A 284,712-nucleotide genomic window follows, 5' to 3' on the forward strand; every position below is an offset into this window, starting at 1 on the left:
AAGGAGTTCAAAGAAAGCATTCACACAAACCAGACTGAACAAAAAGTCCATCATTTACTGGGGACGTGTCTGCCATGAGATATTGCATGGAAAGCATAAGGATGAATGTAGCAAACTGAAGCTTTAATAATGGGTATTAATGAATATCATCATTAATGGTAATTCTTTTTTATCTACTAGAGACAGGGCTATGTTTACACACAGACCAAGCAACTAGTTGTGGTTCCTCATTGAATAAAGCTCCATCATGGATGGTTGCTCTGTGATGCAAATGTTCCTTTTGTTTTTGCCTTTCTTCTCCATCATCTTTGAGCTCAGCAGCCAACTGGGCCTGCTACTTCAGGGATCCAGTTATCTTTCATTTGCCATCCGCCTTGGGGATGGAGCATGCGATACAGGCTTGAGAAAATTGGGCTCTGGATGGACTGTGGGTGCAGGGACCCCAGAAGAAAGAACTTGGTAATTTGTTTTCCTCCTTTGTACAGGTACCTCCTGTATGTTATATATACATATACTTGCTGCTGCTATTATTTTTCCACCTCTAGTTAACTTTTGCCGCCAATAACAGTCTTTAAGTGACTGCTGCCCTTCTCCTTGGCTAATTAAAGAACCTGCAAATTAGTTTCCCCTAAATTTTCAAATTGGCAAGTAACAATTAGCAAAGGATGTTTCTAGATCTTCTGTATTTTCTTTGGAACGGACACAGCACAAACCCTTCCTGACATTTCCTATGTTTTGAATAACTCCAGCTGAGGAGCACCGGGGTTATTCACAACCATCTCTTCCACCTGCATTACGCTGCACAGAGCTCAAAAGCAGATTCTGGAAAGCTTGTAAGATTCACATGCCATGCTCGTTGAGAGTGGGGGGAATAAGCCCTTTTGTTGCACCAGTGTGCTCCCCATTCCACTGATTTGCCAGGAACTCAGCCAGGCTGCAGAAGGCAGGTATTTCTTTTCCCCTCTACACTTGTTCCCTTTTTCTCTCTCCCACTGAGTTCTTGCCTGGGGAAGGACTCAGCAGAACATGGTTCTATGGGAGGGGTCTCCCTTCTTCTCTGCCAGGAGAAGCAAAGGCAAACTTTCTGTCTTGTGCTACTTCCAAAGTGAAAAAACAAAACAAAACAAAACAACAACAACAACAACAACAAAAAACTTTATTTTATTTTATTTTATGTTTCTCTCTCTGCCTCACAAAAGCCACAACAGCCAGAGATTTTCTTCTTTTAAATTACCTTTGAACTACTCTGGCATTCTTTTAGCCTCCTTCAGCACATAAGTGCTTTCTGCAGGTGAGATTTGTCTTCTGGTAGCAAACAGCAACACCAGCACCCTGCACAATTCTCACAGCTGCAGGAAGAAGTCTCCTCTCTAAGCTCCAGCCTGGAGCTGACATGGCAGGTCTTCAGGAAAATACCTACACAGTTTGTGTCTGCTCCTTAGAAGGTGGGGAATGTGTATTGGATGCTCAGATTACTCAGGAGTTAGCTACAGACCAGTTCTGATAGAAGCATATGATTTCTAAATAGGAGATTTCTATCCGGAGGGGGGATTTCATGGGGCTCTCAGAGTATTTCAGAGAAATATATGGACAAGGAACACCAGCCCATATACTCGCCAGATTCAACTAATCGTACTACTAACTTTTGATGCCACCTAAAAAGGATCTTCATTACTGGCAGGCTGAATTGTGTTCCTGTTTTTAAGAACAAAATCCAGAGACATGTCTTCACAGAGTTATCCTGAGACTCAGCTCAAAATGACTACCTTAGAAAACTCACGGAGTTACACCCAAAGAACATTGTAGCTAAGGTGTGAGAAGTTGTGGAGATGCATTGCCAGGATTTATCCAACATCTTGCCTACCCAGAGACAGCACCATGTTAACGTGTTTATATTTCTTCTCTTCTAGGGAGAATTTAACTGTACATCTTTACAGCCTACCATTTTCACTCCACCTTGTGTACAGATGCTCTGTGCCCAAGGCTACCTGCAGCAGCACTGCACCGAAAGAAAAGAAGACACAGTTTGATTTCAAGAGGTCATGAAAATTGCCTTGGCTCCACAGCAAAATGGTGCTTTAAGTGTTATGAAGCAAAGAAGACTTTCTGATTTAAGGCCTGCTGCAATTAAATCCTTTTGTAAAATATACAGTTTCTTACAGCAAATGGTGAATCCATGGGGTTCTGAATTTAAATTAACATCATGAGAAATAATAAATTAAATCTATCTCGCTCATTTTTTTCTTCATGCTACCATATTAATTACAAGGAGCTTTATCATAACCATCACGTACAGAGTATGGAGTCCTTAGAAAGCTCACAAAAATCATTGCAGTGCTTTTGATTTCAAATAAGAGTGAGTTCAATTTTATACTTCATTAAATAGGAATACATTCATAACTTTAGCCCAAATACAAGATTTCTTGATTTTTTAATTCAAAATAGCACATTTGCCTGATTTTTCCACCTTATTAAAAAGCTGGTATTTATTGCTAAATGTTCCAAATAAGAAACGAAGTACACCAGATAGTGCAATACATCTTGCCTTTTTATTTGTTATAGACAAAAGAGGAGTACATATAGTCAGTGCCGAAACTTGCAATGTCACTCTGATCCCTTGGGGAGCCAGAGAACATCCACTCATCACTCATTCCACCTTTCTATCATAATAAGCTGCGTATATCAAAAGTTAGCGGTGAGCAAACTTCTTTTCTAAATGAAAACACAACCAAAGAAAAGTGTTTGCTAATAGGATTTTGCAAGATTCTTTAAGTGACCAGCAGTATAAGCATGCTCAGTAGCAACACAAAACCATAGACATGCTGCTGTTCCCAAAAGGTGAGCTGTGCTGGAATTCTGCCTCCTACAAAAAGTCAACTCATGATCTGTGCATTGCTTAGGTTCAAATCTAAGTGGGAGTAAAGCAACCTAAGTGCTAAAGCTACCAGTGCTGCCGTGGAGTGTAATGCTACGAGAAGCAATGTGTTGCTGTGTCATGATGTTTCCTTTTTACACAGTCTAGGTCCTGATGACCTATAAAGGGTTTTTCCAGAACACTACAAAGGACAAAGCAAATTTCCTACTTGAAGTGCAGGTGCAAAGAAGCTTTTCCCTGCTGAAAAACACAAGCCTTTCAAACAACTTTGGCAGAGTGTACAGTAATACACTCCCTTGTGTTACTGAGGGTGACTGCACACAAAATAATAAGTTGGCAGTGGCTCGCAGTTCCCTGTGCCTGCAGTGGTGGGATAAAATGGAAGAGAAGAGGTTTGGAAACATCCAGAGGTTACTAGCTACTGTCATAACTTGCTGAGCTGCCTGACAGCAAAATATCAGTCACTTATGGGAAGATGGACATTTTATTAAAGGTTGGTAAAATAACTTTGAAAACCACTGTTGTTGATACTGCTTCCATACTCTTGCTTGTATAAAATTTCTCGTCTGTACGTAGATGCTCTAGCTGATCTATTGATCTCTACTAATTACATTTTGGGGAGGATATTTGAAGTCCTATGAAAAAATCTTTTATTGCCTACAAGAATTTTCTACTGGAGGCATCTTCTGTTCTCCCCAGCCTATCCCCCCAAAAAAGGGAAAAATGAAAAACAAGGAGAAAGGGATTTCTTTTTCAAAGCGTAACAAGGCATAATCTTGTCTACTACTACTACTACATCACCTAATTTTTTCTGTCCTATCTTGTCTCCCACTGATGGCAGCAGGCATATTAATAGTATCAGCTAGTAACCCATCACTACGGAGTGAAATTCATCCCTGTGTAAAGTCCATGCAAGAGCTAGGGACCGTTTTGCTGGAGCCTAAATATTTTTAAAATACCGTTTGCAGGAGGCTCCTGGGTGTGCAGGCATTTGGCAGGCTGTCTGCCAAACCTCTCTGCAGAGGCCAGCGAGAGTGGTTCAGCCCAGTATGTGATTTACTTAATGAAAGACACTTCTCCAGAAGATTTTGGCAGACACAATCGGTTCAACTGCCAGGCGGTATTCATGTGATTATAAATGTTAGCGATCGCATTAGATACTTAATAAATCCCTCCAAAAAGATCACAGCTACTGGGTGGCTTTGAAGAAATTAACGTTGGGATGCAGATGACTGTGCTTGCTGTGCACTGGACTATTGATAAAATTGGGAACAAATCCCTTCCCTGGGCTGCCAAGCTGTCAGTGACAGCTATTAATTTCTACATAAACCATGACTGCTTGTTTGCAAATTTTTAGCTAAGCATCGTTGTGAAGTAGCTTCCTTTTCATGCTGGGGACACATTCTAACATAAATATATGAAAGAATGTGACTCCACTGAGTTTCACAGATCTGTGGTGATTTACATGTACTGAGAGGTTGGCCTGAGAGTCTAAGGGCAATTTTTGGCTTGAAATAGCAAAAAAGTGAGAGGGTGTCCTTGCATGAAACCCATGAGTGAGACGCTGGCACTGTTTTCTTCTTTTGGCATTTCAGCAGATGCAATAGCACAGACAGTACTGATAAAACACATCAAAGCAAAAATGATCTGAGCTGTACCTGTTTGGATAAAAATTGTTTTTCGTGTGGTGTGGCACAACTTGCACTCTATATCTTCCTGTAATTTATTGAACAGCATTTTAAAAATTAATAAATGTCCATTGGCCAAATCCCAGTGCCCATTTCAGAGTATTGCAGGGAAGCAATCACACAGGCCTCTCTTCTCTGCTCTCAGGAGGAGGGATTCTGTCTGAAAAAAAAAATAAATAAAAAATAAATTAAAATGAATATATCACTTTAAAAGAATATATCATTTATTAGACCTAATCCCTCTGCACAGCTGTAGTCAAGGTGCTGTGCTGAGTGAAAAATCATAGTTATTAATGCTGGTTTCCGTCCAGAAAAAAGTGATACAAAATAACTATATTCAGAACTAAGAGGCATGGAGAGTGTTTTTGTAATCTGAATATTTTCATTTTCATAGTTAACTTCCAGGGACTAGGCTGTCAAAATTATTTAAGTGTTCTTTATAAATGCCGAGCAAAAATTCCACTTTCAGCTGCACTGCTCTTAATTCCTTCTCAGTGATTGATGGCTTCCTGTTGACGATTCCTTCAGTACTGTATAATTTAATTGCGCCAGATAGCGTGTGCTAAGGAGCCAGTTGTGCTCTCAGTTACACTGATGCTTCTCCAGAGTAACTCTGGGTTCAATCCAGCTGTCAGTCTAACCTTGTTGTCTGCAACGTGCAATCTTTCAGAGCAGACCTAGACTTTAATTTGTGGCTCTTATTTTATCCTGAGTTAGTTTACTGACAGTTGTAAGTATAAGTACAGTGTAAGTATAGTGTAACTACAGTGTAAGTATTAAAGACTTATTGCCAACTCCATTTGGAGCCATGCCTCCAGAACCCCATCAAAAGCTTAAAAACCATTCTCAATATACATCATTTAAAATTACGTGCTCTTGGTTCTGGAGTGTCTTAGTGGAAAAGCATTTCCAAGCTATTTTTTTTTATCTGTATCCAGGAAAAAAATAATTTCAGATCCTCAAAGATGTTTAAATATAATTTATTATTATAACTTAGATCCTTTGTGGGTCCTGGTCTCACTTTTAGGGAAACAATGGTCACATTTCCCAAGTGACACCATCATTTCAGGTGCTGAGCCTCTTGCAAGACTCAAAATCAAATTGATGGTGCAAGCAACTCACTTTAGCAAGTGCAATTGTGACTGAAGAGAAACTTCCTCCTGAGTACAATTTGTGGTTTTCAACCTGTGGTCTGCGGTCCCTTAAGTATTTTGTAGACTGACTTTGAAGAGTTTCTAGAGAAATAAAATAAAATAAAATAAAATAAAATAAAATAAAATAAAATAAAATAAAATAAAATCCAGGCTTAAATTCACCATGAATGGGTTTCCCATCTGCACTGGAAAAGAAAAAAAAAAAAAAGGAAGAAAAAAAATACAAAAGCCTGAAACCTGCTTGTTAACAAAAGAACAAAAGATGAAAGAGCTCTGTGAAACATGAGGTCTTCAGTCTGCCAGCATTCCCCTTGCACGACAACTCCTGACAAATTAAAAATGGCAAAGGCCCAGCTAACGAAGACACCCGGCTCCCATAGGAGTCACTGGGCACTTCTAAAGAGGCAGGCAGAGGCTGTTTGAGAGCTGCTTTTCCCTCCCCTCCACAGCCCTCTATCCTTTCCAACCCCAACTTTTTGACATCCACCTTTGCATTAAAGAGGAACTTGTTCACTTTCCTTGTCTGCTTTCACTTATCGGCTTAGGGCAATGGCAGGCGTTATTAAACACTGCTCCCCAGGCACAGAGAGCAATCCTGGATGAGTGAATGCTCTCATTGTTGGAGCCCGGTAGAAACAGAATCACCTTAACGTCACGCAGGCTTACTGGCTTTCACCGTAATGCCAGCAAGCTGTCACTGTTGCCACAGACCCTGCCTAGGCATCACTCATGACTATTTACAGGCAGGAAGAGCAGTTCTGGGACCACTCAGCTGTGAACTGAAGGACTATGAGAGAAGCATCATTTACCAAAATTAATTGTGGCCCTGTTGGCATTGGCTTAGGGAGTCTCAGATAGAACCTCCGTGAGGTTTGCCTTTGGAACAAGAAATTTAAAGACTCGGGAGTTGTTAAATGAAGTTATTTTTGTATAAAACTTGAGAAGATAAAGTTGGGCAGCATCAGCCAAGCAGCAGCAGTTCAATAAGGATATGGAGGCTGTGCCCTTCAGAGAATGGAAAGCCACAATGTGCCACTTACAGAGCCTTGGCCACTTCATTTCCCTTTAGAATCTCTGCATCATTTAGTAATTTATATTTAAATATCTCTTATAGAAAGGTCTTTGGAGTCTCAGTCCAAAGGCAGAAAAAGATGGAAAATAATATACCTTTTCTTTACTAGTAATATTAAACTTACAGTTGTCAAAGGGAGGATGATGCTCCGGATAACTGGTTATGTTTGTTTTGGGTTGTACTGACAGCTGTCTGAACCAGAGCCTTGTCATCTCGGGCCTGTCCAGGTCTTTGCAGAATGAGCAGTTTATGAGTTTATGAGCAGCTCTGGGACCATCTTCTCCCTTTCTGCTTGGCCTCTTACAGCACAGCATTGCTCTCTGATGGGTTCTCCTCTCACTCCACCCCCCAAATAGAATAGCCAACACAGATCTCAGCACAGGTCTGAGTATCTGTCAGTGGGATTAAGGGGTTGTGCTGTCCCTGCTGCACTCAGGAAATCTGCCCAATACAGCCCCGGCAGTAATTTAGTACCTCCTGGTCATGCATAGGTACAAAACATGACAGCTGAACCTAATCCAAGTGCGTGAAGTCCCACCATGGACCACAGCAGCCCAGCCCAGCTGCAGGGCTAAAGCCCCTGTGTTTGCAGCCTGACACCTAACAGTTACTGAGTATTAGGCTAGTGCATGGGAAACTTTTGCGATGTAACCCACGCTGCACGCAGATCTGTGGCCTAATCAGTTTGCTATTGATAGCTCAAGGAAGCTCCAGTCACTCTGACCTTATCATGCGGGGCCCTACATGATTGGCCAAGGTCATGAGAAACCAAATGCAAAGCAACGTAATTGCCCTTCAGTGGTATAGTTTGAGACATAATTGATTTACATCTCTTTGGCTGACTCTGCTGTGAATGACAATTGGAGCGGAGCGTGACTTTGAAGGAACAAGGAGCACTTCTCTGCCACCAACAGACGGCACTGCCCGAAGGCACTGAGCAGTCACCCAGAGGAACGGGCAGATGTGGCTCCAGTCTGACTTCTCTTACCAGAAGTTGCTCTACTGTCATGCTGCCAATGTTCGTGGAGCTGTTAGGGATGGAGAGGTAGCTCAAGACATATGAAGGGGCTTTATTAGAGGTGAGAGACCTCCTACCCCTTGCTAACGTCAGACAGCATGGAAACCACTTGTGAGTTTTCATTAAGCCCTATTCCAGTGTTTGTGTATAGTTAAGAACCAACATAATAGGTATTGCTAAAATCATGGCACTTAACACACCCTCGTGTTTTGTTCATTGGGACCTCTGCAGCACCAGACTGGCTGGCAGGTGGAGCTGCGAAATGCCCTGTGTGCTGTGATAGCTACCCAAGCAAATGAACCTCACTCTTTTTCATGGAGAGCATCAATACATGAGCAAGGAGTATATGTGCTTGCCTTTTCTCTCTGCTAGCCATGCTTGCAGCCTTCTTGCTCTCCCATTCATCTGCTGCTCCTGCCCAGTGGACGAACATCCACAGCTCAGAAGCAACGCTGTGAGATAAAGAATAAATCATCTTTCTCATTCTCCTCCCCTTCATGCATCTTCTTTCCTTCTCTATTTGATGCAGGAACTGTCTGGGGTAATTCTTTAGCCTGTTATGCAAGCAGTTAGACTAGATGATCTTTACTGAAGCTCTCCAGCGTGTGGAAAATAATCTGTACTTGGAACAATCCTATTTGCTGAAATGGAAGTGAGTCAGCAGAGATGTCGTGCCTGCTGTATGCAGACAAGCAGACCTGGCCACTCGAAGATAAAGGCTCAGTCAAAGCATTTCTATAGAAACACGTACCCGTGTGTCTAGATTATACGCCGTCTTCTTTAAATCCTGCAACGCCCTCTGCATGAACTCAAACGCATGGCAGTCGACACAGGGACGGCCTGGAAGAAGGGACAGAAAAAAAGACGTCACTGTCACAGCATGAAATCTGGTGTGTGGCAGTACAAGGAGGGAAGGCTCAGAGACCTTGTAATTCCAGGAGAAAACCCATGTTATCAGGACCCACGCCTGCATCTGAGCAAAGTTAGGGCTGCCTGTGGACAGGGCTCTGTCTGTTGGTGTGCAAGTGCTCACTTGGTGAGTGAGGACCAGCAAAAGCACAAGAGCATTTTGCTATGTGGGCTTTTCTGAACGTAGCCCAAGCTTGGTTCTGTGGGGTGCTGTGTGCCTTCAGCCCCCAGCCTCCCTCCTTGAAATGAAATCCCCTCCTCCTCCTTGTACACGGGTTAATCCTCCACTGACAGGCTGAAAATAGCACTTTGCAGTGGTTCAAAAATCAGACAAGCAGCTCTGTTTTTACAGGAGCTCTTACAGAACAGCTTGGCTAGGGTCGCTGCCAGCTCTGTATTTGCTTCCTTTCACCTGCTGCTGTATTTTTTCTCTGCCAGGAATGCAAAGCGTCCCACTGGCTCTGCAGCTGATGCCAGTGTGTGTGCACAGAGGGGCAGGGCAGGGAGAAGGCAAAGCAGAGGAGGAGGAAGGGATGTGACAACAACCAGCCTGGCTCGCTGCTGGACCTGGGCATTTCTATGCCGCCAGAATTCACCCTGCACCGATCTCACTCCCTTCCGTTCAGCCACAGAGCTAATGAAGCATGGGGTTTCACAGAAAGAAATTGCAGACACTGGAGGAGATGCAGGGGGAATGGAAAGAGAGGAATTTTTTTTACACTTATCCCAGTGTCCCCATAGTCAAGGCAGTGCTACAGTCCTTGTCTCCAGGCAGCCACTTGTGCTGCTCTGACAAAGCAAAGCGAGTGCAAAGCCGATGCTGCAATAGGTACGGAGCTCTCTGTGGCCAGAGCCTTATATCGGTGTTTTGGTAGTCGAATTGTTTTCACTTCAGAGCACGGAGCAGAGCCCTTAGGAAGAACCTACATCCTCACTGTGCCATCGGCAAATCTGCCACCCACTCGGTGCTGCGGCCTGCGCCCTCCCATTGCAGCGGGCTGCTCAGAAAGCACCACCTCAGGGAAGTGCTGCATACCCTGACACAAAATGTTCTCTAAAGCAGAACTTGTTGGAGAAAAAGTAAAACTACAGGTCATGAATGAATTTCTCCTGCCCCTGACAACATGAAGAAAGCATCTTTGAGGAGCGCCACAAATTCCATGGTCAAAACTACCTGCAACCACAAAGGCCATGGCTGTGCGGGATCATTCACTGGTATTCCTGTGTGGGCAGGGAGGTACTAGTGGAGCTGCACAACCATGCCAAGTGGTTATTAACACTTCTGCCACCCCTGTGAAAGCAGCTGCCCTGGCATCAGAGCAGCTTCTGCGGGAAAATGGTGGTGCTAAGGAGGACATATGCCCTTGCAGCTTTGTGTGCCCTGGATCAGCACACACAGAGCTCCTGATACAGCACAGCTCTTCAGAACCACGTTGCAGATGTGTATGGTTTCCTGGGCTGTTCTCCTTGGTGGAGGGTCCTTCTCCATGTGCAGCTGTGTCTGGGCCAGGGTAGCACCCCTGCTAGCAGCTTTGGCAGCGGCACAGCTCGTGTCATTCCTCTAAGCAGCTGTATCCTGTGTGGGGCCAGGAGCTGGATCTGATATCTCAGGATATTCTATGAATTCTGTGATATCCCGGGACGGCAAAATCCAGCTGTTCAATCTGACCTTTCATTTAGACTTATTTGATAGGACAGCTGTACCTGGGAGGAGGAGAAGGGCAGCTGTGGAGGTGTGAACTCTCCCCCCACGCAGCCCTGCAGAGCACACATCTGCAGAGCTCTGGAGACCAATCTAGGGCAGGGCTGAACTCACAATCAAGCATCTTGCACGAGCACAGAGCAACCTGAATGCAGTTCCCCTAATAAAATAGGGGCAGCAAATCCCCACTACTTGGGAAGTAGTGATTTTTACCAGCTGAGCTTTTAAACGATCATACCGGCCAAGCTTTTCCAGTAGACAATAGCAGGTACTTTGATAATATATAAGAATAAAACTTTGATAATATATAAGAATAAACCTCCAGCAATGTTATTCTAGGCTACCAAGAGATTTGGAGGCATCCTGAGTCTGGCTGCTGCTTTTACACCTGATAAGCCCTCCATGGATTTTTCTCACATTAATTTGCTACAGTGCTTCCTGCATCCATGGAAACTTTTGGCATCTACAGCACCTTGTGACAATGAGTTCCACAGCTCATTTCATTGTGTGACAAGTATCAGTCTTGTGTGCTCTGAAGTTAACTGGTGTCATTCCCTGCCTCCGATTTTTTTCACTGAAAAAGACAGTTATTACATATTCACCATCTTTGTCTCACTTTTAACTTTGCTGATCTCCATCGCTCCCTGCCTCAGTGTCACTTTTCCAGACTGAAGAGCTGGCCTGGCATGCTGCCCTAGACTCTGCCTCTTTTTGCTCACGATATCTTCAATAGTATAATGTGAACATTTCCCCATAGTAACAGTACTTAAGGGTCTGCTTTCACAAGGGGGTTAAACAAAGCTAAATATGCACTGCTGCCACTTGGAGCAATCCCACCGTCCCTTCTGTCCTTGGCTGCACGTTCCCACACCTTCCCCTGCTCACAGCAAGCAGTGACCATGCAGTTGCTTGATCAGCTGGATTGCTGATTTTGTTTTCTCCCCATCACCTCTTGAATGCACAAGTTCTGGGGCCAGAACAAGGACAAGGGGCCAGGTTATGGGGGGGGAGAAGGGTTACATCAGCCTTAAGAAGTCGTGAAACCAAACCTTCACGTCAGAGCAAAGTACAGCAGAGTGCTATTAATTCCTTGCTGACAGCTGGGAACAGGCTATCATTCATAGGGAGACTTAACAGGTTTGTGGATTAACATAATGAGAATTATCAAGAGTCAGCTATAATTCTTTAAATGGATCCTGTCAGCACGAAGACTGTATGTTTCTTTTTGTGTTTGGGGAGAAGTGGGGGAGGAGAGCTTAAAATATGCTTCTTGGCTTCTTCTTGGTGAAAAACTGGAACTGAAAGCACTATGGAAGTCTAATTTACTTTCCCTCTCATGCACATGGCTTTATTCTTTGTATTTCATGCACCTTGGCTAATGAAACTAGACTGACCAGCTTCTGTTCTTCAAATTCCACGTTTCAGCTTTTGCAGCGGGTGATCTGGGCTTTAAATGCAATGCGAGGTTGGGGAAATTGCTTAATTATTTTTTAGTGGATTGCTCTGAACTTTAGAGAAAATACTCTGAAAGCATTAGTAACACCATTTCATACTTGAACAGGCTTTGCAAATGCAAAGTGGTGCCTATAAAATATAAGGACATGATTAATCACTCCTAATTAGCATTATTCATAAAAAGTTGGGGCTGGTTCTCTGAATAGCAGACAGTAAGCAAAGTGAAGAGTAGGAGAAGGCACCCCAGGCCACAGATCAGTGCCATGCAACAGCACGGGGCCTCTCTGAAGCACCGAGAGCTCTGACTCACTCCTGCACATCTCCTGTGGCTCCTGCACCTCCCACACCTGCAGAGAGCATTGCTGGCCTCTCACGGTGCCACAGTGGGAACACACTTCTCCCACCAAGTGGGAGAGAGAGGCTCAGCCACCAATTCACCTGTGCTGACAGTATGGACTTAAGCACAGCAGTAGCACTGCCACCAGAATGGGTCAGGGCCCAGGAGGATCAGCTCCTTGATGAGAAATAGCCAGTGGAGCTGACATCAAGCAGAAAAAGATTCAGGAATGTCTGCACCAGATCAAATCAAAAGTCTGTCTAGCTCAGTGTCCTGTTTTCCATGAGCTGCATCTCTTGTAGTACATTAGATGTGTCTAGGAGCATTCCTGGACTTTGAGAGCAGCTGGCACTGATGGGCAAAGGAAGGTGGCTGGAGCACTGAGCAGCTGTGCAGCATTTTCTCCACAACTGGATGATGAGGACCACTGCAAGGACCTTGTTTCTTTAAAACTCTGTCCTTGCAGCAGCACAAAACAATTTACAATTCATGATGAGTCAGGAGCCTTTCTCCTGGCCTGAGCTCAAACACGAATACCGTTCGTGCATTCAGAGCAATGCTACCAGCCTCCAAGATCCAGGACAGAGCAGCACGTCTCTGCAGAAACACTCAGAGCTGCCCTTCGTTCCTCACTCTCACATACAAGAGCAAGACAAGACAAGGAATCATTCTCAAGAGCTTATCAAGGGACTCAGCAGCCTGGCCACAGGATATCAAAAAGATCAGACTGAGGTTGGAGACAGTGGCCAAGAGATTTGTTCTACAGATAAAACAGGAGTTTCCACCACACAAGAGGAACAAGGAACCACAACAAACTTTTTCTCCAAAAGGTGTTGACTTACCTATGCTAACAGACACACAAAGGGCACATATCATTTATTTTTTAAGCAGAGAAGACAAAATAGACTACTTGCCACAAAACTTATTAAAGTTAATGAAGGTATGCCTGGAAAACATACACACAAAACAGAGATGAGGTCTGTGTTAGAACAGACCAACACTTATCACTAATCTAAAAAGAAGAGAATGGAAAACAAGAAGAATTCAGCATTCAGGGCCTATAGATGCAGCCACGGGTGTATATGAAAATGAGTAACACAATTACAGGAGAATAAGATGCAGTGACTAAATCAGATCATGTTATAAATATTTGAGCAGCTAGGTAAAAGGGTATCTGTGATACAAAGTGTGCCTAAGAACTAGAGATTGGCTTGTATACAATTACATTCCTTCCTTTTTCTTCCAGAGGATATTTTAAGTTTCCAATGAGCAGCTACTTCAAACTCACTGTCACCAAACACCCTGAAAAGATTGACTTGATCCCCTAACATCTTAGAACTGTTGCCTCATTTTAGAGCTGAGAAAGTTTAACTTGGAGATTTGCACAAAATGACTGAAGAAGTTAATACTGAGCTGTGATCCAAATTCAAGAGCTCCCAGCTGCAAGGTGTGCTCAAGCTAGTCTGTCATATTTTGGGGTGGATTTTTTTTTTTTTTTTTTGGTCTGCAGAATAGCAGCAGGATTTCAGAAATCTATATATGTTTTACAAGTATGCTGTTTGGGACAACATCACCTGTGTCCAAATGCAGTGATTACAAGAAAGTTGAACTTTTAAATATAAGAACAAGCAAAATGCAATGCCCTAGCAGAAATAAGCACAATTTTCTTTCTAATAATATCCATATCTGGAAGGGTGTTGTGTGTATAGGGGCAAATCTAGAAAAAAAGCTCTCAAAAAAAGCAAAACTAAAAGACCTAACAATTGAAGAGCTTTAAAAAAGCTCGGATGAAAATTACAGTATGCAGTTGTTTTTTTTTTCCTAAATAACTGTATTTTTTGGTTGCTTGCTTACTGTTTTGATAAGCACTGTATTCACGTGCTTTGCTAGCAGGTCACAAACTCATCGTTACTCCCTCCTTTATCAGGCTGTGCAGGGTACCCCTGGAGCTCACTATGTCTGTGTGGCCACGGGGGGCTACGAGGAGGAAACAAGGCAGGACACGGGGCAGCAGGAGGGCATGAGTGCGGCCCGGCGGTACCTACTTTCGGCAGGGATGACACTCCCAGAGTCCTGGCTGGCCCCCACAAGCCTCCCGCTTAGTAGGCCGAGCACCGAGATGAGCGGGATCGCCACCCACATCACGCCGCGGACAGACGGCAACGCCATTGCTCTCGTCAATAATTCAAGCTTTCTTCCCAGCCTGGAACGAGGAGAAAGAGTGAGAATCAGCAGTTTGCTCCCAGCGCGCTCCGCACAGAGAAGTGGGTGAGATGGGATAAGCACGGACCCCCGTGAACAAGCAAACCCACATGCATACATATGGAAACGACATGCCATGGGCTTGTGATGAACCCCAAGGAGCAGTTTGCCCAGTACCTGAGCTTTCCCTTCGCCCGTGTGCCAGACCCTTGGAGCAGCTGAAGCGAGCAGGCGAGACTCCAGCACCCGCTCTGAGCATGCGCCCCCCTGCATCCCCCCCTTCCCTGATTAGGGTCATTGCCATGGAGATTTGCCATGGCAACACTGAAAAATTGGAGCTGCCAAGTGGAGGAGAAGATTTAAAGGGACCACAAATCAGGGGATGGTCACTGCTGTGCTCCTCTGCCTCCACCCCTCAAAGGCCACCTCCTTCCCTTGGTCACCGCCAGCTGCTGCCACCCCCACAAGAGGGTCTTGGGCAATGTCTGTTTTGGTTGCTTTTATTCCCAAGGGGACTGCGCTGAAAGATGCAGCTCCCGTCCCTTGCTTTGGCTGTAGCTCACTGCAAGTGAGATTTTGTTCTCGGAGGTTTCAAATGAGATCAAAACTCAGAAGTTTGCTTGGAAGAAAAAAAGACCCAGAGCCTGCTGCTGGTGTCCTGTGCCCTGCGGCAGGCTCCATTATGGGTGCTGTTTAATTACAGTGAAAATGAAGCCTTGAGGACAACAGCAAGGTTGGCAGAGGAATCAGACAGTACTATGTGTCCTGCACACCATCGCACCAGGTAGCTGTGGTTACAGCTTGGCCAAAACCTACACATTACAAAATTTTAAGGATACTCGCTTCACCCTCAGCTCTTGATGTAGGGTTTTACTGATAGGCTGTCCTGACAAAGCTCAAGCATGAACCCGCCTGGACATGGGACCTCAGTAAATACCTGGATTAAACCAAGCCCTGAGGATGTGGTGATACCCTTTGGTAAAGAGAGAGGTTCTCAGTAATTATTTGCCAGCGCTTTGCAGGGGGCCAGCCCAGAGCAATGGAATGAACTCCTACAAGAATGACACATTAAGCTAATTTTTAGCCCCAAATTGAAACTGAAATCCAACTTTCCTTGTGTGGAGGGCCCAAATGAAGGTCTCAGTCAGCGGGGTCTTCATAAGGTGAGTCAGGGCACACATGTCTACCAAAATGGCTCCACTGACTATGAGAAGACAAGACTCCTCATCCAGGCCTTGAGGTTGGATGCCTGAAATGAGGCTATGTGAGATGGCCGAATTTAACACTGCCTGTCTCTTCACAGGCCTCAGATGCCCACAAAAAGAGCAGCTCTGGAAGAGCCAGGATATAACAGAGCAACATTGTACAGTTTGACTATATACTCATCTAGGGCTGGTCACACAGTCTAGCCCTGATCTGCAGTTTTAAATAACACCAAATGGAAATGCTGGCACAAAATATAAGCCTTACACTTCCATTTACCCTGGCATATGTGTTTCTTGAGCATAGCCTCATTATGGTCCCATGGGCCATATAACACTTTTCATACATGAGCTTAAAGAAGAGCAATTGCCTCCATGTGCAAAGACCTTTGTTAAGGTGGAAAGGTTTGATCTAATATTTTTTCAAGGTACCAATATAGTATTTTCTAAAGTTGTAAAGATTTTGTAAAATCATTTTTCATGGTTGCTTAATCTTTTCAATACATAGGTAGGACAAGGAACACAACCCGCAATGAGGTAAGGAAAGGAATGTGACATCTTGGGGGAGGAAAGGCAACTGCAGAATTAAGCAGAGGTGTTACCCATCTGAACTGCAAAGAGTCTAAAAGGGGATCAGAGCAGAGAACTTGGGAAAATTTGGAATAAAGAGAAGCTGAATGTCCTGAAATATGCCATTCCCAGGATGCCAAGACTCCAAGGATACCTACACATAGTTAGGTATCTACATAGTTTGATACACCTACACACAGCCAATATCCTGTTATTAAGGTCTAGATATCACAGCTTAGTTTTTCATGGTTGTATATGAATCCTATAAAGCCTATTTGTTAGAGGATGGACTGACTTGTCTTGTTTTCTGACTGCTCAACCACCCACTACCCAGACCTAACACTGTGATAGCACCACAGAAGGAGTACTTGCTGAATTGGACTACTGCCATCCAAACAGTACAACACCACTGAACCTGCTCCCTCTTCTAGTAGTGGGGGAATCTGCAGTAGGGCCCTTTCAATCCGCCTTCTAATGGGATGGAAGATGTTATTTCTGTGTTAAAACACACTACTAAGCTTAAAAGAATGTCCTTCAATTGCCTGGTGCCAACATAAAACAATCAGACATTGTACTTGCAGAGTCTGTCCAGTTTTTGCCTCAAACGTGATGGTCTTTAAAAATCATGAAAAATGTTCCCAACACCTTTTGCTAACACAAGTGTGTGGTCCAAGAGGCAGTTCTCAATTCACAGGGAAAAGAGCCAGTGTGCATGGATAACTTCCAGCAATCTGTGTTATTCTATCACCTCCAGCAAAGCTGAAGAAGAGAGAAGCGTGAAAGTACTTCCATGACTCTCTTTGCTATTGCATTCACTACTGCATACCACTGTGACTAATGGGTATCAGTACTAAATTTACTTTGATGGAGGAAAAGACTCCAAGACAAACACAGGAGTCCATTTGCTGTCTGAAGAAGGTCATGGTGAATCCTAGAGGACTATTGGAAGTATTTATACTTCATTTTCTCTTTCTACTGAATCCATACTTTATTATAATTTGCTAAGATGAGTTTCCTGCAAAATAATAAGAAACATCCAGACATTTATTGGAAAGATGATTAGTGAGGATAAACATCTGGAAGCTACCTAAAAAATCACTTATTGATGCCAAAATGTTACAGGTATTGAAAGTTACGTCTTTACAGTTGAAGAAGAAAATGTATACACCTAGTTAAAATCACTAACATTAAAGGCCTGAGTTAAATATATGTGCTTCAAACAAAGATTCAGGTAAGTGCTCTAATTTTATAACTTATTATTATGGTCATGGGAACACATGGCAAAGATAGGAGATGTTAATTCCAGTCTAGTATGAAGTGCCAAATAATTGCCTGCTAACATGGCCACAAGCACTTTGTTGAACTCAGAAGAAAGCACAGAGACAGAAGGATCTGGGTCTGGTTACTATTACTTGAATAATAGAGTGGCAAGACAAGAGGCACAACCCCAGAACAGACAAGAAATGAAACCAAATGCAAATAGTGAGAAGCATGAAGCAAAAAAGCATTCTCTAAGCACATGGGCAGTAAGGAAGACAAAAGCCAAGTGAGTTTGTTCTCTGTTCATTGGGGGGGGAAAGTTAATGAAGCTGATGCTAGAAAGTGATACAGCACTTAGCATCTCTTATATCTACCAAAACAAAAACAAACAAACAAACAAACAAACACCAGAGCAGTTATAGTTGTAGTGAGTAGGTGGTTAAGACAACTAATACTAATGAAAATGTTCCATGCTTAGCAGAAAAATTCCTTAGTTATATACATTTGTAGGTTTTTGCCAGGTCATTTTTCTGGGTTTCAATCTGCCTAGTGCTCTTTTTTTGCTCGGTTCTGTCTGTACACATATCTCAGGCTATTTAAAGAAGCAGCTAAAGCAATTGCTATCATCAATTATTGCTGAGAGCTCAGGGAAGATGTGAGTTCTACCAGCCATAGAAAAGGGTAAATGTGATGAGTATCTTTAAAAGGGGAAAGAGAAACTGGAAAATGACACATGAGCCAATTTACTTTCAGTCCCTGGAAATATTTTATAAGCAATAATCCTACCAATATTTTGTAAGCATTTGTAAAACAAGTAGAATTGCCATTAACAGGGTATTAATCAAGAGCCAAGTCAAAACATTTTAGAGTCCTTCTGTTATATGGCAACAGGCATTATGGGTAGGGAAAAGCCAAATTTAACCAACTTCTGGCAGGTTTCTGATGCTATGTCACACAGCATTGTCAGAAGCAAAGCAAGGAAACTTCACTGGGTCTGGGTAACTGCTGAGAGTTAGCAATGGATCACTGTCAGCATGGAAAGATGTATCACATGGGGTCTGGAGATGCTTAGGTCAAGGGTTATTCAGCATTTCATTAGTCACCTGGGTAATGAATAAGCAAAGTGATTATTTAGGATATAACACCAGGCCAGGAGGTTATAAGTAATGCTGGGGGAAAGGACTGGAAACCTAAATCATACAAACTATTTTAAAAAAAAAAAAAAAAAAAAAAAGGTCTAAAAACAGATTAAAAATTGATAAGGATGAGGACAAGGTGATACACTTCATCAGCAATAATCAACGCATTTAGAATGGGAAACAGCAGGTTAAGTGGCACTTCTATGGAGGAGCTAGGAAATCATGAGCTGAAATCAGTCTGCAATATTCTGTTACTGCCAAGAAAGGCAATTATACTGGGATGTACAAAAAAGTGTGCAGAAGCTTAGACTCTTCAGCACAAGGTCCCAGCTGTAGTACTGCATCTGTTTTGGTCACTGCAGTACAAGAATGCCAGGAACTAGCAGGGACACCAACAGCAGCAGAAATGAGCAGAGGTTTAGGAATTGTGCTCTCCCAAAAACAGTTGTAAGAACTGAGATTGTGTGGTCTAAAGAAGAGAAGCAGACATGAAATTTTTTTCAAGTACATATAAGGTTGATATAGAGAAAGCATCATTCTGGGCATCTCTGGTGGATCAAACAAGAAGTAACAGGTTAAACAGTACCGAGGTGGCACCACCAACATCCCTGGAAAACTTCTTTATGATAGGAATGGCACTGGGATGGATTGCCTGTGAAGACAGGGGGATATTTAAACCTGTCGATGTAAGTCAGACACCACTTAGGAATGGCATATTGGGATAGTTGGCACTCCATTAAGACAAGGTGATTTCTTCTGGATACCCTTTCTTCCCTGTTTGTCATGATTCTTTGATGACAAAAATCATTTTGCTTCCCAAGTAGTTACTTCACAGCTCTCTGTGTAGTAACTCCAGTATAAACACGGACACCCCTGGGAGAAATGTACCACCTTCATGCAGCAGCTGAAATTCAGGCTATTTCTCCTTCGCCAGTTAGCAGAGCAAAGGCAATGCTTTTCTGGTCTAAACAAGTTAGGTGGCGAGAGTGCATTCCCGTTTGGAAATGAGTCACTGACAAAGGAATTCAGGGATACTTGACTGAAGGGGAGCTGCCAGGGCCTACAGCTTCTTAACACTCCTTTAAATGATTTTACAGTCTTGCAGATGAGTTGATGGGTGACAGGCTGGTGCACTGTAGATGTTTCAGAACATAAAGAGAATAAACTGTATTATTACTTTTCTGACAGGCATCTCAGGCCCTGAGAAGGACTGAAAATCAAAGCATCCTCTACTTATCTTGTCCCTTGTGCCATGAGATAATGATTCGCCTTTGCTTGATGACTCAGTATCTTCTTTAAGCACTAAGTCGGAGTTTTGGTGGAGAAAAAATGCCTTCCTCCTGAAATAATGATTTTGCTCTTGGCAACATCGCTTGACAAGTTCCCCTTCTTAAAGCTTCCTGGAAAACCCTTCAAGAAGCCAGCTGAACCCTGGTCAGACTGCAAGACTTTGAGCCACTGCAGCTGTCCAGGCAAAGTCCACATGACATTGCAAAACAGGGATGTGGCTGCAGACCAGGAGCATGATTGAAACTCGGCACAAAGATATCCTTTAGCACAGGAAATAATCAACTCCAAGAGGTCTCATGCACCACAGTGAAAGATGTGGGGAAAGATGCAGGCTTGATCAATTTGCCCAAAATAAATTGAAGCCAAGTGTGACAAGCATCTTTAGATGATCCCTAACGCCTAGAATGCTCTCAGCAATACAGGAGGGGCAGCTGTCAAGCTATTGTGAAACGAAGGTCAGCTCATGCTTTCAGTTCCAAGAAAAAGTAAGAACCGCTGGCAAAATACCAGAGTTTTCAGAGTTTATATTTGAAGGTTTGCACTGGACTGCTGCAAATCCAGCACTGGTTCACTGTGCTGGACAGGGTGTAAGTTTACAGCATAGGCCAAGATTGTGTATTGTTTGTGTGCATACAACCTGAATGCCATGAACAGTAAAGCTGACCTATTTGCAGTGCTACTGCCAGTCTTATCCATGTCTAAAATATAAGCATGTCATTTTTTACTTGTTTGAGAACTGTATGTGGAAAATTCTCTTGAATTAATTTGTATTGAAAGTAGTTATGTTCAGGAAGTACCTGGTGGATTTTTTCTAAATGCAGGTTTTGGTACATCATTCTGTTGCTATCAAAAGAAATAACAATAATAATAATAATAATAATAATAATAATAAAGTGGCAGAAGGCACAGACAGTTCTCTGAGCAGCCTGTATGTGCATACAGAAAGAGAAGGTGAGGCCTCATTTTGTTTTAGAAAAGCTTCTAGGATTTCTAGGGCATGCTTCAACCCTCCACAGGTAAAATAAAATTTGATTTTACATTGTATATAAAACAAACCATTCTTCAAATGTGCAATATACCAGCTGTCAAAAGGCATTTAAATATTGTTCAGTTCCTCCTTGAATGCAAGAATAAATTGTGCATTAGTTATATTCAGTGTTATTGGCTGAAAACAAATACATTTCACAAGCTGGATGCTTTATTACAGTGTAGATATAGTCCAGGAAGAATTCAAGAACTGCTTAGGCAAGGAACCTTGTGTATCAAATTTAGTGCATGGATCATTTGAAGGTCTGTCCTTTAATTGGGAAGAGAAACAACCCAAACTGCTCAAAGCTTTGAAATTCAATTGACTGCACTAAAGATGGTTTCCAATGAAATCCTTGACTATAAGCATTTACAAATGCTGGTAACGTTGATTTTAGTCAAAGTTCGTGCCCTATATTAACCTGAAGAGTTCCAGAGTAAAACTGTTACTTACATCTTTCTCAGTTGGTCATCTTTTTAGGTTGGGGTTGAGAGCTCAATAGATACAACCTCATCAAACCTGGTATCACTGGGAACTTTAAAGTCAGTTGGGATTTATGCAAAGGAAGATGCCAGGTTTCACCAGGTTCTGTGCAGAAGCCACAAAAATAACAAATTTTGCCAATGTTGTTAGCATAAATGAAGGTTGTTTTGCTCAAAACTTAGTCCAGATTTGACACAGAAATGTACTTTATATTAGATCTTTCCATTAATTTGGACTCGGCACAACTCTGTTATACAAACAAGCTCCTACACTTTCTGCTCATTTCTTAGAAGAGCCACTTAGATTATCTAATAATCACATCAAATTGGCATGCATTAGCATTGCTTTGCACTTAAAGCTAAATAGAAGCTGTGTTTTGTCTCTGCTTTCTCAAACAACACAAGACCCAAACTGCTTTAATGCAACAACTAACACTTCACAGAGCGAATATATTCTGCAGTATTTTTGCTGTCCCTGTAATGTGATTTCTTCATTTCTCTGTCTGTGCTACCTACTGGATTTTCCAAAGTTAAATATTTTACAGAGTGTAGAAATAAAACAAATGATTAAGATAAAAATAAAGTTATGTTCTTATATATATAAAAATACATATATGTTATATATATATGATAAGAGCAACAATGCTTAGAAAATACCTAACAATTACATGCAGCTCAGGGCTGAGGCTGCCCTTATGTTTACCTGAACATGAAGATTAAGTGTAAAGTGCAGCTATTTATGCTATTAAAATATGCAGAGCCCACCCCACCCCAAAACAATAACCTGCATTCTAGCCTCCCTTGAAACATGTGTCCTGCTTACCCCATGGAGCAGTCAACATTCTTTCCAGTTGTCTCAACTCTCAAAGAAGTCACAAAGCAGTCACAAAGCAAGAGACAAATGACATAATACAGTACAGGGAATGAAACGGGTCAAAGTGTACAGTGAGAAGGATGTATGCATGTTCTGATGGCCCTATCAAATACATATAAAACAGCTTGGATTTAATGAAGATCTTTGGATTTTGAGTTAATAATAATAACAACTTCTTGTTGGATGAAGAGCGGCAATAGTGAGTTTTAAGAATGATGGGAAGAGGTCAGCCTGTTTGTACTAATTGGCTCCAGCCCCAAACTTCCATTTTTCATTGTAAGGTCATAGGGCAGGGAAGGAATGCTAGACAAGAATGGGTTTGTACAGTACAAAAAGAGACCTTAATATCTGAGTAATTATATAGCTCCTTCCTGGCAGCAGGCAAATGGTTTGCAGTACCATTTCTTTTGTTTCCTAAAGGAGTCCTTACTCCTGCCTTTGTAGCAGTCTCTGCAATGTACTGGGCTACAGAAGCAGGGCCACTGGCCTACTTAATGGTGCCTGTCCTTGGACAATGGGGAAACCCAGAATTTGAGGCTTTCTGAAGGTGTTTGTGTCAAAGGGATAAAAAGGAGTGGTTCTCTGGAGCACTGGGAGAGGGTTTGTTTTATGAGTTGAGGTAGCAGTTCACTTCTACACATAAGAACAACCTCACCAGACCACACCAAAGATCCTTCTAAGGCCAGTATTTTATCACTGCCACAGACCACTATTAAATGTCAGGAAAAGTATAAAGCCAGGCCAACTACAGTGTCTTCCTGAATTGCTGTTAACCTGTAAGAATGTGTGGTTCAGGGACATCCTGAATCAAAGTTGTCATTTTTACATTTAACAGTTTTTCATAGGTTTTTCAGGCGTGAGTCTGAACAGCTGCTTTTTAAACCCATAGAAATTTTTAGGATCAGCAACATTCTGCAATGAGGACTTCTACAACTTAAACACACAGTAGGTCAAGAGCATCATCCTTCTATTTGCTCTGATCATGTTACCAGCTGGTTTCAATTCACTGTGCCCCATTTCTTGTTTGGGAAGTGACAGCAAACAGTCATTCTCTGGTCACTCATGATTTTGTAAATTTATACCATCTCCTTCTTCAGTCATCTCTTGTCTAGATTGAAGACTCAAGTGTGTTCTTTGCACGTGAGTATGGATTATTCTCATCGCCGTCATCAGCAGTTTGCCATCAGCAGTTTGTCTTTTCTTTTGCTTTATAAAAATGGCCTTCACTCTTGTCACTGTGTCACATTAAACCTGAGCATACATATCTACTCCATTAAAAGTTTCTGTTCACTTGCCCAGAACCAGTTCTGGTTGCTGGGTGCAATTCCCAGGCCTCCCTGCCAACCCTTTTTAAGAACTGTGTGCCATATTAGCTGTGTGGGTTCCTGCCCACACCTAAACCAAGCTGGTGAGCTTACAGCACCGTGGTGGGCCACCAACGAACTCAGCTTTGGGAGCTGGGTTTTCACCATGTGCACTCTTCTGGGACTCCCTTCAGGTTCCACTATGGGAATGCTAGCTTCTCAGGTAAAAGCAGGCCCTTACTCCCAGCACCTTCACCAGACAGGGAATGAAATATTGGTGTTGCTCAGCACTATGTGCCCTCACTCCACAGTAGGTGGGAACACCACATATTATTCCTGCAGTGCTGTCAGTTGGATCTGAAGGGACTGCAGACCTATCAGAGTATCAGGCCCACCACCGATGGGGGGCCAGGGAGGGGTTCACCAGGAGATTCCTGGGCCTAGAACGAGGCCAATGCCAGACTGGAAGGGGGAACGAAGGTTGCACTGAGAGGAGCGCCACAGCAGGTCCAGAGTAAAGCAGAGGAACAAAGCCAAGCTAGAACAAGACGGGGAAGACCCAACTGCTGGAAAAGCCAAGAAACTTTGAGAAAGCATTCTTTTATAACCAGGATCAGCTGAAGCTCTCTAAAGGCAGCCCAGCACCTGGCAGAGCAGTATTTGTGTCACCTCTCTCATCCACTCCCATTAAAGTCCCACTGGTTTAGTTAAAGAGTCAAGGCCACAGGCAGGAACCTTCTTCCAAATTCAGCTGGAGAGGTTTTGGCCTTCTGGAAAGGCTGCCAGCAAGGCTGCAAAGTCATGGTCTTATTCTCCTTTTTTTGCTCTTCCCATTTGACCTGCTAAGATGGAGTTATTTAGAGATACAGTGGGTTAAGAATGGAGTGTCCAGGGAAGAAGGGTAAGAAATTAAAGGTTTTAATTAGAGAAGACAACACTCTTACATGGGATGTCAGAAATTCAGCACAAAGGTATAAGCTGTTCTGGTCCAAGTACAGCAAACATATATCTCCTCGTAATACATGCCTCTTTACAGCTGATATAATTACAGTATGCCTGAACGTGGCCACAGCACAGACAACAAAAAGAAAGGACCTCCATCATCTTTAATAAACAGGCAAAACCTACAGCGACCACAATTACCTGTCTCAGTATAATTGGGGAAGTTGCCACAGAGGTATGCTCATATTAGAGACCAAAACCAGCTGGTGGTGTCTCTAAAGCACCGATGGCCATATTTATCCTGTGGGTTACACTTGGCCGATTCTGATTTAAAAATCAAAGCATGTAATTTTTCCCCCCGCTCTAATACCAAGTAGCAGATTTACTGAACTGAGCCCTTACTGACAACCCAGTGGATATGAAAAATGGACTATATATAAAAAAAAAAAAAAAAAAAAAAAAAAAAAACCACAGACAAATACATAAGACACAACCCCCCAGTATCCTCAGTACAGTGGGGTGTACATGCTTGCAACATGAACTCCATAAAGCTGTATTTTATACAGCTGCATTTTAAAAACCGCTGAACAGGTGATACAGTTGGCCTCCTGGATTCAGTTCAGCAGATTTGCAGTTACACAGTCACACAGATTTCTCTTTTCCACCTGAAGAAGCAGAGTTTCTGTCTGTAAGAGGGGGGGAAAACAGCAACATCAAAAACAAAGCGTCAGCACTGTGAAACTAATTAGCTCCCGAAGAAAAGTCTGTTCTACTTTTGTTCTAAGATTCAGGATTGGTTTTATGAGACGATGCTTACGGTAAAAAATCAGAGCTATTGCTTTCTGGTCTGCAAAGCAATTTAACTTTTGTGTGATTAATTATCTTACTAAGAAGGCAATACTTCCTGTGACATGGAGAAATTCAGCATGGTGCATATTTATGGTTTTCTCAGTAGTATATTCAATTTGAGTCTGGCTGCTGTTTTTTTGTTTGCTTTGTTTTGTTTTTCCCACTTGTCTTTCTTACAATCTTACTTCAACTGCACAAGCTGGAACAGAATCTCACAAGGTCACAGGAGGCTTAAAACAAACAAAGACAACCTACCAGGAATTCTCTTTTTATTTAAAGACAGGCTGAACAAAAATAAAATTAGGGTATTACAGCCTGGTCTAACTGTTGAAAGTTACACAGAGAAAGTGAGGCATAATTTAGCTCTGTTTTAAGTTCTCTTGCTTAACTACTGTGAAGCAAGTAGTTACTATGCTGTGGTTAATATGCTGTTAGGGCCTAAAATAGACAAATGGTGCTGAGCAGCCATATGGAAATCATAGTTCAAACATGGGACGGCATCACTGGCTTTAAAGAAAGTGGTCCCAAGCCTGTAAGAACAGAAGCCTACCCAGCTGAAATGGGGTTCATCAACACCAGGACTGGTGCCTGACAGCAACAGGGGTGAATTGGGAACTTTCCCACTGGGAACCTTCCCGAGCCAGAGCTGGGTATGATCTGAAAGGCCTGCAACCTCTCAGCCTACCTGTGCAAGAGAGGGCTGAGAACAGGGCAGGGACAGCACGACTGCATAAGGGAAACATGGGAATCCTTCCTCTCTAGCACACACATGCTTTGCTTTGCCTGTCTGGAGCACTTGTGGTTTCAGTAGATGCATGATGGAGCACAGAGCTGCCTGACACTAACATCATATCTTCACCCATTATATGCAGTCATCTTTTGTCTGTCATGAGCTGGAGCTGTATCTGGGAATCAGTCTGATCAGAGGGAGAACCTCCTTATTGCTCTGGGACACACCAGCTGGGGGAAGTCTACTCATCAAATTAATCTCCACTGATGTAACCAGTTACATTAAAAAGGATATTACCAAAACTACCAGCTCTAAATAACAATGAAATACACCTTTAATCTGCCTGCCATGTGATTTTGGTATGAGATGGGAAGGCCACGTGATTAAAGGCTATGTTTTAAAAGCTATGGTATCTATTAACCCACATCAACTACAGGTCCTTAGAGCACAGCTGGGCATAAACATCCTGCTTAAAACCTGCCTTCTCAGTACAGGAAGAGGCATTTATTGGTCATTTTCCTTTCCCAGCTGATAGCTCACTAAACACAACCTTGTCATACTATATTAACGCAGATATCACTTTTGATTATTTCAGCTTTCTAGCTAGACTGGAAAGATCTGATCAGACTTTGCTAATCACCTAAAAGACACTCACTCACCACCTTCTAACCATCTCTGACATAATTTGCAGTGGTTTGAATAAGGGAGGTTGACAGCATGCCAACAGCTTTGGAGCTAAGCCCCAAGGCTGCTTACCACCTTATATATCTTTAATAACATTTCCAAGCCTTTGTTTTTACTTTCAAGGGCACATCTAACTTAACGGGCTTTGAATGTTCCAAATAACCACTGACAGTTTAGGAAGAAATAAAGAACAGAATGAATGGCAGTAAATACAGCTTTACTGACTGTTTTGTGAGCATGATCACAAAACCATTTACACAGAGATTTGTTATTATCCCCCGGTGGGTCAAAGCACATCAAACGAAAAAAAAAAAATCAGGGCAGGGCTCAGACTCTCAACCTACAAAAAAGATCATAAGTTCCAGCTAAAAATGCAGTTTCTCAGCTTTTTTTTAAGTTGTAGCGCAATGCCCACTGGTTAAACGCTGAAAAATGGAATGGAATTTTGAAAGTGTTTATAGTGCAGACATACAGTGAATCGTGCAGCCCATGGACTGGCTTTGTTTTATGGGAGTTGTTTTATTGCCTGCTCCCTGCTGGCCTCTGTCTTGAGCAGCTTGCTAATGCAGTAGGGAGCTGGCTGGGGGCTGGTGGAATGGTTTTGAGGGTAACAGCTCCCTCCCAGCAGTAAAAGAGCCCTCTCCTTCCTTGTTCATGATCAGAGCTGCACCTTCCAGGTACTGCTCTTTGGTTGTGTGAGTGGAAAATCACAGGTATTCCCATAAAAGATTGCCCAGAGTTGGTTACTGCTGTTAAAACAACTAATCCATCCAGCAGCCTGCTCCCAGAGTATGCAGGGGTGGCAAATAGATCTGGCAGCCAGCCTCTCAGAGGTGATCTGGGACCCTTCTCTTACCACATGAGTAAAATGCAGCCAGCCTGTCAATCAGTAAAGGATCAGCACACCCATGTAGGTTACAAGCATTTCTAGTCCTGTAAAAGGAAGAGGATATAGCCTATGGCCTACATAAAATGCTGTGTGACCCATGGTAGAGTCAGTTTGCTTTGTCAGACACCATGCAGATCAATGCAGGGCCAAATTAACTGTGAAAACTCTGAGTTGTGCAATAAAATGATATAGTTTCCACTGTGCAGAATTGCATAGTGAGACTAGCAGGAAGAATTAAGTGGGAATTTTCTCTCTAAGCTTTTGGGAATCCCTGCCCTTCCAACACAGTTAGGAGCTGCTTAGTCATCATCTAAAATTCCTGCCTGCAAACAAAAGGGAGTTTTTCAAGGAAATGAGTGTCTCTAGTGGGAATATTAACAAAGGGCATTGTATTTTGGGGACAGAAACATTTGCCCCACTCAGCAGCAAACCAGACCAAAATAGTCAAACGTAAAATATATATGTGGCTGAAAGTAATTGTCTTTAAACCCCCCAGTTTGCATTAAATTGAGCCACAGAAGAATAATAAAACTAAGAACTGAAACAGTGTAGAAGGCAGTTCTGTGAGCCAAGAAGTCCTTAACTATTAAATATTTCCATGTCTTTTGAAGATGTAAGCAGAATTCCTAGCTTAGTGACTAGAATAGGCCTGTCCTATCCAGAGGCCCTGAAGGATCTCAATATGGCTTCAATTACTTAGATTTTAAAGTGGCAAGGAAGTGATAGATTTGTAGTGAGAATGTATCATGGAGCCACATTTTCAGGCTTGTCAAATCTACAGCAGCAAAACCCAACTATAGGACATTCCTCCCAGCTGAGCATTTTTCTTTGTATCCTTGTTTCCTCTCCTTGGCTGTCTTTTATTTTATTTTTACTTTTAGATATTAAAATACAGTTAATGTTTTGGGGGCTATGGTGTTCAATCTTCATTGTCACCACACAGCCTTGGATACCTTTATTCTGCAAAGCTCTACTCTTGGTATGAAAGCTGTAGGTGTCACAAAGGTCACTGCCATAGCCAGACAAACAGAGAAGATTTTAGTAGTTGAGATATTGTTGAATCAACATTTAGATATTATAGCAAAAAGTTCAAAAACCTGTAATAGAAGGAAAAGGTGTGCTAGAACCACTTTTCAGCACAATCTGAACATCTTGTTTTGGCTGTACACAGTACTCAGCAGATGTATGCATTAACAGGATTTCTTCGTGGAGGAGCCCAAAATACATTTGACCTGTAATTACTGAACAGATTTTGTTTAACTGTAAATCTGCTACATACTAATTTGGTTCTGCTTGAATGTTTTTTTCTTGTAGTACATCACAATTCGAAGCATCTTTATTCCTACAACTGCATTTTCATCCAAATGTCATGTACCCTGCTTGGAGTTACTTCAAACCATTCTTCAAAAATGCCAGTTTGCAAGCTTTGAACTGCAAATGACCTTGACCATAGATAAGAACAGCAAAAAAGTTTGAGTGCCTTCTGCTGAAAAAAATCTGTGGAAGAGTGCGGATTTAGCACTTTAGCTAAAGGGTACATGGGAGGTAGGGGAAAAGATAGCCTCCCAAGACACTACTATCTGACAGCAGCTGGGATACAGCTAGTCACAGATTGCAGGCTGCAGTAGCAAGAGGCAGATTCAACTTCACTCACAGAAGGAAGATACCAACCTTGGCAAATTCTCCATCTGACTGCAAGCCAAACAAGTTTCATTCTCAGCGCTGCTCTACTTTGTGGTATTTTTCATCATTATGGAATCAGAGCAATGTAAAAAATATCTATGAGATGATGTTTCCTCCCTTAGCCTCTCCCCGGGAGCAAAAGCATGTATTTCATTTTAGTATGTTTTTGTTGTTTTTGTTGTTGTTTGTTTGGTTGGTTTGTTTGTTTGAGCTGACTCTCATTTTGGGTAATAAATGTACATGATGCTGTGATCTTACTCCCTCTGATATATACACAGTGGTGTGCACTCAGCATTTGGAATGAGAACAGCAGCGCTAATGGCTCTAACTTGGTCAAGAGAAGGATAAAGAGCTAAGGAAGGATAAAGAGCTAAGGACTGTCAGTTCACTCTTTATAAACTTCCTAGTTTCCCTGATAACATGATAACCCAGGTGAGAAGAATTCCAGATTACTGCCCAGAGAGGTGAAATGTAATTACCCAGCATCACCTTAGGATATAGGACAGTACAGTTCAATGACAGTGTCCTGTGCAAAAATCATCCAATTTATCTACTCCTACCCACAGCACTTTCTTTCATATTAAGAAAGAAAAAAAAAAAAAAAAGAAAAAAAAAAAGTTGAATGTTTCCTTACCCGTGTGTCTAAATTATATGCTGTCTTCTTTAAATCCTGTAGAGCCCTCTGCATGAACTCAAACGCATGGCAATCAACACAAGGGCGGCCTAGGAGAGCATTTAGCAGAGAATATAGCATGAGCTATTAAGAAGAAGGAGTAAACAGTGATCGTGTGCAGGATGAAGAACTACAGAAAAAGGTCCACAGTGAATACTGATGCACGTACACTTAAACAACCCAGGTTTTTGCAATTGGTTCATCATGATGGTCCATTCAATGTCTCAATGGCAAAAGAATGACTTCAACAAATTTGCATTTAAAATATCATGTTTTCTTCCCTTTTTTTCCTCCTTCACTGATGTTCCCTTCATCCTCCTATATCTCTTCCCCTCCCACTTTCCACTATCTTTATTCTCTTGTCACAGTTCACAGAAGCGTGGAAACACTAAACCCATAACCTGAGTCCTCCATTTTGTTCCACTAACCCTGACCACATGTTCAACCTCATCTTCTCCAGAGATGATCTCTACAACCACGGTCCTGTTCCCAGGAAAAATCTGTCTCCTAATCTCACAAATTTGAGCTCTAAGTAGAAAGCTAATGGAATACAATTGAGATCATTATCTCCAAGACAGATCACTAGGACTCCAACTTTGAATATGATACAGCTTTGTCAAAAGCTAGTGAAGCAAGCAGCAGATAAACGCAATGCCCTGTGATTAGAGGGTACTGCTGATAAGCAAAACTGCTGCATTTTGGAATAATTGCAGTGTTTAAGATGTCTAGATAATCCACACTTAAGGTCACAAGGCTTGCTTTGCCTTGATCATCATGTATCACAAAGCTGTTCTATAACAAATAGCAGTACAGAGACTGAACAAATACAGACATGATAAAATGTCTCAGAATCATCAGCCTCTACATATGCTCTTCTTTGCTTCTCAGTGCCTGTGCCTCTCTGACAACTTCATAGGCAATAAGTGCACAAATGAGGAATTCTGAGCACAGGCTTAGCTTGCTCTTTGAAGTCTGGTAAGGAAGAAGGGATAAAACCTAGAGTGAGGGTGAAATATCCTGCAGCACCTGTCAGCCTGTTCTGCAAACACTTGATACTTGACTGATTACTACATGTCTCTGATAAGCTGGCCTCCAGCTCATGACCTGTGTGCTAACCAGCAGAGGGGGATCCTGGCTGCTGGAGGGAAGGAGTCTGCCAAATTCTTTAACTGGCTAGGGAAAAAAAAAAAAAAAAGAGACAGAAATAATAAACACCAAGCAGCACTAAAGACTTCCTATCTCATTGTTATACTACCACCCCACCTTAGTGTTATCATATATGCACCAGACAAAAGGAGAGGACAGCACTTCCACACCAACAACTCGATGCATGGACCTGTCATTATGTTTATGACATAAATTAAACTCAACACAGATTAGCAAAGCAGAATGAGGTGTTTGAAGACAGCAAGGCTAAGAGTTGACAAGTTGTGCTTTCTTGGCATCTTCACTGTGAAATTTTAAAATAAAAATTACTGACCTCATTAGAGCAGAATGAAAGATGCAATGAAGGGTCAATATCAGTTTAAAAAAGTAAGTCTCAAGCATGTCTCTGAAAGGCAAAGAGGGTGATTCATGGTATGGAAAAGGCCGACACAATGAAAGAGCTGCACGAAATCAAATGTGCAGAACATTGTCAGATTTCAGGTTCAGCAAGACAGCAACAGGCAGGATACAAGAATAAGAGACTAGAGAGCCTTGGATGCAGGAGGAAAACACTATGAAAGTTCAGGTTGTGGCTTTAAAACAACATAAGTAAGACATTTCCAAAACAGTTTGAATTATTTGGACAAGCTTCTGTGATGTAGTGTCCTGCAACATTAAAGCTACAGTACAAGTTGTGTGAGAGGACTGTAGGGCAGTACATACTTTCAGCTGGTATGGCTGTTCCTGCTTCTTGATCAGATCTAACAGGCTCCATGAGAAGTAGTGCAGCCACAAAAACTAAAGGAACTGTAAGGACCACTCTTCTCAGAAGGCAGGGTGCCAGCATCTTGGGAACGCGTGCTTCTCTCTTTATCAAGAGACACAAACAGATCAGGGAGGAACATTATAGAGAGCAGGGTTTTGTTACAAAGAACTTTATATTCATGATAGGTAAAGCATTGTCAGTCCTCCTTTCATAAAAAAAAAAAAAAAGCAATCAGAAGATCTATAGCACAGTTATTGCACAGTCAGACGTTCCCTGTACTTTTCCAATACTGCATGTAAAACACAAGTGGGAGAGAATGTCCCTAGAAATGAAGGAGATAATGAGAAGTCCCTAGACAGTTTTCATTTTCATGTGAAAGCCAGGATGCCAGCAACTTTGCCCACTCTGTGACTCCAATCTTTTTTTCTAACTACATGAACACAGACCAGGACATGAGTCTGGACACCTGGTTCACTGTTAGACCTTGAGATCAAGCCTCTAAGGATTATAGAGCTACCTGAAATGGATCTGTCCCTCAGAATGAGTATTTTACCCACTGGCTTGCTTTATTGGTGTACCATCTTTTCACAAGTATAATAACTAAAGCTAACCACTGTCATTAACTACACACAACACTGGTCATAAAAACTTACTTTACATTATGAAAATAGCTGAAGGAAAAGACTTTTGTTAAACTTCCGTAAATTCATAGGCAGAGTGGTAAATAATCAAATTCCTAATCTGAGTTTCAGATGTTTTGCAGTGATCCTTTTGTTCCTGAATATCACAGCCAGCTCACATCATGTCCGGACAACGGGTAAAATCTGGCCCCACAACACCCACCCTTTCACACAAAAGTAACATGTTTGATAAGTACACAGGTTTCAAATGAAGTGTTCTCTTGATCCAACAAGTAAACTGTTCAGATCAAGAGGAAACACAGAAAACTTGGATTGGTTTAAACTGCAAATGCCAATTAGAGATTTCAATCACAAGCCTTAAGCATCCTGGAGAACTACTAGGGTGGTCCTTAGTTCAGCCAAGTTTACCTTCCGGTCCTGTTTGTTCAAAGGAAAGAAAAAGAGAATCAAATAGGGTTGTAAAAACACAATAAAATCCACTAAAAGATTTTATTTAGCTAAGTCCAGGAAAGCAGTACCACAGGCTGTTTCTTCCTGTTTTTTTTAAGTACATATTAACTGAAAGAGTTGCACAAGAATGTCAAATCCACATGTGCTGAATGCAGGAATGCAGCATTCTCCAGAACAGCCTGTATTTCACATTTGGAGGTGTAATAGAGGGAGGCAGGAATGGAAAGGTTTTCCCTTATTTTGCTATAAACAGAACGAAACGAGTCTGCTCTTCAATACGTGCAAAGCCACTGTTTCAGACACAGCTAATCTGAAGCTGCAAATTCTGCACTAACACTTGCAGCATGTGCAAACCAGCAATTTATCCAGGAAAGGTGAGCATTACACACATCCCCTTTCTGTGCGCTTCAACCTAAATGTAAGAACAGACGATATTTCAGAAGCAAGAAACACACATGCACAGTCACAAATATATTTGGGCCCATAGCAAGTAATACATCTGGTAATGTAAGTCCTGTAACCCCAGAACTGGGTTTCCCATTCCTCCCACTATTTAGAAGTGATCTGATGTGATGCTCTTTCTTATTTCTTCAATCCTTAAAATAAAGGAATTTAAACCATAACAAGTGACTTGTTGTTTTCTGTTTTAGTAAATGGTGACCTGTGATCAAAGCAAGTACAATCAAAGGCACAAGGCTTTGCAGCAGGATGCAGCAGAGTGTTTCCAAGTAACTGCACGTTAGGATAATACCAGCCTCCTTTGAAAGTTCCTCATGCAGAAGCCTGCTGCTCAGTAGGATGGGAGGCTATTCTCATTGTGGACTACCAGTGCTATAGAGGTTCAGAAAACAAGGCAGATGCACTGTTAAACTTTTTCAAGGTACCTTACACGTTGCCCACCCCAGCCTCAGCTCAGCTTCACACGTGAGCTCTGCTGCAAAATAATTACTCCCTGAGCGCAGCCGTCACCTCAGGCCACATCTAACTCCTGCCTCTTAGTAATACTGTGGGAATTAACTATCTGCAAGGGATAATCACGACAGGCTTCCAGGGTGGTCTCTCGCAGCAATGCATCTGGGAACAGAGACAGATGTGCAAGGTCTTCTATGAAAGAGAAAAGTCACCCCCTCCAACAAAGGAAAAAAAATCAGTACCTGATCTCTCTCTCGCCTTTGTGATGGTCTCTTTGAAATGGCCGCTGCAAACTGCTAACAGAACAAGTGCAGCTTTTCTGAGCATGTGCACTGTCTCTTTTTAACCTTCCCTGAAAGAGGTTATTACTATGGGGAGATTTCTGCCATGGCAACAATGCAGAGCACTGCAGCACACAGCACAGATTTAAAGAGGAACAGGCTATGTCTCCCACGTCTGGGGAAGGAGGTTTCTGCTTTGACATGGGAGCTTCAGCACTGACTGACCTGCTGTGGGTACGGTTTTTAAAGCTGGGCCATTTGATTCATCCATCTTGAGTCCACAGAGTGGTTTTCCCCCAGTCTGCTCAGCTGGATGTGGTGCCCGATTCGAGCGACTTTCTCTCTCATGCCTGAAAATAACCGTGATGAATTACACCTGCTTTATGGGAAACAAGGAAAAGCTATAGGATTGCACTCGGGAACTGCAGGGCATGTCACAGCTGAGATTTTGGTGAAGGCCAGGAATTGTTCAGCCCGGCTGCCATGTGAGTGGTTCTGGGTTACAGGGGTTGTACCACTTGTGCCTGGATGTTTCCGCGATCCCAGTCTCAGAGCTGTCAGAAACAGCTGCAAATGTGCAGGCACTTAAACTCTGAGGGGGACCCTGAGTCTGAATTGAGAGCACAGCTTATCCCCATTTTCCATCCTGTACCTCTGTTGCCCTCTCAAGCCCCACAAGCTCCATCCTACAACACACTGACAGTGTTCCTGCTAAATGCATACAGGAGCGGAGCATAGATCACAGAGTACTTTTGTCAAAGCAAAGCTAACTTCAGGGGTCTCATCTCCCCAGAACACATTTCCCACCAAAAATGAGGCACTACCAGTTGTTGTTCAAGAGAGAATGAGCACAGCTGAGAGCAGGCGCAGTGCTGGGAAGCATGAACAGCCCTTCAAAGGGGCTGTGCCCTCTGTTTGCTTTTAGCCAGTTCAATAGGGACTCAGTCTTAAATGCTCTCAGGGCAAAAGCTGGGGGCACTCAGCCTCAGGAAGGTCAGGCACACGGTCTTCTTTGCCATGAGCAGAGTCCCTCTCAGAATTATGACTAAATTGCTGGCTAACATTTTTTCTTTTCAATGTGCTCTAAATCCTGTCTCTCCTGTACAGTCCTAGGGGAAATTTCGCTCCCATTAATTCAACTTTTCAAGTCAGATGCTCAGATTTCCAGTTGCTCAGCAAGTAACTCTGATGCGATGCGAAGTTACCACATCTATGAGCACTGTCAAGGGAGGATTAATTATAGTACTTCCTTTCTTGCACATCACAAAAACAGAAGGACAGGGAAAATATTTTTTAGAGACTGTTCTTTTGGGCAAACAGGATTTAGCATTGTTCTTGCAGAGATAACCAGATAGGATTTGGTCTGATTACGTATCTACCTGTACACAAATTACAAATGCAAAACTTGATTCATGATCACTGGCAGCCATCTAATCTCACTTCGTGGCCTGTCTTCCTGATAAACAGCAAACGTACACACATATATACAAACATACGTGCCTTTTCTTAACCTGTGCTCTTGATCATTCCCAGCAAATCTTACCTTATTCTCCCAAGTCCCATCCTTTTTCTGTCATAACAGTAACATCTAGCAGCAAGCCACTGGTAGCTTGGGTGTTATCCCTGATTCATTTTTCCAGAGCTTCTGACTACTTATTAAATTTTAAAAAAGATAAATCTGCTTTTGTCATTCCTAGCTGCCTCGTCCAAAATCTACTTGTCCTGCAGCCACTAGGACCAACTTCCTTTTTGATGCTTTCACCATATTTCCTCTTTATTCACCTTTCCCCATTCTGTACCAGGTTGACCACCAGCTTTCCTCTTCAGAGAAGCTCATGATTTCTCAAGTGAAAAAAATATCAGTTCACCAAAGTGGAAGCTTTCCACAGAGGAGGAAGACACCCCACTTGAGGATATTTTCACTTGCAAAAATGTTTTGAAAAAAAATCATATGACATTTCAAATTGATTATTTCTGGCTTTCTGCTTCAAAATTATTTCCTTCTTAAACCTACGCCAAACAGAATAAAAATGCATTTCATGCTCGGTTAATGAAACTGAAGAGTGGGAACAGCTCTTTACCTTAAGGATATTGGAGCCCATTCCCATCAGGACGGTACAACCATGATAAAATCTTTCCTAGTCTTACTTCCCTCTTGCAGGAGACGTGGGTGGTGCAGATGCTAGCCCTAGGGTACCCAAAAGTGCAAGTACTCACCAGGACTGGGGCGGCACAGCAGTGCTCAGTGGGGATCTCACAGTGATGGTCACGTAACAGCTCAGGCTGAGTGTGAAAAGTGACATTTGGGTGAAAGCTGAAAGGTCCCGACTCCCCTGCTGCCCTGTGGGGACCATTCATAAGGTGAGCAGTGAGAATTTATAGTTTCTTTTTATGATGAAGTTGAACGTAATGGATTTCTTTTCAAGATCCCCAGCAGCTAAAAAACATCAAAGCAATGCTTCTGAGATTTCAATTTTTCATCTTGATAGCACATGTTTTGATACTATAAATATTTCTGTGGGATGGGGAGAAAAGCTTGAGTCTTTTCGTCTAAGCCTCTTCACTGCTTGGTCTCTCCTTGGCTCTTAAATCTAATACTTTGTCACGGCAGAAAACTTTCTTCCCTCACTAAAGATAACAGATTCTGTCACTTCTCCTGCAGACACTTTCATGCTTTCTTACAGCCTGCCCTCTCAATCACGGCAAAAATCTCCCCACGAAGGTACCATCTTGTCCTCCATCAGCCCCCCTTTTCAGCTCTACCTCTGCCATGAATCCTACAGAGCACGGCCACCTGGCAGAGCCTGGGGAGAAAGCTGGCTGCGACTGCTGACGGCATGCAAATGTGCTCGTTATACCAATATCACACTGTCTCACACCTCTCCCCAGCTCCCCCCCTTGTCATCCCACCTAAATGCCAGCCTGTGAACGCTGCAGGGCAGGCGCTGTGTTTGCACTTGTTGGTGCAGCACGGCGCGGCTGGAGTGTTGATTGAGGCTCTCGGGCAGATGTGAGGGATAATGATGCCAAACTCCCTCGTGCTGGTCGCTCTGTCCCACTCTGATATCCGAGCTATTTGCAGAGCAAGCCTTATTCTTCTCCTTCCAATTTAAAGATCTTGGGAAGTGTCGGAGTGGCCAGAATGAGAAACAAAGCCCTCCTTTGTTCCCTGAACAGGTCTTGCATGTGTTGGTAGCAGCAAATAATTGAAATGGTCCCTCCTTCCACTTTCCCCACCAGTAATTTTAGGAATGATCTCCTTGTCAGTGACTGTGATTCCTGCAGTCCCTATCTGTCCAATTATGGCTCATCTGAAATCCCCAAAAGTCTTGAGTTTCAGCGCAGCCCAAGTCTGGGCTCGTGTCCAGTTCTGACTTTTCCATACAGCTCTCGGGGAGTCCTGCCCTGTCAGAACTACTTACTGCTTTTTGGATGAGATGCTACACTGAGGTCAAATCTTTCAGCTTCTCTCTGGGAGTTGGGAAGCATTTAAAGATCTCAAGGTAATTTTCGAGAAGGGTTAGCGTTTAGCTGAGCTATCCTTTCCTTGCACTGTCCCTATCCATTCATCTTTGGGGAAATAAACTGTGTTCCAAGCTGTACTTGAGCTATTTCTAGGTACATAATAATTGCAACTTTAAGTAGTTTGGTAAGTCCACAGAGAAGTCTCAAATACTTTGCAGCAACTGTACAAATACCGATGCATATGAATGGGCTATGCGTTGAACTGGAGGGCAATAAACTGCTATTTTTCCAAGATTCCCATTCTAGAATCAGACTTCACAGTCCAGAGGCCTTTGCTAACACAGGTTAGACAGCCTTCTTTTAGCTGAGAAGCAGTGCAGCAGTAGCCAGTTTATTTGCAGTGGCTGCTTTGAAAAATAGCAACTGAGGAAACTAAAGGAAATGAGACTGGTAAAACTGGAAGGATATTAATGACCCTATTTGCCCCCAAAATTATTTGTTATCCAAAGTTATCCAAGGACACTCAAGCTTCAGAATCCAGAAGACCCATAGTCAGGGGGTCAAATTCATTCCCTGCTCTAGAAACCAACTCATTTGCAGCCAGTCACCTGAGACTGATCCAGAGTGACTTGTGACAGCAATACCTGGATCTCATTAATGGTTGATAATTTTGACATTAAGATCTCTATGACTTAAAGATGGATGTATATTTATGTTTGAAAGCAGCACAGAATCAGAGTCATTGAATGGTTTGCGTTGGAAGGATCCTTAAAGATCATCCAATTCCAGACCCCTGCCATGGGCAGGGACACCTCCCACCAGACCAGGCTACCCAAAGCCCCATCCTTGAACACTTCTAGAGATGGGACAGCATCTTTAACCTGAGTTCATATTTACAAGATACTTGCAAGCTGACATGTGGCTTTTCCTTTCTACAATTTTCTCCTCTTTTCTACAATTACAATGCTACAAATTGCAAGCTGGCTAGTGCAGTATTATCCTGATGTTGTACTAACCAGGGCTGCAGTTACCAGCTAAAGCCTTACCCATGTATTCAAAATGTCCTGTGAATGAATTCCTCATTCGTGGACGAGGGATGTTTTTAGACACTGACCAGTAACAAAAGAGCAATTAATATTCCTTAAGTGTCATTATAATCGTCACCATCTTGGCTGAGATGCTGGAGAACAGCCAGAACCACCACTGTTCATTCACTGTCCACTCCCAATGCCAGTCAGAACACAGTGGTAGCTCATGCCCCAGCAACATCAAACTCATTTAAGAAACACCATGGCAGTCCTGCAGCTCTGAAACTATGCAGAATACAGTCTAAGAGAGCTGAGAACAAATCAATCTTGTCGAAGGCAGCTTCAGGAGAAATATGTTGAATCCGAAGTCGGATCAGAAGTAGGAAATGCTGCAAAATCTTGCTCTTCATAAATCAGCAACCTCCCAGGAGGCTGAAATGCTGAAATGCTCCAACTATAATGCTCCCTTTTCTCCTGAACTCTCTAATCTTCACATCTACCCACTTTAAAAGCAACAAAAATCCCTGCCACAGGCAAAAGCATGTATTGTAAGGGGATGAGGATGTTGAAGGGAAACAAAGATGCCACAATGACAGGGGCATTAAAAAAACTCTAAACCAGATGGATATATTAATAGATAGCAGAAAATCTTAGAAAACGGACAAGCCAGGAAAAGCGTGAACAAAAAATTATAAGCTGCCCATCCATACAAAGAAAAGGCTTCTTGTACTTCCAACCTTCCCTACAGAAGGACAGAGATCCATCTATAACTTAGCCACCAACACAAGAAAGAATTAATGATAAATTGAATCTTGCCAAGAAGTTTGAAGGGCATATGGGGAGCAGACGTACAGGTCAGATTGGAGGTAGATCTTTTGTGGAGAAAAGAGCAGGTATGGTCATGGGAGTTGCAGACAAAAGTATGCAGGTGAAATTAATATAGCTGCAATGCAACAGTGGCAGAAGATGAGAAAGTAGGTTGGGTAGGGGAGAGAAAAAAATGCTATTTTGGCTGGAAAAGTGGAGTAAAGATCCATTTTCTTAAAACTTCAAAGTCCTCGGACAAGATTGCTATAGTTGTGTTTGACAAGAATGCTTTATATGTGGTGTTGAAAAATAAGTTGTTTTTTTTTTTCTAGACTTTCTCAAAAATGTCAACAATGATATACAGCACTCTGAGGAAGAAACAGACAGCCTGACTTCAAAAGTCCATGGACTACAAAATGCTGCTGTTGTGGGTTAACACCGCTATCCAGCTAAGCATTACACAGGCACTTGATCACTTCTTCATGCCCAGGGGGACAGGAGAAAGGAAGACTAAAAGCAAGAAGAACTTATGGGTTGAGATTAAAATTATTTAATAAGTGAAGAAGAGAGATAGAAAACAAAACAAGTGATGCAAAGGTGATTGCTCACCACCTCCCACAGGTAGACCAAAGTTCAGCCAGTTCCTGTGAGGGGAAAAAAAAAAAAAAAAAAAAGTGCTAACTCCTAAACCTCACCTCCACCCTCCTCTCCCTTTTAATAGCTGAGCATGATGCCATTTGGCATGGGACATCTCTGGTTCGTTCAGGTGATCTGCCTTGTAGTATCCCCTCCCAACCTCTTGTGCACCCCCAATCTATTCACTGGGGAGACAGAGAGAAACAGATGGCCTCCATGCTGTGCAGACAGTGCTCAGCCACAGCTTAAATATTAGTGTGATACCAGCACTGGTTTTGGTCACAAACCTAAAACACAGCACCACAGGAGCTGCTGTGAAGAAAACTAAATCCATCCCAGCCAGACCCAGTACAGTTGCTCAAGGGACATCAGGGTAACACATCATAAGGAATGGGATGTCATCATACAACTTTGTTGCATAGGGTACTCTGCAGACATGTCCCCATACTGTGACTTCTATGGATTACTGTTTTTAGAAATGTAAACCTCAGTGAATCAGGAGAAACAGGATTTTCACTGTTACGCTGGAACCCAGAACTGTCAGAAAGCCTTAAGCATGTCTGTCTGATAGGTGAATCTGCCTGCCAAAACAGCTGAACGCTTCTTCCAAAACTCAGCACTGACTGAGTGGGAAGAGGACAGATGCTTATACAATTTTAATAGCTTGAAACAGTGCTTATGTTTAAAAGTAGGAGCAGGTTATTTACGGTCCTGCCAAATTTTCAAGGTGAAGAGGAAGAGAAATCATTGAAGATATTTTAATGAGTGCTTAGAGGTGTGCTCAGGATAATATGGCGGTTGAGAGAAATGCAAAGCATTATCTGTCAGCCAAGCTCTTCGTTTTCGTACTTTGCCCCTGCTCCTTTCATCTTTTCCTCGTCCCTTACACGGCGTCTGCTGTTAATTACTCTTTGTCTTAGCTCTTTGTCCACCATTAGACACTTTTGGTGTCTTAAGCCCTTGATACTCTCCTGTGAGGCCTAGCTGCAGTGTGCAAACACTGACCCTTGGCGTGGGCCTTCAGCCAAGCGCAGTGCTGAGGCACTCCAAAGAAAGAGCTGTTTGTGCCCCTCTCCACCACTTTACCGCTCTGCCAAAATGTTATTGCTCTCTAGAAAGATGGGTTGTAGCTGATAGTTTGGCATACTATGCCAGAATGGATTGGAGTGCTTTGAAAAGGCCGGCATGGAGTGTCATGGAATGACTACAAGCTCATCCCATCTGCCAGAAATAGCATCAGCTCAGCTGGCTTTCTGCTCCTAATGTGGCTTGCTCCAAGAAGTACAGACCATAAACAAAGATGTAAATGGGTGCAAAAGACAGAGAGGGACTCCTCTTTTAAAAGTCCTGCCTCAAGAACTTCAGACATGCATGGAAGACACTCACAACACTTGCAGAGATGGCCTATGGGATGGGTTCGCTGAGATCAGTCAATAAATCAAAATGGGCGTGAATCAGTGTACATTAGATATGTGGGGACAGTAAGACACAAACACACACTTTTTGAAATAGTAAGGTATAGGCAGGGGAGGGCTGGGAAAAAAATCTGCCCAATTTATCTCCCCCAAAATAACAGCTGGCTCTGAGCCCTTGGAGGCCCTAAATTAGCTGAAAAGGCCTTAATTAGAGGTTCTTCACCTTTTCCATACTCAGGCCTTTCTAGGATTTCTACCTATTTTTAGGGATTTGGGAAAGACAGGGTAATAACCACTTGGTTATCCCTTTTCATTGGTTCTGGATGAGGAGCCTGCAACAGGGAGGACCACCTTCTGCCTGGGAATGTGGGCACCGCTCAGTACCACCCTGCGTTATTTCAAGAGCTGTGTTTGGATCTGTGATAATGCACAAACTAATTCCCAACTCTGGACCTCAAAACAGGAAATAAAAGAACAAGGCAGAGCTTTCAGTTGCATAAATATTTTTTTTCTTGCCATGAAATCTTCTCTGGGCAGGCACTCTGTATTTTTATCCCGAGAGCAGCATTCTCTCCTCAGAAAGCAGGTATCTGAACTTACTTTCCCACTATGTTGTGGAAAAGGCCTTAGGAGGAGAAAAAATATGTGAGCGTTTAGAGATCCTATTATTCAAAATGCTTGCAATGCCTATGCTAGTGTTGCATTTGTGATATGCTGATTTTGCTAACATGAGTTCAAGTCTAATCTAATACGACCCTGAATCACTCTGGGGCAGTGTGCTCACACATAGAGCAATGTGGTTGTCATAGGGGGAGATAGTTCAACAGGCAACTTGAAGCAAATATTTTTCAAGATTTTTTAAAAAATAAAATAATAATAATAATAAAACTCTGTCAACTTTACAATACAGTTGAAAACCAAAATAGGTTTTGCAGTAACAGTAGATGAATTATCCTTTTAACAAAGAAGTACCAGGGATCCCTACAGCGTTTGAAAAAGCATGCACGATACATGGCAGATAAACATGGCTGGAGCATTCTTGGTTGTTAAAGCTGAATTACAACTTTTACTGTGATCCTCACTTAACCTCCCCCATTGCTAGTTTTTTCATACACTGTCCTGGCACAGAAGTAAATTTAGGGAAAATACTTTAAACATAATTGATGCAGTAATGTGAGAATAAAACAACCCTACCATTCCTCATTGGTTCCAGTGGGTTTTCTGAGCCTGAAACACTCACACTTGGCTCATCTGTTTTTGTTTTTAAACATGAATGATTTTGAGTCAAAAACAAAGAACATCTGTTCAGCAATTTTAAAACTAGAAGTATTTAACATTTTTCCCTTGATGTGCATGATTTGATTCAGTGCCCTATTGCATTGATGTTACTGGAAGGGCTTCACGCGTGATTTAGAAGAAAGATCAGCAATGCAGGACACCCAAGATGGCAAGCAGGCAGACAGCATGCTGTTGGGCTGGTGCAGGGCCAGGAGCCATAGCAGCTTCAGAGAAGGATTTGTGAGAGGCAGTAGCTGTTAGCTCCTGGTTCAAACTGAGTTCTGAGCCCAGCAAAAGGAGCTGCTGCCTTCCAGAAAGGCAAGGAACCTCTCAGTAGCCACTCAGATGTGGGACCTTTTTCCCTTGAGAGGCAGAATTTCCTGGTTCCAGCCAGGTTTCTGCAGGAATAAATACCTTCTTTCCGGGGAGACAAAAATGAAGCCATTAATTTTAGGGCTTCAGACTAGCAGTGTAGCCGTCTTTACCCTGGACCTCAGGAGTGCCTCTGCTCATTATAATCACTTAGACCTGCAGACCTGCTTTTCTGCTGCAGGCTTGCTGAAACAAAACTAAACTAAAAAGCATGCACATATTCTGAAATATAAAAAGACTTAAATAGAGGGAAAAAAAATGTGCTGATTTATCATCAACTATTTTATATTTTGGATTGTTTTTACTTATTTACTGGGGAGTGTCAGATATACCTTTTTTTAAAAGAAAGTCTGTAATTAAACACAGTCAGGAGTCATTAGCTTATTCAAAAAGCCTGCTGTTTCCCATTAACTAATAGCAACTACCAAAACTTTTATTTATTTATTTATTTATTTATTTTTAATGGGCTAGGCCTAGCTTTAATTGTGAAACTATCTTTGAGGGCAAATGCACACCCTATACTTTGAGATCCCTTCTTTGTGCTATAGGATGTTGTATTGGATAATTAGTTTCCTCCAAGCTGGAGCTAAAAATTGCTTCTTTTGAAACACCTAACTTAACAGAGGATTAAACTATCACCTTTTGCATAAAAATGAGCTTTGAAGATTGACTGTGTCATGAATCACCTTTTAGCTTGAGATCAGCCATTTAAATTTAACACAGGTTGCACTTTTTTGCTATTATTTTTATCTAGGTGGAAAAGAGACTGGGTATTGCGGTGTGGGATGTTTCTGAATTAGTGAGTTCTGGCTTTTCTATCTAACCAGTGTTAAACTGCAAATATCACTGTACAAAAAGAAGAGGGTACAATAGCAGCTCAAATGGTAACTCTCCAGAATAACGAAATTATAGTCTTAAGACCCCATCTTCACCTAAGGCAGCCAAGTGCTAAAAAATACGTTTGTTGCACCAGCAAAACCAGCCATAAGAAAATGTTTGGGCACTGTTCGTGTCACACCATATTATGTTGGCATTTCCATTTGACACACAGACTTGTCAGTTTTGAGTGTAGCTGTGAACTACAGATGCTTTTAAAATAAGGGATAGAGGAAAATATATTTCCATTCAAAACAGAACATGTGTTGAATGTCTGTCTCAGGTCTAAAAAGGTCTGAGGTTTACCGGTCGTACAGGCAGTTTTCCAGCTGCACTAACGCTGAGGGAGAGAGGAGAACATACTGAGGTATCCTCTGTCCATTATCTTTCAAGCTGGTTTTGAAATCTCTGAACAGAAATATTTCCTCTGTTTCTACAGACCAGCTGTTCAACAAGAGGTGGGAAATACAGGGAGCAACAGGCAAGCAGCTTTGAAATCTGCTCATGTTGGCATGGCAGAATTGTATTAACTCATCCTTTGGATGACAGCATGTAAAAGACAATCCACGGAGGAATTTCCCACCTGTGCGTGTGTGAGTACACAGAAGAAAATTAGTTATAGTCTCTTTTTGACCGTCTCCAACGGTCAGCATTTAACAAAGTGTGTTTGGAGAGGGGAATATTTCAGTCCAAGTAACAGACTTGCAGGGGCTGCGGCTCACCATGTGTATGACCTTTATTTGGTTGTCAGCTCCCTTGGGAGCCAATGCTGGCACTGGGGAAAGGTGGCTGAACCAAGGACAGATCAAACAGATAGGCAAGCTGCAGGCAGTGACATCCCAGGAGCAGCCATGTGCACAACAGAGAGCAACAGAGGTACTGCATATCAAACCATGCACTGTTGCTGTGCTAGCATGGACCATCTTGATACAGACACCACATCAAAAAGCTCCAGCCTCCTTCAGAGACATCTCTGCTTATGATAAACCCAGGCTAAAGCTTGGAAATCCTCCTCCATATGTGCTTTTACATGGCCTAGTTGCCATGTGTATTTTAGTACTTTGCATTCATGGGCTAACATGAACTATAATTTTCCTTATAGGAAAATGATTGTTCCTCTACTAGTTTTATGAGGGAGAATGTGATATTTGGAGAGTTTTTTGCTAAGTGGATGCTGCTTCTGTGTGAGCAGGCCAAAAACTCGCTTATCTATTTCAAGGGATGAATAATAATTCAAGATGATCCTTAATATCTAGAAGATTTTTGTCTTCAGTCTCTGAGCTACTCCCAAGAAATGCTTCTCCATGGGCATGTAAGATTGAGACAAAGGATTGCACATTCTCAGCCACCATGGTGACCTTCCCTGCATCTGAATCTTGCTTCACAACTCCAGCTTCCACGTCTTTCTCCTTAATTCTCCACCCAGCCCTGTCTATGAACTGACTTTCTCCATTAAGTCAAGCCCCTAGTTATGGACATCAAAGACAGGCTGTACAGTGCCATGTGGGATTGCTGCTCACCACTACTCATACTTGCAGGCTGCAGCAGACAGATGAGCCATGTATATCATGTAACTTCAGGAAAGCTTCTGCATTCAGACTGGACGGCTGCTGAGGCTTGTACTTTGAGGCATTTCTGTATAGGTATCTGGTGAGCTGGGGGTTGAGCGTGACCCTGAAGTCTGCCATAATGATTAGACTTATTCTTAACTTCCTGTGCATCTGTTCTCCAACTGACAAATGGGGGTAACTGAAGTTCTCACCTCTCTCAAGCACAGATAGGCTTTATTTATCCTGGTGTTAAAAAGCTTCATGGTGCATCTCAGAACAGCCAGCCAACAACCCAGAGCAGTGTCTTTTACAGTCCCCAGGCCAGGCCACAGAGCAGCTGGGATATCATGACTGAGACTCTGAGTTTGAGTATGAGAAGGCAGTGTAGAGAGCAAGAATCAGTCTGATATGCTTGCAGGTGTCTTGAGTCATTAAGGACACACACTGCAGTGTTCTGTAGCCGTTGTGTTTCCTGAGGACTTGTGGCAACACGCCAAGTGTAGAGTATCCCTGCAGATCTACGAGCAGGTGATGGTTCAGACTGCCTTCCTCCTCCTCCACATCTCTGTACCAGCCAAAATGGAAAATGAGTTTCTCTGGGTATCTTTCCAGAAGCCTATGAACTGATGCACTCATGCAGCAAAACTCAGCTGGTACGTTCATACCCTTTTCACCTTGGTATTCACACTGTAAAAGTATTCACCCTCCCTTTGCTGCTCCTTTGGATGCCCACCAGCATTTCGTTTAGTTAAGAAAAAAGGAAGTTGCTAAGTAGGAACAGAACTGAGTTGAAGTCTGAGAGATCAGTAGTATGTCAGATACCATTGGTACAGGCTTCTCAACTACCATGATCATTGATAAAAGTGTTAGGCGCTATAGGTAGGTGTTCCTCCTGAAGTTATACCACTGAGATGAAATTTAACTCTTCTTCACATATCCGAAAGTCAATCAGACTGTCATTGAAACAACTGAATAAAATCACCAGCCCTTCTTCTATTCCTCTTTCTCTGTAAAGGTGATAAACAGTTGGATTCACATTAGATGTCATCAGTGTTCCTTAGTCAGCGTGATTGTTCTGGACTTCCTGGCATTCCTTCAAACCAAGCAAGTAAGGTTATTTAGGGGCTTTGAGCTAGGATGGATGGAAAGAGAAAGCAGACAATATGCTGCCACCTTTTGGTTACAGAAATTAGAACAGGTACTATCTGGAAAGATCGATCTAGTAAAAATTTAAAAAATCTATGCCTTATTTCTGTAATGAAACAATCTGAAAGTCCACATAGTGCAAGAAGCACTCCATCACGTTCTAAACTGTTGCTATAAGCTTAGCGCATGTTTTTCACATTTGTTCAGCCCTCTTTCGGCTAATTAATAATTATCAATAAATAATTAATAAATTATCATATAAAATATTTGAGGTTCAGTTCAGTCATCTAAAACTAATGCTTTGCACCACTAAAATGATTTGAGGAATGTAGCTACCAAAACAGAAGGTACAAGATCTCAGGAATTAGTAGCTTGCAAAAGTTACTGCATGCCACAACTCCTGTTTGACTACTTATATAGAAATATGTATTTAAGGTAGCCAGATATTTTTATTATTAAGCTTATTATCAGAGGCTTGCAACTTTTAACCTCAACTGTCTGAGTGAGATTTTCTGTTCTGGCTGACTGCCAAGGACCTGAAATGTATTTTGCTTGCTTGTTTACTAAAATGTGGTCTGACTGTGAGAATGAGAAGATGGAAGAATGTCCATCTTAATAAAAGAAGTGCAAGACTGTTCTGTCAAAAACTTTGTGTGACTTTGACGCAGGGCCTTGAAATTTAGTGGAAGAGCTATTGGTGTAAGGGATGCACTGCTCACTGCTCCTGAGAGTCACTGCACAAATGTGGTCCAAGCAACAAGCCTTTGAAAATCTCAAATCAAATATGTTCTGTAAAGACTTAGGGGAACTCACGTCCATGAATGTTCTATTACTCACAGCTCCTATGCACCAGAGGCTCTTTACATTTACCATGGACACAAACTCATTGAGTGTGTCTCATTGTGGGGCTCAGAAATCCATCAAACACTCAATCTTCTTTTTTTCTCAGTGCTGGCAATGAGTTTTCAATCTCTTCTCCTGGCATATGGGCAATGTAAAGGAGGAGGATCCTGTCTGCCTGTACTGCAGAGGGGACAGGAGTTCTCCCAGCACCACCAAAGAAATTTTGGTAGGTCTGTATTGTCCTGCATTAGTGACACATGGGTCCTTGAGCCCTGAAACTCTTTACAGTCTGCAAGATCTGTAGAGCTCAGGGAGCATTTCCAGTGTTCTCTGAGGGTCCCTCAGGTGGAACACCAGCACACTATGCCCTAAGGGTATCTGCCCATGAGATCACCGTACAGGACGCTGCTCATGCAACCCATGCAGACTGCATTTTGGTGCATCTCCCCCCAGAGCAGTGCCAGTCAATCAACCACATGCAAAGCTGTGCAGCAGACCAGAACGATGCTTATGCTGCATCATGCTGTCATTATACTTCACACATGGGTGCTTATGCAAAACGTCCCTGTCTTGAGAAAGATTGGCAGGCCTCTAATACATTAATGGTGCCACCCTACACTGTGTGCTGCACCACAGTCCAAAATCTGGGAGCTGGAAAGCATCGTAGTGCCTTGAGGAGTTCTGTGCTTTCTTGCCATTTGGAAGAATACCCAGAGAACCACAGACATAAGAAAACCACTAAGAATGATCTTATTTATCATTGATCACTCACTGACAGTTCCAGCAGAGCCATTCATAGCTTCACAACCATTGTCATATAAAGATCAAGAAACTGAAGGAGCCCTACAACAAGGCTGTCAGTAGGAATTGTGAGGCAAAACAGCCCCCACCTACGCTTTATGACTTCTTCAGGGGGTTTAGCTCCATCATCCGTCAGGAAAAGAGGAACTGATTTTATCTTCCTTCTTTAAAGATGAAAGTGGTGCACTGATTTATGATGGCTCTACCTCTTAGTATTGAGAGTATTCTGTTATCTTAAATTTTCACAGGCCAAGACCACACCATTAGCTGTCTGAGTCAGTTATGGGAAGTGCCAAGACACATCCTTCTAGGGGTAAATATCAAGGTTCCTTTTCCTAACGGTAAGTTCCCCTAACTCTCTTAGAACCAGAATTCTCCATCTTAGCATGCATCTTCCACACACCTTATCAACTCTTTTTTTTAACCATATGCCACTGGTAGGCTTTTTAACTATTCTCCACAAAGGTCTGGCAGGGCATGTTCCCGCTGGCCTAGGTAGGCTACTCTATCTTTCAAGTGGAAAAGGAAAAAAAAAAAAAAAAAAAAAAAAAAAAAAAAAAAAAGACTATTTAATGTCTAAAATGGGTACTTATTGCTACTGAAGACTTCCAGCCACGTTGGGAAATCTCTCTGAAGGAAATATACCGAGGCCAAACACTATGCCACAGATCAACACTGACCAAGGGTGGCCTTGTTGAGGCAACTCTGTTGGCTGTGTGAGGAGGTGGAAGACTGGCAACACACAAGGAATGGCGTATATGGTGGAGGGATACAAATTCATGTTTGGCTGTTAGCTACCCACAACCCCTGTTGACATGGGCACTGTGTCATAGCTGAGGTACTCAGCTATGAGTACACTGTTCCAAGCCATCCAAAGCAACTTGCCATTTGGCTTCCTGACTCCTGTGCACCTGCAACTGGATGATCCAGGTGAAAGCTGTAGGAAATGGAGGCCCTCTGGGAATGCCCTGGGCACTGCACCCTCAGCATTAACACAGACAGAGTTGCACAAAGACATCATTGAAGCCACATCAGATTAGAGGGGTAGGGAAATAGCTGGACCAACAGGCCTGCTAAAAAGACTCGCAGGGATGGCCTTTTTGAATTTTTCTGTCATTTTTTAGGGCAGCATATCTGGCTTGTTGGTACAGAACTATATATAGCAACAGAGTGTGATAACAGTGCACGGAATGGACTGTGGTATGGAGATGAGTCAGGACTGTGCAATGAATCAGATGTTGTCAGGAGGATCCTGGCTCTTCTGTTGCAGAAAATGAAAAACACAATCACTGCAGGAAGAAAAAGAGTGCTTGCTAGCTATGGCATTTGTACGCTGCTTGGAAGGGCTGGATTCTATTTTTGTCTTTAACACAGACTACTAAATTAGCCACTTAAAACATTTTTCTTGGGTGGCCATGAACTGGGTGCTAGGGTTTGCTGGAAGCCTGAATTCTAACCTTGTGCTTTTATGGCTAAAAATGTAGCGGCAGTGTAATGTAATTAGCTGTAATGCTATCTTCTCCTTACTTTATGAGGGTGTTATAAAAATACATTGAATTACGTTTGTGAAACTCTATGAAGCTCCTACACTGCTGTATACCACTGAGAAGTCTGTAACAAAATTAGTAACTCTGTCTTCAGAATAGCGTTTGAATGGTAAGTATTAAGGCATGGAGTCAGTCCCAAATTAAACAACAAAGTGCAAACAAAATATTGAATAGCTGCTGCTCATTAAGCAAGGATCATCCTTTCTGTGCGCTGAATGGGCTCACGTTGTTAATGCCTACCTATTAATCAAACACAAGGGGGGGCAAATCAAAGTTCTGCAAACAACATGAATTCTGCTATTTTCTAACTTCAGAATGCTTGACTTTGCAGCCTTAAAAGCTTTAGTATGGTGGGATTTTTGTGTGTGTGTAATTTAAAGATACATGATATAGAAAAGTATTAAGAACGATAAAAGGAATCCCTGTAGACTAAAAGTGCATTAATTAACATTTCTAAGATGTCCAGAAGCATCATCAACATACGCAGAGGCTGTAGTGGTGTAACAATTTAACCTCTAAATCTGTTATAACATGTATTGTTTTAATCCTGAATACTATGGGTTAGTTTATACCTATATATTTATCAAGGCAAGCCTTATCATAATATTAGGATTGTGAAAGAATCATAGAATCATAGAATATTCTGAGTTGGAAGGGACCCATAAGGATCACCAAGTCCAACTCCTTGCACCGCACAGGTCTACCCAACATCCCAACAAAGGGTCTAGTTTAACTAAGCTACTGCCAAATGGTAACGAAGCAGTGCAAATCTGTGTATAAATAGACTTAAGAAAATAAACCTGAAAATAACGTGAGAGACATTTAAAGAAATAGAGAAAATGTAAATGAATATAGAGTATTTTGCTATTTAAGCCAATTATCCCCTCTAGAGCATCACACTGATGTAATTATGCCTTTAACTAACATACTTGGGTATCTATGACCCAACGTACTGTATCTTCAGTACATATAAAGTTGACATACTCAGCCCTGGGTCTGTGGCACTGCATTGGGTTGGTGTTAATAGCTTCTTCTCTGTATTGATCCACAGAAGATATGGATTGTTTGGGCTCTCAGCAACAGATCGTGCCCCTTTAAGTTCAAGCTGTAGGATGTAAAACACAACCCCAGCACTTCAGCCAAGAGGATATGATCACACTTGTAAATCAGCATATTAGAACACCAAGTATTTTCATGTTTATGGATTTACACAGGAGATCTCTCTCTATGCCTACTTTCATCTGTCCTCATACCTCACAAAGCTGCCAAGAGTATATTTTCCAAAGACCTTTAACTGAATTTACTCAAAGATCTGCATGTGTAACTGAACTGTCCTCCTCTGAACTTCCTTCCTGCATTCCTGCAATCTCTTCTGAAAAGTTGGTTCTGGAACCAATTTTGTAAAGGTTTGTATGTGAAACATCAGGAACTAGCACTTAATCTGTGAACATTTTAACAGTGAAAAAACAAAAGTGAACGGCAGTAAAACAAAAAATCCCTTACATCTACCATTGTTTTCATGTGCATCACCAACCCACGCTTGCCTGGAATCAGCTTTCTCCTTGCTTGCTAATTTCCTTTCCTGCATTTTCCTGCCATGTCAAATGTGCAAAGGAATGGCTTATCCCTTCCTCTTCACAATCAGCATTTTAACACCTTATTCCCTCAATTACTGTGGAGATGTTTTGTGTAGGCTATAGATTAGGACTGTGATATTTCCACTTCAGTTTCAAGGCTTACATTTTATGTGTTAGGATAAACAGATATCTTTAGAAGGTATCTGGCAGTTTTGCATTTGGCAATTTGCAAAGAAGCTGTTACCTAGTTCTATGGTAGAGTTATTTTCCTTGTTTTATATCACCTGATATGTAATTAAGATACAATTGCACTACTGGGCTTTCCTAATGTTAGTGTACAAACAATCTATTACATCTAGTCACAGTATATTACACACTCATCATTACTCACTGAGACAATGTAGTACCTGAGAATCAATTATAGTTGATGGTCAGATTGCTCTGTGTTTAGTGTCTTCCTGTTATGCTGACCTTCTATCCATTAAACTTGATGGTGCCCTACTGATTGAAAAAAAAAATAAAAAATAAACTAGGATTTAAGAAATACGGTGCAAATTGCTATCATTAACTTTTTGCAAAACATTTACTGAAATCAAAATATTTTGTAATCAAATATTTTAAAATTTCTTCCTTGTTTTCCTCTTCCATCTTTTGCTCTTCTCACCCCCCTCCTCCATCAGTTTGAAAACCTAAATTAATAATGGCTCCTTTAACAAAGGCTTTTAGAGCGGTAGATCAAAAACTCTTCTGTATGTGTCAATATAATCCATTTCAAAACATTTTCCTTCAAGCCAATTTATATCACCCACCAGTAAAAAAGGGATTAACAGATTAAACTGGATTTAAATATTCCCCTCATTAACGCAATTGCAAATTGGGAAGAATGCAACATTATTTTTAACTCTGGCTTTCTCCTCATTGGTTTAACTCAGTTAAATTTCAGAAATGGAAAAATTATCAATCAGGTGCTGGAAAACTGAGTTAAATCAGTTTTAGACTTCCTCAGCTAGACTTCTTCCTACCGAGCCCAAAGCACATCATTTCATTTATTCTACTTCTTAGCTCCCTCTTTGTTAAACAAGGTAATATGTGTACAAACTAAAAAAAAAAAAAAAAAAAAGTGAGAATCTAATTTATCGGGGATTATGAGTAAGTAAAATCCAATCACAACTAGAACTGTACCTACAGATACAAATAGTGCATGTAAACCAAATTTTTTTTTGTTTACATTAAAAACTTCAATATGGTCAATAAATATTAACAACAAAAAAAGACAAAAAAAATAAATAATAACATGTTCCTTTGGAACCCTTTGTTTGCAAATAAAGCTTGAGATAACTTATAACTGAAACAGTAATAGGTTCATAATCATTTTCAGTGCTCTCCATATAGTCGTAAAACTAGCAATTTTTTCCCTGTTTATTTGGATTTTTCTCATAGCAATGAAAAGAAGAAAAATTGAAAAATTGAAAAAGTGATTGTAAAAACATAAAGATGGTTAAAGAAAATATACTGTCATGAAAAAGAACTTGAGAATCTCTTAGTCCATTTTCTCTTTAAGTGCCTACAGTTCAAATTCACCGCATCCCTTGTTCTAAGAGAGATGCTTTGATTTCAGCAAGAGTCCTCAGTTATGCATATGCTGTCATGCTCTTTGGAGGTCTCTGTCTTTTTTTCCACTATAATCTGTTTTTCAAAAAGACTCCAGTTCTCAAAACAGTATCTGAACTGACACTAGGTATCTTCATCACTAGACGCTAATTGACATTGACTATCTGTTTACTCAGACAAGCTGGAAAGCTTGCATGCACTTGAAATTTATTGTGGGTGAATTTGTATAGTTAATGATTCACATCAGTTAATTCCCTTTTTAGTAAATTCTCTGGCTTTGTATGCACTATTATTAGATTTTCTTTGGAAAAAGTATTACTCAAACAATGTCCATTAATCCAAGCATGTCTTAATGAATCACTGTCCCGAAGCTACTTTTTTGCAATTGCTAAGAGATAAAATAAAAAATAAATTTAAAAAAAAAAAAAAAAAAAAAAAAGGAAAAGAAAAACAGAAAAAATACTTTTCTGGCTACCTGGACCATCCTGGGTATCACACTTACTGATGGCTTCTACAGCCTGACCTATTGGTGTTCCAGCTCCTGACATCTTCCCACTGCAGCAGGCCTGTGTTTGTACAGCCAAGCCTCAAGCGTTGGTGTGGTCAGGTTCTCAGGTCCTGATCTCATTGTCCCCAGAAGAGAAGTACATGCTGTCCCACTGGAATTCTGCCCAACAAGCTGTACAAATACAGAAGCCAGTATCAACAAATGAATTAAACAATCTGAACAAAAGCAAATTCAGCAATAAAGGATCTCTCTTTTAATTATAAGCATAAGAAATATACCAAAAGCAAACGTGGCTGGATAACCACACTCAACCGGTAAAGACCAAAGGCTGACTAGCTAGCAAAGAACACAGCATTCCGCGTCTTGATCAGGGGCCCAGATGATGACACAGCATGCACCGAGCGGATTTATGGACACCAGATTAGGGAGCGGGTGACGTGAGGACTGGCAGAGCTTAATCCAGAGAGATCTCAATAAATCTGAGAATTAGGCAAACAGATACCGCATAAAACTGCACAGAGCAGAATAACCTCGGGCATCAGGACAGGGAGGAAGCTGACTGGTGAGCAAAGGACAGGGATCATGCTGAATATCAGGCTGGGCATGAGCCCATGTCAGCCAACTGGCACTCTCACCACAAATCATGCACACCGCTGACAAACTGGACCCCACTGAGAGAGGTGTGGCAGGCAAGGTATTTTCCCACAGTCATTAAAACAGAGAAATTAGGAACAACATTTTTTCACAGCAGCTGACATTTTTCTACTTTAAATGTTTATCTAGTATGCACAGAAAGGAAAGGAGCACCTTTTCATACAAATGGGCATCATCTACCTGGGAAATTAAGAGGTAGAAATCCTTGCCAGAGCAGTGAGTTCTGGAATAGCTTTCTGACTGCAGTGGCAGAGAAAAACAATCAAGCTAGCTGCAAAATGGAGTTCAACTGTTTATAAAAAGACTGGTGCAATATTTTTTCCCATGACAGCAAGTGGTGATGCAGGTCTCTTCTGGTCCTACGTTCCTGAATTTTGCATGCACAAAAAGAGTGATAAAACATGAAAGAAGAGAAAGAGTAATTTCTGAAACATGAAGAAGGAGAGAAAAGGCAAGAGAAAACTACGGGTTTTGGCAAACAAAGTCCCTGAAGGTAATGAAGAGGGAAGCAATGGCCTGATGCTACCTGCCTTTAATACTCTTCATTTTGGAGCACAATTTAATTCTCACAGCTGGCAAGAAGAATTACCGCTTCTAACAAAGCGGCAATACAACATTTTATACAGCATATGGCATGGGATGTCAAGGAACAGATGACCCTGATTCATTCTCTTGAATCCCTGATCTACAAAGTAAGGCCTTTCTACCATTTGGTCAGATCATCAGCAGAGATCTTTTGAGGCACCACGTATGTACAAGTAAACAGCTTTGAAAGAACAATTTTACTGCATGCGGCACTTTGTGTTGTATGTCCTAGTGGTTTTTAAAAAAAACCCTAATGGTTATTAATTTTGCACATTGTTATGTTTGATTTATTATATTTGTGCTGCTTACTGTGATTGCACTCTTGTTTATTAAAAAGTAATTGAGGATGTAATTGGGCTCTGCATTAGTTTTATATTTTAAATGATTATTTTGATACTTCCTTTTGTTACAGGAACACACTAAACAACTTACTAAAATCAAGAGTGAAAGAAAGGCAGCATAGGAGGTAGCAAAGTCAGGAGAGCATCCCAGCCAACACCAGTGGAAGCAGCAGCAGTGGCTATAGGCACAGATGCCCACAAAATCTAAAGGAATACTTTTCAGCCAGGCCCACCAACAACCAGCCTTTTGAGGACCTCTGAGGTCAAACGTGGGAAGCAAAAAAAAAGACTCCGGTGAAATTCAGAAGTGACTGACACGCAAACACCACACTGATAAGCTGCGGGTGGCGATGGGGGGAAATGGGGATGGGGGAAAAGCAGAAAGCAGTTTCCAGAGATGGCTATATTTCCTCGAGAATGGGACCCAGGTATGCAGCTTTGCAGAGACTTCAAGGAAATTGCTTCATCACTGCTGATAACCTTCAATTTTCAGGCCCCACTAGCCATGACTAGACAGCAGAGCCCAAGAGTGGCAGTGTATCAAATGAAACTGCCCTAGAACAGGTTATAAAGGAAATTACTGCTTTGAGTTCCACCTTTCATTCTTCGTAAGCATTTATTATCTTAGGTCTGAAGCCACTACACCACTTTTAAGTTTATTTGGAAACAAAAGAAAATCAAAAACACAAAGAATTGTGTGACTGAAGTGGTAAGTGAGAGGGTGCAATGACAATTTAAGCATTATCCTAGACACAGGGAGCCAGATGGAGCACCTCTGCAATAGTTGCTGCCCACAGGATATTTCCAGGATGATTTTCAGAGCTACTGCAGTACTTTTATCTGTATTTCTGCTGGAATAAAGTTATATCTGGTTTAAAAGACTTTGCCTGACAAGGAAGGCAGCTGGCTGTGTCACAGCTGACACAAGAGGTTACCACAAGTACGCTTACCATTTGACTTGAGGAAGTCAGAGAATCCTTTTGTGTTTGAATAAACTCTCAGTGTTGCCTTTCAGATCTACAGCAAAATTTTAAGATGGGTCAAACAAACTCCCCCACAAAATGAAACATCTGCACAGAATGAAAATGTATGACCTCGGTAATAAGCAGCATTTTATGACGTGAAGTACGACAGGTATTAAACTGACAGCAAATTCCATTTTATAAAATCAGCTACAGCTTAATGATAGTTTAATTGAATATGTAAAGCAGTGAAATGGTATTTCCTTAAAATGATGGGCACCTCAGACTCACTGGCAGACCTCTGCTGCCAGCTAACACAAGGACAGTAACCCATTACTACCAGTCACTGCACTGGTGCCCTTGACAGGTTAACCCTCTAAAGGTTTAACCATGCAAACAATTTATATGTCAAACGGATACCACACAATAAAATTTGTTCCTTTATTATGCTTCTAAAACCCAGGAAAATTGCACTTTAAAAACATAAAAAAGAATTGAATGCATTAAAATATTGCAGTGTTTAGAACTTCAGTTACACACGTGGATGTAAAAATAGAACTGCAAATAAACCTAATTTTAGGTTTGAAAAGCTCGGTTATTCAAATGTAATGGAAATTGTTTTAATGGGGAATGGACAATGTACTACATAGCAATACTGAACTGCTTTGTCTAGGCTCTCAGGCTGGCTCCTACCACCCTGGTGTGAATCACAGTCTGAACCCTTTCTGGCTCTGAAGCTGCCATGCTTGCCATTGCAGGATGGGATGCCAGTGGGAACTTAGTGCTGCTGCTAATGCTCATGTCATGTTTATTGCACATGCCTCAGTGCCTTCTAAAACACAGCAAAAGCAGCTTCCTGTTCACTGAGAGCTCGATGCCAAGCTGAAACCTCTGCCTGCCAGTGCACCAGTCTTTGTGCCCAGCTGAGATGTGCTGCTTCTTCTCCCTCAATGAGGAAAACACCAGGCACTATCCCTGTAACTTCTTTCTGAGTATACACAATTACTTTGAGTCCGACAGGTAGCACAGCACTACTGTCCTAATCCACCCAGTATCTGTGATTTTCAACAGCTACCGAGACAAACAGCAGGGTGGGAAACTCCTGGAGCACTCATTTTGTTATGAGATAAAGACCTATGTCTTTGTTAAAACAATCATAAAGCAGATTCAAACAGATGAATCTTTGTCTACATCTGGTTTTATTTGAATATTGTCACAACTGGGCAAATGAATCTAGTGTGTCTGCCCCCAATCTTTCTTGCAGCATGCCTCAATTTTTCTCAACAATTTGATGTTCAACATCACCAACTTTGAGTACAGGAGCTGCAACTTAGAGGAGAGAACATCTGCAGAAGATTATCTGTGTGATGCAACATTATGTGGGATGTTAAGGAGTTACAGAGAAATCAAGTATATCCTCTCTAGCATCAGGAATCCCTAAGGAATGAGTACTTTCATATTGGCCATACTACTCTGAAAACCACTATTCACACTACAAATTTAAATTAAAAAATATTTAAAGCTTTCTTATATTCAAGCAGAAAGTTAAGGTAGCTAAACAGGACAAAAGCCTGCTCTTACAGCTAGCCGGCACTTTGTCTTAATCTCCACAGCATCTGTATGCCCATTCAGTTAACAGCTGATAGGGACAAATTTGCAGGTCATAGGACTGCAGCCAAATTGACTATGCAAAACCTCATATTCCAGATACATCTCACATAACAGGCTCCCTTTTCAAATCACACTTCAGATAAGAAATTAAAGTGATTACACTAGCTTATAAAAAAACAGCCATGCAGCCCAGTTCTTTAAGCCTTGACAGTGGCCAAAAATAGATGCCTCAAGGAAAGCATGGGAACAAAATATGGAATAATAGCCCCTCAGCTTCCACCAGTGTGCATTGCTCGAGAAAGTTGGTACCTAATCCCACATAAAATTTACCAGAACAAAATTACCCTTTCAAAAACATTTAGTCCATGTGAACTGGTAGAGCACCTCTGTACATTTCCACACTTTGCACTATGGAGTTGGATTTGTCAGGTCCGGTGCTTAAAAAAACATTAATGCCAGTAGAACCAGTTCAACTCTGTGTTAACTACTGCTTGAAGACAACTGTAAAATGGCTGTACAGTCTCTCATGGATTATATATTTTCAAAAGTTTTGTTGTTGTTGTTTTTTAAAAAAAGCGGAATTAAGGATGAGCTATTAAAATGATGCCTTACTGGCAGATTTGGGGAATTCTGCCACCATTGTGCCTCTTTGCAGTTTTTATTTTCAGAATGCTTTCTCACAGCAGAATGTATAACCTTAAGTATAGTCAGACCTGATTCTGTGAGACACTACATTAAAGTACAGGAACTCACGCTCATCACCCCAGGTGACCTGCACCCCAAAACTCATTCCCTGCTATACAACGGTGACAATGAACTCAGTGGGATTTTGCACTATGGTTAAGCAGATGCCTAAGTTTTAAGAATATTGGTGTCTCCTTTAAACAACTGGATGTAATTAATGGATAGTAAACGTTACTAGTGATAGTTACATGCTATTTATTATGCCTAAACTAGTACTATTCCATTAGTGTTTTTTTTTTTTTAAATAATAATAATAACAATAATAAAGTGTTATGTGCACACATCTTCAATGATTGGCCCTGAAAGAAAAAAATAAATAAATCCTATTGTACTCATGTGTAATTCATTCACATAGAAATTTTTTATTCTAAAATCACGGTACCACAGACCCTGAGCACCCAAGACCAAGAGCTGCAATGAGAACAAAGTAACCTACTCTGTAACAGGATTGTGGAAACATGAAAGGGCCCCAGCAACAACTGCTCTGCTCTCCTAGAGAAGTCAGATTGTAAACTGCCTCCTTTATAAGAAAGTTGCAAAGAAAACATTTTCATTCACAAGCTTAAAACAAAGAAGTGAATTTGCTGTGCACTCCTACAGCTCCTTTGCTTTATCTTCAGCTAGAAAGACGCTAAAATGAACCGTTTATGCCACACTCAAATAACTCTAAATCTTCTGGGACTTAGGCAATTGATTAATTTTTCATATTTAAATAACGAGATGAATCACAAGGGAATATGAACGTACGCCTAATAACCCCCAATGTGAGTAGCTACCGCTAGTCTATCAGACAGAGGTAACCTCCTACATCCCAGCACAAAAATCTCCAGGGAAAACGATGAAAAAGGCACTCAACTCCACTTTTGTCAAATGACAGCCTTACAGGGAAATTTCATCATCCAGCAACCACGCTGGCACGCTGTGCTAGCCGGCTGAGGTAAAAAGAAAGCCAAAGGGCTGACAGAAGGAGGGGAGCGATGAGGAAGCCAGAAATGAGGGAGGTGGGTGCGCTTTAAGATGTTATTAGCCCTTAATTAGACGTTAATAGGCGACACACGGTGCCGGGTGGGGGACGTGCGGTGTATCTTCAATACGGGCAAACCAGAAACACGGCTGATACGGGCCTCGTGTGAGAGAGGACATGAGGGCTGTGAGGGAAGGAGACGCGCTGCCACCTCCGGCTCCCCTCGCTGTGCCGGGAGGGACGACCCAGCCCAGCCTCAAGGAGCGAAGGGCGGGCTCGTAGCAGGGCCCTCAGCCCTTCTCCCGCCCTCAGCGGCGGCAGCTCGGCACACTGAGCTGCTGAGGGGCCGGCCTCTGCCTCGGAGCCGCGGTGATCGGGCACCCCGCTGGCGGCGCCTCACAGCCCCGGGGACGCTGAGGAAGACCGTGAAGCGTAACGAGCCGGTGCCGCCCGGCGCCATCTTGCGTTACGGAAGACATGCCTGTGGCGGGCGCCATTTTGCACCTGAGCGAGAGACTCGAGCAGCCTCGTTACGTTGCGCCGCCTGGGCGCCGCCATTTTAGGTTACGGCAGACTCCCCGCCTTCCCTAGAGCCAACCTCTCTGCGCGCCGCCATTTTGGGTTACGAACAAGGCTGCGACCCGCAGGGGTCCTCACCCCTCCTCCCTCCCTCCCTTTAGGTGTCTTCATAAAATGCCCGTGGAGAACCCCCTCTTTTTTCGCCCCGCTCCCAAGATGGCGTCGATGCGGGAGAGCGACACCGGCCTGTGGCTGCACAACAAGCTGGGCTCCACGGACGAGCTGTGGGCGCCGCCAAGCATCGCCTCGCTCCTCACGGCGTCCGTCATCGACAACATCCGCCTCTGTTTCCACGGCCTCTCCTCGGCCGTCAAGCTTAAGCTGCTGCTGGGGATGCTGCACCTGCCCCGCCGGGCGGTGGATGAGGTGAGAGCCCCGGGGGGAGCTCAGCCGGAGCGTGAGGGGAGAAAGGGGGGCGGCAGCGCCAGCACCGCCTCCCCCCACGCGTCTTTTTCTTCCTTAATTTGTTTTAAATGCTCCTCAAGGGCAGGTGGTCGGGGAGGGGGGCACGGGGAGCTTCTCGCCGCCGCTTTTCTGTGGAGAAATAGGGAGAAAAAAGGGGGGAAAGGAGGCCTCGGTGAGCCGAGGCCTGGCCTGCAGGACAGGGGGCCGTGGTGTGAGGAGAAGCGCTCGGGTTTCCCTTGAACAGGGCGAGAGCTCACCTCCGGCGGTACTGCTGCCCCCCTGCCCTCCAGCGAGCCTGCCGCTGGGCTTCTGGAAGCGATTTTCGACCTGAAACCTCTCTCACACCTCCACACAGGCTGTGTAGAGCAGTGTTTTGGGGCAGGTGGCATGCTTCTGGCGCTGCTTTGGAGGAGAGGGCTTTTCTGAGCCCCTTCCAGGGTTAGGCGAGGGGCAGGAGTGGCTAGGAGCAGCAGTGTGCATTAACTGTGAGAGTGGTAACTCTCCTTCTCTAGTACGGGCAGCTGTGTAGGTGTCCTGAGTTGAACATCTTGGATTTAGGAAGGACAGCAGCAAGTGCTGAAACTTTGGGGACGGAAGATATAGGGTCTGTCATGAGCAGTGTTTTTTTCCCCTGCTTTCTTGCACTCACATAGTAGTTGAGGGGAAAACTGCCACTCTTACCTCTTTACCTTTATGAGAACAGCTAGTGCTTTTCCTTTACTGTCCTACCCCCGGCTAAAAAACTGGCTGGTGGAAGCCTGAGCTGACTCTGCAAGCACTGTAGGTCCAGAAGATCTTATTCCCTTGGCCCTGGACCATGCTTCATCTGCAGCTAGCTTATTCATACCAGCAGGCAGCTACTGGTGTTTGGGGCAATAGCTGAGGAGTGACTGAAAAAGCTTAACGTGAATCAGTCAGGTTTAAGGAATTCCTGTCCTACTTGTGCCACGTGTGGTATGGTTTCCCGTAACAATTATGGATGGTGCACAGTTAATCTGCACCTCAGCTGTGCTTGCACCAGTCTCTTGTGTAGGACACAGCTGCTTGGACTTCATATACATGTGTACTAGACAGGGTGTAGGGAGACTGCGTAATTCTGATGATTGCATTTTGTGTTTCAAAGCTGCAAATGCACAGACTTGAAGTGTAAGCAATAGTTTGTGGCGAGACAGACCCCTACATGTGCTATATGTTTGTGTGGATGTTAGTAATTATATGTAAATGCTGTCACTTCACAAAAAAAAAAAACACTTTGCTCAGTATGTTTCATCTGTTTGTTTTTTAAAACATGATATTTATGCTTAGTGCCTGTCCAGAGCACAAGCTGTCTTACTTGTATGTGACAGAAGCAGTTGTGTTTTGGCCAAAAAAAAAGAGGGGTGGGGCAGAAAGAGAGGGGTAGGGAACTCCATAGGCTCACATGAACTGTTGGGTATGCAAGATTCTTATGAAGTAGTGTGAAAATCCAAGGAGCTTGGAAGAAATAAGTACTGCAGCATGCAGAAAAAAAGCCAACAAATTAGTGGTGGTTTTTGGGCCTAAGGGAAAGGTCCCTATGTTCTGTAAAATTCCTTCTTAAATAACAGTCAAATGCCAGCTCTCTGAGGGAGCAATATTCAAGCAAACTAAAATAATTTGTTGAAGTGCTGTGTGTGTTCACTGGGTACATAAAAACTGTATTTAAATTCCTTAAAGTTAAGGAACAAGTAGCCAGCAACTGCACGTGAATTGTGCTTTTGTTAACCATGGAGATGAAGTGTATCTAAATAAGAGCAAGTTGGCTGCTGTTCCTTTTTATAGATAATTACAGTGATTAGTTGTGTTCTAAATATAAAGCTCTTGCTACTGCTGAAACAAAAGATACTGTGATACTTCTTACTTCTTTGTTTGTGAAGTCAATCATAAATTTAATCTTCTCTTGGTAAACAGAGCACACTTGATCAAGAGGTAATCAAGTAAATCAAGGGATTTACTGTATCTTCAGCCCTTTAAAAAGTACCTGTAACATCTTAATTATTTGGAGGGAACGTGGCTCTCTACTGAGAGGAAGAGCTTAAAAAACCCTCCTTTTAAAAATGAAAAACCAAGGAGGCAGAAACTTTTAACGTTGTTAGTAGCTCTGATATTATCATTGTAGTCTTCCTTCTATAAATGATTAAAAAAAAAAACAAAACTGGTAGAACCAAGCTGCTGACTGAAGGAGATGTCTTATCAGACATTCATGGGATGAGTTTGATAACAAGTCTTCATAAATAAAACCTTCTTATGTAGCTTACTGTCAGTGTTTGGGCTATTTTAACTGGCATACCTGTAGCTGTCTGGGAGTGAAATTCTTCATTTGGAAATCATTCCCATACCTAAAAGTGATTTAACTTGACTATGAAATTATTTTATTAGTCTCTTTGGGAAGCAATATGTATGTTTTCCATACCATGTGCCAGTCCATTGTATTGCGTGCGAGGAGCACTGAGCTGGCATTTGGAAACTTAAAATAGTATTAGAAAATGTTACATCAGCTTTGTAGAGCTTTGAGGATCTTGATAGAGGATGCAGGATATACTTCTGGTCATGTTAAATGATACTTCCCTCTCTAGATAACAGATTGAACTTAGTTCTCTTCAAAACCTTTTTTGTTCTCTTTATAATAGCATTTTATCTGGCATAGAATAGCATGGAAACCATTTGGAGGCAGACATCTGAGTAAAAATTGATATGGTAATCAAGAGAAGTGTGGTATTACTTGGTTTAGAAGGGATTTAATTGGCTGCTTGTCCTTTCTAAATCTCTGTGAAGGCTGCAGTCTAGACAAGCAAATCTTCAATGAGCTCTCTTGAAAGCTCAGTCCTTTGCTGAAGTGTTATGTTTCTTCTCAAATGTAATATCCTGCAATTTTGTACTATGTTTTCATTCCCTGCTCCAAATATTGTGTATGTATTAGTGACTTAATCCTCGTAATGCTCCTGTGGGATAAGTAATAAACCTAAATTTTTATCATGCTGTGAACCTCATTACAGCTTGTTTGTTCCTGCTGACTAATAAGGATAATTGGCTCCCATTTTCATTTTAATAGTTAAATGTGTTTTGTAGGCAGTTATCAAAAATATCCTTTCCTGCTGTAATTCTATGGGCAGAGTTTGTGAACTCTGAAATCTCCCTGCCTCACAGCTTTTTTCTGCTGAACTCTTTCTAGATAATAGTGCTTATTTGAAATAATGCCTAATGCTCAGCGTAGTGGTGACCAGGGTTTCAGTGGTGATGTTGGCAGAGCAGTTACTTCTGTTTATTTTGCATATTATATTCCTCTCCGCCCAGTTCACATCATGACAGCAAGTTTTTTTGTGTGTGCCAGTGTTTCATTTATTTGTTCAGGGTTAGACTGATGTTATAGTCAGGTCTGGAATGAGGACTGTGTGCTTCTGTGCTCCATAAAAGTAGCTTGAAAGTAAGGTACACAGCCCTTCTGTGACTGTAGCTGTGCAGAAGAGAGTGAAAGTCTATTTTTTTTTTTTTGCTTTCTTGTATGAACCAGGAGTCATCTATCCATGCAAGTGAGAATTGATGAGCACTAGTGCAGAGGCATAAGCAGGTGCCTGGCACTCTCTTTTCCCTCCATGTTCAGAACAGCCAGGCTGCTATGCAGCTTTCTGGCCCGCATTGTGTTCGTTTTTCTGAGATGTAATATGTATTTTAATCTAATATTACTTCTGGCCACTTTACGCTTTGTCATTATTAAAATAATACACACAATAGTGCGACTTGATCCATCCTAGTTTTGTAGCACATAAATATTAATACTGTGCTTCCCATCCAATGCTTTTAGCTTAATGAAAGTGTTCTGTAATTGCACAGGTGCTTATTAAATATAACGTGGCCCCTAAAAGATTAGAACTTGATAGGGTTTGTCAGCCAGCTGTTGATGCAGTTGTTTAAAGGCATTGTCCCATGTTAATTTAGGCCTAATAGCAAACAAATTAGTGGGAATGCTTTGCAAGAAGTCTTGCTGGAGCTATGACTTGGCGTATTTGTAGTAATGTTTCCTCTCTTCACCCATTCCCACAGTACTGTTTCTATGCTCTTCCTGCACAGCCGTTATTAATCTCCCTTTGTCTCTGTTCCTGGGCTTTTTCCATCCTGCCCGATCCTTTCTTATGTTTCTTGTAATGTCCTATGGCAGCAGGCTGAGAAAAATACTTAAGATCCTTGAGTTTTAGATGAGAGAAGTGCCAGAACATGTTGCATCTGATCTTGACATTCATGCCCAACAAGACACTGGCGAAGCCTATCAGGCTCTTCCTGACCCTGCGTTACAATCTTACTCAGTTAAGACTTTGGGATTATGGCTGTGCTGAAAAGTAACAATGGAAAAAAACATACCTAGGATTCTCTATTGCTAAGCTGCATTTCATGCATTCTCAGACAACAAAAGTTGTTTTTTTTTTTTTTTTCTGGCTACCATTTGAACAGCAAACTGGGAATGTGTATTTAAATCGCAGCTTGGAGGCAAACCTGCAGCAAAACTCAAATCCAGGCTTGTCAAATGCAGACCTGTGTTCAGGTGAGGTCTCTGGGTCACTCACAGTGCACGGTGAAGAGTCCTTCACTTGCTTGTATATGGCAGGACTGTTCCGTTACCATCTGCTGCAAGGCTGTGATAATGTCACTTGTCCAGTGCTAGGTGAACAAATTCTTCCTGGGCTCCTTCCTTGAAGGAACCAAAATCGTGCCAAGCGTAGTTGTTGTGGTGCAGTAAGTGGCCTGAGCTCAGACTGTCCCGAGGGCAGTGTGGATGTAACTTGCCTGGACAGCATAGGAACGTACATAAGATATGATGGAGCTCTGAATTTTTGGTGTGAAAGTGAGTTCAGTGGAGTAGATATAAAGGCTAAATTAGGAGGATGCAGGAGACATCTTTCTTCCAACTATTCTGAGTTTTTAATGGAAAAACTGCATTCTGTGCATTTATCTGCATATCTGTGGTGCCCGGATAAAAGCTGGTAAAAAAAAAAAGTTAGAAATAAGTCACAGCTCCAGCAGCTGTCCTTGTGTGTTTTGAATTGTCAGGTGTTTTGTGTAAAGCAGTCCTGTAATCCCTAGGGGACAGATATAAGAATACAGGACTTTAGGTAGTATTCACACTCGTGTTCATCTGCTGTAGGAGAAACGACTTGTGACAGGCAGTGTAGGCTTAGAACAGAGACTGACAAATCTGTGTGGAGTTGGGATGGATTTGTGTTTCTTAAGAAAAGAGCCATGGAGGGCACCCAAGACTAGAGCCTTAGAAGTTGATTCCCTCCCTTGGGTAAGCATTGGCTAAACTTGACAGCATGCCGACCAGTGTGAGGCCATGGTTATGCAGTTACTTTAATCCAAAGCAAATCAATTGTGCTGCTGAAAATGGCAAATGACTGTTGTGGTGTCAACTTTCTGCTCTGTTTTCCCGGTTCTAATGTCTGACTAGTGAGCCACACCGAGGGCTGATCAAGCTGGAAGCTATTGGGAGGTGGTAGGTTTGCAGCTGGACAAACTGATCTGCTTCGTTTGAGAGCACATGAAGCATTGCTCATGTTAAAGGACAAACTGCCCTCCAGGAGCACTTTTTTTTTTTTACACCTGACTGAAGTGAGAGGGCACTAACATTGTGTGGGTGAAGGGAACTGGGAAATGTCAATGTTTGTCTGCTGCTGACTGCTGAGGTTTAAAAGTGCTTGGGGGGGGGAATGGAGAGCAAAAAGTCAGCTTTCATTTCTTAGGATTGCATGAGTACAGTAAGCTTATTAAATCTTCTCATATGAGAGAAGGCCAACTTGAGATAAAGGGAAATAAATTCAGCATTAAGGTGAAGGCAAATCTTTTGCTCGTCTCCCTCTGTTCAGAAACAGGTAGACATTGTAATGGGCCACAATCAGCTGTGGATAGTCAAAATTCAAGTATTTCCTTATGCATGATTGTAAGTTCTTTAATGCTGGTACCATACACATAGACTCTATCTAAACACTTTCAATGACTTTATTCTGATGTTTGTTGCTTGATAGGTAATGGACTACATCTTGATCGTCTTAGTTCTGTGAAGCCAATACTTTTAATGCTTACATAAGCAGTTTTCTTAAGAAAAACAAGTGTTTGATCTTTATTTCAGAGGTTTAAGCTGAATTTAACAAATTAAGCAAATTTAATGAATTAAACAGCTAAATTAAGAAATAGCAATTCACTCTGTAAAATCCCAGCTGCAGTCACTAGATTCTTATTTCATAATGCTAACATGCATGTTGATCAGTAATTCAAAAAATTACCATGACTATATTTTTTCATTAATTTTTACATGCTTCCCCTTTTTTGAGATAGATGCTTAAAGGAAAAAAATCTCACTACAGAAGCTTAGTGTAGCAGGAAAATCTTAACTGCTTGTGGCATTAGAGGGCTGGGTGTACTTCTGTAATAGTTTTTGTCGAGTATTACAAGTTTTACTAGCATGAAACAACTTTTGACCTAAGCTTAACTAAAATTCTGAGGTCTTGGCTTACATTTGTGTGATGTAGATAGTCTTTCTGTTTTATTTTTGTAGCACAAATCTTAATCTAGATGCCTGCTCTTAATTTGTATTCTAGTTGAGTATTGTTACTACTGTAATCTGTGGGTACACTGGGTGTGTAAGTGGGCTATAGAACATACAGAGACAGTGCTCTAAAACCTGGCCTGTTTCTAGTGAGAATGTTCTGTGCTGAACAAAGCTTTGAGCACACTTGTTAGATTGACCAAATACAGTATTTACTAAGAAAAATCTTGGTTAATTCTTTGCTTCATTCTGTAATCAATGCATAACTGTGTTGAAGCAGTCTCCCTCTTCCCTTCCCCAGTAGTATAACATTGTGCATGTTTATACTAGTGTCTTTAAATATATATAATTAACCCAATTACAACCTGTTTAAAACTGTTTCCAATTGGCTGATTTTCTTTTTCTTTTTTTGTTAGATGAAAGGGGCACTGACTGAAATTATCCAGCTCGCTACCTTGGATTCAGACCCCTGGGTCTTAATGGTAGCTGATATTTTAAAATCCTTTCCAGATACTGGCTCCCTTAACCTTGATCTTGAAGAACAGAACCCCAATGTTCAAGATATTTTAGGAGAGCTTAGAGAAAAAGGTAAGTGTCTGTTTTAGAAAGCTACAGAAATACGATACCTTTTTTCAGGAACAACTTTTCTCTTCACAGGGAGTGAAGATACCTTACTGTCTTAACAGTATTAGTATCGGGACAAGCAGTATGTCTTCTCTCATAACTGCCACAGTTCATGACCTGGAATGATACTGGAACTGTGACATTTGAGGAATGGTAACCTCTTAAATTATCTCTTCACAAATCATCAGAACTCGCACTGGGTCCCTCGGTGTTTGTGAAGGGCAACATACAAGTTAATGTGGCTTCACTAGTGCTGTAGACAGGCTGTATATGCAGTCAGATAATATGGAGTTACTACAGCTTCATACGTGAAGCTGTAACACATTGTTCTCTTGTATGTTGTGCTAAGGACAATAAGAAAGGTTTCTGCAGCACCTTTGTGGGGCAGGTGGGGTGTCTCTGTCCCAAGTCTTCATCTAGCCAACAAATGATAGGTGCTGAAGAAAGGACTGGTCAGAAGGAGCATTAATGTGCTGTCTGACTAGCTGTGGATGGTCCAGTAGCTGGTAATACTGGCTCAGGCACTTGCACGATTTCTGCTACAAACAATGTAGTAAATGCCAGTGCAAAGCCACTCCTATTTCAGTGGTTTGATTTAGCAAATCGCCCAGAAAAAGCCCTTAGGCATCAATGATCAGAAATGGTCTTGGAGTTAGGTTTGCGATATTCTGATAATGGAATGCCTTGGAGGTGGAAGCATCTTGTTTTTTTCACTATAAACAAATGACCATTTGTCCACATTCTTGCTTTTGACTTCTGTTCGGTACTTTTCAAAAACTACACAAAAAGGAAGAATCTGAGAATTCCATCCTCTTTTAGTCTAACCATGGTAGCTCATTTAAGATTGCTATAATTTGTCTAGGCAATTAACATGGGAGCTCTTATGAACTTAATGTAAAAAAACAAACACCCTATTAACTGGCTATGTACTGTTTTAATTAGAACTAAATTACTCTTGGTGTTTAAATGAGTAATCTAAAACTTAAAACACCTGTAGAGTCAAGTTGTAGAATGTTTTGTAATCATCTATCAGAGATGCTTATACCCATGTGTACTGTGTTAACTCTTTATGCAGTAAGTGAATGTGAAACATCAGCTATGTTGCCGTTGGAATGCCAATACTTAAACAAAAATGCCTTGACAACACTGGCTGGGCCACTTACTCCCCCAGTGAAACACTTCCAGCTGAAAAGGAAACCTAAAAGTGCCACTCTCCGAGCTGAACTCTTGCAGAAGTGTAAGTAGTGTTACAGCTAGTTTATAACACTGAGTAACAAATTAAATTGGGAAAGGAAAATTCATTGTTAGCTTTATTCTCCAGTAAATGTATATATGCCAATACTTTCTGTTAGAGCTTTTTTCCCCCGTGCACACCCTTGATAAGCAGGCATGTATGGAAGAGCAGGTGCAAGTTATTCTAGCCATGATTATATTAAAATGTTAGTCTTGATTGAAATGCTCTTCAGACTTAAAAGGGATACAAAAAGCTGTATCTCTTCAGAGCACAGATATATTCTCTTGTGGGTATATTTAAGTAAGTTGTGAAGACTTGTGAGGGACAGCTTTGGTTAAAGCTCCTGAAATGAAACTGGTATGACAGTTTTATTTTACCATATGTTTCTGTAACAGGGAGCAAGAGCTGCTCTGCTAATTAATGCTTTCTTTTGCTCAGTATGTTTTTATGGATGGGTGAAAGCCAACAGGATTTTTGCTAACAAACGACAACATATGTGTGCATGTAGATATTGGTAACTGACCTGAGTGATTGTAAGAGTTTTTCACCTGCTGCTGTATTGCTACAGTTTGATTCTTGCTTGTGCCTGAAGTAGTTGGTGTCAAAAAAGCTACAAATCTTATGTTGTATGAAACTTTCTTTAATTACTTAGAATAGACTACTCAATAATGATCTGATTTCTTTTTAGCTTAGACCATCTTGTCAGTTGCACAGTCATACTGACTTTGCATTGTGCCAAATACTGTGTACCTGGCATAAATTCCCTGTTTACTTGAAACATTTCTTCTTGATATTCCCACCTTCTAATATATTAATGTTTTATGAGAAGTGAAGTATTGTATTTGTTCTGCATAGATTTGTAGTAACTGAAGTTTTGGGTTTTGTTTTTGTAGCAACAGAAACTGCACAACAGCTCAAGAAGACTGCAGGAGTGCCTTTTCATGCCAAAGGCAGGGGACTGGTCAAAAAGATTGATACAACAAGTATGGCTCATTTGTATTGCTTCCCTGAAAGGAAAATCTGATAAAGTAACACTTAAAAAAGACTAAAAATACAAAGTCTGTTTTCTACAAAAAACTTATATTGAAGTAAAACATTTATCTCCTTCTTCCATTCTTTACAGCTGTTTAAATTTAACAAGGTTTCTCAAAAAGAATAAGTATTTTTTTAGATAGCAAGAATATCTGCCATGCTTATTTAAAATGTGTGCAAATAGATCTTGCCTATAGACTTTAGTAAGAACTTGATTTGCATCATTCCAAGAATAACTCCTGACTAAGCCATCTTCTTCCAAAAGGGAGCAGAGTGAGTGGATCACAGTAATCTGCCGTGGTCTTTGAAATACTGTGAAGTAGACTGAAACTCGTTTGTATCCATATAATTCCACATGGAGAAAGGGAGGGGAAAATAACTGTAGTGCATGGAATGTGTGATTACTCCCAAGGAGGCTAACTTAAACGTAACAGATACGAGAAGTGCAGGTAAATCTCAGTCAAACAGATCCAAGCAAGGGCAAAGAATGTTCAGTTAAGAGCCAATCAATCATTGTGATACTCTTAGTTGTTCTCTGAGCGTTAAGTAACACGGTATTCTAGTGGCACACTGCTTACTGCAGCTAAGCACGTGCAGTGACTTATATTTAATGGACATCAAAAAGATGTATAATTAATGCAATGCAAAACTGAAGGAAGAATTTCAACTGTTCACTGAAATTCCTGAACTGCCTGATTTTTTTTCTCTATGTTGGCGAACAAGAAGAGGGTTTGAAATTAACACTCTAAATTACTGCATAGCTAGATTTTCTGACCACCAGCATGTTGCTGAGGCATAAAACTTGAGTAATTTCTTGGTGTGGCATCTAGAAATGACAAAGCACTTTACTGATGCATTTTAATATATTAGATTTGAGCATCAAAGTGTTTAGCCACATGTTTGTGCTTCCTGCACAAATGAAAGAAGTGCAGTTGAAATTTGAACTAAAAATTGTCCCAGTGTAGAAACTAACCATTAGTTCTATGACGCTTTCTATTCTAACTTCTATTTCAGGCATTGAATATTAAAGCAGTCTTTTGGCCTTTAAAGCCAGGTGGTCTCCAGAAATACCAGTTATGGGACCAGCTGGGGTTTCCACTGCTGAAACCTATTCATATAGGTCAGAGAATTGTCCTGTGCTGAAAAAGTTTTCAGTAAAATATATAGAAGGATTCAGGGTATACAGCATCAAACCAAAATTCTGTTTGACCTAAAATGTTTATCAAATTGTAATGTATGAGGAGATTGTCAGATGGGTCAAAGACCTGACAAATACGTATTTGACTAGCTGATTATTTTTTTAGCAGTTGATGAAAGATTGCTGGTTTTAGTGCTTCTATTAAGTGTGAAATAGAGAGGTAACTCTGTAAAGTTGGGAGGGAACAGCTTCTTAAGTGTAGAAACTTTTGCTTACTATTGCAATTCTTCTGTTTGTCGTGTAGAGCCAGGTTGGATCCTCCTGGTACAAACAGCAGCTCCAGAATTTTAAACCCTAGTGTGAAGCAGTAATTTACCCTTCTGTTGGGTTACAAAAGCCTTTAGGTCTGCAGAAGCATTATAACAGTATTAGCCAAATAGCATCTTCATCTGAGGCAGCATCCAACTTTGTGGTACTTTGAAACTATATATTAGCTTCTCTAAAATCTAAGGTGTTAGTTTTTTTTTTTTCCATTGCCTTAAAAGGCATGGATGGTGGAAACTGGGAGCCTTTGAGATAAATAAATAAATAGAATCATAGAATATCCTTGTGGATTCCTTCCAAGTCAGAATTGAGTGCAACTCCTGACTCCAACAGGATCACCCAAAAATAAATTAATGTGTTTGAGAGCGTTGTCCAAATAGTATTGGAACTCCAGCAGGCTTGGTGTGGTGACTGCTTCCTCGGGGAGCCTGTTCCAGTGCCAGATTCATGCATTTATATTCAGAGGTGCAAAGTGTAGTTACTTCTGTGGGAGAACCAAGCATTCCCGTATGAATGGGACTAATGCCACTTCTAATAAGAGTGGTGATTTGGACACTCTGGAGGAAGCCAGGGTGGCTACCCTGCAGCTTATTAACTCTCCAGGTGTGGCTCTCATGACTCTGGTGTCTTGCACAGTAACTGTGCAGTGTTGACGGTCAGCCTCCGTGTTCTGCCTTGGAGTGGTGGCACCCTTGATGGGGAAGTATCGGTGTTGTCTTCAGCTACAGTGTGCTGCCAGAGTTCTCCTGCCTTCTTAAGTGTAAGGGTAGGCAGTTATGTTCTGTGGTTTATAAAGGTAGGAAAGCTGGTCATCCTGCAAAATTTGCTTTGGACCAAAACAACTAGTATTCATCCAAGGCATTGTGAATCTTGGTTCTTTCATGATGTCCTGTTCATCTTGACATCCACAAATGGATCTGATTCTCACAGAATCATCTAGGTTGGAAGAAACCTCCAAGATCACAGAGTCCAACCTCTGACCTAACACTAACAAGTTTTCCACTAAGGGGAAGATGGGGATGGGGACTCAACCACTTCCCTGGGAAGCCTATTCCAGTGACTAACAACCCTTTCAGTGAAGAAGTTCTTCCTATATATCCAACCTAAACCTCCCCGATGCAACTTTAGCTCACTACCCCTCGTCCTGTCACCAGGCACATGGGAGAATAGACCAACACCCAGCTCACTACAACCTCCTGTAAGGTACCTGTAGAGAGGGATAAGGTTGCCCCTGAGCCTCCTTTTCTCCAGGCTGAACAATCCCAGCTCCCTCAGCTGTTCCTTGTAGAACTTGTTCTCCAGACCCTTCACCAGATTCATTGCCCTTCTCTGGACACCCCAAAGTCCCATGTTCTGACCCCTCTAATGCCAGTACAGCCTATAGGAGGACTTATTAGTCAGTTACAGGAATTCTAACAAACTCTGGCCAAAATCTTGAGTTACAGTTTTATCAAGTAATAGATCTGAATGTTCAAAGACTAACTTTGGCAATAGTCAGATTTAGAATATAGATGACTAGTACTTCTTTGTGTTTGATTTTTTTTCTTTGTAAATAAGGAAAGCATCAATGTATGTTGGAAAAGTGTCTTTTGATACTGAGCCTATTTGATTTACTTCATCTAGAATGTTCAGAAAAACATCCAAGGCATGTAACTGTAATAAAAACTGCTTATTAAGCTTTGGGATTGCAAGCATTGGCCTAGGGAGTGATTCTTACTCCTTGTTTGAAGGGTAAAGCCCAATCTGACCTTTGAAAAACATTTTGTAGACAGTTCCACATTAGAAACTTTTGAAGTTAAGGGGGTGGAGGGCTTATTAAGAAGGAAAAAAAAAAAAAGCTGAAGAACTCTTTATTATTGTTCTTTGTAACTAATGAAGCAAGTATTTCAATTGCTGCCTTTTTTGATCTTCCTTAAGCACCACTCAAAGGAATACCAAAACAAGCTCCATTCAGGAGTACTTCAGCACCTAGTGTATTTAGCCCTTCTGGAAACAGGACTCCTATTCCTCCTTCACGAACACCTCTGCGCAAAGAAAGAGGAGTAAAGGTAGGTGAACTCTTTCTTAGTTTCCTGTATTCCACTCAGATCTCCTCCCAGTTTGGAAGTGAGGCTGTAATGCTATTTCGAATCAATTATCAGTACATTAAAGAAAAAATAAGGATAATATTTAGATACAAATTGACAAAAGTTTAACTTATTGTGATTCTGCACTCTTTCAGCTTTTAGATATCTCTGAGCTGGATATGGTAGGTGCTGGCCGTGAAGCAAAGAGAAGAAGAAAGACATTAGGTTGGTATAGAACACTGATAATGTACTTGGAAATCAGATCTAGGTTTATAGTACTATTTTATTCTCGATTTGTTAAAACTCACTTTCAGGTAAGCTTACAAGAGAAAAGGGCAACAAGCAGCCTGAAGGGAGGAATTCCTCTTTTTTTTTCCCCTAGTGCCACTAATCATAATGCAACGTGCCTTGGTAAAAACCTGTACTTTGCACAACAAAGATAGGTGTGAGGCTAGCCTCAGGTCTGAAATTGCTCTCAGATTTTGATATGCTTATTTCTACTGGTTGCACAGCCATGTAAAAAAATTCAAAGTAATCTTGGAAAAAATCTCTATCCCCAAAATTGTGGGCAAGATCTTAAAGTGAATATCTCATGTACTACTCTTACTCAAGTGATAGTGCACTAAGTATCAGGAAGATATGGTAGCCAGCTTTTCTTCCCCCAGAACAACCTTTTAGGTGTTTTTGGAAACAAATACAATCTCAGAATAAAAATCATGATTGCAATTAAAAGATTGTTTTAACTATCAGAAAGTTATCTAGTTCTGTCTAATTGCTTAGCTGCTGTATCTTGATGTATGTTTACCTTGTAGTTCTTTCCACCGTTGCTTTTTTAAAATTGTCTATGAAGTTTACGTTGATTGCTGTAACCTTTCAGCATATACCTCTTAAGAATGGTTTAGCAGAATCTGAAAAAACGTGGGTTTATATTATTTTTTAAAAAGTAAATCTAATTCATTGTTTAAGAAAACTTCTGTGAACTGACTTCTGTTTCTATGCAATAGATACAGAAGTTGTGGAAAAGCAAGCCAAAGAAGAAACAGTAGTAGAAAATGCTACTCCAGATTATGCTGCTGGACTTGTGTCTACACAGGTAAAGAAAAAATGTCAAAAACCCTACCCCCAAACCAAATAACAGCATAAAGACAAGGAAACCAAGATGCACCTTATTCTAAAACACTAATGGTATTGTTCTAAGCTGTTGAAGCATACCTCAATATTTTTTAAAAAAATCTTTATGTAACTATTTCAAAATTCGACTCCACTGTCTTCAAAAACGATTTAAAGCAGGATCAAGGTGAATTTTTTGATTTTTTTTTTTGTTGTTGCTCTTTTTAAGTTTGTGGTGAAGTATGGTACTTATGTAACTGACAATTGCTGCCTCTTGTCAGAGGTTCCAGGTTCAAAGAACTTTCCAATACCTAGTGAAGTAGAGTCATTTTGGGACCACCTGTAAGTTTTTCTGTGTATCCTTTGTGACCCTAGTGGAACAGTATGCACAGATACAGTGAGTACTTGTCATTGGGCCCTGCCTAGGAGGGATAACTGAGTATATGTAGCTAAGTAAGAAAGAAGCCTTCAAAAACTTAGGCCTCCTGGATTGAGGAAAAGAACCTGTATGCTAGCACTATTTAGTGGTTCTCTTCTCCATTTCCTTTGTGATCTTGTAAAAATGATGCTTAATTCAGAAGGCAGCTTCTTCTGAGGTCTCCAGATCAATCTGGAACTAGATTCAATTGGTTCCATTACTACTGAAAAGGGAGGAGAAATACATCAGTTTCTGTCTGAAGTACCTGTGGCTTATCTCTTCCTAAATCCCATACAGTTCAGGGATGTCCACTCCTCCTTCTCATAACAGTACTTTTTGCTGTTCTCGCCCCCCCCCCCCCCCAAAAAAAAAAGTTGATCTAATGAAAAGGCAATGTTAAATGTGGTACAGTCAGTGGTGTGGGTCTTCTAACCCTTTCTGGTAGGACACATTGGAGAGACTGGTGCAGCTTTACCTTCCTGTAACTGTATCTCAGGACACAGCTTTTTCAAGAATGAAAATGTTTAGATAGTATCCGTGCAGTTTTTGCAGATGTCCATAACTAAGAAATGGGACAGAAGAACTGAAGGCAGCTGGAGGTCACTCGTTGCTGTGCAGCCTTAACTGTGGTGGCTGCGAGCACTCCCTGGTTTGCAAGTACAGACTTCGTTGACAGCACCGTTTGGGAGCTGCTGTCTGTAGAGAGTAGGGTCAGTCAGTGCTAAATATTGCTAAGAATCATGGTCGGTGTACAGTACTGAGGACCTGCGAGTCTTTTAAGTCGTAATTTTACTTAGGAAAAATATAGCATACAAGATAGGTTGTTAATTTTAGCATCTCTGATTCCAGCAGATCAACTCTGAAAAAGTACATATTCTATCACAATAGTACCTTTTTCTGGCTCAGCTGTGTCTTTGAAAGCAACTTTGATCTGAATTATGAGAAATAAAAGCTGCTTTTTTTCCTTCTAAGGTAATCCTAATGTACAAAGTTTGTACAGGGAGTTAGGGCAAGTTTCTCATTTGAACCTTAAGAGAGGAGTCCATAATTAAGTTTCCATAATGAATATTCTAGCAGTACTAATTCTGAAGCTGTATTTAAAATGGAAAAGCTGCACATAAGTACATGCATTATGGCCGTAACATTTTTCTGTTTTACAGAAACTTGGCTCATTGAACAATGAGCCAGCACTACCTTCTACAAGTTATTTACCTGCTACTCCCAGTGTGGTGCCATCTTCCTCATATATCCCAAGCTCTGAAACACAGCCAGGTAAAAGATACTTTTTTTTTTTGCTATTGGAACTTAATACTTCTAACTCTAAACAGTTTTACTGTCTAACTTTTCACAAACATACTGTCCCTCAACTCTGACCTTAGCAGTCTAAAAATCCACTGCAGGAGCCCAGCCTTTAGGTTAAATGACAAGTCTGTACTTAACTAAATAAAGAAAAGTTTTTTTTATGTATTAAAATGACTGACTGCTCTGCTTGCTTGACTTAATTTACTGGTTGTTTTTTCTTTTCCTATTATGGGAAATACAATTTCTTCTTTCCCAAAGAAATACCAGTAATGTATGTTAAGATAGAGTACATAGTCAATATAGACACAACCATATGCATGCTATTTACAAGATGGGTAACTGCTTTCAAGAGTCACGTGTTCCTAGAAGCAGGTACATGTTAGCTTTCACATAGGCTTTTCCTTTTTCCTTTTACATTTTAAGTCTGATAGCTAATACCTGAGCTCCCTCATACTTTGAGAAGGGCTACATTTCTTCCAATGTTGGAAACTGTCAACAGTTAAAAAAAAAAAAAACTCTTGTACAATACTTTGTTTCTACATCTTGTATTTTTACACACTTTTCCTTCCCTGCTGGATGTAAAGTCTTAAAGGAACATATCAGTCTGCAGTAAAAGATATGCATGACTACAAACTCATTACCTGAGTTTGTAGTTAACTGAGAACCGATGCTGCAGTCTAATGCATTATTTTAAAAAGTGCTTTTTGATATCTGGTACTGTAACATTTGCCTTTATGTGAGCTGTGGCGTGTTGGTCACAAGAGAAAAAATCATATGCAAAAACTGATTGTTTAACTTGGCTCTGAAATGGTTCAGAATCTCTCTGAAGGTCCGTGCAAATCTCCCTGGCAGAAAATTGGCATCTCTGGAAGGAGTGCAGCCAAAAGCACATCAGTGTTGTCAGCATTTAATATTATTTTCCAGAGTGTTGGCAATGTATTCAACAGCAGAAGAAGCTTAGTTTAAATTTCTGTCTTTGTTCCTTGTTTTTTTTAACTTTATTTTCTTCTGGAGCGTGGGGTATCTAGCTTTCCATATGGGCATAGAATATGAAACTTAATGCGAGACACAAGATCCTTGGAGTTGGTTTCATATGATCTGAGGTTGCATAATTGACATATGTTACTTTATGCAAGTCAATTATTCTGACATGAGAGGAAGCCTATAATAAAACTTAAGAGATTTGTACAAAACTAGTAGGCAGCTAATTGTTACAAATGTTTGTTCAAGTACCCAGTGTCCTGTTCCACATTTTACTGGGTAAGAGCTTTATTGCTAAGACAGATGCTATATCTGTGCTGAGATGAATAACTGGTAGACCCCTCAAATTTGATCTGAATTATCAGCTAAGCTGTGATCTGTATTTGCACTTTAGTCTGTTGTGAATGTGGTGAAAATTGATTAGCTTAAACCTCATAAGAGTCATGAAAAGTACTGAAGTAGTTGTGTCTATGTCAAAAAGCTGCAAAAAAAAAAAAAAAACTGGCCAGAGCATGCACAATTGATACATGGGTATCAATTGCCTGCTGGACAGTGCAGAAACTTGTGAAATCACAAAGACTTGATCATATAACTTACCTTCAGCTGCAGTCAGATTTGGAATAGTAACTCCCCTGCATGGTTAAGTACAGTTGAATAAATGAACTTTGAGGGGAAAAAATCAAAATTAGGACTCCTCAATATTGAGGGGCTTGGGCCCTCTTATCAGTTAGTGTTTGAATAAATTATTTTGGAGACTGCATTTAATTCTCTGTTTTGAAGTATTTATGTATTTTCAGTATTTGTTACTGGCTGAGACTTAATTACCACTTGCTTTGGAAGCTGCTGCTGCATTAGGTAAAAAATGAAATATTTTTGTCTTTGGCTTCTACATAACAGTACAGCAATTAATCTTGGTAGGGTTGGCATACAGTTGTTATAGCAATATACATTAAAAAGTAGATCAATTTAAGAATTGATGTCCATTAAACAAAGCTTGCTACGATACGGAGTAATCCATATTGGAAAGCTGCTCACTGTCTAATTGCTGAAGGCAAATGAGCTGAGGGAACACTTGCTCTTCAGTTTTTCAGATAGGTATTAAACAGCATATTGAGTCATGGTGCTTAAATGAAAGAATTAGAATTTTTAGATCTCTTTATGAAGTCCACTGGTGTTGCTGATACTTGTTTGGATTATAACTTTTTTTGTTATCCTAATTGTTTTTAATAGCTGGCTCTGCACGAGAGGCCTTGCAGACTAACAGACAGACTGAAGAGCCTGCAGCTCCAAATGCTACCACAACTCTTCCTGCGCAATTCAAACAAAGAACACCCATGTACAATAGTAACTCTAATCCACCTGCAACTACGCCTACCTCACCCCTAACACCTACCACACCTCCTGCCATTTCCCCTGCAGCACAAGCACCACAAGTGGCCCCTCAAACTCAGCAACAGCCACCACCGAAAAAAAGTCTCTCTCTTACGGTAAGTAAAAAACAAAAGCCATTCTTAACTGCTGCTTTTGATGTAGATTAGAATATGCAAATTCTTATTGTTGGTCTTATTTGATACGTTGACAATTCATGGCATTAGGTTCATGGAGTGATTGAAGCTGCTTATCTGTAACCAAAGATAATGAAAATATTTTTGTGGCTTCATTAGCATCGCTGTCTTTAAATGTTAATCACAGCTTTAGTTGTGCAGTGTCAATGTTGCAGATGCCTCTATTTACAGCTGCTTATTACATAACAATATTTTGTTCCTTTTTACAAAGATTTTTGGGAGAAAGGCGTATTTCCAGCAGAGATGTTAAGTTGCTAAAAGGGATCATGTTGTTGCAGTGATAGGAGAGAAGGTACCAATAGAATAAAGGCAAAAGCCTTGATTTCTTTTCCCATCCCCCCTATTACACATCTTCTAAAGCCTGAGAGTGAGAAGGAAACTAAACAGCAATTACTTATGTGGTACAGCTTCTTATTGCTGGTATGTTTGTATATTATGTGTGTGCTTCAAGTTAAGCAGGTAACCAATTTGAGATGCAACCACTTTGAAGATTTCACTAAGCGTGCCTGTAAGCCTAGCTTGCAGGATCTGTACTTTAAGAAGATGTGTGACTTTTTTAACAGTAAAGCAGAGCTACTGAAAAAAACTCTGAAATTACAGCAAGGCTGTTTGGACAGTAGAGGACGCATTTAAAAAAAACTAAGGTCATAATACAGAATGGATAGTGTAAACATCAAGTCTCTTAACACGTTTCTGTAACTATTTAAAGAATCTTTTCTGAGTTTGTTTCAGAATTCAGTTGTAGCTGCAAGTGTTAGCAGTAAGCATTAAAGAGGGAAAGGTTTGGGGTTAAGGATTTTGTTTTTACCTTATTCTTTTTCTTGTCTCTTGGTATTAGTATGGTACCTTCTGGCAGTGTTTTCCCTGCTGGAATTCATATTTAATCTATCTGTTACAGAGGGAGCAAATGTATGCTGCACAGGAAATGTTCAAGACTGCAAACAAAGTTACAAGGCCAGAGAAGGCTCTTATACTTGGATTCATGGCAGGATCCAGAGGCATGTATTGAGACTAAATTACTTTGCTTTTCAATACTCCAATCTGAAATAGAGCGTAGCATTTCTGAATATATGTGTGTGAGTTGCAGACTCTAGCTTTAGCTTTCTCTATATATGCTAGTATTTTTATGGATTGAAGTTCTGACTACCTGGAACAGGTCTTTGGGCCTTTGGTCAATAAGAATCAAACTGTCCCAGCAGCCACTAAACACAGAACATACATAGAACAGAACACGTGGTATCACTGCTCAAGAGTTGAGGAGAAATAAGCCAGCCAGTCAGAACTGTGAACAGACTGATTGTGTCCTAGTCTTCTGTCTAGAAGACTGGTGGATGAACCTCCTTTCATGGCAATGTGAGGTAACAGTTGCATTTTAAGAACCTCTTTGTGAGCTTCAGAGTGTTGGAAATGTAGCAGCTGTTGTCTCAGACACTTTGAGTAGCTACAGGTGCTATGAATCACAGATCAGCTGTCTTGTACTATACTGGCCTTGATACATGAAGGCTGTTTTACCCAGCAGACTACTAACTGTAAGATGAGAATGGGTGTAAGAATCCTTAAGTGAACTCTCTCATCTGCACTTGCTCTGGTTTCTAATTTGGTATTTGATGCCTCTTATCACTAGAGTGCTGGAGCCTAAATGTGGCTCGTGCATTTGGATTTATGTATTACATTATTCAAGATGGTCAGGATAGAGTTACTGTGATGATCACTGGGCTTAAAGAAAGTTCTGTATATCCTGCATTCAGAAGGGTGCTCTTAGGACTAGATGCTACTTCAGAATGCAGTGGCAGGATGTAATTTAATGCATACGTCGATGTTTTTGTGATGCAAGGTAGAATATTAGTTTTGAAAGTGTGCACCTGTTACCTGTTTATGTGAAATACATAAGTATATAATATGAATTCCTACATTAGTAATGTCAACACCTTCTGAAATTTGAATAAATAACTGTCAAGTGTAATATTCTTGAGTTCCTGAGTGCCAGTTCCAATAGCTTGACATTTACCATTCAATACTCGTGCTGAAATGGAAAATCTTATGGGCGAGTGATTTCAGTGAAGTTATTTGGGCCTCCACAATTGCTGAAAACTGAGGTTTTTAGCTGTGAAATGTATCCTAAATAAAACAATTTTGGTAGTTCAGGTTTACCAAATCTCATCTAAATATAAGCTTCTCTTACAGTTCTTAAGGCAGATAGAAATGATACTGGCATGCTTCTGCCTCTCCTGCCCTGGTCCCCTTTTGTTATTTGTCTAGTTACTTTAGCCTTGGGTGTGTTCATCTTTTGGGGTTTGGTTTTGTTGTACTTAAAATATAGACTGTGATGTATGCACTGTAAAAAGTTCAAGGCTACCTGCTGTAGTGTCATTACTTGCTACTAGTTCTAGGTTTGTGGTTTTTTTTTTTGGCCTAAGATTTTAAATCTCTATCAGGTGCTCTTTTACATGTTGTTGAAATATATAACTGTTTCTATTCTTGTTTTCACAGAGAATCCTTGCCAAGAGCAAGGTGACATCATTCAAATCAAACTCAGTGAGCATACAGAAGACTTACCAAAGGCAGATGGCACTGGCAGCACCACTATGTTGGTTGATACAGTCTTTGAAATGAACTATGCTACTGGTGAATGGACCAGATTCAAGAAGTACAAACCTATAACTAATGTTTCCTAAGAGATGCAGCAGCAGCAGACTGGACCAAATCAAGCTTAGAGTCAACCAGCTCATAAAGTATGCTAACTGTACAAAATGGCATTCATGTGTACATTTCTTATTACCCTCCAGCATAGAAGTTGTGGCTCTTTGACCTAACTGGGCTCAGTGAATGCAGAAGAAGATGATGTCAAACTTTTTTTTAATACAGTAAAAGGAAAGGTGATCTTAGGGGGAAGTGGTTGGTGGCTTTTTTTTGTTTTCCTACCGTTTGAGATGCTGGAAAAGGAGATCACAACTGAAAGATTACAGGTGGGAGCAGTTTACTTCTGAGTACCACAAGAGAAAACTACTGCACAGTCATTCAGAGTTTACCATTTAAACAAGGGCACAGATCTTTAATGTAAAAAAATATGTTCTTTGGCTACGTGGGTTCCATTGTAAGAATGGACACTTAAAGCACCACAGGTCAATGCTTGGTTATTTTGTAATTCGGCTGCAGTATAACTGAGTATTGCAGGTGGCAGATGTCTAGTGGCTAATGGTACCTGCTGTCTGTCTGTTTAGCCTCTTTATGCTTGGGTCATAGGATGGGATTGAGCAGCTTTAACTTGCTGTATTGTCAGTGTCCATGCCCAGCATGACTTAGTCTATATTTGGCATTATTAGAGATCCTGAGAATCTGAGTATCACAACTTTCTGAAAAAAAAAATAAATAGCAAAACTAGGCAAAAAAAAAAAGTAGGCGTGGGTTGTTGCTGTGTGGGAGTGATAGTTCTTTGCCATGTAAGTCTAAGGGTACAAGTTGGTCTGTGGCTCTTGCATGGCAAGTCCTCTGAACAGCCTGGGAGGAAACAAAACTAGTACATCTCAAGACTGATTGCAGCTGCTTTTTTAAATGCCCCTCCAAGTTACTGACACATCTCTGAATAAGATGGTTAGCAAATCAAAACTTGTCTTGAGGCAGTGTTAATACATGTTTGGTTGAGCAGTCTTACCAAGCCCTGATCCAAAAAGCTTTGAATATAGCTGTGGTTCTTACCAGTGCAGTTATCACTATAATCACTAATGTGGCTACAATTATACTGGCGTATAAATGTGCCTTATACTTGTCCCCTTCTAGTAGAAGCACATCTTTATCTTTATAACTGTTTTCACACCACTGGTTTAACCTGACTTTAATTGTGTAAGTATAGCTTGCATTTATTGAGAGGGTTTGTGTACATAGTTCAAGGTTCATTGTTTGGAGACTTGTTTTCATTCTTTGACGGAGACTTGGATGAAATGCCTGGTTTCTGCCAGTACTGGTATGTGGAGCTGTGCTTAGTTGGGAATGGTGCTTAGAAGGAGAACATACAACGAGTAGCTTAATGGCTTTCTAATGCTGAGAGGGTACCTCGGGCTGGCTTAAAGGTTCCTGTTAAAGTGGAACTCTTAGGACAAAATGAGGCTTTTCTCTTTTCTAAAAAGACCAAATCCCATAAGTACTTGTATACTAACAGATGTTTAGGTGATTGTTTAGAATATTTTATATTGGGGAATTTTTATTGCATTCTTATTTTTAGTTTTTCAACCTATTATCCAACTGAATGTGGAAAGCATAAGTTACAAGAGAACACTGTAAAACAGTATTTTAAGATGTGACCAAATTATAGATTTCTTAACTATATTTGAGCAAATACACAGAATGTTCTAGCTCCTGTAGTTGGCAAGTTATTTGATGGTACCTGCTACCATTATGGAGTGTTGTGCATGTTTTAGGGTGAAAGTTAGGTTCCACATAACTGTCACATGGGGGGTTCTCCTCCACTTTATTAGCCCATTTCAGAAGCAGTGTAGATTGTGATTCTGATTGTTTTTTCTTTAAGCATCTAGAAACCAGCCTGACAAGTGCGGATGAGTAGTGGGTTTTAGCTTTTAGGATGAGTTCAGTATAAATGCATTTTCATGGCTATAATTTATTTCATTATGTTACACAGTAAGGGCTAAGAATAGAATATAAAAGGATTCATCTTTTAAAAAGAAAGGTTTAAAGGAAGGTGACATTCCTTTTCTTGTCTGCATTCAGATTTTTAAAGGACTTTTTTTGTGATGACCAGTTTCCTGTAAAGTAAATATGTATGATACTTCTGTCTTAACTGTTCCTGCTTGATAGATAAGCTGCAAGTACCAAATACAATTAAAAAACTTTTATAAAATTGGCTGGCTTGAGGGGCATGTACTGTTATTATAAATTGCTGTTTCAAGACTCTTTGCAGTTTGGTAGTGACAAAGTGCTGCTGTGTGATGACTCTTTTGGCTTACTTGAGATTAATGGAGGTACCTCACTAAACTTTTAGTTCACACAAGTCTGCATCCCAGACCTGTGGCACTGGGATGGAGAAAGCTGTCCCTCCCCTCTTCAAGAAGTCCTTCTAGGATGCACTTGAGTCATCTGAGTGTGGTAGTGCTAGTTGGAAGCCTACCATGCTGCTGCCTGTTCTTTGCTGCATAACAAAGTTGGTCTCCAGGCCTGTTTGTTTGAAGTCAGTCATGCAATAAATGGGAATTTTAAGTAGAAACATAGTATTTTTAATTCTGTTAGGTCATTAGGATGAAGATGACACTGCAAAATAACTTATTTTTTAAAATGACTTTATGACCTTCAACACCATAGCATTATTTCAACTTGATCTGTGAATCTAGAAAGGTTGTTTTAAATGCATAAAGAAAGGGAAGCTTTTGCAATGTTCTTAGAATGATACGGTAAGAAGTAACTACATGGAGCTCTTCGGTTTGGAAAATGAAATCATTGAACCAGTGGCCTGAAAGTAGTGTGCCAGACAATTCAGAAAGGGCAACATCATTTAAATTCCAGTATAATGGAGTTGTTGCATACAGTACAAAATCTGGCCCTGGAACTTGATATCTTTTGTCTTAACTATTCAGTCACTTAGTTGTTAGCTGGGTTCTGTACAATGAAGCTCAATGTGTGCTGCAAGACTAAATAAAAACATCTGTTGGCTCTAGAATGATTTGCTGATGTACCAACTAATTAACCAGAGAAGTAGTTCAGAGTCTTAGAGCTGTTTGTGTCTTTCCCCTCATCCCAAGCATGAAGCTTTAGGAAATAGCAAGCCCAGCCTTTAAGTGTTACTGGACCTCAGCAAGGCAGGATATCCCAGCTTCTCTTGTCCGTGCTTGTAAAGAAGCACCTACTGGTCCGATGTGCAAGTCAGGGTACAATATGAATGAAAATGTGGCTTATAGCAATGAAAGTGGCTTGTGTTTATTTCCTGCCCAAATTTTTAATTCTTTGGGGGGTGGGAGGGGAAGAACACATCTGCATATACAGGCTTCTTTGAGAACTTGCCCTACAGCAAAGTCTGGGTTTCTTTAGGCTCCATTTTTTCTTTCATGAGTGCCATGAGGACCAGAAAAAGTGAAATCCTTTTAATGAAGGTGAGCCCAAGGAGGATGCTGAGCAAGAGTCCTGATTACCGATTACTGATTACAGATGCCTTCTTCCTTCTAGAAAGAACACTCTTCCTGCTCTAGTTCTCTGTAGTTATCTCCATACAAAGCTGTCCAGACTTAGTATGGTTAACACTCTAGTGTTGGGCCAGTATTCTGTGGGTTAACTTGGTTCCTCTGTGGGTTAACTTGTTTTCTCACTGGTAGCTTTGCCACTTAACCTTTCAGCTAAATACCATAGGGTACTGGAAGCAATGGACAGGAGCCTCTGGTAGTTGCTTGACACCTTTGTGTGAAATGTTAATTTGACTAAGTCATGTCAAAGTGCAGATTGCTTGTCTAGTTGCAAGGAGCGTGAGACTTTGACATTATACAATTGGAGAGTGAATCATATTTTCATAGTATGATCTGACTGGAAAAAAAAAAGACTAAAAAATGTTAAGCCAGAGCCCTCTGGGAATCTGGTGCCTTTAACGAGACGTCATTTTGTGAATTGTTACATCTATCGCATAGCCCATATGTTTTCTATTGTTTTTTTGTACAGTTGTAAATTCAAAATATTCTGTCTTTGGGTACGTATTTTCAGTGTAATACAGTATGTATAATAAAAATTTAGATTTTCTAAGGAAATGGACTGAGACTCTTTAATTAAAAACTTCTGCTTATTATGCTGACAGTTGAGCTAATGAGTACCACTAGCCTGAGACCAAACACATGACATGATGATGTGCATCCATTTTAGATTTGTCACATGAAAATGTCAACTTTGAAATGCATCTACAGCAGCAAATTTGACATCTGCTAGTTTAGCTGGTTGGGATATTTGTGAGTAGGAGGTGTGATCAAAATACCTGCTCTTGCTTTTTGAGTGGATTCAGTGAAAGCTGATTAACCTTAGGCGATATGCTCCCACAGCATGTAGGCGTGCATCTACTTAAGCACCCAACCACAGCCTAGACTTTGTGGTCCAAGGAAGAAGGTATGCTAAGCGTGGATGGCCCTCATGGTAAGAAAGTGTGGAATAAACCCAATTTGCCTTCTTTGGCTGAGTTATGGCAGTGACTGCTTCTCTCAATTTTAGAGTGCTGGGGAAGATTTTTGTGGGTTCTGTTACTTTTTTTTCTACCAGAAACTCTTCATGCTCACAGACTCCATTCCTATGGTCTAGTTTCCTCTGTGATATAACATGAGGACTTACCTTTCAGTATTGAGTTATAAGGACATGTGTGGCTGGCCTCATTCCAGCTTTATGTATGGCTTTGTGACATGGCTCTGTTACACTTGCCTGCACTTGTACAGTGCCAGGCATAGTCTGAGGTTTTTCTCTCCTGTGTCAGACCGACCTTATCAAATAGCTGGGAAGGAAATTCTGTTCCAGGTCAACTGCTCTGTTAAAACACTTGTGACAAAGCTTTGAGAGTAGGCTGAGATGCACACTTTGCCTATTTCATAGGGCATTTGCTCTGTGAAGGATTTGGCACCCAGAAGAGTGACTCACTAATCCATTTTGCATGAGTAAAGATGTGCCAGGTTGCCTTGTCTTCCTGAGAATGGCCTATTCAGAATGAGACCCATCTATTTTAAGTCATCTGTGTCACTAGACATTTTGGAAAGCATAGCTGCTTAGGCAAGTAGTTGGCTGCTTTTTTAAGTGTCTAGGATTCCATTCTAACACCAAATCTCATGATTTTAAGCCCTTTTTAAGACCTGGACTAATGACTCAGATACTGTCCTAAAGCTGTCCAGTATTCCTGAGCTTCTGTTTGAGCTCTGTGTTTTAGGTTCTCTTCTCACAGGTTAGGCTCACATTTTAGGTTCTCTTCTCACAGTTCCTGTGCACTCAGGTGTGCATGTACATGTTCTGACAGCAGGAAAGGGAAAAGGAGGCAAGAAGCAAAACTTGTGATTGTTCCAAAGTAGAAGAGGTAACTTTGTTTTCAGAACCTGCTGTGTTTTAAGATACCTGCATTGTACTGGACCTGGGAAGACTCCTCCAACTGGCTTTAAGAGCTTGGTTTCTGAGTAGTATTCACTATGAAAATGTTTGCTGCTTCCTGGTATTTATTCATACCCTCTTTCATGGAGGAGACAGGTGGTAGGCATGCACTAGGAGTTATTGCAGGAGAATCTGACATCTTCATGTTGAATGTTCAGTGGTTTGAATCCTCATGGGACATACAAAAACATGGGCAATGTGCCGGAGAGTCTTTGGTTGCTGATGAGTGATGGATCTGACTTGGTAATGCCCTTGGTGTCTCAGCTATATCTGATCCTTGAGAGCTGCTTGGAAATTGCTTCAGATAACCACACTTTTTCCCTTAATACTGGGAGACTTCTATTTATCTATTTCATTAAATTATTTTTTTTTCCTGTGTATTCTGCTGTAAAGCAGCTGACCAATGTATTTAATTCTTTTTTGCCCTAGAGCACTAGGTACATTTAACCTACATCCTTAACACTGATTATGCTTAGGAGACTGACACTGATCCGTTCTGGAGTCCTACATTTGAAGACCACCCTTTTTAACTGATGGGGACTAATTGAAGAAATAAATACTTAGTGCTGTTTGGGAGCAGCACTGCTGAATTCAGTTTACATACTGTCATGCCTTTGCTTGGATAAACTCAGATCTGCAGTAGCATACCTTTCCTGTGGCTGTTTTCACTGTTTCTAATTCCCTTGAAATCCAGAAGATAAATATTTTTAAAGGAAGAGTTTTGAGGTATTTGATTCTAATAACCCATTACTTGGCTTCCTTCAGCCTCTATTCTGTGGGTTTTCTTCCATCTGCACAACACATTATGAAGGTTTCTGCTGGTGCAGCTTAAAAAGATCACACTGCCGTTTTGTGGTTAAGATGCTTTTTAGTCTCAAATGAAACGTGGTGATGTCTTCACTCTTCAAAGCTGTGGTGCCATCATGTGGCCATTTGGTCAGGCACAGGTTTTAATCCGTTCAGAGCACAAAAAGTACTTCTGTAGGTGCCTTGGGAAATGGTGGTGGTTTTGCCTTGCTTTTCTTTCCTACTTGTGTAGAAGTGTCCTGGCCCTCCTCTAGGCACAAGGTAGGTGTCAAGGTCCATGAGCAGCAAGAGATGGCTTCCCTCCCCCTAAAATGAAGGAAATTCCTGGTGGCTGCCTTTCTGCTCGTCAAGGTCACTATCTACCTAGAACTGCCAAGGAGTTTGGTCATGCTCCTTTAGCAAAGGCTCTGCTCCTTGGGAAACTCATCCATTGCCTATGCTCATAACAATTTTGCAGGTAAGTTACTGAAGAGCCTTCAGAGAATAAATTGTATTTGCATTGCTGAATCAGACTTTTGACGGGTCATTGACCCAAAAAGCTCTGAGTTCCTGTGCTGTTTTATGAGAGTTGGCTTGTATAATGGGGCCTGGAAGAACCCTGTATCTGAAGGGGGGTTCTGGATTCCCAGTTGCTTCCCAGTCCAGCAGACAGGCTTCCTATGGGCGTCAGGAACTTACAGGTGCTTTTTCCCTTGTGAAAGAGGGAGCACCGACTAGAAGGTACTATCTCTCTATGCAGCCACAGTGTACTATGACTAAAATGCCCATGAGCTTGAAGAAAAACACTTTTCTGAGAAAAGCGCTTGTCTGAAGCCAGCTTACACTTCATAGCCTCCTATCCGATTATCTTGCTGTTTCCCAGGCAATAGATGCAGCAGGATGTCCCCAAGGTACTGGCTCAGTGACAGGGTGCAAAGCAGGACTGTGCTGCCACAGGACTGTAGCTGTAGTCAAACAACTAGCTGCAGTTCACCAAGGGCCATAACTTCCCCCAGCCTAGTAGAAATAACATGATTTTGCAGTAGTTTGGAGCGTGGCAGTTGTTTGGCATTGGAGCAAGTGCCTATTAGGGCTCAGACCCTGGCCCTGGAGTGGAGGATAGTTATGTAGTACTAATAGTACTACAATAAAGTGATGTTTCTGCTCTTATCTGCCAGCAGTTAACACACAATTCCTGACCTTAGAGGTGCACCCAGTGACCACTTGCAGACTGATGGATGTGTGCATCTACTCTCAGCTCATGAATTCCTCTCCTCTTCATGGCCCTCACTGTAGGTGGGACCTCACCTGGGCCTTCACCCTGTAGCACTTACTGCCTCATCCCAGCGTGGCCTGGAGGGTTCCAGCTGATGTGGTTCCAGCTGATGCTGCTCATGTTTGAGAGATGTTCTCCCTGCTCAGGGTTTCTTATTTAATAAACAAGCAGCCCGCAAACAAATAAGTCACTGAAGGGACTTAGAGCCATTTGGTGATGGGTGGCAGCGGACACAAACTGCTGGTGGGTTTGAGCAGCAGGCCGTGTTCCTGGGAGCAACACCACCACAGCTGCCTCTGCCCTGTGAGGAGACAGCAAAGCCTTGAAAACCCTGGGGTGAGGGTAGTGCCTGGTGCATTTGGGGACAGGAGGTTCACCACCGCCGAAAGAGCAACCGAACTGACAAGAAGAGGGCCCTGTGCCAGCCTGGGGCATTGCTTTTGATCAACCGTGGCGCTGTTCTTTATTTACTCCCTGCGAACCAACCAGCAGTGGCGTTTAATCTCAGCGGAGACCAGCCAGGGCAGACCAGGAGTTTATAAATTAACCAGTTTGTACTTCCTTGCCCTGAAGTTGCATTGGTCCCTGTCTGAAGAGTGTTTTAAACTTTCCTGCTGGTTGAAGCAACTGAGGGAAGCAACCTGCCTCCTCTCCTGCCATGCTCAGGGAGCTCAGCTGAGGAGAGCGCTTTGAGGGGCATGGGAAGGGCTTGTAGATGAGGGCAACCTGTTCCCATGCCTGACTGCTCTTTCTGAGAAGAAATGTCTCCTCATTTCCAACCTGAACTTCCACTGGCGCAACTTGAGGCCCTTCCCTCTAGTCCTATCACTGGTTACAGACCCTGTCAGGAGCTCTGGGTACCACAGAAGTCCCTCGCTGAAGCAGTCTCTGTGCCTCTCTGTGCAGTGGGACTACACCAACAGTGACCGCTTCCAAAGCTTCCCTCTCAACAGCCTACACAATGTGGGAGAACACCCAGCACATGCACTGTGGGCTGTGTGTGATGCAAACCCACCTGGGCCCTGGTGAGGAGTGCTTGGGGTTTGGGTCAGAGCTCACGAAGCTCAGCTTGTTGTGCTTTGCTCTGGGTGGCTGCTGCAGCTCGATGGCCCGGGTCATGCAGGTTGTGCCTCCTTCAGCCAAGTTTCTGTGGCTGTAATCTTGTGGCAAAGACCGTGGGTAGGATTTGCCTTGGGAATGATGCACCAACATTTAAAAGGGAAAGAAGACGAGGCACAAACTGTGAGCAGACAGAAGAGCAGAATAGCTGCTGGTATGCACACAGAAGGTGGGATGGGGCTGTACCTCAAAACCATCATCAGGGTCAGTGACTTCGATCCTGATGGCAACAACCCAACGCATCACGTTGGGGGGTGAGTGCTGAGCAAACCAGGGCAGGGCTTTGGTTGTGGCACGGCTCGTCTCTGTTGAAATGGGAGCTGCTTTGAACTGGGGGTTCTTCCCAGGCTCTTTCTCTTCTTGCAGGAAATCCTGGGTGTCTAAAATTGAAATCATTGTGCTTGAGGGAGATCACGGGGGCTTGGCCAGCCGCCAGGCACAGCTCTGCCTGTTCCTCTTCCCTTAGCCCGACGCATTTCTGCATGCCACGAGAAGAGGGGAAGGCCTGCAGGTCTGCTCAACGTTTAGTTTGCTTCTCACCTGGAGGAGGTCAGCAACACCTCGGCAAGCCCTGCTGCTGTCCCCGAATATAAACCCCCCTTTGTCGGGAGGAGGCCGATCTGCCCGAGCCGCATGATCAGCATCAGCTGACAGCACTGGGCACGGACCCAGGGCAGGATAAGCAGTTAGCCGTGGGAGATCAGCCGGCCGCTGGGCCTGCCTCTCGACCAGCTCCATTGTTCCTCAAGGAAAAATGAGTGCCTGGCCCTCGCCTCTGCTCTGGAGCTTGGCCACGACGTGTCTGACAGGTGAGGCCTCCTGGGGCTGGGTGACACACGGTGGCACACGGTGACACTGTACCACCGCTGGGCTTTGCCACTGAAGGGTGGGCAGAGGGAGGGAGGTGTTGGAAACAGCATTAAAGATGCACAGGACTGAAAACATAAATATAAAAACTTGATTTTGAAAGAAAAAAAAAAGGGGGGGGGGATGGAATCTAGTTGTTCAGTGAATTGAGGAGTTGCAGTGGACCTTGCATGGCCTTATCTTAAACCCAGAGGAACAGGATGCCCTGGCACGTTCACTTTCATGAGGTGTTTTTGGTAACTGGGACTCCTTAAGAGCCTGAATATTTTTGTAGTCATGCCTTTGTCTGCTGCTTTCCTTGCTCTCCCCCTCCTGCACTGCTTTACTATCAAATAATTGTGTTTTTATAACTGATGTTTTGGCAGTGTGGGATCCCCAGAACTTGTTGTGCTTGGGGCTTCAGACCAGGTTTCTTGCTGGGCACATCTGGCTACATGCAGCTTGGAAACTCCTTGGGGCACGGTGCTGCCCTGAGACCTTCCCGTCCCTGCAGTCCACCAGTGCTGGGGTCAGGGGCTCACAGGGGCCCACGGTCACCTGCCTCGTTGGGGCAGGAACCCACCAGCGCTGCCAGAACGGAGCTCCTTGGCTCCTTCCCATCTGACCCCCAGGCGGCCCTTCTCTTGAGACTGAACTGGGGAAACTCACCATTTTAAGAAGCCGCTTAGTCAGCTGTTGAGTTCACCACTGATTATCTTCATGTAGATAACCATTGATTTGGTTTCGTGTGGCTTGAAGGACTAGTTCCTCCCAAATAGCAGACTGGGCTGTTGTGCAAGGCTGGGGAGAAAAACTAAGGGGCTGTCCGTCCTATTTCTGCATTTTGTGAGTTCTCAGCCAGCGTCCATGTGCCTGCAGGTCAGCAGGGTTGCACGTCCTATACATCAGGAAAGGTTAGCTCAGTCATCAAGGGTTCAGTAACCTTCCTCCCATGACATCCTCGAGGAGGTTTTTTGGATAAAACACCATGCCGAGTTGTCACAAAAAGACATCCCTCGTGTCTCTGGAGATACTTTTGTTGATTCAGGGCCCTAAAAAAAGTATCTGTAGAAAGCAGAATCCCTGTTCTCTGCTGTTAACACGTGGACACCAGGTGTGGAGAGAAAACTGGTGAGCTGAGAAGGATGGTTGAGTATTGTTTTTTTTTCATACCTCTGATGCTGTAACTGGTAAAACCAAATGCTATTTCGTTGCTGTTGTTGTTGTGTTTTTTGTTTGTTTGTTTGTTTGTTTTGCTTTTTTATGGCTAGATGCTCTAAAACTATTTTTTTCCAGCATCTCCACTTTTTTCTTTTAGAAGTTGTTTAAACAGCTTTATGAAGTGCTGGCCACTGAAGGCTATTGATGGCTACTGATGCTTTGGAATGATTATTAAATATTTAATATTATTTAATGATTATTCTAGTAACACTTTATGAAAAGACAACTTTCACTAAAATAATCCGTCTTAACAGTGCCACCACTTCACAGCAGAACCAACCAACCAGTGAAAGCTTTTGAGAAAGTAATATTCAACTAAAATATCTATCTTTTAAACAACAAAGCCAGAAGTGGGTTAGTTGTGTGCTATCCAAAATACCGAAATGCACTGCAGAGTCTCTGGCAGATGAATGTTTGGGACAGGCTGCAGTGCAGGAGATCACACGTTGTGGTCCTTCTGAGAGCTTTTCCTGGGAGAACTTTATGGTGCCCTCGAACTACTTTTAGTGTTTACTTTGAGATTAGCTTAATAAAGATTTGGGCTGACTCAGCTTGCTGCCAGACAGGAGAAAAGAGAAGCAGACTGACTTCAGCCCTTGAGGCAGGGGAGAGGACTCGCCTGTCACTAGTCAAAGCATGGCCAGGAGCTGCACAGACCAGTGCTGGTGTCTCCTGGATGCTGATCTTGGACAAACAAGTAAAAAAAAAAAAAAAAAAAAAAAAATCACTGCTAAATACAGTGGCTCTGTTTTGGGAGATAGAGCCAGAAAACGTGGGCAGTGGCCCAGACAGCTGCCTTTCTCAGGAGTTGTAGAAAGACTGGGTCTTCTGAAATGTTGAGTACAAAGCGGTCTGTATGTGCTTAGGAGGGAACACTTTGAAGAGGTTGTTTCCTTGTGATCACAGCTTCATAAGGACTCTTTTATTCACTGTCCTGTTTTTGCCATAGAAACCTAAGTGCTGTTGCTAACCAGCTTCATCTGCGTGTTGCTGTTTATGCTGGGGCAGCACTAAGCACCGGCACCCACGGTGTCCAGCATCATGTGGGCAGACAGCCCAAAGAGTGAGAAATCAAAGGCTTGAGGAGAAGAGCTCAAAGAGCTGTCCTGGGAAGGACCTGGCAGTGACCCGTGTGTCCACAACCCCTGGTGACCACACTGTCACCATCGTGTGGCATGGCCCCTCCAAGTCTCCAAGCTCTCGTTCCTCACCTGCATCTTGCTGTTGGGCGTCAGCTGCAGTCTCTTGTCTCCATCAACCACCTAAAGCAGCTTCTTAAAGTAGTCCTTTTGTTTTCTCCATTGAGGCCACCTGATTTTGGCAGCCCCCTCGCTGTGCTGGCTGGAGGAGCCCAAACCTTGTGTGATGGGGAGTGTCAGCTCTGGGAACGTGCTGCTGGGCCCTGAGTCACCCATTTGGTCCTGAAATAAAACCTGATGTAACTTACAGCTCTTCTGTGACGCACTCCAGAAACAGCTTAATTGCCTGTTGAGTTTGATGCCTTCTTATTATAATCGCTATTCCTGGCAATTTAGCAAATCTTTTACTTTCAGAGCTACTTGTTTTTTTCCCAACTGCCTCCAAGAGAGTGGCTGTGCATGTCTGTGAACCTCTGGCTTCCAGAAACTAACAAGTCTTATTAAAAGAATGGAAGGTGTGTGTGTGCCCTTGTAGTGCTTATACCACGTATTAGCACTTTGCCGTAAGAGGGCAGGTGAGAGGAAAAAAGCAACAGGCAGCCATAGCTGCAGATTGATGCTGTACAAAGATGAGTGTTTGCAGAAGCTGCAGTTATTCAACAGAGGAAATCCCTGCCCTGAATTCCTGATCCAAGCTGATGTGAGTGCTGTGGTGGCATGAATGGGCTGGTTTTGTTTTGCTTTGTTTGCTTAGTACGACACTGCTAAATGAAAACCAACCTGCTCCTTCTCTTTTGTTTAGCTTTATGGTTTTTTCCTCTGTTCTGTGACTGGAAAGCATCCATCTCCCATGGTCATGTGCTGAGAGATTGCTGTCATCAGCAGACACCAGTTCAGAATATTATGGATTACAGCAAACAACTTGAACTGCAGTAATACCCCAGTTCTCTGATGATTATGGCTTTTTGGCTAAGAATCACCACGGCTCTTACAGGGGAGGCATTCTGGACTCAAAGCAAGTCTCTGCCCGCCGACAGGTTCCCTTTGGGTTGCTGGATGCATCTCCAGAACAGCGTAAAAGAAACCCAAAACCTGTGGCTTTTATTTCTTGATCCCTTTAACCAAGGTGGGATGAAACAGGCAGCAACTTGACAAGCATCTTAAATCAGATTGCTGGGGGATCTGGGGATCTCAGGATGAGCTGTCTTCAGCGGCTGCCCCGAGCAAAACCAAATGTTTCAGGCAATTCTCACAAACCCTTATGTACGAGTGTCAGAGCTCCTCAGCGTGGGACTTGGATGATCTTATGGGTCTTTCCAACCTACGTGGTTCTAGGATTCTGATGCATGATAAGTCTCTTGTGTGCTGGTGATGCTCAGATGCTGCCAGTGATGTTTCTATATTGCTCTGTAATGGAACATAGCAGAAAGCAGTTTCTAGACACCAGACAAGGACTTGTGGGTTAAGCAGTTGGTAAAGACCTAATAGGAAGCCTACATTAATGGAAGAACAGTAATTTCACCCCTAAATAATTATTTTTTCCCCCTTTTCTTAGGTATTGCTTTAGGCCAGCTGACCACTACCCAACTCCCTGTTACATCAACCCCGCTGCCTCCCAGTGCCACCACGACCTATGCCTCCACACCCCCAGCTGCTGGGGGGGTGACCACCACTGCAAACCTCATCACGGCCACAGCTGTGCCATCTGCAGACCCCAGCACAAAAACGCTTGCTCCAGCTCTGCCCACCACCCTGCCAGTGACCGCACTCACCTCTGGGATCGCGACCACCTCTCACGCACCCACAGCCACATCCACCAGTGCCTCGGCCACCCCTCCAGATGTCACCACGTCTCCTGGGGATCTGCCAACAGCTCCGTCCCTCACCACCGCTGTGCCCTCAAACTGCAGCAGAGTGAATGTGACAGCCTGTGCACCTTGCTCCCCAGGGACGTTTCCCAGTGATGGTAAGAGTTTGTGCTTGCTCCAGCTCTCCTGTGCTAGGTGGAAAAGTGAGTGGCCAGGAGAGGTGAGAGAGGCACATGGTGTTGGGGGCTTGGATGGGGAGCAGGCATGCGAGTGAATTTGTTGCATCCTTCTGAAGTTAAAGGCGTGGACATGGCTGGCCTTGTGTTGTTGGTCTTCCTGAGGTTTCCCCAGCAGGATGGAGAAGTGGTGGGATTGCAACCACGAAGTGTAACACAAGGGCAACCTCATGTACTGGCAGGAGGATGCTTTTTTTTTTTTTTTTTTTTTGAATGCCCGGGCCAAGTACAAAAAAAAGTCTCCAACTGTCTCAAGTGTTTGAATGGGAATGAATCCCTGCTACAGAAACAGCCTTTTCCCTTGGGCTTGAAAAACCACCCAGGCAACCTCTGTTGCAGTAAAGAGTGCATGACGTTACCTTTTTCAGAAGTTCTTTGCATGTTGTAAAGTGCTTGTTTTTTTCAATGTCCCCCCAAAACAAACAAGCAAACAAAACTAAAATGCAAGCCATGCGCTTCCCCCACTGCCGGGCTCTTTCAAAGAGAGGCATGAGCAGACCTGATGCTCTAGGGTAAATCTGCAGAGGACAGGAGGCAATTCCCACCACCCTTTCATGCAGGATGTGCCTCCGCAGGACTTTGTCTTGCCCTTGCTTTATCCCTGCAGTGCCAAGGACTGGTTGCTGCAAGAATTGGGATGGTGGATCTGACGTGTGCCGTTACAGCAAATCCCACACGATTGTTCTGCGTAGCTCAGATTTGTTTTGTGGAGCAAAGACTGCTAGAGCTCATGTCTGGTGGGAATACTGCCTTGCCTGTGCTCAAAGAAAAGCTGTTTCTACTTACAGCAGATTCTCTGCTCTTGGGGTTTTCTGCTTCAGTTCTGCTTCCCGCAAATGTAAATTTATTAAGGAATCAAAAGGAAGTGTGTTTTTCTTTTTGTGTGGTGGCTGGAAACAAGGAAAACCCTCGTCTCCCCTCAAACTGGAAGAGGAAAAAGCAGTCTTGGTCTTCTCACCAGTAGTCCACGTTGATAGAATTGAGACCATTGTCTTATGGCTGTTCTCCTGCTTGCTAATGGAGCACAGCAGCATCTCTAGCATTAATATTACCATTTTCTACCCTCTAAGATTGTCTTGCTGGAGGAGCTTGATCCAAACACCTCTGCATTCACTGCTGTGCCCCATGCTGACAAGCCCAGGGGCTAAAGTCCAGTCTCACAGCCCTGATCCTCACCCCTCTGTCCCTTTCAGATGCCTGGAACTGCTCGTGCTGCACAGGGGGCTCGTGCACGGACCCCGGTGCCTGCGTTCCCTGCCCGGTGGGGCACTACCAGCCCGCGTGGGGACAGCAGCAGTGCCTGCCGTGTCCGCAGGGACACTACGCCAAGTAGGTGACGCAGGGTGGTGGAGGTGGCTGGTGGCACAGAGCGGGTGCCTTCTCCCTCAAAACCCTTTCCAGCCTGACAAAACTCTTCCCGTGGGCTATGGGAAGGTGCTGCCGGGGTTGTTTCCCAGTGGACCTGCTTAGTGCTGCTGAATCTTCACCAGGAGCCTCTGATGTTCCGTTTGTGTGGAGGGCTTCTTGGTGTCCAGCTCTCTGGCGGCCCCTCATGTTTCAGATGTGTTGGGGGGATGGAGGTTTGCTATGAGTTAGGGACAACGTTTGGGACTGAGGTGGGGGGATCTTCAGCATGGACGTGGCGCTTTTCTCCTGGGTGCCTCAGGCAAACATGCTTTGCACAGCTCCTTCCTCACACTATGTTTTCCTTCCGCCAAGGGATCATGTAACAGGCCTGGGGCCTGGCCCGGCCTGCAGCCACTTCTAGCCCCTCGGGGCTACAGGTGGCCTGCAGGGAGCGGATCTGTCCCAGGCCTTCAGAAAGGTGGCTGAAAGGAAGAGGGGAAGAGCAGGGAGGGAGCCATGGCAGCCCCAGTGGCGTTGCTTCCAGTTTTTGTGGTACTGGGATTTCTCCCACTGTCCCCAGGCCGCAAGCGGCTCCGGCTGACGCAGAGCCCTGGATTGGCTTGGTTTAAGCCAAGATTTTCTTCCACTTTTTTCCTCCACAAATCTTGCTCAGCCCTGAGGTTTCAAAAGGGATTAAAGAGCATGTCCTTGTTTTCCTCCAAAGCATCCCCGAGTACGTTAACAAATTCTTAAACCCACATGCTCATTGTTGGGGATTTGGCTCTATCGGTGGTGCATGCACCAGATTCCCTCCTTCTCTGCCTTTCCCATCTTCCTTCCCATCCTCCCAGAGGCCTGATGTGTTACATCCCTGTTCCCACAGTCCCTGCTGTTTAATTGAAATTTCCCTACTTCTCGACTTGTTAGTGCCAAAAAAGAGCCGTGCTCCACTGTCTCAAGCAGAGAGGAGCCCCGATGAGTGAAAATCATGCTAACCTCTGCTCGGTTCCCCCCAGTGCCACGAGGAGCACCATGTGCTCGCCCTGCCCGCCCGGCCATTACACGAACGAGTCTGGGGCCGCAGCCTGCAGAGCGTGCCAGAAAGGTAAAGTCTGAGTTTGGTTCGTATTCAGCCCAGATGAGCTCACAACAGACTGGGCAAGGCTTTTCTGCGGGCCAGATGCAATTACCAGGTAACTTAAAAGCACCGAAGAATAAACAGGTTATTTTGTTCAGGCCAAAAATAGAATAGCAGATCTCATCTTGTACTGTTATTGATGTTTTTATTAAAAAGGAAAAAAACAGGTCTCAGACCAAGTCATGTTCCTGTTTTCAACAAGCTAATACTAATACCGCAAGGAAAGCCTATTCCTGAAAGCCAGGAAATAAATTTTATGAAATTTGGTTATAGCACAAGGGGTGAGGGGGAGTTAAGAAAGGAAAGCATTTCTCCTATTTTCAATGGAAAAAAAAAAAAATAGTATAAAACATTGTGATGTGTTCTTTCTTGTTCTGTTTTGTTTTGTTAGGCTCTCTCCTGCAGTCTGAATATTAAGTGTAACACTCCCCTTACCTCCCAAACATCGCAAGCTGGGTTTTCAGCAAGCTCCTTTTTGTACCTGGACGTATGCAACACGAGCCTGGTACAGCGTGTTCGCAGACAGCGTGACAACATGTTCAGAAGGGGCCAGCATTTACTTATGCAAAAACCTAATTAACACATGCAGCGCAGCAGCTATTCTGTATACAAATTAAGAGCTCCTTCTACATGCACAAGTGGTCTCTTGAAAAGCCGTGCACAAAACTTCTCAGCTCACACCTCACTCTTGGCTATCATTTGGGGAGTTTGGGAGGAAAAAAGCGTTTTAGGCAGCAGTTGGAGACTGTCAACTGGTGACAATGGTGCAGTATGTCACTGCCTTCACTTGGCAAATTTGTTCAGCGTGCTAGACCGCAAGAGGACTCTGTGAACGTGGCCCCCATATCATGCAGTTACTGGTTTAAAAAGATGCATTTTCCTTGCAGGGTGGGGGAGGAAGTTTTCTTTCCTCTGGCTCATCTGTAGCCCATAGTACTTCTTTCTGTGCCTCCAAGGATGGCGGAGGAAAGACCCTGAAAAAGTGCTCTTTTTTTCTCTTCCAGGTTATTTTAGCTCCCAGCAAAATGCAGCTGTTTGTCTGCCTTGCCTGCCTGGATCGTTTTGCAAGTAAGAAATCCCTGCATGACCTTGGGGACGGGATGGGGTGGCATATCTGGTAGCAGCCACTGAGCTGTGAGAGCCAACGTACTAGCCAGGGGGGTGTCCCCGTGGCTCCCAGCTGGTGCTGAGCAGTGGTGAGAGAGGGGTTGTACGATGGGGGGGGCATCCTGACAGCTGTGTCACCCAGAGTGAAGAACAAGTGGGCTGTTGGCTTGTGTGTCCTGGGATCAGTTGGGTGCAGGTTTTGTAGCCAAGGCAGATGAGCCCATGTCACCTTGCACCCCCTTGTCCCATGTGCTGCAGCAGATCTCGGCTGAACTTTGAGTAAATTGCCACAGGAATGGACTCTGGTTCTTACATGGCTGCATGGTGGGTCTGTCACTCCTAAATCCCATCGAGCAGCTCCACCTGAGTTTGCTAGGGAGCAGCAATAGCTGGGATGCCAAGTTCTGACTTGTTTCATGCAAACAAGCAACCAAGGAGAAGGCAGAAATGCCATCATGTGCCTGACCCTAATTAGACATATGGGGGAAACCACACTGGAGAGAGACACCACCGCTGCCTACAGAATGGCAAAAGCTGGCAGGCAGTGGAGAATTCAGCCCCTGGCTGCGTGTTGATATAAAAGCAGGCGTCAGTGGGTCGGCTTGATCTCAAAGTGCTGGTCATATGGTGTTGTCTTGCTCTGCTCCTCCCCCAGCACCTCCAGCTGCACGATGTGTCTGGCCTGTCCCGGTGGGCACGAGGCTCTGCGTGAGGCAGCCGAGGCGTGCGCGCCGTGCCAGGCAGGTGGGTAGCACGGGGGGGCTGTGGTCACAGGTGGTGAACAACTTTGGTGCAGTACACGGCTTTGGGCAGTGCAAGGAAGCAGGTCATGCGTGACTTCAGCAGCAGAAGGGAGGATTTCTTCCCAAAATTTTTGTCCTTTAATCCAGAGGGCATCACTCTCTGCCACCATGAGTGCCTGAGCTGACGTCTGTGGAGCAAAGAGCTGCTGTGGCAGTGATAGTAAGGTGCTGGGGGGAGAGGAAGGGGGTCTTTTTTTGGCCCTTGCTAGTGTGCCAGGATGTGCTGTGCCAAATCTTACTGCTGCTGTGGTTAATGCTGGGCTGCAGAGCGCTGCTGCCAGCCTGTGCCACAGAGGGAGCACCAGGGATGCTGCAGTCACACGCTTAAATCATGCAAAGCAGCATTAATCGCTCTGCGACCCGTGACTTTCCTGACCTGTCACTCCCTCAGAGTTTAGGAAACTGAGCTGTGTGTTAAACTTTGCTTGGCAAGTTTCAAACAGCAGGAAAAGGTGTTTGAATCCCAAATTAGAGGGGATGAAATGCTGCTGACCTCCAGCTCCAACCTTCCCTCTGCTTTAAAGCCGCAACTCAGCACTGAACCCAGCTCCCACTGTACTCCTGCTCAAATGTACTGCTTCCAGATCTGAAACCAGGTGTCATTTGGTCCCTTTCCCTGCATTTATTCTCCCTTCCCTGCCCCTTTGCCACCCAGCAAGGACCAAAGTCCAGGCTCAGCTTTTGTCATGCACATCACGTATTTCATGCTCTTTCTCCATGTCGCTTTGAAAGCAAACTCATCCATATGCAATTTGCAAAGGCCCCGGGGTCTAGTCCCAGTTCTTAATTTTGTGCTTGTTTGCTACTTAGGTATGTTCAAAGGTCCCGATGACACCGCGTGCAAGCTCTGCGAGCCAGGAGAATACCAATTGCAGCAGGGCCAGGAGAGCTGTGACCTGTGCCCAGAGAACCACTACTGCCCTGTGAGTCTCCTCGGGCTGCTTTGGCAGCCTGGCTTAACAAATACAAATGTCCCCTGATGAGCTAATGCACTTTTAATTAACACCGTTTTTAGCTGAGCCTATTTCCTTTTCTTAAATACAGATAGAGCCCTCACAGAGGGAGTCGGTTGCAATTATGACACCAGGAGCCTGGCTTTGTTCCACCCTTGGAGCTGCCTGGCCTCGGTGGGCTGTCAGGGGACAGTCAGAGGATGGGGTATCCATTAACTAGGCTGTTTGGCGTGTGGACTGGCTGTATAATGACACCTTCTCTCTTCACCCTAGTAACACCACAGGGCCTTGCAGGCTGAATTAAATGATGGCAGATTCATTTTTTTGGTTATTTTCCTTTTTTTTTTTTTTTTTTTTTTTTTTTTTTCCCCAGTGCTGCACCACCCCTTCACACTCACCATCAATACCATTGGGGGTGGTGTTGGTGTCTCCCAGCTGTTTGCAGCACTCTGTCCCTTAGCACCTTGGTTTCAGCACAGCTCCCAGCCCATACACCCAAAAGCCCATAGGCACCACAGCCTATAGCCTGTATATAGGAGGCTATATAGGTGGACAGAGGGCTGCAGTCACACAGGTGGCTCTGCCTCGTCTAGGCAAAGCAGCAGCACCACCACCAGCACCTGATGCTGGTGATGCTGCAGTTTCAGATGGCCAGCTGCTAGTTCTGCCTCTGCCCCAGCTTGTGTCCACTAAGGGCTTCATGTGGGGGCTTGAGTCACTTCTAATCTCTCTTCTGAGCCAGCCAGGCAGTAAGTACCTTATAAAGCAGGTTTTCACAGTGTGCCCCAGGCCCAGGAGCTCTCATTGTGCTGTGCGTAGGGCAGAGGCAATGCTTACCCTACTGCTGCTTTCCCTGTCAGCTGCTGCTGCTGAGGAACTTGCTTTTTCTCTCGGTTAGAGCCCGGACGTGAAACCAACCAAGTGCCCTCCTGACGCCTTCTGCCCCGCGGGCAGCACGGAGCCGCAGTACTGCATGGAGGCCTTCCTCTACAAGGTGGGCAGCTCCTGCCAGCTGGCGCCGCTGGCCATCGTCCTCCTGGCCCTTCTCTCAGCAGGTGAGCATCATCTTCTCTAGCTTCGGGTTGTGCCAGCAGTAGGCTCTGGCTGGTGTACGTTACAGTTCCTGAAACCTGGGTTTCTAGTGAAGGTCCTTCTGGTTGCTCATCCCTTTAAAAGGAAGCAGTGAGCTGGTGTGCCTTCTGTTGCTATCAAAAGTGGCTGCGGAGATCAAAGCTATCCCATTGCCCCATATTCCTTAATTTCCCTCTATCCTTACAGCACAGTGACCGACGGTGTCACAAATACGGAGTCAGTGCTGGAACCAGACTGCAGTAACGTGGTGAACAGGCTGAGTGTGGTTTAGATGCATGAACCACCCTTTAACAGGTGCTTCTCGCCCCGCACAGCTTCTCACTTTCATGTACTGGTTTCTGTGCAAATGCTCGTCCTTTCCCCGTTTGTAAGTAGGGATATTGCTGAATATTAGGTGGGGCAGTACAGCTAGTGAGATAATGAACGTTTGTTGTTTGTCCTTGGGAAGCAGCTGTGTGTGCAGCCTCCAAAGCAGGAATATCTTGGCCGCCCAGACGTAGGAAAATGGACGATCTCCTCCCATGTATGAGACCTCAGGTTTCCTAAAAGCATCCCCTCTGCCTCTGTGGCATTTTTCCAGTCAAAGACCATCCATTCAGTGCAGTGAGTGGGGGAAGCAGGCAGTGACATTGAAAACAGGCACCTGCTGTAATTAGCTCGTTAGAGGGGGCCAGGCAGGAAGCCAGCAGGTGGATGAGTGCTCCACACGGGAGCTACACCAGGAATGTGCATCCCACAATGATGAGTAGGCATTTGTAATCTTAGCAAAAGGAAAAATAAGAGTTCTGGAGTTTTAAGTCACTTATTAACTCTGATTAAACTTTTCCCCAAACTTGATGATGCAAATTGAGCAACTGTTACTGCTTGTGAAAAGATCAGCAGAGCAAGCTGGAAGAGGGATGTTCAAGCTGAGGCTGATATGTGTGCAGGGACATGAAAAGGAATCCTCATGTTAAATACTGCTTCCTCTAACAACTTTTTTTGCCAGTGTTTTCATCTGCTCCTGGTAGTCTGAGGCATTGAAGCCACCTACCCCTGAGTGTCTGTGCTTGAACCCCACAGTTAGGTGCCTTCTGAACACGCATCCTCCGGTGTGGCTCACTGCTGTTAAAAGGCAGAGGAGAGATCAAGCAGATACGTTATACCCTGCTATGAGCAAAAAAGAGCAGAGCTTCAACTACAAAGCAGCATTAGCAGCTCCTATCAAAGTCCTCTCTTGGCACATGAGGACTACATGGATATAAGGAGGAGAAAAGCACTTTACTGTGCAGGGACACTGCCCAGAGGAACTCCAGGAGCTGCCTGGACGTGGGGCTGGGCCCCTGCTTGGAGTGGCCCTGCTGGGGCAGGGCTTGGAGCAGAAGGCCCCAGAGGACTCTGCCAGCCTCGGCCATCCCGTGAGGCTGTGAAAAGGGCAGCAGAGGCCGGAGGAGCTATGGGGCTCCTCCCCACTAAGAGTGGATGAGGGTCCTTCTCAGCTGGGACTTGGAGCCACAGGACAGCTCCCGCACCTTGGGAGCCTGGATTCTGCTGTGCCAGGCTGCAGTCCAAAAATCTGCCCAGACAGATGCCATCTGAAGCAAGTATTAATTAGAAAAAGTAGATTAAAATGAAGCATATGAAAAGCGTACCCATGCAGGAACAATGTCCAATCAACCAGCATTTCTGACAAACAAGAATGAGGGTCACAGAACAGCATTCCTTAGTCAAGTCCTGCGTGGCAAAGTGTTTGCTAAGAAAAGGAGCAAAAGAAACAGCCCACGCTGGAACCCGTGAGCATTTCACGGCTGGGCTAACAGATCAATTGTTTACAGTGAGATTGTCTGCTCACACAACCTAAATTTGGATGTATTTGTCCGGACATATTGCATCACAGCGACAGATTTGTGCTCTTCTGTTAAGATCACTTTTCCTTGATTATGCTTATGCCAGAAACAAACAAAAAAATGTCACAGTACTTGATATTTGCCAATTATTTCCGTGTCTATGCCCAACCTAAAAGTAATTTTTTCTGACAGTCCCGATCTCAGTCTAGACTCAAAGTTAATCTAGGTCAGATACTTCTTGTGCTTCATTATAAGCACTGCACGGAGCAAATGCATCTCTCAACAAGGTCTTTCAGAGGGGTGGCACGAGTGCAACAAGTCTGCATTGATAAGATGCCAGGTGGGTAACGACAGTGCCACAGAGCAGAGAGTAACAAGGAATAGAAAAACAAGTAACAGTTATTTCATTAAAACCCGCTGCCATTCAGGGTAAAGCTGAAATGCTAAAGTTGCTAGCCAAATCTTTTTCTGTGCACAAGTGTAGGAGAAGAAAAAACTTCATTAATGTAAGATAATACAGCAGTCAAAAAGCACTAGAACAAACCTCACCTGACACTTTTCCCTTCTCATCTGAAAATTAACCAACATTGATTATGTTCCAGGTGGAATCCTTACCATCTTTGTGATAATACTGAAAAGAAGGCACGAATCTAGCAAGAACTCATTGAAGTCCCTGCTGCTACCCAGAAACTCGGGGTGGCACACAACGTACGGCGTGATGGAGCACACAGAGCCGGTGTATGCTGGCTGGTAGCAGAGGAGTTGCTAGCGGCAAGCACGTGTCTGCATATGTGAAAATGTTTAACAATCACCAACCCATTTCTATATAGCCAAAATATGTGCAGAAAAATACAACTCAAATAATTTTCAGCTGTGACTACTTGTGCTAATCAATTCAGCTGAGTGATGTTTGAAAACAGGCTGAACAGCACAAGTCTCCCCCTTTAATTCTAGGCTTCACTTAGAAATAAATAGTTTTCTCCTTTTCTTTAGAGGGGGAAAAAACAAACTCCCCCTTTCAGCAGTCAGTTCAACAACCTGAGCAAAGACTGACTGCTCCAGTTACCAAGGTTTCCACAGCACAATTGTTTCCACCTAAGCAGGAACTAAGATGAATGGATTCCTTTAAAGAATATGCACATCCATTTACTTATTTACTATTCTCAAAGCTTTACCATTACTTTAAGCAAAGGTAAAATAAGGAGAAGGATCCCAAAGCTTTCCCCTTCCTCTCTGCTGTGGGAAAACACATGCAACAGAACTAATGATTGATTCCTAGACAAATACACCCCTTCTGTTTCCTGCTGAAGTCTCTAGTGCAGTGCCTCGTCCTACAGAAGCAATGACAAACTTTGGGAAACCTCACGGGAATTTTCTTTCTTAGCCAAGCCACACAGGTAAGACATGAAACTGCACCATGTCCTTTGGAGCCAAAAGGAGTGCAATCCTTTGGGGTACAGCTCCTGACACCAAACCTTCTCCAGTGCAGCCAGCCCAAGTGACCATCCCAGCTGGCTACGCAGATGTGATTTGTAATTTACAGCAACAATTTAAAGTCGTGTATGTGTCTGTGTGGCTGGCTACCTCTTCTCTTTTTAAAACTGGTGTCTGCTGTATTTTTCCTATTATGTTCTTCCTCATTATGTTTTGCATTCTGTACCTTGTCCTCATTGCCATTTGATCTCAGCAGCCTATCAGGAATTCAGAAACACCCATCAGCTGTAACGGGGTCAGCTTCGACAGCTCCCTTACCCTTCTCCCCTTCTTGCTTCCCTTCTCCTAGAGTGAAATTCATTCACAGACCAGGTGCACTGCAAAGCCCTGCACCGACCAGCCAGCTGTGACACGTGCACAAAGCCATGCTTCATCAGCTCTGAGAGCCCCAGTGAAAGCAGTACTTACTATTAAAAGAGCTAGGCTTTGAAATGAGTGTGCATGGAGGTGGCAGCAGGTGTTACTTCTCACTTCACTCTTTTCCCTGGGCTAAGGCAGCTGCAGTCAGCTGAAGGAACGCAGCTGGCGGGGGGTTAAGTGGTTGCTGCCCTGCCCTGCTCATTCTCCTCACCCCAGGGGAGGTTACTGTGCTTTTTAATAAAAAGGAAAAGAAAAAAAAAATCAGTTCTCTGCTCTCTTTTGGCTATGTCAGATGAGTAAATGAACTGGAAGAGAGGTGTCATTCTTTGCGGGCAGCAGGGATGCAGACAGCAACCCTGTCACCTGGCTCAGCAGCAGCAGGGACGGTATCTCTGAACCATACACCAAGCTCAATCCCATCCCACCTCGTTATCCTTCCCCTGAGGACTGCCTGAGTCCCCTTCTGTCCTAGAAGCATCCCTCAACCTCATTTTTGTCCACCTGCTCCCAAGCCCCATTTCTCACTGAAGAGAGAAATGGTTACTCGTGGTTACCTCCTGTCTTCACTCTTCAGTCCCTTCCCCCCCTCTCCTCCTCACTCCCAGCTACTTGCTTGAAATCCGATGTCCCTCAGGGCTTTGCCAGCTCTAAGAAATGGCAGCAGTGACCACTTGGGGACAGGATGGGGTCTCCTCCCTGTGGCTTATGTGCTGCGGTCCACAGGGGCTGCGGGAAATAATGCCCGCAACCCTCTTCCGTTCTCCAGCCCCAAGAGCTCAGGGATGGGGTGAGCATGGCCATCAGGGCCCCAGGAGCAGCAAAAGGATGCAGATGTGATAGCACGGTACCAGGTTATCTCAGCAGAACAGTAGTCCTTGAGTACCAAAGCACTTTTTTGGTGTGTTCTTAAAGACAGCTGCTGGCACACGTGGACATTTCACCCACAAGGCAAACCAGACCCAAGTTAAAATCTGGCTGAAAAGGAAAAACGCAGTTGAATTCAAACCTGGCCCAACAGGAGCAGCAGCGACAGCCAACTGAGCCCAGACCCGGTGGGACTGCGTGACTGAAGTTTGAGATGCTGCAAGTCTGCAAAATTAGGAGCAACAGAAAACAGCACTGAAACAGGAAAAACTGGACTGCAAGAAGTGTCAATATTTATAAGATAAGCAATGCTGTGGAAACAAGCCAAAGCACAATCATCACCAGTTCCACATAAGCTTTAAGTATTATTTCCAGCAAGTCTCTTAGGAAATCCTGGAGCGCAACTTATTATGAAAGCACAACACCCAGTTCTCTCACTGCCAAACCATGCTTGCAGATCATGTACTTGACTAAAAATAATTACAAAAAAATTAAAAAGCTGCAAAAACTTTTTTCCCCCCAAAAAAGAATTAGCAACCTCTTAAATAACTAGGAATAAATTTTAATATTTAATAAGACACTGAAGTTTCTCAAGCAGTCAGACATGGAATAATGTGACTCAACAATGTGGAAAAATTGCATGAATGTGTCTCTCAACGTATTCTGCTTCTCAAAGTAATTCAAATTAAAAAAGCCCCTAAAAATTGACCATGAACACAAAGCTACAGAACAAAACAGACATTTAATATGATTATTCTTCCTAGACTGTAAGCAAATTCATCTAACATACTCAAAAGAAAATTGTTTCCATGCTTACTCACGTGATGAAGGAACAACAAATTTTGAATTTGCCTATTATGTACCAGCTTTGACAAGTCTGCTGGAAAAGGAAAGACATCTTTCTATTTCTATGGGTGAGACACAAATTACATAATTTAATGCCACATAATATGCCATACTTAGGTGTTATTTAGATGAATTTAAAACAGAAAATCTTTAAGCTGTTGATGCTAAGAAGTATTGAGTTGCATCATGAGAAAGCTCAATTTTTCCAAGATTGTGTTGGAACAGTGGGAGAAGGAAAATAGCGAAACAACTTTTCTTTTGCTGTCTTTTTTAAAACAATACTTCAGTCTCTTTTCCCAGTGCTGCAGAGTAAGGTATAGAAGCCTTCATTAAAAAACACCCTTCCTGAATCAGACGCTAAAATTCTCCCAGATCACCTTCCGAGTGACCGAGCTGAGCTCAGAGGGTCAGTACGTATCAAGGAAGAACATGGTCCACATTTCTTTTAAAGATCAATCTCCGAAGTATGTAATCAGCAGAAGGAACAAAGTCCTAGTAACTCAAAAGCAAACCTCTAGTTTGGAGTCTTTTTGTCTGCGATGCAAGCCTTCATTGGCCCAAGGAGCTTAGTAACAGAGTAGAGAAGAGGTAGAAGGAAGCAGAAAGTCAAACAGCCACTCGCTAAGATCTGTTTGTGTAAATTTAACATTGTGAAAGGAGTGCTGAGAGCGATTGCTTTGAACACTGACGTCTTTATTTACCCACAGACAGATACAAAATGGGTGGCTGTACTGCATCCTGCCGTACTAAATGTGCTTGTGGCCCCACCTGCAAGGAAGGCGGGGAGTTGTAGGCTCCGCGACCGATCTGAAAACTGATGGTGTTTCTGCAACAGTGCCAACCAGTAACTATTGGCTTCTGGAAGTGGGTATCTGCCTATTAGGACTTTGGGCATAACTGTTCCAGGGTGCCAGAGCTGTTATACCTATGTATGAAGAGAAAAAGCAATGAAACAACTAAAAATTTAACAAATTATAAAAGCAGTGGAATGTAAAGGTAAGATTTTATAATAACTTATTTAAAGGTATTCTTATAAAGCCTTCCTTACATGGTATAGTATTCAAACAAATAATGGTCCCAATGACATAAAATTCCTTCATTTTGTTTAAAAGTGATGAGGAAAATCTTTCTACTTTACTACCTGATTTCACTTTCCTCCCCTCAAAAAGCAATAGCAATGTACATTACATAATTTTTTGGTTTTGATTTTAAGCACAGGCCTATGCTTCAATCTCGGTATTACAAATATCGATAGCAGAGGAAAAGTTTCCTCTCAAACTCAATTAAGAAATCTTCATTTTCTTCCTTGAGTGCAAGGCTTGGTATACCAGTTTTAGAATACAAATATTTAACACTTTCCCCCTACTTTTAACTGTGCTATTTTTTTTCATAATTACTTGGGGAAAATAAAAACCAACATCTTCCAACAGTGTTTATACAATGGATTAAAAGAACAAAGCAGTTGTTTGGTTACAAAATAGAAATTAAAAGAGTTCAGGACAGGGCAAAGCTACATTTAAAACCTGTTTCAGTTAATATCTCCTAATAAAACCAAAGTTTTAAGTGTTGGGAACAAATGGGGATTTCAGTTAATTTCAACTAAATCTGCAGTCAAATCCTGAAAAAATACGTTTGGAAAGAAACATACACTTTTAAGATATAGCAAGGCTTCAATTTCAAAAGGGCTACACAGAGTTTCTGCACTAGTAAAGGCAAACTAAGCTAGAACATACACAAATCCTAAATGGACATGAAGGCGCACATTGTGTTTACATAGGCTAGATAACAATGGCACAAGTCAAAACTTACTTGTAATGCTGCCTAATCACACACCAATGACATGCACTGGGAAGAAAACAGGTAAAGACATTTTTCTCTACCATTTTTTCCTAGTTCTAACATTATTTCCGTTAAAACTAAATCTTGTGTGTTCATCGCAGTGCACTGTGAGAACCTACTGGGAGCAAAGCATTCAAAAGAGCTTTGCTGACAAAACACAGTGGCGATAAGATAGTCAAGAGCAGAACTCCTAAAAAAAGTAAGGAATGATTTCAAACAGCCTGCCAAGTCAAGTAGCCAGTTTTACATAAACTGCATAAAAAGGAACAGAGTTGGGCTAAATTTCACACCAAAATTGTTCCTTACATGCTTCTTCAAAAATCGACTTCACTTTTAATTAGTTGTTTTGATAACTTAGTTTTTGGACTTCAGTAGCTAGTCAAGTTGCACCTTCTGTTTCAGGGTTTAATTCCTGGTTTTCTTTTTGTTCCTTGTAGGGCATTTTTTGCATTGCCACAAAGTTGCAATGCTTGGAATCCAAGCATTCCAAAGAAATGTTTGCCTCTGCATTTTACTTGACGTTAAGGAAAAAATCCTTTTTTTTTTTTTTTTTTTCCAGATAATAGATTTTGTATGATTTGTTTCTGTTAAGACACAAAAATCACAGAGTATTGGGCCTAGAATGCAAAACGATATCCCTTTAAATCCAGACTTGTACAGCTCTGCAAGATCTGTTTTGCTGGAATGAAATATAGGAAAAAACAGTATAGAAAAAAATCTCTTACGATGTAAAATTTCCCCTCTCTGGTACAGGGTGTGCCTTTCCCACCATGCACTATATTTCTTGGTGGAAGGATATTTTAAAAAATGTTTTTTAAGAATCACTGGAGAACAATTTTATAGGAGCACAAACAAATTGTTTTGTGTGTGGTGACAGCGAGATACGCACCTGGATCATGAATGGCATTCAAGCACTTGCTCTAAAACACACAAGGCAAGCAAATCTCATTGGGACCACGGACCAAGCTATTTCTTACTTAAAAGGACTCAAGCTAATAACTTCTTTCAAGGATATACTATTTTAAACATCTGTTGGTTGACAAATACTATTTAAAACCTATGTTTACGCCTACCTGGTTTGCTTTTAACCTACCTCCAATCTGAAAGAATATTGGAGGGAACCTTTTACATTCGTAACAATTCAAGTGTAACTGTAATGCTGAGTAATAAGTTTGGTTTGTCCTGAAATTTTGTGAACTATGCAGTTCGTTATCAGTGCAGAAGCAGCAGAAGACTGCTGTGGTTGGCTCAGTGGATTTATAAAAAAAAATAAAACAAAACAAAAAAATCCCCCCCCACGTAACCTTTACAGAATATATGTAAAATTGTGTCCTTCCCTGGTCATATTCACAACTTATCTACAAGATAGTGTTGGCAGTAGAAACTGCAGTCCATGACTATTTGCATTCAGCTCTCATCCATCTGTTTCTCTGCTTTCTCTTAGGCTTCAACTTGTTCAGTTTTTTGCGGGGTTTCTCAGTCTTCTGAGTTTCAACAGAATCCACCCCAATAACATGTTCAGAGCAGCATAACTGTCCATTCAATGTAGAATTTAGTACTGTCCCGTCTTGGTGTTCCTTGCAGAAAGAATTTGGGCAGAAGTGGCAGAAAGAAACAGAAGGTTTGCCACAAACATCACAGTGGTGCCAAGGACACTCCCACTTTCCTGTGACCAAAACCAAAGAACAAATTAATAGGGAGTAAAAACGTCACAGTCTTTTAAAGGAGCTTTGTGTTTTAGCATCTGAACAATGCACGACTTCCTACAAAGCCAGATGAAACAGGAATTACTGTGGCTAATCTCAAAAATAAAAATGCTAAATCGTAATTCTAAAGCTCAGCTGACAACGATAATTAGTGGACTTGACATCCTTTCATTTAAATGCAGCAGCGAACTCCTGATAGAAGAAATTATTCTGGCTTTATTCAATACCATTTAACAGAACTTGCAAGATGGTAGAATACTCAACATCTAGCCATCTGCTGCCTACCATTATGCTCACCTGCTTGCTGCGGGTTTTGCTCAGGGGTGGCCAATGTGCTTCATCTACACAAATTCTTGTGCCAGCACATTTTAGCAGTAATCCTTTCACTTGTTTCTGGGATAACAGGCTTTGCCTGCAGAACCAGGTGGTTCCAGTAGTATCTGGAACTGCTACCTGATGTCTACTGCCCTTAAAGTTTTCCTACGCGTCTTATTCCAGATGCTGCTGGTATTCTTCTGGCTTGAACTCAACTGGCTTCATATGCATTTCTGAGATATAATCAGCTTTCCTGTGACAGAGCCACACTGAGTAAGTACATCACCCAACAGGAGCAATTACCTACATCCATAAAACCAAAGGTTGGTTTTAACAGAGAAGCAGGAGAAAGGCCATCATTGTGCCTCCACATTGAGGAAGAACTACAGTCTCATGAGTGAAGTTCCCACCATATAAAAAGAATGTTTCCAAAAAAGACACTCGTGAGAAGGTTTCTGTGCAATAAACATGGAACTTACAAGTTCCTTATTTACACAAACTTAACAGGAGAGGTGACTCACCAAAAGGACGTTTCACCAAACCAAGACAGGAGAGATGATAAGCTTTAGTACAAGATTTCCTGTCACACAGCACCAGTTGGCCTCCATCACCACAACGGAAACAATCATCTTCAGATTCCTTCTTCCCTTCATTTTTCGTTCTGCGTCTCCGTGTTCTCTTTTTGGTCTTTTTGCCTTTTTCTTCTGAGGCATTAGTGGAAGAATTCTAAAAGATTAAGTTGCAAATCTGTAAATGCCAGTTTTGCAAAAGAAAAATATTACAAAAACAAGCAAAACTGTTGGCATTCCTGTCAGACAGCACACACAGGCAAACGTTTGACTTGGTACAGAGCCTCATGGTGCCTATCCATGTTCATAAAAACCACACTAACCTATAAAAAGACAACTTGAAATCACCTCTTGTCCCCACAAGTACCTATTGGTAAGTTCTTCCACTTTCTTATGACTTAAAAAAAAAGTCTTCCAATTTCCAGTCTTATCTACTTATGGCTAATTTGCCTCCATTTTGTAGTTGCATTACCAATCACTTCAATATCTATTTTTTTTCTTTTCCAGTTATGCATAATTTACACTGGAATTATTAAAACCAGCATCCAATTCTATTCTTTGAAAAACACGCAGCAGAGTTTCATGAACTGTAACTGTGTGCATTACGTGGAGTATGGACTGTGTACACGTCCTTCTACTGGCAGACAGGTTTTAAGGTAACCTGACATGAATTATACAGGCCATTTCATGATAGAGTTTTACATCTCTCCTGCCTCTCCTCATTATGTTTACATTTCAAAACTCACCATTTTTTATTCTTTAGTTCAACTTCAACTGGAAGATCTTTAATGACTTTAGTGCACATTTTAGATGTAAACTGCAAAGTCAGAAAAACCTTGCTGGCTGTAGTTGGGCTCTGCAGGATAGGGTTTACCCAACATTCAGTTTTGTCCTACCATCTCTCCCTGAATTCACTCTAATGAAGCACTTGAGCACCTGTGGTCAGAGTTTGTTCTTAAATCCTAGTTCCTATAACCTTTCCCCTCCTTCATACTTCAGAGGTGACTGGGATTAACCAGAGGTTATTCCCCTCTGCAACCACTTTTATATGCTTCTGATTCCAAAAGCTAGTGCCAGTAGCTAGCAATGTTTCTTATTCAGGACCTAAAGTGATTATCCCTTATCATAACGTAAAGCTGGTCTACCTAGACATGCCCTAAAAAAAAACAAGGCTACTAGTTTGACAAGACACTGTCAGGTTATCTTGATATATTACTTGCCTTTGGTCTGTCCCCAAGAAATCCACTGCAGTTTGGGGCACCACATTTGCAGACTGTTTTTTCATTGCCCAGACAGTCAAGGTTGTAATTGAAAGTCAGCTCTGTCCCTGGGTGAGATGAGACACACTGTTTTATTATGAAGGACAAGGTAATGAAGCCTATCAAAGTTATTACAAACAAATAAAGGTTTTATTATCTGTCTTCTGGTTCTGTACTTGCTTGGCGATTTATTTTTGTAAGGTTTTTTCCCCTTTACTGCTCACAAGCACTGACAATGATTAACTAGGTACCAGTACTGCATGATGCCTTACGCAGTTACATTTAAAGCAAACTAGTTTGACTTCACAAAACTGCATGTGCATAGTCTGCACGTTATAGATATCCATATGTATGTAGCTGTAGATATAGATATAGGTGATACAGCTATATACAGACGTGTGCATATATGCATGCATTTCAATATTGTAAAACAAACCAGAACATACATATTTTCAAACATATTTTAAACACTATCTTCAGTTGAAGAAAAAATGCAGAAATACTGCTTGAGATCTCTAAAACAGAAACTGCTCCACTTTTCTGACAGACAACACAAAGTGTCTGCACAGATAGTAACTAGGAGCTCTTTGGTGTATCGTTAGAAGTAAGCAACAAAAAGCAGACATACAATTCACTACTAAGAAACATTACAGTAAAAGGAACACCACAAAACATCGCTTCCATGTGTCCAGTTCTACACAAAAATATTTTACTGAATCAGTTAAACCACGACCTCCCACTGATTTAACATATCCATGCAAAACGTTTAGCTTAGTGAATTAAAACAAAACCAACACAAACTGAAGTACCTGCAGGAATATCACACACAGCAAAAAGGCCGACACGCGTGTCTCCATTTACTGTCCATTTTAGAGTTTCACAATTTGGTTGGCAGCTGTGATTCATAAAACGAGAATAGTTTCCTTTGGGGCCAGCATCAATGATACGGTCCTGGAGATCAAACCAGCAACAGAGTGAATGCTTTTCGCCCTCCCCTCACAAACAAAAAAATAATAATAATAAAAAAGAATTTCCATAAATTATTTCAGTAGTTACATTCAAAACAGACATGGTTTTGCTACCCAGCAACATAGAAGCAAACCAATATTACATGTTGTATTGAAAACTGTAGTGTCCCAGGTGGCCTGGAATGAGACACTCCCAAAGCAATACTCATGATCTAGCTCACCTTGTCCCAGAACCCATCTCAGCCACGTGGCAGGATAAGTGTTCTTGTGAGCACTCAGCTGGTCATGTAAAAGCCCCCCTCACTCCAAAAAGCTCCAAAACTCAAACTCCGTCTACTTTGCATTCAAAAAGCTGTTATGCATTTACAAGTACTGTGATTTATGGTATTTACCAAGTCACTGCACGACTACTTGCAGATATTACCAGATTCTCACCAGCTTTCTTTCCCCAGATCAGCCTATTTTGAACAAAAACAAGTTCTTGGTAAACTAAAGAAGTCCTATCCCTAGACACTATTGCCTTTTAATTTCTACCTCCACCAAACATACCAGATACTAAACAAATAAAATAACACCTTGAAATATCCAGAATTTTGAACCTGTGATTCACTGCAGAGCTGCTTGAGAGACCTTTGATTAGTTATGAAAAATATTGCACCATTCTATCACTGAGGCAGAACGACAGTATTTTAATTATTAAGGTTTGCTTCCAACTCATTTTTATAATGCACATGCAGAATTTTCACGACTACATGCACATAGATTGAGACACCCGAACTGCCTGTATAGGTCAACCTACAAATGGCACGGACATTTGTGAAAGGCAGAACCACAATGGTTATTTACTAACTACAGCAGAGTCAAATGCACATTCAGTTCAGATATTTAACAAGCTGACATCGTGTGCCAGCTTAGTACAGGGGTGAGAAACTTAAGTGTTTAGAGAAACATGATTTCATCCTTCTTAGGCAGTGCAATAACTCCTTGGTTAGAGGGCTAACAAAACCTGTAGCTGTAGAAATATAGAGCAGTACAATCTTGGGCAAAAGAAATGATTAGGACTGCAAAAATATGAAGCCGACTCTTCTTTGTTTGGGGATACTTTCATATATATGGCAAGCGGGCACAGAAGATACAACATTGTAAATACATGTAACAGTGGAACGTCACAGGTGTCTGTTCAAACACACGGGTACACCGAGTGTCCTGCGAGGTGATCAAAAGAAGGAAGAGAAGTCAAAGTAATGTTACAGCTAAACAACAGAAAGAGACTCAAAATACTCTACCTTATCGATAGTAAGCATATAGAAGTGAGTAATGTCATTTTCATGTGCATATTTGATTCTTGCCATACATTCCTCTTCATCAATTAGCTCACCAACATACTCATTCACAAACTCTCCCTGAAAGATACCAAGTACCACTGGTAAAGTATATACCAAACCCACAAAGGACATCACAAGTTACCAACTCTTTGCTAGGCAAGAATGATTCATACCTTTTTAATGTCCCTCTTTGCAACCAGACCCCACCCTTTCCCATCCGTTTTGATGATCTTCGTCTCAGGGTATTGACGTTTCGTAAAGCACTGGTTTTGGCATCGTTCTCCTGCTGGACAAACTTGTGGATGACACTCATACATCAGCATCCGATTGAGGCACTCGGAATCGAAGCCACAAGGGTTTTCATCTGTGGGTTTGCAGTTGCACTTGGGAATCTCAGAAATGTCAGCAGTATATATCTGTACTTTACCACAAGGTTTATTCACCTGAATAAGACATTAAAATTGTTCAAATATCACTTCAAAACTTTGAATATATTGTATGAGTTATTACAGCTGTTACTAATTTGGTTTTGCAACATTAGATGTTCCAACAGAAACAAAATTTCATAATTACTTGGCTCTAAATAAAGCACAGTTACCAGCACATCATTACAACCTCTCCTCCCCATCACACCATTCAGCTCTTACTTTCCAGTGCTAGCCTAGACCTTTGAGTACAGAATGTATCTTCCTCAAACTCTACCTTAATATGCTTGTACGGTGGAGGTTTACGTTCACTTTCTTGGGTTTCTTTGGCTTCTCGCTGTAACTTTATTTCTCGAAATCGAGCTTCAGCTTCTTGCAAGGCTAAAAAAGATTGTCAGATCAAATATATACATATTAGAAAGAAGCACTCCTGTCAAGTTGACCTGCTTATTACCATGTATGTTAGAGAAGCATGATCTATTTCCTAGCTAAAACGCTAATTAGCTTCCAACCAATGCTTCTGGAGTATTAATGCTCTTAACAAATTTATCAGTTCTACTGCCTGAGTTATACTCATTTGCTTTACAAAAAGCCTAAGTCATTAGAAAGAATTTTAATCAGATGCTAGTTTTTTACAAATCACGATAATAACGCTTTAATTCAAAGTTAGTAATGGTGACTACTGGTCGAAAAACTAAAACTTTTGTACTTCAATATTGTAAAACAAATGCACAGAAATAGTCCTGAGGCTACATGTGAAGAAAGTAAAGCATGCATCTCGCAAGATTGTTTTTCTTTACTTTTAGCTATGTACCATTTTTGAAGACTTTTCCAATTCCTTTAATTCCCTGGTATCTACTCCCTCTGTCTCCCTCCATATACGGGAACACCCGTGCTTGGTGTGTCCAAAAGTAATCCTTGGAACCAAAGAAAAACACAGGAAATTCTCCGATTTCGTGCTTCATTTTCTGGATATTTGGCGGAACGTTCTTCGGATGGCAAACTTCTGCAGGCCACCATCTAGCACAGAGTACAAATAGAAAAACACAGCAATTTAGGTAAAGCTTTTTCAGCAAGTTTAACAAAATCACCTTGAGCAGCAGCAACTGATAATTATTTCCAAATATATGATGAAAAAAAAACAAAATGCCTCAAACTGAAAACCAAACCAAAACACCCTGAAGCAAACTTTAAATCCTTTCCTCCCCAAACTCCAACTCACTGGGCAGAGGAAGAAGATAAGGCTAGAAAACAAAAGCCCACACTCAGATCGGCAGGACTTTCACTTGCCTGCAAGATAAGCATACACATAAAGCTCCTCACATCTGGTTAGCAAAAGCGTCTTTAACAAAGTCTGTGATCTCTCTAACTGTCACAGATTAAGAGGCAGCTAACAACAGCTATTAATGCTTTCCAGGGTAAACCCCACCCAGCTCTATCTCACCCAAATCTCAATGAAGTGTAAAACCTCGACAGCTTGATTGACTTATCTGCCAGTCAGGAAGGTAGCAATTTAGCCAATTACAAGTTATCCAAGCTTAATTATTCGAAGAGATCTCTGAAACAAAAGGGGTTGAAGGCATCCTTAGTAGAAGCACACATCAGGAGACTCAGCAGGAGTCCTGTGAAGATACTGCCATGGCAGAGAGCAACAGCAAAGCTTTAAAGTCTTGGGACTGGGGTGCTAAGCACAGGAACAGCTCCATGTGAGATGGGATCCCTCGTTCAGAGAAATGACAAGTCTGTGCAGCAAGGTTGGCATACAGAAGAAGCCAGCTATATGACACTTTATTAAAGCACTCTACTATTACTGTAAAAGAAAATAAATTGTTCATCAGACCTGTAATTTCCCAGTTTAACCCAAATAATATCCTGGAAATGGAGTTTCTTCCCTGCCCTGCAGTCGTTGCAGTACCAGCTCCCATCTGGCATTTCAATGTTTAAACAGTCTGGGTGAAACGCTGCAGGACATGACTCGCAGCACAAAAAACTTTTCCCCCTCCCAAAAAAAAAAAAAAAAAAAAAAAAAAAAGATTGAAAAACATCAAGGCAAAAAAAAAAAAGTTTCGCATTCCAACCAGATTCAAAGCAGTGCGGTACATATGTGGTAGGTTCAGCCAGAAAAAAATGGTTAAAACCATGCCAGTCTGCAACAAACATATCATTTAGTTGTGTACCGAAACCAAAGGATCCTGACTCATTTGAATGCCTGGCAGACTCGGGTTAGTGATACATACAGATTAACAAGCAAGCTAATTATAAAAAAGCCAGAATAATGTACCACAAAGTAAAATTACTTTATTTTAACGATTATAATATATTTAACATAGTTTAATATATATTAAGAATTTACTGTATGTAAAATTTGGACAACAAAAATTAAGCCTAATCAGATTTCTCTGATGTTTTTTTTCCTCGGGAGAAGAGGTGGGGAACAAGATTGTTAGTTTGTTCCGTGAATTAACAAGTAGGAAGTTAGCTGCTGCTTAGCAAGCTGCTATGCTGCGTGTTAATTTGTTAACAAATCAGGTAAACTCTCGTTGCCACAGTTTAATCAGCACTACGCACTTTGTGGTTCTCAATATGAAATAAATTTATTATACAACATAAAGGAAAACATCCTTAATTAGTGGCCCGCCTGGCAACAGCTACTACGGATTCAATTTGCTGTCTGCTATTAAACTGAAAGCAACTCTTAAAATATTTATGTTTTAATATTACATATTAGCAATAAAGAAACACAAAAAGAGCTTCAGTACGTTGCACACAGGAAAGAACAGAGAAGGACTTCTCATTATGCGTCTCTGGCAAAGAACTAAATTAGGCTTCTGGTTGCTGGACAAAGTCCAAGTGAAAACATTCTTTAGTAAATTATATCTGCAAAAAAAAAAGGATACTCAAAAACTTAAAGCAGCACAAGCCAACCTGAAGTTATTTCAATATCTAAGGGAGTCAAACACATTTCTAGTAACTTTGTGTAGACAGATTAGTAAAATAAAATGTAAATTGAAGAATAAAGCATTTTGCTGTTACATATACGTAAGAGCTTTGCATCAGTTTACCTTTTGAACACACAAAGCACCAGCTCACATTGACATGCGCATGATGACTTTTCCCTTTCATGGCAGTGAAATGATTCGTACAAACAATGCTGTTGGAAGCGATGACTGCACATCCTGCAGCAATGCAAACGTCTCCAGCATGGTATGCAACAGGACAGCGAACACAACGCATCATCTTTCCTAGCAAAGCAGAATACTGCCATATTATTTTTGAACAAAACCCATCTAAAAAACTTGTATTATTACCCGAGGTAGCCTATATACACAAAAAATATATCAGTTACATTGTCAACATCTGCATATTTACATTCAGCAACAATGCTGATTTAACAAAACGTTTTTAAATAACTTTATACTGAGTTTAAAGCACTACAATAATTAAACGTGAAGGTTTTAGCTGTGAACAACAAAGTAGACAACATTTCCTCAGTCATGGAGTTTTGTCTACAAATGTTGCCCCAAGTTAAAAATACACGTGGAATCACATCTTCACGTTCAGCAAGCCTTGCTGCAATACGCATTTGCCGATCTTGCCCTTGCTCTGCGTGCCCTGTCTCTCACTGACTATCATATAAGCATTTCATTCTCTCTTGAGAAGAAAACATGCCTAGCCATAGCTAATCTAAATCTAGTTTAAAATGAACATTAACAAGGTAAATACTAACGTTGACAACAATTATGCTATTATTATTATTATTTTTTAAAAAATCTGAATCAATCAATGGTACACGTATGCCTGAAATTGCAGCTTGGAGCTACTACGTGAACAAATTCCTTACCTTAACAGACCATAAACAGACTTAATTTATCAGGCATTAAAATGTAAAAATGAAACTACCTTTTGAAATTCGTGGATGGGAGGGGTTACTAACATGACAACTTAGGCAGCTGTGGAGAGGACATCGAAAACCCCTGTTCTCAAACACAGTTAGATGGAATTTTTTCACACAGGCTTCGTGGTAGAATTTTCCACAGTGAGAGACGACACAGCGTTTCAGATCTGCCTTTCTCTCTTTACACACAAAACAGGTATGCACACCTAGTGGCAAAAGTAATGAAAGTAATGTAACTAATTTTTTATCCAAACCTGTGTATTTAAAATGCTTTTTTTAAAAAATAATCACATGTAGGGGAGGTGTTGTTTTTTCTTTTAAAGTCAAAGCAAATTCTATTATTGGATACAGCAATTTATTTTCTTTAACTCTTCAGTGTTAAATACTGATCTATTTAGATACAGAAAAAATAAAATCAAACTAAGCAAAAGAATAAAGTTACAATGCAAACCCACTGCTGTTAAAGTGTACACAACACCCAAAGCCTCACTGATCTGCTTTTATGTTCTTATTCATAAGCATCAGTATGCCAGGACAACTGAATGTTTTGTTAAAGCAATGAAATTGGATGATTGGTTGTTTGTGATCCTGTAAAATTTGAAGCAGGTCCACCAACCAAGGACAAGTATCTGTCAGTCTTCTCTCTGGATTGCTTGGATCAACCTTATTTTGAAGCAGTCTTTTTCCAGCAAGGCTCACCGCATGTTCTGAACTGAGCTTATGAGGAAGAACACAAATGTTTTATGTATTATCTTTGATTAAAAACTTCCAATCAGTTATTATAGGATTAAAAGCAAAGGAAATCAATAGCAATAAGGTAGTCTTTTAATAGGAAAAGCAAGAGATTGATATAGACAAACAAAGAACTGAAAAAGGACTTAAAATGTTTCACTTGCTGCTTTTTTTCTAGTATTTCTTAGGTCTTTGTGACCTTTAAATCTAATCTGTAATTGTACTCAGCAAAGAATCTGCAATTATGAAGGCAGTGGAATTCAGAGCACATCAGCCAAGTTGCAAGAGAGCTCTTACTGAAACAGAGTGAGCTTCCTAAAACATGGCAAAGTTACAACAATACTAATGAATTCCCACCCTGTCAGGCACCAAAGGATAAGTATAGTTTCTTCACAGATACATACTCCGTCCAGGATGATTTCCTGTAACAACGTATGAGAAAACTACAACTTTTTTTTTCTTTTATTAAAAGAAAGGGACAAACTTGCCTGATGTACATTCACTACAAATGAATTTTCCTGCAGGTCTTCCAGAGAGCCCAAGGCAGCTTACATGAAAGGCTCGATAGCAAAGTCCTTCACACAGTAGGAGATCACCTGTTTTTTCACACAGCTTTTACAACACAAAGGCATTGAATGTTAAAGAAAAGTTCATATGTGGAAAAAACTGATTTCTTTATTCCTTTTCACATATTGCTCCTCAAAAATCCCTGTTCCCATGTTTGAAATCAAATTTAACAAGCGAAAGACAGTTCTACAAGCATCATCACATGCCCTCGCTTCCAGTTGAAACAATTGTCATTAAACTGCTAGAAACACCACTCATAGAAATATGGTTCATAGGTAAATACAATTTGACAGAAAAAAAGGAAAAGAAGAAAGCTCTAAGAAATTTTTCCCTGTGCACACTGATACATCTGAGTAGTGTTAAAAAGCATCACTTATTTTCCTTTTCTTTGGCAACAAGAAATTAATCTAGGAGGCACAATGATACTTCTATGCCCAGGCTGTTAGCAATGGCACATGCATAACTAAAAATGAACTCGACCATAATGCTGGCAGAATTTAAGCAATTAGCCAACAATTAAAGACAGATATAACCTCATCATCACTATGTCCAAGAAGAAATAGAAATGTAACTGCTTGTCCAGTCTCCTGGAACCAAATATAATCTGCCCAGAGGTATTGTGTTATCCTTTCGTAATCTAAGAACAGTGTTAGAATAGTTTCTGGAAGGGTTCTGCTTTCAATATACAGGCATTGCTCCTCATGCAGTGCTCACTCAGAAGTGCAAAAGCAACTGTGTTATATTTCCTTCACTTTATGAACAGGTAAGCAAGCAGCTCTTCTCACTCATTTAACTAGCTACCCAACAACATTCATGCACTTACTCTGAGGTACAAATTATGCTTATTTTACAGACCTGGAAACTAAAACAGAAAGGCTAAGTCACTTATTTGAGATCAAGGAGAAAGAAATTAGGAATGAAGAATTCCATTTACTGATGTGGGGACCTGATCACTAACATCTCCTCTGTGAGACATGCACAATAAACCTGTTTCTGGCCTAATGTTGTCATTTACATCTTTAAAAAGACCTTTTCTAGGAAACCTCAGAAACCCTGCCCCAGCTAACATCTCTCACCTGACACACATATTCTTTTTTTGTTCCCGCTCCTCGCTCAGATTTTTTGGATGATATAGACACTTCAGTCTGAGTTTCATCAGCACTTTCATAGGGAGACTCTGAGCGCTCATCTCCTTGGCCATCGGAGATCTGAAGATTAAACATACGTGTTAGAGAAAGCAGTCACGTATGGTGCAGTTTGTTCAGCATATCAACTGAAGGAAGTAGCAGACGGCAATTCAGGCTAACAGACTGAGGCACATTCTTTTGGGCTTATTTTCCCACCTTTAAAGAAAATGTTTGATTAAAACCAGAGTATGTATTTGTGCAAGTCTCTGTGATAACAACCATTTTCACAAATTCAACAGCTGCTAAAGCAAAACACCAAGACTTTGTAATATGGCATTTTATTTATACTCAGCTCTGTACCCAGCCAGTAACACGGGGACATTCTCAGATCCCTGGATTAAAGTTTGAATATATGCTTTAAGAGACACTAATAGTTCATTTCAGAAACCTGGCAAAACTTTAAGCTGCATATGAAGGTCTCCTACCCAAATATTCTTCTAGAAAGTGGGAACAATATGGTGAAGAAGAAAAAAAATATGTTTGTAGAATGTTGTAACTAAAAATGAATAAAAAATACTACAAAAGATGACTCTGTTATGGATAAATCTTATATAACAAATCTAGATGTGTTAGAGGATTAATTTAATATCCGTAATTTACTTTAAGGAAAAGAAAGTAATACTTAGGAGAAAATATAGGGCATTCTTCAGTTCAATAGAATTTAGGGCTGGAATGCACAAATGAGTCATTTGTCTTATCTGTTGTTACAGCAAAAAATGCAGAATTTCAAATTGCTGCCCCCAGACTGAACTCAAAGAACTGTTTGGCTAAGTACATTCTCTAAGAGAGCATCCTAATTTGCATTGCAAAACAAACCTGCCACCTCTCTTGAAGCTTATTCTAATGGCTATTCACACATACCATCAAAAATACTGCCTCATGCCCCTTTTGAGTTGTCTAACTGCAAATCACAGCTGATGATGCTTTCTCAAGGTGTTTCACCTACATTAAACGTCCTTTGGAACCAGACTTTTTCCTCCTGTGGAAGCAAGCTGCAATTAAGCCCGTTTCAATCCTATTTGGATTGAAGACCACATTTAGCCAGAAGGAGGTCTAAATTTCTCACTTACAGAAATTTTTCCAGCTTCAAGAGGATTGTAGTGGGGTTCTCTAAACCTTATCTGTACTTTACAAAGGCTATTGAAAAATTAGGCATGAGAACACCACAAGCCTCCCAAGTACTATATTCAAAGCAAATCAACATCCTGCTCTTCACTACTTCTGTTCCTCCTGGCTAAGGCTCTCCCCGAGCCTTCTCAACACAGCACGGAAACTCACTGTAAACTGCCAGAGTGCTCAAGAGATCATTTTGCCAATAGCTGTTTGTCAGGACACAGACAAACTTTATATGAAGAATTTGCTTTCTGCTTTCAGACTTACGATCTTATATTTATAAAGCATATTTGATTAAAACCTGTCGTGCTCACCAAGTAATAGAGACAGCTACATGCAACCTCCCTATGAGACCAATCCCCACATCGTGTGACAATTTATTAGAAGTGATTTACTTTGAAATCAGAGATAAAAATATAAAGATGTATCAGGCCTAACATAAGTCTTCATAAAATCCCTTTAGAAATGCAGGCTTTGAGCAATTATTTCTCACCATTGCTTCCAGCTAACTTGCATTCCTCAATTTAACATTTGCTCTCTTTGACTCTGTATAAGAATATTTCATAAATTGGATCATATTGACTTTTTTTTTTCAGATTATTTGCAATGATTTAAATGCATTTTCTCTGTGCAAATGCATGCTGTTGAAGTGACTCCTGCCTACACTTTACCTATGAATATTTCTACAACTGGATTGATCTTGAGATTCTGCCAGAGGGTTTTAGAAGTGGTATCCTTCAGGGAGTTAAAAGAAATTGCATGTAAAATCATTGCTCTGTTCAGATACGGGGAAATCTCTGTCCTTGGGAAGGAGAGTGGAAATAGCAAACTGTGAATGCAGCTGTACCCTGAGCAGCCAGTTTTTGCTGGGAAGCGGCAGATTAAGAAAGGTAGTACTGCAGTTAAGCAAAAAAAAAAAAATGTTTTCCCTTAGGGTTTCAGTGAAGTTACACAACACGCTTATTTCTGTTTAAACTATTGCCCTAGAAACGCTAATTAGTATAAGCCGTGCACTGCTGTAACTATAAGGAAAGGTAATCCTGTTGACAGATGACAGCCTTTCAGAAACCCCTCCGATATGGGGCACAAAATCACAAACGTACAAATCTTAAGTTGAAAACCGTTTTCCTGTAAACCTGAAATGTTACTGCCTTCCTCAGAGTTAATGCAATAGCCCTTCATTTACATTAAACAGCTCCTGAGCCAAAGCAGCACTGGCAAGAATTAAACACTACATCCCAAACATAGCCACAAAACCCAATTTCTAGCAGCCTGTTTAAGACAAACTTGGCAGTTTACAGCAGCCTATAGATTAATGCCGGATTTCAAGCCTGAATACCGACATGCCTAGCATGAACCAAATACCTTTAGTCATAGAGCTATAACGCAACCAGGCTGAGGGTCTTGTGAGACGAGTGTGATCTGCCCTTTGTGACTGCCTGGAGCCCCCCCTGTTACAAACGAGATGCTCTACCAAGCGCCAGCCCTGCTCTAAGCAGGGATACCTGCTCGTGGGCTGCTGCAGTGCCTAAGAATCAATACATGCAGAAGCTCAGCACCAGACTTTAATTGCCTTGTGCAGGCTGCTGCTACAGAGCAAATCGCTGCCTGGCTGCCGCCGCTACCGAAGGTTTATCGTATCCAACAGTCACGTTGCACGTAACTCATGCAAAGCTACCATCATCACCAGCTGAGGGTTTATACCAGCTCATTTCAGGGAGCTAACGAAGGGGGTGGGAACTAGCAGACTCCCCCATACAATTGTAAGAGATTCTAGAGGATAATTCAGAGTTTGAACCTAGTCTCATGCGCTTCATCTCACAGGACAAACACTTTCTACCGGCCACCTCCCTGTGTAAATAACCCCCATTCTACGCGGCCCTCTTTTGGGTCAGCTCCCTCTGTGGCAAGAGCCAGAATTCAACAGCTCAGCTCCCTCAGGAAAAGCGGAGGGAGACAGCAGTGAAGTGAAACGCCTGCTCGCGTGGAAGGGGTTGAGGCAATCTTGGCCGAAAATGTTTCTCGGAGAGGACTTACGGCCCGGTGGCACGTAGGGCACGGGAGGCCTGGGAAGGCCACGCCTGCCCTCCGCAAGCCGCGGCGGCAGGGCCAGGCCTCCGACCCACCCCCGGAGCAGCCGGGTCTCACAACACAAATACCTGCAGGTTACAAACACCAAGGAAAGGTGATTTACAAGACAACTGGCGCGAATCAGTGCCTAAAGTAAAACAGAGCCACCTCTCAAATTAAACATTAACGCTCCTGTGGTTTGGTAGCACGGCTAGCACGACGAAGGGTCTGACAGGTCGTATGCAAGTGTCCAAGTCATAGCATTGTTCTGCAACAACCGGAACAGCTTTTGGGGTCTTTTTTTTTTTTTTTTTTCAAAAATTGTTACTTTGCAAACTTCAATCTTCCTTGTGATCATGCCAGAGCTTGTCTTGTTCTTATTTTTGTAACACTATCTCCTCAGCAAAGCAAATTGCATGTAATTACCTCTTCTGATATTTAGGCCAAGGTTCAAAGGAACCAACACTTCGATTAATGGCAAAAGCTGTTAATTAGTAATTTATAGTCATTGCTTGTTTGCTATTTTGGTCTTTTACATTTTGAGGAATTTCTTATTTGTCACAAAGGCAAAGTACAACTTGTAAGAAAGAGCAAATTTAGAGGAAAAAAAGAGTTTTTCACTTAAGCTGTATAGCGACTGACAAGTTTCGGCAATGAAATCACACCCAAACTCTATAATCACTTGCATTTTTCATTAGCAATTAAAGATGTTGCAACACGGAAGACACCGTCCTTCTGCTGCAGTTAGTATCGCCACAAGCTCTGGCGAACCTTACACATCACACAGGCTCCCCTTACCATCGCCTTCAATTATTAAATCTCTCAATTATTTTTAGAGAAGCTCCCGTAAGAGGCTTTCACTGGCTGAACACGGAGCAACCGGCTGGCATTTCAGAACTCAAATCCACGTCTTTCTACTGGAAATGGTGCATCTGTGAGCACAGGGGAGAGGATAAGGATAAAACTGGCCTGAAAACCTGGTCTGACCGAAAGCACGAGGAGCCCTGCTTCCTTTCACCGTCGGATTCTCAAGGCTCTCTCTCCTCTCCCGTGTACATCAGTTGTTATTCACTGCTCACACGTGTAAGGCTCAAAGAGAACACGTAAGGACACGTGACTATTCTTATTTTTTCCCCCTTTTTTTAACACAAGTCTTCTATAGCTTTGTTCTTGGAAAAAAAAAAAACGTTACTGAGTAGATGGGAAAGAATTTTTGGCATCTCTGTAAATTCTTTTGGTTTCGTATTGTATTTTTGCATAACGGTCATTACGTAACGGGCAATTGTTTAACTGCTAAACAGCAGGACGAGATTTTCTATCACTTCCTGAGCTACTCTGCCCCAACGTTTGTGCAAAACGGATATTCAATGTGCACAGAGATGCAAGGACAGCCTATGGAATAATGTCATTTCCTTCTCAAGATTACGTTAATAAAGAATTTGGATTTGGTAGAGGCTGGTGGGCAGGCCAAGAAAGAAAGAATAAATGTGTGCAGATTCACATTTAAAATAAGACACTAAAGGAAAAAAAATGGAAATAAATTGAGTCAGCTATGTGCATTTTGTGATTTTATGTTTATATTCTTAATTTTGTTTTCATTTAATCTGTCTAAAAAGATTTGTGGGGTAGGGAAAGGAAGAGGATTTGACAGAACCATCATGGAAAAATCACTTTTCAAATGTTTTTCCTACTATGAGACTTTCCTCTGCTGCAAGACTGAGAGTTTCAGTTAAGTGCATGGCTCACTGCTCCATCAATTAAATCGCTCAAAGGTGAAGGAACAAACATTAATGTACGAAAACATCTCTCACTCTCACATCATTCAGTACATCTAAATGTTGAGTTCAATCCTACAACAATTTTTAAATATGTTTGCAACCAGGTACCTGATTCCAGTTTCAGCCACGCACTACAGCAGAGATGTGAGCCAATTCCTCATCCTTCTGGCATTTCTATTTTTTTTTTTTTTTATTAAATGCAAGTTGGTATGTGTACTCAGCTTGCATATTTCTAGGATCATGGGGATGAACTCTGCAAGTGGCATCATTAGTTCCACACCTGGATAGTTGAAATTTCATGTAATTTAAAGAAAATCAAAATTGGTACCGACATATATCAGTATGACTGGCTACCAGCTGAGAATGTGATACAAGAAAGGATAGTCTGTAATTTAAGGAGTCAAAAGACTCTGTGTTTCAAAGAAGTGGGTGAGGATGAAGTGAAATATTTATGTGGACGTTTTCTTCGTCCACTCGTTTTTTTTTTTCTATTTAAAATTTTCTACTTCATTCACAATTTTCCACTTCGTTTCAGACAGCTCCAAATACATGTAGCAGATACCAGTGCCAGCAAAACCATTACATTGCAATTTCAAGGAAAAAGATGTTCAGAAATTCTAGATTTGAAAATAAATGGCTGTATTCATCCAATCTGCAGCCCAAGAATAAAAAAAATAAAAATAATAATAATAAAAAAAATATTTGCCAGAGTAAGAACACAAAATACAACTGTTCTGCTTTTCAAGCCTGATCCTCAATCCCTCAATCAGCTGTTGACTTGCCCATTAAATGTGTTTTTTTTTTTTTTTTTTTTTTTTTTTTTTTTTTTTCTTAGTTTTGGATTAAGTCTTCATTTTTAAAAGCTGATATGCAAAACTGTCTTTGCTGGTTCATGTTATCCTGGCGGCGGGAAGGGGGTGTAGGTGGTGACTTTTTTTCTTCCCTGTAAGTACCTCCTGCCCTAAAGGACTAGAACATCAATATTTGTTGAGGCCAAAACATATACCCCACAAAGCAGAAGAGTTTCAAATACTATTCACTGTGTGTTAGCAATTGCAAAATGAAAAAAGGTTCAAGTACTCTTCAGTGCTTATGGGCTTCACTATGAATTCTCCTCTTCTAGAGCCAATTCAGATGAGCTTTCCCTGCCCAGTGTATGAAGGTTCAAAATGAATTTGAAAATTTAATGTGAGAAAGTTGCTAGCATTTATGTATCCATGAATCACAAACAGGAATGGGCTCCAATAGTCACCACTCTACCAGCTGCAAACCCTTTCAGATTTTTCTACCTACCAAACTGCAATTTCATTAAAATGTACATATTCTTCCTCAGAACACTTACTTTATCAACTCATTCAGTCTTACAAAAACACTTATATTACTCACGTGTGCTTGTTTAACAGCATGTGAGCATTAAGAATACAAATTGTGGTCTTAGGGTTTTAGTCATACTCAAGACAATGTTGCTCTTCTGTCATGTGCTTAAACAGTCAGAAAATCAAGTAAAGGGCAAATTTTTCCAGAGCCAGAAAAGTTAACCCTCCCGCTTCCCTTGTTTTACTCAAGCATCTCTCGTTTAATAAGTCTGTAGAACATAAAATGGAAACAAAATCCACAATGTGTACTTATTTTAAAGCTAGGGGTATATAAAATGAAACTACAGCATGTAAAAAATTCTGCTTTCTTGTTTGGTAAGCAAGTCACCCTTGCAGCAGGATCAGCAGGATCCATAAGAGAAAGGCCCCCAAACAAAAAATCACCTACCACTCCTTCAGAGTTGTCTTAAGGTACTCAGCTGGCTTAAGTGGCATCCTCTCTCAGGTCATCCACTATCTTTAGCAGACATTTTTATTTAAAAAGATATTTCATTTTATTATAAGCATTTTAGAAGCATGTTTCCATGACTTCTGAATGCTGTTGGCTAGTAAGTTCCACTACGCTTGAATCTAAGGACACTGCTACAAGCTCAGACTTCCTGAAGTGACTTCAGGGTCAGTAATTTCCACACCACAGACATCCAGGAGGAAGTGGTCTGGTCTGGCTAAGAGCTTCCTATAGAAAGATTGGAGTAGGAATGTTCTGATAAGCAAACTCTTTAGTCTTCCCACAGGGAAACACCAACTGCATTTTCTTCTTCTTAACAAAGGCTTAATGACTGGGATTTTTGTTGTTTGTTTAATCTACGCACAACTTCTATAAAAATAAGTCAATAAGCAACATACAGGTAGATCAGACTGTATTCAAAAGACAATCTATCGTGCACCCACACGGAGACAGAAAAACTGACAGAGCCAATTGAGTTACAGTTAACATTTCCTTTATTTCAGTATAAGAATTCCTGAACTGAAGAATGGTATTTTGGCCCATACTGCTAGACTAGATAAATTCTTTAAGTATGCGGTGCCACAAGTGTACACAGTACTATAAGAGCAAAAAGACGGCCTGGGACAAGGTTCATTTTTATTATTAGCAGTAGTTAGACGTTTCAGATAAGGATATTATGCATTTCTGAATTTGCCTGGAAAGTTAATTAAAACTCTGAGAACATTTGAAAACATTATAAAATTGCCTACAGATACTCATGATACTTTGGTATGGGACGTGGAATAAAAACCTACATTAGATAAACATTCAGTAAACAGATTCTCTGCACTCTGAAGCCTAGGTAATACACAAGATGAGAATAATTACATAAGAAACTTAATTTTCTACACAAAATGTGCTGCCAAAGAACAAGATTCAAACCTAGAACTTTTTTTTCCATGTGAAAGTGGAAGCATCGTAACAAAACTGTATGACCTGGTGGGCAATGCAAGTCATTTCAACTGTTAGAGGCTTTAGCATGAAAGAAGTCCAAATACTTGCAGCATTCCACAAAAATGAACCCCTGACAGCTTACTGGTGCTTTGAAACAGGAAAAAGAAAAACTATAGGCATACAGAAACAAACAGAAAACAACTGTCTGCTAAGTCACAGAGGATTCAAAGTGACACTAAATATTAAATTATTCTTAAATCTTGTTTTGAAGAGAAAATTATCTTCAAAGGAAGCTAAAATAAAATGCCAGAAGCACACTGATTTTTTGTTTGTTTGTTTGTTTAACAACCTGTGAGGTTATCTTCAACTACTTTTTTTCTTTAGGGCAGTAGTTTCTTTAAAATAATGTGAATTCCTTTCTTCCTTCCTGTTCTTAGAAACTCAAAGGTGGTTATTTTTACCTTTAGTAAGCAAGCCTAGAATATTTCAGTTGTATAGTGTAGGACAACTAGTCTCCAGGGTTGAAAAATGGAGCTGACAATACTGTTTTGTTTGCAAGTTGTACACGTCTCATGACTGCCTTCTTCATCAAATAGCTTACCTTTTAAGATTTGTATGTGTTCTCTCCATTGTGCATACATACTAATACCCATAAAAAAAAAAAAAAAAGAAAAATCTGCCTCAAATTGATAATAAAAAAATATATCATTTAATATGCACAAAAATAGCACAACTTAAGGATACTGTCTTGCATTATTAGGTGCTGGAAATGTAAGAAGTTGTAGCTATAACCAGCAATTGAGCTTGCTTTGACACTGGATATTAAGGAAAGTGGAAGGAATTCCCTCTAGGGAATATAAGGAACTTACATTAAAAACAACACCTTCAAAATCTTTCATGGGCTTCTTTAAACTGCCATCTGCTGGTCAGCTCATACTTCATGAGGGTATGATGAATGACAGACTAGCTAAGAATTTAGAGTATTACATGTTCTTTATTTTATCCTCTCGTAAAAATATTACAATTCTTTGACAAAGTTCAGAAGTAGTATCTAGGCCCTGCAGGATGCTATGACACTTATCTGCTGTCAACAAATCCATCCAATTTAATGAAGCTAGCCAATAACCACAAAAATTGATTGAAAAGCTAAAGCAGATATGTCTTATGCAAACACACAAAGTGTGCTAATAATCCAGCCACAATGGTAATGCAAAGCCTTTTTTATTTATTAAAAAATACTGGTTACACTCTACTAGCACCTAACACATTACTGGAGAGGGGAAGGAGAAAGTAAAAGTGAAACAAGAATACACCACCTGCATCTCTTCTCACAAGTATTGTGTTTTGGATGGTTACACCAAGTCATATATCAGCAGTACAGAACTACTCTGAACTTTTGCAGACTTGGAAGTGTTGAGTATCTGCCTTACACCAGGCCCCACCAGTTGCTTATTAAGAACTGGATTTTAAGCAAAATTATATTTCACATAAGATACTGGAGGAAATCACTATTGATGCAAAGTGCCTAGAAGTAAAATTAAGTATTTTGTTTCAAGGTATGCAGGTATGAAATTTATTCATTTTGTATACATACCAAATAAAAAATAAGGTATTGCTAACTTTTGCCCAGTGACATACCAAAAAACTCTACTGATTCTTCTCCATCCATCTTAATACAATTAAAAACCCAATTTTCTGAAAGGAGCGAATGTCTACCTTTTACTTTTTGATATGTCAGGTCTATAAACGTTCGTCTGTTCCTAAGGCAGAAGTCCACCCCCTCCTTCTCTTTCCCTTTTAGACACCCAAAGCAACTCGTTGATTGCAGATCTGGCCTCTATTCATATTCATTTTGTAACATTTCAAGTAAACACCATTAAAAAAATACCTCCAATAACAACAAAAACCATCCAAAATATTTAAAAAACATGTCACATAAGATGATCTTCCAAACAAGAAAAAACTGAGCACCCTCTTTCTTACTAAACATACCTTTCCTAGACTTCAGTTGCAATGGAGTGACATTTAAGAGGTGTGCAACTAGCAACAGTCCTTGACAAATAACAGTCATATACAGGTTCCCTTCTGGAACCAGCTGTCCACAAGTAGTGTGGGGGAAAAAAGAGAAAAAAAGAAAAAAAAAAAAATAATGAATGAAATAAAGAGAAAAAACAGCCAGGATCCACTTAATATTGCTTGTGAAGGTGTATGTGCTTGTGGAATATGCAGTATTTTTTTTCACCTTTGTTAGAAGATCATTTAAGTCAACATTTATAGTATAATAGTGAACACAAATATAAAAGTTAGTCAGCAAATGTATTTAATGTTGAGAAGAATTACATCCTATTCAATTAGCTGAGCAAGGCTTTCAGCATTGCATGATTGTGTTTATGTTTTAAACTCTTTCCCTTATCACTCTGGAGAAGGTTTCTCTCTGGATGAATACTCTCAGGGCACGCACAAATTAAGCCATTTAGAAAAGTGCTAAATAACAATACAAAAGGGAAAAAGGTTTTTAAAGCCACCCACAAAATTCAAGGTTTAGAGCTTTCCTTGTTCAGTAGAACAGATCAACAGTAACTTCAGAAACACATGCCTGTTATTTCTGTTTTATTTAAAGGCAAAATATACCTAATATCATAGGAAAGAAACTGGGTCCAATCCTTAGCTGGTACAAGTTCAGGTCAGTGTAGCTTTAAACCATCTAAGGATCCAACCCACTGTTATCTACTCCCCATCCTACCCAGTTCCCCTCCCTTCCACCCCCCAAATCTCTACTGTTTGACAGGGTACATTTCTGTTATGTTGACTGTGATTGTTTTGAAACATTTTAAACCTTTGAGAACAATTAATTCCCTTTCTGATTTGTATATCTGTGTCTTACAAGCAGTGTAAGATGTTAATTTCTCTCACATCTTTTGCTGTTTAGCAGTAGCTAAGTAAATTAAGAGCTAAATTCTAAGACTTTCATAGAATCATAGAATCATATTAGCCTATACAACCATATCCATTTTTACATGTGAACTGTTAAAATACAACCCAAAATCCTACAAAAATTAACCTTTTATAGGGAAAAAATTCTGGAGACTTCATGTTTTTATAACACAGTATCTAGAAATAGGAGAATCTTTCTCCTGAGATTACAGTATTTAGAGATGCATATTTAGAATCAAAAAGATTGCATTTTCCTTTTAAGTGGGTCTGGCTTGAATAGATGGTCCCAAACACAAACAGCTTAGACAGCAAGTGCTGGTACAAAAATCAAAGTGGCAGAAACTGGTAAGCCAGTTCAGGAGTCTCTCGGTTGAGAGAACAAAATGAGAACAAGTATTACTTTACTTGACTGCTGCCCTGGACATTTTTCCCTGTGGGACTTTTGTTGTTTGTTTTATTAGGGTATAGGAGAGAGAGAATGCGGGGATTTTTTTTTTTTTTGGATAGAATTTTTCAAGTTACAGTAAGATATACAGCCATTAACATGCAATCTTCCCCCACCCCAAAGGTAAACCATTTACTGAACATAGTCTAGATATTTTAACTGCATTCATTATAGCGTCTAAGCGCCTCATGCTTTTGTTAGGGAAGATGAAAGAGTCTCTACGATAGCTGGAAGCCCTACTCCCTCATTAGCAGGCAAGTATTTTCTCTACAACTTCTGTAATACAAACTGCTTGAAGCTGTTTGTCCATGGATATTTTACTAAATTCTACCAACTACATTTCTGAACCCACCTGCAAAACAGCATGCATACTTCACCCTCATGCTGCCATTCTTTGGCTGATTTGTTTTAATAGTGTAGATGACTTGGGGAACGGTTTTAATGGATTGTATGAATACACTTCTGGTACATACATTTCATTTATTGTATGTCAGTTGAAAAGAATTACAGTTCCAAATATGCAGAGCTAAGACTATGATTAGTAAGTATCAAAAAGATACATCCTTCACTGCCTGCTTAACTCTACTGGCGATGAAGCTATTTGCATCACAGAGAAATAGCACTTAAACAGCCTGAAAACTAATTTGAGCTTAAAGAGGCTCTGCTCAGAAAACTGTCCAGTTCTAGATCAAACAGAGGATTAGGAAACTTGCTTCAATATAAAAGCTATGGCAACATGACAATATTGAGTTACATAATGTAACTAATGTAGTACACTTACATAAAGTCTGTAGAAGAAAATACAGAACACACTGGCATTTTACTTTGCCTCTAATAGAAGGTTACAATTCTAAAACTTTGTTGGTAAATACATTAAAAACCACAATAATATCTCGACGTCCCCAAATCAGACGTTCTTGTTACAATAAATGAATTTGCAATGCACACATTAACAGGTTTCACAGAGGCCAGAACTGTAACTTGTCTAGAGCACCAACGTTAGAGAATTCGCCTTTGTTTTTTGTTTTTAAACAAAAAGATTCACACCTGAAAATTTCTGTAATTAAATGGCTGTGTGCAAACACCACTTTTTTTTTACCTCATTCTCAGTTAAGGAAGCTGAAGGAGATGAACTCTTGCTAAAAGCAAGAGTTGAAGATTCTGCTGCTGAAGCCCGATTTCGCTTCTTCAGAGGTTTACATGCATCAGACAGATTTTTCGTTGCTGTAAAATAATTTTGGTTTACAAAGTGAAGTTTGGAACTTTAAAACGTTATCTCCCTGAAGCCATTTAAAATATTCCTTCATGTAAAGGAAGGAATGATTTAGGTAGGTCTTCTGGGAACCTACATAAGGCTGAGAGAACAAGAAGTTTCTGAAACCACATGTTTTGTCTTGACTTTAAAAATGAAGGTTTCTATTAAGCAAATATGTACTACAAATGTTTTCCCCAAGTTATTTTACAAATTTCTATTAAAATCAAAACAACTTGTGACTTATCACCTCTTTAAAGCAGAGGTAACAGTTACATCCTCAGATAGACTCTAGAAGGCCTACGTGATCTCATCTCAATGAGTATCACTAATACTTTGCCAAGAGAAAGGTTACATACAGGGACCAGGTACCAGACATTATCTATGGCATGTCACTGCTTCTACATTGCTCAGAACTTTCTGAAGCTTACTCATCTTTGGCATTTCATTAAAATACCTAGAGACATGCTCTTACAGCAGTTATCTTAAACTTGAACATCATTAATAAGTCTGACTTTTGGATTTTGGTCCAAGGTAATTTAGAATTCCCTCTCATGCGCCACACTGCCTCCCATCAAGCATCATTTACAAGGTCTAAAACCACATAGTAACTGATTACATTGATGGTCACTGCACTTGTTTTGTTGGGCAGATGAAGAATGACAAATTGGAGCAGTAGGATTTGTATCAATGCTTTCCAAGATCACAGGGCAATAGCTTTAATTTGGTGCCATCAAACGGTGAACTTGTGAACTGCTGCTCTAAATCAGCAATACACAATTTCAATCAAGTACAATGCTGCAAAATGGTGGTAGTGAAGGAAGAGGGCACATTTCCCCCCCCCAACTGTGGCATAGTGGCTGTAACTTGTTACTGCGTCAGCAAATTTAGGCGGCTGCCTCAGACAACCTGTTTAGTTTAAAATTATTTAATTGAAAAAGTTACATTAAAACTTATTCTGACCACATTACCTGACTGGTTCTTTTGTGAAGAGGAGGTTTCTGTGACCTTAGTAGAGTTTGTTTTTGCTGTTTTGTCATTGCTTGTCTCCCTCTGTCACAAAAAAAAATATGAAAAAATAAAAAAACTCCTAATTTATGAGTGGTTGGACAAAACTGGCAATTACTTCTGGATTTATGTTATTAAAAAGAAAGTGTCTTTACAAATATCTGAATGGTAATGTAGTTAAGCTAGCCCCATTTAACTGATTTTTTTAAAGCTCATCTACAGCACAGGGTACAAACCCATAAACAAATGAGAAAAATTAAAGAACAAGGTATTCCAGCATCCCACTTATCCATCCCAAACTCAGCATATCAAAAAGGGGAGCTCTATATGAAAATAAAACATGTAAATTACCCTTACTATTCTTTGTCTATACTGGTCAAATTAAAACCTTTAATTATTAAAGGTAAACTGCAGAAATAGTATATAAATTTGAGAATAAATGCAGAATTTTAAGTCTCAGAGGCTTGCTTTCAACTCCACAACTTATAGCAGTGCCATTTTTAAAATTACTATGGTTAAGATTGTTCCAGCATTTCCAAAATATAAACACTATTTTCAAGGGAGCATACAGAGTGCATAAAGTTGCTCCAGACTGAGAATTTATCATGAAATGTTTAGGCCAGAAACTAGGGAAATTTTGTCAACACTGTGTCAAAATTAGACACTATTCCTTACACATGATGCCACTGTTTTTTCTTTGTATATTACAAATTCATTCAAATAGTACATCCCTAAAACTGTAGCCAAGTGTTTAACCCTGCCAAATGCTCAGATAATCAATAAGAAAATTCTAAAGAATTAGATACTTTTTCATATTCTGTGTCTGACAATTTTATAAAAGATGTCCAGGTGAACACCTTGAAAGCCATCGATTGGTTTCCCTTGTAAAAACAAATATGAATGGATACCGTACCACAGATGTGCTACAATGCACTTCTATTGATGTCTAAGCCACCCTACCACTGATGCTGCTGTGTAAAATGAATGAAAATGTACAGTACAGTTCACTCAATTTAAAGCAGGCTTTACAGAACTCCCATTGTGTTAACGGGCATTTTACGTACGTCATGAAAGCACCAACGAACTAAAGATTTTTTTCAGAATTTTCATATACCTATTATGACTTTGTGCAACAACATTCAGATTTCATACATAAGAGCTGAGGGCAAAAAGGATAGGATAACACACAACTCTCATGCAAGAAGTGGTCATGAAAATTCACTAAAGTTTCACCTATCCAAAGCAATTCTAACATAAGCCTTCAAGCAAACTGGGACTAGAGGAAGGAAGGTGTGTAGTTAGGGTCTGCTTTTTTGAATTACTGTGTAGACATTTTTGCCGTTGTTCACTACATTTTTACTAGCAGCATATATGGCTAGAAGTACCCACAGCTGGTGGGGGCAGGAAAAAGACTAAGAGGTTAACCATTAAAAACTGGAAAGGCAGCAATTCTATGATAACTGACCCATTTGTGGACAGAAGCACAAAAACCACTGCCGTATGCATTTAGTTTCCAAATTGCATAGTTTTTATACATACCAGACGCCTTGTAACTAATTCTGATAAGCTGATCAGACAAAGGACATCACTTTTTAAACGTACATAGCAAATTACTAAGTCAGCTTGATTGGTTGCATGTATCTTATGAGAATCACTTATCTCAATAATCTATTTTTTTTGTGTTAATTGTCACACCTGCATCATGGTATCAAAAGATACCCAAAGCTCCCCTTCATGAACTATACTGCAACCACCTTTCTTTCTACTTCTGATTAATCTCTGCCAATTGTTGCAAACAAATTCAGGTCAGACAGTAAAGAAGGAACTTTGGTAACAGTCAAAACAGGGACTTCATAGAAGGAATTAACTGCAATAAATAAACTTACATATTTCCCTGTATCTAGTGCATTATAGTCAATTCAAATCAATTAGACAAGTTTAAAAGGGGTACAAAAATTTATCCTAGAATATAAAATGGATAGTTGATGACTGACCTTTTAGAGCAAAAAATACAAAAAAAACATTATTGGCTCTTCTCTCTGCAAAGGTAATAAAACTTTTCTAAGAATTATCCTTATTCCTTACTAATAAGCTAAATAAGCCTGGCTATCTGAAATTCTAAATATTTTTTTATATTGAACACCAAAGAAATTGTCTGGATATCCACCATATCAATAGAAGCAACTAAAAGAACAGCCTATCAAACAAACTGACATATATAAACATGACCTCCAGAATTGATTTAAAAAAAATCTACCACCTTCCTTATACTAGCTTGCTTTATTTAACCAACATGCCACTGAGTCCTGAGGCAAGGTTTGCAATACTCACACTACAGTATGGTGCTCTTGTAACACATCTGAAAACACCCATGAGTTAAACTCTCCACAAATGTGAAACCAATGAAGTTCACTGGTCGAAATGCACCTATGCTTGAGCATCTCAAAGATTTGGGCTGACATCCGTATACCTAGTTTTAGTGACCTACGTAAGGAAAACTCTCATTGTCACAAGCAAGCTATACTGAAAAGAAGCTTGTGATTTGCACGATAGACACAGTAATATTTACTGCTGTTTGTTAACTTAAGCAGTTGGACAGCATGTCACTAAAATGTACTATAAGCTTCATTCCAGTTCCTGAAAAGTAGTTTTCCATTTTTTAAAAAAAAAAAAAAAAAACTTGCTTTCCTCTCTCCCTGCAAGAGAGTCTACAAGCAGCATTCACTAACATATTAAAGATTCTTGTATACATTCCTGTATACCCTCATGAACTCTTATTCACGGGGAAAGAAAAAGAACTATAAAGCTGACAATACTGAAAGGTCATGCCTCTGCACATTCCTTTGGGAAACAGACTTTCTCAGCATACTTTTTCACCACAGTCTATGTAGCAAGAGCAACTTGTTATATCTCCATCCTCAAAACCAAAGAAGAAACCCCATGGCAACAAGCTCATGTTTCTCTGAATATTTACCATAGTTTGGTTTGATATACACACATTACTTTTTTAATCCTGAAAATGGAAATGCTGACAAACTTAACTACAGCAATGTGATTGGTGCTGCTATAAATCCACCCAAACAAACCAACAACATAATTACCTTCCGATTATTCTGTTTATCCATCCTGAGTCTTTTCCTAGGTGCTTCCTGAACTTCAAAATCTTCTGTAGGTTCCTTTGTCCTCTTTTTTTGGTTTCTTTTATTTCCATGTAAGTTACCTTGGGATGGGGGATGGGGGAAACTTACATGAAAAATAATCTAAAACCCACTTTCAAATTATTTTGAACTGATCTAGTTATTTAAGTTACTTTTTTTCAGTCATTATTTTTAAAACATGGTTAAACATTAACACAGTTTGATGACCTCTTAATGCCTAAGGTCTTGTTTCTCTTTCTGAAGGCAAGCTCTAGACATATCCAAATCAATTGCTTAATATTCATTTTAGAAAGACTAAAGCACTAGTTTAAGATCTGAATATCACTGCCCAACATTTGCTTCGTACTCTTAGACTACACATGGTTGATCTATACAGCTTTTAACTCTTCTGCCACTTTATAATAGTGTCTCAGCACTGAATAAATACGTCTCCTTCAAGAGTTCTCCAGTTGATACTGGTGAAGTTACTGGAGACATGTATTAAGGGGCCTCTGGAAAAGACAATATATCACCAACTGTACAGATTAATTCTCTCTTTTTGGTATGGCAATTCCAGATGCTTTCCAACAAGCTTACTTATGTTGTACAGGAGACCATAAAATCCCCTTCCTTTGTGAACCAAAATCCTAAGAACAGATTCACTTTGGTCATTTTAAACCAAAATGGACTTATTCATACATTTTTATGATAATTCACTGTAAAGTTCAAGCAGCTGGCTAAATTACGAAAGCTCAGTGACTAAGCTACATACCCTTTCCATAGGTTCAGCAATTGTTTACACTTGCTCTACCTCAAAAAGACAGATGAAGGTTTAGGAAGTGGTCTGGTTCATCAACATGAAACGGCAACAGTTTTACACTTTCCAGTACTCTCTAGTTTATGAAGCTACAGAGTATTATTAGTAGGATGATTGGAAGCTCCAGGGGCACAACTATGTTAACTGAACATTGCCCTACAGCTACAAGCATTCTATTCCAGTGGGAACAAATACTTACAAATATTAAAAATATAGTAACTTGAAAATACGAATAATTTTCGAATTAATGTTCATATCTAAACAATCTAGGACATATTCTATTATCAAACTCTGAATCCACAAAAACAAACTGAAATGGCTCCAGGAGAACCTGCTACTTATAAAAAGCCAGAAAAAGAAATCCCACAATATTCTTCCAAGTTTAAGATAAGAGGATTTGGGTAAGGGAACGAGTCAACTGACATGTTTTCATCTGTAGATAACTATAAATGTACACAATATATGTACTAGAAACACCTGGTACAGGTACAATTTCAATTACATTTCTTGCAGTATGACACTGAGGAAGGTGAACAAAATTCAGCACTACAGTGTTTAGATATTTAATTTGGGATCCATTAAAATTCTAACGTCAAGGAAGACAACATCTGAGATAAAATAAAGAGATTATGATACGTGGGCGATTACATAAAAAAATACACTCAATAGCTACTTATAATGATGAACTATTTGCACACAACACAAATTTCAATTACTTCTGGATCTTGATCTCCTTTTAGGTGAGTCTTGAAACACTTTACGTTTGGCCTCTCCAATATTCTTCAATGATGAACCTTGAGAGATACAGAATGTGGTTTTTTTTTAAACTGATATCCAAATATTTGACACTTAAATTTTAAAGTTAAAAACTTCAATTTTCCACAAAATGATGTTATTTCACACACACACAGATAGTTAACAAAACTGACTGCCATTTTTATACAAGTTTTTCCAAGTCTCACAAACTTTCAAACACTCCCTCTCATTCTTGTCATTGCCCAAAGCAGCACCTGTTGGTTCTAATACTTCCATAGTATGCATTCTTACAGTGTTATAAAACTATTTTAATTTGGAAAGTGATATCTATTAAAATTTGATAAAGTCCATGCAAATGCCAAACTATCTTCTTCCTTTCTTAAATACATGACTCCAAAATCCTCAAATATTTTGCAAAATAGTTAAGACTCTTAATCAAAACTAAATGCTAGACAAAAACAACAAAAAAAGGAGAAAAAAAAAGTATTTGAAATCTTGTACAACATCCTAAAAACTTTGCGTAGCACAATAAAATGCCAAGTGGATGAAAGATTCAGAATAAAGTTTGGAATACTTCTTCCTGAGTTGATGCTGATGAGGTAATATACTCTAGGTATTCAGATGAAGAAAAGGTGTAGCACTGATTACACTTTTAAAACCATTTCCTAAATCTTCTATTAAAAAAAAAAAAAAAAAAAAGCACTCAAATTTTACTAGTAGTAAAACTTCGTCTTCCCTTCCCACCATCCACTAGTAACAGGCAGTGGATGCAATGGCAGCTGCTTATGGGCAGAAGAAGAATGAGAAATCAGCAATCTCTAAACAGTAGGTTTACATATAACAACTTTTCAGAACAATGAGCAAGAAATGTAGACTTCATGGGTTGCTTTTATTGTAACCATTGGCATTCCTTTGCTATTGGCACAAACACCAAGAATTAAAACTGGAAAACAGTGAAAGCTGTTTTCCCTACAGGTCTCAAATATGTGCTTAGTTTAACACCACTATGTATATCAAATTTAGTTAGAGTACACTAGCACAGTTTTACGTTTACCAGAGTCTTCTTCAGATTTGGGAGAGGTCACTATGGCAAACTTTGTGTTATAGCGAGCTTTCTGTTTTTCACTAAGCATGTTCCACTGCGATTCAAGCAATTCTTCAATCTCCTCACTTGACGCATCTGGATGTTCAGCAACCACCTATACATGCAGAAATAGGGTTTTATTAAAAAAAGGTGACCATTGAAGCGAATGGCATATATTCTTCTATTGCTTTGGAAAACTGGATACAAACGAGTTATCTAAGATCTGCTGCAGACAGAACTACATTCAAACATTTCGTATCCAGTTTTGATTTGTATTTATTTTTTGAATAACCACTTCTCTTTAAAAAAAAGAATCTTTTAGCAGATTCAGTATTAGGTACCATTTTGGAAGTATCTATTTGCCTTTTAACATTCAGAAAATTCAGTAAGAGTAAATCTTGTGGTGTGGCGATTCCAAAAATTTGTATTAATTCTGGATGAAGTTTAATTCTGTCCCACAGAAAACAGACGAGCAATACTGGAATAAATGCTTGCCTACAATGACATACACCAGTCCACAGGAGAACTCGTTATACATAGGGATACTCCTTTATACCTATCTTAGCAGAGAGATTTACACAAGCTAGCATCTTATGCAACATTTTTCTGTATTATCACTTTATACTATTTATACAAATACCGGGAACTCAAAAAGCTGTGAATCTTTTCTTAATATAAGCACATTATGTAATAGCTATCATTATGGAAGTTAAGAGACTTGCTAGGAAGTTTTTTCAACACAAACAGAAAAGGCAGTATCTAAAAACAAACAAACAAAAAACTCCTTCAGTATTTTCATACTTTCACTTAAGGAAAAACAGATTTGATAAATCACAGAAGTCAGAAAGCTCTAAGATTCCAAAATCTACAGAAATGAAACAGTAGCTTTAAAACCAGCCCTCCGTCCCTATCTCATTACCCAGCATTCTCCAAAGTCCCACAATTTATTACTGCAGTGATGCAACCAATACCCCAAAACCACAGAGCAAAATAAAAAGCAGGCCAATGGAGCCAAATGTTTCAACAGTAACACCATTCAACAGAACAGAAAGACAATCTTTCTGTGGAAATAATTAACCTAATTTCTAAGAACGTGTTTTAACGTTGCATTTCCTGGTATCGAGCAAGGTACAAGTGTACCAGTGAAGCTCCTCCAGGAGCTGGAATAGTTGCAACACCTTCCTCCCGTTGGGATTATTCAGGGTCTAGGAAGGAAACTCATGCTGTAGGTTTTCCCCAAGTGGAGTCCTTCTGCTTCTTCTATCTGGCACAACATACTTGCTAGCAGAATATAACTACCTTTGGAAGCCTATAACTACCTTTGGAAGGCAGGCAAGAGAAACCCATGGCTCTTAATGAGGGAATCTGCACAAAGGACTGCCCAACAGTCTTCTCCAAAGTCTTTACGGTGTAATACTCAATTCCTGGCATACGCAGTGCAAACAGTACATGTGAAAATGAACTCCACAGTATTTCTTCAAGTCTAAGTATGATACAGAAAAAAACTGATGATCTTTTCTTGGATCTTGGAATTAATATAGGTGTGGAAAACATGGTACTTAGGTCAGGCACGTAGCAGCTCAGCCAAGCAAAGCATATTATGTTCACTCTTATTTGTCTAGATGTTCAACAGCTCCTTATATATGCAGAAATCTTCAAATGTACATCCTACTAATGAAATTATTTCTTAATTTATCTCTAAACAGTCTCAAGGCCCAAATCAATGAATTCATATGAACAGTAGAGCTGTCCGTCTCTCACTGAACAATACTTTTATCCCAAGTCAGACACTCCCTTTTAACTATCATGGTGGTTGTATTTCACAGAGGAAGTCCACAAGAATGCCAACAGTTCAAGATACAGCTGAACTCCTTTGGTGACAGCATGAAATACTTATCATATCACTACACTTATGAAAGTGCTCCAAGCTTTCAACGTCTCCTTTCCTCAGGGAAGCATGCCTACTAAAACCATTCTCCAGCAGTAATTCTAGTCTTCAAGCAGCCATCATTAATTTCTGAATATTTCAACTATTTCTCACTGTTCTATCCTCAGAAAAGTAACACAAAAAGTATAATTAATAAAACCAAACTGATACACAGATTCTACTACCATACAAATCTGGACTGCAAACAAAACACAGCAGAAACATGTCTACTTTTAAGATACCATGTGATTATTAAAGGCCCTGAATGAGACGTCTTTAGTCATTCCCTTCCATCTCTTCCCAAGTCCGGGAGCCAGAGAACCTCTTTTGGATCCAGTATTACTTCCTCCTTAATATATTTATGTAAATACATAAGGACACATACTCTGATCTCTCAGATGCCACCAATATAAATGGATCAAAAAGAGGTCTGTTTTTTAGCTGATGTTATCATTACATCTAAAATATCATAATACCTAACAAAGGGGGGGCGGGGGGGGAAGTCTCTTGGGTGGAAAGCAAACTACGCAAATTGAACTGGATAAGCCAAAGAGAAGGGAAAACACTGAATGTTCGTTTGCATACAATTTCCACCTTCCACCAAAGCCACAAAACTGCCCTTTTAAAAGCAACCTGACAGGCCTGAAGACTTCACTAAATTTAGGTAGCAGGTTTGGTGCAAGAAGAGTAAATATCTAAAATTTTATTTACCTTCTTTGCTAGTAGTCGTCACATCAAGAGAAAGGAAAAAACAGGCTCTAATGATCTTAATCTGCTAGAGGGACTGTTGGCTAGAGCTGTCCGTTATCTGCTGTTTTTATAACCTACATCTGTTCCATGCACAGAACTGCTTCTGTATCTAACAGCATCAATCACATAATCCTGGATTTGGGTTTTCATGACTGATTTTATTAGAAGGTATTCTAGGCAGAAATGGTAGGATGTCCTCTCTCAGGATATATGTAGTATTTTGAAACGTATTGCCTTTTACTTATAACTCTGTGGAATATTAAACATTATCATCAGTGTGATTTTCAAGTTTATGTAAGTTTCTCAGTTTCCCAAAGTGACACTGAAGACAAATCAATTCTTCAATGTCAAATATTGTAATATTCTTTGCATTTTTCATCTATTACGTTGAAAGCTACAGTATAACCATAGAAGGGAATGAAACTTGATAACTGGCACAGAAAATAGCAATGTAACATCAGAGACATAGCATGTCTCTTCTGTAGTAGGATGAGTTCAGCTAAGAGTCCATAAAACCAATCATAAAAATCTAATTTCTTCCAGAGAAGTAATTTCACATGCCTCAATACTGCACAAGACTTCTTGCTACCTACCTTAAAGGCCAAGGAAATGCCCTCTTGCCATTACACAAGTTACTTACAGAAGAACTGGAAACAGAACTCACTTCTCTCAAACATGAGACAGATGTTTTACCCATACAACTTTTCATAATGAATATTTCAAAATCTGTATTTAATAGTCTGGGTACAAAACCCTCTTGTTTCCGGAGCCAGCAAACTGAACTGCTAATGTTTTTCTCAAGTGAACCAAATCCACAAAAAGCTATACGTACACTGTGTTCATTTTAACTCTTAAGACGGTCTTGAGTTGCAATGATCTAAAACGATCCTTAAGTTGAACTACTAATTTATTTCCTTGGAACAAAATCTGTTTTTCCATTTCTCTTCATAAAGTTCAGATTTGTTAATATTTTCTAATATGGATATTTTACAAGGAAGTCAACAAATCAACAGCTAAAGACAATTAAAGTCTAACTTTCTGATCCCTTTGTGAGTATTACAGAAGAGTACAACTAAAAGAAAACATCAGAACTGATGATTCTTCCAGTGCATGGAATTGTACTGCAAAGGCTTGCTCATGATTATTGTTCAGATGTTCATAATTTTAAAGTAATGAGCTAGAACAGTGGTACTGCTTTTGTGCCTCTAGCAGTCTTCATAAGAAATGTTGGTATTAAAGTCGTTATTGAATCTACCTTGCCACGGAGTGTAATACTCTCAAAAAGGCCTAGTTTCTGTCCCAGCTGATTGCACGCTGACAGTCATTTTCATATGCTTTGGTAACTGCTGAAGCTTCTTTTGAAGTTCAGCAAAGGATTCTAGGTAGGTAAATGGAGTTTTTGAGGAGTTTGAATACAAGAGAACACACTGTATAATTTGAGCCACGTCATCAAAAAGAATGCACAAGCTAACTGTAAGTAGATGGCAATAAACTGCATAACCTTGTTTATATTTGCCTAAGCATATGTATGAGTATCTACTAAATCTTATGTATATTAAAAAAAAATATAAGGCTAATAAAAAGGAATGTTAAATTATGTAGGAAGATACTAATGTGACATGCTTAAAATAAAATGGCACTATCACTGTTTTGTTTACTCATCCACATTTCCTCCATTCTCTGTTACTGTCTGGACCAAGACTTCATGCAGGCATACTTCATCAAACCAAGAATATTATGGATTCTATCACAACAATTAGTTTTTGTCAACTAAAGCGAAGTAAGAGCTAAAAGAGACTAACCTCATCTCTGTGCTTTTGACAAAAGACCAAAAACTGAGATACTGCATCGCCCTTTCTGCTTCGTGGAGTAGATGCTGGAGTTTTCTTTCTATTGAGAGGGGAACCTATCCCTCTTTTGGATTCTGCCTGATCAGATGACTTTTGAGGAGTAGTATTCTTAGTCCCCGACTGACTGCTTTCTTGCGTATCATCAGTGGCAGACAATTTTGATGTCCTTCTCCTCCTCTTGTTAGGAATGCCAGACTCCTTCATTGATTTCAGATTTTCAGTCGTTTCTTCGTTTGAGTAAGATGACTCATCTATCTCCTCTAACGGCTCCACAGCAATGCCAACTTCCTTTGCGACTCGAGGATTAAGATGAGGTCTGTCCCTAATGTAGATGAAGGTGTACTTGGCCTTCCGTTCTTCCACTGTCATGCTTACTGCTTCACTTGCTTGCTTAACACCCATCTCCCACTGCGGCCGCAGTTTCCCTGAAACAGGCTTTAACATCTGCAAGGTAAGAAGACTGTGTGAGAAATTTGGTCGCTTTTGATTCCAGAATACCAACATTAACAAAAAAACAATTTCAAGACAGTAAGTGTAATGTATAATTACAATTCAGACACTCAAATGGAATTGTATTTGATAATACTGGTACCATGTATGAATCAACGACAAAGCAGAACAGTATTCATTTTTAATAAGTAATAGTTATTTATTAACATATTTAATAAGTAATAGTTAACAGTGATAAGTCATACCATGCTTCAAATCTGTACTTGAAATGTAAGACTACAAGACTCTGTAAAACAAGCCATCTTAAAAGCTCCCTAGAATACCTATTTACATCTACACATTCTCATAACAGATTTTTTTTTTTTAAAGTGCACATCTTGCCTTATTTGGAAGCTTCTTACCTTTATTTTCTCTGCTTTAGTGAGGGCTTGTTTTGCACTTTCCTGGCATAATTGTTCAAACTGGTCTTTTTCTTTGAATGGCACAAGGCTCTTCTCAAATATCCAGGCTCGCTCTGGGGCATCTCCAAAAAATTGAACATGGTATTGACGAAAGCTCTTTTTCTGTCCTGAAAAATAATTTAATAAAGTATTTAAGATCCAACTTATGTTATTCTCTATACTTATAAGCTGCTATAGTACCACAATGACCAAAACACAACACAACTGGTTTGCCTTTCAAAAACCCACTTACTGGGTTGAAAGTCTCTCAGTTAAGCTATTAAGTTTGACGTAAAACCCAACCTGTTTAATACAAACAACAATAAGCTTCGCTAAATTACCTTAAGATTACAATCATCTGTCAGTGCTTTCTATGTATATTAACTTATATGTAAGCCTGGATCTTTCTGAAAATGCTACATGTGAAAATCAATACAAAATTCAGATTTTCAAAGCTTGGACAGCTTGTACATTAAGCCTCATCTGCAATCTACCTAAATCATATCTTTTTAATATTCTTAAATACAAACACACACTTCAGCTAATTTTAACAATTGTGATCACTATTTCATTTTAACCAAGCTTTTAAGGAATCAAAACGAGTAGAAAAGGATTTGTGTGGTGGAAGGGAGAGGGAGAGTGGGAAGATGAAAGAACAATTCTGAAATCTAGACAAGAAGTATATTTCTAAGATCGTAAAGAGGAATACTGGCTCAGTGTAGTAAGAAATAGGCATACGACCTTCCCCTGCTAAAGATCTCAACTATTCTACAGCGAAGGGGGAAGAAAACACCTTCAAAATTCATGGAGGAGTTCAGACTTAACAACCAACTTCTAAATGACAGATGGCACAGGTAAGAGAATCAGACCTGAAAGGTCCTCTAGCACCTCCTTCATAGAATCTTGCAGATTTGTTGTCTGCTAAGTCTTCAAATTAAGGTATCATTTCTAAAAAAAGTTTTACTGTGATGAGCTACACTTTCGTGTTTGTCAATCCTGCTAGAAAGCATCAGCTATCCACCCTACAGTATTCTGTATACAGTTCTTCAAGGTATTGCCATGTTAGAATGCCTAAGATGTAGTCTGGGAGGAAATCAGGGAAGGGTTTCTGTGTGGTAAGAACAAGTAACAGTCATGGTCATCTGCAACAGATGTTTTCAAACTAGGTCTAGATTTTGTTAGGTTATTCACTCACAGCATACCTTCTGATTTAGTCAGCAAATACTTCTAGCTGATTGCCTCATACACTATTATTACTGGGTTTTCTGGACTTACTCTCTTTTTGTAATTACTCAGCCAATAATTATGTTTCAAGAGGTTTGATCTTGCCTCAAAATGTGGCATCTGGAACAGTAATATGAAATCAACCTAATTAATGGTATGAGCAGAAGTTTTACTAACCATTGCAGCCATATATACTACATACAGGAGAGCTACAAGAATGATAATGACTCATTTGAGATCAGGTATGAGACTAAAAGAATGGCATAGGTAAAGGTCTCAGAACTGTATGTGTCAAAGACACAATCCAGTGGCCTAATACATGTTCCAATAAGGCACAATAAGGAACAATTCTCTAACAGTAATTATTTTGTCCCCATCAAGAAAATTCCTCTTAACTAGGGACTACTGAGCTCCAATGAATTAATCTTGGATGAAATAAACGATACATTTTGTATTTAACCAGGATGTCCTAGCTGCTGACAGAGAGATGGCACATGCTACATTTACGACCACCTGTTAAAATCTGCCTTTGATCATCCAACAGCCCAATTCCAAGAAGACGCACACGCTCTCTTCCTTTTGCAATATAATGTTGGATGGCTCTAACTGCCTAATTAATTAGTCTAAATAATAGTGTCTACCATTAGAAAAATTGAACCTATTTTTGAATCTACAGGTATCTTCTGTGGTCTGATTTCATAACATTCCTGGATGAAATAAAGGACATCACTATGGATTGCTAAATACCAAGTCACCATTTTGGGCTCACAGAATTCTTGAACCACAAGCTGCTGAAGTTCTGGCAGAGCGTTCTGCAGGACCCACCACTCTTGTTAGTCACTCGCTGAGGTGATCACCTCTGGTGCATGCATGTTCTGCAGCACAGAAAGGGATTGTGGTGAACAGGGGGGTTCCTACAAGGAAGGTTCAGGGAGTGCTGTGATCAGGGTGGGCTAACAGGGCATTGTGCGGCAGTTTGTACAGTTGGGTGTGCAGGGAGAACCACAGAATCACAGAATATCCCGAGTTGGAAGGGACCTACGAGGATCATTGAGCCCAACCCCTGGCTCCACACAGGACCACACAAAAATCAGACCATGTGTCTGAGAGCACTGTCCAAACACTCCTTGAGCTCTGGCAGCTCAGTGCTGTGACCACTGCCCTGGGGAGCCTGTCCCAGTGCCCAACCTCCTCTGGGTGCAGAACCTTTCCCTAACCCCCAGCCTGACCCTCCCCTGTCCCAGCTCCATGCCGTTCCCTCGGGTCCTGTCGCTGTCCCCAGAGAGCAGAGCTCAGCGCCTGCCCCTCCGCTCCCTTCGTGAGGGAGCTGCAGGCTGCCATGAGGCCTCCCCTCAGCCTGCTCTGCTCTGGGCTGAACACACCACGGGCCCTCAGCCACTCCTCACACATCTTGCCCTCCAGACCCCTCACCATCTTCGTAGCCCTTCTTTGGACACAACATAATAGTTTTATGTTCTTTCCATGGTGCTCAAAACTGATATGGCAACTGGACCCAACCCATGGGGATGCCTGCTGCCTCCCTGGTGTCCGAGTAAGAGACGTTGCTAGAAAAGTGACTAGCCTGGTACATCCCTTTGATTATTTTTTTCTCATGTTGGCAGTGATGAGGTAGCAAAGAGAAATCTAATAGCAATCATATGGGATTTCAGGGACCTGGGGCAATTGGTTAAAGGATCAGGTCCACAAGCAGTGTTTTCCTCTATCCTTCCTGCAGAAGGGAACAATACTGAAAGGAAGAGGCAGACCCAGCTGATCAATACATGGCTCCAAGGATGGTGTCACTGGCAGAATTTTGAGTTTCTCAATCATGGGGGGGTCCACACAACACCTGGCCTGCAGGTGCTTGGTGGGATCTGCCTTTCTCAGAACAGGAAAAGGATTTCTGCACAGGAGCTAGCAGGGCTGACTGATAAAATTTTAAGCTAGATTTGAAGGGGTAAAGGGATAAAACCAGGCATGCTATGGGATGGCACAACAAAATTAGAGGGACTGCATGCCAGTGAGATTCTTCAGTCTGCTCCACAAGGAGTTGGGTACAATGAAGCACATTTGAAATGTTTCTACACCAAAGCACACAGCATGAGGAACAAGCAAGAGGAGCTAGCAGCCCTGGCTCAGTCCCAAAACCACAACATTGTTGGCGTAAGCAAAATCTGGTGGGAAGAGTCCTGTGGCTGATGTGTTATGATGGATGGTTACAGGCTCTTCAAAAGGGATAGGCAGGGCAGGTGCGGCTGGTGCTGTGTGTAAGGGAGGGGCTGGGCTGTACAGAGATTGCAGGTGGTGATGACATGTCTGAGAACCTCTGAGTAAGGGCGACAAGAAATGTCGCCCAAAAAAGTGGAGATGTTGTAGTGGGAGACTACTATAGGTACCCAGACAGGATGAGTTATTCTGTAAGGAACTAAGAGATACCTTTAGATCAGCTGCCCTTTTCCTTATGGGTGACTTCAACTTGCCGGATGTTAACTGGGAATACCACACAGCTGATACAAACAGGTCCACGAGATTCCTAAAACACCTTCACAATAATTTCTTGGTACAGGTACTAAGGGAGCTGACTAGGAAAGGTGCCATCCTAGATATGTTGCTTGTGAACAGAGAAGGTCTCAGGGTGAAGTGGTGACAGGCGTCTGTCTTGGCCATAGCGACCATGAAGTAGTCAAGTTTAAAATCTTTGGTGATAGGAGGAAAACTGCCATCAAAACCTCAACCCCGGATATGGGGAGAGCACACTTCAGGCTCTTCAGGGATCTGGTTAGTAAGATCCCCTGGGAAACTGCTTTTGTAAACAGTTGGGTCCGTCAGTGCCAGTCAGTTTTTAAGTACCACCTCTTAAGAGCACAGGAACAAGCAATTCCAAGAGGTCTGAAGTCAAGCAGGTGGAGCAGAAGGTTGGCTTAGCTAAACTCTTCTAGAGCTTAGGCGGAAAAAAGGTGTATTGCCACTGGAAGCAAGGTCAGGCAACATAGGAGGCCTACAGAGATACTGTTTGCCATTGTAATTGCAATGGTCTTGGGAATCTGGAGTGGTCCCAGTTGACTGGAAGCTGGCAAACATAGTTCCAATTTTCAAGAAGGGCAAGAAAGAAGACCCTGGTGATTACAGGCCTGTCAGTCTCACGTCAGTGCCTGGTAGTATTATGAAGAAGATTATTCTGGGAGTTACTGAAAAACACCTGAAAGACAATGAAGTCACTGGTCATAGCCAACATGAGTTCATGATGGTAACGTCCTGTTTAAAGAACTTAATTTCCTTTTATGACAAGGACACCCACCTTGGTGACCAAGAGAAGCTAGCTGATGTAATCTTTTTTGGAGTTCAGAAAAGCTTTTGATACTGTTTCTCACAGTATACTTCTAGATGAAATGTCCAACATACAGCTAGACAAAGACCTCATGAAATGGGTGAACATTTGGTCAATGGGTCAGGCTCAAAGGGTTATAGTAAATGGGGTTACATCAGGCTCTCAGCCAGTCACTAGTGGGGTTCTTCAGGACTCCATTTTAGCACCAGTTCTCTTTAATGTTTTCAAAAATGACTTGGGTGCAGGACTCGAAGGTATACTAAGTTTGTGGATGACACTAAACTGGGAAGAGCTGTTGATTTCCTCAAGGGTGGAGAGGCCCTGCAGAGAGATCTGGACAAATTAAAGGGCTGGGCAATCACCAACCACATGAAGTTTAACAAGAGCAAGTGCTAGATTCTGCACCTGGGATGGGGCAACCCCGTCTGTACGTACAGAGTGGGGTATGAGAGGCTGAAAGGGAACTGGTGGTTCTGGTTGACAGCAAGTTGAACATGAGTCAAAGGTGGAGGTTCTTGGTTGAGTTTTATACATGTGTACTTCCTGAAGGTCAAGGCAAGCTCCAAATCAACTCCAGAGTAAATACCTGAAATGCTCCTCATATATACATTATTTCAAAGAGATGGAATTTAATTTAAAGCATGTGGGCTCCTCTTTCTGTTAGCACTCCACAGGTTGCACTCACAGGTATGACATTGTTTGTTTGCTAAATCTGTTTTTATAGTTTCCTTTAAAAAGCCACCATGCTTGATAATGAAGCATGAATCTTGCTCCTTTCAAGGAGTGGAACAATTTAGTTAGGAAATAAAACAGCTCTATTTCTCTCAAAATCCAGCTCTTCTATGTCACAGTAGACTAAATAGTCAAAGACTACAACCGCAGGAACTGCCTGATCAACTCTGAAAGACTGCTACATGAAATATTTGCCTGAGAAGTCTGTAACAGCCATTTTAGCAATTTCACGCATGTTTGAAAGGGATTTCAAGAAACCATTTAGTTTACTATGAACATTGAGTCTATCTATAATCCTAGAGATCCTCCTTCAATTTGTTCTTAAAAACATACTGTGAATGAGAAAACACAGTCTCTCCAGGCAACTCATTCCAGTGTGTCACAATCTTTTTCACTTCCAAGTCATTCTTAGTATGCAGTCTAAATATTCACTGTTACAAAGCTGTCTTGTTCTCAGAGTAAGAAGAATTTATGCTTTTTTCTTCTTTGCACGTAACTTGTGTTATTTAAGGCACGTTATGTGGTTCTTCTTTAGCTTCTCCTTGTCAGCTTAAAGAGCCCCAGTTCCTTCTCTTTGTCCTCACCCGCAGACACCTACATTTGTGCTCATGCTCTCCTCAGCACCTTCTCCATTTGGTCCACATCTCTTCAAATGAGATGGCCCAAACTAGATGAAATGAACAATGTACTCGTGCTGAGGCCATGCTGCCACTGAAAAAGCAAAGGATCTACTTCATGCATTTTATAAACAGCACTTTTTATATGTCAGTGTAACTTTGGTCTTTCTGCAGGGAAAACCACATGGGGTTATTATGACTCTCAGATTCTTCAGAAATGCAGCTTTCCACTCATTTCCTAGCATGATCTTCTACCACCGAAAAAAAACATTTATTCCAACTGAATTGCATTTTTTTCAGAACACACCCTCAAAGTGTCAAGATCACTATTATTTCTAGCCCTACACATTTCTAGTCCCTCCACATTGGTGGAGAGATTTGGTTCCACCAAATGGGTGAGAGATGACTTGAAAAATGACCTGGACCAGAGCAGAGTGCCTCTGGGGAATAATTCCAGTCAACAACCCTACTGTCATGAGGAAAAACTTAACACGCTTGAGAAACAGGCTGACGGGAACCTCATTAAGTTCAACAAAAGCAAACACAGAGTCCTGCACCCAAGACAGCATAAGCTGACACAGAGGTACACAATGGATGCTGTCTGACTAGAAAACAGCTATGCAAAAAAGATGTGGGGTCCCTGTGGACATCAACTTGAACATGAACCAACTGCATAACCTTGTAGGGAAGAAGGCCACATAATTGTAGAATATACAAGTTGCAAGAATATAGTCAGCAAGTCAGATAAACCAAACAGGCTTATTCCCCTCTGTCTGGCACCTGTGAGAGAACATCTGGAATACTGTGTCTAGCTTTGGGTTCCCCAGTACAGTGAAGACACTGACATAATACAGGCAGTCCAGTGGAGGGCTAACAAGGCGATTAGGGAGCTGGAGCACAATATGTACAATAAGATGTTCAGGGAGCTTTTTAAATCTCAGGAAACCAAAACCAACTAAACCAAAGCAAACAGCCCAATGAGGTTTGGAGAGATCTTACTGCTGTCTTCAACAGCTTAATGGAGAAGGATACAGAGAAGGCTGAGCCAGACTGTCCCTGGATTCACACAGTGCTAATAAAAAAGGCTGTGCAATCTCCATCCTTGAAGACATTAAATATTTCACTAGACAAAACCCTATGAAACCTGGTTTAGCTTGGAGAACGTAGGACCTCTATGGGTCCTTTCCAACCTACATTACTTAATCATTCTACAAGCAGCACAGATAAACTTTAAAAGTTTCAGGTATTAGAACCGAGTAAGAAACTACAAATGAGATGATGAAATGGGTACAGGTTTCTACTTAAGAATTACATTAACACTCAGTCATGCTTGCATTTAGAATCAACTAAAGTCTGTAGATACCTATTGATTCTATGAATCACAGAAAATTAAGCTGGCTGAACTAGGAATTGCTTTTAGTAAAGCATAATCATCAGGAGTATTTAATTCCCATTAGCTTTCAATACGTTTTTTAGCCTGTGTCACTTCTCCAAACATCACCACAAAACCAATGGGAAGTATGTACCAGCGATCATTTCTTAATAAGACTTCAACCAATTTCACAGATCACAATTTTGATATCCTTCAGAGAATGTTTGGAGTTTCAAAAAAACACAGTGAAATAAACTCAAGCCGGTATATGCTCAAGAACAGTGCTTGCATCATTTTAACGTTCTTCCTGACAGCGACAAACTGGTTCAGTTACTGATACCATGGAACAGACAGAATGAAGAACAGAACTTTTCCAAAATAATGTTTATATAATCATGAAAAAAAATCTGGATGTTTGTGGGATCACTGACATACCTTTTAGTTTAGTGTAGGCATGGAGAACAGGATCAGCAGAAACCATACATGGCCACCACGGAAAACCAGACACTTTTGACCACACTAGATCTCCTATATTATACTTCAACAGATGGATTTTGTCATCTTTGATGGTACTTTGAGTTGAATCTTTCTTAGCAGGAGCCTTAAAAAAAGAAAAAAAAAAAAAAAGAAGAAAAAAATTAACACCATGTTTCTCCTTCAGATATGCACTCGGATTACTAAACATCACACAAAAAATAAACAACAAACTACAGTTTGTATTCTGTTTAAACATCCTAGTTAAATGTATAAACATATACAATGGTAATGGAATGAGGAAAGAAAGAAATATTATGCTAGAAAAAGGGTTATAGTGTTTTCTAGCAAACAATAATTATATTTCTTGTGTAATAAAGACCAGGTCACAATTCTTGTTCAGCATAAAATTCCTAATTCCACTTCTGTTCTTCTTTTTAGCTTGAAATATTGGCAAGTAAGCTGTATTTTGCCTTTATCTCTTTGAATAACTGCTGAGAGATCATCAGGAAGGCTAACTCTATTTCAACCAAATTCATGGAGCACCGACTGATGAAAAAGCCAACCTCTCTTTGTACTGAACATTATCAATCAAGTGCTATACAAACAAAAATTCTGTTTGAGGTTAGAATCTAGAATAGACTGAAACACCGTCTTTAAGTCTGAATAGTAACTACATACATAACCAGTCAAGAAAACAAAATTCTGCACCTTTTAGCTCTATTTCTACATAGTAAGAAAAGCATGACAAAAATCCTTCCCCACCTTCTTTATTTTTCAAGGTTTTAGGTTTGTTTTGCTGTTCCAGTTCTAGCAGTACAAGTGTGTGTGTCCAGCTGGTCCTCTAAAGCTATTCTTGCTGTTGGAAAACTATTACACAACTATTTCCCGTTCAATGGATAGATTTAAAAACTACAAGGGAGTTTTACGTTCTCCTGTGATAGGCACACATTTTTATAGCATCATAATGAAATTCAGCAACACAGACATTTATTCACAAGCTAAAACTATTTCACATTTGATGAAGCTGGTTACATTCTGTCTTTTTGCCTTCATCTGTTCTATTTTATGTCAATAACGAATGCCCTTATTTTTTCAAACATTAAGACTGGATGTGAGGAAGCACAGAACATGTCCCATTGCAACTACCTATCTAGGCATATTTTTGTTCGCTTTTATCTTTTTCCAATACTATATGTATGCACAACAAATTATATCATTCATCTTTTGTAGTATCAGCTCAAGAGCTTCAGGCTTTCAGTGGATTTAATGTTAGAGAAGGAAAAAAATTCTGTTTTAATTAATAGAAGTGGCAAGAGGAAAGAAGGTATACTGCTAAGAAGCTGGAAATCTACAATGTGGAAATGTCCGGTTACCTTGTATGTAGATTTTTAAACCCAGACAATACTACTATGATTTTCCAAGCTCACATTATTTTCCAAGCTCAAACAACAAATCTTTGACACGCTGCAACAGCACAGTGATTTTTTAATATTCAACACAGAGGTACGTCCAGTCAGAAAACCTAAAGCTTACTGTACTGAGCAACTCCTTCCCTCAAAGCTTTTACTTTTAAAGCTGCTCCTGGTAAACACACATGATGCTATGTCATCTGATTGCTAGGTTCAGTTACTCATCTAGTGATTCAGCTTTTCTGATGAATTCAGGCTTGGTTCATGTGCCTCCAGCAAGAGCCATGTTCCCATGTCTCAAGGTTTTGGGCCCTCTAAGGAATCTGCAAGACCATCAGAAAACCCCTCCCGCTGAGCTTGCCTCAAGTCCAGCAGTCTGAAAAGACCTAAAAGATTCCAAGCAGATGTGAAAAATCAAACGCTCCTTCTAGCAGTTAAACATGACATGAAAAGTAAAGCTTAAAGGCAACAAATTAAGAAACACATATGCTGAGAACAGATCCGGAAAAACGTTAATCCTAACATACACAAACCAACTTTGGCATTTAAACTAAATAGATGGGATGCAAATATTTTTAATGAGCTAAATTTTCAGAAATGTGAAAGTTATTCAGGATGCTACGACTCATTTATAATTTATGAGTCCCTGTATTCTTCAGAAAGTGCAACTAGGCTGAAAAGATTTATGACTACAATCTGAGAGGGAGCTGGCTGGAATATTGAAAAGGCTCTAGCAGTGCTTCTTACTGCAGCATAATCTGAAAGGGATGGCAGTACAGGGGTGAATATTGCATTTCAACACATCTATGAGCACCTCGCAAATCTCAAGAGCTCTGTTATCCTACTGGATCATGATAAAAACCTGAAAATGACAGCCCTCTGATAAAATCTGCAAATCATTCTAACATTTTCTGTATTTATGCTTTCTTTTATTGATAAAATGCACATGATTTCAAAGATGGGAAATACAGCCCAGAATTCTAAATACATAATTTTTTTTTAAGACCTCTCGTATGAAGCTATTCAAAGGCCTATATACAATATTGCCATGAGCTCATTCTCTTCCATCTTACTTTCCCATATCATTCTGGTTTAGCTTGACTTCCTCATTCTGGGAATTACACTGACCCCTTTAAGACGTATCTCTACAGTAAACAGAGAGGTAAAATTCCTGGCACGTACTTCCAAGACAAGCAGCTTTGTGACATAAACGGTCTCTTTAATATCTCCTCTCAAAATTATTTTTGAACATTATTTCTTGAACACGTAGCATCAGAAAGCTGAAGAATTAGAATTATTTTTAAAAACATCAGGAAATGGTAGATACTGGCCAGCAGTCATGCAGTTTTTACTCCAGTTTTCACTTTTGTTGTTGTGTTTTTTTTTTTTGAAATTATTAATCAGATGGGATGAGAGAGAGTGGCTACGCAAATTTTCCACCCAGTCCCCTGATGGCACCTATGTTACCATATGATGAGAGCTGGAGCTTCTTCATGAGACACCTGTACTCACTGTTATTTTTAAAAATGGGAAATCATCACTGAAGTTACAAACTGGTAGAGGAAGAAGTAGTTTGGCTTCCAGGTGTTTTTACTTCAGAAGAAAACTGGGATTGCTCTTTTCAGTGAATTTTGATTTAATGACTGAGTATCTCTAACCATGTGTAGTCAGACATAAAACAGGGAATCTGACTGCATCTGTGGAAGATGGAGAGGCAGACTGGGAAGCACACCTGTGGTGGTCTCTGTGCTCCAGCAGACAGGTGATATGTGCTACTGCAATAGCAGATCAACTCTTTCTGTGATTACACTTAAGGAAGCAAATTAAGATGCAAGACTCCATAATTGTAAAGTGAAGAAAGGAAGCTCGAGCGAGTCATACTATTTTAAAGAACTTTCTTCTCCATTTTTGCCTCTAACAATAACATTTTTTTACTTCTTGAAATAGTTCTAATTTCCTATGAGATACCCTACCCACAAATGTCAACAAAGAAAAGTCTGTAGGGCTTTCCCTGCTGCAGAGGACCATAGATCAGTCTTTGCTTACTGTAAGTGCTAAAATAAGTCTAAGTCTGGCTTGGCCCCTTCTGTTATGCCCCCTTCTGTTACCTTCTCCTGTAGTTTTGACAGAAGTAAACACACACATTTAGCTGCAGATTTTCCCCTACTTCTCCTTCATTAATTATAATTAAGTTCTGTGGCCTTTGAGATAGCTACCTCCTCAATTACCTTCACCCCAGACTTCGAACTAGCCACACTGAACAGGAAGGAGGAAAAAAGCAGGGTGATGGTTGGACCAGATGATCTTGAAGGTCTCTTCCAACCTTAATGATTCTACGATTCTATGAGGAAACAGCCTGGGAGCTTCTTTCTTTTCTACTTAGGGCAAGAATTTCAGTGTGGGTGTTTTTTTTTCTTTCTTTCTTTCTTTCTTTTTTTTTTTTTTCAAACACTAGACCACAGAGAAGTTAACCAGACAGGATGGCTGAAAACTGGGTGAGCAGGTGACGACTTCAGACCGTGTGGACCAGTCCCAGTGCTGTACACACAGACCATTTGACAGGCTCCATGCTCCTCCACATTGCAGACATTGGTTTCAACAGAAATCCCTGGCTCTCTGGATTAGTATCCTAATCAAAGACTTGCTCTGAAAGATAGCTAGACAGATCTTAGGTTTATGTTGTCTGGGGGGACTGTGGGGTGTGGAATGGAGTGATTCAATTACGGTAACTGAGTTTTTCTGTGAGAAATTATGCCTCGCATAGTACCAGCATCCTTAAAAATTCATCTGGGACAGCAACGCAATAGGCTGAGAGAGACCAAAAAAGAAAGGAATATTTAACATGCTTTGCCTCTTCCCTTAACATTTCCAAGATTTGTTTGTCACTTCTCTCAGCACTTTCACAAGCGATGAGTGACAGGCAGATTGACAGGAATTTCTGACGATGCTGTCAGCATTCAACCAGCCCAAAGAAGTGAAAAGTGATGGTTTGGTCATAGAAAACATTTGTATTTAATTAACTTTGCCTACAGCTCATCAAAAGAATTCATCCAGTTTTCCCTTAATTCTGGTCTAATACGAGGAGACAAACATATTGTGTGTGATGGGTAATTTCAAAGTTTATAATCATTTTTGAACAACTACAGAGAGTAATGCATTTAAGAAGAGCACTTTACTGAATACAGAGCCTACAGTTGCTTGTAGACTATGTTACGAATACACTGTGATCAGTTTTAAGTTGGCAAAGGACAAATGTATTGCTTTCTTGAAACCACTTACAAGGCATTCTTGGTGATGTTAGACTTGAGACAAAATGATCAGTGGTAAAGAGTAGAGGCGGTAACATAATAATTATCTATTTTGTTTATATGTGCACTTATGTGCAAAGAATTATAATCCCTCAAACTTCCTGCAAATTACATGAAGCATGAAAAAAAATAGTATTTCACTAAACAAACTTAGAAAGCTACAGAAATCATGACAAACTTCATCTAACTGTAAACTGTCAAAAGGGGGATTAGACAAAGAACACTTAAAAACTGGTGGAGATTTAATATTGGGTAAGAAAAAAAAGAACAGTTCAGACAGATGAAGACAAGAAATGTTCTCTTCTATAACCTAACGGGTAAGCACATACTGAACAACTTGCAGATATCTTCCCTTCTGTCTTCATTTTCAGTTCATTTTGTATCCAAGTAATATCAGTTTGCAATCCTGTATCAAATAATTTCTCTTAGCCTGCACTACAATCGGCTACACTACAAATATGCAGACTGCTGGAGGTCAACCTGCACTCCAGAATAAAAATTTACTAGCATTACAAAGAAACTAGAACAAAATAATCAAGGTTCTGAAACAGAATAGATGCAGTTAAAACGTACTTCAAATCAAAATTAAAACACACAAACATAGACAGTCAAACCTGTCTCTTCAATATGAAAACGCTTGCTGACCACGACCACGTGTTTTTCTGGTGCTGCTACCTACTTGTGCTGCGTTTCATCCACTAATACTCCCATTTCTATCGTGGACTTGTGTAATAAAAATAGAAGTAAAAATGTTTAGTCTTCTCTTGCCTCTCTACCAGGAAAGACACTGAACTAAGGAAGTGGCTGTGGGACAAACTCCATTCCTTTGAGAGGTTCAGGAGAGCTGGGAGCTTGTCTGGAGAACAGGGAGGAACAGAGCCGAAAAGACTGTTTTGGTAAGGTTGCTCTGTCATTTAAGTTCACCAATGACTAAGCGCATTATAAACAAACTAAAGACAGAATTTATGTTAAAGGACAAAGATTCCAAACTTCTTTTCCTTGGAAAACAACCATCACAATTACATCTTTAGGAAAGCTATTGCTTTCCTAAAAATCAAGAATATAATTTGACAAAAGACAAACTACTGACCAATCCTCAGGCAAAGGAATGGAGGGATGCTCCTCTCCTAATGTGTTATGTTTCCTCTCATCTGGGACAGAGGAATGGCTTCTTCTCATACTGTGACTGAGGGCAAAAATCTCATGAAATCAAATCACCTTAAAACCAAAACTTACATTTGACTAAAATCAGTGCAAATCCCTCGATCTACCCCTCTCCAAATGGTATCTTGCTCTGAACACCTGCAACACCCTCACAAATTAAGAGGACAAAAAGCTCAGCTCAGAACAAGAAGATGGACAAACTATCCTGGGGGTTGTTTTGTTAGATTTTCAAACGACTAATTGCTTTATAGTAACCCAGAGATTTAACTAAACCCTGCCACGTTCAGTTTCTAGAACAATTATCTTCAAATTATCCTTTCTTCTGTTACTAAGCACCTGAAAAGGGGGTGATCAAAGTCACGACATTGAAAAATTAACTTTTGAAGAAGACACTATATTTGGTTCTTTGTGGAATAACCATGACTTACTTATCTTTTTTTCGATGTGCTCAGTTGGTGAAGCTATCGAGTAAGAAGACAAAAAAGGATGAAAGAAATCACTGCTCTACCTGCAGATCCCCTAAAAACTTTTCTGTGATGGTTGAGGCTCTTCAAAATCAAATACCAGTTTAGTGATGGTAGGTTTGTTTCCACCATTTTTTTCCACAAACTCATCTAAAGCAGCTGATGGACAGCACGTTGCCTTTCACCACGCAGGACACTCCCTCCAAGATGGTAAGGAGGCAGAAGACAATAGAAATCCATTTAAGTTTAGACAGGAATTCATAACGTAGATCATGGATTTTAAAATACGATAAAAGCTCAAATTTGTATTTCAAATCAATCACTAAGCTTCTGGTTACATTTCAATTATTTTCTTCTGGCTTTGGTTCCCTCATTATCAAGTTTCAAGCAGATGAGATGTTTTTTAGATGCTTTTACATTTAAAAACCAATCTGTCTATCCAAATCAGCAATCTCCCTTTACACAAACACTACATGAGCAAGTATTTTAGAAATACTCTTAACACGGTATCTTACTAACTAGGATACAACCCTTTTTTTTTTTTTGGAGTGAAGAGTTGAAGAGAAACAGATTCAATCATTCACAGATAGATGCAGTGAGACCCAAGTTCTGGAACACTTCCCAATCCTCAATCGTTCTGCAAACGTGAAGAGCAGTTTCATGCAGCAGCTCTGCTGAAGTTCTGCATTTACATTTAGATGACCTCTTAAATCATAAGTAACTGGCTTCCCATTGAAAGGTTCCATGTTTCAGAAATCAGTATTTAAATTAGATGATGCTTGTTCAGAATGAATAAAACCTTTCATAGAGCGTATTACAAAAAGACTTCTGCCCACATCCAACTTCTCTAGCCTTTGCCCATGCTCAGAAGTTTAACTGTTGTATCTCAGCATACGACACAGTGTGGACAGAAGATGCTGCACAAGTCTGGAAAAGCACGACTGCAGAGCTGGGAGGAAGTTTAGCACAGGAACCAGTTATTTCTGCAGAATTTCCATAAAGATGTCACACAGGACAACAGAGCAAAAGCTGAATCATCTCAGCATACCTAGAGGTTTTCAGAATACCACATCCATATGTGTTCTGTTATCTGCACATACGATGGTTTCACACATGGTTCAGATTACATTCTGAACAAGGGCCTTATCCTTAGCAACCTCCTACACCCTTGTAGGGCTCAGTAGGTAAGTTTTCCCACAGCACTTTTTTAACAGGTATCGTCCTCTTGGTAGCTCACAAATATCCAAGGGAGCGCAGGTAGATGTCCTGAATCCTCCTACACTTGGTAGGAAAAAACAAGCCCAGGTAATACTGCCAATTGCCAACTACATTTCCAGAACATTGCTTTCTGGGGAAGGCAGATCCTTAATCTCTACAATTCTTTTTTGCAACAAGAGCACTTCTGAAGTCTAGGCTTAAATAAAATAAATGCTGATTCGGCATACATGGCCTCTGTTAGTTAACTTACAATTTGATATAATCTAAATACCACTTTGCTTTGAGTAGATCTTTAAATTGAATCCCCATACATTAAAGGTTTCCAGGCAAGCAATTTCCTTTGTGCTGTTACACGTAACTAGTAGGTCCTCCTGTTCTGGAGATGAAATGCAAGAAAGAGTATCAATTACCTTGATTTGGCAATGCTGAAGCATACTCCTGAAACATGCCTTACTTTCAGCAATAGATATGTGCAGAAAACCTGGGAAACCCCAACAGGGAATACTCTAATCCCATACAAATAACGTTGGTCATCGCAGTAAAACTTCATCAAGCACATGCCCAAAGTGCTGTCAATTCTACAAGATCTAAGATTCAAAATTATTTTAGTTCTTTGCAAACATCCTCAACATACATTTGAGTTTACATTTATGTACAAACATATATACATATCTCAAACTTTTCTATCATTAGGTACTTTGAGGCCACAGATTCGCTTCCCTTCTTCACCCAAGCACAGCAGGGCTTGCTTAACAACTGTCTGGGCAAGATCCAGTTTTCCCTCTCACACTGGGCTTCTAAAATGAAGCATTTTACAAACTCTCTTTGTGAGAGAAGAATTCATTCCTTACTATTGACAAGTTACATTTTTAGCTGCTGTCCATTTTATGATGCCTGAGGAAACAATTCCGTTAAGTTTTCCCTAAAAGCAGTTATATAAACGTTAGACTGGCTGGACCTATTTATTTACAACAGGATAGCTAAACAATGGCAACGGGCAAACCGACAATTACTGTCTGCAAACAAAGAACTTCAGAGGTCTTAAGGTTCACGTGCCCTACATGAAATCTACTCTAGAACGAGGGAACTTGCAGAGGAGGCCGACACCACTGTTACACGACAGACAAAAATATTTTGCTTTGGTTACTTTGTGTAAAAGTTACTACAAAGCATCTTTCTTTCTTGACAAAAGGGGGCTCTGAGGGCCAGAAATGACATCTGGGACAGATCACTGAAGTTTCCCAAAAATCCCTCTGTAAATCTGTCCAAGTAGCACAGCCCTGAAGTGAAGATCTGACTCTCAGCTAAATGCAAAACTTAGACATGCGTTATTTTGCTTAAGCAGAAAATTGAGTACAGCAACAGAAAGGCTTCACCGTAGCTTGGACCAAAGCAATGAAATAACCAAATTCCTCGATGCTCCAGCCAGTACCAGCCAATGCACGTGTGGAGATGAGATGACAGTGTTCATTTCAATCATGACACTGCCAGTGCAATGACTGGAAATAAGGAAATTATCAGGAAAACGAAAAAAAAAAAAAAGCACAAAAAGAAACAAAAAATGTCATTAAATTCTTAACTACATTACATTGGCCATCGAGGTGGAACGGGAAGAACTTATTTATGACTTTGCCTGCTCTACCATTTCCACACCAGTGTCCAAGGACCTAAATAAAACAAAAACAAGTCCAGGACTGCACAAATCAATGATGAGTACAAAATAACTTGACAATTGGCAGCCTTCTTTGAATCAGTTAGATTCCTTTACATCTGCCAGCTCTTGAGGATTGTTTCAAGTAGCCTTGTAGCTTGGAGATGCAAGAAACCTAAAAACTAAGCCCTGCTTCTTCAATGCTCATGTAGTCCTGGACCAGCCCTTTGGGCTGGGTGGATAAGGAAAAGGGGTAGATAGGCCACTTCCCAAATAACCTCATCTCCTGGGCTAAGAGGGACAGCACTGGCTGGGTGCATCACACCCCCTATCACCTGCAAGCCTCTGGAAAGGTTGACAGATATGATGGACTGAAAGACTACACTAGGAGCACTGGGTGCTGGGGCATGGAAATACAGGGATGCAAATTTAGCAGAAGCCACACGGCTACTTAACACCAGAGGATCTGACAACCATCCTGGTCCTGCTTAAACAACTCCCTGCACACTGTAGGAGGAGCTAAAGTCCCTGTAGTGCACACAGGGAAGAGGCTGGGGAAGGCAGCGTGGGTTGCTCCTGCCTTGAGAAGCTGCAAACCCGTTCATGCACAAGTGACCTGGGTGCATTTAGTGGGTGATGCAAAAGGACGGGGATATCATTTGCATGCCTCAACGAGATTCAACCCTGGGAAAAACTAATCTGTAACCTGAGTTACTTGTTGTAGGAAGGCACTGCAGAGCCAACAACAGGTCAACTTCACAAGCAGCTGGGTGAGCGCAGCAATGACTCGAGCTAAGCTGGTGCTGGCAGCCAGCAAGCCAACAGGCTGCCTCTCCTGTCCTGAGGCCTAAGTGACTGCTGGTTCTTATGGACATTCTGGGAGATGCACACAGAACAGGAACAGTATCTGTGTACGTTATAAGGGACAGGAAACAGTCATGATGAGTATGCATACAGCTGTATGTTGGATGATACAAGTGTAACGAACTATGGAGAACCTGAATGTGACACCAGTGACAGGGAATAAGTGGCAAAGGTTGCAGCTGGAAAGGTTCCACGTTTCAGAAATCAGCATTTAAATTAGATGATGCTTGCTCCTGAACAGCTGCTACACATATTGAGGCCCTGCTTCCTAAGATGTGGCCAAACATTGCTCGCTGATGGGAAGCAGGGAGTAACTGTTTTCTCTCGCTTTGCTTCCCCATGGCCTTTGCCTGTTTTTTTTTTTTTCCTCTCTCTCTTCATTCCCCCGTTAATTAAATTATCCTTATCTCAAACCAGGAGCCTCTTTCTTTTCATCATATCCCTCCCCTGCTGGTTGTGTTGGAGTTAGCTGTCCAGCAGGATGAAACCACCACAAGAAGTAACCATGTATTTTGCTGAAAAAAAATCAACTGAGGGCCCTGCTTCACAGCTTACCTCTACACTAGCAGCCCAGGCTTAGAAGCAGCAAATGCTCATTGCTCAGGGTCACTGTCACTGGATGCTGAATGGAAAGCTCTAGGAATCAGACCCATCTTGATCAAGCTGGCTCTATAAAGACTTCAGAAAACCCACACCTGTGTTTTACTACCCTGTGTAAGACATGGGTGGGAGAGGAATGCATAGATCTGATCTGCGGTCCAGGAATCAAATTTATTAGAGTATTTTTGGATACAGGGAGGACCCAAGTCAAGGATTTTCAGGTACTTCTGTGACAAATCCTCTTTCTGCCACCATGTTTTCAAGACATATTCTACAGAAAACAGGCTCAGTGCACAGAAGCAGTCAAGAATCAACCAAATACTATTTTTTTTTAATTAAATATAACATTATAATGTAACAGTACAATATATAGAGGCATTATCATGCTACCATATACATCCATACATCCACAAGACAGTTGTATCTTGAATGTCTTGTACTGTTCTGGCCCCTCAGTCACACACACACACACAAAGAGACAGTGGAACCCAAAGGGCATCAAAGTTCAGAAGAGGGATGATAAGAAGTAACATTCTGGGTTGGCTTCTCTATGTAGAAAAATGGACTAGGACTCTCCAAGCTGAAAGAAAAAACGACCACGCTTGTCAGAAATCTATAAAGCTATTAGTAAGAGAGATGTTTTTTCACAATCCCTTCTTCTAGCATTATGAGAAATATCATCAAGAGAAAAAGGTGGCAAACCAAAAAGGAAAAAGAACTGGTCCTTAACATCATATATAGTTTGCTCCATTAAGGATGTCATGCATGCAAAAAGTTCATACCGTCTCAAAAAGCAGCTGAGCTTTTCTTCCAAGAATTCAGCCATCTACTGCTATTAAATTCAAAGTCATTGCCACAAGCTCTAGAAACCTCTGAGTCACAAGCTGCTGGAGGCTGTGTCCAAAGAAAGCACCACTCCGTGCATTGCCATGCCTATACCCTCCCTTGTGCAGCCTCTGCTGACCCTCACCTGCCCAAGCAGAGGTGCCGAATTAGATGGGTCTTTGATCTGACTTGTTATGGCTATTTGTATGCATCACTTCTGTCATCACACCAAGGTACTTCATATTTGACTTGGATTCGTTTACCAATGTGTTTATGAATAGAGGGGAAAAAACATTCACAATTTTTTCCACTCAAATATACAAATATTTATAGAGACGACAGCTTTAAGCAGAAAAAATACTTTTTTTTGGACACTTACACACAAGAACAAGAAAGCCTGGTACAGAGAGCCTTGAATGAAAGACTTCAGCTTTCTGCAATTAATTTTGTATCCACTCCGAGACTCTCCGCAGCTTTTAATCTCTCCCAAAACAAGTATACTCTTGATGCTGTACGCTTTTGGTGCTACTTAGCTTTCAAGTAGTTCTTTAAAATACTTTTCCTGTGAGACATTAAGAATGAATGATTTGAAATTCCAAAGTAACAATTACTGCTGCATGTTGCGAACTGCTTAGAACAAACAAATTTTCAAGGCATAGCTAAACATAATCCTTTACTGTAAAACATAATCCTTTACTGCAAAACTGTAGCTGGGGAACCCTTCAAAAGAGTAGATAAGCAGCCATTTCTCTTGCTCCTGAAGGGATTACCAGAAGAGATTTTAAGGTGACTCCCTCTCCGTTGGGTTTCTAGTGACGGCAGCCAGGAAGCCTGTCTTATCACTTGCCTGAAGACAGGCTCTGATACCTCAACAACAGCCTATTAAGAAAAGTTATCAACTCCAAGATATCATTTTACCCCACAAGTGCAGATCCCAGCTCCTGTGGCAGTTTAGCTGCACGTTTCACAGCAAGTTATTTAATCATGTTCGACAAGGGATTCCTAATAACTGATGCTGAAAAACAATAAATTAAGTCTTCCTCCTGGAAAAGATTTATTTATTTGAATTTTTCTTCTTTTTTTTTTTGGTAATTAGAACAGGTCATTTCTGATCTGGCTGTTTCCTCCACTCCTCACAGCTATAAACAGGATAATCAGTGTTTGATGAGCACAGCTCTCCCATCTAACAGAGGGAACTTGTGGGTTTCTGTCTGGCAGAGCAACATCAGCACCTTCAGTGGTCCATACCTATCAGTATCTAGCACAGAAACATGAAAAACAGCAGATAATCCTCAGACTGCTTCTGTTCTACCTTTACTCAGTTTCTAGATCTTTGCCATTCACTGGGAAAGGACCTATAAGGTTATGTTGTCATCAGATATGCTGGAGTTGGCCAGAACAGTTTTTCTCTGTGAAGATGAATTGGCAACACAGACACTTGATGCAGACTAGTGACATTTCTCCAGTAACTTGCAACGGTCCCCGGGCAGCTGCTGCAAAGTCGTTACAGACTCTGTCGAGTAGGAAGAGCAACAAACTGCCAAGTTTCTGGTACAACACTACAAGAGGGCTGCAAGATAACTGGGCAGAAAGCTAAGTGGAAGGTACAGCTTTTGGATCACGTACATCTCGCAGAGCTGGAATCCCTAAGCTAGGAAGTACAGCAGCTCGTGGACTGTCCAGGTTTGTTACAGACACAGCATTGCTGTTTTTCGGAGCTACTACACCCATGCTAGGAAGTCATGCCAGGAGGCTATGCCAAAAGGACAAACTGCTACTTCTAGGCCCAAACTGGCGTCTGCAGAACAAGCTCAAATGTGTCTGCATCACACACCAAGCTCTTCTTAGGGCTAGAGAGCACGGCCCTGCTTTGGGACCACCAGCATAAGAGCTACAGATTTATGTACTTGCTCTATTTCCTTTAAAGCAAACTCTTCCGATGGAGAGGTATGGGAGGGAGGCGGAGGGAAGTGGGTGAAATGCAGTGCAGGGAGGGATTTGCCATGATTTGTACTACTTCATCTCCTTCAAACTGGGAAAGTGAAAGCAGCACAGCTGTTCCTTGGAGGCCTGGAAAAAGCTGTGGTGTCAACAGAAACCTAAATCACATCAGAGCTGAGGAGATCACATTTATTCCCAATTGCAGAACGGTTCACAGATAAAGTTTTGGACAACCTTCCTTTATGTTAATGCAAAATGTCCAAACAAGAAAACCCAACAACAGAGCAGTGGAACATTTGTTAAACGATATGCTTCTCACCTCAGCAAGATAGCAATCTGGTATGTCCATCAAACAGAGATATAATTACCTTGCACAAAAGGCAGTATTTGAACGGTGGCAATTTTTGCTGAATAGAAAAGTAAGGGCTTGGACAAGAAGAAACAGAGAGAAAAAAAGCTGCCCAGAAACCAAACCAGACAATCAGGTTCTACATTAACTTGTAACCTACAGTAAACAACTATCTAAGAACAAAATTAATCAGCTTTTATTCCAAGGACATTTTTCTAACTTCCGCTTTGCAGTCACAATCAACTACACAAAACCACGGTACAATGCACTAACATGAAGCCTTGGGATGCCAGCACTGAAATAACACAGAGCAGGGGCTTGAAACTAAAAAACATTGATAACTGAGATATTACAGCTGTGATCACAGAGAACACCTGCATATTGCTAGCCCGCATGTGAACAAATTAGAAAAATCTCCTTCTGCATGCTACCTAGCATGGATTTTCTTCCTTTATTTTAAACCTGCACAGTTGCAAATCCTCCCTGTAAGAGAAAGGAAAGCCCTGAACTTTTTACAATTAAGGAGTTTTATCACAAAACAACATCTTGTGATCATGAAACGCTTTTCTATTTGCCCTTTGTGCTTTAAAGTGCACCATGCTAGAAAAAAAAAAAACCACCACCACCACCAAAACCAGAGGCTTGACCCTTCTGCTCTAAGTGTTCTGAAAAGACCAGGGTTATAATATTGCAAAGCCTGAGATCAAGCAGGTGGTTGGGCTGTTTTGGCAGTCTGGTGGCCCACTGGTTTGGCACCACTCTCCAGCCATCAAGTCCCAAGTGTTGTGGGAAACAGCATTCACTTTTCTTTTTTTTTTTTTTTTTTTTCCTGACAATTCCTGGCCATAGAACAACTGAGAGAACCCAGACCAAACTTAAGTGAAGCACTCATCACAAAAAAATTAAAGGCCAGCCTGAACTGGCAACCAATGTGAAAGACATCAAACTAAACTACAGAGATGGGCATACTAAATACTGCCTTCTCTTTAATAAACAAAGCCAAATATATATGCTAGAATTGTTAATGCTAATAGATATACCACCTTTTCTTCCAATTTGCCCTCGCTCATTGACAACGAGCAGGACAAAGAATTATTTCAACCACTGACCGTACCCATACTTTTTAACTCTGAGAAGTGATTTGGGAAAATCTGAACCAATTAGCATTAACACATTCTCTTTGATTTTATTAAAGAAAAACAAACGCTTTCAAAAAATCCTGAAAATACTAATATTGATCACTCAAGGAATAACATATTGAAATCATAAATACTGTTTTCAATACTTAAGAGTGTTTACACATATTTGTAAACTAATTTAAGTGGTTTTAATGAAAACAAGGGCAAGCAAAAATCATTAATACAGCAGCAATGTGTGCAGTTCTTCTCTGCATGTGTAACCTTTAGAGAGAGTAAGAATCAATATTTATCAGTAAACCTGCAGATGACAGAAAGAAAACTAATTCATTTTGTATTTAAAGCGTGTAAAAACTGGACCTGTTCACCAGCCAAAGCCTTCATCAACATTTACCACCGTTGTTATACAACACTATTGTATATATTACATTTATCAGCGAGTAATCCACAAAAATATCCCTGCTATGTAGGTTTCTTTCTTGGAGACAAAACGGGTTTAGGCTACCTTCCTTTAAATGGAGTCTAGCAATAAGAACTAAACAAAGAGGGAAAAGCTCTAGCAGCACTCCTACATTCAATGTGGTAGCGTGGATTTAAAAAAAAAAAGTGAAACTTCCACGTCTGCCTATGTATAAAAACAACAACAACAACAAAAAAACAGATTACCTTGATCACAGAAGTTAATGACATGTAATAGAAGTATCTAGTCATTTGCAAGCAGAACACTTTGCTCAGTTATAGCAAGCAAAGTCAGCTCTTTTCAGATCACAATTAAGGGTAAGGACTACAGCTGAACTGCCAAAACCAGGTAAAGGCTATGCCTAAATTTAGAAGCCTCCCTATCTCCCTTGCTCACGTGCTGGCTAGGTCTTGGCTGCATGGATGAAGCTTCTCTTTCACTCATCCCACATGACTACATGCCCTGATCTGCACTGGAGACTTACTTTACTTGTGTGGAAACAGAATTAGGAGGTCCTCCTAGTCTAGACAAAAAGACTAGAACTACTAGAACTACAATGCTACTAGAACTACAATGCTACTAGAACTACTAGAACTACAATGCATCTATCTTTAGTTGGAATAGAGTGAGAATAGCATAAATATGACCTGTTCAGATGAAGCTCCTATTGAAATACTTGAAATAACGACTGACATATGAACAAATGAAATATCAGTATGATTAACAAACAAACCCAACAAAAGAAATAAAAACATTCTGAAAAAGTACCTTCTTTTCAGGGGAGCTTGAAGTCTTTGACACTAACGCTGCTTCAACAAGACCCTGCTCAAGTAAGGAGTCATATTTTATGCTTCTTTTTCTGTTTCTCCTCTCCTTGTTTGCTGGCTTCTGTTCATTTTCCTCAGACTGCGACACATCTGCACCATTGTCTCCGCAAATGGAAGATTCGAAGAGAGGCTTCCCATTCATGTAGGTTTTCGTGATTTTCAGCTTGATTTCTGGAGAACCATTCTTAATAGGAGTAGTGTTTGGTGGTGTTCCAACTCCTTTTATTTCTTGGGGTTCAAAACGCAGCTTGGCATCCTGGGCCCCAGACTCACCATTAAACACACGAGAAGTTAGATCTTTCAACTTATCGGCTGGGATGAATGGAAGAGCATCATGGCCATTGTATTTTTGCATGACACCTTCTTGTAGAGTGGCAGAAAGTTGTGCTTTGCCCAAATAGACAGAACACTCACGATTAACTTCACAATTCTGAGTTTTCCCATTGGTATTTCCAAGGATCTCTGGTACCTGCTTCATTTTTATGTAGTTAATTTTTCGAGTTAACAGTTGAGAGCTTCTTTTGATGCTAAAGTCCATTCAGCCAGATGTTTCCAGTCTTACACTGCTGTAAGAAGACAAAGACAGAATATTTGTAATACAGAAATGAGAAAAGCTACCAAGCATAACATTCAGAATTAACTTTATTCAAAAGTTTTACTAAAAAAGTGTTGCTTACAAACTTCATAACCAAAATACTTTAGTATCTGTTAATGTGTTATGAAAGATTCCAAGAAAAACAGATTGATAAATCATCATTTTACTAAAATTAAACCATAGAGAAAAATTAAAGCTTTCATTTTAATAACATACTAACATTCTATAGCATGGGTCCTACCCACAGGAATTACTCAGAGGTATTGCACTGTTTAAAACAAGAGTTAGACACAAGTTAATATCGTTAATAACAATGTAAAAAACGTGAGTTTCATTCTAAGAGGTTGTGCCAGAGTAAAACCCTACAGGCTGCTTTACTGTGCAACTACACCATGGACAGCAGCATCACAAGCTTCTCCACCACATTGTATGAACAGGCCCCCAGTTTTCCACCTAAGCACACCTCCCGAGGAATCCATACAGCTCAGTCTTCTCCATATCTCAAAAGCTATGAAAACAAATAAAAGGTGAACATTTTGGAACGTGAACACCAGTCCACAGGGAACCAGATCTTCCTACAAGCCAGTGGACATGCTGTGCCAAATATACATAGTCAAAGCAACTGCTGGAGTTTCAGGTTCTAATAAGTAACAACCAATTAACAGCCATTTTTCACATAGAGATTTGAAAAAAATCCAACAGGCCAAATATGTCCTAAATGTGTTTTCTGAGGGTTCTAAAATCTAGCCCTGCCCATTTCAACTCTATACCATCTTAACAACCAGATGTATCTGGCAGAAAGACTCCTTTGTGCTAGCTTTATCTCCTCAATCTAGCAACATGATCGCTTTCATTTTTAAAAATCATATACTTGGACTCTTCATATTAGCAGGCCCAATATACACATTGTCATCAATGTTACAAAATCCCAGCATAATAATCGTCATATCCAGGCATCAGGTAACCCTTTTCAATGTGATTAAATCCAACAACTCCCATGCCAAGCCAAAGATTCCTCAAGCCCAGTCTCATTTACTTCCCAAAAGCAGTTAAAAACATGGTGAATAACTACTGAATTGCCAATTACTATGGAAGAAATATCTTCCAAACCTTACCACCTTGTTCATTACCATCACAGTTACAATTCTTATTCCCGAGAACTCACGTATTTGCTGTCTCTATTTCTGGAGTAGCAGTGTACAAATACTTACAAGGGAGTGCTACCCTAGCCTGGTAAAGCTTTGTGAGGGTGTTAAGGCTTAACTTGAAGCAATTGGCCAACATGAAACCTTCTCATGCAAAAAGGCACAACAACAACAAACTGAAAATCAAACTCCAGGACTCCTTAGCAAATGCTCCCATCCTCCCTAACATACTGCCTTAAGGTATGTACAAGATAAAAGGGTGCATCTCCATGCAAGCTCTACTGACTCACTTGAGAGATGAAAACATGGGGACAAAGGAAGTTGCATTCTTCAGGGACAAAGAGCAGCCTGAAAAGCTGGTGTTAACAAAGTAGGAAGGGCCTACCAAGGGAGTCTGTGACAGAAAAGGTTACAGTCTCTTTTTAGCCAGATGAAGTCTAAATTATCAATAAAATCTCTGATAATACGAGTGGAAACTGGTCAACTGCATTAACCCTTTCAAATAGAGTCAGAGGTAAATGGAAACTCAAAGCCCCACCAGAGAAGAACAAAGAACTCAGTAAACCAAAAGAGAACACACATAATTACACAAGATCTTCTCATAAAACATGGACAATTTTTAAAAATACTTCAGCCCAATTAGTAATATGACAATGTTTTAAACTATGATTCAGCAGATTTAACTGAAATCACATTTAAGTAACCACTGATGACAAATTCTATAAAACTCAACAGAAAGACGAACCCATTACAGAACATGTGGGGCTTATGGTTACTGAGACAACATTAAAATACTTTAAAATTAAAATAAAATAAAAACAAAACTAAAACACCAAATTGTTGCAAAATCTCAGATTCTTAACAGAGTAAACCAGAAAGCAAAACAGAGATTCGATCTACGCATCTACATTCCCTCTATCTAAAAAGAAAAAAAAAAAAAAAAAAAAAAAAAGCCTACAAATGAGCAGCTGCAAACTCAGTGCTCGATTTTCCGTGGCTGTGGACGCCCTCCAGTGGCTACCTGAACTGGCCAGAGCACCAAACACCGCAGCTCCCTGCTTCCACACCAGGACCAGCACTGAAAGAAAATGCCTTGTGCGACTACCCCCAATTGATGAGCTATGCGGTCAATGTAAAATAATAATAATAATAATAATAACCTGGCTCCATTAGCTGCTTACCAGGGTCTGGATTTCTGGATCAGGACATCTGCATTTTGTAACTGTTCTGTTTGTTTTCCACCTGTAAATCTACTACTATTTTTTTCTCCTGATCAATAACAACTCTTATTCTCATTGCTTATTTCTTTAAGCTAGAAAGCCATCAAGGTTGAGGCAGACCAGGAGAGCTCAAAAAGCAGTAACTAATCAAATTAGACTGTGTTAGTAGCATACTCAACGTCAAAACACTGGATGTACTGCACAAGTGATAGTAATAGCTTACATTGGATCATCTTCCTCCGATCATCTGTTGACCCTGCTTAAATCAGAGCCAATTTAGACCAAGCTTCTCAGGGCCATGTCTGGACAATGACCAGTAAATAATCAAGTGAAAAGATGTGACAAATTAATCAAGTTACTCTCCCTATAGCTAATAAACACAAGGATAGTAAATTCATATTAATAAAAATAAGAAGACCAACAAGACCATGGGTGAAAGACCCTACATTTTTAGGTATTACCTTGATTTGGATAATAAACCAAACTTCACGCACAGGTGTATGTATTAATATGCATTACTAGAAAAACTGAGAGCACTGAAAAAGGCTCTTCTAATTGCTGGAGCCTACAGAGAGAACAATTCGAGATGCATGATTTGTAAAAGGAAGGCAATGCAGCCAGGTCAATAGTAAACGGGGAGACGAAGACAAAGATGGTAATTTGAATCAGAAAGAACATGAGAACTGGCAGCATACAGGTTTTAGAATATGGAAAATAGACCATGTTTATGCAAATAATTAATCAAGACAAATGAAAAGAGACGTAGTGTAAGAGGTAGAACAGTGGAAAAAGATGAAGCAAATACAGTCAAGTAGCCCTATTAGGGAGATGATACACAGAGAGCAACTTGCACATCAGTCACCATTTCTAGGACAACCCAATGGAGGAGATGAAAATTGTCAATTCCCTTGTCACATCTTTGTCCTTTTCTTAAAAAATAAGCTGTAGTGGGATTCTGTTAAAATGAAGATGTTAGAAAATCTACATTCAAAGGAGTGACAAAAGGCTTCAGGAGAGAAGGGCAAAATTGAAGCTAGTTAAATTTTACACAGTTTTTGCTGTCTTAAATTGACGGTAGTAAAATATCATAAGCAAAGAGAAGGACTGGACATTTTGTGAAAAAAGGACAATTGAGCAGAAATAAAGGAAAGGGGTGATGAAAGAAAATGATCAGCAACAGATACAGGCAGTACCGTGAGCTCAGAATTAATGTAAGGAGAGCTAGAATACAGGGCATTAAAGGATCAAGCGAGAGAGATCACAGAAAAGATCTGGTTGATCAGAATTCTAAGAGTAAGGTCCAAAAGCAGCTCAGCATAAAATTAGATTTTATAGTTAAATTAACTTCACTCTTGCTGGAAAGCCATATCGCATAGAAGCAAAAGCAATCCCTTATCTTTTTCTAGATGACACCGTATCTATAGAAAAGGAAGCATGGGGGAAGGGAGGGAAAGGCAGGGGACAAAAGCACCACACACTAATAGCAGCTAATGAGCTTAAGCTAGTATCGTCCCATATTGTCTGGCGACCCAACAAGTACAATTTTCACTAACAAAGAGGAAAAAACATGACAGACCAGAAGTCTGCTGAATAAACATGATATTTTGGCCTGCGAACAAATAGCTTTCAGTAAGCAAAAGGAGATTTGACTTATCAGAGAAAGGTCTCTAGATATTTTAATGGGACAAGGATACGTCCTGGCAGTGGCTTTGTACGTATTTTCATACTCAAAAACAGATTTTACACAAGGCAAATTATTTTGCAGACATTTAAAATAGTTTTATTAATTACTTGAAGGTCCGTCATCTGACAGGAGTCATGTGCCAAATGCAGTCAGTCTGCATGTCACATTCCTCCTTCACTGTCCAGGCCACTATCATTTGTGTGATATTTATTATTCACTTCTTCCACATCTGCTTCAATTTCAGAGATGCTTTTCTTGTGTGTCAGAAATAATGGAGTAGCCCATTCCTTCCAATTCTGCCAAAGGGAGCGAACAGAGTAAACAATCAACAACAAGCACCACTATGAAATACCATTTTTGTTTTGTCTAAGACTTTTCTTAAAGCCATTTCTCAGGTGAATTACTTGGGGGGCGGCCCCCCCCCCCAGCGGGGAAACAACATATCTAAAAACAAATTCACAGTAAAAGAACATCCACAAAAGCTATTTTTATTACCTACAAATGAGGCTTTCAGCTGGTACTGAAAAAGCTAATAGATAGCTACTGTGTTTTTTTGTTTTGTTTTGTTTTGTTTTGTTTTTTCCTGTAAAGGTAACTTTGCAGTAAACTCTCCATTCTCTCACCCATGATAAGGCTAAAGGCTATTCCTATTTTCAGATCAGAAGTAGACAACATACTTAAAGATTATCAAAGTTACAATACATTCTGCTAATATACTTGAAAATCTGGAGTATGCTTATTTCTACTACCTTGTACTGAAAAAACAGAATATCAAATAGGAGTGAAGACGTATGACATTCTCTCTTGACACACACTGACTATTCTACACTATATTAAAATAATGAAAAATTACTAGAAGATTACTAACGATAATTTACTTTCAGAAAAAATGCCTAACTGAAAATCGCGTTGTGGGTTTGCCAACAGCTGTTGTAAACCGGCTCTATCCAGTAAATTCTGCTTTTCTCACAAAGTAAAACATTACTGTAGCAGCTAATAGATAATCGAAAATCATTATACCAAATCTTTCTAACAAATTACCACTATTTTTTTCTGTCTAGAAGATCTAGAAAATAAAAAAAAATAAGAATAAAATTTTAAAAAGGCTCTTCTGGACTAAAGTTAAGTTTAGAAGCGCCTGAAGTAAAGACTTAATTAAGCTCACTGCAGATAGACAATGATTCCAGTTAACCTGTCAGTTGACAAGGCTGACCTACAAAGTATTTTTGAATGAATACAACAACATTTCTTTATTCTTACAGTATGTGATGTTTATATAAAGACTTAGTGTGCATTTGCACAAAAAAATGAAGCATATTTTGAAATTGTGTGAAAGGGTTACAATAACCACAATGATTACAGTTGCACTTGCCCTTGTTTTTAATTTTTTAAATTGATTTTAAATGTTTAAATTAATTTGAAATGTTTTTAAATTATCAATCTTCTCCAATTTTGCTTTTTTCTTAATGAATAACATGTCAGAACTTATTTGTAATAGTCTGTTTTCATCAACTGAAACAAGCATTTCTTGCCTTCAGGAGAAGGCAATAGGCAATACAAGCTTGTACAGAATGCAAGCTTGTACAGTTAAGAATTGTACAACGGCAAGTGAAGAATTTCTTCATTCTAAATGTTACTTGCTATTGCAAAAAGCAAGTTTACAAAACCGATGAAATTTTGTTCCTCTCCAGAAAAAAAACCTTATAACCAACCTCTGCTGCTGAGGATAAGGCTACAACAGGACCTCTCGCCATTAATTTGTTGTCTTCAAAATCAAGATTCTTTTGCCACTGCAGAAGAAATTGAATTTTGTCAGTTTCACTCCTGCTACTGAAGGTGGGTGGCTAAGTAAGGTAGACAGATTTGAGCAAATTCCTGGAGAATTATGTATTTTTGACTGAAGAGAGATTACAGATCTCTTCCTCATTCCTAGGGCCACAAATCAAATAGCAAAGAGTTGCTTCTTTTCTGCTGATAAGAACATTGATGCCTAAAACGGTAGAAACTACTGGATTTACCATCAGAATTTAATAAAGTAGGTAGGCCTCATAGTTGTTTAGCAAATGGATCAAAAAAAAGCCCTATTTTCAAATACATACTTGAGAATTTTCTGCCTCCTTGGGGGCTTCCAAATGCTTCAGCTTAAGGGAAGGCTGCTCTCTAGCAAAACAATTGACAATACAATACAGCCTAGGTGCCTACTCACCAATGAAATGATCTCTCTCTCTCTCTCTCTCTCTCTCTCTCTCTCTCTCTGAGAACATACCAAATGCAATCTCAAATAACTCAGCACTTAGTTGCAGAGCTCCTTCCTCATTTATCCTGTTTTTTTTTTTTTTCACCTGCTCCAAGCCTACCTTCATTTCCCACGCCTTCTTTAATCCTACAGCTTTTTCTTTTCAGCAGCCTGCCTCTGCTCCTTGCACCATATCTTCAGGACCTGGATCCTCTGGTTCTACACAATACTCACTGCTGCAGGTTAATGCACTATAATCTGTTTCCTCTTCACTGTGGCCAATGATCCTGCCCTTCCTCTCATATGTAGTGACGACAGCGTAGGAATTGCCTGAAGCTTCACTGTGTCATGAACATTTCTGATCATGCATATTCTGATGATCAAATCTGGGATGACATCACAAAGTAAGTTATCAATGTAAGTAATGAATCAAATTGTAGGATTAACAAAATGCTATCTGCTACACCTCTACAGAAACAAACAACATTGCCCAGATCAGATAGCAGCTAATTTTAATAAAGAAGATAGAACCATTTTGTCTAGACCTCTTAGAACGCTCTGTATCTATCACTGCATTACCCAGGTAGGTGGATTTAGATGCCAGAAGCATACTCAGTGCATTGCAATTGTAAAAAGCAGCGTTGTGACACTGGTGATATATGAGGCCTTGCCACTAGTATGAAAGCCTAGCTATATGAATACACAGTATAGCATCAAAACCTTTAGCACAGAGCTGTATTTGCCCGTCTTCTGGTTGTACAAGCAACAATACACTGAACTGATAATGCATCTCTAATGGGGTCAGGTAACACTTTTAAAAAATACATATATATTTATACATACCTGGGAAGTAATGGTCAGAGAGAGGTAATATTAACTCGAATGCACTACGGCCTTTTACTGGTAGACTTGCACCTATCACCAAAACCTGCTTATATTCATATCTGATCAACATAATTTCTTCCCTAATGCAATCCTGGCCACACTGTACTAATTCTGGTGCATTTTACACATCAACTGTAACCATGTATGTCCAATTATTTTCATTATCCTATCAATGCATTATTTCAAAGCAAAGCTGGCACGCACAAATGACAGACACATACCAGGAGCATTCAAACAAGGCCCAAGCTCACGACAGTCTCTAGCATTTGACACCCAACAAATCCAAATACCTGCTCATAAGTGGCCTTTCTGGTTAGGACACTGTTTGAAGTACAAAGCATCTCCCCATGCCAGGGCTTTCACAGGCTTTTCCCAAAATGCATTACCACGTTCTCATAGCTCTTAATTCCATTGCTACTTTTTTCACTCAGTCTACATGAAAAACATCTCCAGAGCAGAGATTGGTATGACTGTTACAGGTAAAGAGACTACAAGGAAGTTTTATGTTTCTGCAGCTGTCTCGTGGTTCATCCATTTCACTTGGGGACAGAAAGATAAAACAGTTTCCCGTCCAACAAGCCAATTCTTGACCTTCTTGCCCACTTTCCCAACCCTGCTTTGAGGGCCTTACAATGGGCATTTTTTGCCACTTTTGCTGTCCTTTCACCTCGCATAGTATTAGCTCTGCGGATTAGTTCACCACCTTATCAAACACAGCTCTTTAGAGAAATTCTGAGGTAACTGCTTCTTATCAGAAAATCTAGAGTTTTGACTGTCGAAATAAGCCTTGTTAAGCAATTGTAGTTGCTATGATTACTTGCAGAAGTTCTGAAGGCTCAGCTATCACTACTACTTTGGAGCCAAGCATTCCACTGCTGAATAGATCCTGTACATGCCCTTTCTGCATTACATTTAAAGCCTATTACTTTTTATTTCATTAATTATATACCTTGTTTCTGTACTGCTGCTGAATTTCAGTCGTGTTCCAGATTAGCTCACAACATTTGTTTCCAGTTTATTCAGGAGTGCTACTACACAGCAGCTTCTGATAGCTTGCATTTTGCATCCATAGAAAAATCACAATTTTAATTTCATTCTGAAGTATCTGATTGAACGTTCCTGGCAACTCCTCCAGCTAACAAAAGGATCCATACTCATCTCTTCCATCCTACGCTGCTCTCCGAGGTTCATACTTTGGCTTAAATCCCTCTGGCTTCATTATCAGACTAGAATCTAGGCATTCTTCACTACAGAGATAACTCCCCAGTTTAGATGTCTGAATGCCAGTGCAGCCAGGTTCTGTGCTCCGAAGGCATCCCACCAAGGCTGGCAAGTTCCACAATTGATTTATCTGACACACGATCTCGTGAACCTCAGCTCCACAGGCTAACCCATGCCACAGCGGGCACATTTACACTTCAATATATTACAATGAACAAATAAATGAAATGGGTCCTGACCACTATGACAGGAGGCTGTTCTACTGCAGCTTCTTCCTAGGGCTTCTTTTGTCAGTAGTTTTTCAAAATGTTTCAAATGGAGTTCAGATCATATTTCTAACAAAATCTCACCTAACCTCAGCCTTCTTTCTCGAAAATATTTTTGTCACAAAATATTCACCTTCTGCTCCTTGGTGTATCTATTATTCAACAGGGCAGAACGCAGAGAACAGGACAACATTCACGCTCTACTTTGTCTTTGATCATGGCTAAGAATGGAATTCTAATGTTAGTCTTCAAGGCCAAATATGTTTAAAGACGATTATTAGTTTAAAACACAAATTTCTAAATTGTTTTGTGTGTTTTAGCAGAGATATGAGATGTCAGTACTTTAGTAGGAGGTACAGAGCAGAAAAGGTTTCAGAAGGCCAGTTAAATACCCATTTCCGTCAGCCAGCAGAACAAGACCACCCTGTGCTTCTCCAAAGAGTCACACAGAAACCTGACAGTATCTTTCACAGACAACACGAGAAAAATGTTAAAGCTTCTACAAAATTCTATTCCAATTTAAGGGCTCCTTATAAAGAACGTGAATAGGCTCTACAAAATCCTGAAGTACCATTCAGCTTGCAGAAGGGTTGGGTTCCCCCCCCCCCTTTGTTAGTTTTATATTTAATTCTGCTGCAGGAGGCCACAGCTGGGAGGAAAGTAGCACATCACGCTATAGTTTTTCAGTCCTTTGCCACATATGTATCCTTCCTCCAAATATGGATGAATATAAAATAGCTCCAATTCGTACTGGGGAGCTGAATACCAAAGTTCAAAACAAGATCAAATTGCTATCTCGTACTAAGTTAAAAATAGGACAAGTTAAAAGGATGGGGACAAAACTAGAAACTGAGCCATCACCTGTTGAGTAACCCTTTTTAATTTAACACATGCTTTAAGTCACTTAGATATTTCATTAGTTCCAAATTATGTCAAATGCCAGAACCTGCATCGACAGTGCCCCAGGACAAAGTAATTTTGTCCAAGATAAGAATACTCTGAAGTACGTAGCGCTTCATTTTTCCATACCTAGTCAATTCAATTTCATTGCTATGAAACCCTCAAGTGAAGGTTTTCAAACATCTCCTTTCCACGCGTGGCTGGCTCATCACTCTGCTGTACTATCAGAACAATTTCCATGCAATGGTGTTATTTCTTAACGGCAGCAGAAAGTATAGCAGAAGCCTTACTTTTGGTTTGACCACGATTAACAGGTATTTCTGTGCTGCACACAAAATGCATTTTAAGAACATTAGTTTGCGCGATGGTCTATTTCATGCTCCAGACAGAAGCAGCCTTTTAAATGCACCAGAGACTCGATAGATTAGCTGGTGCTAAAGTTTAGAGTTGCTTGGGAGCAAAGTATTGCATGATGGACTATGCATTAACCTATCATCACCAGACATGAGGTATTAGTATATATGATCTGTTCCCAGGAATCTTGGGTATTTTCGTAGCTTGCTATTCACCAGAAGAACAGCAGAACAGAGTATGTATGACCTAAGTTTCCCTTGTAACACATCCTAAATACTTTCCTTCCTGCTGATGCTAGAAAACATGAAATAACTACACTGGACACCATCAATTTGATAAAAAGATTTAAAATAGCAGTTGATATATCACTTTTGTAATTTCTGTCAGTGTAAACTGAAAGGAAAAACCTTAAGTACATTTATATAGCTGTCTTATTACCTCCAACGACCGCAGGTCATAGGGAAGCTAATTTGAAGTTGCAGTGAAGGGTGAATTTGGGTAGTTTCTGTCTTTTCCTTCAAAAAGTGTTCTCAGAACCAAAACTTTTCAAGTAACCATTAACTTTATAAAATAGCTAACTGACCCATTTGACCAGCTACCCCAATTTACAGGCTGCAGGGTGACTGCTGGCACATCAGCGAGGCTCTCCTCATCACCCCCTTTCTCCCAAATCCTCGAGTTATGCACTACAGGAAATTTAGACTCCTGTGCCAAGCCCTGATGGGAGTTTTTCTCTCTCCCCACTTTCCCACATGCCCACTTATCCTGGTTGGCACATTCCATCTCCACCTCCTCATTTACACCACCAAGAGGCCAGTACATCCTCAGGGAAGGCATTTTTCAAAGCTACATCCTAACTGGAAAGTGAGGCTTCCTGGAAAGATGAACTTACTTATCCACTTAGATCCGCTTCAGCGTCGCCAGTCTTCACCCAACGCCTAGATACAAGAACGATACCAGACCGTATTTACCCAACCCTAAGGCCGTTTCATTTGTCTTTGCCAAAAACCTCAGAAAGACCTCAAACAATACAGCCACAAGCACAGTATTAAAATACGCAGTCATCATCTACGGCGTTATTATTAGTTGCATCGAGTGCTTCTTTATTGCTGTTTGTTTACTGACTGTTAGGGGATCTGCTGTTTCCAGCGGCATCGCTCTGTGGGTGCCTCCCATTGTACAGCCCGGTGCTCTCGGGGAGAGGCGAATTTCTTTTTCCCCTGAAAAGGCTAGGTGCTTCACCTCATTCTACGGGAAAAAATACGTGCAATTTTCATGCATTCAACCATCTTCTCTGCTTAAAAGCTACGAGATGTCTTTGTAGTTACGTAAGGGGGAGTGACCAGAGGTGACCAAAACGCCGCACGAACCCTGCTTGTATCTTCTCATCATAAACTACGTCCTTGATCCAGTAATCTGCCCCGAGCAGGTGAACCTTTATGTATGCATGGAGTTCCAGGGTAGTCAATAGGCTTTGATCGACCACCAGGAAAGACACGCATTTATCAGCCTGGAGAAATCAGGCCTCGCTTTGGAAATGCACTGACACCGGTGGAACAAAAAGCAGGCTCAGTGCAAAAGTGAGAGGTGAATGGGCCACAAACAATAGGACGCTGAAAAACAATCCCTTCTTTCCATTCCTAGGCTGCTCTGCTAGCGCAATGTTTTGGACACGAACTCAGATACATAGACACAAATACACACACACACACACGAACATCCACACACATCAATTTCACTGCCTAAATACTAGAAAGCAACCCCCCCCCCTTTTTTTTTGTTTCCGGTTAAAAAAAAAAAAAGTTTTTTTGGGGTGCAATAACCAGTCTTTTGCATGCAGCTGTAATTTACACGCAACATTCTCATCTGCAGAGCAACCACGGGCATCAGAAAAAGCATATAGCCCCACAGATATTAGAACACAATTTTTCATTCTTACTACTGATTTGTTCTGCTCGTACTGAACTAAAAGGAAATATATTTTACATTTAATTTCAAATGCATTAACCACTTCAATTCCACACCCTTAAAATATCACCTAGTTTTCTTCTGTTGTTTTCAAATAATATTTGATAAATTCATAGGTTTTACTGTACTTTCCATAGCTGATTTTTTCTGAGCGTGTATGAAGGTGGAATTCCTATAATCTTCACGACAACTAGCCATGTAGCCCCCTGGAATATTCAGAGCTTTTACATTTAAATACTGTGGAAAAATGTCATATTTTCTGATGGCTACCAACATGAAAATCCTAGCATGTTTTAGTAAATGGGACGTAGATGCTTACTGAAACAACCAAAAAAAATTGCATATACTGTAAGTGCTGAGCCCTGAGTAGCCCTGCAGAACAGGGGTTTTATTCAATGATTACATCCAACAGTCAAATAATACCACACTGTGAAATTGAGGAGTTTATTAAGGTTGATATGCTGCATTCCCTAAGAAAAACATCCCACAGCAAAACAAGCAAATAATAGCTTCAACAATAAATTCACAGAGATTCTACTTACATACAAAAATGTTGGTGAAGAACCAATTTATTCTTTCAGCCCTGGCCACACATTCCATGTTTAAGGAATTTTAGTAAGCATCTGTCCACATAAACCACCAGCAAGGACTCCTTGCAAAATCTATTACAAACTTCACTGCCACCCTGCAGTGTTTACAGTTACCTTCCTTAGATGTCTGAAAATGTTTAAAAGCCAAGCATATCTTCCTTTTTTTTTTTTTTTTTTTTTTTTAAACACAGTCCTCGTTTAGCTTACTCAGCACAGGCAGCATTAGCTCCTAAATTTAAGATCATTATAAACCAATTTTAATGCAAATGCCAATAAGGAAACTGTTCACACACACAAAATACATGGGCAGTGACTGATACCAGCCTCCTGCCTGTTTAATGGCTGTTAGCAAGAGGCCCATTTTCTCTGAAATCTGTTTAAATACAGTGTTTACTGTCTCTGCACTTCTACTAGTATTTACTCCTCCTTTCAGCCGACATATTTAAAAAAAACAAAACCAAAAAAGCAAGTATAAATACGTTCAAGAAGTGTGGCAAATTCCCTCCTCCACCCCCAGAGCGGTAAAGCCACAGCGGATGAGCTGTAACTATGGCCTTGGGAATACAAGTTCCCCAGGCTCTTCTACCACACAAATATCAATTCAAGTTGCAAGAGCCCTATCCTCTCCTCCTCGATGCAGATCGAGCCAGGCAGCCCCACAGCCTTCGCAGGAAGGTTTTCTTCCCTTTTTCCTAGTGAGCCTCTCCTCCGGTACCGGTCCAGGATGGAGCGCAGGAGGGTGTAAGTGGAAGGATCATCACACCAGTGTTTAGTGGAGGAATAAATCAAACATGGCTTCCCCCTCCATACATTTCCAGAGTTACATTCACTCCTGCTGCCGTGAGATCCCACTCCCACCCGCAGCGAAGGGGCAGGAGCAGACCCCACCTCCCCAAACCCCAATGCCACGGGGTGGGGGGGAGACCCTGGCTGCTCCCCACCCTTAGGGGGGGAAGATTTAAATCCCAGGGGAGGGTTTTTAGGGGTGTTTTTTTTTTTTCCTCCCCTTCATCGGCTTCCCCCCCCCATCCCTGCTTCTGCGTTTCTCTTTCTGCTTTGCACTGATTAACCCCCCCCCTCCTCCAGCTCCTGGGGGGGGGTGCAGCGCTCCCTCACCCCTTTATGCTGCCCCCGGCCTCCCGCAGAGCCCAGGAGGAGGAGGAGGAGGAGGAGGAAGGCGGGGGGGGGGGGAAAGGATGAAGCTGCAACAGCCGGGACTCCGGCTCGGCATCGCCCCCCCCGAGGCACAGATCTTGCGGCAGGCTGGGGAGGACGGGGTATGGGGGGGGCATGAGGGGGGGCTAGAGGGGAAGAGAGGGGTTTGGGGGGGGCGGGGAGGGATTTGGGGGAGATTGGTGAGGGGATTTGGGGGGGATTTAGGGGGAGTTGAGGGGAAGGGGACTACGGCCCCTCAGCGAGGGGCAGGTAGCGGTGGTGGCTGAGGGGGGAACGCAGGCTTGTGGGGGGGGGGCACACAACACAAACAAATTAAAAAAAAATTAAAATAACATAAAAACCCCTCCTCCCAGGAAAATAGAAAGGGGAAACGGGAGGTGCCCGGTTAGGGGCGGGTAACTCGGGGAGGTGCCCCCCCCCTCCGAGGAGGGACCCCGGCCCCACACCACCAGCACCACCACACCACCGCCTCCCTCAGGGGGTGCCGGGCAGCGCCCTCAGCCCCAGCCCGGGGGCTCCCCGCCGCGGCCAGGCGAGGCGAGGCGGCGGCATCCCGGAGGGCGACGGAGCCGCCGCCGCCACCACAGCCACCGCCGCCACCGCTCCCGCCTCCCGCCCGGGGCCTTGCGGGAACGTGCCCCGGTGCCTCCCTCCGGGGAGGGGAAGAAGGGAAAAGGAAAGCAGCCCGGCGGCTCACTGACCTGTGCCCTAGCGCATCGTTCTCCCCCCGGGGAGCCGGGCGTGAGGCGGCGGGAGCTGGGCGCCGGGGAGCTGCGAGGAGACGGCGGCGGCGGGAGCCGAAGGGACGCGGACACGGCAACGGCGGCGGCGGCGGCGGCTCCTGCGCGGCGGCCCCGCCCCCTCCTCCGGCCAGAACCAGCGCGAAAAATCCCGGCCGCTGATTGGGCGCCGCCGCTGCGCTGCCCCCGGAGCGGCTGTTTCAAATCCCCCCGCACGGAGCCGCCCGCACGCGCGGCCGGGAGCAGCGCCAGCAGTGCCAGCAGCGGCGGCCGTGCCAGCAGCAGTGGCGGCGGCGGCAGCGCGCGGGGCCGCGGCGGCGGGAGCGGCGCGAGGGCCGCCCGCCCGCTGTGACAGGGCCGGCGGTGGGAGAGCCAGGGGAGGGCGGGCGGGGAGCCAGGGGAGGGGCGGTTCCAGGGGGGGCCGGGGGGGGCCCGGGGGGGGGGGGTGGGGGGGGGGGGGGGGGGTCCCCAGGTGGGCGACAGCGCGACGAGGAGAGCGTCTTAATATTTTTTTTCCTGGTATTTTATTATCTTTTATTATTTTTATATATATATATATTTTTCCCCTCAGCCTTCTATGCGGGGATGGATGTCTGGTAACCGTGCCCTCCTAACCCAGCACATGTGCGTTCTCTAAAATAAAGCCCTGATTCAAGCCAAATGTTTTGACTTTCCCCACAACTGCACACAATTTCGAGGCTCTGGGATGGTTTGTAAGGACCCGAGCGCGCCTGGCTGCGAATTACCGGGGCTGTCTCCTCTGGAAGTAAGGCCTGGTTTATTTGTTCTCGCTCGCATCAAAATAAGTACATGTGCTTGCAATTTGCCAATTGAAAGCACAGCTATTTTTCAGGCCAAATCGTTAAATATCTGTCATGCTCTGATAGGAACAAATATTCCCATGAGCTGTCGCAGCGGATAATGCAAAGCAGGTAACAGCTGGCTCCTCCGAGCCGTCAGGGTTTGAGAAAGGCTTGGGGAATGTGGGCCAGGGCCAAGGACGTCGCCTGCGGTGCTGTGCTATGAGGCCTGGCGCACCCCAAAAGGTGAGCTGGAGGTAGGGGAGCAGGACAGCACACCAGCACCGTCCCTCCTCACCGTTGGTCCATCTGCTCTGGAAAGCCTCGAGCCCCCCTGCCCAGTCCTTACTGGTGGAGGTTATGGTCTGCGGGTGTCCTTGCGCATGGTTTGATGGTGGGTGCAGCTTCCTTCACACAGCAGTTACCAGTCAAACTGTTTGTGCTTGGTGCTAATTACTTAGTAATGAGAAACTTAATCAGGGGCTGATTAGAACTTTAATCTCACAGTGGCTGAAGGAAACCTATCTCTAGTGATAAAGGTACCTGAGCTTGTTTTTCCGCCTTTCTGTTTTTTGTTTTTTTTTTTTAAAAAATACAACTAAGGATGTTAGACACATGAGATTTAGCTTCTGAATGACAGTTTTTACGGTATTAAAGAAAAAAATAGAGCTGTTACATTTTAAAATAATTTGAAATAAACATTGTGACAAATTTCCATTTCCATTTTTTTCAAGATCAGTTATGTGCTTACAGAAAAAATGTTTTCTAATTAAAGGGAGAGGCACTGTATCAATACAAATTAATAGATGTACAAATGTGCGGATCCTGCAGTTTTGCTGCATAATGACATATATAGGAGTGCTTTTCTTCCATAGTTGAGCAATAATGTTAAAAAAAAAAAAAAAAACCTGAAGGTATAAAGCATGTTATGTTTTCAGGGGTTCTTGCTGTTTTCTGCAGAAGATTATTTATGTAAGAAACCAGGTTAGTTACCAGTAACTGATATACTACAAATGCACTATCCACTCTGCAACAAATTCTGTGCTCAGGCTTATTAACCATCTCTATTTGTGATTATTAGAGAGATTTTTTTTTAATTCTGTCCTTACTATTAATGTATAAGATCCTCCAAATAGTGCAGTTCTTGTGTTTGCCTTCTCTGTCAGTTGTTTAAGATTTAAGTGGAAGGATTTTGCTATCATGGTCAAGGTGACAACAAATCTTTCTTGCTCCGTTCAGCTCATATAGATCATTGGCCTTGTCTGTGCTATTAAGATTTGCAACCACCTAATTACGTCCTAATAGACCCGCCATGCTAATGTACAGTGGAGCTTATGTTGGAAAGTTAAAGATGTTAACTGGAAAGGCACCAGTTCAGACTGTACATAGACATTAATGCAAATCTGTTGAAAGGCAAGGCCCATTTAGCAAGAAACAGCATATGCAGTTTTCTAACTTCAAACACAATTGACTGTTTTCTTGAGCTCATACCAAGATAATAAAATCCTTTTTTTCCATGGCATTACACAATGAGGTTGATTCTCTGAAAGTAAATAGTTATATTATGCTTTCCAAAACTGAGTTCCAAAATTTTAAATTCTATTGAACAGGTGTGAACAACTGCACACGCAGTGTAGAAGGAGGTTTTGCTAACAAGAGTCACAGAGCGTTATTTTTGAGTGAGGCCTTGAAATAATCCAAGTAAACGTCCCCTAATCTGCTTCTAGTAGTTTCCAAATTTCCAGAACGAACCTCTTGGGAGTTTTATTCTCTTTCATTAGCTTCTCTAGTAATTCTGAGTTAGAGAGTATTTTTTCAGTTTGATGTTTCCTGGGTAGCAGAACAGGTCATTGAAGCCAAATGATGTATAGCTAGAGTAGGTCACAGTGTTCATTTATTGAGTCCTGTTTCATTTGGTATCTAAAACTTGATTGTTTTTTTACATTCAACTTTTATGGACATACATTGATCTTGATACTATTTGCTAATACAATCTGTTCAACTCAAAGGGATTTAAGTAAATGTCGTGTTGTGTGTTGTTCTAGAAACGTTTAAATGTTTTAGAGGTTATTAATTAGCTACTAGGCCGAAGGATAATTTGCAATTAAAACACTATTCCAAGAACATTTTCACTATTCAGCAATAATGGTAGGCAGTGCCCCCTGACCTTAGGCATGTGTTATGATACAAAGAAGTTGTAAGGCAGAAGGAAGATGATTCTTTTTGTTGCCACCACAGGGACAGGAGCATCTGAAAGGCTAAGGCCCACATTGCAGTCAGTGTAGTTTCACTGTGTTAGGCAGAGCTCAGAAACTAATCAAATGTGTGTGGCACTGTTCCGTGCAATGGTGCAAAAATCTCTCCCCTGAGAGCCTGGTCAGCCCTGTTAGCAAGGAGATGGGGGGCACGTTTTGAGGTAACTCTCACTATGAGAAATAAAGGAGATTTGCAGTCCCCATGCTAAAGCTTTCCCTTCTCCTGCCACAGGCCAAATGTAATGAAGGTGTAGTTAGCAAGCATGCTTAATCTAATTGTAGATCTTTGTGGAAAGAACTTCATGTTTATATTTCTCTCTTGATTGCTTTCTGGATTTTTTAATATTTTTATTTCTGTTTCAGGTTTTCATATCAGTGTATAACTAGTAAATATCCTGGATACAGATAATCTTGGCAGCAATATAGAGTTGTACTGAAGTTACATGTGTGCAGCTGATGAGTAAATCAGATCCTCCCAAGTCAGTAGAACAGCACAGCCTATCCACAGTGTTTACTGTCCTACAGGTGAGATAAGGGATGTACTAGGCCATACAGAATCCACAAATGTAGGTATTTTGTTTCACTGGCTTTTTCCACCTCTTCAAGCTAAACACTGAAGGCATTGTATTTCTACTTCAAAATGTGAATGCACTGGGACAGTTAATACTGCTTGTTCTGTTTTGTTGTAGCTCTGATGCAGAGATATCTTCCCAGTGTTGTCCCTCATCACCATGGCTGCTCTTTCACACTGTCAGCTGGAAACCCATCACCTGAGCACTGGCTTCAGCCAGCAGTCCATGTTTTTTCTTAGGATTAACAGTGAGTAATGGTTATTTCCAACCTGCCTGCACCCTGTCTGAATCTATCCTCAGCTGTGTTAGGTATAGATAGAGCCACTGATCCTTCATTGTGTTGGTCCATGTGCCATCAAGACTGCTAAGAAAAAGCTTTATCAGCACATCAGCGTTTGTTTTTGGCCAGGCAACATACTGCATTCTGCTTAATATGGAGAAAGCAAGCTGCTGTCATAGAATTAAGAATTAAAAACTTAATATAAACTGGTATTAAACTATAAACTTTATATGTTATAATATAAACTTTATGAAAAATTATATTTTATATAAAAACTTAATATTACCTTAAGTATAAAACTTAAAACAGCATTTCAAAATGCTTTAACTATAGCATAGTAATTCTGAAATTGTAGTACTAAATGAATGCTTGGGAGCCTACAAATGCACTTGCTAATTAATCTGAATGAAAGTTCATAAAAATAGTAACTTAAAATTTCAGCATTGTGTATTAGAATTCTTTAAAGTCACAAATGAGAAAGAACAGGCTTTTCAGACTTCTTGTATGTTTTGTATAATCTCAGATAAAATGGAGTTGAAATTTTACTTAATGGAGTTGGAACTGAAAGTTGATTCTTCAAGAAAAAGTAATCTGCTTAAAAAATTTCTAATGTAATTGTCCAAATGAGAGACATCCAAAGTGCAACTATACTGTATAGCTCAAATACAGTTCAGAGTAAGTAATTTTAATGTCAGTGAAAATACACAGTTAAATGTGAATCTTCTTACTCTGAGTTATGCACCAATCTGTTTAACAGGTACATCTTCAGTTAGGAAAATAATGGGAGTAAATGTCACCTCTTGCAAATAGTCTTTCTGTTTGTATCATTTATGCTAAGCAGAAGGAAGGGAAGTGTCACAGAGAGCAAAAGGAATGCTGAAGACATGAGGGAGTGGGTTACATCTTCAGGGGAAGGCAGAGGGCAGGAGAAAGGAAAATTGAGGATCATATCCCTGCTGTTTTTCAGTGTTGGGATGATAAAAAACAGCTGTATACTAATTCTAAGTAGCTAACATGCTCCAGCCTAGTAAAAAGAACTTCAGTGCACTGATAAAGTTATCTATAGAAATTATGCTTCTATCTTCAGCATCAGTATGACTTAATTTAAACACTGCTGACATTCAGAATAAAATAAATCTGTTTGTGGAAATACATGGCTTGAGGATTCAAAACACAGTAACTCCTCCCTCTGTTGACTGCATAGTATGCTATGCTTATAAGCATAATCTCACTTGAAATACCAAAATGCATTCATAATCATAACTATTATCTAGCATTAGAGCAAAATTACTGTTTTTTGGAATATATTTGATATGAGTTTCTAGATCTTAGCTTGTTAAGACGAAAGCTCAACTCTATAACTCTTAGCTTCTGAGGATCTACAACGTAGGTTTTACTGTTAATTCTGTTGCATTTCAAATTATGATTTATGTTTAATCTTCACATAATTATTGTTCAGTGATAAGCACAAAGTGCTAAGTTCTATAGCAATGTAAGTCTTGAAGGCTTTTTTTCATTTTGGCAGAGAAGTGACTATTGATATTTCCACTGTGTGCCAGTGCCAAAGAATAAAGTTTGTTAAGGGTTGAATAGGCCAGATAGATAATGCTACTTCTGTTTTCAGCAGACTCTAATGCAATGTTTTATTTCGCACATATATTAATCTTTGCAGCCTCTATGCAGAATGGTGAGGGTAACTCTGTCAGTCCGAAAGGTTAATTTCATTCTTCTTTAAGGCATGCCATTATTCTGTTAACAGTAATTGCTCTTTTTTGAATGATTAATTTGATCATATGAACTGTTTCTAATTATGTTGGTGGCTGGCAATTTCCTGTACTGAGGAATTGTGGCTGTGATCATATCCCATTTACTCAGTATATATGCCTTGAGAAGAATGCTCGCTGACAGATGTTTTCAGAAATATCCACTAATTCTGAGAACTTGTTTGGGGAATTTATATAAGATTTCTAGCACTTGTTTTATATTGGTGTTGAGTATGTGCAAGTGTACTTGATAAGGGCTGAAGCAACTGGATTTGAGCCATAGGATGGCCAGGTTTGCAAATGAAGGCCTAACTGCTAAATTATCACCTGTCCTGTTTTTGCTGTGAAAACCAAAGGGAGTAGGATGTGTTTCTTGCACATTTTACCATGTTCTTGAGCTTGATATGCTAGCTCCTCTAAGCTATATTTGTTCGCTTCAGTTATTGTTAATGAGCCAGAGCTTACACTTTGCAAATCAGTGCAGGTGTATTATGAGACGCTTGCTTGGTGAACAAGCCCTAGCAGGGAGTGAAAGGTGGCTGCTGAGCTGCCTGCAGGAGCTGTACTGCGGTTCACTGTCAGCAGCTCAACCCTAAATGCAAGAGTGATCCCACCGTGGCAGTTCCTTCTCCAGTGCTGGATCTGCGTCCAGTTTACTTACAGTACAGAAACATTGCACTGCTACAGCTGCATTTACAGCAGCTGAACTAAACTGTGACTCAAATAAAGAATGCACTCAGTGGAGAGGAGGTGTTGGGCTTAGCCAGCACATAGGAGGCATTCCCCGTGAGCGTTCACTCACTTTGTTGTCTCACGCTGAAGCTTAGCATGGTTGTAGTACTGTTGTGCTAAGAATAGCAGCATTCCCATGGACGCAAGCCATCGTGTGTTAGACACTCCTCCTCTTGCAATTGCTACAGCAACTGGGTACGTGGTATCTGCTGAAAGGCTGAGGTTATGTGCATCTTCTAGGTTTGAGAATAAATTGTTTGCGGTGGTCCAAAGGAGGAGATAGACTCCTGAATTCGGAGTGCCATTTAGGTGCCTAACCTGTGAATCTAGGCCTCAACTTCTGTCTTACCCCAGGAATCCTTTATAGGGGCTAGAAAAGGTACTTTTGCCTTTGACTGAAAGTACACTGCTCCCAGTGTGCAGCTTGTCTGAAATACCAGACTCCCAAAACAGTGATGCCTCCAGTGATCTGACAGAGGTCTTTCCAGCGTGACTAAATGCTCTGCTGCAAGATGCCATCTTAAAGGCACGTTCTACATGTTCCTTGTTTCATGTACACTTGTAAAACAGTTAAATTTGACTTTTATTTGGAGTCACTCTGGCAAATGCGCGTGCTTAGCATTATGTATGTGAGCTGTCTCCTTGCAGCCCCAGTCCTATGCGTTTTAATACAGCTGTAATCCCCACCACCTGCAGGGAGTCCGGCCTAGCGCATCCTAGACCTGCAGGATGGAGTAGCTGCATGACTGTTTGTGTTCCCTGATTTGCCTGTAACATGTCCCTGGGATTTTTGCAGGCAGGCAGCAGATTGCCTGTATGTCTGCTATGGATGCGTGTCTTATACTATGCTAGAGAACTTTACCAGCCGTCCCCTGGCTATTTAAAATTGGTCTGGTGATCTCCACCCCCCTGCACAAACACACACTTGCCTCTCCAGCCATATATTTCCCCCCCGCTTGCTGTTGCCATCTCTGAGGCAATGACATCTAATCTGTTTGTGAATCAGCTCGGGCCCTGCCACAGTTTCCAGCCATGTGGCGCGAAGGTAAGCTGACTCCCTTCATGAATGGATCACGAGGTCCTGCTTCAGAGGCTCGGGCCGGGGATGGTAACACCTCCTGCTGCCCAACCACAGTTTGCTGCTGCGTGGCTGGTTGTCGTCACCTGCTTGATGCCATTCTAAAACTAATAAATAATGAGGCATGCTCTCAGAACTTACCAGAGTCCTGACTGTACAAACAGCAAATATAAATCTGAATGACACTTTGGAGGTGCTTTTTACAATGCAATATAAACATAGTGACTAAGCCCCTGAAAAGGCCTAAAAGTATGCCCACACTGGGACAGTTGCTAGGGCTGGCCCTGTCTGGTTTAGGAAACACCGTAAAGGAGTTGTTGGTCGTTGGGAAACATCTACTCATCAGAGGTGTTTGAACAGTGCAGGTCCCAGAACAGAATTCCACTTTAATAGCAGTCAAGATTCATTTAAATATGTACTGAGGCTTGTGAGAATTAATTTATAGGTCAGCTTAAATAATAAGTTATTCTATTCTTCCATTTCCCTTTCATGGCATTGTAGACAAATTAATTGTATTTCAAGCATTAAATAACTTTAAAGATTTAACTTATGACCCAACTATATTTGCCTTTTAAAAACTCTCAAGGGCAGGGACTTTAAAGTCTGCCATGTTTGTATGGCACCAGTACAGGAGCCCGTAACGTGTTGGTGTCCTGTAAGCAATATTGAAATATAAATTTTAAATAATGGTGTCTCCTAAAGGTATGAGCCATGTGTTCTGCAAGCTTTTGGCACGCTCACGAGTGTGCACCAGGCAGACACGCACTTGGGAGTTTGAAAGATGAACCCCTTTTGAACTATAAGCATCTCATCTCAGCATGATTCCTATGGAGAAAATCTTTTTCTCTTGTGCAAGCCTTTTGGATTTATGTAGGCCCTGTGGAGTTCACTGGTGGGTTTATTTGGCAGGTGGGCCTTATTAACCTGCCAGCAAGGGACTATTTGACCTGCTTAGGTTTGAACAGCTTGTAAATAAAGATTCTGTCAGGGAAGAGCGATTCTCCTGTGCTTCAGACTATTTATATCTCTTATAACTGTGGCTGTTAGAGCTTATAAAGAAACAGAAGGTCTGGGATGTGAGACAGAAAGCCCTGAGGGAGTCTTACATGTTGTATTTGGATTGCTGTGTTAATATCCTAAAATAAACACAACATGCCAGAAAATGGGGAATACATTTTTGGGGTAATTATTATTAATTCAAAGACCTAAATTATTGGTTATTGAATGGAGTATGGCTGAGCTTGGCTGCAGAGGACACTAAAATAACCTCTTAATTTAACACTAGCAGCTATTGGCAATCAATGGGAACTAGACATTTAATGAGCTTCATTTCCCTCTTCTTTTTTTTTCTCCCCACATTGTTCTCAAGTTTCATAATTACTAGTATTAATGTTTTTACAGCTCAGGTTAATAATAAATGCAATAAGTTTGCAATTAATTATAATTGTAATCGAAACCAAGCAGTGATGGTACACTCTCCATCAATGGAAAAACTTTAATTGGGAAAAAAATACTGTATTGTAACATATGTTGTGTTTCAGATTTAAAAATCCTTTCAAAAAAGTCTTTTGGCCTTTCTGGTGCAGGACTGACTATAGGGTCCTCTCTAACTATCATATGTTTTTTTTTTTTAATGGGCATATCTATATCAATGGAAATAATTACAATGCAAGAAAAAATGGTTTCTCTTATTCAGAAAGCACCAGTTTGGAATAGATAAGTGATAATTTCTGAGAAAGGTTTCCTTCTGCTTCAGTTGACCTACTCAAGGCACCCATATGCTACTGCAGATCAAATGTCATTGGGTTCAGCGTCTGCCAGAGTTGAGATTTTGCGTATGTATTACTCGTTTGTTCGTTTGAAAGTCAATTTTGCAATATTTCAGTCTTCTGTCCCAAAAGGGCTCAATAAACATTCTTCGATCTCAGTCAGCTTAGACCGATCTGCTTAGTCAATCTAGTGATATTTTTAAATATCAACAGTCACCAGATTATAGAAAATGAGCCGAATTTACAATCATGAACATACTAGCTGCAAAAGTATGTAAACCAAGAGTTGCTGCTGTGGCCACGGAGAACTTGATCTCGGGGAAGGACAAGCAGGATATTACCACTGACGTGCACTGAGGGGAGAAAGGTTTCCAAATTCTACTAAGTCACCATAACTTTGCCAGTGGAAACCACTCAGAAGAGATGCCAAGAGGGGCAATGTCCTTTCTTGTTTTGTTCCACCTCTTTTCCAAATGGGCATCCCTTTCATGAGCTGCATCCTCTGGCTCCTGGCCCTGCAATGAAGTGGTGCTGGCAAAATGCTGTGCACCTGTTCCAGACGGATTAGCTGCTGGTGACAGCCCATACCCAGAATTTCCTCTGCAGATGCTAGCACCCTTCAACAAGTGAGTCAGAACCGTTTGACTCAGAGCTTTTTATAGTTGTTGAGGATGATGATAATCATCCTAATAAAGTCGAGTTCTTAATCTCTCATACTTAATGTTTTGGTCAAAGACGATACCATGCTCTTCTTCGCTCCCATCCCTATTTGCTCTACCAGCACAGCAAAACACTATTAAGCTTTTATGATCATCTGTCATTATGTTGGAAAGTGAGTGATGTCTGGTGGATAAGATGGCAGGCTGAGTTCAGAATTGACTCCGCTAATGAATTCACCTTTGGGAAATCTAAGACTATATTACTTCCTCTGCTGTTTTGATTTTCCTACCGATAAATACATTCATTTAAGAATTCAATAAACAACTCATACTGAAAGTCAAGCATGCCAGGACTGGTTTGCAGAACTGGGCTTTACATTAAGTTCTCTAGTCCAAGGAATCAAATTTTGTATGTGTTGTACTCACATATGTTGATGTGCAGCATAAACAATTACGGTGCTAACTGGTTATAAAAATAATACATGCTTTTCTCTTTCGTCTGCTGCTAATAGGTCTTCATGTTGTTTTAGTAGAAAATGCTTTTTTTATATAAATAATTTACTTTATTGTTCATGAAAACTGTGTCCATACAGCTAAAGGGAACAAATGTCCTAAATTTAATTTCCCCTAAGGGTTTTTTTTTTTTTCCTTTTCATTTTTCTTTCTACAAATACATAAAAAGAGTTCAGGCACTTCCTGCTATGCCCTAAGCACAACTTTAGTTCCTGGTGTATCCACTCTAACGTATACAGGAAGGAAGGAATAATCTCTTTCAGGCTGTAGTGCTTTTGCAGTGCCTGCAGTAGCTGTAGCTCAGACTGTCCATAAGCGACTAATACTGGAGGGATTGTGCAATGTTTGATCTTTGGGAGTAATAAGGAACAGGCCCATTCATAGGTGAGAATAATGTGCTTGGATCAGCATTGTGCAATACACTGAAGCAGACAATGTTCCTGCATAGGGGAGACTACCATCTGCGAGAATTAAACCAAGTATTCATAGCAGTCATGAAATGCACTGAATAAAAAGAATTCTTTCTGAAATAAAACCTTCCACTTTCCAGACAGGAGAAAGTAAGATTGATTAGGCACCACTTGTAAAAGGTAGAATTTGTGAAAGAGGAGGATGTTAAGTGCTCTAGAGAAGAAGGATTTGCAAGAGAAGGCTGATAAGATAAAGATTTGTCCGAAACAGGACTGGGAAGTGGCTAAGTGGGAACTGGGAGCTGAGTGTGTGGGAGGGAAGGAGGCAAGCATTCATTTCACTGCACACTAAGAACAGGAAAAACACATGGACGGGGAGACAGATTTCTGGTTTTTAGTTTGCTTAAAATTAAATGACGTGTTGATTTTAATTCTGTAAGATACTGAGGCTGTATTTGTTGGCTTTTGTCATCCAATGAAATGTTTGTCTGTCCTTTCTTATTGTCCTTTTCTCATTGTTCTCTCTACCTCTCCAAAAAAATCCAAGTAAGAGATCCATCCTGATTCACCTCCCAGTCCAGCAGGAGTTCTACTTTGGTCTAAATCCAACCACTTTGCTTTACAGGTAGTGGCTGTTACTCTGAAGAAGCCCACTGCAGGGCTCTTCTAGCTTTCACCTGCTAGCAATCAGACGGGTCCAACATACCCTCGCACCGTAGAAAAGCCTTCCCCAGCCCCCTGTGCCAAGCTGATGTTAGGACGGAATAGCATAAAATAGGTTACTCAGCTGGTGAGGGAGTAAAGCAGAGCTGCCTGGTAAAGCAGTATTTCAGCCTTTTGTGCAGTGTATTGGGAATCAGGATCTGGACGTTTCGCCATAAATGAGCTGTTTACTAAACATTTCCTGCAACTTTCAGTAAACAGATTGGTTCATCCTTTTACTTATTAAGATGCTCTTATCCTTGCTATAAAAACATATGTAATCTGGAGAGATTTCTGAGTGACAGAGTGGATTTGTGAAAACATCCGCATAACGTTTTTCCACTTGCTTTCAGCCCTGTTCTTGGATTTGCTGGCTGAGACAATGTTTGGAGTAAAGTCATGTGATCAATCTGCATTTTCTTGCAGTCTTCCTGAGCTGTTGCACCACTCTTTTTCATGCTAGGTATTCTGTTGATCTATAGATCTTGGCTCCTTTTTTTAAGGGTAATAAATCAAAATTGTACAGTGTTAAGGATTTCAGTCAGAGAGATTATGTCAGAATTAGAACATTCCCGAGTGAAGGTCATATAAATCAATCCTTCAGTTATTCCATTTTCAGTTTCATTGTAATGAACAGTACCCTGCTTGCAGTGAGAGGGCTTATGGTGCTAGAATACTGATAAGATGATACTGCATTCAGAGTACATTTTCTGCTATTGGATGAAATCTGCAATGCGATATATGACATATGTACAAGGATCTGTGTTGAAATGCCTTGAAATTGTCAAATTATAACATTCTAGAGATGAGCTTGCTTTGTAAAATCATTGAATCACCTTTATTGCAAAAGAATTTTAATGATCAAAGTAATAACAAAGCTCTTGCAGTAGAAACGTAAAAGAAAAATGTATCACTCTTTCAGTGCTGGCATATTAAACAAGTTAATGGTGTATTGCTGTGCTTTCCTAACACTGGGGTGTAATTTTTACCTGGGTAGTAATACCTAACAATTAATGCCACTTCCCATACGTTAAGTACTTGACAAATAATTTGTAATAATATAACAGCTAAGTAGCCATTTTAATTGCTTGTGGAATTGTAACACAGAAATAAGGAATTTGGGATTGGGATCAGACTGTTGGGATTTTGTGTATGCTGCTGATTATTCAGGTTGTTGTCCAAATTCCTCCATCATCCAGACACACAACCTATAAATACTTGCTAATGTGTATATTGAACCTGTGCTCGCAGGACAGTGTGAAGCAAATATTACTCCTTGATCGCGCTCCTACTCACTTTACCCTGGGGAAATAGCTAAAAACATGTGCATCTGCATTTATTCATATGCTGTACACAGCCCTCCACTGACATGCCAATATACCAGAGCTTGTCTGCTAGCTTATTTCATTTTCACTGACTGCTCTTCCCACCAGCTTCGCCCTGGTTTAGCCACCTCTGATCTGTGCGTGCCTTACTCCAGCCTCCGTGCCCCCTGCCCTGCTCAGACGCTCAGCTGGAGGCCGCAGGAGGAGGAGCTCTCCAGGGTTCTGCTTAAGCTGAGGTGCAAGCTGCTGGGAGGATCAGCATTTGGGGAGAAGTACCTCCAAACTGCCCTTTGATCCAGCAGCTTGAATCAGCTTGCAGAAGTGCGAGCATGCCCAGTGGCTAAATAGGGCAAACAGTGCATCAAAGCACTAAAGGCTCTCCACTGTAAGGTTAAAGATGGAGATGGTAAAGATGGTAGTTCTGACAGCTCCCCATCTACCTGCCTACACCATGATGTTCTGAGCAGTGCCTTGAGTGTGGAGCCTGCAGTCTTCCATGCTGTGTTTCTGGAAAGATAGTTTAAGTAAACCATGGGTGGTGGGACAGTGGTTGCACTGGACGAGACAGGAGAGTTTCAATAACAGACTGTGATGCTGAGGCAGGTGGACCAGCAGTTGATGGATTCAGTTTCTGAGGATTTGTTCAGGAATGATCTCATAGTGCTGGGAACTCTGGGCAGTCCTGAAGGTGGAGTGTGGTTTTTAATTTTTTAATCAGGATTTTTTAAGGAGATGTCTTTAATGTTAGCTTTCTGGTTGTACTGGAAATCTAACGGCATCACCTTTTTATCAGCAGCTTCAACGGGGGCATTGAAAGAGTCAGCCTCTCCACACTACTTGATAGATTGACTAGGACAAGGCAGCCCGTGTAAAAAATTTGCAGAGTTTTTACACTCCTCTGAGCCTGCCGTTCTGGAGCATGAGGGATGACAAGCTTAAGACAAAGCACAAGGACCAGAGAGCCTGGTGGTGATGACTATTTGAAAAATAGACGAACCAGAATGAGTCGGGGAGAGTGAAAGGGGCACAATAAGAAGTGCACCAGGATATTATGCAGCTTTTCAGGAAACAATGACAGATGTTAAGCAGCTCATTAGAGAGGCACAAATCTCTCCAAACGGTAATACCAGATCTGGCCAACTACAGCATGAATGTGAGCGTGGGTAAATAAGCGTGGGTTGCGTGTGCCTCTGCAGTGCGGAGGCTTGAAGACAGGTTTGCCACAAGCACACGTGCACATGAGCTGGGACACAGCAATATACAAGTAACCTTGGTGACAGAGGCAAGACTGAAACACGCATTCATAGCTCCCAGCTCTGTGCGCAGACCACTAGACTACCTTCTGTGTTTATCAGCAGCGATGAAATACAACAGTCACTGCTGCAGGCGGAGGAGGCTAATGGCAGCGACACTCTGGGCTTGCCCTTTTTCTCATACTCCTTCCCTAAGCACTCATTTCTGACTATGATCAGAGACTGGATAAAGGGACACGCACACCTTAGCCTGGTACAGTTGTGCTAGTTTCCATAATGCCCAGTGAAGCCCTCATACACCCTAAATAAAGAACAGGATGTGGCACACTACGTTTCTTTGTTTCCAGTGTCTTAATAAATTCCAGAACAAATGTACTCAATTTGGAAGCAAAGGAACATTTTCTTACTGTCAGAACTACAAGCTCATCTTGAAAGCTGATAGTCATTGCTTGCTTGCTTTCCTGTATATCAATGCAAATAAAGCTCCGGAGACAAAATCTGAATGTCTTCTGCAGTACCTTCTCTCTGCCTTCACATCCTCTCTCAGCAGCATCTGTAATTCTTACCTTCAACAGGTTTATGAAATGTCTCAGCTGAATGAAAAATGTATTGTTACCGGTACAGGAGAAGGACTGGAATTCATCTTTTTTTTTTTTTTTGAACAGTGAAATGGTATTAGTTATGTTGAAACCTCAGTTATAAAGGGAGCAAAAACTATAATATTATTTTACCCATGTAAGTAAAGTGACACTGTTGACAATCCTGTTATGCTATATAGTGAAATTATTTTTGTATGATTTTGTATGAAATTATTTTTGTATGATTTTGATGATTTTGTATGATTATTTTTGATTATGATTTTGTATGATTATTTCACAAAATAATGTGAATATATAGATGGCATAGGTATTAGTAAGGGCACAAATTGCTCAGAAGAAATGATCAGTGATATTAATTTTTTTTTTAGTTAAATTTCAGTTTATCATCACCCAGTGAGTCTTGTGTTTGCCGTAATAAAGACTCTTGGGATTCTAATTAGTAACTTTTGAGGAACATCACTACCACGCTGAATTGAGAAGGTCAGTGCACCAAGGAATCTGGGAAAATTACTTGCATTGGAGCAAAATGTCTTTCCTGTTGGTTTATTTAGACAATTCAAAGTTTTAAACAGAAAGATAGCAGATAGTGATTAACATGAAGCCCGCTACCACTGGAGTAATGTATTCTTATCAAAGCCTGACACAAAAATCTCTCCCAGCCAGATCTGTCATTTTCTATTTGGAGAATATTGGCTTGTTCATCTTGCCTTTTGAAATGTGCTTAAACAGACAAAAATTCAGAGTAGTGAGAGAAAGGAAACACCTTTGAGATTCATTTCTAATATATTTTCATTAATCTCAGTGGAGTAACGGCAAGAGTATTTAGCCTATATGCTCTGCAAAGGAGAGAAATGCAGTTCCATAGACAAAAGGCATGCTCTGGTTAAATCAATTTCTATAGCATCTTGCCTCGACATATTTGAGAGCGCTATCTTTCTCAATTAATGTCAGCTCTGCTCTGGGAATACTCTTTGGTAGTTAACTGTTGCTGTTAGAGAGCTAACTTTAGATATAACACAGCTGGCTTATGTATTTTGCTGTTAATATTTTTGGTAATGGAACAACAAATTCTAAGCAAACAACCTATTAAGCAGAATGCAGCAGAGTTTCCACCCAAATAAATCAATTTTAAGGATAAGAAAACCCAACTGTAAATTTCTTTTGACTGACTCAACATAAAAAAATCAATGATAAACCTCAGGTCGTAGGGTTTTCTTTTCCCCAGATTCCTAAGTCTCTGGAATACTGGGGTCTACACACGTGCCTCTGTGCAAACACCGACAATTTCTAGAATATTTCATTTAAAATTCATTCTTGGGCAGCTTCTTTACTTTCACTTCCACTTCTATGAAAGTCAAATAGAAAACCCTCAAACAGCCCAGCTCCTCTCACAGCACAAGGGAGGAAGAGCAGACATGATGTTTAGAGGGTATCAAAAAAACAAAACAAAACCCCCCCAAAAAACAAACAAAAACAAAACAAAAAAAAACAATGGATTTGGGAAAAAGATCACAGGGCAAATAAGAAGAAAGCAATTGAAGGAAGGAGATTATGGGAAGCAAATACCAGGGAAATTTCTAACGCATGTTTTGTCGTGGCTTTTTCATAGTTCACTACCCACTAGAGGGAGATGCACTGTAATTGCTGCCAGGCAGCTCGTGGCAGAGGTTGGACTTTGTCAAGATCTGGAGGGAGGAAGTGCAGTGGTATGAAAGCCAAAGAAGATGTGAGTTCTATACCCGGGTACAGTTTCATGGTGCAAAGTTCTCTATAAGTTGCCAACTGGATTGAAATCCTTGCCCCTTCTGGCCTGGCTTTCATTATACTTTTGTTCAAAAGATCCCCAACTCTCTTAACCTCTTTGTTCTCTTGGTGATGGCAATACCTGGAGTGAAGGATGGCAGCAGTGCTCTGGGGCTAACTGAGCTGTCAAAGCCTCCCAGTACGGGGCCAACCATGAATGCCTGGAAGCAGCTGGCTTGGGACCCACCAACATTGACCCTTCAGTCCACCTCAGACACCTTCTTAGATGCAATTTATACATCAGATCCTCCGGTTTTCGTTAGCTACCCATTGGTAATCTCATATGGTCTCTTATTTTCACCTCTCTTTATTTGCAGAATGCAAAAGGCTTTTAAAAGCAGGGTCTGGTGTGTCCTTTCCTCAAGGAAAACCAAGAGGGAAAGTAGTAACAGATGCTTAGAATTGGGAACAGGGCATAGGAAAAGTAGCCCTTCCCTGGTTGTATCATTCCTGCTTCTGAAAATCGGTAGTTTAGGGACGTCCTGAACCAGATGTTGTAGCAGATGAGCATGTGTCAGAGACATTATTGAGCCTACCTCCCATGAATTTGTCTATTTTTTTTCTGAACCTATTTATTTATGCTTTGGGGTTTCAGAGCATCCTGTGGCAAGAAGTTAATATGAAAATATATTTCCTTCTGTTCTTTTTAAGCCCTGCTCCCTGATAGACTTCATTAATACGGTATTACGAGCCATGATAATAACCATCTTCTAGTCACTTTCCTCCCACCTTCATTATTTTCCAGACCTCTGTGTATCTCCCTCCTGTTGCGGCACAGAATGCAAGTCCCAGCCTGGTCCCTGTTTATACTAGGATTTTTGAATGGCATGAGGGCTTTTCAGAGTTAAGCTATTAGCACTGACAACAGTCTTCTCTCAGCTCTAACCTTGCCTCTCTCCATAAGAACTGTTGGATAAATCAGTACATAATGCAAACTCAGAAAAGATGCATAATTATTTCCACACATTGAAAGAAAGAAACACAGGAAGTCTGCAGTCGATAGGCCGGTGTCACAGATAGAAATGACTGGTCTAACGTGCTGTGAACTAAGTCAGAGCCAAAGCAATTATCTAATGCCTGTGAACCCTGAGGGTCAACAACACTCTCTGCTACCATGCCTAGTGCCAGAAAAGTTCTCTGACAAACACCAGCCATCAAAAACACTTCTTCCTCTCAAAAGCCCTGTGACTAGTTCTCCAAGTGGCCTGCGCTTACATCCCGCTCACCTTCAAATTCCATCAGAAATAGCACAGGGCGCTGCCGGAGTAGTTCAACAACCTTGGTCTGAGGATTGCGAAAATCATGGCATAGCTCCGTCTGTCAGCGCCCTGATACGACCCGTAGCACAAGCCAGGTGAGGGTAATTTTAAGGAAGCAGATTTGAAAAAATAAATCCAAATATAAGCAACGCATTTACATTTCTAATCCAAAACAACACACAGAAAGGAAAAGAAATAGGGTGCACAGGACATTTATGGACCTGGAAGAGCAGCTGGCCGGGCTCTGTAAGAAAACTAGGCACAGGTGCTGGGATTGAGCCCAGGGCCCTGATTCCCAGCTGGCACACTGAAAGAGGCTTCCAGCTCAGAGAGAGTTAGATGTCTGTTCCTTGGGAGGAGAGGCCTCGGAAAGGGGAGGAGGTTGTTCCCTTAGCATGACAAGAAGGCACTGTTGCCTGAGCCAAAGGGGAATGGAGTCTTTTTGTTGATATCTGTTGGGTGTACTTCCTCTTTCATCTGTTGGATTAGTGATAAAAAAGGAAAATGAGAGACATGTATCATGCTGGAATGAGCGTGGGGCTTGTCATCCTGACTGAAAAGCAGCCTGGATGGCTTACTTTTACCTGTTGCTCAGATTAGCCCAGCGAGTCCCTCTCGCCGTACAGCACAGCTGATGAACTGCTAGATATTTGCAGCCCCCAGCTGTGCCTTCAGTTCTTACACAAAGCTCCCTCCTGAAGTTGCTTTCAGAGGAGAGCGCCCGGTTCGGGGACTTTACTTCCCCTGGATACTGTTGAAATCCAACAGTAACGCTCTTTTATGCCAACTCTGTATTTTCATGTATACAGATACAACTTGCTTGCCACGCTTCGTGCGGCCACGTAACCAGGATTAAAGCATCTAATGCGTTACTGAGAAAAAAACTAACTGCTTTAAGGTAACAGGACATTTGGGGGCGAATGCCTCCTAAGGGTCTCTAGGGGACACTATAATAGCAGTAAAGTGAATAGAGGCCTAAGACACAGGAGAGAGGTTGCTGATTACATGGGAAAACCCAGACAAAGCGTCTTCTGTTTCTGATGCCTGAAATTCAGCCACATAGGAAAAAAAGCAGGATACTGACAAAGCACCACTGGCATGTACTTGTGCTCGATGGCTCTTTGTTATTTTTCTGTAGCTTCACATCACATTTTACCAGGTATCTCCCCTCAAGATTCTTAGATACCTACAGATATCAGTCCAAAACCAGTGAAGCTGTGCCTTCACTTGCCTTGGAAGTTATCATTCTTTCTGTATCACAGGAACAAAGATTTTTTAAAAAGTGCATTTTCAGCCCTTTCCAACACTTTTATGATATAATCTTGCGAGCACCGTGAATTGATCCTACGAATACCTAACTGCGCATGTTCCTTCCCCACATTGTGTCTGTTAATGTCACTGACAGCAAAGGGACATGGCATACATATGCATGCGTGGGACTGGGGCCCAACAGCTTAGGTCCTGCTGAGGTCAAGGCACAGACATCCAGACAAACACTGATTTAGAAAATTTACAGTATTAGAGGACGGTTGTAGAAAGGGAAAGCGCACTGACCATTCCAAAGGAACCAACTCCTTTTTTAAATCTCTTAATCTGCTTTTCATTATCTCTGTGGGGAGGCCTCTTGAGAAAAGCAGCTCTTTGACTTGAATAAAGGAGGGGCTGTGGGCTTGCATGCTGGAATGGGGAGGTCATTGTATGGCAGCACAGAAGATGGGAGTGTTAGTCAGGTCAAGGAGAACAGGATAAAAAAGTGTGAGATCTGTGTTACAGCCTTGGTCTGGATTATGTAAGGTAGCGAGTTTAAACCAGAGAAAGTAAACAAGAGAGAGTGATTCAAAGGTTAGAAAGACATACTCTGGTGGGGTCGTTCAGGCTGGTTGTTAACAAAAAATATATGGGCCAGGACTGATATGATCAGCAAAAACAGCAAGAAAGAGGTAACAATAGCTGAGGCCCAAGAGGGCTAAATTCTACACAGGAATTTTAAGCATCAGGCTTCAGCAAATCAACCTTTCCATCTTCAATATCTTTTTTACTCGTTCTTTTAAAAGAAATGCTTAGCTCTTCCCTCCTTTGAGGCAGACAATGCCTGGAGGACAACGGGACATAGCATTTTGCCTGCTAACCAGTCATACAGCTGCGTGCATGTGCTGGCCGTAATCCTCTCCCCCTCTAAACTTGTGCTTATCACAAGCAGCCTCAGCATTGCCAAATTGCTAAAGAAAGTTATGTTATTGCCACTAACATAGCCTGTGGAAGTAGCCCATTTTTCTCCCTGTCTTTTAGAATACAGAGATAACATTTTTCCTAAAAAGGTGCTGCGACCTTCTGCTGTTTAATGGACACAAGCTGGAAGGCATCTGGCTTGCAGGACCCTCATATTCTTCTAGCACTCCATCAATACGGTCTGACTTCAGCAGGAGTTTTAAGATCCATAAGGAGTGCGGGATCAGGTCTACTAAATCTGGGATGGGGCTGGGGGAGGGCTTCCGTGGCTGCAGGCTTTTCTTGTCTTGTTTCTTGATGGGTTTATGAAAGCAGAGGTAGCAGATTTCAGGCTTTTATTGACAGTAACACAACATTTGGTGTTTTCTTAAAGACCTAACTCTGAGAGGCAGATGATGGCACAAGATTGTCAGCTTTCTGTGTTTCTAATTGCAGACAGGAACTTGCAAACCCTGCAGACTCGAAAAAAAAAAAAAAAAAAAAAAAAAAAAGGGCAAAGAATAACTCCAAATGCATATTTTTAAAGCCTGTCATTCATAAAATCAAACTGATGACTTGGAAGGCCTAACAGGTTATTTTAAATACAGCATTGTTAATATTGCAGCAAAATCCCAGACTTTCTCATATCAGCTGGCACTAACAGGTGCATTTTTAACACTGGAGACTCCTTTTGTCATCTTTTGTTTTTCTCCATATTTTGGAGGTCTAAATCAGTTTACTCGTTATAGTTACATTCTTTCTTTTTTTGCTATGCCTATATCCTGAACCCTGTCTACCCTCCCTCCTCTGCTTGCTCCTGCCTTGGCCAGAACCTTCTAGCTTTTTCCCCATGTCCTCCCCCAGTCCTGTAGACTGCAGCACCCCAAAACACTGCTTTGTGCAATGATTATGCATCTTTTCCGCTTGTTTGTTTCACGTAAGCTCCATCTGCTGGTTAAAACTAGAATATGTATGTCTTTTTTTTTGCTATGAACTGCAAATGCTACCTTTTCCTCAGACTGAAAAGCCATCATACCCTGTTTGTGTTCTCCCAGCTGTGTTCTCCTTGTCTGTCTACATGTGTCAAATTTAATTAATGACAACCCAGTCTGTTATTATATCAGGCCAATTTGGGTCAAATCTTCTAAAATACAGCTTTCTGACTGGAATTTGAGCAGGTAATTACCCTTGGATCTGGAGTGACCGTTTACAGCACATTATTACTGTAATGGAAATCTCCGAGGCGCTTTTAACCGCATTGTTCACAAAGGCACCCAACTCGGACTGTTTCTGTGCTGCTGCTAACGTGTACCCACTGCCGCTGGTTTTTGGCACATTACACACAGGAGCAAACTTGTGACCTGGACGTATACAGAAAGCAAGCCTGTAATCCAGCTACCACTTGAACTTTTACCTTTGGGCTTTAACATTCACAGAGCAACAGGCTTTGTATCCTGGGAGTCTCTCCAAAATATCTGTGATTATGAATGGGAGTATTTTTAAAGAACTACCAATAATCTGTTGGTTTTCTCCTGCGAGTGGCAACTCAGTGTAACTTCCCACACAGTAATGCCTTTTTTTTTTTTTTTTCTTTTTCCCCAGATTTATGCTGAACAGTGGTGAATAAAGATGAGGTTGATCCCATATTGTTGAATCTATTCAAGGAGACAACCTGGCGATTGCCATAGAAACAGGTTCTGCACACTAAAAGCTTAATCCCACTTTTAAATACTGTATATGGGTGGACCTGCACCGCTACACAGCTTATAGTCACACTGTGTAAACATACATGGTGCTGCAGCAGAGAAATAGGAAACCTGTCTTTTGTCCCATCAAATGGTAATTATGCTCCCACCTCCTCCCATTTCCAGCCCAGGGCATCATATATGGCACCTCCTGCCCCTTCATGCACCAAGTCTTACGTCCCCAGTGCCTTGCTGCCAGCTTGGCTGGTCACTCGGGTGCAATGGGGAACCAAAGCCATGCGTGTGAAATTAATGTGGTCCTGTCTTAGATTTGGTCTTGCTACACAGCCACTTTCAATAGCTCTAGGACAACTAACCGTGTATCTGAAGCTGGGAGTGTCAGTCCTGCTAACCACCCTCCAAAAATATCCGCAGGATCCAGGAAGTGCATCCTGGGACATGTCCTCAGGGAAAGGGTGACAAACGTGGTGAACGTGGAGAGATGTCACCTCCAACTGTGTAGGTATTTTTGGCAGGCCCCAGGGGAATCCCATTCCCCATATACATCTGCATATCACACGCTAGAGCTTATTAGATGGTAAAGAGGGAAGGAATAAGGGACAATAGCAATTAGAATTTAATCTAACTGTTTACTATGGGGAATCTGTCGTGCAATGAAATACAGGATTTCTGGAAGAGCAAACTGCATGTGTAGCTAATTACCTTTCAGTTTTGTTCCTTGTCCATATAGACATTTGTCCCCCAATTTCCAGACTGATCTCTGAACTTCTTTAAAGGGAATTGTAAGTTCATCTGCTCCATTTTGAAGTCTGTGCAAATAATGTACTGATGTAGGCATATTCTTTGCTTTCAGAGATCTTATGTACATACCTCTTTAGACAAACAAAATATTCTTGCTTTTTTTTTTTTCATATTACTGGGTTATGCTCAAATATCAGTAAAGCAAATGTTTCGGTGGGCCCACAGACTATAACAGGCAGCATGGTTTCCTATTATTTGCAGTTTGTTTTGTAATTGTTTAGACAGCTTTCACCTTGCTCTTGCTGATACTGATGAAAAAGTTGATGTTTAATATGAAATAATATAAAATAATAACATTAATTTTGTTTAAATACCGCATTAATTTGCATCATTCTCAGATCCCTATTACATCCAGCTAGAAGGAAGGGTTTGTATTTCCACCTTTTAGTCTCTCACCCTATTCCTGCTACAAAACATATCGTTTTCAACAAGATGGCTGACAGTTTTTCCAAACAACATGGTTGCTCTAAGAATTATGTCTAAAATGGCTGTAGCAGCTTAAGGTTTTTTCAAAATAAAACTCTAGCAACTATGTGTATCTCATCTTATTCTGGGTATGAGTGTTTTTATTGTGAACTCCCAGGCTGTTGGTCTGAACAGACTGAAAGATTTATTTAATTTATTTTAAAGCAAAATCTAACTTGCATGGAAGGCCCATATATAACATACAATCATTAGGTCTCGTCATATGGGAACAATTCATGTAACTACTTGTAAATTATTAGTATTTAATTTTTTTCTTCAGCTTTTTTTCCCCATATCTGGTAAGTGCACAAAAGCAATTAGTGTTTCAAAACTGTATCTGTTCAGGAAATTTTGACAGTGTATTACCATTCCTTTTCATACATGGAAGAAACCAATGTAACATCCAGGTATAAACAAACCTGGAACAAAAGGCCGTACAAAAACATAACTGATTCAGTTCTGAAAAGGCTCGTGTGTACATCATCTGGCACGCTGAATACTACTGAAATTAATGAAACTATTGAAAGTCTCGTTACTTGTCTGTATAAGTGTATTGAGCCCACCGTAATCATCCGTTTGCTGTCTGAAATCTCTTGTCAATACTTTAATGACTTCAGAGCATATTCTTCTTCTTGTATAGACTTCATATAATGTTTCTACATAATTAAGCAGCTTTGTTAAAGGAACTGCCATTAGTTGCCCCATTTCATTTGGTTTAGTTATCAGCCAACCAGAAAGAAAAAAAAAAAAAAAAAGAATAACAAGAGAAGGCTACAAACCCAGTCTAGTGAGAGGAATGTGTAGATTAGGATTTATTTTTTATTTCAGATCGCTGTAGCAACATAAAGCACTATTGTTATATTACACATTTTAAATTATTTTAACTATTTAAATGCAGTATACAGTTAAATACTTGTAAAGCAAACACAGCTGTCTAAAAATCTTGCAATACATTTGGGAGCCTAGCATTTTAAAAGCAGCTCTGATAATAAGTACATAAATATTAACACCAATTAAAATTTTAATAGTCACTAAATGAAAATAGTATTTTTGTAACCAATCAAGAAGTAAGTGAGAAAAGGTTATCTTGATTCATTTGAGTATTTGGTCAATTGAATATTCAATCCTCAAATATTCTATTTAATGAAAAATATAAGTAGTATAAATTTAATCTGAATTTTTCATACTTGGGAGAAACCCTGAGGATTTTCTTTAAACACATAAAAGAACTTAAAACAATAATTAATTTCCTGCATTTTCCAAGTCTCAAACATGAAAGGATGACTTCAGACACATCTGTTTTTTTTTTTTCCTCCTGTGTCAGATGCTGTTTTCTGTCATGTTTTGGGTCAAAACTGAAGATTCTGACACCCTTTACAGATGAAGTAAAAGAGCAGCAGTTTTCTTTTGGGGCTTACGTGGGTGTGTAGGTGAGCAACTGCCCAGCACTGTACGTAACCTGTGAAATTTAAGCGGTGTAAAGAAGCGCGGCCTTTGTCATTTTGGAGACCTGTCCTTGAGGCAGCCATCTTGTTGGCAGTGGGTGTCAGCCATCTTGTTGAAAAACAGCAGCTTTTCCCCCATTTTATTTTTTGTTTTTTTAGAACAAGGAAGCCATTACCACCCAAACCACGTATTCCTAATTTTTACAATTTCACTGTTCTCAGATGAAGTGATAATTTCTGTGGTTCAGTCCTGGTTGTTTTCCGTGGCTGTATGATTAAACTCAGCAAAACGAATGGCAGTGGCTAATGCTGTACTAAGTGAGCACTTGAATATTTGATAGCAGACGCTAGTGCTGGTCAGGAACAGGTGGGTATTTGCACAGTAACATGCTACCAGCAGCCCAACTATTAATGAGGATTAATTAGCAAAGGACATCGGCTGATTGACTGCTTTATGTATTATTTTAATATAAAATACCACTTTTGTAAATCTCCAGGAAAAAAATAAAAATAAATAAGCTGTTTTTTTTCCGTCACGTCTTGCGATACACACACATGCTGCTAAGCAGTACTTGACGCAACCCAAAAACCCGGTTTTTGGCCCCAAACGAGCCTGCTGCCGGCCCGTGAGCTCTGGGCAGGGGCAAAGAGAGCCCCGGGGCTGAGCCCCGCGGCGGCCCCGGCTCTGTCACGTCGCCGCTCCGTGACCTGCCGCTGTCCCCTCAGGGCACCGCGGCCTTCTGGAGCCACGAGCTCCCGGGGGCGGTTCGGGGATCCCTAATCCGCACCCCCAACCCCCCCGGGCTGCGGGGGAATGGGGCCGACTACACGGCCTGATGGCGGACTACATCTCCCAGCATGCACCCCGACACCCTTCTCTTGACGTTACTCCAGGACTACAACCCCCGTCTCGCCCCAGCGCCTTACCGTGCCGAGGACTACACTTCCCGGCGTGCCCCGCTCCTCCGGGGACGGGGCGGGCGGGCTGGCGGCAGCCGCCCCGGGGCGGCCATGAGCAGGCCGGCAGCCCGCCGCTAGGCCGCCGCCGCCAAGATGGCGTCCGTGCTGCTCCGCGCCTGCGGCCGGTCGGCCTGCCGCCTGCCGCGCTGCCGGGCCCCCAGGGGTGAGGCTCCCCGCGGCCCGGCGGGGCTGAGGAGGGAGGGAGGGACGGGGGGAGGTGGGGAGGAAAGAGGCAGGGAGGGGACGGCGACGCCCGGGGTGTCCCCGGGGGTGGCGGCGCCAGGGGTGGCTGAGGGGGTGCAGTCACGGTTGTTTCATCCCCGACCTTCTTACGTTGTGGCCAACGCAGCCTGCTTGTGTTCTCTCCCCTCTGTATCCCTTAGGGAAGTACCTCAGCCCCTCTCCTGGGGCTTTAAGGAAGATGTCAGCTTGGCTTCTTCCAAGTGGCTTCGCAAGCTTTGGAAAATAAAAGCAAAACCCAGCGCGTGACAACAGTTTCCATCAGCAATCGAGAAAATTTATCAGTAATCAAATTATTTGTCAGTTTAAATTATCTTTGAGCGGTGGGCTTTAATGGCATGAAACAGCGGATGGCTTGTGACGGGCCGTCAGCCCCGCGTTGGTTTTTACGTCCCCGCTCTGGCAGGGCGAGGTTCAGCCGTGGGGCTGGGAGCTCAGCACCAGCGCTGTGCCCCCACACACAGCCCAGCGTGGCTGCACATCCACCTTCTGGCAACACGAGTGGCCACACGGGTGCTTGCTGGCTTTGATAACACGCCAGCTTCTTGGTTACAGCCAGCACCGAAGTGCGATAGTTTCTTCTAGTTGTCAGTGTGTTTTTTTTTTTTTTTTTTTTCCTGTTGTTTTGTGTTTTGGTACTGTTGTAAAGACATTTATTTAGGCTGAACTTGCCTGAGCAAACAGCTAGGATGTCTTATCCATCTGGTTTTATTAAAGACAGGGATGCAACACATCCATGCACCTTCAAATCAGGTGGGAGCTTTGATTCCTCTGGTGGCATAGAGTAAGAAGAAATGCTAATAAGCCCTCCGATGTTGCATGTTACAAATCTCATCCCAGATGAAAACTTTAATCTGCTGAAATGCCATGGTAAAGCCAAATCACTTGTGTGGTGTAACGTACTGTGCTCGTGGTATAACCAGGACTTTTTAATTGGAGTGTTAGTCCGTTACTAACACAGCATTTTATGGTATCATTTTTTTGTATGGTGTTTTGCTTTACTTAGCTCATCTTCTTGCTTTACGTGTAAGTAATCTAAGATTAAGTTAAAGCTAAGTGCTTCTAAGAATCCTAAATGATGTTCTTGTAAAGATCAAGCTGTTAAGCACTGCAGGCTTGTAGTTTGTAGGGACTTGCTTCACGTTAGCCTTTCCTTTTTAAAAACTCTCATGGTTTAACAGCACACAGATATTCTACGTTTAAAACCTCAGTTTTAAATTCCAGTGGAACATCAAAACCAAACTTTCTGATGACCTCTTTTCCACGAGGAATACGTTTATGTATAGCTTGTCTGACACTGTCACTTTTCTTAATTCCAAAGCAAGTTATCCTGACACAGGTTTCTTAAATGTTGAGTACGGTGAGCTATGTTCACCTCGTTCAGACACATTTGGCTGTCTGTCTTAACCTAGAAGCAAGGAGCATGGACGTGGCTCTTTCCTGAAGACAGTACGTATTTTCATTCAGGGCTGGGTCACTCTTAGGTACATGGCTAGAACGTAGACTTGGCCAAACATAAAGAGCTCTGGTTGACAGAAGTAGCAAGGTTGAAGTTAAGTTATTCTGTAGCTTGTTCCAGTGAGATCCATGTTTCTGTGTGCCCATTCACACTCCGAATGGCAGTACAGGAACTGGTTGAGTCAGCATGTTTTCTTTCTTGCGGTAACTATGGAGTTTTGTTCTTTGTCCCCTTATTTAGAATTAGTGAATCCTAGTTGGAAGAAAAATAAAGATAAGCAAAGTGAAAGGGTTGTGCTGGTAGTGAGCTTTGTTTAAGAAACTCCAAGTCAGCTTTGATCTTTTCCATGTCATCCGCCCTTGGCTCTAGGTGCACCTGTCTGTAAAGGTCCTCGACCAGTAGGACTCATTTTTTGCTTTTTTTGTTGTTGTGGGGGCAATTTTTGGCTAATTTAAGCTTTGTGTGCTTCCTGGCACTGAGGTAAGGAAACAGATTAAAGTGCTGGGGCTCATGTGTCAAGATTTTGAGTGCGCTGATTTGCTCAGTTGTCCCTTAGAGTCAGGGGCATCTTTCTGAGATGGTTTCATTCTCAGGTCGAGAAACTCAGTCACTGATCAGAATGCCTTCACAGCCTCTCAGGGCTCGATTTGTGAGCCAGAAGGGACTGGCTTTTCCCTGGCTTTTACTTGCAGTGATAGTTAGAGTGTGATACAACTTGAGAAGGGTGATTCCTTTTCCTTTGACTTGGTAATGCCACAGCTTTTGTGGTAATGACATCAAAGCCCACTGAGCATGGGACATGATAATCCCGAACTACTGAGATATTTCTTTGGTAAGTCAGTTTATGTTTTTCTTCTTCCTTCTATGCCTTTTGATTGCCCTTCCTGATTTTGAAAGTATCCCTTTTCCTGTAATAATTAGGCTGTGCTGTTGAGGAAGGCTTCTGCCAATTACCTTTAGTGCTGCACTTCCTCGAATACCACACTCTCTACCTCAGGTTCTGTCACAGGTTATACCTGAGCTTTGATGATGGAAAAGTTGACCAATAACCTTCAAAACCACCCTCATACCCTGCCATCTCTTGGCCTTGTCCAGAATTAGTAGGTGATAATCCATCCAGAACATCTCGTATTGTGGTGTTGTGGAACCATTCAGAAATGACTTCTGCTTTCAGTGAGGCTTTTATGAGTTGGAGTTGCTTGTCCAAAGGACTCAGAGACTTGTTAAGGCAATTTAACAAGTTGAGGCAGTACCTCATGTTCCACAGAGTTCGGCTGTATGTATGGACAGTTTGCTTGAACACTTCTGGGGATGCCAGCCATGTTACAGAATTGCTTCCCACCTGTTTTTCCATTTCATCCTATGAGTCAGGGGATTACAGATTGAGAGAGGAGCAAGTAGGAGACTGTGACATGTGCTTTGGCTTCTGCTGAAATACGATGAGGTACTTAGGCTTTAGCACGTCCCATTGCTATTGTCGAAGCATAAAACCCCTCTTGCTTGTATGGTTATGATTGTGCACAATCATCCGAAGTGTGAATGTGCTTACAGTAAGTAAGTCCAGTTGCTGCTGAGCACCTTTTTTATTGTGTTGGTAGCTATCTCTTAGTAAGACCGGTCTTGTACAATCATGTCGGAATACAATTCACTCTAGGGATAAATGACTTTCTGAATTTCAGAATGAAGGCTAATGACTGGTGTTTCTCTAGGTAACTTGGGCGATCGGGCATGTCTAAGCTGTACATCCCTGAGGCTGACAAACAAAATGTGAGTAAATATTTTTTTTTTTCCTAGACTCAGAGCTGTCCCAAATTGTCAGTTAATATACTATAATAGAATGCAGCTTTCACTCTTGTAGACAAAAAGTGCAAAATACCAGTTTCAGCTTGTCTTATAGACAGATGAAGAAGTCTGAGTATTTATTATTCGTCTGTCTGGTTGTGTGTGGGAGAAGGAAAGTGAGAGCTTCCCTTTTTCACCCACTTTGACCATTTTTGTTTCCCTTATGATGTGAAAGCAATATAATATTAATCTTTTGTTCTTGACTGATTCCAAGTGGCATAATGGGATATCGTGGACTTCTTGTGTACTTCCTCTGGGGGGGTTCCACAGAGGAAACATTCAGTCAAAGCTAGCTTAAAACGTGTAGTTTGGTAGTTAGGAATGTAGTCATTTGAGTTGTATCTTGGTTAAACAAAGGCATTGTAGGGTATGGTACAGCCTTGGTTGAGGCTCTCCTAGGAAGTGATGACCTCTTCTGAAAACGAATCCAGCTACTACGTGTTCATGAGACACAGAGTTGGATGTTGACAGAGTTCATTCTTCGTTCCTGACCTGGATCACAAGGCTTACTTGAATTTTCTGATGCTTTACCTTGTGATACTGGACACTAACCACAACAGTAGGTAGCTGCAATATAGGATACTGTATCTGTATTTTATATATACAATGTAGGATATTGTGTCTGCTGTTTTAAATTTGTCATATTTTTCTGAAAAAGTGTGAAGCATAAGCCTCCTTGCATATATCGAGTAGTTCTAATGTGTGTGTAAATAATGTTTGAGGTTTTTGAATAATGTCTTCCGTTTACATTTAATAAAAGAAAAAGAACGAAATTCTTAATAGGGTAGGAGACTGTTGCTCCTGTATGCATCACCGTGGTACCGCGATGGAACTTCATTTATAAAGTTTCTGCTGCAAAAGGGAAACAAGATGCATAGAGATAGTAAAAGAGGAACTCTAATGAAATTGGATTTCTCGTAGGCTAATTTTCTTCCCCTAACTCAGTACCTGTCCCAAGTCTACAGCCTGTGGTTTCTCCAGTGTTTCCTTCAAACAGGAGAAGTAATAGAAGGGGCTTGATGTTACTTAAGGTTTCACAGATTTATTTTCAAATGGAAGGCACTTAAGGTTGCTGCTTTTGATTTAATCTGAGTAAAATAAGCTGCCTTTTCAAAGTAGTTTAAGAGCAAATTTACTGCAGGTTTTTTTTTCCTGACCTGTTTTTTTTTTCCATGAAGTAAAACTAAATATTTAGGCATCCTGATCTTAGGATTCCTAGGTTTTCTTGGTTTTCCTACAATATATGGTAGATGTTTCTCAACTGGTGCAGCATCTATTGTTAATTCTTGAATGCTTTTTTTTTCTTTTGAAGGACTGTACACTTTAAATATTGCACTAGTGTCTCTCCTGTTTATGCATACTCCAAAAAAGACCACTACTGTTGTTGGACTAGAGGATCTGAACGAACGTATTTTACTCTTATGAGCTCTTCTGGCTCATGGATGCCACTAGCAGCCATAGGTGTTTTAGGTCCCCAGTATCTTCCAGTTAGATGGTGGCATTCTTCGCGTTCCCTTCAAGATGACTCCATAGTTGAAAAGTCACTGAAGTCCTTGAAAGACAAAAACAAGAAGTTGGAAGAAGGAGGACCTGTATATAGTCCAACGGAAGTGGAAGTCGTGAAAAAATCTATTGGACAGCGGATTGTGGACGAGCTGAAGCATTACTACCATGGCTTTCGGTTACTGTGGATTGACACAAAAATAGCTGCGAGGATGCTCTGGAGAATACTTCATGGAAATACACTGTCGCGTCGAGAACGGAGACAGGTACTGAATGAATACCAATTTCATTTTAATGACCTTACTGATCTCTCAATTTATTTAAAATGAATTCATTCTTTTTGTTGGGTGTTGCTCCTAGAATTAAAATTGTTGTGTGCATTTCCCTCCTTCCTCTTCCTCCTCCTTTTAGTGATTCCCTGCGTGTTCACAAAAAACTTTTGATGAATTTGACGAATTTCCTCATTATGTACCTAATTTTACAAAGAAATGACTAACAATTGACCATTTTCATGGATAAAATATCACAGTTCAGTGAAATATGCAGAAATGTTTCTTTTCCTGTATTTGCAGGAATAGACAAGTGACAGAAATGCATATGCTTTCATTACAGTTTATATCTCTTACTACAGCAGCAGTGGTTGATGGCATTTGGTCTCTGCATCTTCACTACTTATTTTTGCTCTATTCTTTATGCTGGTACAAGAGTGTATTTGGCAGCTGATCCAGCCAAAGCATTGCTCAGCAAGAAATTTAAAAGTCTGTGCTGACATAAGAGAGGAGATACGTAGTAGGAAGAAAGAGCAGCTGAGAAGAGGGGGGGAAATGAGGACAGCAGGACTTGAGGAAGTGGCAGTTCTGAACAAGGCAGCACAAACCAGAGGTTTGGAATATTGGGAAAACCAAGTGAGACGAGTTAATTCATGGTTTAAAATGGAATCAAAAATCTTCTACAAGGCAGGACTGGAACCACTGGCTTTCCTGCCTTTTTGGTATTTGCTGAGCCATGCTTGTGTGAAATTATACAAACAACAGAAAAATCTGAATACCGTGGAAGTATTTCTGCTGAAAGATCAGAACTGAGTACTAGAAGGCATGAACCTATAGAACGTTATTCATACGTTATCTTTGGACAGGTACGTACTATTTGGTCGATAGATGGGTTTGTTCACCCGACTGTTCTTTAGTAGTGCCGGTTAGCGACCACAGAACTGTCTCTCTCGTAGTTCTCCAGTGGTCTGGCATTTGGCCTTCCTGAACTTTATTTTTTCGCAGATGAGCGCTTCCAAATCAATTCTCCTATTTTAAATAAAATAGGAGTTTCTTGTGCAGGTATAAGTTGGTGTTCACATTGATGTAGTATCTCCTCACAGTGATTAAGTCTGTGCGCAATCCAGTGTGGAAGTTGTAGGAAAAATAGTTTTAAGAACTACTGTAATGTTATTTTCTCAACCTAAGTTGTGTACTTTCTTTATGTGGAGGTAGGGGATGTCCTGTTTCTGGAATGGATTTGTGGTAGGCTTTCAACCCAGGGTCAGCAAAGAGCAAAACGGCCTACAGCTGAACAGAACCTTTGCACATGCTTATTTTAAACCTTTATTTTTCTTTCTTTCCCTTTTTTAATTTAGCCTTAAATTGACAGAAGTCCTTAAAACAAAGAAATGTTGCTCCTGGACTTCTTGATTATAAATTCCTAAATATATATACATATTTATATGTATATAAATACATATTCATATGTATATATTTGAAGGATATGCTGCTTTAAATGTATTAAACCATGTATGAACTGACAGTTCCAGAAAAATCTTATCTTCACTCAAACTGACAAATGAGTTATTTCTGCCTGCCCTTTCCTTCCTCTTTGGAGGCAATAATGGAAAGATAGCCAAGTAATCTAACCACATTAACAAGCAATTGCAGCGTGGCTAATGCAAGGGAACTATTGCTTATGTAAACCAAAAATCAGGCAAAAAATTCTCCACGTACAATTGCTGGCGGGGCTTGGATTCAACAGGATCACTTCTGTACACTTAGGAGATAAGTCGGGAAGAAGGAAAGCATGCATAGTACAGCACTGGCTGTTTAAAAACTACTTTCTACAGCAGGATAGCTCAGGACATTTAGGCTAGGTAGCAGATAATACAGTTTGTGGTAAGTACATCAACCTTAACACAGACCCTTCTGTCCTGCGGAGAGAAAAAAGGGGAGCGTGTAGTATGTGAGCTGCAGCAGCAGATAGTCACAAGTCCTTAGTGCTGTACTGCCAAACAGCATGCATGCAATCATGCACCATTGTGTTAGGTTCTGTGCACAGACGTTCTTCTTTCAGTTTGATGCAGTTTCGTGATCTATGGTAGCTGATCCAGGACTGTGCTGCTGCAGAAGTCGCCAGTCCTGCTTGGTGCTTAAATGCAAATGCTTCACCCCACCCCCTTTTGGTTTGTGCTAATCCTTTTTTGCATGTCTGCGTATGTATTTATGGGTTAGTTTTAGCTGGATCAGTGGTGTGCCCTCACATTGGGACTGCTGGTGCACATTTATGACTTAATGCATTATCTCGGGTTAGCGTTACGTTAGCTTAATCCAGTTGTAAAACTGCTTCTGCAGATTTGAATTTCACCTCATACAAATACTTTCGGTATCTAAAAATAGATGCTGGATAGGAACACTGCATTGCATTCTGTACAATCATTTGAACTTTTTTCTAGGGAAAATATCCCTGTTTGTATGACTTAAAAATTTCTTCTGAACTTTCTTACATCCTTTTGAACTCCCTGGTGTTCATTTATCTTCTATAGTTGGAATGAATGGAAACATCTTTGAATCCATAAAACAATGGACCAAAGCTTCCTCTCTGGGAAGCTGAATTTGTTTTATACAGCAAAAAAAAAAAAAAAAAAGTTTAACTTTGGATCTGAGAAGTTTGTTCTTTCCTCAAACAGTATATGAGAAGTTTGGGTGGTTTTATGCTGAGAAAATGGTGACTGAAGTTTTATTGGTTTTGTACTCTACAAAGAGATTCCACAGCAGCACGCAGCCTATACAGGCAGTTTGTTGCTGCTGTTCCCCTGGATTGATGTGAACTTTGGGGAGTGTATTTATGTGTTTAATAGCATTTATGTTGCTAGTTTTTATCAATCATAACTGTTTATTAAGTCGTGATGTTGACTGACAGTGCTGTGGCAGTAGTGTACGTCTGGCCTTCAGCCTTTGATTTAGGAACTGCCATTATTCCCAATAACTGCTTATTTGCTTTATAAAATGAGACAGAGTCAAGCGGGATCTGCACTCCCCCAGTATAAACCAAGTTATTAAGCTTCAGAGTTCTGAAAATTTGATTATAGACTGTACAGCCTAATCCATGCGCTTGTGGGTGTACAGAAATCAAAAGGGCAATACTTATTTCATGCAGTTCAAGATTTAGTAACTAATGCATCTGCCTGCTTCAGGGGATTACTGCTCTAGAAAAGCCGTAACTTAAAAAAAAATAAAAATCTGCCAAGCTGGGCTCATTACCCTGGATTTAAATGTACATTACAATTGTTATAAGGCGGGGGGGAGGGATCTTTCATTTTATTCTTGATTACTTGGTCCGTAGTAGCTCATGCATGTAAGAAGTGGTGGAGCACAAATAAAGATGAATAAAAGAAGTTAAGCAGCTTTAACAGCAACAAATGACCACCTCCTGTTTTCAGGTGCTTTTAAGAGGTTTAAATGAGATACTTGTTCAATAATCCTATTGAGACACAGTGAGGCTTTTGAAATACTTTCTATAGCATTGAAAACTGGAGAAACTCTGGCACTCTGCAGTATATAGCAACTTTCAGAAAAAGATACTAAAACCTGACTTCTTCACATTCTTTATATTATTATAAATTTCCTTTCTAGCAAATATATGTGTGTGTTTACGTAGCAGTTCGGATGGTAATACAAAGTATTTTTGAAATAAATGTTTAACATTTTGCTTATCAATACACTTTTTTATTTCTTCCAGTTTCTTCGAATATGTGCTGACCTCTTCCGCTTGGTTCCTTTCCTAGTTTTTCTCGTTGTCCCATTTATGGAATTTTTACTTCCAGTAGCTCTTAAGTTGTTCCCTAATATGCTTCCCTCTACATTTGAGACAAAGTCTAAAAAGGTAAGTAAATGAATTTGTAATCCTCTAAGACGTTTGGAAAAACTTAAAACTTGTCTATTAGATGTTACATGAACATACTTTACGCCTGCTGTGCATGTCTGGGGAATCCTATTAACAAAAGCCGTAATTTAATTCTAATTAAAAGTTAATTAAGTGCTTTCTTTTAGCTAATACAGTTTTATAACCCACAAAAGCTGTAATGGCTTTATTATTTTTACTGGGCAGGAAAATAACATCTATCATTCTAGTTCAGATGATATTTTAATTTACAGATTATTTTATTCTGTAAGAGTTTCAGGAAGAATATATGGCAATTTACTGTTATTAAGCTGTACTAATGATTTGTAAGGCTTTATGTTACTATGTAAAATCATAGTATGTTATTACTAAATAAATACTTTTTAAGTCAAAGTAAAACTTCTTACGAGGTATTAAGAGATACAGAATGGAAAAATCTACATGAGGGTTATTGGTAGCTACACATTTAAACAGGGTTCCGCAGTCAGGATATTAAAGTAAACAGTGTTGCAGTAATTGCAGAATAGCATTTCAGTTTCCTGTTTTGTCGTATATATGGAAGAAAAAATAGTTTTATTAAATAAAAACAGGAAAAAGCTTCTTCTTTTGTGAAATAAAAATAGAAAATAATGCTCAGAAGGTATATAGGAGTAGCAAAACTTGACATTTGAGGCTGTGAAGGGATTCTTACAATAATTGCTCCAGATGATCCTAGTATAGTCCTAACCATGTTTCTGAGTATTTTTTTTCATGTTCTAGTGCGTGACCTAAACTATGTTTCAGTGTTATCCAACACCAATTTTAGGTTATTACTGAAGATGACTTACTGTTTGGACTACTAAATATTTTTTCTTCAGTATTGGCTTATATTTTTGATGCTGTTCTGATGATTTTGCTGTTAACATCTAGGAATGAACCAGCACCACCCTGGCTTTCTGTTTTGTACATGCAGGTGCTTAGCTGTCAAGGCTGTTAGATTCTCTTTTGTTTGTTTTGTTTGTTTTTTTGTTCTTTTGTTTTTTGGTACCTGTTTCTGTGACTGTTACAAAGCAGAAATTAAAGCTGCAAACTTTTTTTCTACTTTGCATTTTATTTGTCAGTCTTTGGTAGTTTTTATTCTTGATGCAAGTTTTTTTTTGTATCTATGCTAAATATTTAAACTATCTTCTTATACATTGTTAGTCTAAACTTCACTTAAGTTTTCTTGTTTAGTGCTTTGTAAATGAAAACAGACCGTTCTCCCCTTTCCCTCAGACCCTGACAAATTCTCATCAGAGCACAGAATAATTACATGAGGTTCGTAGATAGTGACCTCCCAGTCAGCCACAGATACAGTCAGTCACTGGGAATTGTGTATTGCATCTAAGTAACTACTAATTTCTAATTCTGCAATAAATCCCTCTTTTTTTTGGATGATGTGTAAAGTAGAACTTGGCCTGGATACAAGAGTTGGGAGTTAGCAAAATCCAAGTTGTTTACTTCCTGTTTTTTTGTTCCTAGGTGGGTGGGTTCAAGTTAGTAGTAGCGGGTGAGGCCACTCATGCTGTACTTCACTCTGTTGGCATTGTACCTTGTGCTTTATGGAGCTTTCAGCTGTTCAACCTGAATTTGTGTGATCTGGTGATTTTTGATATGAATGCACGTTCTCTTGTGATGTGTGTGTTAAAGCAGAAGTTCAGAAGCATTAAAGGCAGAAAAAGTGGTATTTAGTGCATGTATTTTTGGAAGAAACATTTAAAACCAAACTTTTTTTTTTTTAACAGGAGGAGAGATTGAAGAAACAACTGAGAGTAAAGCTAGAATTGGCTAAATTCCTTCAAGACACGATTGAGGAGATGGCCTTAAAAAATAAAGCAGCCAAAGGAAATGTTACAAAAGATTTTTCAACTTTCTTTCAAAAGGTAAAAAAAAAAAAAAAAAAAAAAAGCCTGATATTTCTTTGGTCTATGGTAGTTGGCAGTTCCCTTTCCTTCCCTTTAGATATCATCAACTACCTGTTCTGTTGGATTTGAAAGAGTAGGATGTAGTATTTTCTTCAGGATAGATTTCTTTTTTTGCACATAATACTGCGGTGTGCTGAAGTTTCACTGTTCTTAGCTTTTGTATTCTAGGTGGTACTCTTACCCTCTCCATAATTCTAGAAGGAATACACTTCTGCTCATTCTCTTGTTCTTACGTCATCTTGTCTCTTTGTTAATGTGCTAATTCTAACATCCAAAAGAGTATGCAGTGTTTATACGTAGTTTTTGGCCTGATTTTGTGAACACTGGGTGTAAAATGAGAAGAGAAATAGAAGCTCTTTCCTAAGTACCTGATTAAAACTCAGTGGAGGATATGTAAAATTTGCTTTTATTTTTGTCATATTAATCCTATCTTCACTTTCTTTTTAAACATTTTCTATACTGCTGAAATCCTTTGAGATGCTGACTAGAACTTAGGGTTTTGCTAGAGTATGATTGTTAGGCTTGGTACAAGTTTTTTCTATTATCACACTGTTGCTGGAACATAGACTGAATGTCAAATACCTCCACCATAAGTTTACTGCCTCTAGGTTTGATAGTGTTTCCTTTCACCAAGTTGTAGGTAAGGTATTCTCCAGAGAGAATAAAAATGCATTCATAGATCTTCTCAGGATAGGATTCATCTCAGTCCACTCTCACTTCTGATTTCTGTAATTGTGGGGCTGTTGAACTGAGACAATGACCATCTGCTGCTGCCAGGTGCTTTTCTGAAAGTAAAAGTGTCATCTCTCTTCTTGAGAGTGGGAATGGCTGAGCGTTTTAAGCAAAGATGGGCACTTGCCCTTTGCACCTAAAAAGAAACATAAGCCTGGGGAGTTCAGACCTGAACTTTTCAAGGCTTAGTTAGTTAGCTTGAGCTTTTCCTGCTTATGAGTGCAGAGACTAAAGTTTTTAAAGGGTGGGGTAATAAGTTGATGGCAGCAAGTGGGTTACCTCAGATAATGGTATTGCTGCTGGCAAGATGTGCCAGTATCTGCTTGCCAAGTCCATGCACTTGGAAGCTTCTTTGCAGTCAACAGTTTCTGTCCTTTTTCATCTGCAGAAAATCTCAAGTGATTAGTTACACTGACTAGTAGCTGAAGCATTAAAACTTCTGTCTGCAGACTCTGGGAGCATGCCACTGCCATGATTAATATTTGGAACATGTCATTTTCTTTTGAGAGAACTACTAAGAATTTAAATTCAGGGGTTAATTTCTATGGAAATTAATGACCTATCACTCCACTTTTGCTAGGGGAGTTCCAAGCTCCTGCAATGACTAAAAGGAAACTTCAGGCCCTGCTTTCCTTATGTGTGGGTGTGCTTTTTACAGCCATAACTTTCTCGTTTGTGCCATGGAGACGAACTTTGATGTCATTTCACTATCCTAGAAAATAAATGTCAGAGTAAAAAGAAGGTTAAATGCTTCCCCACTGCTTCTGCAGTGAAGTATTTGCTTCTACAGGATCCACTCCTTACAGACTTTAACAAGTTTGCTTCAGAACTGTCTTGTTTTGTACCTCGTGATGAAGTGTCAATTTGCACTCTAAAGAAATAGTTTTTTTTTTTCCCCTTTCTCTACATATTTTCTTTCTGCCAAAATTCAGCTCTAAGCAAAGAAGAAAATATTCTTAAGGTTCCAGTATTGGCTCCTGTGTTGAAGGACCTGGTGAAGTGGAGTAATGAGGCCTTTGACCTTCCTTTCTCAGTGTTAGCTTCTCTGCTACACAGCCATCCTGGAAGTTAATGGGTTCAAAACCATCCATATCTTTATCTTTTATTAATTACTTTTTGATTAAAAGAGTTGAGTTGACATCTAAAACAAGTAGGTGTAATAAATCAGGCTATATAGGTAATATTAGATTTTAGACTGTACTTGCCAATTGTTAACTTATGTTTACAGGGCTTAAAAAAGGTAGAGGCATTGGAAGCTTCTTTTTTTTTGCTATCTACTCTTTAGACTGAAGGTGTTAAGTGGCTGGAAGTTAGTCTTTGATTGTTAGGTTCTGTAAATTTTTGATTCAGTAATATCACCAATAAGCACTTAATGGTATACTTAAAGTAGCAATATGAACAGCATTATACGTACAAAGTTCTACTACACCCTGATGAGACTAAGTTGTTGTTTTTTTTTTTTTTTTTTTTTTTCCATGCTTTGAACTGTTATTTCTGCTTCTAGTATTTCAATTTAACTACTGTGAAGTGCACATTATGTAAAGGCTTAACTTGGCATTTGTATAAGCATGTACATGGAACCTTCCATCTAGATGTATTCAGTGTTTTGCCAGATAGTGGTTTATACTTTGAAGTAACTTCAAGCGTATTTGCATTGAGATGCTGCAGAACAGCTAGGAACTTGAAGCAAAACAATATTGTAACAGTCGCAATTGTGGAGACAATTTAGATAGGCAGGTTTCCAAATTATCATTTTATAGTGACCCCAGTGTTGCAAATGTTTGCCATTGGAAATCACGGCATGCTTCTCAGTGTATCTGAACAGGCTGAGGCTTTTAACACGCTTTATGTTTACTAAACATGGTACCACAAAGAGTACTTGTCTACAAGACTTCCGTAGTAACTGTTCTTCTGTACTTCTTTTAGCTATTTTTTCAAGCCAGTGCCAATTCAGAGAAAACTGCTCTAGTATGCATACGGATCCAATTGTTGGTTTTGATGGGTTTTATCTAGCTAAGTACATTATGCAGTGCTGTTGGGAACTGTTAACACCATCAATTCTATTGCCTTTTATAATAAACACGTATTGTTTTGGAAAAAAAAAAATCATGACTTCCTTATATCCTATTTCCTATTAACGAAAATTGAGGCAAAGTACCTGACAAATGAGAACAATCCTTACTGTTCAAAATAATGCCCAAGCATGGAATTTGCTTTGAAAGGCTTTTTGTTTCTTTGTTTTTCTTACAGATCAGGGAAACTGGCGAAAGACCCAGTAATGAAGAGATCTTAAGGTTCTCAAAACTATTTGAAGATGAGTTGACTCTGGACAATCTAACCAGGCCTCAGCTGGTGGCACTTTGTAAATTGCTGGAACTTCAGTCAATCGGGACAAATAACTTCCTCCGTTTCCAGCTGACTATGAGGCTGAGAAGTATAAAAGCAGATGACAAAGTGAGTCATTCTAAATATGTACTGGTTAATAATGTTTATGTGTCAGACTGAGTGTATTTATGTAAACTTTTCTAAGTATTTTCCTGGTTTTGTCTTAATTATTTTTGAGCTTACTTAAAAAGGCTTAAAGAGTTTTTGATATCTTATGTCTCTCTAAAGAAAACCTGCCATTTTTTATCTACTATCTATTATAATGAAATTAATCATTAAAAAGAAGAGCGTTTCTGTGAAACTATAACTTGGGAAGGAGCTAATAGAAATACGAACCCAGAGAGAAATTGGCATTACCATTGTGGAGCTGCTAAGCTTCCAGTATAATGTTCACTGCTGTTAAAAAAGTGCGGGCTGTTTTGTGTTATCGCAGCAGCCTCTAGTGGCCGTTGTGAAAAAATACAGACTTCTGGGAGCACGTCGAATGTGGTTTTTCATTTTTGAGCTGTTACATGTTGAGTTTATTTTACGTTTTGTGCAGTTGATTGCTGAAGAAGGAGTTGATACCCTGACTGTTAAAGAGCTGCAGGCAGCATGTCGTGCACGAGGAATGAGAGCCCTTGGGGTGACAGAGGAGCGTCTCAAAGAACAGCTTAAGCAGGTACGTTTTTGTAACACCAAATGTACAGGCTAAGTTTTAATTGCTAGCTATAATTTTTGTTATGATTCTGATAAGATACTTTGAGTCTGTTCTTATTAAAGGCAGGGGTAAAACAGTCTCCTTAATAAGCTTTTGTCATATGTACTGTGTAAGTACATAGTAGCAGTGGGTTTCAGGTTTTTAACTGGGCCATGATGTTTTGATGATGCAAATACACACATAGACTTAAATATGTTTTTAGTTTTGCTGCTTTGCCTTGTTAACTATCTGCATTACTCTGTAAAAAACTTTTCTCTGAGTATATCTTGGAGAAAATAAATTTTGTCTTTTGGTTGTCTGGTTTAGAGGAAGATGCATAAGAAACAAAATACTTCCTCAAATATTCTGTACTTCTTCAAACAAAATACTTCTTCAAATACTTCTTCAGAGCAATCTCTAATTCTTTGCTTCTTATAGGCTGTGGCTCCTGTGCTAGGCTGTTGATTGATAACTAGTGATAAAAATTAGAATTTACTCTTTTGTAAAGGCTTGAATTGATTTGTCAAAAGAGAAAGAAATCCAAAAGTTGAAGGCTTCTGTTTTATGTGCTGTATTCCTAGTGGCTAGATCTGCACCTGAACCAGGAAATCCCTACTTCACTGCTAATTTTATCCAGAGCCATGTATCTTCCAGACACCCTTTCTCCAGCTGATCAGCTCAAAACAACGCTTCAGACACTACCAGAGAGTGTTGTAAGTATGATTTTTACAGTTTATGGCTAACTTGCGTTATCATCACTGAAAATCTAAGCAGTAGATATTCTTCATTTTTCTTTTCTTTGCAAAGCTGAATAATGGGTAGGTTTAAGAGTGGCCTTGAAACACACCAGTTGGATTTGGAGGGGCCTGAGAATAAAGCAAATGAAAAGCATTGTTTCATTGCACGAGGGTAGGCAGTAGTAGCATAGAAATATATGCAATACCCTTTTTACTTGCATAAAATCCAAACTACAGTGTAGGCAATATAAAGACACATACAGTGTTTGCAGGCTGTGCTGCTATGTCGATTATGGTTAATAAGAGATGGAGTTGAAGTTTGAGTTGCTCTATGGATTTCTTTTTCTGTATATTGGTGGTTGTTCTAGATGAATTCAGACCTTTTCACATGTAGCTAGAATTTCTCAAACCATACTTAAGAATTAAAGGTGAAACTCCTGATCGTCGTTCTCCACTTCATGAAGAACAGAGGTGGAAATGCTCATAAATGGCACATATCTAAAATCTTCCACTGAAAATTGACTGAGAACGACAGGCTGGGATATGTCTCTTGACATACTGATTTCTTATTGGATCTGGAAGCTGTGATGGTTGAGCTCAGTTGCTCATATCAAAGTTAATTCTATCTTCAAAACAACTTGTTCTGTAGGTTTACTGATCGAAGTTTGACTCTGGCCAAAAGCAGAATCTATGCATAAAGTTACATTATTCTCTTACAGGACTTATATTTTCTTTCAGCAAATTGTGTGTGTGTGTTATGAACAGTAACACTAAAAAAATACCTCTGGTTTGTGGAAGAAAGATAAATTAAGTCATTTTCTCTAGTGGTGTTTTTTTATGCGAATTCTATCTTTCCTATCATAATGGAGGATAGTTATCACTTGAAATGAATTCATTTCTACTTTAATAGCAATAACAGCTGTGGAGATACTTCAGGCAGATTATTATTCTGTTTCTATATTTCAGAAGTGGAACCTTTTATGTGGTTTACAACCCTAATTATTAGAGCACCACATAGTTCTTAAGTGTATCATGTTTTGCTATTTTTCTTGGTTTACCCGATTTGTAAAGACTAAATTCAGTGTTGAACTCAGCCAGGAGTTGAAAATGGGTGCACAACTGTGTTCCTCTTTACATAGCTGTTTGTAGTTGGTGTTGCAAAGGTGCACTTCAAGAAACCTTTCTATGAGTGATAGCATTTACTGTATATTTCTGCTTCAGTGCTACAATTACATCTGCTTGTCCTGTACTGTTTCTTTTTCACTTTGGTGTTAAAATGTTTACCCTCAAATCTGTTTGAGACCAATTTCTTCTGTGATACTGTTGTGAGAATTCATAAATAAAAGGGGATAGTTCTCACTCAGAGATTGAAACTGTTTCCTATTCTACTATACAACATACCACTAAGCATTTTATGCTTCCCTGTATATTAACTTCTTAATTGAGAATTTCCCCAGCATAGAGGCCATGAACCAAACTTATGTAGGGTTAGATAAACTTAGAAACTGGAACTAAGATGCTGCAAAAGCAAAACTTGTGATCCAGACAAGTTCAGGAAACCCATTTATTTCAGTGCTTTGCTGTGAAAATGTTGTGTAAAGAGAAATCATTTGAATAGATTAATGGTGATCTTGAAAGAAAGAGAATGAAGAATATATTGCACTTTCAGAATAGAAAGCTCTCATTTTCAAAGAAAGAACAATCTTTTTCTGAAAAATGGAAAAAAAAGAGGACAGCTTTTTGGAGTTTCAACATACCTGTACGACTTATCTCAGTAATGGTATACAGACTTGTTATATTATGTAGAGAGAGACTTTCATAGACTTCTTGCATTATTTTTAGGCCAAAGAGGCTCAAGTCAAAGTGGCAGAAGTTGAAGGTGAAAAAATAGATAACAAAGCACGACTGGAAGCAACTCTTCAGGAAGAAGAAGCCATCAGGAAAGAAAATGAAGAAAAGGAGTTAGAAAGAATGTCTGAAGCTGCAGAGAAAGCCAAAGAAACCCTTCAAGTTCCAGCCATGGTAAGTTCTGTTCTCAACTGCTGAGAAATAAACGTCAGTGGTGTGAAAAGCATCATGATATGAGTTATTGCATCTGTTCTTGTCTGCAGGAAACTGGACTTTAAGTCCACATACAGAAAATATCAAAACAAAATACAATACAGACGGATTCCCTGTGAAACCCAGACTACTTTGTGTCTTACATATCTCTGATTCCTCTTCTTAATCATTGTAATAAAAGAAACCTTTTATTCATCTAGCAAAAGTGGCAGTCGCTTGTGGTTTTTCTTCTTAATTTTGATTTTTAGTGTTGGTGTATTTTTTATTACAGTAAATATAATTGTTCTTAGCTTTGGTGCTTCCTGTTTGTCATTAACCAGGTGATGTCCTTGGTATAGTATTTGAGTATAAAAGCTGCTGCTGGCCTGGCTTACTGGGTGCATTAACCTTCAGTTGCTCACAGGCACAGTCCACTAAGTGCATTTGGTATTTTAATATGAAACCACTCCATATGTTGCAGTTTTTTAGCATTGTCATAAAAATGTCTACATCTGCTTTAGCAGTTACTTCTATTTTAAGAAGCCATTCTTTGCTGATCCTAATGCAGATAATGTTATCTTTGTTTAATTAAACTTCTTGGGTCTGTCAAATTTAGAAAGAGGTGGAATCAGCAGCAGATCTTGAACCAGCTGCTTTGCAAGTTAAGAAAAGCCAGATGGCTATGGATGGTGAACAGGAACTGGCAAGGGCAGATACAGAGACCTTGAAAGACACAGCACCCGTACTGGAAGGCATTAAGGTAATCTGGAAAACTGTATGTGATTGCAAATTCTTCACCACCACCGCAGAAATAGGAAGTCAGCGCAAGAAACTTTTGTGCGTTTCCTTTATCTATCTGTGTTATTGAAACTAATGCCTGTTTGGGGGAGAGACATTTGCACTGGCTGTAGACATAACGGATCTATGCATGTTTATATATATAATACATACATTTTCATATATATAAATAAACATGCATATATATATATATGTAGTTAACATAAAGAAGATGATGACAAGAATAGGTAAAGGTGAGTGTTTTTTTTTATTTTCAAGGGTGTAATTCAGACCAAAGTATTAAATACAGAGATTCCCAGGTTTGAACTAAACTGACTTCCTCTTCTAAGCAGATATGTGCAGTATACATATACTATAAAAATTTTCTAGTATATTCTCTCACCATTTCTTCAGTATATTGCTGAACATAATTCATACCATTGTTAAAGGTTGTAGGTTAATTTCTAGGATGTTCATACTTTGCTATGATCAGAGCATGCTTTGTTAGTCAGATAACTATTTGCTATCTGGCTTGGTTTTGGCTGGAGAAATTGTCCAAAAGTTCATACAAAACCAGAATTTAGCTGAATCTTTTTGCAGTCTTTATCTTCACTCCAGTTTACGGATGTCTTTATGGGGAGCACAAAACTTGGTGCAGAGTTTAGATGTGGTCAGGTAATGTGCATACCAAATGTCAGGTAAAGACGAACAGTCACTCCTGTCAATCTACTGACTTTGACCCTGGTTGCTGTTAGCTTGTTCTGCTAGAGCGTGCTACTGGCTCATGATCAGGTTGCTCTCTATTGAAGCTACCCAAGTGCTTTGCAGCAGAGCTGTCATGAAGTGGTCGTAAAGAACAGGCTTGCATGTATTCAGGAATAAAATAACATTTTAAATATTCTAGTTATCCATAGTTCTGCAATTACTGACAGTAGTATGACATGAAATAGATGTTTTGAAAATGCAGGAAACTTGTAATATTGTCATACTCTTGCGCAAATAAAGGAGCTTTTTTTCAGATTTTTTTCTTAAGAATGCCAGCATTGGGCCTGTCTGTATGGATTCTTTTTTTGTCATTCTGAAGTCTTGTTTTTCTTGCAGTCTTACAATAAGAAAAGTTACATATTCAAAATAATGCTTCTTGCTTAAGCAAACCTCTCGTGTGTGTCTGTAGCTTTTTTTGATGATTTTCAAGTGCCTGTTCTGCATCTTGTTTAGTGGCATTTTTAGCAACATGTTCTTATTAGTTGTCACTGGTTATTTTTTGTGTGTGTGTTTTTGAAATGTGGCAGAGGCTAAGATCTGGAATGTGTTTTGCCTCTCTACTGTTACAAAATTGATTTGTATATATGGTTAGTACTTATTTCTTAAAGTACTGCTGTAGAAGATTGGGAAGGCTTGTTGTATCTGGGTAGGACTAATGCAGTATGCTGACTGTGCCCACTAATGTGGGATTGTAACATTTTTAATGAATAATTCTTGAAATTGTATTTTTTATATATTTGTTTGGGGGTTACATTTTTATTCTCAGCATTTTAAAAGACAAATAGACGTCACAAACCGTGAATGTTCATGCACATGATTACACAAGTTGTTGAAGATCATTTTGTTCGAGCTCAGCTTCCTGAACTTTGCTCTGCAAAATCTTTTGTGTAATAAATATTTCCTGTATATAATATCAGAATCATTTCTCATTTTGGGTTTTCCATTCAGCAGAGAAGGAAGTAAAACACTTTTATATGACACATTTAGGTACAGGATTTCAAATAGCCAAAACCCACATAATAAATCATATTACCTGGTCTTGCTTCTCATGTGCTTAGAAAGTACCATGGCCCACTAATTCCCTTAGTATTTAAGATTAAATTTTGGAGCATTAGCTCCAAAATGCCAGTCTGTACTATGTTGACTCTGAACATAGAAAAAGAATCTGGAGTATGTCCTTTCTTACAGCTTTGGGGAAAATACACGTGTATCTTTCACTAATCTGTATATATTTTCTGTTACAGGGTGAGGAAATAACTAAGGAGGAGATTGACATGCTGAGTGATGCTTGTAACAAGCTGCAGGAACAGAAGAAATCACTAACAAAGGAAAAGGAGGAGCTTGAGGAATTGAAGGGTGATATCCAGGAATATAATGAGGTAAAGTGGGGAAGGAAGTGTTTGATTTTTTTGCTTGCTTTTTAAAAAAAAAATCCTGTTCGTGATCAGTTTTCATATAAATGACCCCACATAATTAAAGATGATCTTAGTTGGATGTCTGTTAGATTGCATTTGGTAGCTGAGTAATTGAGGTTTATACTGCTTTATGGGGCAGTGCAGAGCTTTACTGGCTCAATGTGTTTAAAACCTAGTTACAATAATTGGAGTAGTTTCCACTAGATGAGGTTCCTCTTCCTGCTCTTATTTCCAGTGTGACCAGAGTAATGTGCTGAGCATGCTGCAGTTCTTTCTTGTCAAGCATAGATGTCAGTATTACAGATGCCTTGAGTTAAGTAAATCAATATTACAAAGGCTGTAGAAAGTAACATTCAAGGGATGTATGAAAATGGCTGCAGTGCTAAGAGTTTGTTCTAATTTCAGTTTGGCTTTGTATGTCTCTTTATTTACAAATGATGCTAAATGGCACTTGAAATCCTCATCTCTTAAGTTAGTAGTGGCTGTTGTAGAGAATTCAGACCCACAAAAATGTTTTTGTTTCTCGTGACCGTATCTTTTAGGATTTGCAAGAAATAAAGGAGCTCTCTAAGACTGGCCAGGAGGAGGTAGTGGAAGAGTCAAAGGCAAGCAAGCGATTGACCAAAAGGGTGAACCGAATGATTGGTCAGATAGACAAAATTATTAATGAGTTGGAGACGAACCAAAAGACAGTGGATGTAAAGGTGGATGATGGTGCTAGTCCTCCTGCTGGGTAAGTGACTCGAGAGCACTGACTGTATCTCTTACTGTTCATCTTAAGTCTTGCTTATGTCTGATGTGTGGTTAGAAAAGACTAAGCAAATAAGCTGTTTAAAATCTCAGTATTTATTTTAAAAACACAATTAACAAAATTGTTCCATAGATTTTTCTCTTCTGTAATATGATAGATATGGTTGAAGTGATGATAGGAAAGCAACAAATACAATTTCCTCGGGTGCTAGTCAGGAAGGGGGTTCTGGAAGTCAGGTTGTTGATTAGTATCATACCATCTGTAACACATGCGGCACTAGAGATGGTGCAGGTGAAATCATGCCTTCAGTAATGCTACTCAAGCAGTAGGTTTGCCCTGTGTTACTGATGAAAAAGGTGTGCAAAAGTATGGTGAGCATATTTATGTTCTGCTTCAGTAGTGAACATGTCATGAGGGGAAAAAATGGCAATAAAATCTGTTCCGTCTGGTGTAAGCAGATAATATCTTGAAGAGAAATGAGGGAACAGATCTAATGGAAGTAAGGAGGTAATTTTACATGGTTCCTTTCTGAAGACTTGCTTCACTTCAATTTTGACACACTTGCAAATGTGATGGTAAAATCAATATTTGAGGGGTCTGGCTAATAAGTTTATCCCAAATAAAAGATCGTTCCTTTCAAATAAAAGCTAACAATTCTAATGTGAAACTTCATTTATCAACAGTTCTCCAAATCTTGATGGTAGTAGAGGCTTTCAGGCAGTGGCATGTCACACAGTCATACGTTGCTTATTATGACGATGAGATATCAATAAACAGTGACAATTTTCAATTTGTGGTTATAAATGCAGTGTTAATCAAATTTGTGCTTGCACAATTTTGTGTAATTCATTAAGAGTTTCCCAGCTTCCGAAGAGCATAACTTAAACAGAAATAAGGATTTTGCTTAATTTCCTTGCAAACTTGTTTTTTTCCAGTCCACAGGGCAAGCAGTCATTTGTTTCAGATTTTCTATAAGATTAAGGAGACGATGTGAAAGGTGCTATAGAGGGTTCTTGATCAAAACAATCCAAATTTGTAAATTAAAAATAAAATACAGCATCTGCTTGTATTGAATGTAATTATGCTTTATTTAATGCATGGCTTTGGTGAGGAGAACTCTAAATTTTGTACATTCTGTAAATGTACAATTTTGTTAATTTTGTTAACAATTGAAAATAGTAACTTTGAACATTTGCTTAATTGCCAAAGGTTTGTTTTTTAATGTTTAAGTCAAAGCTGTCGTTATGTAGCCATTAAAAATCATAGAAGCAGAAGTCCAGGGTAATTAGTGGCATTCTGAGAATCATAGAATGGTTTGGGCTGGAAGAGACCTTAATCATCTAATTCCCATCCCCTGCTATTGGCAGGGACACCTCCCACCAGACCAGGTTGCTCAAAGCCCCATCCAGCCTGGCCTTGGACACTGCCAGGGATGGGGCATCCACAGTTTCTGTGGACAGCCTGTTCAGTGCCTCACCACCCTCTGAGTAAAGAATTTCTCTTTTCATTTAAAATGAAATGGCTCTTGAATAAAAATCAGTCTGTGCTTAGAGATTAGGGGCATGTATGGAGCATTAAAGCCCTTTTATTTAATATTTATTCTGCACACTGTCTCCTGCATTTCAGCTTGACCTGTGCTGGAAGATGGTTCTTTAATAAAACTGCATAAACAAGCAGAGGTTTTGAGTTGCAGGAAATAGACAACTTCACGAGATGAATAAGCAGATACAGGGAACACTAGAAATCTCCTAGTTGTAATGTGAAAGTTAGTCCTTTCCTTTATGGAGTGTATTCCTTGGTATGAGGAAATGAAGCGTATTTTAATGAAACAGCCAAGTTGCTAAAAGCAATTAGTTGTCAAGCTTCTGCTTTCCTGTGGCTTCGTGCTTTTTTTTTCTATATGCTTGAGTTGTTTTGTGTAGGCCCACCTCTCCTAAATCCCCAGGGCTGACAGATGTGTGACACTGCACCTTTGATAAATGGAGAGTGCAAAGGGCGTTAAATACACAGGCTAGGAAGCACAGAAACTGCTAAACTTTCACCTGTATTTGTGCCATAAAGCAAATGGAACCAAAAGTGTGAGATTCTATGGAAAAATATTCACTTGAAACGTGCTTTGCTGATCAGTAACTCATTTTTCTTTTTTTTTCATTCTGTTCAGGATTAGAAATAATTATTTAATGTTTTACAAGTGACCTGCAACGTAGTGACTTTCAGTACTGTCTTTTATGACCTTTAATCTTCTGAAGTAACTGCTTGCCATAAAGAGATTGTGCTGCTTCTTTAGGGAGAATCTCATCAGTATTGCTGAGCTAATTAATGCGATGAAACAAATCCAGAAGATTCCAGAGGAGAAGCTAACTAGGATTGCAGAAGCACTGGATGAAAACAAGGATGGCAAAATTGATATAGATAATGTTGTTAAGGTAAGTCTATGAACTATTTAAAGAAAATAAGGCTAGCCATTCTTCAAATATCATGCCAGTTTTTACTTGATTTCATATTGATGTCTTTTTCAAGAATCTTTACTTGATGCCAATGAGTTTTCTGGGAATGTATTGTATTGTAAGTAGATGTTATAACACATACTAGCATCTCCAGAAATTATATGGCGATTGTATTTTTTTTGGGGGGGATGGGGATGATTCTTATGATTCTTATCCTGTGTGTTACCTGAATTAGAGGTAGGTTTGCCTTGCATATGTAAAGTTCTGTGAAATCTGGTATTTCTGTTATGCTACTTATGAATGGGAGGGAGAATGGAAAAGGAGCTTTGGAAGATCTGCTTCAGGAGTACCAGTATTTCTTCAGTCTTGACATCTTCTGCCTACTTGTGTACTTAAAAATTTCATTGTGACCTATGTTTTCTGTGCTTGAAAGACTTCAGACCATCAGTTGCAGTTTAGGTCCGCTGTAAATTACTAACTTTGTCAGTGAGCTCAGCTCTTAAAGCTGGCAGTGTCTATCTGGCAGTAGAAATAGTGGCCTCTAATAACTTGACCTTTCTGTCTCTTTCTGCTTCCTTTCTGCTCCTTTTAAAGTAATGTCTCATTGCTTTTCAGAGGCATTTTCTACTTTGTGGGTATTGTGTTCTGTATGCGATACTGTGCTTTTAGACACCCCTTTTTTGCCCACTTTGTCCCATTTTCTCATTTTGCAGAATTTTCTCAGGTTCCCCTTGTATTTCAAATCCTTCATTTTCCTGTTTCTTTTCTGCTTGGTAAACTTAGAGATGTCCTGAAACTTATTTCCTTGCAAGTAGTTTTCCTATCCAATACAGAAATCCTCTTTAAAGATAGAACCCTATGGCCAGCTAAAAAACACAGGATCAGCTTTTTGAAACACGTTTTTTCTCTTCACTGTTGCTCTGAACAGCTGCTGCATTGAGTAACATTTAGCAACACAGGGAAAATCAACTTCCTGAATTCTGCATATAATGCTGAACAGTTTTAAGAACTTGGGGAGCTGTGTCAAGAACACATTTGTACAAAATCTGTATAAAGGAATTTGGAAGTGATTTCTAAACTATTTTTTTCATTTGGCTCTCCAAAAGACCTACCTTCCTCCTACTTTTTTTTTCATAAATTTATGCCTTTCTATGTACTACAAGTCTTCTCAACAAAATGAAGCCTATAATATAGATACTATCTAAATACTATTTCAGAAGTATTAGATACTGAATCTGAACTTCCTGTTGAAGCATAAGTGGTTTTGTCTTACTAATGTTCCAAAATTCTTCACATGCTGAGATCAAAAGTTTTAGATCACTTGCTTCAAAATTTGCAGATTTGTCTTAAGCCCTGATTGTAGTTTACACTTATTTCTACTTATGTAGGAAAAAAAACAATCTTGAATATGAGAGAACTAGCTGCTTTTTTCTTAACAAAAATTAAGATCTAAAAGTGTCTGAAAAATGTAAAAATTACATACTGTTTTAAATTTCATTCAATGTTCATGTAGGTGGTAGAATTGATTGACAAAGAAGATATTGATATTGGCACCAGCCAGGTCGCTGAGATTATGGCACTGCTTCAAAAAGAAGAAAAACTGGAAGAAAAAGAGAAAGCAAAGGAAAAGCATGATAAAGAAGCTGCAGAAATAAAGAATTAAGCTTCAGATTCTGAAGCAAAGCCCAATTGTAACCAAAACTGTGTATATCTTTGTGTCTAATGGCTACATATTACTTGAGCTTTTGTGATTATGGAAAGTGTTTTAAGCTGATTCTAGTAATAAATCGTAGATATGTTTTCTGACATATGGAATGAAATTTCCGTTCATCAGAAATGATTTACTGTCATTCCATACAGATGAAAACAAAATATGCTTCTTCAGCAGTGTTCCTGCCCACAGAATCATGTATTTGCACTCATTGTTGTGGTACAGTGATCCATTAAACTTGCAAGTCTGCTGTATAAATTAAGTGTATTGATCATGGAAAGATGTTTTCATTTGTTTCCTTTCATCGTTACATGGGGCCCAACCTTGCTTTGCTTCTACCTTCTGGCTTTTTCAGAATTTAATACAAGCGTTCCCTTCAGTCACAATACCACACTTTTTGGTAACCTGTTGGTGAAGATTCTGTGGCTTCAGTAGTAGCTCATTAGGTTGAGCCTTACATAAACTAAATATCACTAAGTTGTTGCCTCACTGACAGAGAATGTGACATTCTAATCACTTGTATGAATTTGTGATTTTTTTTTTTCCTGTTGAAGGGAAAATCAGATTTATTTTTCCCTAGAACTGAAACTTCCCATGAAGTTTGCTTCTTATGGGTGCCTTAAATTTCTTAAGACTAGGGAGTAGATGCTGCCACTTCTACTCAAACTTCCATGAATTACTAAAGAAAGCATTAGAATCACAGGAGCCTTTCAAATAATTTCAGAACACAATCTGTCACAGAGTAAAATGAGATAAAGTGTTTGTCTAAACAGCAAAATGAAATTAGCTGTAAGGGAAAAATGTCAGTTGTGATCTTTTTGCAAATATTTTTTTAAAAAGCATTTACGAAGGTGTGTTGGTTGTTGCTCATCTGGCAATTACTTACCATAACTAGTTCTGTTACCTCTTAATTGTCATCTCAGGTACAAAATCACTAACCAGGTACATTCGAAGTACTTAAATACTTTCATCTCATGGCCTTGCTTACTGTGCAGTCAGCAAGTGATGTCTGATATTGGCAGTGTTTTGATTACATCGGCTTCCTAATTAATTCATTGCTGTCTTTGTGTTATTAAATACTGACAGTAAGTCAAGGTTTACTTATTCATGTCTGTCCGGAGTAGTAAATTTTTAAGTTTCGAAACTAAAATACGAAGTGTAGGATGTTCATATTTCCTGGTAACCTGAAATTTCCCTCATTTCTTAAATTTTTCAATGAAATACAAGAAGTATGACTTGAACCAGCAGGGTTATTTTTTTTTCTCATTTTTCACCCAGTATCACAAGATACTCGTGATTTTGTGTACATTATGAAGAGCACATCTTATGTCTCTGTACACAGCAATATTGAGGTGGGCAGTTAGTAGTATTAATGCTTTTAGTAGTAGTTGCATATTTTTATAGAAAATGTTGACTCCCAAATGTATTTCAGCATAATTCTATGTTCAGTATTTATCTAGATTGGCTAAATTATTTGTAAAAATTCATTTCAAGTTAGTGGAACAAAAAAGTTTGGACAGTCTCATGGCTTGCATAATGGACCATTGTATTTAGTTGTTTCCAAAGCAAAATGTACAGTAGGGTGTACAATACAAATAATTCTAGAAAAAGGGTCAGTGTTTAGTTTAAATATTGAGTTAATATTCTGTACAGGTTGAGAAGAAAGCAGCTTTTACGGTAGGTAATGTGACTGTTCCTCCTGAGAATTGCTGTAATTATATCTTAAGTGTAAAATTGTTGTGACAATGCTGAAATTTCAAATCAGTATGAACTTTGCAATTAACGTACCCATAAATGAGAGAGTTCTTCTCTTGTAAATCGAGACTTGGAGATTTCAGCATGAAAGTTAATTTGTAAATTTTGAAGATAGGACTTCACTGGATGAAAAAGGTGAAAAAGCAAGAGCAACTTGACAAAAAAAAAATAAAACTAATTTTGCATTGTATAAATAACAATTAGAATGAATGGGCTTTTATGTACCCAGAAATTTCGCATTTGCACATCTTCAGTTTGAGAACAGCACATAACAGTCTTACTTAACGCTCCTGAAATGCGATGAAGTTATTTGAACTAAAAAGGTCTGCTCGCTGTCATGCGACAGCAAAAGCCTCAGCATGACAAGGAGTTGAATGCATACAAGTTTCAAACAGGGAAGTAGCAGAAAAAGCTGTTTTCAAAGCTTTATGGATTTAATTTTCATTCATCTCTCATTCTCCTGACAGTATGTTATCAGATTGAAGTGTTCAGGAGTTTAAGACACATTGCTGCTGTTCTTGGATTGTGTTTACTGTTCATGTCAATTGTCTGTGGATTAAGAAAGAAGGGAGCCAAGAGTAGCCGATTCCTTCTTTATAAAGAATGTTCCAATTGAAATAATCGTGGTATGGTTATTGAAGACTTTCAGCTTTTAGACTGGTTTGAAATTTCATCATTGTGTATGATGAAATTTTAATGGTTTACATAAAAAACACTTAAATGTATGGCTTTCAGTCACAAATGTCAGTTTTCCCCTGTTACCTAAAGAGTTTAAGTGACATACGCGTCAGTAGCGAGGCATTTCTGCAGGAAATCTCTTTATTCTGATGTCAAAAGTAGGGAAGCCCATGACAGCTGGACTTCAACATGTTCTGCAAGCTCAGAAAGATTGGGAAGCCCTCAGTGATTGACGTTTCCTCGGTTTCAAACCTTCACGAACAGCTCTACAGGTGATTCAGACAACGCGAGCAGATCGGTGGCTTGTGGACTAGCTCCAGATAACACGCTTTGTCGTCTCTCTTGTTGACCAAAACCAGAAGCCACAGTACTTTCAGAGAAAGGATGACTTCCAGGTGTACAGTAACCGGTCAGAACTTATTCCTGAGTGAATATTTAATCAGGAGATGTAAATACTTGTTTAAAGAATTAAAAGGACGTGTGGGATTTGGGTGACCTTGTGACTTACACAGGCAAAGCCTCTACGCTCAGAGTTCGGTAATCCATCAGTAAAGCAGTTGTTGGGGTTGTTTCAGATCCATCTAAAACAAGATTTTGACTATAAACTGTTAAGGTGAGTGTTTAAAAAGAAAGAAAGAAAAAAAAAAACAGGAGAGAGGTAAAATAGGATGTCCTTTCTTCTTCCCCTTCAAAACAGTTATAGGACCTATTTTATTGACAAATTTGTTTCCAATTTGTTATCTCAAAAGATGGTTTTTACTGAGATATTCATCGCTGATTGCATGATGTGTGAGTAAACCTGCCTGCAAGTTGAGTACCAGAAAGCGAACCTAATAGGTGGTTTGTCAGCAGGAATGCATGCGGGCAGAGAACTCTCTTGACAAGACAGTTCATTGCACTATAGGCTTTGTCTGGGGGAAAAAGTTGCATCTTTTATACAACTCTGAAATAACTCTTGAACTTTGTATCTGCATATCTTGCTAATCATTTAATCTTCAGCTACTTCAGCATGTATTTAAATCCTTTTAAATTGTTTATATGGAATTATTGGGTATATTTAATTAAAAGAAAAATCCCACATTCTGTTCTTGGTTTGTATTCAAATTTTGAGTTTAAGAATTTCAGTCCATGTCATAAATTTAAGTTTTAAAAAAAAAAAAATTACTTGTCTATGCTCTGAGCATACTGGTCCTGTGTTTGCCATAATGCAATATAATTTTTTTAAGTTAATTGGAGCTTGTGTCCTTTTAGTTTTAATAAATGTATCATTTTGAAACCTGATCTGTCCATTACTTTATTTTCTGTTGCTTTTGTTTGTTTAATCGATTGCTGTTCAGGTGAGATTGTTGGTGATGAGCTGAGTATTGAAACTAAGATGCTCGGGTTGGAAGAGGACATGTAACAGGTGCTGTCTCTATATACACACACACACACACATTCCTCTGTTAGCTTAACGTTCTTTACAGAGCTCACTTCAGTGCACAGCAGACTTCTAAGCCTTGAGCACACCCCACAAAATGTGTTCTCATTAGAAAGCTGTTTGTGATTTATTGTTACCTCTCTCCCTGGAGCTTTGGCAGCCTGGGTGGGAAAGCAGAGCCCGAGTCAGCAAGGTGTTCCAGTGCACATGTGGTCCCTTGGAAATAACTGAGCCATCTCGAGCATAATTTGTATTGGAGTTGTTCTCCGGGGTGTCAGTGCTCATCTTGGTTCAGCTGTGCTCAGGACTAAGCAATGCAGAGCAGGGATGATCCAGGCCCAGGAGATGCAGAGGTCCTGTTGCAGGGGCCGGCGTTGCAGCCAGCCCCCTGGCTTCTTTCAGATAGGATTTGGGAACATGCAAACATGTGGATCTACTTTCTAGTGTCAAAGTACTCCAACAGATGGCTGAAAACAACTTCCTGTCTCGAGATGTTTTTAAAATAACTTAATCAATAAGCTGAGTTTGGTGTGGATTTTTGCTTCTCCACTTAAAGCCAAATGCCATATATCAAAAAAAGGCTGAAAAGGAACAAGTTCTGCTACTTTTTAAGCTTTTGCTTTAAAATTTCCTTTAATGACAGGCTTATTTAGGGCGAATAGAACTGTTGTGTAGCGGAGTGGTAAAGCAGACTTGCAGGGAAACTGTGGCTTTGAGTTTGCAAACTCAACGTACACATTGACAAGTGCGCTTGATCATCATTACGCCCTGAATGCCCAAGACAGCTACATCCATTTTTGATTTACTGAGATAATAATTGGTTATATGAAAGAAATAGCACTCTTTTCTAAGCATGTAATAGACTTAGAGCAACTGAGTCTAGTTATTGCTATAATCTAAAGGAAAAAGGGTGCATTATTTTTACTCTTGCTTTCATGGAGTGGAAAAATGAAACAGCCGTACCCGTGCCCAGGCAGAGCGCCTGGCTGCTCTGCTTGTCCTTGTAGGTGCCAGGCATGAGCTAAATCCACCCCTCGGGAGAGCTGAGGCTGGATGGGAGCACCGTCGTGCAGCTCCTGATCCGGGCTGGGCTCCAGCACCCTGCCTGTCTGGGTCTGAGCATCCCCAGGGATGGAGACCGCTGCCCTTGGGGCAGCCTCTGCTGGTGTTTGATCACTCTGGGGAGGAAGGGAGTTCTTGTGCTCCCCTTGCGGCAGATGATCATTACCCATTATTACAGAGTATAATTGTCCACAAATATGCACAAAGGGGATGATAAGTCGCTTCCCTAGAAATCATAGGTAATGGAGATGTTGCTATAATTCCAGTGCAAAGGAGCTTCTCTTACATCAGGCTGCTAATGCAGGTTGCAGAAAAGTGCTTGAAAAACTTCTGACTTGATCAAATCAAGGTCTTACAGCTAATACAGGAGTATCGCTGCAAACCCCTTTGGTGAAATGCCATTTAAACGGTGACTTTAGATGGTGGGAGATGCAGTCTTGGGGTTGTTTTGGTGTCCTGAGGCTTGAGAAATCCGTGCTGCGCCGATGCCTGCTCTCCCAGTAAGGCGTCGCACGGCTCTCGTGTCACAGTTACATAAAACATTTTTTGTTGTTGACCAGGCAGATGGCGAGCTCTCCAGAGCTGCGTGTCTCTTCATAAGGACCTATTGCCGCGTTTCGTAGTGATAAGGCTTTTAAACACTTCATGCAAGCGGCGACAGCCCATACTAAGTAGTTTATCTGGCTAAGGAACCTTTCTTTTCTCACTGCTCCTACACTGAAAAGTGTTTCTGGTATTTTCCTGAATTATTTCTCAAGTCTGATGTGAACAGGAGGATGTTTGTAGTATGTTTCTAATTCCCTGTGCTCTGTGCTCACTTCCATTTTTGTGTATTATTGGATATAAATCTTTCTCAGTAGTTAAATATCCTTCACAGGTCAAAAATTCTTTGGGGGCTCATTAGCATGTACAATTTTACACTTGCCAAACCTTCTGTGGTTTTCAAACATCAGTTTCTCTCATTTAACTGGCGTAAAGGATTTTTTGCCGTGCAAGAGGTGGATCTGATTCAGATTTGCCTCTTTCCGTCTAGTATTTCTCTTTATGTGCGTTGGCAGAGCACAGCCCTTGATGAACGGCCTGATTTATGTCCTAGCGAAGGCTGCAGCCAGCGGTTCGAGATGTCAAAGCCTCCTGTGCGTGCAGGGAGCGGCTGTGCGTTCTGCCTCCCCCTGCCTTTTGTCCAGGCTCCGGGGTGGGAGCGAGCAAAGATCCCTCGCCCTGGTTTCTTACCCTGTTTTTGGACCCTCTGCTGGGAGAGGGCTTCAGAGCCTGCCCGAAGGAGAGCTGCTGAAAAGAGCTGAAGATGAGCAATTAATAATAATAATAATAATAATAATAAAAGTTGGCCTTTAGAATATTATTAAATTATATTTATATTGTTTTATTTATAATTTTTATATGATCACTTTTTTATTATTATTAATAATAAATTGGCCTTTGGGGTATTATTTACTACTACTAATAATAATTAACTACTACTACTACTTATAATAATAATAATTATTATTATTTATTAAGATGGGAATTAACAGCCTGTTACACAGAGAACCTGGGAATCTTTGCAGCTTACTTCAGATTTGAGAATACAAGATTTTTTTCCCCCCAAGACTTAATATACCCTAAAGAAGTAAGCAAATCAGCACGTTTTTCTTCTCCCTGCTGCCTGTACCCCAACCTTTCTGTGTTCTCTGTCCCTTACTCAATGTGCAGGACTAAGTAGGGACAATTTATAGGGTCCTTGTTGCACTTTAGTTTCCTGGTACCTTGGTTTGTGATGGTGGAAGCTGAGCTGAAATACAGTTTCCATTCATCTTTTTAATTCACATCTCCCTAGATTTTTTTTGGTCCGTGTCAGTTCAGCAGCAGCCTTCATCGGGCTCCACGCTCACCTTCCTTTGCCACAAACGTGTGCCCTGGCGGTGCTGATTTTTTTCACCCTTCCCTTTGAATCCCAGGCTCTCCAAGACACAGGGAGCTGCATTTTTCACCAGCCACAAAATTTCAGGGAAAAAAAAAATCTCCTCTGAGGCTTAGCCTTCAAAATCAAGAGTGGCATTGAGAGGGAAGAAGGCATGCACGGCCATATTTTTAGACCTACCTTCTGTGACCAGCATTACGCATCCAAAATCCCTAATAAAAATAACGCTGCGGTGCCGCAGTGACTCGGGATGATTTGGTTTGAGGTGTACCTAAACCCCTTGGGGCACCCTTTTCCCTAGAAAATCCTTTGTGCCGGCTCTGAAAATGAGCTAGCTGGGAGTTGGACGTGCAAACTCAAGAATTAATGGATGTCAGGCCAAAAAAAACCTCTGGAATAAGTGATGGGGAGGAAGAATTAGCATGGAAACCCGGCTACATTTTATATGCATGATGCTGCGGTGACTGAGACCTTTGGCGTGACAAAGAGGCCAGCTGGGCAGGATCTTGGGGACTTCAAGGGAGTGAGATAAAGTCTTCAAAAAACACGATTTGGGATTAATTGATAGCTCAGGCTGCTGGCGTGGCTGCATCACCTGCCTCTTGCAGGAACCCCCCGGGACTGCGCCCACTTCCCTCCCCAAAAGGCCCCGCGGAGCCCCCCCGGCTGGAGCCGGGCTTGTGCCGGGGGGGCCGTGCCGGGGCCACCCGGGGGGGGGTGGCGGTGGCCGCTCGCTAGGTGGCGCGGCCGGACCGGGGCGGGCTCGGCGCTGCCGGCGGGGAGCAGGCGGGGAGGGGTGGGGAGGGGAGGGCTGGGATAGGGTTGGAATGGGAACGGGGTAAGATAGGGTGGGATGGGGCAGGGAGGGTGTGGTGGTTTTACGCGGGTGGGCGGCCGAGCTCCACCACAACCGCTCTCTCACTCCCCCTCCTCAAAGAGGAGCGGGGAGAAAATACGATGAAAGGGGCTCAAGGGTTGAGATAAGGACAGGGAGATCGTGCAGTAATTATTGTGACAGGAAAAACAGACCCAGCACAGGGAGACAGTAAGATTTATTGCCCATTACTAACAAGCTAGAGAACTGAGAAACAAAGGAAAGAAACCAAAAGCACCTTCCCCCCCCATCCACCCTCTTCCACCTCCTCCCCCTGAGTGGCGCAGGGGAACGGGGGAATGGGGGCTATGGTCAGTCTATAGAAATTCTTCTCTGCCGCTCCTTCTTGGTCACTCTCGTCCCCTGTGCTGTGGGGTCCCTCCCATGGGATGCAGTCCTTGCTGAACTGATCTGGCGTGGGCTGCCCACAGGCAGCAGCTCTTCAAGAACTGCTCCAGATATGGGTCCGTACCACGGGGTCCATCCCTCGGGAGCAAACTGCTCCAACCTGGGTCCCCCACGGGCAGCAGCTCCTGCCAGGTCACCTGCTCCTGCATGGGCTCCTCTCCACGGGCTGCAGCTCCGGCCCGGAATCTGCTCTGGCAGGGGTCTTCCACAGGCCGCAGTCTCCGTCGGTGCAGGGCCACCTGCTCCACTGTGGTCTCCTCCACGGGCTGCAGCGTGGAACCCTGCTCCACCGTGGTACTCCATGGGCTGCAGGGGGACATCCTGCTTCACCATGGTCCTCACCACAGGCCGCAGGGGACTTCTGCTCCGGTGCCTGGAGCACCTCTCCCCCTCCTTCTTTGCTGACCTTGGCGCCTGCAAGGCTGTTCCTCACTCCTCTCACTCTCCCAGCTGCTGTGTGGCGCAGCATTTTTTTTTCCCTGTCTTAAATCTGCTCTCACAGAGGCACAAACAACATCACTTATTGGCTCAGCTCTGGTCAGCAGTGGGGCCCTTACAAAACATGGGGCAGTTTCGAGATCCTTCTCACAGAAGCCACCCCTATGGCCTCCTGCTACCAAAACCTTGTCACATAAACCCACTACAGAGGGTGGGACTGGACAGGGTGGGATGGGGCAGGATGGTACGGGATGGGGGGAATGGGATGGGACAGGATGGGATGGGATGGGATGGGATGGGATGGGATGGGAGAACCCCGCCTGGTGGAGGGTGCCGCAGCACAGGGCATCGCGCTGGGTCACACCACTCACTGCTCTTCTCCCCTCACTGTTCTTCTTTCCCACTTCATGTCTGGTGTGAAATTACAAAATGTTTACGTGGGCATTACAAATCCTTTGCCTTCCAGTTAAAACACTGCGAGCATCCCCTCCTCATGTTCGCTTGACTTCTCCCATCATATCCCGTGCCTGATTTTCCCCAGCCCATCTTTATGTACACTTGGGTCCTTGCTCTGCACCTCACAAGCTCCATTCCCTGCTTGTTGTCTTGTGTCCCCCTGAGGCTGCTGTCACCCCAAGGCCATGTCTGGCTGCTGGGTGCCCCCACGCTGCCCCCATTTCATACTCCAGCTCCTCTCCTCGTGTCACCACGACACCACTTGCTTGCAAACCAAAATGAACCTTTGCTATCCGGTCAGCTGACCTGGTATAATTGGACAATGGACTTTCCAAAATTAATCCCCGTGTAAAACACAACATTGTTTCTAAGAAATTCTCCAAATCTCCAGTTTAAAAATTGTCACTGAAGGAGAGCCGACCGCAACCCCCTGGTCAGCCCTCGTACCAGTCTGTTGCTATCACGCTGTGGTTTGAGGGGGTTTTCTTGTGGACGAAGGCAGAGGGGAAAGTGTCTTTAACAGGACAAAAATAAATTATTTCCCTGCCCTTGGAAGATCAAGTAACAAACAGCCAAGCTGTTTCTAGTGAATTTGTCTGACACTAATTTCTGTAATTTCCGCTTCAGTTTGCTTGGTGGAAAAGCCTCTGAAACTGTTTTCTTTGTTGAGCGCTCACGGTATGCATTAACGTGTGCAACTCTGAGCATGCACAGCTCCTCCAGAAGTTCCCTAACTTTGCCATTAGTGACCTGTGTCCTCCCTGCCCAGAGCCCTTCCCTCGGGGTCGGTGAGTGCAGCGTTTGTTACAAACTCTGCCACACCGAGGCTTTGCTCAAGGTGCCCAGAGGTGCCTTGCATGATGTTGCCTATCTTGGCTTGATCTGATGCCAGGTCCAGAGGTGCCTTCCAGCCCCTGATGAAGACACAGTCCCTTTGTGATGGGTCAATTTGCTCACCTGGGCTTGCATCTTCCCACCAAGCCCCCGGCTGACTGCCCTCTTGGTGACAATGTTTTCCTAACAACTGGTGGGTTTCTCCTATGTCAGCTGCTTTTCAGTGGGTCAATACCCATCCTGTGCTGGTGCATGGGGTTGCTCCTCCCTGGGCTCAGGACCCTGCATTTGGCTTCATGATGTTCCCACCACCCTGCTTCTCCAGCCTGCTTTCCTCCTGTGCATGTGCATTTCCTCCCTGACTGCAGAAAATGATGCCCAACACCACACTGAAGAAGGGTACAGAGGAAGGACCAGAATGAAAACACAAAGGTCACACAATTAGAGCACGATGTGGAATTGTTAAATCTCACTTGCCAAATCCTCGAGGTTATTCAGGGTGAAACCAGCACAATGACAGCCATGGAACTGATGGCAAAATTATAAGTGAACAAATTAAATATGTTCACTTATAAAGTGAACAAACCACCATGTGGTGTTAAAGAAGGTCTGAGAAAAAATTATTAGACTGTTGGTTCAAATGTGAAAGTACTAAACTCATCGACTGCGATGTGCTCTAGAAATAGAGACGTGAGCCTCTGCATCAAATGTATAATGCTTCCCTTAGGAAGCCTTACCCAGGTCTAAGCAGAAAACTTTCTGGCTGATGCCCAACTACAATTTTTTTCCAAAGTGCCATAATTAACTTTCTTTTCATTACTTTTTTTTTTTTTTTTTGGGGGGGGGGGGGGGGGTGGGGGGTAGAGTTTTCCTTTTTCTTTTCCCCATTTTGGTTAAGCAGTGGAGTGTCTGCAGTTGATGATGATAAGAAAAATGGCACTCCTGTCACCGTGAAATGATAGCAGTTGAAAAGTTTATGGGATTGTGTAAGTACTGGACTTACAAGTCATAAATGACTTGTTCATTATTTACCCTGCGTGGGGTAAAACCTTAAACAAAAAACTTTTCTCTGGTTCATCTTCACATCACTTGCTTTCTGCCCTCCGCATTTGCTAGCTTCCAGCTATGGCAACATAGTTTTTTTCAACATATTTCGTGGTGCTGGTCACTGTGGTTCAGAAGCTGCTGTGCAGCAGGGCTGGAATTGCTAGAGCTTGGTCCAAAGTTGATGGGTTATGGGTTTTTTTGTTCTTCAAATTTCTGTGCTGTTTTGCCCCATGTCTCCCTGCCCTACAGAATGATTAAAATGCTGCCTTGAGCTACTGTTCACTAAAAGGCACTTTACAGCCACAGGGATTTTTTCTCAGTGGTACCTGAGGGCTGTAAAAAAACAGAATAACCCCCTGAATTGTCTGTGTTTAAGTCCAGCACAGCCTGGATCCAGGTGAGGATTCCTTTGGGATCAGTGTCACGAGACAATCAGATGCCAGCAAGAACAGGGGATTAAAAAGCATTGTCAGATCGTAATGAATCTGAATATAAAATACTGTGATGCCAAAAAAGACCGTGGTAATACCCTCCATATCCAGCCCCACACTCACTGGCCCCAGACCCTAAAGCCTTTACTGTCTCAGTGGTTTGCTACAGTGGGGCTCTAGCAGCCAGGGCTGCAGGCTGCCATGCCTGAACAAACCTCCTGAGCTCCTGGTGTTGGCTGGAAAGAGGCCAGCTGGGAAGCTAGCTCAAAGTCTTTCCTTGTTGGCTTTCCTAGTTGTCATTCCCCACACAGGATGCACAAATCCCTGGGGGGGGGGGGGGGGGGGGAGGAATAATTTATTCTCCAAAAGAGATATCCGTGGGGCTGCAGCCAGAGAGATGAATTTCGGGACAGACGTAAGCAGGAAGGTGCGATCCAGTGCACACATGCATAACGAGGAGGCAACAGCTGGAGAGATGCAGTGCGACGGGGGAACATCTGGAAGCGATGGGGACGGCAACCCAAGTGGGACAGCGTGACGCCGATCGGCTGCCGCCGAGAGCTTTCTGGGCTGGCTCCACAGCCGAGCTGTGTACAGGATAAGGGAGGTGGCTGCACCGGGTGCTGACGAGGTCTGAAGCACGCTGCATTGAATCCAGCTTTGGGTAATGCTCTCCACTGCTGATACTGAGGGGCTGGAGCAGGTCCAGATTGATATGGATAACGCGCGGCTGGTTGCTGTGAGTTATCAGCCCTGCAGTGCTCTAACCTAGGGACTGTGGGGTGGGTGGGAGGGAAGCCCCAAATTCAGGAACCCCCGCATCTGGGAACCCCCACATTTGGGAACTCCCTCATATGGGAATGTTTGCTGCTCAAATCCCCGTGCTGCCTTCTCCTCCAGAGGCTGATGATGGGCATTTAAACCGGCACCGCTCCTGCTTTGAGTTATTGCCCGAGATTAAGGATTAAAGGATTTAGGATGGGATCGTGGGACATCTCTGGTGCAATGCCCTGTACCAGGCACTTCCCAGTCAGAGCAGGATGCTCAGGGCTTTGTCTGGCTGAATGCAAGGGTTTCGCCCCAGGATGGAGAGGCCACAACCTCCCCAGACAGCCTACTTGTGATCATTGACCACCTCTACAGCGACTTTTTTTCCTTTGATTTAATTGCAATTTCCCACATTGCAACTTGTCTCCATTGCCTCTCAGTGCAATCAGTAACATCAATTATTAATTAGGTAAATCCCTGGATTAGTTCCCTAAGGGCAGCATGTCTCTTGGTAACCGCCACCCGGGCTTTAATTTGCTGGCACTGGAGAATCACAGAAGAAGTGGAGGACACGACGCATTCCTGCCTTTGCCACGTCTGAACACCACAGCAGGGCAGCTGTGCCAGCCGAGCAGCGTATCCTGGGTTATCCCATCCCCTCGGTGCCTCTCCTGGGGCTGTGGCCCCAGGAACACCTGCGTTTTCACCAGGCGATGAATCCATCCCCTTACAAAGCCTGGGTGCAGTGGTTGAAGGTGCCCTGGAAGCCTTTGGGATGAAAAGCCCTGCAAAGACTGGAGTTGTTTATTGTTATGATTGCTAAAATAAAACTTTAAGACATCTTAATGCAAGGAGCTCGTTGGAAGGTTTACAATTAGGGGTGTTTTATGAGGGGAGAAATTATTTCCAAGAACCAAATTACAGCAAGTCCCCCTCAGGACAATGCAAAAGAAGAGTTCAAGTGTATTACAAAACCAGCATGGCTATAGCTTTCTAAGCTTTTAAGATCCCTTGATATCGGGGGAAAGGGGAAAGGAGAGTCAGGCAGCCAGAAGAGGAATCTGTCTCTATTGGGAAACCATTACAAAGATGCAATGTGGTGGCTGGGACCCAGGCAGAATTTGAATGTCATCCCTTTTCTATAAATCATGCAGAAGCATTGTCACATTTTAAAATGCGGAGCCCAGAGGGAAATATTTTCTCTCTCTGTTGAGCTGGGGTGTAACGTGGACTGGAATGTGAGGGTCCCAAACAGAGGGGCCCCCGGCGGTGCGTCCCAGCTGCTGGGGAGCAAAGGGCTGAGCATGTTGTGCTGGGAGCATGTGTCAGGGCTGCAAGCCCCTTGCCTTGAGGGTTGTCCTGGCCATATGCAATGCCCAGCAGGAAAATGGGATGTTTACCACGGGTCACGATTCTTCCCTGGAGCACAAGTGGAGAGTCTGCCACCTAGACCCAGAGTCATAGGGCTGTACTGGTGTCAGCTCATAGTGATGCAACTCGGACAGGAAGCTTTGGGGTAAATAATTGGAGTTTCCTGTGGAAATTCAGGGTGAGCAAAAACCAGTGGGCACGTCCCACCCATCTTTCAGCAGTGATGCCACCTGGTGCTCAGTCTCCGTGCTGTACAAGTGGCTCGTGCATTACTGTCCTGTTGCCTTGTACACCGTCCTGCAGGAGATGGGGAGGTGCAGCAGGCTCTCGGTAGTCTCTGCTTATAAAATTTTGTGAGCCTGGCTCCACAGACGTGTGCAATTCTGGTTTTACTGACAAAATCATGCTAACAAAAGGCCTGTTGAGAGCTCGGCTGTATGTATAGCTGGGCCCGACCCTCCTCTGCCAGACCCAATACAAATGTCTTGCCCTGCTACAGTCTACCAAAAGGTTGGGAAATGTCAAGGCCCCTTTCTGCTAAGCACTGTGTCAGAGATGCGTCCCTTGCTTAGTGTTTGTGATGCGAACAGCCAAATTGTGGGCAATATATGCAACACATTCCTATGGAGGCTGCCTTATTTACACAGCCTGCCCCCCTGTGCCTGAACCAGGGAAGAAAACTGATGGAAGGGAAACAAAGCGGTTACTAATTAGCAATTACTTCATTAATAGAAGACATCTGCTTCACATTAGACAGAGAGAGATGAAGGAGGCTGAATCTCACATTCTCACTGACTAGCTGGGGCATGCAGTGTGCTCTGAGGAGCTGGAGGCTTGTTCCTCTGGGCTCAGAGTGTGAAGTCTGAGTTGCTTTTGAAAGCAAGAAATGGCTGTCATTTAGGAAAAAGGGGTGAAAATGTTTTGTTTGTTTGTTTGTTTTGGCTTTTATGATATTTTCCCCCATTATCTCTCATGCACTCCTGGGGTCACTTCAGAGGGAGGTGTGATTCTCCATTGCAGAGCAGAAACAAGAGCCCAGGAAGGTGGCAAGGATGAAGAGAACAAGCTGGGGGGAATGGGATTACCTCCAGGAGAGGGGCTGGAGGAACGCCAACAGCTAAGTGACCACACCACCTTTAAAGGTGTTTGGAAGACTGGCTTCCCCAGCCACCAGGCTGCTTTGGGAGACGCCTTTCACCGTGTTGGGGTGAATATCACAGAGCAGGAACAGGGAAAAGACTCCAGGCCTTCTGACACAGCAGAGATTTCCTCCTAGAATACAGGAATAAGGAGGATGGAGAGCTTCACATGGGCCACTGTAGGACTGTAACACCACAAGGCCAACGGTGAGCTCCTTGGGCATGGCCTGGGAGCACTGGGTGGAAGGTGTTGGGCAAGTCCTTGAAGTTTGAGTTTCTGCAACAGAATTTGGAAATTTTCTGGGGCAGAATCGTGTGCAGAAGCGGGATGGACAAGGAAACAAATATGTCAGAGAAAATCAACAGTTTGGGAAAATGCAAGTTAACTTTCCATGGCTGTGTTTCCTTGAAGGTATCCCCTTCCCCTAAATTTTCCTCTGCTCCTCTCAGTCATATTTCTGTCCAAACTTTCTTCCCCTCCAAAAGCTGGAATACTTTCATTATATTGAAATTAAATGGAAAAAAATATCCCCAACTAAATCTGAAAGTGATCAAAAAATTTAATACAAAAAGCCATTTTTCCTTGAAAACAATTCATCTGGCTGGGATCAAATCTTCTCCTGTTGAAACAGCAAAATTCCCCTTGGTTTCAGGAACCATGGGATGGGCACTTGGCAGATTTGGATGCCCACAAGGGTAACAGACTCCTAATTGCATCAGCTGCAGAGCTCCTTTCCCTGATCACCGTATGGGTTTTCTGCCTATGGATTGGGTACATTTGGATTTTGGAGCTTGTCTACCAGGCACAATTGACCAGAATAATATAATAAGACTTGCTCTGGAGCTGCTGCTCATCTGAATTCTATTTAGGAATCAAAGAGAGCATATTCCAGAGCAATTATTTAGCTTTGGAGGAGAGTATTAATTATCCCACCGTAAAATGACTCTTATTGTGGAAGACAGTGGTCTGTGCAGGGAGCAATTCCAAAGCAGTTATTGTGGAATAGCTTATTCTGCAATAGCTATTCTGGTCAAGTTCCCTGCGTCGGCAAGCCTCAAGCCTCCGCTGCAGCACGCTGCACACGCAGCCGCTGGCTCTACGGGCTGGTATGCGGCTGCGAGCTGACGGCCCCAATAATGCTATTATCCTGCTTGCCTTTGAGCAAGGAAGGCAGAAACTGCTCTCAGGTCTCTGTTACTGCCGCCACCTCCTGGATTTTTTGCCTCCATTAGGTGTCATGCACTCCCTTCTGATATCTCTGCACAGGTAGGCGGTGTTGCTCGCCTCTTCGTGAAAAAGTTGAGTTTTGCCATGTTTTATCCATGTTTCTCAACTTTAGGGGATTTATCCCTCTGCCCAAACAGATGCACCCAGTTTTTATTTTTTTCCCACTGCTGGATATCCTTTCTTTTCCCTCAGATGGATGATGAGGTGAAACCAAAGCAGGTCCCCATGGGCTCTCATTATGGCAAGACACATTGCTGTGCGTCGTTGCCCCATCTGTACTGGCTTCCCAGGCAGCCTTCAGCCGGCATGACAGGGTTTTCCTGCCCGAGCCAACTTGAATCGATGTGGAGCGTAAGATTTCAGGAGACGGTATCAAGCCCTTCAGTAAAATCCAAATAGATTGCAGCTGCTCTGCGCTACATTAGCCACTTAATTTTGCAATTCTGTCCCAAAAAACTGGGGGGAAGGGCAAAGAAAGCTGGAGTCTGATGGGATTTTGATTCTGCAAAATCTAACGCGAGTCAGAGGAAGTGCTTTCCTCGGGCAGGTCGGTGTGGCAGATTTTCTATGTCTGTAACATGGACTTCTTTCTTTACCCCTGCAAGCCCCTTTTATCCATAATTAATGATTGGCGTCCTCCCTGAAGTGCAATTATCTGGGTTTTCCATGGCTAGTGTAAAATTTTCTGAAGCAAATTTTGGCTCTTAAGGCTCCTGGTGGCTTCCAGAGGGACTTCTGTTCTGCAGGGAAGGGTTCTTCAAAACAGTTAAATGTTTTTTTATTTTTTTATTTAGAGAGAGAGAGAACAATAAAAAATCCACAGCAGTCCCAAAACAAAAGATAAATAATTAGGTATGTACCGAGTTTTGTGACATAGATCAAGAGGGGGCCCTGGAGGTGCACCAGCCCTGCACGTTTCAGCACAACGTGACGTTTCCTGGAGATTGCTGTCCCTCCAGCCTACAGGGCATCTCTGCTGCTGGGGAATCCCAGAGAAATGCCCATGGGGTTAGCTATGTGTGGTGGTGGGGTTTATCACTTTCAGATCAGCTAGCAGTGTTTGCCTACATGCATCTGAGATAATTTCCCCTCCCACCCTATCCTTCCTGCCCTCTTTATCAAAAACTTCCAGAGACCTAATCCTGATAGACACACTGGGTGCCCTTCAGGTCTCTGCCAGCCATTGACCTCAAGAGGGCTGTGGACACAAACCAAAGAGTGAACCTTGCATTTTGTATGTTCCTTTTTATTGTTTTTATTTTTTTTTATTTTATTTTTTTTTATTTTTTAGTTTAAATGATGTTGACTGCCTGTTGTCCTTCTAATAGATCCTGGCTCTGTTGTCCTCCAGCTGCTTAATGATCTCTCTTCACTCAGTCATTGCTGTGTTTCTTCCTCCCCCGCATTAGGTGGGTTTTGGTCTCATAATGATTTTTGGTATTCGCTGTTCGCCACCTTTAAGTGTGTCCTGGTCTTCAAGTTCATGTTTGAAAACCAAACCCAAAACAAGCATCTAAATGGTACAAAGACAAGCCAGTTAATTCCCCCATGGGGATAAGACAAGAGCAGCCGAGCAAGCTTATTTGTGTGTCTTCTCTTCTTCCAGCAAAGAAGAAATTTCCCTTTCCCTATGAACCTGGTTAGCAGTTGCCCTTTTCTGCTAAAATACCAACCACCTGTCATAAAAGAAAAAATTTCCAGAGGACATCCAAAGTGGTGAACTCACTGGGGGGGTTATTGAGTCACTGGGGTGCTGTGGAAGGTCAAGGAAGTGTCCATGCAGCACCTATGACAACTGAGAGGTTAAAAGGATTAAAAGTGCCAGCTGTAATAGAGTATTATGGAAGCCCCTGGAAGAGCCCCTGATCCATCAAGGTGTTTGGCCATGTGTGTGATGCTGTGTTTGTAACCCAGCTGGGGGACCTATGCCAGCTCAGGTCCCTGGCTGAAGCAGGGCATGCACTTGGTACCGTCCCAGCCAAAGGAACCCGCAGCCCGAAGCAGATATTTCCGTGCACAATGCCTGTGGCTCGGTGGCAATGAAGATGTAACTGAAGCCAGGAGCTTGCTTGAGCCCATGTAGGAAATTGGATGTTTGCTGTCGTTTCTGCCGAGTGGGTCCAGGCCGTGGTTGCACGCTTCGGCATAGCGCAGACTGCTCTGCTGATCTCAGGGCTTTCTTAATGCAGACCGTATCAGAGTGGGGAGGGAAAGAGATTAAAGATAAAACCTTGGGAGTTGATTTCTGGGAAGCTGTTGCATTCATCTCGCCTTCCTCTGAACCACAACATCTCACAGAAACTCCACATGGGAGCACTGAGAAGTCTTTGCCACCTACTGTCACGAGATACCCTCAGCAGCCAAACCCCTCTCTGATGCTCATTCTCTCTTCCTCTAAAAAAAGAACAAAACCCTCAATAAAACCAGATTTCCTCTCTAAGTTCCCAACTCCAGCATGTAATTTTAAGCAGAAGGGCTCCTTCCTACTATATTCAGTATGTATAACACAAGAAAGAAGGTTCTGTTAGAACATTTCTTAATATTAATACCCAGAACACATCCAAAGCCAGGTTTCCTTTTCTGTTCAAAAAGAACAGCAAAAATTCAAAAGGATTTTTTTTTTTTCCCTCCCTTACTTCTGTTAGAATTGAATAGTAAAGGAAGAAATGAATACCTTATACCAGACTCAGAGGAGGATCCAAGATGCCTTTATGCTGTCTCTAGATCTGGTACTGATTGTGCATGAGGACCTTGTTTAGGTGGGACCCTGTACGAGGAGAAGGTGCCTCACTCCCCTCAAGCTCCTGGCAAACTCAAGCTTATCTTATCTGTGCCTCAGTTTCCCTGTCTCCAAAGCCTATGCAGTGCCACAAACCCAGCTCAGCTCCAGATGTTCAGCTGAGGCCAACCAAAACAGCTCTAGCACTGTTGATGTTGGCCATATACTCATCTGCTTGCGTTGCTTATAGCTCTTATCCTGCTCATGTCATCTCTTCCCTAGTGATTTATTTGTCCCTTCATGCTGTCACATCATGATTTATGTCTTCGCTGCTGATGGCAAGGCCTTGGCTAGATGCTCTGCAACTGGTGTGCTCTATGCTATGGCAAAGGTAATTAACAGTAGCAGAGACCAAGAGGTTAATTCCAGGCTCCTTTCCTCTGCCTGGACCAAGCATAAATCCTCTCTAAAAATTGTGCAAGCAGCTGCCACTTAGTACAGAAATTAATAATTCTGGGTTTAAGAAAGCTATATATATATGTATATATATATTTCAGAGCATAACAGCAGTGGTAATATTTAAGGCTATTTTTGTGGTTTTGGCATTAAACCTTCTATGCAGAGGCTTAAGTATTGATTATCTCGGTCCATTTTCATTCAAAACTCAGTGTGCATGTCCTGACGGGAGCAAAAATCTCTGAAATGGTCTAGAGCAATAGACCCCCCCCCCCGGGTTTTTTTTTTTCCAGATGGATGGAGAAACATTAAATGCGTGCTTTACTTTTTTATTACCCTGGTTTTAATTAGTATTATGTTTCTAGTAAGGGGAGTGAATAATATTTCCCTGATTGGCACTCTGTTTAATTAAGCAAATTGCTTGCTGTTAAATCAAACTCAGTTGGCTCCGATATTTACAGATTTTAGCTGCACTAGGGCTGATGACTGCCACCCATCAGAAGGGGGCAAAATTCGTATGGTGAAGTGAGATTTTTGCTTACTCCCATAATAGTTTCTGTTCATCAGGAGGACTACCCTGTGCACAGGCTTGACAATGATCTGATTCCTGCCATAGGGCTCGAGAACAGCTCAGAGCAACGGTCACGGGGCCTGGGTGATGTTCAGCAGGGTTCAGGTGGTGTCCAGCAGGGCTCGGGTGGTGTTAAACTGGGCTGAAGCTCTCAGCACTGGAGAGGCTGGGGCATTGCCCTGAGGTGGTCACCAAAACCCCAGCTGAAATGTCTTATAAGGCCAGGCTGGATGGGGCTTTGGGTAACCTGACCCAGTGGGAGGTGTCCCTGCCCACGGCAGGGGGTTGGAACTGGATGGGCTTTAGGGTCTCTTCCAACTCAAACCATTCTGTGATTCTATGATTCACCCAGTAATTGTAACTGGGCCTCACCTGGAGAGGCTCAGCTCCAAACCCCAGAGCCCTGGCAGGATGTAACTGGGGCAGTTTACTTCTGTGGTGCAGATCTCAGTTGGAAAGGCTCTAAAGCAGCTGCAAATTGAACATGCTGGGTAGTAAATGGAGATTGAAAAGGTGTGGGAGATTTCACCAGCATCAGGCAGCTGGCCAGGCAGAGCGTGGGCTGGCACGGATGGATCCCTGTCAGGACATGAGCAGTGACAGTGAGGTGGGAGATCTGAGATGTGAAGGATGGATTTTGTGGAAGAGCTGCAGATCAGAAGCAGCGGCAGGTGATACAGAAGCAGCAAACCATAAGGGTCTGACCAGAGGTGTTTAACAAAAGGAGCAGGCCTTTTGTAAATGGTTTCCATGGCCTTGGCATGGAAAACCGCTGCCTGTTGGGGCTCAGGGGTATGATAAATGTGTCATGAAAACAAGACAGCCTCTGGTCCTGCCTCCTGATGTGGTTGCAGAGTCCCCATTTAACTCCTGTGCTGTCACTGACACCATCCTTGCAAGCAAGGGAAAATCATTCCACAGGTGCTGCTCGGCAAGCCCAGCCCTCCCGGCCCCTCTCTTCCAGCAGCTGCATGCGTGCTTACCTTCAAGCACACATGTAGCTGCACGTCTCATTTTAATTACACTCCTGTGAAAATTTCTGCTGGACCCAGGGACTTAATCCCGCAAACCTCGCTGATCACATCGCTGTACGTGTGAATTTATGCTTGCAGGATTAAACCCTGCCTTCAGCTATGGAGCAAAGTAATTGTTGTAAGGAGAAAATGTGCAGGGGTGGGGGAAGAAGGGCAAGGTTAAAAAGCTTGTGCCAAAAGTGAAAGAAGATCTTTCGCTGCTGGTAAGTATGGATTTCTGTCACCAGGGCTTATTGCTGGGGAAGCTGCTGTCCCAGGCTCCTTGCTTACGAGGCAGACGATGATTTACTCTGTGTGACACAGAGAAGGAAATGAAACCTGATTTTAATTCCAGCTGCGTGTGCCAGAACTGCTTTCCCCAGAGAGTCCGTGCAGTCCATTGCTCTGGTTTGAGAATCCCCCGATAGCTGCTGAGCTGCCCGAGCTGTGCATGCTGTGGGCAGGGCCGCACGGTGCCGGGCACAGGAGCAGGACCTGCCATGGCCAGGAGGTGATGCTCACCCGAGCTGTCCCCAGCCCAAACCAGCTGGAAACTCCACATGAGAACCCCGAGGAGAAAGTGTGCAGAGGGTGGTTTGACTGGGAGTGAAGGGCTCTCACAGGACAACAAGATGGCTGAGGCTGGCAAAGGCCTCTGCAGCCTTCTGCTCTGAGCCCTGTCCCAGCAAGGCCACCCTGATCTGTGTGCCCAGCCCCATGTCCAGGCGTCTCCTGGAGATCCTCAAAGAGGAGCCCTCACAGGCTCTGGGCAGCCTGTGCTGGGCTCCAGCCCCACACAGCCCAGAACATCTGCCTGGGGGTCAGAGGGAGATCCTGGGCTCCCGTTTGTGCCCACTGCCTCTTGTCCTGGCCCTCGGCACCAATGAAAAGAATCTGTTACTTGAAGAGGCTTCATCCATATCCTGATGGTCCCGACGGTGATGGTGAATCTCATCAGGTGTAAACACCAAAACCCTACAATTTTACCTGCTGAGGGCATTATCTGCTGTTGTAAATGATCACAGTCCTCTTGCAGTCAACTGAATCACAGAATCACAGAACTGTAGGGGTTGGAAGGGACCTCTAGAGATCATCGGGTCCAATCCCAAAGATCAAGACCAGACCATTTTTCCCTTTCCCCTTCCCTTTTCAACAGTAAGAAGATAAACTGAGATTTTCAAGAAGCAGTCTGGGGCCTGGCCTGCTGCCCTCTATGCTCAGCAGAAGGTAATCATTTGCCTTCAATATGTTTTTGAGCAGTTAAATGACTTGGTATGGGCATTGCAAATGTACAGAGCAGCACTACACTGCTTTAGCTGTGATGGTCTAAGGCTACATGTAAAGCAAAGTTGGAATTGTCCTCATTCAATGAGGACATTTTACCTGAAATTCAATTTCAGGTAAAATTTACCTGAATGTTTGGGGTTTAGGGGAAAATACGAGAAACTCTTGGACACACAGAACTTTCTTTCTGCCTGAATCCATGTCTTCAGAAATGGGCTATGAGCCCTTCCAGAGATGGAAGAATGGAGTGCAAGCAAGGGAAGAGTGTGTAGCACAAGGGCTGGGGCATGGGGAAGGCATTTCTGACAGCTTTTTCAGAGGTATTTGCTAGAGAAGTCACCTATGCTCAGTTTCTTTGCCATTGTTGTCTTAGGGCTGAAATGGGCAGCAGGAGGTGGCTGCTGTCTCACGATAGTGTGTGACTGTTGACCTGCACTGGGTGCCTCAAAGAAGACGTTCAACACGCATATTTGGACAAGTAGGTGGCAGACATTTGGGATGTTCTGCCAGAAGGCCTGGTGGTTTGGCACATTTCCTGAAGCTCATGCCCCTTCTTGCTTTCATTGATGTCCGTCTTAATTATTTTATATGCACCGCTCCTCGCTGCATGAAAAGGGTGTTTCCAGGGTTCTGAATGTGTGAGAAGATGGCTTTGTTGTCTGTTATTACTCATTTAATTAGGCAGTACTGGTAACTTTATGTAAAGGAATATGAAAATAATTAGATTGCTTTTGGCCAAGCTCATTGCAAACATCAGGAGCCCCAGAATTCAGATTAATACATGCTTTTCTGGGGTTGCTGTAGTCTTTAGATGTATTTAACCTAGCTAATGGCACAGCCAGTGTCTCTAGGGCTTTCTGTCCCTTTGTTGTTGTATATCAATCTTTTAAATCATGAATTATGGCAATACCATTAAGAATGGCTGGGAAGCATTCCCATAGTTAAAGCTAAACTAGCCCACATGCTTTAACAATCTGCAGTGGAAATGCTTGTCACCAGTTCTGCTAACAGTGGAGCGTGTAAGTCTGAAACAGAAATGGCTCTGCAGGACTAAAGAAACAAATGGAGGGCTTGCTGTTTTATTAGCTTAACAAACTACATTTCACTCCTGTCTCTATTTCCCCTTTCTGCGTAGCAATGTATACCCCATTTCCAAAACGCTCACGTAAACAATGGGGAGGGAAGCCTTTTGTGTGGCTTTCACTATGTTTGCAAGTTGTGTGGTCAATGTAACTCAACAGAATTTCAATGAGATTTGTAATCTTTATGCACGAGGAAAAATTTCATAACTCATATTCCTTCTGACTTTTTTTTCTTCACACAATAGCATATAGATGAAGGCAAAAAGGGAGAATGCTTTGACAAAAAAGTCAAGACTATAGCTGAAGAACTCAGGGAAATTTTCCCTGGGTAGATTTATTGATCCAGTAATTAAAACACCTTAAAACAAACATTGCATGCTCCAAAACTTGTGAGTCTCTGCTCTGCCTGGTGCTCTGAAGGTCTCTTCTCTCTCCATTAGTCAATGTTCTGCTCTGAGTTGTACATTATGCATTTTTTTGGGGAAGCACTTGACTTTTATTTTCCTTTATAAAATTATGATGTTAATTTTTTGCTGTTTGGCTCCAGATGTTATTGAAGAAGTTCAACCTCCTGTTGTCTGTGCTGTTTCCTCATTTATTCTTGATGTCTCTATATAGCTACCACTTTATTCTGAAAGCAATGAAGAACGTAGGTACTGCTCGAGTGTCCAAACTGATGTGGGCAATGAGCAATTCAAACCGCTACCTGCTTTGCATTGTGCAATGACTATGCTCAACAAAGTGTGTGTGTGTGTGAGTCTGACAGCTCTGGCCAGTAAGGTCTGGGCTTAAGCAAAGTAGTGAGGCTACACTGTGTTTATGCTGAGTGCTCCAGCAGGTTGTGTCAACATTGCTTTCCATCTCCCTGTTGGCATGCAGCTCCTTGCAGGGCTGGACTCTTGCACTTTTTTTGTCTTTGTTTTTCTCTGCCTCCCTCAGCAGTGCAACACTTGTTTTCTATGTACTGGTGGCAACTTCAGAAGAATAAAAACCCCAAACCTACAAAAATAAACAAAACCACTTTGGCCATCTCCAACAAGATGTAAAATTCATGAATTTACTTGAAGAAAGTTCATCACTCTATGAGGCTGGGATGTGGGCTGGGTAAAACATTTCCTTCCCAACTTTTTGTGTCTCTGGAGTTTTGAAGGAATTTTGAATGCATTCTGTTAAATTTTGGAATTTGACAGCGTTTTAGCATGTGGATGCATGCTCTCAAGCTCCTTCTGCTATTAATTGAATACCCTGTTGAAGTATATAGGGTGGAAGAAAGTTAAAAGGAGAACGTGGAACAGGTTGTTATACAAACATCTACCAAGAGGAGTCATGTTTCTCCTGGAGTGGCTAAGTCCTGCTGCATTGAGTTTGTTTATAAATGTCAGCTTCGTAGTAGTGTACCAGCAGAGCCTGGCCAGAGGAACCTCTCTGAAGGAGCCACACTGTTAGGCTGGGCAGGCCTGGTCCTTGGGAGTGGTGGATTTACAGGTGCTGGAGCAGACCATCAGAGTGAGCAAGTTTATCTTAGAGGGCTGAGGTCTCCAGAGTGTTGTTCATGACTTGCGGCCAACCTTGGCACCCTGGATCTCAGGGGGCTCTGCACTTTCAAAGGATCTATTTACCTATTGTGCTGGCAGTAGAGGGACATGTTCTGGGAGCAAGGACCATGTTTATTCATTGGCATCCCTTTGAAACAGGCAATGAGCATCACTAGCACTTCTAGTTCACCAGTGTAAAATGAGGCCACGGAGCTTGGAGGTGGAGCCTCAAGGAGCTTCCTGCAGGGGAACCCAGACACCAAGGCTGCTGCAGGGAACGTCCTTCATCTTGGGAAGATGCCTAGGAGCAATGGGAAAGTTAGGCACTGGGAAGGAAGCTAAATATTGAGGCCAATCTCTACTCTCTGCTCTGTTGCAGAACATCCTCAGATGTTTCATCCTCTCCAAAATGTGAGATGTGAACTTTCTCAAAGTCCAGCAGCCACATTAGCTCTTCCTGTGGAAAAGGATGGGACAACCCCACCTCTGTACACCAGAGGAGGACTTGGAGAAGTCCCAGCTGATCCAGTGCAGGCAGAAAGGTGACTGCCCTGGGAAACCCTGCCAGCAGTAACGGAGGCTTCTCTGCTGCCATTGGCATCAACAGGGCCTTTTGTTTTACTCTTGGCAAACACCGGTGGTGCTGATGTCCTGGGAGAGAGGGTGCAAAAGGGAGCTGTTCACAGTGGGGTGCAGGATTGGGGTCCTTGCAAGTCCAGCACGACTCCTGTGGCAGAGCTCCCCAGGGGGAGACCCTCCAGGCTGAGCCTTGTTCCCATCCACGGTAGTGTAGTCCCTGCTCTGGAGCATCAGAAGAAAATACCGCTTCCAATCTTGTAATGTGCTGCCCAAGCAAATGTAAAATATTTAATCTGGCATTGCCGAAGGGGTGCTTTATGACTTATGCCAAATTACATTATATAAACATAATTAAAGGGTTAGCTTTGTTTGAATCTGTCATTCGAAGCAATAAAGATGTCAGATAATTTAGTGTTACATTCTGATACTCACCCTATTAAGCTAGTAAGTGTTTTTGTGTGTGCATGTACATATGTGCAGCCGGTGTTCACTGGGGTAGGTTTATTTTAAAGGTAACCGAGTCTGAAGACATTGCTGATGGAGTCAGGGGACATTGTTTGCTGCAAATCTGGACACCCGTGGATCCCAAAAGTGCCTGGAGGAGGCTCAGGGGTTCCTGGTGTGTCCACAGCAGTGGGGCGTGGGGAAGGGAGCAGGGAGGTGCAGGTACCATTGATACCTTTGGTACTGGGCTGAGCTGGGCTTGTACTGGGGGAGCTGTTTGCATCACATATGGGACGTGACTCTTGTAGACCCAAAATGTTGAGCTGCAATGGGCAAGGAATTAGTAATATGAAAAGTGGGATGCTTCTCTTCTGCCCTGTAGACCCTTTGTGCCTGGAACATCTCACTACACCTGCTGGTGGGTAGCATTGACTTATCCAGCATGTTTCACTAAAGGTTTACTTCCTTAGCCATGTCTTGCCCTTGTTTTGGAGTTCGGGCAGTTGGCATTGGTAAGTACATGCTCGTGCTGTGGGTACCAGCCATGAGCAGCCCCAGCATGGTGTTGGATGGGGCAGAGAAGTGGCTGGAGCCCATGGCACATCCACCCTTTGCTGCTGGGTTTCTGGCATGGTTTTGGCTCATGATGTACTGAGTGTGCCACTGTGCCGGGCCTGACAGTGGGTGATGTGCCGGGTACGTACCCAGCTTCTGAAGCACAAAACCATCCTCCCTCCCCTGGGTGCTCTATTTTGAGACCTTCATTATAGCCACTAAGTCAATGGAAAAACAAACCCAAATCCCGTCAAGTGCTAGGACAAATATTTCTAAGGTTATTTTAACGTTTATAAAAAAATATTAAACTAGAGAGTAAAGTATACTTTACATGATTAAGCTATCTTAATTTTACAGAGTTACACACATGGACTCTTTACTGGGATACAAAGTAGAGATGTCTCTGAATCTAAGACTTGCATTACCAGTATCTAAGAGCACTTATGAATTACTAGGTTCAGTTATTATTCACATCTGCTGTCAAGATAGGCTTTGTTTGAAGGTGGCTTTCTTCTTGGCTGCTGTTGAGTAAACGCACTGAGCCATAACATGCTGTTTGTTCACCTCCCCAGAACAGCAGGTACACACAAAGCTGAGTTTGTCCTTCGTTCATCATTCATATAGCATAAAGCCTTCTATTAAATACTGAGGAATTGCTGCTGGATGTCTGAACCGCCCGGGCATACTAGAGGATTAAAAAAAAATATATAGTTCAATTAAACACCGGGGCAGAAATAGATTTACGGGTTTTCTGTTTCAAATTAAACTCTTAAAAGCCTCTTTCCTAAATTTCTTCCATTCGAGTTTTGGATCCAGTCCTGAATTCTGGGTCTGAAACCCCAAATTACACCACAGTTGGAGCCCATGTCAGTGATAGTCTGGATCCAAACAGCAGATACGATCGCATTGAAGCTTTGAGTCTCCTGCCTGGGTTCAACAGAGCCCTGTGGTCCATGCAGGTCCTCGCTGGCCCCATTCTGCCTCCCCACAGCATGTCTACCTCCAAACTAACCCATCCATCAGCTTTTTGGGTAAAAATAATTGAGTATCTAGGGCCAGAAAGGGAAAAATATTTAATCTTCACCCACCTCTGCTTTGAGATCCGTTTCAGCACACGGCACAGCTGAATTTGTCCATCACAACCATGCAGTGCATTTGCTCGAGTGTAGGATTTGTGCTAGCTGTGAGGGCTGGTAAGGGTTAAGTATTTTACAAGTTCAATTAATAAATTAAACTTGGTGGGAGACCTGCAACGTTTCCCAGTTTTCTCCAAGTATCACAACAAACCCTCCTCATTTTGGGAATGGTATCTAGGGGGGTATCTGGCTTTCTAATCTGGGGTTTGGTTTGGGCTCATCTCTACCCAAAATATTATTTTAACCACTCTTTGTATTTCATTTCCATACTTTCCCTTCAGTATGCTTTGAGAAAAGATTCTGCCAAAGACAGAAATGCTTTGAGCCCTGGAAAACATTTTTTTTGCCGTGTATATGGAAGGCGGTGTTTTGCTTGGCTTAGCTTGTGAAATACATGGCACAACCTGCATGAAATATTTGAGGCTGTGAGGAGACATGAGCAATTCTTGAAAAAAAAAAAAAAAAAGAAAGAAAGAAAGAAAAAAAGAAAGAAAGAAAAGGAAAAGTTATTTTTTTTCATTCAATAGTCTCATTTGCTTAAAGCCACACCCAGACATGAGGTGCGGGGCAGAGCAAGGAAGAAGTGTTGATTTATGAACTTGTAAAATTAAAGTTCTTATAAAATTAAAGAGAAACAAAACAACCCCTCCAAAAAACTCAGACTCATGGCAAGTTTTCTACATATGTGAGCAGGAATTAAACCATTAGTGTTTGATAAAAATTCATGAGGCTTCCTGGGCAGCAGGGGGTGAGATGAAAGCTCTACCTCATGTTGTAGGGAAGAGGGCTGCCAAGTGCCCTGTCCTCATCTGGGTGGGCTTTTCCTGCAGAGGGTCATAGCAGGGGTGCAGAAGGGTAATAAGCAGTTGTAGGGTCATGGGGTATTTCAGGTGGGCAGGGGCCTCCACACATTTCCAGTCCAGCCTCTGGAGGTTTCCAGTCCAACATCAATCTCCAAACAGGGTCAGCAGTGAGTTACCACCTCCATGGACAGGGCATGATCTGGGTTCCTCTTCTGCCTTTGCGGTGGCCTGGCTCCCCATAAAAGGGTGGCAGAGACATGGCAGAAGCAACAGTCGGTCTGATCTTCAACACCCAGCCCAAAATAACATAGCCCCCAGGTTGTCCTGGTTCAGGTTAGCTTGGCTGGTGCTCCTCAAGGTTCCTGGTACAATCTCGACGCAGCCACCCTCCTCGCTGCGCCTGGTGAAAGCCCTGTCCTTCCACGCTGTTATCTCCCTGAAAGGAGAAATGCTGCACATGCTGTTTGCTTTCTGTTCCTTACAGCAAGCTCCCGCTGACATGATAAGCTTCTCCTAATTAAAACAGTTTGCTTCTCAGGATGTCTCGATCAGGACGGGCAAATTCCAGACCCTCACTGTATCGTCATGCTGTCTGCAGGCCACGTGTTGGGCTGGGATGAGGCAGCTTGGCTGTCACTCACACCCTAACGCTCCCAGGGCCCTGTGACAACACACCAGAGCAAACCGAGATGCTAATCCTGCCTCTCAGGTTTCCAAATCCAAGATCTGGCTCCACAGAGCTGCAAGACAGGGCACCAGAGGAGGAGGTAGGGGTGCTGCAAGACACAGCAGCCGTGGGTTGATAGCTGGCTCCTCGGCACCGCTCCTGCCTTCAGCCGCTGGGCACTTTGTGCTCTGGTTTGCTCGCAGCTTTTTGCTTAACGCCTTGCCTGGCAGCTTTTCTGACATGCCTCCACCTGCAGGAGAACTTCTCTTGCCATCCCTGGCACAGCAGGCCCTGCCCCGGTTTGCAGTTTCTCGGCAAGGTGCTGGAGGGCCCAGGAAGGAGAGCCAGCGCTCAGAGGGCCCCACTTGCTCCACTCAGGCACCTTTCCGCCTCTCAGCGAGCTTTTAGTTTTCCAGAGCAGATAAAATGATTAGATTGGCAATAAAATAATAGGATTCAGGCTCCCCGGACACCTCTGCTTGTTTGCTTCTGAGAAGTGCTGAACTTTTCTTAAATTGCAAGTTGTTCTTTGAGGTGTCCTAGAGGGCTGCCTAGGACAGTTTCCCTAGCTCAGGTGGATCCAGTAGTAGGACATATGGGATCACCAGCCTGGGAAGCTGATCATTTAGGATGGTTTCTGTAGCTGGTGATGGCATGGGCCACCCATCTCCAGTGGCCTCCATACCTGTAGCACAGTGTGGGCTCCACAGCAGCAGCTCTGTCACATCTCAAGCTTTTGGATACCTCCTCAATCTGCTGGTTGCTTTCAAGACTCTGATGGGCAACACTGTTGTTTTAGAGGGGGAGGAGGAGATCTGTAGACCTTTAAAGCAGGAAAAATAGTTGCAGAGAGTCTGAAGCTGGCCAGAAAACCTTGACCTCACCATTCCTGCAGGTAGCCCATGCTGTGGCTGGAGCTACAACTTGTCCTTCACAGCATGGTGGCATGTGGTCCTTAGTGTATCCATGTGTTATTTCTGGAGGCTCCTAAGACTTAATTTTCCTCTGCAGGCCTTCACAACCCCAGTGCAGCCCTTGGTCTTGGTTCAATAAAGAAGGCTAGAAACTGCACTTCTTGCAGGCAGCATTGGAGAACATGATATCCAGTTATTGCTATGGCTTCTGTCCTCAAATCCATCTTTTCCTTCAGCTGGAGCAAATGTAGGTAAAAAAGCAGACATTGCACTAGGAGGAATGAGAGCAGAACCACCAAGAAGCCCCTGGAGGATGGTTCCTGATACAGTCTGTCTGTGCTGGTTCCTCCCAGCAGAAGCAGTTCCTCTAATCTGCCTATCAGCCATCCAACCCAACCTCTGCAGCTTGTCTCCAGCTCTAGCTTTTATCATAACTGACAGGAAAAAATTGCCTTTTGAGCAGAAGAGACGTTCTCCCTGTTGGGCTCCGCAAGCCGAGCACGTGTGCGAGGCCCTGGCACTTCTGCTGCAGGAGTCATTAAGTCTGTTTGACTTGGATGTTGTTGGTGTTCCTGCAGCGTGGCAGGCAAGTGAGCACCAACACCAAACCCTTCCCAGCCCTGGTGCAGAAAGCTCTGAGCTTCAGGGGAAGGGAAGAAGGGGAATGGGAAACAGGAAAACTGCTCTCAGGGACTGAGGACTTGCCATCGCTTGATGGAGATGATTTAAATATGCTGTTAAGGCAGGAGGAAGGAGCATCGCCTCCTGCGCTCTGCCGACAAGAGCAATTTGTTGCTATTATCAAGCCAGCAGATGCTTTTTTTGGACCCATGTACAGAAGCTGCAGGGCCCGCAGGCGGGTGGGCTGAGGGGGACCAGAAGGGATGTTTTTGCTTAGGAGAGGGGAAGTGTTGAGCAGCCAGGGCAAGTGCAGCTGGTCGCAATCAAGAAGAGCCTTCGAGGAGGCAATAAAACTCTTTGAAATTGGGGAAATGTTGTAAGTCTGTGTGTGATGATCGGCTCTCTCCAGGCTTTGGGAGGAATGGGGCATGTGGGGATGAGCAATGGAGATGCTGGGGACACATCCCGAAAAAATAATCACTCATTGAAAGGGGTGTTTCCACCTTCCTCATCTTCACTGCTCATGATGCAGTGTCCCTGCAATTCCTCTCATTCTAGTGCATGGGCTAAACTTAACTTGGAAGAGTTAAAAATTGGGCAAGAACCCATCCAGGTGCTTCAGCACGGTGAATACGAGTCCCACATGGGCACTGTTTTTTAGCCAGACAGGTTCTTCCATCCATGCTTAGTTTGATCTTCCAAAATCACTGGGTGTGAACTTTGATATTTCCATGTTGTACGGCAAGAAATAACGTGTCTGCAACAGTTTTAATCCTGGGTATTACCTCTTCTCCAAGCTTCAGAGATATACTGATATACACGCCCTGCCTTCCTGCATGCGAGTGGGTAATTAGGAAGGCAAAATCCTGTTGCCTGTGTGTTCGTACATGTCCTTCTGAGCAACCCCATTTTCCACAGCGATCACGTGTGGCCAAAGCGGAGTTGTTATTGGGTATTCTGTGTGCTGTGCTCCTAACCAGAAAGTGAGACAGATTTCAGCACATAATCATTTTACACAACATGGTTAAATGAGGGCTTCTAAGCCCTTGCCAATACAGGAATGAAAAACGTGCCCGACTTTCCTCAGAGGAAATTTCAGGATAGAACAAATTGAGCATATTGGACTGAATGGCCATGTGGATTGTTACCTTTACTTGATTTTCTGTAATATCTTTTCATGATAAAGGTAAAACTAACAAATGGAATTCGCTGATTAAAATCCTCTTGGTTGGTGATATGAATAATATTTAAATGTTTCTATTTGATAGCTACACTTCCAAAATGGGGATACAGAAATGCATAGGTAATATTTCTTCCACTAATCTGACATCAGCCTGGTCCAGTTATCTGCATCTCTCTAGGTCCCTTTGTCGTTGTACAGGAAAAAACACCTCAAAACTAAGGCAGTTATATGTAATATAACAACTTCTTCTCCTTCTCTTTCTCTTTCTCCTTCTTTGTTCATAAATACCTCTTTAAAAGAAAAACATAAAATAATTTAAAAAAGCCTTGCATCTTCCTCCAGGTGAATACCATCTATTGAAAGAGACATGATAAAAACCTTTCACCCACTCAGAAATGTCGATGCCTCTGTTTCTGTTTTAAATTCTAGTATAACTGTATTTTTTTTGTGATGTTAATTAAATTATTATGAGAGATGGATGTAGGATGAAATGTGAGTGCATAATATGAATCCATACCGTGGTTAAACATATCAGGGTAAAAATATACTTGGAGTTGTAATGAAATAATTCCAAAGTATCTTCCTTGAAATTAATGGGTTTATCTTGGATCCCTTCTCTTGTAAGTAGGAGGTTGGCAGCATCTGGGATAAGAAAGTGGCTTTCTCTGAAATACAAGAGAGAAAGGAAAGAATATAAATGATGCAGGATTTGTTTCTTAAGAAAAATCTCCTCTTACTAAAACTTTTTTTTGTCTGACCTGACATTTTTAGGGAAAAAAACAATTCAGTCCACTGCCTCATGCTCTGTGGTGGTGGGTCCTGCACGGATTGAAGACTAGCAAGCTGAACCATTTCCCACTTGGGCTTGGGGTCCCTCTTCCTTCAAGAGAGCTCAAATGATGGTGTTCAGCAAAACCTCAGCTGTTACAGGGAGTTGCAGCAAGTGCAGCCCAATTGCTGATGTGAGTAAATTGGGACAAATTCCCAGGATTACTGTGATTATAACCTGTTTATCTCTTGTTGCATCCCAGGCTGCAGGCGTGGATGGTCCCTGTGACCAGCTATGCATGCAGACCCAAGGGTCTGAGGTTTCTGTGATGTCCTTGGGGTGGAGGACCACCATGTGGACCACTGTGGCTGCAGGAATGGCTTTCTCCTCTACCAGGCTCCTCACTCCCACAGTTCCAGTAAAATATTGTTTTACTGGAAACCAGTCCACAAATACAATATAAAGACTACTTTGAGGGTTTTAGATGAAGTATTTGTCGATTCAGCTTTTCCTGTAACCAAATTTCAATTTCCACCTGGGCTTGGGTAACCATTGCACAAAAGATTTACAGAAACAACTGAATAGTTGGGTCAATTGCAGAGCCTATTTGCAACCCGTCCTCTGTCTTCAGGGGCTTAAAAATAGAAATCCAGTCCTGCAAACAGACCTCTACAGGCACAACAAATGGTTGGTTATCATGGGGATTGTAACGAACTTGTGCATGGCTATGATGTATTTGCAATATGATGGTATAGGAGACAGGATATTGCTATGGCTTTTTTCAAGTGCACTCAAATGGCTTTTAAGGAAAGAAGAAAGTACCCCAACAGATATTTGTGATATAGTATTTTGGTTGTTCAAGCCCAGACACATGCAGATGTGTTTGTGCTTATCACAGGAACAGTGTAAAAGCATTTAGGTCACTTCATGCATTGCTTTAAAGGTGTGTGTAGTCCCAAATACTGAGATTAATGTGGTATTATCGGAGGTATTGGTGTCACTTGGGTCACTGAAATGAGAGTAACCAGAACAACCCAGCCCTTCCCAGGCACTGGGCACTGGATGCTGAACAGAGAAAGCTTCAAATGCAGGTTTCTGAAGAGATGGGGTCAGACCTGGCTGGTAACTCAGCAGCCAAGTGTAGGAAATAACTCTCTTATGTTCAACAGGCAGAATAAAAGAGTGGAAAACAAGTTAAACCATTTGCAAACCCAGTGTTTATATAGTGACAAATGTTCTTTTAAAGGGCGAGGGATGTCGTCACAGCATCAAATAGACTACAAGATCAAGTTAAACCTTGATGTGCAAGAAGCCCTGGAAAGGAAAGGATATGCTTTCAAAGCGAGCATGCACAGCCACTTGTGCTTGTTCTCTAACCCTTCCAAAACACGTCCCTTGGGCATTCCCATGCAGCATCAGCACATCCCTGATGCAGGAGGAAGCCACGCTGCTGACTGGCAGACGCTGCAGTTCCCACTCTCTCTGTCAGCCTGGGTGGTGAGGCTCCATGCCCACCTTCCCTTCATCCCCTCCAGACCCCTTGCCCTCTCCATGCTCAATATGGACACCTCCACTTTTTTTTTTTTTTTTTTTTTTTTTGTCCCATAAACACAATCACAGATGTGTGTGGCGAGAAAAGACAGGAATACCTGATGGGTGAGCCTGGAGCCTCTTTGCCCCCACCACATGCCAGGTGAGGGGCAAAGGGATGAGACTGGTGTTGGGGTCATCATTATGTCCTCCACCTGGATGTTTCCTTCACCTTCAAGGTGTGAAGTGCTCCCGCCAGACCCAATGAAAGGAGGAGCAGAGGGTGGGACAGGGCCCCTCTGGGCACTTGTACACCTGAGAGGGTGGCCAGAGAAGAGGCACCCAGCATCTGGGTGCAGGAGAAGTCCCTCAGGGAAGGACAGCACGGATTAGCCTTTGGGTTGTCATCAGTAGAGTTGCAATGAACCAGGGTTTGCTTTCTTCCATGCACGTTGCATCTTGGTTGGGTTCAACCTGCTCCTCTCCACCCCATTGCAATTGTTGTCATGGGACTGAGCTTTGGAAATGCTAATCCAAAATACTTCAAAACATGCTGTATGCTTCTGACCTGTACAATATTTGCTTTCTATATGCAGTCCCATATACCATGTCCTGCTTTTCATGAGAATTTATTCAAGGGCTCATGAATTCAGGGAAAGCCAATTATTGTGTGACATTGAGCCAACAGCTTTTGGTCTCCTAAAAACACGGTACAGAAAGAGGAGCTGGAGATTCAGGGCTACAAAATTGAACTAAAATGCATAGTATCTCTTTAGCATAATATTTTAATGTGAGAAACCACATGATCCTCTTATCCTAGGGAGAGATTGATAAGAGACTTGAGTTTGGCATTATACTAGGCCTAAGGGAATAAGAGCAATAAATTAACATAACAAAGATAAAGTTACATAATGGTTTCCATTCTGATTCATTTTCAGTTAATAATTTGTTGAAATTTTCAGTTTGGGGGCTGAAATATTCTGGGCTTGTTTTCCACCTGGAAAAAAGCACCTATACATGTGTAAACATATTTAAGCCAAAAATTACTAAGTCTCCCATCTAAGGAGAGAGAGAAAGTATTTTTTGTATTATTATTTCTCATAATTCCTTCTATGAAAGTTGATAGAGAAGGAACAGATGGTTTTACATGTTGAAGTGTGGTCTGGGAATAGCCTGTGCAGAGCAGCCTTTTTCTTTCTGTGTTAGAAGAGTGCCATAAATCTGCTCTAGCCTTATAAGTTTGTGGCATGCTAACATCACCATCAGAAAACTGAGCTGCAAATGACTTCTAGAGTTCAGCTCTTCGCTTAGAGGTGTCCGTGAAAAGCTCCTCTACAGAGAAAAAATAATAAATAATGTTGTTTGTGTTGAGCCTCTGAAGTCTTCAGCTAAGGAAGGCTTGCTAATCATGCTTAATAAAAAAATATGATAAATGTATTATGCTTTTTGTATTATTATTCAAAACGTATTATTACTATAAATGTATTATTTTAAAAATATATTTTTAATGTATTGTTATTAAGTAAATAATCTTGCTTAGAAACATCTGGGGTATAAAGGAGAAGCTCCTGCACAGAGCTAAATAACTGAGACCACATACCTGAGGCTTTATATGGGGTATCTTGGGGCTGTGGCAGTATCCTTGCATGAGCCTTTGCATCAGACACACTCCCCAGTCTGGAGATAAGGGGAAGCATCGGCTCGTCTTCCAAAACTTCTGTCTCACAGGGGCCATTCTCTGCTGCATGAGGCAAACTGTGTGCGGAGAGGATGTTGTGATAGCACGGCCAAGCACGTCCTGTGCATGGGGACTGACCTCATGCGGCTGCTGCTCTTCCTTTCGGTCTGAGGATTTTTTTAAGGTTTTCATTTTCCTCTTCCTTTTGCTCTGAGGCATCCCATTGCACACCAGCTCTCCATGATGGAAGGAAATCCCTGTGCTGTAACCACAGCTTGTAATGACCTTTTCAATTGATATTTTATTTTAAATAGCACTTTTTTTCTTTTTTAACTTGTATGAGTTAATCTCCCATCTGACTCTTGGGGGACCCACGTCCTCGCGCCCCAGCCAAGCAGCCTCATGGTGCAGCCAAACCAGTGCTAACGGTGCCGACCTGCACTGCGGCTCAGCAAGGCACAGAGGGCACATGTAGCACTAGCATAAAGTTAATGTCATCGTGCTGATGTACTGCAATGGATCAACTTCTGCACTAGGTGGTTTTACTCATAGAGCAAAGCCAGTTAGGTTTAATTCAATAGGTCTGTTCTACTCTTAGTGCCATAGTTTTAAACCCAGTGTAAAATGTTCAAGTGGTGACAGTAAAAACATTGAAAGCTGATTTGAAAATCAGCCCCTTTTTGCTTAAAGTGCATTTAAATGCAGATCCTGACATTTGAGCTGGTGGAATTTTCACGTGATACGTAAAATTAGATCTTTGTATTTGTTTTTATTTGCTATCTGCCATTCATTTTGTTTGCCTTGGTTAAGTTTCCAATTTTCCTTTTATACAGTCTCTGCATACTGATTAAACATACTTGGTGGGAACATTCTTGCTTGGTGCCTGCTTTGTAGGAAGATGCTTTGCTGAGCTGGACCTGCACAGATCTCAGGAAAACAGATTGTAAATAGCTGCCTTCACTGGCAACTCAGGATACTTTTTCCCTCTTGAAATCATGTTTACTTGCAAATACCACACCCCAGCTATCACACCAGATAGAGCCAGAGTAATGTCTTGTATGTTTTATGTCTAAAGTAGAAAGCACAGAGCTGAATACTGTATTCTTGCCCCTGCCAGTGATGGTTTCAGGAGTTTCATCACATCACATCACATATCCCCCTGTGCCCATTCAAAGTAACAGCGATTGCTCTGCATGTCATGTACCTCTTTTAGCTCAGTCCTGAACAAATCTTAAAATCATTAGACGACTCAAAAAGCAGCTGCTTCAGCACAGATTGTGCTGCTAAACTGCTATTTTGATCTTCAGCACTTCTTTTGTTATTGCTGAAGGTTATTTTTTTCTCAAGTATGAACTTTTTATCAGCCCCAAATTTTTGTTGTTTGCTCTAGAAATGGATTTTTAACCCCCACCTTTATCTATTAGCAAAGTCACTAACACACAGCAGAAGCTGTCCCACTCCTGCACTTATAAGCTCAGTTGGGAGAAGAAAATGAGCTTTGAGAAATAAAATGTTTTCTTCGGTTTCATTAAATCATGTTCAAAGCCCAGAATTATCTCAGAGGTTCGTATGATTGATCTTTACAGACCAGGTGAAGCTGACCTCAGTCCCAGTTCATATCTGCACTGTGGTGACCAAATACCGAGACATATGTTGAATATCAAGTATTTATCCCTGTACTTGTACACTCCGGGGACATCCCTTTCAATCTGAGAACTCTTTGCTGGCTTATGGTTGCTCAGAAACTGGTCCCCTTCCTACTCTGAAACTTCATCTTGATGAAGGTTAAGGTTTTATACAGGTTGTGTCATCCATTCCTTAAAATAACAAATAACTATGTTTAATAGAAAGCTAATATATAATTCTGGAAGTCTACAGCTATCATAAAACTTCAGAGGACAAAAACTGTTTTCATGAAAAGTTAAAAGCAAACAAGTTTCCTCCCCCACAAGGCAGGCAACCCTCCACTCAAGGCAAATCTACTTAATGTGGAAAGGAGAATTTGTCCCTTAAAAACAACTCTAAAGACACCATGGTGAGTTATGATTGCAGCCTCAGAGAACATCAACTGACCAAGTAAACCACTTATCTGTCATAGCAAGTGTCTGATATTTGGGAACCTGAGTTTTAGTTGGTAGGCTGGCGGTCTTCCACTGAGCATAGTGGAAGCCTAACACATCTGCACCCAACTCCTTGTGCAAGGGTAGATTTGCTTTTCACACCTGGCTCGTCTTTCCCCTGCCAGCCATGAGAGTTATTTGAGGTGAATAAATACCTGGAAACAAGAATAGGAGGGAGGGGATGAGGTCAGCTGATGGAGGGGTGCGTGTCTTTGTGGTGGGGACATCAGAAATAATTTCCTTGCAGCCAGCAGTGCTGAGAAGTACCGGACACCAGTATTCCCAGGGGATTGCCTTTGCAGTTCGGAGTCCCATCCCTGCTGCAGTCTGTGTCCCACCAGCACTTTGTCACAGCAACCTGGGGCTGTGTCCCGCAGCATTTCTGTTTGAGGTCTTATAGTTTCTTTAGAAGAATGCCCTTAATAATGTTGAACGTGTATTGTATTTGCTGATGAGACAGGGGAGTGGTGGCTATAGGGCTTCAATACTCAGTGATCTCCATTCATGCTTTTAATAGGAGGTGTGCATATGATATAATGAATCTGGTCATGGGGTTTGATCAGCACAGGAGGTTAGGTCTATGGAAGGGAGGTACACCTGGGACATGTCTCCACGTGGTTATCTACCTGGACATCTCTCCACTGGAATTTAACTGATTGTCCTAAAAGCTCCTGGGCAGCTGGAATTTCCCAGGGGGGCTGAGAGAGATGCCAACAGCAAGAAAATCATGTTGCTCCTTAGCCATGCCACCCTAGAAGAGCAAAGTGTAGTCCAGGCAGTACTGCACTGTAAAAAGACCATAAGGACGGCTAGGGAACATATGAGCCTGTCAGTCATGTCTCTGTACGTGCAAAGTTGTGAAATAGGAATTGAAAAGTGACTAAAGCCACAGGAATGAAAAATCTGAATATGATGAAATGAGAAAATCTGCTTAGTGCAGGTCAAGAAAGGTGTTTTCAATGAACTGCTTTAACCAGGAAAATGTTGTAGGTGAGGAAAAGCTTTGCTCTGTGCATTTCTTTGGTTGAGAAAACAAACAGAGGTGAGACAAGGGAATGAGGTGGATACTAAACAGGGATATTGTATTTATTACCTGTTACAATGAGCAGCATGGCCTTGTATAGCACACAGCCCGAGTTGCTGGCCACAATGCTTCAGAGGGGCACTGAGATAAGCTATCCTGGTAAGAAGAAGAAAGAAAAGGAATATAGTGATCATGATGGAGCTTTTGGTTTTCCTTTTAGTGTGGGCAAAGAGAAGTAAGGAAAGATTCAGTAAAATTAAGCAGTGAGGAATTCAAAACCAGTAGGGAGGTGGAGGATTTCATGCAGCATGATCCTGCAGGGTCATGGCCCTGGGATGGCCAAGAATTGATTCTGCTTTGAATAAGGAACAGGTTTTTATTAAAAAAAATAATAATAATAATCCATCTCTAAAATAATAGATTGGTGGTTGGAAGGGATAATAAATCTCCTGCCTCTGGGCTGAGGTCAGTCTCTAACTGCGTGTATTGTGGAGAGGATTACGTGACAGGCAGGTTGTCCCATCACAGTGTAGGAGAAAACCCCAGCTTGCCCCAGTCAGCTGGCATGGTCAGAGGCAGGTCTCTGTACCAGCTCTTTGCTTCGGAGTTAAAGAGAGTTAAATCCTGGTGGGGATACACAAACCAGCCCAGCATGCAGAGCACTTCCTCGCAGGGCTGTGCAGCAAGCAGGCCCCTGGGGAATGCTAAGAGGAATGCAGCAATCAGGGCATAATTCTCTGCGTTAATAACTTTTTTTTTGCCTCTGTCTTGTGGAGAGTTTATTTTGGCAACTGCGGAGCATGAAGAAAAAAATGAATGTTCCAGTTGTAAGTATTGCATATCTTTCTTTCCTGATCGGGAGAGAGCTGCCCGGATGGGATAGAGCAGGATCGCTTTCCTGAGAACGAAGTCCAGGCCTTTTCCTTCTCTTTCCTCAGAGCCATGGACAGAGTCCATAGAAGGAAGGACAAGACTTTCCTGCTAAAACCAAGGGAAAACTTTCTTAGATGCCCAGCTGAGTTTCACAGCAGACAGAAAATTGCAGGCCAGTATTCGTAAGCGAAATTAATCCTGGTGGAATATTTGGGTAGAACTTGAGAGTGAACATTGAGTTGTGTTCAGCCCCAGAAAGGAGAGGGCTATTTCCACAGTGTAACAACTTACACATGTCAGAAATATTGCTGTAAGATCCTTTGGGAGATAAGGCATGGCTGTGTTTTGTTGTGAGGCAGCAAGGCAAGGCAATTGTGTGTTGGGTGATGGTTGACAACTTCTACTCAGCTACCTACCTGCTGGGAAAACCTGCAGAACCTGGTACAGCACACACCATATACAGCACACACCATCCTTCAGTACTCATAGTGCATAAACACGACGCTCAAATAAAAGTACAGCATCAAAATAATCCTCCTCTTGCCACCCTCTATTGATGTGCAAAGAATGACCATCTTGCAAAGGTCTTTTGAAGAACCAATGCAAAGCAACAGTTGTTTATAACATTTTGTTGCCAAAACTTGTGAGAGCTGTATATAAACACTATTATCTGTTCTTCTGTTTTGTGTCCCTTTATGTGGGAAAGAAGTCCAAAGGGTGCGTCCGCTCGTATCAGCCCTCCTTGCTGCAGTAGCAAAGGCAATGGAGCAGGAAACATCTGCCAGCACTGTAGATAGCCTCGTACACCTGTGGCTCTTGAGCAGGCAGCATAGGTCATACCTTCCTTTAATGCGGGAACCAAGTTATGAGTAAACGCTGGATTGATTCTTCACCTGGGTATGTGCCTCCATACGGCAGCTACAGGACCTGCATGTCTGCCCTAAGGAAAAGCCCATGAGATACTCCCTCAAAGGAGAAGTTGTTTTAAGTAAATGTCTTGTTATTCATCTTGCATCAACCTCCACCATTCTGGGCCTAAGTGCAGAAGCTGAAATTCATCAGACCTACTACATATCCCATGGCAGTTAGAGGTATCACCTTACCTTCAGCTTTGGTCAGTGCACAGAGAAGTTCCTATGGTCACCTTGGTGTGACTGCCTCAAGTCTTCTTGCTCACGTTACCCCACAGCTCTCTGAACTCTCTCTCTTGTAAGGTACATTGTGTTTAAACACGGAGTCAGTTGTTGCTGCAGGTCAAATCCTTTAAGCTAAACCTGAATAACTGGTTAGTTACAGTCTTCTGTGTCCTTAGCTTTTGATGTTCTTCTACCCTTTTGTAGTAATCAGCAGCAAGCAACTGGCAGTGAGAACAGGGTATTTTCTTCTCCTAGAGATGATCAGGGACTTTAGACCCTTAAGAGATTCTGACGGAACTCAAGAGTAGTTTTAATTCTCATGACTCTACAGTAATCTTTTATTTTGGCAACTGCAGTATCCAAACTTGTTAATTCATTTCTTTCTGGGGGCTGGTTCAATCCCATCCATCAGTGCAGACATAGGCTTCTGCCCGGGGAAGGAAAGTTATGGGTTACCCAGATCCTGACTGATTCCCCTGGGATGGAAGTGACCATCGCAAACATGACAGGAGCACAAATCTCATGTTCTTCTCCTCCATGTTTCCCCAGAACTGGGTGCCATGGCAGGGGTTTGGTGCTGCAGAACCACCCCCTTCCTTCTCACAGAGGTTCAGGTGATAAACCTTCCCACCTCTTGTCCATGCAGCAACTGTGGGGATCTTGCTGGAATCTTGCACTGGATCAAACCTTCCCCTATTTTAGTCATGCAAGCTTCTTACCAACTTAGGAGGGTCATGGTAGGATAGTACAGGCATACGACAGAGGAATAGGCTACAGGAAGGATATAAAATACACAAGTTTTGGTGAGCTGGTTCGGTTTACCTTTCAATGAAACATCTGTTTCTTTTCAACAGAGGTAACAGGCTAGATGCTGAACCATTATTTCAATTCCTATTTGTATTATTGTAGCAGCTAATGGTTAATGGCAAGCACTCCTGATCACTGTATAAACTCTTGCTATCTGACACTGAAACAAGCAGCAAAAGCATTCTTCTCTGACTGGCAGATCTACCTGACCGCTGTAGTTCACAGAGCAGCTCTGAACACTGCTGACCACCTGGGAATGCCCATACACTTGAATTTAGGAGGCCACCTTGAATAAAGGCCAAGAAACTCTGCTGCTGAGAAGGAGATCTTATTGCTACTATGTGCATTTTGTGTTCCTGGGCTTGATTTTTCAGCTGATCAAATTCTGAAAACCTCCCCCTATAATTTCTTTCCCTAATAACTATGTTATCTTGGTAGGTATTTTCATTTTTCCTTTTCTTGGCAACATTATAATGATAACAATGTCATAAGCAAAGACTTTGTTTGAAGGTTGTGAGGAGCACTGACATTTTTCCAGCAGTGGACAATGAATGGTTAAAAAAAAAACTTAATTGGTTTGCTTAATTTATGTCTGAATAACACGGTAACTGCCAAATAACTAATACTCCACGGACTACTACAGTTACATAGAGAAGTTATAAGAATGCCTTTGATAAGCTTTATCTTCGTCAATGTTTATGCAAAGAAAGCCACTTCAAATGAATAATTGTAAGTTTCCTCCTTCTCTGAGTAAATTACTACATTCATTGTAAATTATGTCCTTGTGAATTCTGAATTATTTGTATTTCTGTGAAAAGCTTTTTCCTCTGTACGCTCTGTGAAACTCCCTCTTGTTCCATTTTCAGAAATTTTCTTTCCAGTGACTGGGCTTGCTCGGAACCTATCTGTGACGTTTCACGAAAAGTGATCACTGCAAATACTCTGAGATTGTTTCAGCTGTGGCTCTGTGTGTGTATTTATCCTGAGCTTGGCTGAACCCTAATACAGATGAAATGGGGATGGTTTGTTTTCCTGTGGCTGCACCCTTTCCATGGATACTTCCATGTCCTGTAGATTTTACTCTGGTTGAGTGTTTTATTGAAGTAAGGACTGATGAATGTGCTTTCATAAAAGAATCTGCAAAAATAATAGAACATTGCTCACACCCACATATAAAATAAAGCCTGTGTTGCAAAAAGCACCTGCGATTATCAGAAACAAAAACCTTTTACCAATGCAATTAATTTGTCTCTATTTAGCGCTGTCATAATCACGTATGTTTCTATTCCTGATTTTGCTGATTATCATGAACACCACAATATTTTGGCTTTGCACGGTACAAGGAAATAGCAAAATGAAAAACTGTACAGTTTCTAAAAGCTGTCATGAAAATGCTTCCATTAGTGGGTGGCCAAATAAAAAGGTATTTAGTAAACATGAAAACAGGCATATAAAGGCATGCCTGCATGGATGGATGCAAACAGATGTGAGCTCCTCTCTTGCTCTCCAAGCCAACTGGGCACAAGCCAGCTTCATCTAGAAGCCACGAGGCCATGTTCTTGCAGTGCTGGGCTTAGATATTATACCCTGTTTGTTAGGAGTGTGCGCTAGCTCCTGCAAGTAGACACATAGCTCATGTGAGCATGGCGTGATGCTGAAACCTCAAGTCAAGCTGGCGTGGAAGGCAGACAGAAGAGCCTGCATGTGTCTGCACCCATCTGCGTAGACATGCCCTAAGCCAGGCTGGGTGAAAGCTGGAACCTCAATTAAAAACGATGTTAATTAATTCAATAGGCCAAAATTTTGCCTGCTGTCAGCACAAATCTGTATTGGACAAGAAGAATGTTTTTCCATTTCCTGGGCAGACAAAATAATAGAGCTTGTATCTTTGAAGTCAGAGATGACAAAATTGTCTTAGATTGCTTCTTTTTGAAAATGCCTTTCTTTGTGTTTTCATCTCAGACTGGGTGCCCACATGGTTCCCATCCCCACAGAGCCTGGGCACCCTATGGTCTTTGATGTAGCAACTCTAACAACACCCCTGTAAAAAAGAAACATGCTGTTTTTCCCGTTGGGCAGATGGGGAAGGAGGCCTGGAGACAAAAAGGAGCTTTCCCAAGGCTACATGCTTCATCATGCAGTGGCATTCTGAACCAGTCCTTCCAAGGGGTCATTAAGTGTCTCAAGTCCACTTCTGAAATTTCATTTGGGCCTTTTTCATACAAAAAAAAAAAAAAAAAAAAAAAGGTGCTTTTTCTTTTCTTCTTTTTTTAAACTTTGTGCACTGACCAGGCAGCACAAGGTGAGTGCGCTCCATGGCCATCAGTAGGCACTCATGGCCAAATCATGGTGGTGTTGGGCACTGGCCTGTGAACATCCACGCAGCTTCAGTGTTAAAAAAATATGTCTTGGCACAGATTTGGCCTGAATTACCCCGAGCTCTCTGAGATTGTTGGGCGATGCAAGATCATGGGGCTGTTCTGGAAGCTCATCCTTTTGGGATGGGGACAGCACGCACTCAGCTAGCCTGTCTTCCATGCCCAGGGATGGGGCATGGCCCCTTGCCCTGTTTTATTTGTATTTTGGGGCATTGTATTGTTTCATTTGCAAAATGTCCCTCCCTGGGGAGTCCTCATGCTGGGTGGGACAGGATGGAGAGAGGAACACTGCACCGTGGGAAAACATCTGCATTACGAGTACCTTTGGGGGTGAATGATTTCATACTGATGGCCGGCAAGCAGCAAAGCAGACTGAATTAGTGCAAAAAAAGCCTTGATTAAAAAGGAGATTGCTGTAATGTCACCAAAAGTACTTCTGTGCTGTTTTTCCACCACTGCTGTCAGGAAAGCCAAGCTATCAAGCCACACATCCTAGATGGGATCATGTCATTGCTCATTTGATTATGGGTGCTCGATTCAGGAAAATACTTCAGGCTGACGCAGCTGTTGTGGCAGTACACAGTGGGAAGAGCTGGGATGTGATGCGACATAGCAGGGACCTGTCTGTTTCAGGACAGTGTGGCTGGGAAGTAGGACACTGGCATCCATCTCATCTCAGGCAGTGAGAACAGGTCACCAGCGCTTTGCAGGTGCACAGGGAGGTGTGTTTTTAGGGTGCTCCTTGATTCCCAAGGTAGGCAGATGTGCTTTGAAGCAGTTGAGGTTTCTGAGCTGATTCTCATGGCTCCATTAGCCTAAGGACAGGGAACGGGGCTGGGCTTCAAATGATGAGTTGGATCCTGCCCTCTTTGAAGTCATTGGCAGAAATTCCTGGTGTCGGCTACAAGCTCTGTGTGTCTGGAGGAGCACCAGAAGAGCAGAGTGCCTTGTCTTCTGCTGGCCAGCTTAACCGGCCAGCTGGGACTGGGGGAACCCTACTGTCTACATTGGACAGGCAAAGGGACAGAGTGCTTCACTGACCTGTGCCCAGAGGTCTCATTAGAGCTCCCTGTTAATATTTGTTACAACTAATCCCTGTTTACTGCCTCCCAAGAAAGCCTGTTAATAACGGATGTGAATAGCTCTGAGTCCCCGGGGTGTATGGACACAGTTTAATGGGCTCGAGGCAGGGTTTGCAGTGTTGGCAGTTACAAAAATAAAATATCTCCTAGAAACAGAGGTAATCAGATCTGGAAGTTGTGGAAGGAAGGGAAGCAGCTTTATCAGCCTCTCTGCATGGGGATGTTCATGTGTGTGTCTTCCCTGTGCTTCTGATGGTGGAGTGGAGAGGTGAAACAGGGAAGCTGATGGTGGTTGACCTTGACTGTCCTATAGTTAAATTGGCTCTGAATTCTTCACCTGTTCCTGTAGGCATGTCCTATTCCACAGTATGTATGACCTGGCACAAAGCTATGGGTATCATTACACACTTTACAGTGGGCTACAGCCATGCAAGGAACAGGGCTGTGGGGTGTCACAGCCCTGGATATATTGCACTGGCCCAAATATAAGAAAATGATTGCAGAAATTCACTTTACTGGTGATATTGGGAGAAGGGCCCAGACACCAACCTTGTCCTCTGGCTGTCCCCATGCCTTCTAATGCCATCAGCACCAACAAGGTCCAGAAAACCAGAATGGGATGCTGCCCAAGCTTGCCTTCATTTCTCAGGACTGCAATAGCTGTGTGCAGTGCTGCTGCTGTGGAGGGTCTCTGCTTTGTCAGATGGATGGATGGTCCCAGCTGGGTGCACCATGGCTACACAGTGTCAGCTTCTTTTTTATTTGTTTCTCATTATGAAAAAGTACCACGCCTGTCTGATGCCACCTTACATTCAGATCAATATAGCAGAAGTTTGCAGGACTGGGAAGCCTCCGAAGCTGAGCCCTCTGCTTATTTTTACTGTTGTTTTTGTCTGTAGTGTATTCCTCCCCCCCTGCCAAGACAGATTTGCTGCTATCAAAGTTCTGCAGCTGACATATTTCTAATCATCCCCTCATTGCAGCCTATCTTCTGTAAACAATTAGAGAACCCTCTCTGGGATTTGGTGTTATTGTGATAACTTCCTAATTACTTAGATTTTTGGCTCTTTTATTGCTTGGCAAGAAAGATTTAGTGGCCAGAAGACATTAATATGCTTGCTCTCCAAGTTCCTAGGCCTTGGTTAATCACTCCAGCTGAAGCTTGTTGATATTGGATGATTTCTGGAACTTTATTGCTTGAGCCTTTATAGTACATTTAACAAAGGAGCAATAAATGAGCTAGGTGGCAGGCATATTTCTGTGACGGAAATTGCTTTCCCTTTGGGACAGGATCCAAAGACCACTGAAGAGAATGAGATTCTTTCCACCATCTCAGTGGGTGTTTGATCTGCTTGCTGATGGAGAGATTCGGGAGGGCTACCACACAGCTCATAGCTTGGACTCCTTTGCTCTTGTTGCACCCTGAGATGATCTGGGTTGCACGACACTTCAAGGCAAGAACAGTTGGTGAAAAACCGTGATATCCACAGCCTGAGTTATGTCCCTAGATCTCCCGCTGGGGATTTAGAGGTACCTAATCAATGCAAGCTGTGCTCAGTAGTTTTGCTTAAGAAAGCTTTTTCCCTGAGGGCCTCCAGTATTTATGTTGTTGTTCTAAACTCACTTGTACAAAGCAAAGTGATTTTAATGTATTTTTCCTCAATATGTGATGATGATTATGAAGTCCAACTTACACAGAACCAGAAGACAGCCATTAGCTAGGCTTGCCACATAAGATTACTCAAGGAATCTCAAAATCATCTTTGGTTGAACTCAGATATATCCATCATAACAAACTGACTCAAACTAGCCTGTTTTGACTGTGAACGTCAGCCCTCTCCTTTTATCTCCTTGGGCTGTGGCATCGTTATATCTACATGCCAAAAACTTTGTTAAATCTGGTTAAAACTACTTGCTCACTGGACTTGGAAGGGGTCTTCTGTCCTGTCCTAGCATGCTGCTCTGAGCTAGTCCAAGGCATCATGAGCTTCTGAGCTCACAAAATCACAGGATGGCTGGGGTTGGAAGAGAAATTTGGAAGTTATCTGGTTCAATGGAGCCAGCTGCCAAGATGGATGGATGGACAGGTTCCTTTTTCACAGGAAAAGGGATTCGACCCGCAATTTTTCAGGGCATTTCAATGTCAGTATCATATTAGTTCATGCACTGCTTAAGCCATGTTATAGCATTACTCTTTTTCTTGATTACTCCATATTACAGTGCTATGTCAGCAAATTAGCTTGTTTTCTTTCCCTTTAGCTTTCAAGAGCTTGGCTCAAACTTTTATATATGTTAGTGCTCCCATCCAGCCAAAGCTAAAGGTCACTGTGTGAATCATCTTTACGCAGGGAAACTGAGCATCCATGCAGCTCGCTGGGCACCATCAGGGATGGGATGAATGGATTTTGGAAGGGGAGCAGCTGAGGAAACACTGAGATTTGGGGCCTGGAGACATCCCACTTCTCTTCGGCACCTGAGAAGGTTCCTGCCTTAGGACTCTGGATGCCTAAGCTACCTCTTCCTTCAGCAGGGAAAGACAGACTACTCTGGAGGGAAATTTATGTTTTCAGTGGTTAATTGCCTTCTGGAGAAGCACACCTCTGCCCACTGACCAGAGTAGTAGCTTCACTGAACCCTCATCCCAGCTTCACCACCTCAGAGAATTGCCTACCGTTAGCTTTGGGTATTATTTCCACATGGTCTATAGGTGTCTCTTATGACTGCAAACCCAAAACTTGGACCTGGTCTGGTGCCCAGGAAGGGTTAATCCCTTCTTTCAGTGGAAGAACTAGAGACAGCAGTAACGTACTTCTCCTCTCCTCCCGGCAACCAGGCCAATAATTAAAATATTCATCTAGGGTATGAGAGACTCTAGTGAGTGTTTTTCCTCTGCCTGATGAGACTTGAACTTGCTTTCCCCAAAGAAATGTCCAAACCCAGCTCTCAAAGCCTCTCCCAGACTCAAAAACTTTTAAAGATGTTCCCATTTGTATAACATAATTAAATTGCCACTGGAACAGTCCAGGTCTTTCCCCTTCCCAGCTGAATGCCCTAATAACAGGGTGTAATGATTCAGGAAACCTGCCCACACAATTCGTGGCTTCTGTTTGAAGGTCTGAGCTCTCCAAACCTACCTCCATCAAGAAATCCTCTCCTGGCTGGGTGCCCAATCCCCACCAGGGCCTTTCCATTGAACATCAGGGTGTGTGAAGTGGAGGTGGTCCTCTCTTCAAACACAAGCATCTCGGACAGTACTTCAGGTCCTATGAAGAAATGTTTTATCTGGGGTGGCCACCTTTTCTGTGGGGGTACTGGGAAGCTCTCTGGAGCAGATGGCACCCATTTAAGGGGAAAAAAATAAAAAAGAAAGAAAAGAAAAGAAAAGAAAAGAAAAGAAAAGAAAAGAAAAGAAAAGAAAAGAAAAGAAAAGAAAAGAAAAGAAAAGAAAAGAAAAGAAAA

At 41.5% G+C, this 284,712-nt stretch overlaps 5 protein-coding genes, 2 long non-coding RNA genes and 1 other non-coding gene across 17 annotated transcripts; 4 read left to right on the forward strand and 4 right to left on the reverse strand.

Moving 5' to 3' along the window:
• Positions 1 to 2,527: 2,527 nt before the first annotated feature.
• On the reverse strand, positions 2,528 to 14,746 carry C4H4orf48 (chromosome 4 C4orf48 homolog). Its single transcript, XM_035324357.1, has 4 exons — positions 14,590 to 14,746; positions 14,256 to 14,413; positions 8,559 to 8,647; positions 2,528 to 4,723 (listed from the first exon to the last, which is right to left on the reverse strand). The coding sequence occupies exons 1-4, from the start codon at positions 14,727 to 14,729 to the stop codon at positions 4,658 to 4,660; spliced, it is 453 nt and encodes a 150-aa protein (XP_035180248.1). The 5' UTR covers positions 14,730 to 14,746; the 3' UTR covers positions 2,528 to 4,657.
• A 19,587-nt stretch (positions 14,747 to 34,333) lies between these two features.
• Positions 34,334 to 46,982, forward strand: LOC118165938. The gene is made up of 3 exons (XR_004750287.1): positions 34,334 to 34,440; positions 39,839 to 40,103; positions 44,523 to 46,982. It is a non-coding gene; the product is annotated as an uncharacterized LOC118165938 (long non-coding RNA).
• Positions 46,983 to 59,402: 12,420 nt separating this feature from the next.
• NELFA (negative elongation factor complex member A) lies at positions 59,403 to 85,595 on the forward strand. 2 transcript variants are annotated; one of them, XM_035325051.1, is made up of 12 exons: positions 59,403 to 59,564; positions 60,208 to 60,472; positions 67,481 to 67,652; positions 68,764 to 68,925; positions 69,816 to 69,905; positions 73,334 to 73,464; positions 73,638 to 73,707; positions 74,487 to 74,575; positions 76,171 to 76,282; positions 78,524 to 78,780; positions 79,757 to 79,856; positions 81,349 to 85,595. In XM_035325051.1, the coding sequence occupies exons 2-12, from the start codon at positions 60,221 to 60,223 to the stop codon at positions 81,531 to 81,533; spliced, it is 1,620 nt and encodes a 539-aa protein (XP_035180942.1). In that variant the 5' UTR covers positions 59,403 to 59,564; positions 60,208 to 60,220; the 3' UTR covers positions 81,534 to 85,595. The 2 variants fall into 2 exon arrangements, with proteins under 2 accessions (XP_035180942.1, XP_035180941.1); XM_035325050.1 differs by lacking the exon at positions 59,403 to 59,564 and adding an exon at positions 59,879 to 60,090.
• A 5,031-nt stretch (positions 85,596 to 90,626) lies between these two features.
• LOC118166276 (hepatitis A virus cellular receptor 1-like) lies at positions 90,627 to 97,890 on the forward strand. Its single transcript, XM_035325052.1, has 4 exons — positions 90,627 to 90,951; positions 94,904 to 95,314; positions 96,586 to 96,721; positions 97,756 to 97,890. The coding sequence occupies exons 1-4, from the start codon at positions 90,897 to 90,899 to the stop codon at positions 97,853 to 97,855; spliced, it is 702 nt and encodes a 233-aa protein (XP_035180943.1). The 5' UTR covers positions 90,627 to 90,896; the 3' UTR covers positions 97,856 to 97,890.
• A 9,029-nt stretch (positions 97,891 to 106,919) lies between these two features.
• Positions 106,920 to 210,867, reverse strand: NSD2 (nuclear receptor binding SET domain protein 2). Of its 8 annotated transcripts, XM_035325832.1 has the most exons (23): positions 185,485 to 185,833; positions 170,485 to 171,109; positions 154,286 to 154,451; positions 146,539 to 146,705; positions 145,640 to 146,131; positions 141,131 to 141,275; positions 140,037 to 140,114; positions 138,468 to 138,586; positions 135,330 to 135,411; positions 134,206 to 134,330; positions 121,899 to 122,030; positions 120,744 to 120,867; positions 119,529 to 119,729; positions 118,681 to 118,870; positions 117,469 to 117,627; positions 116,443 to 116,648; positions 115,906 to 116,009; positions 115,377 to 115,646; positions 115,165 to 115,281; positions 113,720 to 113,861; positions 112,872 to 112,978; positions 111,604 to 111,808; positions 106,920 to 110,727 (listed from the first exon to the last, which is right to left on the reverse strand). In XM_035325832.1, the coding sequence occupies exons 2-23, from the start codon at positions 171,079 to 171,081 to the stop codon at positions 110,459 to 110,461; spliced, it is 4,197 nt and encodes a 1,398-aa protein (XP_035181723.1). In that variant the 5' UTR covers positions 171,082 to 171,109; positions 185,485 to 185,833; the 3' UTR covers positions 106,920 to 110,458. The 8 variants fall into 8 exon arrangements, 1 of the variants encoding a protein (XP_035181723.1); XR_004750680.1 differs by lacking the exons at positions 106,920 to 110,727; positions 111,604 to 111,808; positions 112,872 to 112,978; ... (2 more) ...; positions 115,377 to 115,646; positions 115,906 to 116,009 and adding an exon at positions 179,929 to 180,016 and having other exon boundaries at positions 116,512 to 116,648; positions 118,691 to 118,870; positions 185,485 to 185,829; XR_004750682.1 differs by lacking the exons at positions 106,920 to 110,727; positions 111,604 to 111,808; positions 112,872 to 112,978; ... (3 more) ...; positions 115,906 to 116,009; positions 185,485 to 185,833 and adding an exon at positions 210,848 to 210,867 and having other exon boundaries at positions 116,512 to 116,648; positions 118,691 to 118,870.
• On the reverse strand, positions 114,023 to 114,153 carry LOC118167285. Its single transcript, XR_004751081.1, has one exon.
• Positions 169,860 to 170,472, reverse strand: LOC118166708. Its single transcript, XR_004750684.1, has 2 exons — positions 170,306 to 170,472; positions 169,860 to 170,258 (listed from the first exon to the last, which is right to left on the reverse strand). It is a non-coding gene; the product is annotated as an uncharacterized LOC118166708 (long non-coding RNA).
• A 32-nt stretch (positions 210,868 to 210,899) lies between the features above and the next one.
• On the forward strand, positions 210,900 to 240,178 carry LETM1 (leucine zipper and EF-hand containing transmembrane protein 1). Of its 2 annotated transcripts, none has more exons than XM_035325833.1 (14): positions 210,900 to 211,043; positions 214,289 to 214,346; positions 215,734 to 216,190; positions 219,921 to 220,064; positions 221,846 to 221,983; positions 225,008 to 225,211; positions 225,684 to 225,803; positions 226,403 to 226,534; positions 228,401 to 228,580; positions 229,215 to 229,358; positions 231,385 to 231,519; positions 232,098 to 232,288; positions 234,594 to 234,732; positions 236,267 to 240,178. In XM_035325833.1, exons 1-14 carry the CDS (start codon positions 210,974 to 210,976, stop codon positions 236,414 to 236,416), a joined length of 2,262 nt encoding a protein of 753 aa, XP_035181724.1. In that variant the 5' UTR covers positions 210,900 to 210,973; the 3' UTR covers positions 236,417 to 240,178. The 2 variants fall into 2 exon arrangements, with proteins under 2 accessions (XP_035181724.1, XP_035181725.1); XM_035325834.1 differs by having other exon boundaries at positions 210,901 to 211,043; positions 228,401 to 228,571.
• Positions 240,179 to 284,712: the final 44,534 nt, after the last annotated feature.

The sequence above is a fragment of the Oxyura jamaicensis genome, chromosome 4, assembly GCF_011077185.1.
Source record: "Oxyura jamaicensis isolate SHBP4307 breed ruddy duck chromosome 4, BPBGC_Ojam_1.0, whole genome shotgun sequence".
Classification (NCBI taxonomy): domain Eukaryota; kingdom Metazoa; phylum Chordata; class Aves; order Anseriformes; family Anatidae; genus Oxyura; species Oxyura jamaicensis.

What these genes read in the sequence shown, in the direction of transcription:
- C4H4orf48 (XM_035324357.1), bottom strand. Translation starts at nt 14,729, where the DNA reads ATGGCAAATCTCCATGGCAATGACCCTAATCAGGGAAGGGGGGGATGC. An exon ending in CGGGCGAAGGGAAAGCTCAG is followed by an intron (nt 14,414 to 14,589) that starts GTACTGGGCAAA and finishes TCCTCGTTCCAG; the next exon opens with GCTGGGAAGAAAGCTTGAAT. An exon ending in CGTATAATCTAGACACACGG is followed by an intron (nt 4,724 to 8,558) that starts GTACGTGTTTCT and finishes TTTTTTTTTCAG; the next exon opens with ACAGAATCCCTCCTCCTGAG.
- LOC118166276 (XM_035325052.1), top strand. Translation starts at nt 90,897, where the DNA reads ATGAGTGCCTGGCCCTCGCCTCTGCTCTGGAGCTTGGCCACGACGTGT. An exon ending in GGCCACGACGTGTCTGACAG is followed by an intron (nt 90,952 to 94,903) that starts GTGAGGCCTCCT and finishes CCCTTTTCTTAG; the next exon opens with GTATTGCTTTAGGCCAGCTG. An exon ending in AGGGACGTTTCCCAGTGATG is followed by an intron (nt 95,315 to 96,585) that starts GTAAGAGTTTGT and finishes TGTCCCTTTCAG; the next exon opens with ATGCCTGGAACTGCTCGTGC.
- NELFA (XM_035325050.1), top strand. Translation starts at nt 60,005, where the DNA reads ATGCCTGTGGCGGGCGCCATTTTGCACCTGAGCGAGAGACTCGAGCAG. An exon ending in CCCGCCGGGCGGTGGATGAG is followed by an intron (nt 60,473 to 67,480) that starts GTGAGAGCCCCG and finishes TTTTTTTGTTAG; the next exon opens with ATGAAAGGGGCACTGACTGA. An exon ending in AGGAGAGCTTAGAGAAAAAG is followed by an intron (nt 67,653 to 68,763) that starts GTAAGTGTCTGT and finishes CTCTTTATGCAG; the next exon opens with TAAGTGAATGTGAAACATCA.
- LETM1 (XM_035325833.1), top strand. Translation starts at nt 210,974, where the DNA reads ATGGCGTCCGTGCTGCTCCGCGCCTGCGGCCGGTCGGCCTGCCGCCTG. An exon ending in TTTCAACTTTCTTTCAAAAG is followed by an intron (nt 221,984 to 225,007) that starts GTAAAAAAAAAA and finishes TTTTTCTTACAG; the next exon opens with ATCAGGGAAACTGGCGAAAG. An exon ending in GGTGCTAGTCCTCCTGCTGG is followed by an intron (nt 232,289 to 234,593) that starts GTAAGTGACTCG and finishes CTGCTTCTTTAG; the next exon opens with GGAGAATCTCATCAGTATTG.
- NSD2 (XM_035325832.1), bottom strand. Translation starts at nt 171,081, where the DNA reads ATGGACTTTAGCATCAAAAGAAGCTCTCAACTGTTAACTCGAAAAATT. An exon ending in ATAAACAGAATAATCGGAAG is followed by an intron (nt 135,412 to 138,467) that starts GTAATTATGTTG and finishes TTTTTGTGACAG; the next exon opens with AGGGAGACAAGCAATGACAA. An exon ending in CAAAGAGGGACATTAAAAAG is followed by an intron (nt 115,282 to 115,376) that starts GTATGAATCATT and finishes GGTATCTTTCAG; the next exon opens with GGAGAGTTTGTGAATGAGTA.